General features: G+C 44.1%; 8 protein-coding genes and 1 pseudogene across 11 annotated transcripts; 5 read left to right on the forward strand and 4 right to left on the reverse strand.

Moving 5' to 3' along the window:
- Positions 1–12,755: 12,755 nt before the first annotated feature.
- itga2b (integrin, alpha 2b) lies at positions 12,756–41,821 on the forward strand (the record flags this gene model as incomplete). The annotated part of the gene is made up of 33 exons (XM_084145485.1): positions 12,756–13,265; positions 13,471–13,632; positions 15,746–15,918; positions 21,209–21,339; positions 23,887–23,984; positions 24,400–24,571; positions 24,875–24,924; positions 25,113–25,158; positions 25,598–25,717; positions 26,001–26,045; positions 26,370–26,413; positions 26,497–26,562; positions 26,735–26,787; positions 26,958–27,033; positions 27,192–27,327; positions 27,648–27,833; positions 28,835–28,880; positions 29,077–29,184; positions 35,784–35,839; positions 35,944–36,095; positions 36,451–36,567; positions 36,721–36,788; positions 37,035–37,182; positions 37,467–37,559; positions 38,076–38,155; positions 38,448–38,528; positions 39,095–39,200; positions 39,439–39,591; positions 39,788–39,886; positions 40,169–40,285; positions 40,504–40,605; positions 40,751–40,873; positions 41,466–41,821. The coding sequence occupies 33 exons, from the start codon at positions 12,756–12,758 to the stop codon at positions 41,589–41,591; spliced, it is 3,843 nt and encodes a 1,280-aa protein (XP_084001611.1). The 3' UTR covers positions 41,592–41,821.
- Positions 41,822–42,484: 663 nt separating this feature from the next.
- Positions 42,485–108,283, forward strand: LOC311103566 (protein FAM171A2-like; the record flags this gene model as incomplete). Its single annotated transcript, XM_084145154.1, has 8 exons — positions 42,485–42,650; positions 59,790–60,017; positions 73,264–73,356; positions 92,092–92,250; positions 93,452–93,631; positions 102,546–102,659; positions 106,034–106,160; positions 106,630–108,283. The coding sequence occupies 8 exons, from the start codon at positions 42,485–42,487 to the stop codon at positions 108,281–108,283; spliced, it is 2,721 nt and encodes a 906-aa protein (XP_084001280.1).
- Positions 108,284–112,003: 3,720 nt separating this feature from the next.
- On the forward strand, positions 112,004–129,558 carry LOC311103759 (synaptogyrin-1-like; the record flags this gene model as incomplete). Its single annotated transcript, XM_084145407.1, has 4 exons — positions 112,004–112,386; positions 125,854–126,091; positions 127,140–127,285; positions 129,349–129,558. The coding sequence occupies exons 1-4, from the start codon at positions 112,273–112,275 to the stop codon at positions 129,556–129,558; spliced, it is 708 nt and encodes a 235-aa protein (XP_084001533.1). The 5' UTR covers positions 112,004–112,272.
- A 17,424-nt stretch (positions 129,559–146,982) lies between these two features.
- Positions 146,983–152,487, forward strand: LOC311103848 (synaptogyrin-1-like; annotated as a pseudogene). The gene is made up of 5 exons: positions 146,983–146,997; positions 147,567–147,629; positions 148,766–149,003; positions 150,060–150,205; positions 152,279–152,487. The product of its transcript is annotated as a synaptogyrin-1-like (transcript).
- An 11,756-nt stretch (positions 152,488–164,243) lies between these two features.
- On the forward strand, positions 164,244–169,368 carry LOC311103849 (synaptogyrin-1-like; the record flags this gene model as incomplete). Its single annotated transcript, XM_084145486.1, has 4 exons — positions 164,244–164,330; positions 165,627–165,864; positions 166,948–167,093; positions 169,159–169,368. 4 exons carry the CDS (start codon positions 164,244–164,246, stop codon positions 169,366–169,368), a joined length of 681 nt encoding a protein of 226 aa, XP_084001612.1.
- A 17,747-nt stretch (positions 169,369–187,115) lies between these two features.
- LOC311103710 (interferon a3-like) lies at positions 187,116–192,854 on the reverse strand. Of its 2 annotated transcripts, XM_084145327.1 has the most exons (6): positions 192,533–192,854; positions 192,272–192,359; positions 191,914–191,988; positions 191,634–191,783; positions 187,763–187,840; positions 187,116–187,411 (listed from the first exon to the last, which is right to left on the reverse strand). In XM_084145327.1, exons 1-6 carry the CDS (start codon positions 192,574–192,576, stop codon positions 187,322–187,324), a joined length of 525 nt encoding a protein of 174 aa, XP_084001453.1. In that variant the 5' UTR covers positions 192,577–192,854; the 3' UTR covers positions 187,116–187,321. The 2 variants fall into 2 exon arrangements, with proteins under 2 accessions (XP_084001453.1, XP_084001452.1); XM_084145326.1 differs by lacking the exon at positions 192,533–192,854 and having other exon boundaries at positions 192,272–192,523.
- A 13,315-nt stretch (positions 192,855–206,169) lies between these two features.
- LOC311103850 (interferon a3-like) lies at positions 206,170–207,585 on the reverse strand (the record flags this gene model as incomplete). Its single annotated transcript, XM_084145487.1, has 5 exons — positions 206,170–206,256; positions 206,374–206,472; positions 206,602–206,754; positions 207,206–207,277; positions 207,436–207,585. The coding sequence occupies 5 exons, from the start codon at positions 207,583–207,585 to the stop codon at positions 206,170–206,172; spliced, it is 561 nt and encodes a 186-aa protein (XP_084001613.1).
- Positions 207,586–247,308: 39,723 nt separating this feature from the next.
- Positions 247,309–252,916, reverse strand: LOC311103384 (interferon a3-like). 2 transcript variants are annotated; one of them, XM_084144947.1, is made up of 6 exons: positions 252,542–252,916; positions 252,281–252,368; positions 251,910–251,984; positions 251,630–251,779; positions 247,956–248,033; positions 247,309–247,604 (listed from the first exon to the last, which is right to left on the reverse strand). In XM_084144947.1, exons 1-6 carry the CDS (start codon positions 252,574–252,576, stop codon positions 247,515–247,517), a joined length of 516 nt encoding a protein of 171 aa, XP_084001073.1. In that variant the 5' UTR covers positions 252,577–252,916; the 3' UTR covers positions 247,309–247,514. The 2 variants fall into 2 exon arrangements, with proteins under 2 accessions (XP_084001073.1, XP_084001072.1); XM_084144946.1 differs by lacking the exon at positions 252,542–252,916 and having other exon boundaries at positions 252,281–252,517.
- Positions 252,917–268,129: 15,213 nt separating this feature from the next.
- LOC311103851 (interferon a3-like) lies at positions 268,130–269,545 on the reverse strand (the record flags this gene model as incomplete). Its single annotated transcript, XM_084145488.1, has 5 exons — positions 268,130–268,216; positions 268,334–268,432; positions 268,562–268,714; positions 269,166–269,237; positions 269,396–269,545. The coding sequence occupies 5 exons, from the start codon at positions 269,543–269,545 to the stop codon at positions 268,130–268,132; spliced, it is 561 nt and encodes a 186-aa protein (XP_084001614.1).
- Between the last annotated feature and the right edge of the window lie 18,813 nt (positions 269,546–288,358).

Consider the following 288,358-nt stretch of genomic DNA (forward strand, 5'->3'; position numbering starts at 1 on the left):
AGCTCTGTTTTAAACGAGTGCAGATGTTACCAAGGTGATGTCAATTACGTGCAGAAATACTGTAGGAGAGGGATTTGTTGTCTTTTGGGGATGAAGGGTGGAGGAGCTCTCAAAATCATGTTTTTAGCACAGCTTATTTGCAAAGCAAATCTGGAGCACTACATCAAAGTACGAAACAGATTAATGAACTACATTGTATTTCAGAGGACCTGAGTGGATGATCAGTTCAGTTAAGTGTTATAGTGCTGGGTTGGAGCAACATTCTGCTTACTGTAGGTCTCCAGGACAAGATTTGGTGAATACTACTACAGTATATCTGTGTTGGCCTTTTTCAAAGAAGCAATGTTGCCCTCTAGTGAAAATAGTATTTAAAAACATGCTGTTCACCGTGTCCTTTTAAGCTGGTTTACTGTCTGTCTGAAAGATTTGATGACATTAGAAAACTAAGGGTTAAGAACACATATGCATACATGTACGCACAAGTGAGTGCACACACATACGTTTTAAGCAGTCATCCATCTCCCCACACTATGGTCTTAAACCCTTTTCTCCCTATCCCTCGTTTCCTTATTAATAATATCAAGGGTGTTTGACTGACGCATAGCTAATGATTTCACAAACACAACTTAAAACATAACGCCTCTGAATGATTGTTTAGTGTACCAAACATTGCATGAAAACAAGCTAATGAAACAACATTGACATTTTACCACATTTACGATGGGCTTACTACAGCACACAAGCCTTTCCAAAAAAGCTTTCCAGTCGTGCAATAAGAAAGTGTTTATTATTATTATTATTTTTTTCTTTGGGGGTAGATCAGCTTAATATTGCAGATAGATTGTAACTTTCATCAATGTAATTGTCTGCATCACTTCCAATCCCCCTTGTTTTTTATATACAGTGGGGGAAAAAAGTATTTAGTCAGCCACCATTTGTGCAAGTTCTCCCACTTAAAAAGATGAGCGAGGCCTGTAATTTTCATCATAGGTACACGTCAACAATGACCGACAAAATGAGAAAAAAAATCCAGAAAATCACATTGTAGGATTTTTTATGAATTTATTTCCAAATTATGGTGGAAAATAAGTATTTGGTCAATAACAAACGTTTCTCAATACTTTGTTATGTACCCTTTGTTGGCAATGACACAGGTCAAACGTTTTCTGTAAGTCTTCACAAGGTTTTCACACACTGTTGCTGGTATTTTGGCCCATTCCTCCATGCAGATCTCCTCTAGAGCAGTGATGTTTTGGGGCTGTCGCTGGGCAACACAGATTTTCAACTCCCTCCAAAGATTTTCTATGGGGTTGAGATCTGGAGACTGGCTAGGCCACTCCAGGACCTTGAAATGCTTCTTACGAAACAGTGTGACTGTTTGAGGTTGTGGACAGGTGTCTTTTATACTGATAACAAGTTCAAACAGGTGCCATTAATACAGGTAACGAGTGGAGGACAGAGGAGCCTCTTAAAGAAGAAGTTACAGGTCTGTGAGAGCCAGAAATCTTGCTTGTTTGTAGGTGACCAAATACTTATTTTCCACCATAATTTGCAAATAAATTCATTTAAAATCCTACAATGTGATTTTCTGGAAAGAAAAATCTCAATTTGTCTGTCAAAGTTGACGTGTACCTATGATATAAATTACAGGCTCTCTCATCTTTTTAAGTGGGAGAACTTGCACAATTGGTGGCTGACTAAATACTTTTTTCCCCCACTGTATATACTCCCCTTTATTACTTTTCAACCCCGCCATCCTTTCCCTACTTGGGGTAAATTAGTGAACAACAATGCCCAGGCCTCTACTTCCAGCCTATACTTACCTATACCTATACACCTTATGGACACATTCAATTTTACAATAATTCTATTTTATTAGTTTTTGCTCCTGAACTTCTTTTACTCTCAACCTCTCTGATCATTTTCATGATGTCCATCCGGTTTGCTTCTATATGCCATATCTTTCTAACTGTGCTCTTTCCCAAAAGGTCCCAACATACAACCTATATACTTATTATGGACACAGTATGCTTACATTATTAGTTATCTTGTTATTATTTATTGTTATTTGTTATTAGTCCCATCCTTCAACTCCATTCAATACCTCCCATCTATCTTTTAACACCATCCATATAGGATTTCTATTTGCCATATATATTTCAACCGTACTGTGATGTTTTACAAAAGTTCTGAACCTTTCTATTCTCATTGCTTCTACAGATTGTGAATTAAAAATAAACATTTTTGCTAAAAGTATTATTATATTATTGATCGATTGACTATGACTTTTCAGATCACCCAGTAATGCTATCTGCAAGGTTAGCTCCAGGTAAATATTGCAATCCTTTAGCCATTCCTGGACCTGTGTCCAAAAACAAGCTACAAATGGACAGAACCAAAACAAATGATCTAATGATTCTGTCTCTTCACAGCAAAATCTGCAGAGCTGGGAAGATTGTATCCCCCATATAAATAACATTATATTGTCCTTTGACAGCTCTTTAGTCTGCCTATGGGCAGTAGGAGTGCCCTATGGGCTCTGGTCAAAAGTAGGAGTGCCCTATAGGCTCTGGTCAAAAGGAGTGCACTATATAGTGTGTCATTTGAGACGCAGCCTGTGTTTTTCCAGCCCAGTAGAAAGACGTAATGAGAGACGATCAGACCATAAACAGCACATTGCAACAGGTGTCATTGGGACTGATCACGATTTACAAGCCGTTTGCGTTTGGCGTAACCCAACCCGGGACAGGCCAGGGGCCCCGAAAAGACCTGTATCAACGCCTTATTTCAAAGCTATCCATAAATAACTGTCTTTGTATGCCTATCAATCACAAATGTACATTGTTTGAATCACTCTTTAAAAAGTCTGTCACAAATGACAGCTCCAATAAGCCCCCTATGGTGAACGAGGCTTGTAGAATCATGATTCTGTCAAATTTTTAGTTCGCTGCTAGGGGGTCCTGCATTACTGAATCAAATTATTTATAAGTTATGTCATTTTTTGTTGGGGGATTACAGGTACATTATCCATTTACAGTTTTACGTTTATAAAGCATGTACCCATAGGCTGCCACAAAAGGGGAAAAATTGATAAAACAGTAAGAAATACATAGATGATAGGTAATAATAAATTCAGTATAAACAGGAAAAGTAAACAAAAAATAAGTGGCCCTCCACCCCAACCTCATCCCATTCCTCCAACCCCAACCACCCAACATGTCTCCATCCAACCCCCCGCATTCCCCACTGACGGAAACCATGTCCCCCCCCCCCAGCAACTAGGGTTCCTCCATCGGGGTCTTGAGAGGCAGTAGGGCTCATTTGGTAACTTAAGATGAAGGTGAATTTATATATAATCTTCAATGTGTTTGGGAGCGATTGAGATACATTGTCTATATATAGTAAAACATTGTCTGCGTATAATGAAATGAAGTGATCAGTAGATTTTAGGGGAAATTGTTATTTCCTTTGATTGATGAATTGCCTGGTCCAGGGGTTCCATGAATAGCAAAGACGAAATTGGATCACCTTGTCTGCTGCTTCCAGTGATTCTGAATAGAGCAGAGCAGATACAGTGAGGGAAAAAAGTATTTGATCCCCTACTGATTTTGTACGTTTGCCCACTGACAAAGAAACGATCAGTCTATCATTTTTAATGGTAGGTTTATTTGAACAGTGAGAGACAGAATAACAACAGAAGAATCCAGAAAAACGCATGTCAAAAATGTTATAAATTGATTTGCATTTTAATGAGGGAAATAAGTATTTGACCCCCTCTCAATCAGAAAGATTTCTGGCTCCCAGTGTCACGGTTTCGGCCGAGGCTGCCTCTCTTCCTTGCTCGGGCAGGCTTCGGCGTTCGTCGTCTCCGGAATACTAGCTGCCACCGTTGCATGTTTCTATGTTCGTTTGCTTTTGTCTGTTTGTTGTGACACCTGTTATCGTTTAGTGTAATTAGTGTCCTATAAGTTCTCGTTGTGTTTGTCTAGTGTTGTGTGTGATTGCTTTATTTCTGTTGTGCGTTGCTGGACGTGTATACTATATCGCTCGGTTGAGCTATTCTCCACTGTGTTGGAGCGTTTGACGCACCTGTGTAGTGCGCCCGTTTTGTTTTGTCGCCTACGTGCGGAGTTTCGCCTTCGGGCAAGTTTGTTCATTTTCCCTTGTGGATTTTCACTAAAGTCTTTTGGACTGTACTTCGGTGTCCTGCGCTTGATTCCACCACTACACCCACCTACAGCATCACTGACAAAATCACACACCTTCAAGAATGGAATCAGCAGGAGCCGCAGCAGCACAGGCGACGCTGGAGGACAGGGTCCGCGAACAGAGTGACCAGATCCTGCGGATGGGGTCCGCACTGCAGGAGGTGATCACCACCATCCGAGGCTGGGAGACCCGAGGGACTTCTCCACCGCCATCCTCCCTGCCAGCACCATCGGCAAGTCAGCCCATTCCCGCTCCGGAACCCAGAGGAGTTCGACTCTCGCTCCCGAGGGCCTACGATGGGACCGCGGCCGGGTGTCAGGGATTCCTTCTCCAGGTGGAGCTTTACCTGGCCACCGTGCACCCGGCGCCCTCGGGACACGAGAGCGTGTCCGCCCTGATCTCCTGCCTTTCCGGGAAGGCGTTGGAATGGGCCAACGCAGAGTGGAGGAGAATCGACGCGAACACCATCACCTACGACGAGTTCTCCCGCCGCTTCAGGGCGGTGTTTGACCATCCCCCGGAGGGGAAAGCGGCGGGGGAGCGTCTGGTCTGCCTCCGGCAGGGGAAGAGGAGTGCCCAGGAGTTCGCCTTGGAATTCCGTACTCTAGCGGCGGATGCAGGGTGGAATGAGCGGGCTCTCATCGATCACTACCGATGTAGTCTACGCGAGGACGTCCGTAGGGAGCTGGCCTGTAGGGACACCAGCCTCTCGTTCGACCAGTTGGTCGACATGTCCATCAGGCTGGATAACCTGCTAGCTACCCGCGGACGTCCCGAGGGGGGTCCGTCCATTTCACCCTCCAGCGCCTCCGAGCCGTGCCCCATGGAGCTCGGGGGCGCTGGCGCTAGAGAGAGGAGGGGTCGGCTTACGAGGGGGTCCATCTCCTGCACCAACTGTGGTCGGGGAGGACACACCGCGGCTAGGTGCTGGGGATGGCCTCCTAGGGGAGAGGACGACAAGTCCCGCACTGGGGAGTCCTTCCAGGTGAGTAGGCGCCCCACTCACCCAGAGCTCTCTGTTGCACATTTCTGTATACCTGTGCGTTTTCCACAGGTAGCACCTCATTCCCAGCATAAGGCGCTGGTAGATTCAGGCGCGGCTGGGAATTTTGTTGATAAGAAGTTTTGTTTAGCCTTAGGGATTCCCCTTCTTCCTGTTGACGTCCCCTTCCCCGTTCATGCCCTAGATAGCCGTCCGTTGGGTGCGGGCTTGATCAGGGAGGTCACTGCGCCACTTAGGATGTGTGCGCAGGGGGGTCATCAGGAGATGATCCAGCTATTTCTGATCGACTCGCCTGCGTATCCGGTGGTGCTGGGCATGCCCTGGTTGAGTACCCATAACCCATCTATTTCGTGGCAGGAGAGGGCTCTGATGGAGTGGTCTGCCCAGTGTGTGGGTCGATGTTTAGGCATTTCCGTAGGGGCTACCTCGGTGGAGAGTCCAAACCAGGTGCCCGCATTGCACGTTCCCCCTGAGTATGGGGATTTGGCTATTGTGTTCAGTAAGTCGAGGGCGACGCAGTTGCCTCCCCATAGGCAGGGAGATTGTGCGATAGACCTCCAGGCAGGAGCTGCGCTCCCACGGAGCCATGTGTATCCTCTGTCTCAGGAGGAGAAGAGAGCTATGGAGACGTACATAGACGAATCTCTGAGACAAGGATACATACGGCCCTCCACTTCCCCTGCGTCCTCGAGTTTCTTTTTTGTGAAGAAAAAGGATGGAGGATTACGCCCGTGCATTGATTACCGTGGTCTCAATCAGATCACGGTGAAGTACAGTTATCCACTCCCGCTGATTGCGACCATGACGGAGTCATTGCACGGGGCGCGTTTCTTCACTAAATTAGATCTCAGGAGTGCGTACAACTTGGTGCGCATTATGGAGGGCGATGAATGGAAGACAGCCTTTAGTACCACCTCGGGCCATTACGAGTATCTCGTCATGCCATACGGGTTGATGAACGCTCCTTCAGTTTTCCAATCGTTCGTGGATGAGATCTTCAGGGACATGCAGGGGCAGGGGGTGGTCGTGTACATCGATGACATTCTCGTGTACTCGCCTACCCGAGTCGAGCATGTGGCCCTGGTGCGCCGAGTGTTGCGGAGGCTGTTGGAGCACGACCTGTATGTCAAGGCAGAGAAGTGTCTGTTCTTCCAGGAGTCGGTCTCCTTTTTGGGTTATCAGTTGTCTGCGTCAGGGGTGAAGATGGAGGTAGACCGGGTGTCGGCCGTGCGTAATTGGCAAACGCCAACCACTGTGAAGGAGGTGCAGCAGTTTTTGGGGTTTCCGAATTATTACCGGAGGTTTATCCGGGGTTTTGGACAGGTGGCAGCTCCCATAACGTCTCTTTTGAAGGGGGGTCCGGTGCGTCTGCAGTGGTCAGCCGAGGCGGACAGGGCGTTTGGGAGGCTGAAGGACCTGTTTACCTCGGCTCCGGTGCTGGCGCATCCGGATCCCTCTTTGCCATTTCAGGTAGAGGTGGACGCGTCAGAGGCCGGTATAGGAGCCGTGCTGTCGCAACGGTCCGGCGCGCCACCTAAACTCCGCCCCTGTGCCTTCTATTCCAAGAAGCTCAGTCCGGCGGAGCGAAACTATGACGTGGGGGACAGGGAGCTGTTAGCCGTAGTACAGGCCCTAAAGGTGTGGAGGCACTGGCTTGAGGGGGCTCAACACCCTTTCCACATTTTGACGGACCACCGTAACCTGGAGTACATCCGGGCAGCGAGGAGGCTGAACCCTCGCCAGGCGAGGTGGAATATGTTTTTGACCCGGTTCACATTTAAGATCACGTACATCCCTGGGTCACAGAACGGTAAGGCAGACGCACTGTCTCGGTGGTATGACACGGAGGAGAGGTCCGTGGAGCCCACTCCCATACTGCCGGAGTCGTGTCTGGTGGCACCGGTAGTGTGGGAGGTCGATGCTGAACTCGAGCGGGCGTTACGCACCGACCCTAGTCCACCGCAATGCCCGGAGGGTCGGAAGTACGTTCCGCTCGAGGTTCGGGATCGATTGATCTATTGGGCTCACACGTCACCCTCCTCTGGACACCCTGGTATCGGCCGGACAGTGCACTGTCTTAGTGCCAAGTACTGGTGGCCCACGTTGGCGAGGGATGTGAGGGTTTATGTTTCCTCCTGCTCGGTGTGCGCCCAGTGTAAGGTGCCTAGACATCTGCCTAGGGGTAAGTTACTACCCCTGCCCGTTCCACAACGACCATGGTCTCACCTCTCGGTGGATTTCCTCACTGACCTTCCTCCTTCACAGGGGAATACCACTATACTGGTCGTTGTGGACCGGTTTTCTAAGGCCTGTCGTTTGCTCCCTATGCCGGGCCTTCCTACTGCCCTGCAAACCGCCGAAGCACTATTCACGCATGTGTTCCGGCACTACGGGGTACCCGAGGATATTGTGTCTGATCGAGGTCCCCAATTTACCTCCAGAGTCTGGAGAGCTTTTATGGAGCGGTTGGGGGTCTCGGTGAGCCTCACCTCGGGTTACCACCCGGAGAGTAATGGGCAGGTGGAACGCGTGAACCAGGATGTGGGGAGGTTTCTTAGAACATACTGCCAGGATCGGCCGGAGGAGTGGGCAAGGTACGTTCCCTGGGCCGAAATGGCCCAGAATTCCCTACGCCATTCCTCCACTAACCTAACCCCTTTTCAATGTGTGTTAGGTTACCAGCCGGTTCTGGCACCTTGGCAGCAGAGCCAGATCGAGGCTCCTGCGGTGGATGAGTGGGCGCGGCGCTCGGAGGAGACATGGAACGCTGCACACGTCCACCTGCAGCGGGCCCTCCGTCGTCATAAGGCGAGCGCCGATCTCCACCGCAGTGAGGGACCAGTGTACGCACCTGGTGATCGAGTCTGGCTCTCTACCAGAAACCTGCCCCTCCGCCTGCCCTGTCGGAAACTGGGTCGGAGGTTTGTAGGGCCATTTAAAGTCCTGAGAAGGTTGAACGAGGTGTGTTACAAATTACAACTACCTGTTGAATATAAAAGTATTAACCCCTCGTTCCATGTGTCTCTTCTCAGGCCGGTGGTAGCTGGCCCACTCCAAGAAAGTGAGATCAGGGAGACTCCTCCGCCCCCATTGGACATCGAGGGGGCACCGGCGTACTCCGTGCGGTCCATCTTGGATTCGAGACGTCGGATGGGGGGTCTCCAATATCTAGTGGAGTGGGAGGGGTACGGTCCGGAGGAACGGTGCTGGGTGCCGAGGAGAGACATTTTGGACCCGTCTCTCCTGACGGAATTCCATCGTGGGCACCCGACGCACCCTGCTCCGCGTCCTCCTGGTCGTCCCAGAGGCCGGAGTCGGCGCACGTCTGGAGCCGCGCATCAAGGGGGGGGTACTGTCACGGTTTCGGCCGAGGCTGCCTCTCTTCCTTGCTCGGGCAGGCTTCGGCGTTCGTCGTCTCCGGAATACTAGCTGCCACCGTTGCATGTTTCTATGTTCGTTTGCTTTTGTCTGTTTGTTGTGACACCTGTTATCGTTTAGTGTAATTAGTGTCCTATAAGTTCTCGTTGTGTTTGTCTAGTGTTGTGTGTGATTGCTTTATTTCTGTCGTGCGTTGCTGGACGTGTATACTATATCGCTCGGTTGAGCTATTCTCCACTGTGTTGGAGCGTTTGATGCACCTGTGTAGTGCGCCCGTTTTGTTTTGTCGCCTACGTGCGGAGTTTCGCCTTCGGGCAAGTTTGTTCATTTTCCCTTGTGGATTTTCACTAAAGTCTTTTGGACTGTACTTCGGTGTCCTGCGCTTGATTCCACCACTACACCCACCTACAGCATCACTGACACCCAGGTGTCTTTTATACAGGTAATGAGCTGAGATTAGGAGCACACACTTAAAGGGAGTGCTCCTAATCTCAGTTTGTTACCTGTATAAAAGACACCTGTCCACAGAAGCGATCAATCAATCAGATTCCAAACTCTCCACCATGGCCAAGACCAAAGAGCCCTCCATGGATGTCAGGGACAAGATTGTAGATCTACACAAGGCTGGAATGGGCTACAAGACCATCGCCAAGCAGCTTGGTGAGAAGGTGACAACAGTTGGTGCAATTATTCGCAAATGGAAGAAACACAAAATAACTGTCAATCTCCCTCGGCCTGGGGCTCCATGCAAGATCTCACTTCGTGGAGTTGCAATGATCAAGAGAACGGTGAGGAATCAGCCCAGAACTACACGGGAGGATCTTATCAATGATCTCAAGGCAGCTGGGACCATAGTCACCAAGAAAACAATTGGTAACACACTACGCCATGAAGGACTGAAATCCTGCAGCGCCTGCAAGGTCCCCTGCTCAAGAAAGCACATATACAGGGCCGTCTGAAGTTTGTCAATGAACATCTGAATGATTCAGAGGAGAACTGGGTGAAATTGTTGTGGTCAGATGAGACCAAAATCGAGCTCTTTGGCGTCAACTCAACTCGCCGTGTTTGGAGGAGGAGGAATGCTGCCTATGACCCCAAGAACACCATCCCCGCCGTCAAACATGGAGGTGGAAACATTATGCTTTGGGAGTGTTTTTCTGCTAAGGGGACAGGACAACTTCACCGCATCAAAGGGATGATGGACGGGGCCATGTACCATCAAATCTTGGGTGAGAACCTCCTTCCCTCAGTCAGGGCATTGAAAATGGGTCGTGGATGGGTATTCCAGCATGACAATGACCCAAAACACACAGCCAAGGCAACAAAGGAGTTGCTCAAGAAGAAGCACATTAAGGTCATGGAGTGGCCTAGCCAGTCTCCAGACCTTAATCACATAGAAAATCTGTGGAGGGAGCTGAATGTTCGAGTTGCCAAACGTCAGCCTCGAAACCTTAATGACTTGGAGAAGATCTGCAAAGAGGAGTGGAACAAAATCCCTCCTGAGATGTGTGCAAACCTGGTGGCCAACTACAAGAAACGTCTGACCTCTGTGATTGCCAACAAGGGTTTTGCCACCAAGTACTAAGTCATGTTTTGCAGAGGGGTCAAATACTTATTTCCCTCATTAAAATGCAAATCAATTTATAACATTTTTGACATGCGTTTTTCTGGATTTCTTTTGTCAAATAAACCTACCATAAAAATGATAGACTGATCATGTCTTTGTCAGTGGGCAAACATACAAAATCAGCAGGGGATCAAATACTTTTTTCCCTCACTGTATTGCCTGTTATAAATATGGCTGATTCAGTCTTAGTACTGAATGAGCTGAAAAGACCTGAGTCAGTAAAAAAGAGATGAACTTGGTTGCGGTGCGTGTGCGCGATGACGTCTGGTCGTAGTACATTCTTTATGTGATTTCAATAGCATCGACTGTTCTGAGTTTTTAATAATATGTTTTTATCAATTACATTTAGACTAGTAATGTCCTTTTTTATGACAAGGCCTATTTACAATCTATCTAGCACCCAAACTGTCTTTTGCCCATTTTTGCATTGGTCTCAATCTTATCTAAAAACATGCAGAATTCCTGGGCACTGGCACATTTAATTCCCAGTGTGTCCCATGGCCATGCCAATGTCAAAAGTGAGTCTGGAGTGGAATGTGTTAGTGTGACCACTGCACAGGGAGTATTGGCAGGCCATTGAAAGTTCAGACCCAACCTCATAATTTACTCTCCATTAGCTACAAACTGAGACAGAGTCCTCCTCACGTTTCTGGAGAGTAGAGAGGAGAGGGACTCACAAATAAGTGGGTCATCATCAGATACAAGGGGAACGGGCCCGGCTTGGGAAACAGAATAGGCACATGTAGCCATCTGGGAGAATCGGTCCCATAGAAGAAAAACAAGTTGACCTTTGCAGAAAAGAAAGGGAGGAGGGAAAAGTAAAAGGAACAACACCTTAGATTCTGATTGCCGCCAATTCCCTGTGATGGTGCCATGGCACACGTGACTGTCACAGTCCAAATCCCCTATACCCCTTTATCCATTAGTGGTAAGTACTGAGGGGCACTCAAAGCTGTTTTATTCAGGGTAGGGGCAGGGCATAAAGGAATTCTTTGTCAGGAACTAAGACAGGAATGCAAGAGAATGGGGAGGCAAGGAGACAAGGAGACAAGGAGACAAGGAATCGGTACAGATGATGGAGAGATATGACAATGGAAAGATGATTAACAACTGAAGGACAGCAGATTCTACACTAACTCAATTCATGTATATACTGTATTTCATTGCACAGTATCTGCACGGTAGGGTACAATGAATCCCAGCTAACCATTCTTAACTTTTGTTCTAGACTGTAGGCTACCTTTTAAGATACCCTCCTCATGTTTTTATATGAAGAATATTTCACAAATGCATGCCTCAAGTTTCCCCTTGTTAACACACACACACCCCAATTTATACTTTGTATAGTCTAAAGGGTCATACTGTACTCTCCCCCTTTTCCGTTGTATGTATAATGTCCTACTATGACATTCCCTGTCATCTACATTCATCCCGATCTCCACATGTTGTTGAAACACCATCGCTCATTATCATATTTTACACAGTTGTCTGCTCTGTCCTGACTCAACCAGCCTCAGGTACTGTATCAATTTCCATGACCTTGGTAGGAAGCTATCTCTGCAGGGGAATCTCAGTATAACTGTACTGCCATTGTTCCTAACGGATCTTCACATGCTTTACTGTGGTCGTTTTTAGTTACCCCACCCTCTCTTAGTCAACCTGTTACAGTAAAACTTCCCTGGGCACTCTCTAAGATGAGAGAGCTCCCTTTTGAGGGGATTAAAAATGCCCCTCTTGGCATCCTTTACCTGCTACACTGGCTTCAAATGCTGTATTTGGCTTGTTTTTGGTTGGACAGAATATACAGTATCTTGATCAGTTTATTTAAAATTATATACATTGATCTTAAACTCTGATTGACCCCAGGTCAGGAAAGTACACCTTTTTAGATGAATCCCAGGGCACCACTAATTGCAAATCAGTTAGTTGGCTTTGGCTTGTTCAGCTCAAACCTCAGCCACACTGAAAGATATAAAGCTTCAGGTAACCTTATAATCCTCTGTGGTGAAGCACTTTTCTTTGAGAAACAGAGGCAAGGGTGTGTGTGAGAGAGTTAGAAGAAGGGAAAAGGAAGAGGGGAGACCCCCCCCCCCAGCTGCAAAGAGAGACCAGAAGCTAGCGGCCCCTAGCTAGTGGCCCCTCATTACCTATGGGTAAATCTGTGGCCCCCCGGAAAGAAGACACCACTCGACATTTACCGGCAGCCATCTGAGAGTACAGGAAAGCAGAAAGCCAAAACATGCATTGGCTAAGCTAAGCCTCCCCACCTCCCCTCCACCCTTACCCACCTACAGTACACATCACAATACAAGCAGTATACTGAGGGGGACAGGTAAATATCTCAGCGGGGGGAAACAGAGGCCGCCTTCCTGACATATGCGTCACACAGCGGTATGTGCCCCCTCTATATAGGTTACCATTGCAGTCCCTTGTGGTTGTTTGGTTCTGCTGCTGCTGACTACTGGATGTGTTTCATGGCAGAGCAACAAACAAACAGAGAAACAGGACAACAGAGAGACAGAGATTCATTCCTCCATCATGCAAGTCCTTTCCAGTCTGGCGTTGGTTCTGAAGAACATTTGGACACTCTCCTTCCTCCGGGACCTTCTGTGTGAATTTGTGGGCACTGCCCTCTTCCTCTTCGCCAGTCTGGCCTCGGTGGTGCTACGGCCCCAGCTTCCAGCCTGGGATGGTAGCCTCTCCAGTCCCACCAGTGATCATCATCTCCATGCCTTGTCCTTCGAGTCAGACCCATCCTCTCTCTCGGACACCCAGCCCCTCTCCGAGTGCCACCCTGACCCCCTGCATGTGGCCCTGGCGTTCGGGGCCTCTGTGGCTGTGGTATCTGTGTGCCTGGGTCCTGCTACCTCTGGAGGAGGGGTCCACCTGAACCCGGCTGTGACCCTGGCTCTGGCTGCAGGACTGAGGGTGAGCCCCTGGAGAGCTGTCCTCTACGTGGGGGCACAGCTCCTCGGTGCACTCTGTGCCTGTGCCCTCCTCATGGGAATGGTGCCTGCCCCACTCAGAGGGCATTTGGGGCTCAACGAGGTGAGTCACATCTGATTCATTTTTATTTGATTCTAGGTTGTAGTGAAGTATTGTTTTTCTGTAGTATTATAGCTTCCGAAAATACATTATTAGAAATGTTTTGCCAAAATCTTCTTTGTATTTTTGTATTTTTGCTTAATTGATTATGGGTGTTTATGGGTTATGGGTGTTATAAACATTATCTGTAAAATGTTTCTTTTTCCAGGTAGCCTTGGGTGTCCACCCATGCCAAGCCTTCTCAGTGGAGACAGCCATCACCTTTCAGCTGGTAGTCTGTGTCCTCGCTACGTCACGACCCAAATCAGCCTTCCACCTCCTGGGTCCTGTAGTGGTCGGCTTGTCTGTCACTTTGGGAAATCTAGTAGCGGTAAGGAAGATGACAGATCCTATTTGTGTTAGTTTAAATTCTGTCTGGCCACAATAGAGTTGCTATGGGTAATTTGATGGATTTTGTCAATTAAAACATTTTGTAGATCTTTACATTTGTCTTATCTTTTGATTTCATGCCCCCCCTTCTCTCTTATTCTCCCTCTCTCTCTCTTTACCTTCTTCCTCTGACCAGATTGGGTACACTGGCTGTGGGATGAATCCTGCTAGGTCTTTTGGTCCAGCTGTGGTCACTTTAAAATTTCATAACCATTGGGTGAGTCTGGCCAAGTTGACTATCTCTCATTGTGCTCCATGAAAATTACAAAAGTATATTGACGCTATTTACTAACATCACACCATAGTGCACACATACAAAACTACTTACAAAAAAAGTATCTCTCTCCTCTGCAGGTGTATTGGGTGGGGCCGTGTGTGGGGGCGTTACTTGCTGGCCTACTACATGACCTGGTGCTCCACCCACGATGGGGTTGCCCTGGCGACTGGTTGGCTGAGTTTAAGGAACTGTTTCCCAAGGATCCACTTAAACAGCCCACCACCTTGGAACACACAGTGGAGTAGAGATGGAGGCAGTTCTCTTACCATTCTTCGACCATTGACCAAAGGTGACCACACACCATTCTCTGATATCTGACCACTTGCCACTGGTGTACACAAGTGGCCATGCTAGCTGGGTCCATCGTTGAGTAACACGGAGTGAAGAAACTCAAAATGTGTACACATCTACAGTATTCATGCACATCTACATTGTAGCTATGATAATATACTCTGCTGTATTCTCTGGGAGACTGCGCTCTCTTCTCTTTCCCTGAATGTACTGGCTAGTTTCCTTTCTGGCTAGTTCTGCGATATTTCAGAACTGAACAAAGCACTAATCCACCATCTCAGGTTCTTCACAATCATGTTGTTTGTCAGCTTGACTTCATTTTGTGCATCTTTGTACCTCTCTGAGGTGTCGAACCATCTGTAGATGCAGACAATTTATATTCAGACCAAAGCCTAGATATTTGTATGAGTGTCCAAGGTGATTTCATTCAGGTCAGTTAAAGTACGGGTACAGTTCTTCAACAAGCTGTGTAATCATTCACATTATGGGACAGATCACTATGATATGTGTTTTTATATAACACTATCATGGGGTTTGTCCTGTTATACATATTTCAATGACAGCTGTATGACTCAGTAAAATGTTCTTTATTATAGAATTAATTCTACATTTGTTTTTCACTAAATTGAAACAGAACATTATGTTTTTCATGTCCTCTGTGCAAGAGTTTATTAAAGCTGAAAACACCAAACTTATGAGTCGTCCTACCGTGTGTACAGGGGAGGGGAGTGTAAAGTGAGTGTGAAGCTACAGGAGTCATTTTGTGTCAGGTCCACTTACATTTTCCATCTGTTTCCATGAATTGTCATGCCCTGGGGAGGACTCATCTGGGAAGGAAGGGGTTGGGTGTAATCTCTCAAACCCAGCAACCCCGCCCTGTGTGTGTCTCTGTCTGTCTCTCTCCCTCTCTCTCTCTCTTTCTCTCTCCCAACTGAGAGAAAAAAAATTGAAAAAATAGTATTTGGATTCACATCCCGATAGTGTTATACCTTGGTTATGCACACTCTTGAATACTTAATACAATGTTTTTGTTTTTTTCATTGATGTACTATGACAGACATTGTTGACAAGTTAATATAACACTATAAATATATGTGTGTGAGAGCTGCAGTTCTGTTCTGACAGATTCACATCTCTTCACTTCATTGCACAAAATATTCTCTGCAAAGTCCTATCTGCAGGAAACAGTTAGAGATACCATATTTGGTGGCATACACTCCACTCACCACAATGCTATGAGAGCTGCAAAGAAATTTCGCTTAGCAAGAAAAACATCCTTCAACAACAATGCACTATCGATGACAGCCCTCTCGACGTTACTGTGTAAGTTCCCTGCCTTGCGGAAACAACTGAAGATGATAAGAATTACTCACATCGGAAGAACACATTTGGCAAGAAATTTGGATTACTGTTTCACTTGCAGTGAGGGAGCCTTCCTTTAGGTCAGGGAGTTGACGTAGGGACAAAAGCGGTATAGCTGAAAAAGATGGAGGAACACCGGATTCATATATCAATACAAATGATGGGTCTCATGCTATTTGCTCTCCCACATTACTCTGACACCTTAAATCTAAACCTGGTTAACTTCACGGAGTTCTCTGGCCCTGAGGGAAGCTTCTTTGGCTTCTCTGCAGATTTCTATCAGTTTAGCAACAACACGTGAGTATTGCAATGTACTATTTGGTAAGTTTAGGCTTTTCTTCATTCAGTAGGGTTTGCATAGTTTTTATGGTATCTGTAAAACTACACAAATTAGTGGATTTGGCTATTTCAGCCACACCCGTTGCTGACAGGTGTATAAAATCGAGCACACAGCCTTGCAGTCTCCATAGAGAAACATTGGCAGTAGAATGGCCTAACTGAAAAGCTCAGTGACTTTAAAAGTGGCACTGTCATAGGATGCCACCTATCCAACAAGTCAGTTTTTCAAACTTCTGCCCTGCTAGAGCTGCCCCGGTCAACTGTAAGAACAGTTATTGTGAAGTGGAAACATCTAGGAGCAACAACGTCTCAGCCGCGAAGTGCTAGGTTACACAAGCTCACAGAACGGAACCAGCGCGTAAAAATTGTCTGTCTGCAGTTGCAACACTCACTACCGAGTTCCAAACTGCCTCTAGAAGCAATGTCAGAACAAGAACTGTTCGTCGGGAGCTTCATCAAATGGGTTTCCACGGCCGACCAGCCGCACACAAGCCTAAGATCACAATGAGGAATGCCAAGCATCTGCTGGAGTGGTGTAAAGCTCGCTGCCATTGGACTCTGGAGCAGTGGAAACGCGTTCTCTGGAGTGATGAATCACGCTTCACCATCTGGCAGTCCGACAGACTAATCTGGGTTTGGCGGATGCCAGGAGAATACTACCTGCCCCAATGCATTGTGCCAACTGTAAAGTTTGGTGGATGAGGAATAATGGTCTGGGGCTGTTTTTCATGGTTTGGGTTAGGCCCCTTAGTTCCAGTGAAGGGAAATCTTCATGCTACAGCATACAATGACATTCTAGATGATTCTGTGCTTCCAACTTTGTGGCAACAGTTTGGGGAAGGCCCTTTCCTGTTTCAGCATGACAATGCCCCCCATGCACAAAGCGAAGTCCATACAGAAATGGTTTGTCAAGATCGGTGTTGAAGAACTTGACTGGCCTGCACAAAGACCTGACCTCAATCCCATAGAACACCTTTGGGATGAATTGGAACGCCGACTGCGAGCATGCCTAATCACCCAACAACAGTGCCCAACCTCACTAACGTTCTTGTGGATGAATGGAAGCAAGTCCCCGCAGCAGTGTTCCAACATCTAGTGGAAAGCTTTCCCAGAAGAGTGGAGGCTGTTATAGCAGCAAAGGGGGGACCAACTCCATATTAACCTCTTAAGGATCGGACCCTATACATTACTTTCACTCATCTAGATGGCCGGGCGGGGTGGGTGTGGAGCCAGAGACAGCAGGGGTTCAAAATGTAGAACTCAGTTCCTACATTTGAATATAAAAATTGATTTAATCAAACAAAACTGTGCTACATTTTATCTCTGGGTCCCTTAGGATGACAAATCAGAGCAAGATTACTGAATCTAAGTACATTATTTACCTTCAGAGGTGAATGTATCAAACAGTTGCCATGATACGTTTTTTTGTTGTTGTGCACTCTCCTCAAACAATAGAATGGTATTTTTTCACTATAATAGCTACTGTAAATTGGACAGTGCAGTTATATTAACAATAATTTAAGCATTCTGCCCATATAAGACATGTCTATGTCCTGGAAAGTTTGCTGTTACTTACAACAGTCATGCTAATCACATTAGCGCACGTTAGCTCAACCGTCCTGTATACGGGACACCAATCCCGTAGAGGTTAATGCCCATGATTTTGGAATGAGATTTTGATGAGTAGCTGTCCACATACTTTGGGTCATGTAGTGTATATGCTGGTATTACTCTTATATTAAATTGGGCAAGGTACAGTTGAAGTCGGATGTTTACATACACCTTAGCCAAATACATTTGTGGTCCTCTGTAGCTCAGCTGGTAGAGCACGGCGCTTGTAACGCCAAGGTAGTGGGTTCGATCCCCGGGACCACCCATACACAAAAAAAAAATTTATGCACGCATGACTGTAAGTCGCTTTGGATAAAAGCGTCTGCTAAATGGCATATTATTATTATTATTACATTTAAACTCAGTTTTTCACAATTGCTGACATTTAATCCTAGTAAAAATTCCCTGTCTTAGGTCAGTTAGGATCAATACTTTATTTTACGAATGTGAAATGTCCGAATAATAGTAGAGAGATTTATTTAAGCTTTTATTTCTTTCATCACATTCCCAGTGGGTCAGAAGTTTACATACACTCAATTAGTATTTGGTAGCATTGCCTTTAAATTGTATAACTTGGGTCAAATGTTTCGGGTAGCCTTCCACAAGCTTCCCACAATAAGTTGGGTGAATTCAGGCCCGTTCCTCCTGACAGAGCTGGTGTAACTGAGTCAGGTTTGTAGGCCTCCTTGCTCGCACACGCTTTTTCAGTTCTGCCCACAAATGTTCTATTGGATTGAGGTCAGGGCTTTGTGATGGCCACTCCAATACCTTGACTGTGTTGTCCTTAAGCCATTTTGCCACAACTTTGGAAGTATGCTTGGGGTCATTGTCCATTTGGAAGACCCATTTGCGACCAAGCTTTAACATCCTGACTGATGTCTTGAGATGTTGCTTCAATATATCCACATAATTTTCCTTCCTCATGATGCCATCTATTTTGTGAAGTGCACCAGTCCCTCCTGCAGCAAAGCATCCCCACAGCATGATGCTGCCACCCCGGTGCTTCACGGTTGGGATGGTGTTCTTCGGCTTGCAAGCGACCCCCTTTTTCCTCCAAACATAACGATGGTCATTATGGCCAAACAGTTATATTTTTGTTTCTTCAGACCAGAGGACATTTCTCCCAAAAGTACGGTCTTTGTCCCCATGTGCAGTTGCAAACCGTAGTCTGGCTTTTTTATGGCGGTTTTGGAGCAGTGGCTTCTTCCTTGCTGAGCGGAGTTATCAGGTTATGTTGATACAGGACTCGTTTTACTGTGGATATACAGTGGGGAGAACAAGTATTTGATACACTGCCGATTTTGCAGGGTTTCCTACTTACAAAGCATGTAGAGGTCTGTACTTTTTATCATATGTACACTTCAACTGTGAGAGACGGAATCTAAAAATCCAGAAAATTCCATTGTATGAATTTTAAGTAATTAATTTGCATTTTATTGCATGACATAAGTATTTGATCACCTACCAACCAGTAAGAATTCCGGCTCTCACAGACCTGTTCGTTTTTCTTTAAGAAGCCCTCCTGTTCTCCACTCATTACCTGTATTAACTGCACCTGTTTGAACTCATTACCTGTATAAAAGACACCTGTCCACACACTCAATCAAACAGACTCCAACCTCTCCACAATGGCCAAGACCAGAGAGCTGTGTAAGGACATCAGGGATAAAATTGTAGACCTGCACAAGGCTGGGATGGGCTACAGGACAATAGGCAAGCAGCTTGGTGAGAAGGCAACAACTCTTGGCGCAATTATTAGAAAATGGAAGAAGTTCAAGATGACGGTCAATCACCCTCGGTCTGGGGCTCCATGCAAGATCTCACCTCGTGGGGCATCAATGATCATGAGGAAGGTGAGGGATCAGCCCAGAACTACACGGCAGGACCTGGTCAAAGAGCTGAAGAGAGCTGGGACCACAGTCTCAAAGAAAACCATTAGTAACACACTACGCCGTCATGGATTAAAATCCTGCAGCGCACGCAAGGTCCCCCTGCTCAAGCCAGCGCATGTCCAGGCCCGTCTGAAGTTTGCCAATGACCATCTGGATGATCCAGAGGAGGAATGGGAGAAGGTCATGTGGTCTGATGAGACAAAAATATAGCTTTTTGGTCTAAACTCCACTCGCCGTGTTTGGAGGAAGAAGAAGGATGAGTACAACCCCAAGAACACCATCCCAACCGTGAAGCATGGAGGTGGAAACATCATTCTTTGGGGATGCTTTTCTGCAAAGGGGACAGGACGACTGCACCGTATTGAGGGGAGGATGGATGGGGCCATGTATCGCAAGATCTTGGCCAACAACCTCCTTCCCTCAGTAAGAGCATTGAAGATGGGTCGTGGCTGGGTCTTCCAGCATGACAACGACCCGAAACACACAGCCAGGGCAACTAAGGAGTGGCTCTGTAAGAAGCATCTCAAGGTCCTGGAGTGGCCTAGCCAGTCTCCAGACCTGAACCCAATAGAAAATCTTTGGAGGGAGCTGAAAGTCCGTATTGCCCAGCAACAGCCCCGAAACCTGAAGGATCTGGAGAAGGTCTGTATGGAGGAGTGGGCCAAAATCCCTGCTGCAGTGTGTGCAAACCTGGTCAAGACCTACAGGAAATGTATGATCTCTGTAATTGCAAACAAAGGTTTCTGTACCAAATATTAAGTTCTGCTTTTCTGATGTATCAAATACTTATGTCATGCAATAAAATGCAAATTAATTACTTAAAAATCATACAATGTGATTTTCTGGATTTTTGTTTTAGATTCCGTCTCTCGCAGTTGAAGTGTATCTATGATAAAAAATGACAGACCTCTACATGCTTTGTAAGTAGGAAAACCTGCAAAATCTGCAGTGTATCAAATACTTGTTCTCCACACTGTAGATACTGTTGTGCCTGTTTTCTCCAGCATCTTCACAAGGTCCTTTGCTGTTGTTCTGGGATTGATTTGCACTTTTTGCACAAAAGTATGTTCATCTCTTGGAGACAGAACGCGTCTCCTTCCTAAACGGTATGACGGCTGCGTGGTCCCATGGTGTTTATACTTGCAAACTATTGTTTGTACAGATGAACGTGGTACCTCCAGGCGTTTGCAAATTGCTCCCAAGGATGAACCAGACTTGTGGAATTCTACAATGTTTTTCTGAGGTCTTGGCTGATTTCTTTTGATTTTCCCATGATGTCAAGCAAAGAGGCACTGAGTTTGAAGGTAGGCCTTGAAATACATCCACAGGTACACCTCCAATTGACTCAAATGATGTCAATTAGCCTATCAGAAGCTTCTAAAGCCATGACATCATTTTCTGGAATTTTCCAAACTGTTTAAAGGCACAGTCACCTTATTGTATGTAAACTTCTGACCCACTGGAATTGTGATACAGTGAATTATAAGTGAAATAATCTGTCTGTAAACAATTGTTGGAAAAATTGCTTGTGTCATGCACAAAGTAGATGTCCTAACCGACTTGCCAAAACTATAGTTTGTTAACAAGAAATTTGTGGAGTGGTTGAAAAACAAGTTTTAATGACTCCAACCTAAGTGTATGTAAACTTCCGACTTCAACTGTATGTGGAGTTTGAATGGCTTTTCATCACATGCTTGTCTGAAATCCCAGAGGTTATTTTAACCCTAGTTTTTTCTGTCCCACAGCATCAGTGTTGTGGTTGGGGCCCCCAGAGCCAACACCAGTCAGCCAGGAGTCACTGAGGCGGGGGCTGTGTATCTCTGTCCCTGGGCACAGACAGGAGGGGCCTGTACTACCATGACCTTTGACACAAAAGGTAAACCTTTACGTATCAACAGTCCTATTCATGCATTTCTCTATTTTTTACTGATGCTGTGAACATATTAGCATACTGTAGATTAGTAAGTACAGTACCAGTCAAAAGTTTGGACACACCTACTCATTCAAGGGTTTTTCTTTATTTGTACTATTTTCTACATTGTATAATAATCGTGAAGACATCAAAACTATGAAATAACACATTTGGAATCATGTTGTAACCAAAAAAGTGTTAAACAAATCAAAATATATTTTATATTTGAGATGCTTCAAAGTAGCCACCCTTTGCATTGATGACAGCTTTGCACACTCTTGGCATTCTCTCAACTAGCTTCATGAGATATTCACCTGGAATGCATTTCAATTAACAGGTGTGCCTTGTTAAGTTAATTTGTGGAATTTCTTTCCATCTTAATGCATTTGAGCCAATCAGTTGTGTTGTGACAAGGTAAGGTTGTTATAGAGAAGATATCCCTATTTGGTAAAAGACCAAGTCCATATTATGGCAAGAACAGCTCAAATAAGCAAAGAGAAACGACAGTCCATCATTACTTTAAGACATGAAGGTCAGTCAATACGGAACATTTCAAGAACTTTGAAAGTTTCTTCATGTGCAGTCGCAAAAACCATCAAGCGCTATGATGAAACTGGCTTTCATGAGGACCGCCACAGGAAAGGAAGACCCAGAGTTACCTCTGCTGCAGAGGACAAGTTCATTAGAGTTACCAGCCTCAGAAATTGCAGCCCAAATAAATGCTTCACAGTTAAAATAAAAGACACATCTCAACATCAACTGTTCATAGGAGACTGCGTGAATCAGGCCTTCATGGTCGAATTGCTGCAAAGAAACCACTTCTAAAGGACACCAATAAGAAGAAGAGACTTGCTTGGGCCAAGAAACACGAGCAATGGACAGTAGACCGGTGGAAATCTGTCCTTTGGTCTGATGAGTACAAATTAGAGATTTTTGGTTCCAACCGCCGTGTCTTTGTGAGATGCACATTAGGTGAACAGATGATCTCTGCATGTGTGGATCCCACCGTGAAGCATGGAGGAGGAAGTGTGATGGTGTGGGAGTGCTTTGCTGGTGACAGTCAAACTATGAAATAACACATATGGAATCATGTAGTAACCAAGAAAGTGTTAAACAAATCATAATATATTTCATATTTGAGATTCTTCAAAGTAGCCACCCTTTGCCTTGATGACAGCTTTGTAGACTCTTGGCATTCTCTCAAACAGCTTCACCTGGAATTATTTTCCAACAGTCTTTAAGTTGTTCCCACATATGCTGAGCACTTGTTGGCTGCTTTTCCTTCACGCTGCGGTCCAACTCATCCCAAACCATCTCAATTGGGATGAGGTCGGATGATTGTGGAGGCCAGGTCATCTGATGCAGCACTCCATCACTCTCCTTCTTGGTCAAATAGCCCTTGCACAGCCTGGAGGTGTGATGGGTCATCGTCCTGTTGAAAAACAAATGATAGTCCCACTAAGCGCAAACCAGATGGGATGGCGTATCGCTGCAGGATGCTGTGGTAGCCATGCTGGCTAAGTGTGCGTTGAATTCTAAATAAATCACCAGTGTCACCAGCAAAGCAACCCCACACCATCACACCTCCTCCATGCTTCACGGTGGGAACCACACATGCAGAGATCATCCGTTCACCTACTCTGCATCTCACAAAGACACGGCGGTTGAAACCAAAAATCTCAAATATGGACAAAAGGACAGATTTACACCGGTCTAATCTCCATTGCTCATGTTTCTTGGCCCAAGCAAATCTCTTCTTCTTATTGGTGTCTTTTAGTAGTGTTTTCTTTGCAGCAATTTGACCATGAAGGCCTGATTCACACAGTCTCCTCTGTACAGTTGATGTTGAGATGTGTCTGTTACTTTAACTCTGTGAAGCATTTATTTGGGCTGCAATCTGATGTGCAGTTAACTCTAATTAACTTAATCTCTTCAGCAGAGGTAACTCTGGGTCTTCCTTTCCTGTGGGGGTCCTCATGAGAGCCAGTTTCATCATAGCGCTTGATGGTTTTTGCGACTGCACTTGAAGAAACTTAGAAAGTTCTTGATTTTTTCCAGCTTGACTGACCTTCTTGTCAAAGTAATGCTGGACTGTCATTTCTCTTTGCTTATTTGAGCTGTTCTTGCCATAATATGGACTTGGTCTTTTACCAAATAGGGCTATCTTCTGTATTCCACCCCTACCTAGTCACAACACAAGTGATTGGCTCAAACGCATTAAGAATGAAAGAAATTCCACAGTAACCATGCACACCTGTTAATTGAAATGCATTCCAGGTGACTACCTCATGAAGCTGGTTGAGAGAAAGCCAAGAGTGTGCAAAGCTGTCATCAAGGCAAAGGGTGGCTACTTTGAAAAATCTCAAATATAAAATATATTTTGGTCACTTTTTTGGTTACTACATGATTCCATATGTGTTATTTCATAGTTTTGATGTCTTCACTATTATTCTAAAATGTATAAAATAGTACAAAAAGGTTGACAAACTGAGCTGTCTGATGTAAATACAGGTGATGAGGTTTATCCTCACCAGAACTTAGTGATAAGGTCCTCAAAGTCCCACCAGTGGTTTGGAGCTACTGTGCGATCCTCCGGAAACTACATTGTGGTGAGTTTTTCCAGCCATTGTGGCACAATACTCTTCCCACTCTCTCTGACTCTTTGAAACCAGTCACTCATTGTGCTGTGAGTCTGACGGCCGCTGTATACAGTCACTGTGCAGTATAGAATGCATCAGATATCGATCCTCTAAATCTTTTACACAACCCCTCTCCCTCCCTCGATATATTTTCTTTCCTCTCCCACTGTCATTCTCCCTCTATCATTATGTTTCTCCCAACCACCAACCTACTCCCTCTTTCTACCAATGTTATGTTTGTCTGCCTCTGCTCCTTCTTAATTTACATTCTCCACATCACTTTGTATTACCCTTCTCTTGATCTCTATATCACTTTCCTTCTCCCACTCTTTCTCTTTCTCCCTCTCCTCCCTTCTCTCTCTCTCCCTCCCTCCCCCTGCGCCAGGCCTGTGCCCCCCTGTTCCACTGGAACGTGATAGACGTGGGTGAACGTGACGAGGCCCAGAACACTCCAGTGGGTAACTGCCTAGTGTTGAACACACTGACGGGGAAAACGGTTGACTTCTCCCCCTGCAAAGAAGTCATGACGGAGAAGGTTTACAAAGCCCTGAAGTACAGTAAGAGATATTAGTCATGCCATTAGTACCTGTACAGTACAGTAAGAGGTTCCTCTGTTGTCCACTCAAAACTTAAAGGCTGCATTTATGCATTCAGCCCACTTTTGATCAGAATTAACGCAGCCAAACAAGCATCCAGTCAGAACTGTGGTGGTAATTTAGTATTATTGTCACTGCTATGCCTCAAAACTACTAGGGTATTCCTTCTTAAAATAGCAGTTGACTTCATGTTCACAAGTTTGCCTGCTGGTCTTTCTTTCTACTCTGCGTGTTTTCATCTTTAATCCTAATCTTGATTTTCAGATAATGACAGACGATACTGTGAAGTGGGATTTAGCTCCGACATAACAAAGGTGCCCACACTCCAAACTTTTTCTTTTTGATTCATATAATGTTATACATTGCACAGTAATGTAGCAGAATAGATCAGTAATGGTTAGAGCCACATAGTTTATGATATTGTAAGGTAGTAATTACACCAACAGTGTTATGACACCATCTATAACAATAATTGGATTTGTTTCTTGCTGTACTATTCTAGGATGGAAGGCTCCTTATTGGTGCCCCTGGAGGCTACTACTTTCAAGGTAACATGTGCCCTCTGGTGTTCAGAGTGTGTTAACAAAATTATTAGCCTGGTTAAACCAGATTGAACACTACACTGAGGTAAAACAGTGGTGAGTGTAGCGTTCAGTCTGGTTTAACCAGGCTACAACATGGTGGCTTCCATAATTGCATTCATCAACACTCCTAGGTAGAATGTGTACATTAATAGCCCTGTTGTTAGGATGTCTCCAGGAAGGTAATGGTTGATGATGACTGAGCATGATGAATGATCATATTACTAGTCTCTGGAAAATTCCATACCTAGAGCAACAGCATGTCAGAACATTGTTAATGTGGGAGGCAACCCGTCTGCTTTATTATACTAATATCACTGTGGAATATTATGAAATAAATATGTATAAACATCACTAAAGTGTATTCTCCAAATGCTGGTTGCGGTGCTTAACCTTTCTGTTGCAGGTCAGATCATCAGTGCAGGACTGCTTGACATTGTCAACAGTGCCAAGAGACAGAATGCCAAACCTTATGTGGCAGGACAAACCCATTCCCCTGAGACTGGTGGATACGATCGTTACCATGGTAAGAGGGTTACACTCAAGACTTGTGGTCTAAAGCAATTGTTTTCAAGCCTCTTCTCAGAGACGCCCAGATGTTTCACAATTTTGTTGTAGCCCTGAACTAGCAAACCAAATTCACCTAATCAAGGGCTTGATGATTAGTTGACAAGTTGAATCAGGTGTGCTACCCCGAGAAGATGTTTGAGAACCACTGGCCTAAAATATTCAGTCCAATGATATTCAGAGACAGTCTCATTAGTTCAATAAACCAGAAAGGTTGATGCGTTACACTGGTTCGCCAACAGGGTATTCTGTGGCCACTGGCGAGTTCACTGGAGACTCAATACCAGGTGAGAAAGTTTCTGTCAAAAGGGTCCACACAACCAGATAATTACTAGCCTGGTCCCAGTTTGTACTATCATTCCAACTCATTGTCATGCCAAGCATTTGTTCATGTTTGGCATGACATGGAATGGCAAGGGGTGGAATGTTAGCACATAGGCCCACAGACTGGTGCCCAGGCTAGAGAATAACTTCCTACACTTTATGTGCCTGGTAGTGATAGTGACAGCTGTACAAACCTTCAAACATTTGTCGGTAAGATACAAAAGGTTGAAACATTTCTCAATAATTAATTATTGTGTTTTAAATCCAGTATTTATTTTCTGTTTCAGATTATGTGGCTGGGGTGCCTAATGACCGCAACACAGCAGGAACAGTAAGGGCTCCCGATGGCGTTATGATCATTTACTTTTCATTTATTAGAGAGTGATCTAAGCTAATGTTTTGGTTTTTATCCAGGTCAAAATCTATGATGGAAATTCAATTGACTTTTTGGGAGTGAAACACAGATTCTTAGGCTCTCAGGTGAGACTATGCTTACATAACTTACATCATACTTTATTTTGATTGACTTGTTTACAGGATGAAGAAGTGATCACTATGTGACATCATGTCTATACAGATAGGCCTATGTGTTGATATCTGAGTGATGAGCGATGTAGTCCACTCAAAACCACATGCATCTTTCATCTTGCAGGTGGCCTCTTACTTTGGCCACAGCGTTGCAGTGACTGATATTAACAATGATGGGTAAGTAAGTCAGAACTCTCTTACTTGCTTTTTTTAGTCCTTGATCATTGAAGTATTAAACATGAATTAACCACCTGACAGCATCTAAGCCACTGGTCGCTAGTTTGCTGTCTTGAGGAACCATGAAAAAGAGCTCAAATGTCCAGCCGTTCTTGCTCTGTCTACTACAGACGAGATGACATCCTAATCGGGGCGCCCCTCTTCATGGAGCGTGTGTCAGGCCAGCAGTTACAGGAGGTGGGCCAGGTGAGTGAACACCTGATGAGCCCTGGGTGGTCGAAATGTTATCAAATAAATCTATCACATGGGAGCATAGTGTGCAGTCTCCATTCACCTTTTATTAACCATTTTGTTTATAACCAGCACCTGCTCCGAGACAATGGATGTGTGTAATCCTTTCCCAGGTGAGTGTGTACCTGCAGAGAGAGCGCTCCACCTTCCACTCCAAGCCAGACCAGAAGCTGACAGGTTCCCAGGTGTACGGACGCTTTGGCAGCACCATCGCCCCCCTTGGTGACCTGGACAAGGACGGTTTTAACGGTGAGGCTCTGATATACAGTAATTTGACTTTTAGTACATGTATCTGCCCTTCTACTATAGTAACTGCCTCAGGGGCAGCAGAATCGGAAGTATTTGCTTTTCTGGGTAACTTAACCAAGGAATATTATTAAATATCCTCCACAAAACACTTTAATCTCCTTTCAGAAACAATCTTTGATTTCATGATTCCCTCTTGAAATGCTCAATTTTCTAATGGTGGGGAATGGTTTTGTCATAGCAGTGTTTCGATACACTCTGTCCATGGATTACTCATCACTATAAAGCGTTTCTCTCTCTCTTCCTCTCCCTCTCTCTCTCAGATGTTGCTGTGGGAGCCCCATCCTCAGGCATTGAAGGGAGGGTTTTCATCTACATGGGGACTAGCGATGGACTGTCTCCCCAGTATACCCAAGTCATTGAGAGTCCCTTCCAGTCCCTAGGCTCTCCAGCACAGTTTGGCTTCACCCTGAGAGGGGCCATTGACATTGATTCAAATGGCTACCCAGGTTAGTCTGAAAACTAACTCTTCGGAAACTGTGGGCTTGCTTACCTTGATTTAGAAAAGATGTGTGTTTGATTATATTTGGGTTATACTTGTGTTTAGACTTTAAGCGATTGATTCTAGCCCAAAAACAAGATTTGAGAAGTTATGGAACAACAAACCTTACTCCGCCAACAATTCCCAACAATCTCCTCAACAATGTCCCTACCTCTCTTGTCAAGCCACAGTGACAATCCTGCCAAGACCACTTGGAGATGTCAAACTGTACGATCACTTGGCGGTCACTCTGCTCCATTACGACTCCACTATCAGCCTCTGACGCAGTTCAACGACAGCAGCAGCAAAGATTTCTGTTGTCCTTTTCGTTGTAGCTGACTACTACCCAAGGGCATATTTCCACTGCTTAACAACGTCCCCGTTCCTTTCAGTCCCAGTAAAAACGTCCTCTAATGTTTGTCTCCCGGAGGCGAAGGCAAAGTTTCACGGACAAACAAGAGAGAAACAGAAAGGTCACTCATCCAGTGGAGTGGCTGACATTTGTCCGGGGAGAGCACTAAATGTAAATACATTTGGTGCCGTGGGGTCCCTTGGAGACTAGTGAGCTACTCTCAACACAGCAATGCTTTTTGATGTGCAACACCTCTGGTTTTTTAAGACACTCATGGCACTCTTTGTCTCTTGTCTCCCCAGTGAGGTCGTTACAGTTCAACTATTTGAGACAAACTGGTCACTGTGAAAACGATTTCCTTTTTTTTCAGCTGACCTCTTTCCTTGAAAATACTTTTGTTTCTTAGGAGTCGCCGTGATATGAAAGCAGAGGTCCTGGCTGTTAGCAAAGGGCAATCAATCCCATGCACTATTTTTGTGACCCTTTCATGAGAAAGTGCTATCGATCATGTATATATATATTTTTTAAGCTGTTTCATGACCCTATATTTCTGATGTTTCAAGACTAGAAAAATAACAACTTGCAACTTGTTACTATGAATCTTTGTTGCCTCACAGATCTAATTGTTGGTGCTTGGGGAGTCAATAAGATTGCTGTGTACAGGTACAGTAGTGTGAGATAAACAAACTGTTTATATGTTACTTTAAATTAACTTGAGAAATGTTATCTATTGCAGGATTAACATTTACATTCACAATGTACCTACATCGTCTATTCAGTGGTATGAATGTCTATTATTCTACAAATATTAGTATTCTACAATGTCTATTTTTTCTCTGTTTGTGTGGGTTTGAACCAGGGCTCAAGCCGTGGTGATGGCCAAGACCCAACTCTCCCTCTACCCTGACTTCTTGAACCCAGATGTGAAGGAGTGTGAGCACCCCACCACCAACGAGCCTGTGGCCTGGTAAAGATTATTCTCACACCAGAGTATCATACCACTAGTGTGGGCATGTCACGTTCGTTGAATGACGGGTCAGACCAAGGCGCAGCGTGATATACGTACATGTTTATTAAACCAAATAAACACAACGACAAACAACAAACTAAACGAAACGTGAAGTCCAAGGTAGCACACACAACATACCTTACACGGAACAAGATCCCACAACTAGACAGTGCCAATAGGCTGCCTAAGTATGGTCCCCAATCAGAGACAACGAGCTTCAGCTGCCTCTGATTGGGAACCACATCGGCCAACATAGATCTACACATAATAGACCTACAACATAGAATAAACACCACATAGAATATACACACCCTGACTCAACATATAAGAGTCCCCTTGAGTCAGGGCGTGACAGTACCCCCCCCCCCCCCCCCCCCCCCAAAGGTGCGGACTCCGACCGCGCAACCTTCACTTAACAGGGTAGGGGCCGGGTGGGCATTCCGCCTCAGATGCGGATCCGGCTCCGGGCGTGACGACCTCATACTCAATCAATCAATCAATTTTATTTTACATAGCCCTTCGTACATCAGCTAATATCTCGAAGTGCTGTACAGAAACCCAGCCTAAAACCCCAAACAGCTAGTAATGCAGGTGTAGAAGCACGGTGGCTAGGAAAAACTCCCTAGAAAGGCCAAAACCTAGGAAGAAACCTAGAGAGGAACCAGGCTATGAGGGGTGGCCAGTCCTCTTCTGGCTGTGCCGGGTGGAGATTATAACAGAACCATGCTAAGATGTTCAAAAATGTTCATAAGTGACAAGCATGGTCAAATAATAATCAGGAATAAATCTCAGTTGGCTTTTCATAGCCGATCATTAAGAGTTGAAAACAGCAGGTCTGGGACAGGTAGGGGTTCCATAACCGCAGGCAGAACAGTTGAAACTGGAATAGCAGCAAGGCCAGGCGGACTGGGGACAGCAAGGAGTCACCACGGCCGGTAGTCCCGACGTATGGTCCTAGGGCTCAGGTCTCTCAGTTGGCTTTTCATAGCCGATCATTAAGAGTTGAAAACAGCAGGTCTGGGACAGGTAGGGGTTTCGTAACCGCAGGCAGAACAGTTGAAACTGGAATAGCAGCAAGGCCAGGCGGACTGGGGACAGCAAGGTGTCAGCATGCCCGGTAGTCCTGACGTATGGTCCTAGGGCTCAGGTTCTCAGAGAGAAAGAGAGAACGAGAGAATTAGAGAGAGCATACTTAAATTCACACAGGACACTGGATAAGACAGGAGAAGTACTCCAGGTATAACCAACTAACCCCAGCCCCCCGACACATAAACTACTGCAGCATAAATACTGGAGGCTGAGACAGGAGCGGTCCGGAGACACTGTGGCCCCATCCGAAGAAACCCCCGGACAGGGCCAAACAGGAAGGATATAACCCCACCCACTCTGCCAAAGCACAGCCCCCGCACCACTAGAGGGATATCCTCAACCACCAACTTACAATCCTGAGACAAGGCCGAGTATAGCCCACAGAGGTCTCCACCACAGCACAAACCAAGGGGGGGCGCCAACCCAGACAGGAAGATCACGTCAGTAACTCAACCCACTCAAGTGACGCACCCCTCCTAGGGACGGCATGAAAGAGCACCAGCAAGCCAGTGACTCAGCCCCTGTAACAGGGTTAGAGGCAGAGAACCCCAGTGGAGAGAGGGGAACCGGCCTGGCAGAGACAGCAAGGGCTGTTCGTTGCTCCAGAGCCTTTCCGTTCACCTTCACACTCCTGGGCCAGACTACACTCAATCATAAGACCTACTGAAGAGATAAGTCTTCAGTAAAGACTTAAAGGTTGAGACCGAGTCTGCGTCTCTCACATGGGTAGGCAAACTGTTCCATAAAAATGGAGATCTATAGGAGAAAGCCCTGCCTCCCGCTGTTTGCTTAGAAATTCTAGGGACAATTAGGAGGCCTGCGTCTTGTGACCGTAGCGTACGTATTGGTATGTACGGCAGGACCAACTCGGAAAGATAGGTAGGAGCAAGCCCATGTAACGCTTTATAGGTTAACAGTAAAACCTTGAAATCAGCCCTTGCCTTAACAGGAAGCCAGTGTAGGGAAGCTAGCACTGGAGTAATATGATCAAATTTCTTGGTTCTAGTCAGGATTCTAGCAGCCGTATTTAGCACTAACTGAAGTTTATTTAGTGCTTTATCCGGGTAGCCGGAAAGTAGAGCATTGCAGTAGTCTAACCTAGAAGTAACAAATGCATGGATTAATTTTTCTGCATCATTTTTGGACAGAAAATTTCTGATTTTTGCAATGTTACGTAGATGGAAAAAAGCTGTCCTTGAAACAGTCTTGATATGTTCGTCAAAAGAGAGATCAGGGTCAAGAGTAACGCCGAGGTCCTTCACAGTTTTATTTGAGACGACTTTACAACCATCAAGATGAATTGTCAGATTTAACAGAAGATCTCTTTGTTTCTTGGGACCTAGAACAAGCATCTCTGTTTTGTCCGAGTTTAAAAGTAGAACGTTTTCAGCCATCCACTTCCTTATGTCTGAAACACAGGCTTCTAGCGAGGGCAATTTTGGGGCTTCACCATGTTTCATTGAAATGTACAGCTGTGTGTCATCCGCATAGCAGTGAAAGTTAACATTATGTTTTCGAATAACATCCCCAAGAGGTAAAATATATAGTGAAAACAATAGTGGTCCTAAAACGGAACCTTGAGGAACACCGAAATGTACAGTTGATTTGTCGGAGGACAGACCATTCACAGAGACAAACTGATATCTTTCCGACAGGTAAGATCTAAACCAGGCCAGAACTTGTCCGTGTAGACCAATTTGGGTTTCCAGTCTCTCCAAAAGAATGTGGTGATCGATGGTGTCAAAGGCAGCACTAAGGTCTAGTAGCACGAGGACAGATGCAGAGCCTCGGTCTGACGCCATTAAAAGGTCATTTACCACCTTCACAAGTGCAGTCTCAGTGCTATGATGGGGTCTAAAACCAGACTGAAGCATTTCGTATACATTGTTTGTCTTCAGAAAGGCAGTGAGTTGCTGCGCAACAGCTTTTTCTAAAATTTTTGAGAGGAATGGAAGATTCGATATAGGCCGATAGTTTTTTATATTTTCCGGGTCAAGGTTTGGCTTTTTCAAGAGAGGCTTTATCACTGCCACTTTTAGTGAGTTTGGTACACATCCGGTGGATAGAGAGCTGTTTATTATGTTCAACATAGGAGGGCCAAGCACAGGAAGCAGCTCCTTCAGCAGTTTAGTAGGAATAGGATCCAGTATGCAGCTTGAAGGTTTAGAGGCCATGATTATTTTCATCATTGTGTCAAGAGATATAGTACTAAAACACTTAAGTGTCTCTCCCGATCCCAGGCCCTCGCAGAGCTGTGCAGATCCAGGACAGCTAAGCCCTGGAGGAATACGCAGATTCAAAGAGGAGTCCGTAATTTGCTTTCTAATGGTCATGATCTTTTCCTCAAAGAAGTTCATGAATTTATTACTGCTGAAGTGAAAGCCATCCTCTCTTGGGGAATGCTGCTTTTTAGTTAGCTTTGCAACAGTATCAAAAAGAAATTTTGGATTGTTCTTATTTTCCTCGATTAAGTTGGAAAAGTAGGATGATCGAGCAGCAGTGAGGGCTCTTCGGTACTGCACGGTACTGTCTTTCCAAGCTAGTCGGAAGACTTCCAGTTTGGTGTGGCGCCATTTCCGTTCCAATTTCCTGGAAGCTTGCTTCAAAGCTCGGGTATTTTCTGTATACCAGGGAGCTAGTTTCTTATGACAAATGTTTTTCGTTTTTAGGGGTGCAACTGCATCTAGGGTATTGCGCAAGGTTAAATTGAGTTCCTCAGTTAAGTGGTTAACTGATTTTTGTCCTCTGACGTCCTTGGGTAGGCAGAAGGAGTCTGGAAGGGCATCAAGGAATTTTTGTGTTGTCTGAGAATTTATAGCACGACTTTTGATGCTCCTTGGTTGGGGTCTGAGCAGATTATTTGTTGCGATTGCAAACGTAATAAAATGGTGGTCCGATAGTCCAGGATTTTGTGGAAAAACATTAAGATCTACAACATTTATTCCATGGGACAAAACTAGGTCCAGAGTATGACTGTGGCAGTGAGTAGGTCCAGAGACATGTTGGACAAAACCCACTGAGTCGATGATGGCTCCGAAATACTTTTGGAGTGGGTCTGTGGACTTCTCCATGTGAATATTAAAATCACCAAAAATTAGAATATGATCTGCTATGACTACAAGGTCTGATAGGAATTCAGGAAACTCAGAGAGGAATGCTGTATATGGCCCAGGAGGCCTGTAAACAGTAGCTATAAAAAGTGATTGAGTAGGCTGCATAGATTTCATGACTAGAAGCTCAAAAGACGAAAACGCCATTTTTTTTTTTGTAAATTGAAATTTGCTATCGTAAATGTTAGCAACACCTCCGCCTTTGCGGGATGCACGGGGGTCTGGTCTGGACCACGGTGCGCTGCTTCCCCTCTCCTTCCTCCAACGATACGCCAGGCCCTGTCTGGACCCTGGTGTGGGAGACCCCGAACCTGGAGAGGGGCTGACGTCATGGTCTGGACTGGAGCCGCTGACCGGAGCTGGACTGGGCACCGGTGGAGCGGACTGCTCTGGCTCCGGAGTGGAGCCGCTGACCGGAGCTGGATCAGGCACCGGTGGAGCGGACTGCTCTGGCTCCGGAGTGGAGCCGCTGACCGGAGCAGGATCAGGCACCGGTGGAGCGGACTTCTCTGGTTCCGGAGTGGAACAGCTGACCGGAACTGGATCAGGCACCGGTGGAACGGGCACGGGCCGTGCCGGACTGGACAAACGCACAACTGGTCTGGTGCGAGGGGCAGGAATGGGCCGGACTGGCGACGTGCACCACTGGCTTGGTGCGAGGAGCAGGAACAGGCCGGGCCGGACTGGCGACGCGCACCACTGACTTGGTGCGAGGAGCAGGAACAGGCCGGGCCGGACTGGCGACGCGCACCACTGGCTTGGTGCGAGGAGCAGGAACTGGCCGGGCCAGACTGGCGACGCGCACCACTGGCTTGGTGCGAGGAGCAGGAACGGGCCGGGCCGGACTGGCGACGCGCACCACTGGCTTGGTGCGAGGAGCAGGAACGGGCCGGACTGGCGACGCGCACCACTGGCTTGGTGCGAGGAGCAGGAACAGGCCGGGCCGGGCTGGCGAAGCGCACCACTGGCTTGGTGCGAGGAGCAGGAACGGGCTGGACCGAACTGTGAAGGCGGTCTGGAGGTCTGGAGCGGAGAGCTGGCACAACCCGTCCTGGCTGGCTGCCCACTTTCGCACGGCACGTGCGTGGTGCAAGCACAGGATGTACAGGACTGTGCCGGCGCACTGGCGACACAGTACGTAGCTCCGCATAACACGGAGCTTGCCCAGTCATACGCTTCCTCGCGTGAGTACGGGGAGTTGGCTCTGCTCTGACACTAGGCTCCGCCAACCACCCTGTGTGCCCCCCAAAATGGTTTTATTGGAGCTGCTTCTCGGGCTTCCTCCTTGACCGGCCTCCTCCGTGTTGCCGTTGCTCCTCTCCTTCCTGGGCATCTACCTAAGCCCATGGTCCTTTCCCCGCAAATATCTCCTCCCATGACCACAAATTGGCCACCTGTGACATGGCCATCCGCTCCGCCTGGGCACGCTGCTTGGTCCTCGTTTGGTGGGATCTTCTGTCACGTTCGTTGAATAACGGGTCAGACCAAGGCGCAGCGTGATATACGTACACGTTTATTAAACCAAATAAACACAACGATAAAACAACAAACTAAATGAAACGTGAAGTCCAAGGTAGCTCACACAACATACCTTACACGGAACAAGATCCCACAACTAGACAGTGCCAATAGGCTGCCTAAGTATGGTCCCCAATCAGAGACAACGAGCGACAGCTGCCTCTGATTGGGAACCACACCGGCCAACATAGATCCACACATACTAGATCGACAACATAGAATACACAACAAAGAATATACACACCCTGACTCAACATATACGAGTCCCCTGAGTCAGGGCGTGACAGGGCATTAACCATAGCTGCGGGAAGTAGTTTGGGAGTGGGGGTGTTGCGTTGATTCTTATTATTTTATTATTGTATTTTTTTAGGGGTGGGGGGTGCTGAAAAAATATTTGTGCCTGCACTACATACTCTATATTGGTCCGCTAATACAACACTATTAAAGGTCCAGTTTCTATACTTTTGTGAACAAATATTTAAATGTTGTATTAATATTCTTTTTGATTCCGATTTTTTAGGGGGTGCTGCAGCACCCTCAGCACCCCTACTTCCCGTGGCTATGGCATTAACCCAACTCACCTCTGCTGCAGGAATGTTTGTGTATTTTTGGCCAACTGAGAAGAACATTTCTGATGGACAAATGTTCGTGGGCACAGCAAGCATGCACATGTTGGCACTATGTAGAATTCCTGTAGTATCCTAAGTGCCGAACACATTATTGAGATGTGTGACATGCCTGGACAGTTCCTGGTTGTGTTAGACTGATCTTTCCCATGATGGTGTGTGAATTTGTTATTGTAAATTCAGAATGACATTATGACTGTCTCTATCCTTACAGCTTCACAGTCATGATGTGCATTAGTGTGTCTGGCCACAGCATTCCAGAGGAGATAGGTAGGAGACGCATACTGAAGTCATTGATTCCTGTGGAAACATACATATTCTCTTTGAGTTTGAGTTTTCTGTTTGTTCAAGATACTGTAAATCCACCCTTGTAGTTCTAGATGCAGAGCTTCAACTGGACAAGATGAAACAGCCAATGGCCAGGAGGACCCTGTTGCTGCAGACCAATCTGCCCCAAGAGTATTTCCAGCTAAACATTCAGAGAGATGTGGGAGTGGTCTGCAGGAACCAAACTGCTTACCTAAGGGTGGGTTGCTTTTGCCAATTTAGCCAATTTATAGGCCTGTATTTTGTATATAGAGTATTACAATGGTCAGTGCTCAAAACCTGAATGTTGCAGCAGTGTTCTTACCAGTCTGATGCCTCCAAGTGGCCATTCACTGAAGTGACACTACAACAGGCTCCAATACAATTAGTAACCTCACAAAAATTGTGTGAACACTGCCATTGTCAGTGGCAACAGACAAACCTGAAAGGGGAGTATATTGATATTGTCTTAACACAACATGATCCACTAAACTGCAGTAGATATTTACTGAATTTAAATTTAATTGAGGGTAAATTGCATCAATGTCAGTACTGCATCCTGTCTCTCTTTCCAGCATGAGTCAGAGTTCAAGGACAAGCTGAGCCCCATCTTCATCTCCCTGAACTACAGCCTGTCCAACTCCATCTCCCAGGAGGCCATGCTGCATGGCCAGAGAGCTGTGGTCACACAGGTGACATCACACATTATATTCTAAATGTATAAATACATTTTAGTTTGCAAAGGAATAACATTGTATAAGTGGTGATTACACAGTTGTAACCTATGAATTAGCCTACGTGTTTGTTTCTTTGGGTGTAAAAATGTGTCTCTGTGTGTTGTGCAGACCAGGATCATTCTGGACTGCGGAGAGGACAACATCTGTGTCCCTGACCTGAGGCTGACTGCTGAAGCGTGAGTGTCAAACTCCCCTGAGGTCCACATCACTCAGTAGTATAATCTGTTTTCTTAGTCATTCTACATTTTCAAGACTTTAACCAAGTGAGATCTCATGGGATCAGTGTGCGGGAAAATAGGGTTACGTTATTTGTACTACGAACCATGCAGGTAACGGAATATCAGGGAAATGATTGTCTAGTTAGTGTTTTATTCCTGTCTACTATACAACCCTTTACACCTCTGCCTTTGACCCATCCTCAGAGGTACCGACCGTCTTCTGATAGGGGATGACCACCCTGCCCTGTTGGTCATCACAGCGGAGAACAGAGGAGAGGGGGCCTACGAGACCGAGCTGGAGATACGTCCACCAACCAACACACACTACCAGAGTATGGTGACTGACAGAGAGGTGACTGTCATTCTCCTGTTCATAATAAAAGGGAATTGTTAACAGAGTGATATCAACTGTCCCACGCACGTGACCTGCAGGAAAAACTCTGAGCCCAGAGTTTTGCTGGTCAGGTTACGTGGTCAGCATAACCTACTGGCTCTACGTAAAACACACTGTCTGCATCTGAAATGGCACCCTATTCCCTATATAGTGCACTACTTTTGACAAGAGCCTCATGGACCCTGGTCAAAAATAGTGCACTAAATAGTGAATAGGCTGTCTGAGTTTGCCATCTCTCCCAGGGCTTCAGCAGGTTGATCTGTGCTCAGAAGAAGGAGAACCAGACAGTGGTAGTGGTCTGTGAGCTGGGGAACCCTATGAAGCAGGGCCAGAAGGTAACCACCATGTAATTATAGTAAAAGTAAATACCCTTGAACGTGCCTTGCATCTCCTGTTTCTGTAGCATGAGGCAGCTTGATGGACAGGACACTAATCTTAACCCCAATCTCCTTAATGCTGTCTGAGTGCCAAGCAGAGACTCATCGGGTCCCATTTTTACAGTCTGTAGTATAACTTGGCCGGGGATCGAACTCCCAACCTTCCAAACTCTGGCCGGACACACTGAGTTTGCATAGAATTACATCTAAAATAGTAGTAATTCAATAGGATTTCTATGGTAACCACTAACCATAGCTAGTGCTAAGAGAGAGGTGTGAATGTTTTACCGAGACATGTCACTGTGTGCTCTGGTTTTCTGTGAATGTGTGAAAGCATCAAGGAGGTTTCTGGTCGTTCTGGGTCTTCGCTATCAACGGACGTGGATGACATGTGACTGTGTGTTTGCAATAGCTCTGTTGTCCTGTCAGTCTGAATGATACAGTACAGTATGTTCTTCCCTCTGTCTGTCGTAGCTCCAGGCCGGTCTGTTCTTCAGCGTGGGGAACCTGGAGGAGGTGGAGAGCCAAGTGTCATTCACATTACAGATCAAAAGGCTAGAACAACACTTTCGTCCCGTCTTGTGATTTTAATGCCATCGATGCCCCCAAGCCATTGTTTTTAATGGGAGAATTCAAGATCACTAAAGCTAATATTTAGTGTAGAGTGATCAACACAATGTAAGGCATATTTAGAGTCTCTGAGATACACATGGTTTACAAGCTGGTTAATCCAGTCGTCTGTATTTTAGACATTCAAGGTGTCAGCTGAAGGTTCATGGCTTTTCTAATGAGACAAGGGAAATGTTCAACACTCATTCAGCTTCTCCCTTCCTTTAATATATCTAGCAAGAACAGCCAGAACCCGGACAGTAACGTGGCCCATCTGAGGATTGATGTCAGCGCTGTGGCAGCTCTGGAGATGCGGGGGTGGGTGGGCCTTCCTTCATTCTCCTCTAATTCTCCTCCAATTATCATCAGAGCCATAAACTGTGCTGTTTTGTGCTACCATGGAAACGAGCACTCCTCCTGTGACCTTAGACACACTTTCTGTGTGACAATTCAGAGCTGCCTTGGCAGACTAGTAGCAGACTGAATATCTAGTATCCAAAAGGGATTAGTGATGTTTGCCATTGGAAGATGTTGTCCTAATGCGAGCGTATTACAGTGCAGTAACAGCATGGTTTCCTCTTGTCCTTGTAGTTGTTGGTTTTCCCAGGACACGTAGTTACTAATTATCACCAGGGCTATTTAACTATAAGACCAAGAGGTGCAAATTAAGCATCCTGTAGCAGTCTGATCCCTATATCCCACTGAGATCAGTTAGAAAGTAGGCAATACATTGGATCCCGGATCGGCTGTCTGTGCTGCCATGCATGACAACAACCATATAAGCATTGGCAAGACAGCAAAAACGGATCTGGGACCAGGCTAGTGTTATCAGTGTTGTCCTCAGTGTTTGGTTCACCCTTGTAGCCTGTTGTTTTTTTGGACAGGGGCTCCTCTCCACCTGAGTGTGTCCTGCCCATTGCCAAGTGGGAAGAGAAGGAGCAGCCTGCTGACCTGGAGGAGGTTGGCCCACTAGTGGAACACGTCTATGAGGTAACCTTATTATGGTTCACTCAGTGATTCACTCAGAAAAGAAACAAAGCATTTAAGACATTTGTCTCTCTGAGGTTGGTGCAGTTTTAGGCCAAAATGCGTAACATCTATTTGAAGAGTCCATAAGGCCCTTATAGAGTATGTTTTGTATACGTTATGTCATATTTATACAAAGACAATGAGATCCAACTTAGTGAGTGAAATCTGAAAGCATGTGTTTTTGTGTTGAAACTATCAGTTGAGGAACCTGGGTCCGAGCACGGTCAACGCCAGGGTGGAGGTAGAGTTCCCCACCCGTCACCATGGAGACTTCCTGCTCTATGTGTTCGCCAACGCCTCTGAGGATTTCCTCACCTGCCACACTGACTCCCCTGACATCGACCCATACCAGGTGAGAGAGGTAGCCATGTTGTGGCCCTGCAGTGTGCCAAACAGCAAATATTTCTATAGCGGGAAAAATATGTTTTTATTAAATCACTATTTTATTTTATATTTGCCTTAAATAGAAGCAAAACCATATGTTCTATTCATTCTTTTGATGATGTTTTGGTCATATGAAATTGGAGTACACTCTTCTGTTTTCGCAGTTGGTGAAGACCGGGAATGCTACTGTTGGTACAGTGTACAAGGTCAAACAGAATGAGGTGGCACGGCCGGAGACTCAGCGCAAAGAGACCGTTCACGTGGTAAACAAGTGTTGCCTCATGTGATTAACATAATGACATGCATCAGTGTACTTATGACAGCAATACAATCAAACTGTCTTGTCTTTACTTGATGCTGTACAGTAGGCTAGTACCACTTTGCTGCAATTTCAGAGACAACTTCCAATATTCTGTATATGCCACAAGAGGGGGATGTACAACAAAATATTGCATCTCTCAGGTGGATGGGGACATTCCATTGATGTGTCATGGGGGAAACAAGTTGACTCAGTTTGGTGTGGTCCTCTCTCGATTTCTCCACAGAACTGCACCAGTGGAGATACCTGTCTGAGGTTTGTGTGTGAGGCCACAGGTCTGGAGAGAGGCTGGAGCGCTGTGGTGAAGGTGATGTCCCGACTCTGGGTACAGACTTTCCTGGAGGTGAGAGGGAGGGAGGGAGGGACTAACTAACTCAGGGGCCTATAGCATATCACAGTGACATTGTTTCCACACAATTTTTCACTATAGCTACATTCATAGGTGCAAAGTAAAAGCTCTCCAAGACAGCTCTGCATCAAATTGAGATAGCATTTTGTATGATCTTACTTCTTTGACATCATTCCGTAATGATTATGAAACCCTCATTCTGTTTCCCCTAGAGGCCCTATGAGAATTATGTTCTCCACTCTACAGCACGCTATGAGGTTATAGATATGCCCTCTAAGATCCAGCCGAAAGAACTGCCAAGTGGACAGGCTGAGGTACAAAACTTTTATTGGTGTGTAGACAACATTTATTTACTAAGTAAGTAAATTACTTACTTGAGGCATATACACAACCATTTCTTCAGTACTCATTGGAAAAATGAAATTGGAGCCAGTTGACCATCTGTGTATGTGTGTGTAGACCCAGACCAGTGTGGTGTGGAGAGCTCCTGATGGAGAGAAGGAGGTGCCGGTGTGGTGGATCATTGTGGCCGTGGTCTCTGGCCTCTTCCTCCTCGCTCTGCTAGCTCTGATCTTCTGGAAGGTAATGTACTGAAATAGTTTAAACAGCAGGTGGCGCAGGATTGGGCCCCAAAACTGGGAAGCGTTTCAAAGGTGCTTTCATTTTACATTTTAGTCATTTAGCAGACACTCTTATCCATAGCAACTTACAGTTAGTGAGTGCATACATTTTTCATACTGGCCCCCCTGGCCCCCCGTGGGAATCGATCCCACAACCCTGGCGTTGCAAGCGCCATGCTCTACCAACTGAGCTACAGGAGGCCTTCTCAGCTATCATCTAAGTATTGATCAGTCAGTCTTTTTAAATTATATGTTTTTCTCAAACCTGTAACTATTGTTTTAAATGGAGAAAATGTAGAGGGGGCATAAAGGAGAATGTCCTTAATGACATAGAAATGAAACCGGAATCAGGAAACAATATGCAGGGATGTAGCTCAGTTGATAGAGCATGGCGTTTGCAACGCCAGGGTTGTGGGTTCGATTCCCACGGGGGGCCAGTATAAAAAAAAAAAATGTATTCACTAACTGTAAGTCGCTCTGGATAAGAGCGTCAGCTAAATGACGTAAATGTAAATGTAATGTGGAAATGTAAATGTTTCGTGTCTATGCTTCAGGTGGGGTTCTTTAATCGCAACCGTCCCCCGTGTGATGAGGATGATGACAATGCAGAACAGCTAGCTGGGGCTGGACAGTCTGAATACGCTGAGATGTCCCCAAACACAGAGGACAAGCAAGCATAAACAACTATCACCCTGGAAACCCTGGTGTTTTATGTATTTATTTGGTTTGACACAGACGCCCACACTTTTTCTGAGTGTTAAACTGTTTCACATGGTTTGTAAATGTTGCTATGGGCTTCTTGTTTTACTCCCTATAACTGCACATTTTCTAAAGATGCACCCTAAATATGTTTTTTAAAGGGTATCTTTTAGCTATTGCATTTTGTATTAAAATAATCATATAATCTTGATTTAACACTTTGTGTCCTTTTGAAGCCAAACTGGCATTCCAATGTTCACAGAGGGGATATCCTTGTTAGTGTGATGGCATCGGCCTGCTCTCTAAGTAACCATTGTGTTGGGGAGACCATCACGACTCACTGAAGGCTGAGCCAGCTTCCTGTTATTGTAAAGGAGAGAGGGTAGAGGGGAGACCCTAGAGTGACAATAACGCTCAGACCAGGCAATCCTGTGTTTATGCAGCCCATGTAAAAAGAATAAGAAATAAATACCCTGATATGGCAAGAAGGGTACAGTACTTATACCTATTTGTGTGTTTTTGTTACACTGACATTTTACATGCATTTCAAAACAAATGCAAATAAATAGTGGCTATTGTGAATGCAATCAGATAGGTAGCCTTCTTTTAAGTGAATTGGAACACTGTGTACTTACATTGTAATTACACTGTCCTCCTAATGGGGTTTGAGATGGACTTATCAGGGCCCGTAGATCTTCATAGAGGCCCATCTGTGAACACACTCTACTTTGGTACCGTTAGGGGGCGATCACGACCACCCACTATGCAGAGCAAGCGTCCCCTCCCACGTAGGACAATGGAATTGTGAAGCCACTCTGGAGCGCGAGCAGAGCAAGGAGTGGGCATCCGAGGCAGCGCGGAAAGGGAGCAGTCAATGCCAACCTCAAAAGCAATATGGATGAATGGCCACCTAAGTGGAATTGGTGATGTCGCAGTAAGAATGCCACCGCCGCATATATCTCGTCTTCTTTTTCTCATAATTTTTCTCGGCAATCTTTGGGAAGGATTTGCTAAATCCATTCCGAACCAGGGAGCACTTGGTGAGTTATTCGTAGAGATTCGAGTTTTGAGGGGAAAATCTATGGTGGGGAATAGGATATGCTGCTACAGCTAACGTATTGGCTGTTGTTATTATTTGTGCCCCTTGTCAGTGATGAGGACGAGTTATTATGTAACCGTTCATTTATTCCGCTATAACAGGCTACGCACGAATGGATACAATGTAGTCACAGCATGCTCTAGTCTTGTGGCTACTTCATTGCATTCGAGAATGGAATAGTGCTTCAGTTTTTAAACAAAGGATCCTGAACTGCAGCCCCCTCCCCTGATGGGCCATCTGTAGGTTAAATATGTAGGTCAATCTAACTTAAAGGTAGGCTATATAGACTATCAATAGCAGTTGCATTATTCCGTTACGATGTGCGATCTGAGTTGTGTGATAGAAATTCGGCTACGATGAGGCGTCAGCTTAGTTCAAACTTCTATCTCTACCCAGTCCGTTAACTTTATGTAACTCTGGAAGATCCCAACCTGATCTTTTCAATTAGCAAACGGTCAATTGTCAGACACCAACGGTTAGTATAACTATTTGTTATCAAAGTCAACTTATTGAGAAAAGCATTCCATGCAAGGAAAATAGGCCTATAAGAGCTTCAAGTCTTATAACCGGTATAGCACGAGCTCATGTGCATTTGTGAATGCGAGATGGTCGACAAGCTTGTTTTGGCTACTGTCATCTGCACGCACCCGTTGTTGTTGTTGTTGTTGTTGTTGTTATGTCCCACGAGGCCTCATGAATGGCCAAAGGACATTATAATGTCAACAATGTTTGTTTGGGGTTTGCAGGACTTTTGACACATTTCAGTTATCCTATTTCAATTCAGTTTCTCTGCAGGAATCATTGCACCATTTTATAACCATATACAATGTACATTTTTATCATTGATTGTTTATTATTATTATTATTATTATTATTATTATTATTATTATTAAATATACTATGGTTTGCAATGAAACAGACTGATATAGCACTACTGTCTTTCTGCTGTCATAGTAACTGAATGATAGAAGAGGGGACTTCCAAGGTGCTTGAAGTGGATGCTAATGTCAATGCTTGGTAGTGCTTTAGCTAGTGTCAATGCCATGGTCATTTGTCCATTGGGAATCCTGCCCCATCCCCTCGTAGTGACCTCTGTGCTGTCTCCTACATTCAACTGGTCCAAGCACGGTTTAGTGCAGATGCATTCCATATGTTGCAATTCCTTGTAGATGCCTCTTTTTAGAGCTAAGCAGGCTTTTAAGAAGTCGTGTCCATCATCTATATTTCATTAGCTAAGCTGTTTCCCAACAAAGAAGCCTATTTCTGGAAGATGTGCTTATTACTTAGTGCTTTGGACAAGTTTGTCAAGATGGGTAGAGCTTCTTAACCGGACATGTCTCTAATATTATCTATGAATAATCATAGATTATCCATGTGAATACCACTAGTTACACTGACTGAGCAAGCTGGTTGTGGTTGGTCTAATAGTTTGTCCTTACAGTATAGCTATATAGTTTCTTGAAACACTTTCAAATGGGAAATCACATCAAAGTCAATCATATTTCTACTGGAGAGACAGGAAATGTTGATTCATGTTGATTAATTCATTTGAAGGTGCTGTCGTCAACCCCGACCCCACCTTCACCCCATATTGATTTGTCAGACTGTGTTCTTTCATGACTTTATCATAGAGCTCATGACCTCAATCTCTCCTCAGAAGTAAAGGCCCCTTTGAAGCAGTCAGAGAGCTTGGATGGGAAACTAAGTCGAGTCGCTGAAATAATTTGGCGCTTGTGGATTGAGCTGAGGCCGGGAAGCTTGGGCTGACTGTTAAAAAGCTTGAGTGTCGCTCTTTTTTATCACAGTAGAAATTCCTTTCTTTTAACAGCACAGTGACTTGCAATGTTCTTTCGGCTCAGTAGCTCAGCAAGAATGAGATGAATCACCAGAGCCTATCAAAAAGGGCTACTATAACCAATTAAATGCTTGGTCTAGGAAGAAAAAGGAAATTATTTCAGAGATCAGTGGAGGGTGAGGCTGTGGACATAATCAACGCATGCCAGACTGTCTTCTTGTGTCAGCTCAGCTCCTCCTGAAGATGCATATTTAGTTACGGGTAGATGTTGGGGACGTCCCAAATGGCACCCTATTTCCGATATGCCCTGGTTAAAATTAGTGCGCTTCATGGGGAATAGGGTGCCATTTGGGATGTAGAGTTTTGGTACACACTCTCTGCAGCATCCGTTATCAAGGCATACATATTAATGAAATACTGTTGAAATTAATTAAGAAGGGATTGAACGCAGCCATGGGGATGTTATTTATTCAGTGAATAACATTATCATTTAGTCTAATAGCCAATATTCAATGTAAGCCTGACGTCCCCAGAGAGAAGGTTTGTATGGTAGAGGAGTTAAGGGTACTTTGAAATACTATGTATGGAAATGGGTCAACATGTCTTATTTTTACAAACAAATTTGACCTTTCACTGACATCAGAAATCATCATATCTGAATTATTGTCCTGAAAAGGAAATTTTGATACAAGGTCATCTTCAGTTTGATGTAAACCGTACTCTTGGTTTATCTTAACATTATTTCACGCTGAATTCTGCTGATCAGAGTGACTGAGTGGAATGTGTCCTCACTCTGTCACGTGATGTTGTTGCCATGGTAATCTGTTCATGTTGAGTCCTGCCCCTTCCCCTCTCAGTGACCTCTGGGTTGTCTCCTACCCAGTTGAGGCGGTTTGTCACATGTTCATTTGTGGCTTTCTTTTGAAGTTCATGTTTATCTTTCTTACAAGAGCAAGGTGCTGTCTGTCATTCAAGGCTGAAAGAAACCCTAATAATGATATGCGCCATCATAACTGAGATAATCATACGATCGGTGATCCTTCTATGGTACGTCTCCTTGAATTTTCAAACGTCTATGGTGTACTGCTAGCTACTTAGCGTCTGAGGTTGATTAAAAAACTATTTTGTGAGGATGGAGGCAGTGTTGCTGTTGTTGAGATCAGGGGTTTATGTAAAAGGATCAGCTGTGTATACTTGCAGACTGACTGTGCCCAGTGCCCAGAGCAACAACCAAACCATGAAAAATGTATGTTATTCTTGGGCTGTTTCTGCATGACCAACACCTGACTGTCCTAATCGGTCTGACAGCCTGTGCAGCCTGCCCCGGTGTGTCGACAATAGCCGGCTGAGGCCTGGCCAGGCAGGGGTCTAATGTGAGCTGTCTGCCATGGCTTTGTGTTGTCTGTTCTGTACCCCCAATCTTTCTCTCCACTGCCGCTGGGCAGGTGAACCATACAGGCTCACATTCATAATTGTTCAGATTCGTAATTGTTTGGCAGTTCAGTCCCTTCTGTAGGGACTAGGTTTTATTGAGATCTAGGTTTTATTGTGTTTTTCAGAGAGCAAAATGATACATTTTCTTGTTTGTTTTCTATCGACGTCATGGGGTAGTTCAGTCACAGGGTGGTTGTTCTGTATAGCTACACTTCAAGGGTAGTCTGTCCATATCTATACACTGCTGCACTTTGAGCCTCTATCGCAGGGGTCGGCAACAGGCGGCCAGTGGGCCAAAACCTTTCTTTTAGTTTTTGGTCCAGAAAAACTGTACAATCACCAGGAACTCAGCAAAAATGTGTTTAATTAGGAAAACTATTCCCACGAATAAAACCCCCCACACGTGATCATGTCTCAATGTAATCAAGGTATGATTTTTGGCCATAGTTGTGGTCAATTTGCAGTGTACAAATTATTATAATTATGTTTCCGGCCCCTGAACCATCCGCTCCGACAAAAATCATCCTTCAGCTGAATCTAGTTGCCTACCCCTGCTCTATCGGTTGTTTTTAAAATATTTTTATGCCTCCAGCATCCACATACAGTTATTCTTGAGTTTCTCCTTCATTGTGGTCATTGGGGACCACTTTTTCTGATGGATTAGGCCTACAATCTCTCCAGGTCATATTATTTGATATTTGATAAATGCTGATCTGGATTGTGGATCTTGTGAGAATCAAAAAAATGGATGGCTATATTGTGATGTGAAAATGTTGTCTCACTAAACCGTCCAGAGGAAATAGTAGGCAGTGTAGAGTAGACATGAGCTTATGTTAAATATGGAAGCAATGTCAAGGAGAGGTCAGTTCTAATTAGCAATTCAATCATTTCTTTTTAATTATACATTCGACTGCTGGGAGTGGAGCTGAGGCATGTGCAAATGAGTTGGTTTCTACTGAAAAGTGGTAGCCTGGTCCCAGATCTGTTTGTGTTGTCTTACCAAATCATATAGTCACAATGACCGTAGGAGTTGGCAAGACAGCACAAACAGATCTAGGACCAGGCTAGAAAGAGTGGGTCTGTCTGACTCATAAGATCTTGCTTTGACTGACATCCCTGTATTAGAACTCAGAGCACCGTGGACCAGGACCAGCCAGTCTGTTTTGCTGCAGCAGTAGCCTATGAAGGGGGGCTGGCTGTATGCCGAGGAATTTTTGCCCAGGCAGCTGTACAGCGGGAGGAATCCGACTATTGACACCTAACACCCTCTCTCCTCTCAGAGGAGACTAGTAGAGCTGTCTGGACATAGCATAGTAGCACAGCATAGCACCCCTTTGGAAATATAGAGAGCCTAACACACCTGGCGCAGTCCTGCTATAACAGGGACCAGCCCTACTCATTGAGTACTCAGTCTTTTCTTTTATTCTATAGAAGGTCTTTATTGGTTGTTCTTAAGCACAACAAAAGTCAGGTCCATGCATGGATTTTCACAGCAAAAGTTTTCCGTGGCTTTTGTGTGCAGGACACAGGTTAATGTAATGGTGGTCCTTATTTTTTTGACCATACAGTATATATAGGTGGACTGTCATTCAAGTTATATACACATATTCTTCCTAGGCTGATGATAGCATATTTTAACAAATATCATTCGTACTGGACATTTTGTTGACACTGGTCGCATTTCTTTTTTTGAAATATTTTTAGACCAACAACTGTTTCTTGTTTCCGCACAATGGGTGGATCCCTGAACCGTGGCTCTTTCCTCAAATTCTTGCCTTGTGACTTTCTTTTCCTCCTAATAAAAGTTATTCTGGAATGAGATTAATTTACAGCAAAAGTGAGCCTGATAAAATCTCAACAACCTGCCTTGTCTCTAAACAAGGACTGCCAGCAAGCAATACCTAAAGATATCGTTTGACTTGCTATATATACACTGCTCAAAAAAATAAAGGGAACACTTAAACAACACAATGTCACTCCAAGTCAATCACACTTCTGTGAAATCAAACTGTCCACTTAGGAAGCAACACTGATTGACAATAAATTTCACATGCTGTTGTGCAAATGGAATAGACAACAGGTGGAAATTATAGGCAATTAGCAAGACACCCCCAATAAAGGACTGGTTTTGCAGGTGGTGACCACAGACCACTTCTCAGTTCCTATGCTTCCTGGCTGATGTTTTGGTCACTTTTGAATGCTGGCGGTGCTTTCACTCTAGTGGTAGCATGAGACGGAGTCTACAACCCACACAAGTGGCTCAGGTAGTGCAGCTCATCCAGGATGGCACATCAATGCGAGCTATGGCAAGAAGGTTTGCTGTGTCTGTCAGCGTAGTGTCCAGAGCATGGAGGCGCTACCAGGAGACAGGCCAGTACATCAGGAGACGTGGAGGAGGCCGTAGGAGGGCAACAACCCAGCAGCAGGACTGCTACCTCCGCCTTTGTGCAAGGAGGAGCAGGAGGAGCACTGCCAGAGCCCTGCAAAATGACCTCCAGCAGGCCACAAATGTGCATGTGTCTGCTCAAACGGTCAGAAACAGACTCCATGAGGGTGGTATGAGGGCCCAACGTCCACAGGTGGGGGTTGTGCTTACAGCCCAACACCGTGCAGGACGTTTGGCATTTCCCAGAGAACACCAAGATTGGCAAATTTGCCACTGGCGCCCTGTGCTCTTCACAGATGAAAGCAGGTTCACACTGAGCACAGAGTCTGGAGACGCCGTGGAGAACGTTCTGCTGCCTGCAACATCCTCCAGCATGACCGGTTTGGCGGTGGGTCAGTCATGGTGTGGGGTGGCATTTCTTTGTGGGGCCGCACAGCCCTCCATGTGCTCGCCAGAGGTAGCCTGACTGCCATTAGGTACCGAGATGAGATCCTCAGACCCCTTGTGAGACCATATGCTGGTGCGGTTGGCCCTGGGTTCCTCCTAATGCAAGACAATGCTAGACCTCATGTGGCTGGAGTGTGTCAGCAGTTCCTGCAAGAGGAAGGCATTGATGCTATGGACTGGCCCGCCCATTCCCCAGACCTGAATCCAATTGAGCACATCTGGGACATCATGTCTCGCTCCATCTATCAACGCCACGTTGCACCACAGACTGTCCAGGAGTTGGCGGATGCTTTAGTCCAGGTCTGGGAGGAGATCCCTCAGGAGACCATCCGCCACCTCATCAGGAGCATGCCCAGGCGTTGTAGGGAGGTCATACAGGCACGTGGAGGCCAAATACACTACTGAGCCTCGTTTTGACTTGTTTTAAGGACATTACATCAAAGTTGGATCAGCCTGTAGTGTGGTTTTCCACTTTAATTTTGAGGGTGACTCCAAATCCATTGATAATTTTTGTGTGATTTTGTTGTCAGCACATTCAACTATGTAAAGAAAAAGTATTTAATAAGATTATTTCATTCATTCAGATCTAGGATGTGTTATTTTAGTGTTCCCTTTATTTTTTTGAGCAGTGTAGTATTCAGTTCGGCTAGGATACTCACAGTTCATATCCAACTTTCCTGCCCTTTGTAATGGACGAAAATCTTCTCCTTGGAAAATGGGATATTTTGAAAGGCTTTCAGTAAGAAACCATATCAAATCCTCTGTCGATTAGCATTTAAAACTAAGTCCCCTCATTATTTTCTGCTTGTACTGTATTATCTCAAATGTGTTAAGTGGGCTTCCACATTTTAATCTGGATTATGTTTGAGAACTGTTGACTAATTTGGCATGTAAGCCTATTTGCCACACATACCCATTTTAGAAAATGTCCAAAGATAATTTTCTCCCATATTCCCAAAATACAGTTGGAGCACAACATATATTGTAAAGAAAGAATGTCACAAAAACACTGGTGAGAAAATACTGGAGCCAAATAGTTAAGTAAAATAACACATTTTAGTCAACGCTCTTATCCAGAGTGACTTACAGGAGCAATGACGGTTAAGTGCCTTGCTCAAGGGCACATCGAAAGGTTTTTCTCCTAGTCGGCTCAGGGATTCGAACCAGCGAGCTTTCGGTTACTGGCCCAACACTCATACCTGCCGCCTTATGACATTGCAAAGAAAATGCAAAACAGTTGCAGGAAATGATGGACACAATAATGTTGTCAGTTTCTCAACTACCCTTTCTCTGTGTGAGGATGAGTGTGCTACATCGTCATGATATCTTTCCTTGATTTATGATGTTATGTTAACGCATGATCAGCCATAATTAAATCAAGAGATACTGACACTCTACAAGGTTGTTGTATGTATGTCAGTGCCAGATACTGTATGGAGATACTGTATGAAAGGCTCTGTGTATGTAATTCACCTCCACATGCTAGTTTCTCTAGCTACTCCTCTTAATCCTCTCACTGACCACATGCAGTACAAGCCAATGTGATGTCCCAGGCCAGCTTTAAACATCTGGGCTAGGCTGCAGAGATCCAAAACATCTGGACTGATGACCAAGTTGTATTACTGCATCCCAGCAAGCTGCCGTGGCCTCACTCTGACCACAGATTATTCCAAGTGTAACCAGATTGTGCGTGTGTATTTGTGTTTTTTCCCTTCCAGCAGCTGTTTGATTCAGATACCATTCTTTTGCTCAGAGTGCTATGAGTGCCTGAACATCACATAGATTCAACAATCTTCTGTGACTAATGTATGACTATGTAACACAAAAGCTTTTGATACCATTAATATGTACTAGCCGGTGTTTTGTGTGGGCGCTGTTGAGCATTTTCATCGATGATTGCCATGGTAACATATTGCCGCATTCGGCCTGTTGGTTTGACATCAGGTTCTGTGGAATCGTGACTGTAACCGATGGAAGTATCGGTAATTTACACGCCTCTTATAGTCATGTGGGGAAATCTTGTGATTTGATTGGATTATTCACCACTTCCTTCTTGTGCAAGTGAGCAGAAACAATTACTATTACCCAGCAATGAAAAGTAATGACCCCTTAATGATATGAATCACTGTTCATAATTACAGATCAGAAATTACTATTGGTTTCATATGGAGAAGGATATACAGGGAATATATATATATTTTTTAAAGGATATGTATGTGTATGTATGTATGTATATATGTATGTGTGTATGTGTGTGTGTGTATGTGTGTGTGTATATGTGTATATGTGTGTATATATATATATATATATATATATAAAAACATGGGGGATTGGAAGTGATGCAGACAATTACATTGATAGAAGTTACAATCTATCTGCAATATTAAGCTGATCTACCCCCCAAAAAAGAAGAAAAAAAACAGGGAAGTTTCTTTAACTCTGAGTTGATTGTAACGGTTATGTTTATACTTTGTCAGTCAGAAATTGTGCCATCTGTTTGATTGGTGTGTCTTATCCTGTTTTCTCTTATCAAGTGTATGTAGTGTCCTCTCCTTTCTCCTCTGGGATAATCAAGGGGACTGGCCTCTTGTCCACTGGGATCCTGGCTCTCAAGGAGATCACAGTAGGGGGAACTGTTTGTGGACTTTGGCTTGGAACTCGGAACTGTGTTTTCCTGTTCTAGAACAGCCTTGATGTGTCCTGTGAGGCTGTGATTCCACATGGAACAATGCCCTGCATGAGTGCCAACACGGTCTGACCTGTGGATGGGTTTCCTCTCTGGGGACACTCAGCAGTAGTTTATGACACTTGGAAATCACCCATATCAACATATCAACCTGTGTGTACTGTACTGTTAACATGCTGCTGAGGAACCTTAAATCTTTTTCATTTCATCAAAACCTTTACTTGTGTAACAACAAGCTAAGTAACAACAAGCTAAGCTATCATCACTTGCAGAGTTAGTCAGAAACCTCCACGCATGTTACGACAAAAGCACCAAATCATTCACTTTCTAAGCTCATCTCATGCTGGCTATTAGTGGAGAGTGGAGCTGTAGTTATTCTGAAATGTCTTGGTAAAGATCTCAAAGTTACTTTTAGGGCCCTTCTTGTGTGTAACCAAAGGTAGCTTTTTTAGCCTCGTAGGTGGTAGGGTTCAAGCTGAAAGTCTCATCCAAAGCTGTAACCCAACATTAAAGACCCCTACAAACCTTCACACACCATATAACTCTCCCCCTGGGCCCTGGTAGACAACAGTGCTGAGGCCTGAGAGAGACCCTCTCCACTGATGTGCTCCAGCTGTGGACCTAACCCTGGACACCCCCCCCCCCCCCCCCCCCCCCCCCCCAGTCTCTCTTTCTCTCTCTCTTTCCCTCTCTGCTCTCTCTCTCTCTCCTCTCCCCTCTATGTGCAGCCTGGGGAAGTCCCGCATGATGACTTCCAGCTGGTCTATGTGAGTAGGGAGGAGGTGGAGGTGATTTGGTTTGATTTATCTCCTCTTAACTCTCTCCTCACCCTTGGTTCCTCTACCTCAAACCCTTTGTGTTTCATTTGGGGTAAGAGTGAGTCTCCTTAGATCAAAAAGTTTCCAAGGAGGTTTGACCTTGCTCACAGGAGAAGGACAGCCTTCCATCCTATCTGCCCTCTCAGGAAACTCCCCCAAACAGTTTTACAAGGCTGTCCAGATTGAGGAAGCCCTTATGGAAAAACCACATGATTTCACATGTGGAAAATCACCTGATTTCACATGTGAAATGTCCACGTTTTGCACATGCAACATTATTTCATAATGTTGGTATTATTATAAATAATGTAAAACCATGTGGTTTTGGAAAACTTCACGTGATGCTATTTCACATGAAGTTTCACGTGATCACACATTTTGGATTCATGGATAAAAATGTTAACATGATTCCCTACAAACAAAAATGTTGTTAGGAAGTCTCAGGGAACGTCATAAAATAGCTGCAATGTTTCCCTCTTACATACTTGACACACTTTGACATTGTGTATGTTTATTTATACAGTAATTATTATTCAACATGTCCTCACCTGGGATTTGAACTCACAACCTCCTGGTTCACGGTATTCCAATCTTCCTGCTATGCCACCATGTGTTCCTACACTTTGGACTTCAAAGTAAATCTCAGCTTTGTATAATACACTCAAGAATAGTATTATATTTATCATAGTGATTCAGGAGTAACATTAAAACAGAATAATATGCCCCACCAACATTAGACAACTATACTATTTTAGTTATCAGTTAATCTGACTATTCTCTCATCATTTATTTTATTTACTTATCCGAGGTAAGTACATTTTGCTGAGATAAGTACATTTGATCAATGATGAGAGAATAGTCTGATTAACAGATAACTAAAATAGCAGTGCTAAGTGCAAAGATATACTGTATTATAGTTAATGAATGTGTAGGGACTTATGAGAATTCTACAGAAAGATCAGCATAACCCAAATCCGGAGGTTTGCGACTTCAAATCCAAGGTGGGGTCATATTGAAAAGTCAGTTTTAAGTGATCATGTCAAATGCAATTATATTGTCATTGGTTAAAGATTTTAAAACTTTTTTTATTACATAATTTAGCTCAACAGCGTACCATTTAGCTTAAAGCTAGAATCCTTAATTGAAACAATACGAAAGCTGTCACTCTGCCTGTGTTTTGGTGAAAAGCTGAGGGATGGACCTGGCGAAATGTAACCACTCTCAAATTCATAGACAGAGCCAAATTAAATGTTTTACCATGTTTTGAGGCTATAGTGTTTATTTACATTTATGTTGTTTACAAACATTGTAGTAAAACAAGCTTGTATTTTGGGTTGAACTAATAAGCTCATGAGGCATTTATAAGTTATATTCTTCAAGAATCAATGGATATATATCATTAATTGATAAGTCCAAAAATGAATATAGCAATTAAGGATTCCCTACTCTCTCTCGCGCTCTCTCTCCCTGAACAAACAAGACAGCTATCTCTCTTTCGCTCTCCCTGTGGCCCGTGGAGCCCTCTGTCACTGCATTGCATTCTGGAACAATTACTGCTTGCACTGAGACCACCTAATAGTGAGTGTGTAATTGATGGCACATTTTAACAAGAAGAGACAGCAGCAGTGTTTATGTAGGCATTGGGACAGAGGAGCTAAAGACACATAATGAAGATGATCTCCGTTTTACATCCTCGTTCAGTGGAGGCTCCTAAGAGGAGGAAGGGGAGGACCATCCTCCTCAGTGAATTTCATAAAAATAAAAATAGTGAAACATTAAAAAAGTTATCCTTTTTAGATTGAACTATACTGAATATATTCACGTCACCAAATAATTGATTAAAACACACTGTTTTGCAATTAAGGTCTGCAGTAGCCGCAACGGCACTCTGTAGGGTAGCACCATGGTGTAGCAGGAGGACAGCTAGTTTCCTTCCTCCTGACTTCAAAACAAAACCTAGGAGGCTCATGATTCTCATCCCCTTCCATAGACTTGCACAGTAATTATGACAACTTCTGGAGGACATCCTCCAAACTATCAGAGATCTTGCAGCATGAACTGACATGTTGTCCACCCAATCAAAGGATCAGAAAATTAATCTAGGACTGAAAGCATAAACTGCAGCTAGACAGCACAGCAGTGCATACAATGAAGGAGCAAGAGAGAGAGAGAGAGCTAGCTATATTCCATTGTCTTTTTCCCCCAACTTTCACTTAGCTAGCGAATGCAGCTAGGTAGTTTAGCCTACTCAAACACCCGGCTCAAACAGCGAGGGATGCTATGTTAGCTAGCTGGTTATGGCTATTCAATGCTGGAACTCTTCCAAGTCAAGGTAAGCTTTTGGTTTTATTAATTTATTGCCACCGGGGCCCGCCGGTGTAACTGCTAAACTGCTAGCTGACTGTACACTGTACTGCATGATTCTAGCGGGTTTACTAACGCGTTAGTTCTAGTAGTTATGTTGACTTTAGCTAATATGGTGACAACGATGTAGGCTGTGTGTAGCAGTTATGATATGAAGGTTTGGCTTGGAACGTTTTTTTCGCCTGATCTGAGACAGTTTATGTTTTGTGCACTGAAGTCCACAAGCAAAGGGAAAAGGTGAGAGGAGGAGAGTGCGTAGATGCGAGAAGGAGTTATACAACGATCAAAAATGTGCATGCTGTTTGTATGTGGCTGCTATGAAAGTGAACTGTGTTTGCGTGTGATCAAGTGTGTATTCATTCTGCCGATTCTGTTGAAAAACGTTTCTTAAATGGAAGCAAACGGAACGAAACTGGGATATACATACTGGAATTTGTCCAATAGAAACTCTCGTTTGCAACTGTTGGACTAATGATTACATCCTAGATCAGCTAGATGCAGGCAAGAGTGTGCAAGGCGGTATTGAATGTGTCACTGTCTGTCACCTTGATTTCTCAAATTAATAATCTCGACCTGTGTACTTATGTTTTAAACGTTCATTCATAGGCTAAGTTAGGTTGTAGCAACCTCATGATGGGTATAGAGAAAATGTGAGTATCATGTAGTAGCCTAAACCTATTGATGTTACATTGAACTGGGTGAATGGAATATGAATGACAGTCATATTCTGTATAGAAATAAGGCCATGATCCTTAAAAAAAAAAAAAGTGTCCTCCCTCATCTTAAACGTCACCGACCGCCACTGTCCTCATTCACCCCCTAAACCTCATCATTAGTAACCCACAAGTATGCTTAAATAGGTTTGTGCATCATGTCTGGGGAGGCTAAAGAAAGAAAGTGTGTGAACATTGAATACAGCTGATTTCTATTCAAATAGCCTACAGTACCTCAATCAGCAAAATCACCCATTTATATTGAGCTGCGTAGTGTGAGCAAGGTGTGAAGTGACTAGATGAGCTTTGGCCCGTACCCATAATGAGATGGCTCAGATCAGATCGTGGTGGGTAATGTCTGTGTTAAACAATAGAATGTAAATGAGCCTACTGCACATACAGGAAGAGCTGGCTGTGAGCAAACATGGAAATGGGACGTTGTTGGAATGCCAACGCCACCCTGCTGCTCAGCTTCCCTCAGCATTTCCTGAATACCCATCTGCAGAGGGAGGAAGGGAAGGAGGGAGGTGGGAAAAATAGAGAGAGGTACCAGGGAGGGGGAGAGAAAGCCTATTCTCATTGACGAAAGTTGAAGAGGCACCGCAACGAGATTTTAATTGACATAATATGTACATAAACTTTTCAATTTACATCACATCTTTGTCGTTGTGGCTGGCAACGTGACATTCTTGCTCTGCATCTCCAATTTACGGTAAACATCACAGTAGCCACTAGGCAGTAAACAAGTGTTACGGAGTTAAGAATGTGCGGTAAACTCACTCCAGCGCTAGCTTGAAATATTGCGGATGGAGCCATCCAATCAGTACCTTTTAGGTGTCTCAAACTGTTGGTACGTTGTCGAAGGCGATCACTGGTTCGAGCCCAGTATGGGGCAATCGGACAGTGGAGGAAGTTAAGCACATTGACCCGCGCTACACATGCAAACCTTTCATCTAAAACATAACACTATTACACTCTTGAATAATGGAACCAAACCATAATACACTCTTGAATAATGCAACAATTCACAACCATGTGCAAACAATTAAAGGGTTTATTTCTTGTTTGTACATGCATTAAATTAGCTTGCACAGCTGGCTCCTAGCTAGTAACGTTTGCATATCAAACATGAATATTGACCCCTCTCATACGAATATAAAGGTACTGTAACTATCATACAGTGTCGTTCATAGTATAATAGCTACAGAGCTTGCTATGTAGCAAACTAAACTAAATTATTTCTGCATTCTCCTTAGCTACATCATAATAGCTGCGTTAGGTAGTTAGCGGAATGCTGACGTTAGCCATAGCTCTTAGGCCTACATTACAATTTAAGTGTATTACATGAAAGGTTCACCCATTTTGAATGTTATATTGTTTTTGTGCATCTCTGAGTGATGTTCTATTGATTCCCTTGGCAATTTCGTGTTTTCATGTGTATCTGAGTTATTGGCGTTCAAGCAGGCAGAAATCAGGCCGGGATGACCTAGCACTGAGATAAAGTCGCTGTCACTACACTGGAAGTTAATAGGAATACGACTTTCAGATTGCGAAAACGTCTATCATACATGTCAGATTTCAATACTGGCCGATGTCATAACTCGGGAGGATGTCTTCTCTCCAATGAGCCATTGATCATATTTTTTGCGATATTTGTACCTCGAGAAATGTGTAATTTAATGGAGGGTCTAGCACATTTTTCCTATTTGTCTGCCTCTTTAATCCAGGTGCTTTGCATTGTGCCGTTGCCAGAGATATTACAGAAAGGAGATAAGAATCCAATGAATGAAGGTAGGTATAACGCCCGACCTGTCGACTATCGACCAATCACGTTCATGCTGCGTCACGCGGTTGTTAAACTAATCTCGAAAGTACGTAATTTAATGATTCCAAAACTATACGATATTACAGATAGCAAATTCATTATCTCACATCTCAGAAAAGATTTTGACTAAATTCATGCTAATGTTGGGTTTTTGAGCTAGCGCCCAATCGTCCAGAATGCAACGCTCGGCCCATGGCGTAGCATGGCGAATGTTAGACTCCACTCTGTGAGGCACATCGATCTGCAGGTTGAACATGGTGAGATTGTAGACTCCTAATTTGATAGTGCAGTTTGTTTAGGCGATTTTACAGCTAACTACCTACTTTATATGCTGATATTGTCTTTGATATTGTGTGTAGCTACATTTGCTAGCTAGCTAGCCAACCTTATTATAAAACATTAGTGTTATTTAATACTGTAAATTAAAGGCATGAGTGGTTTTGGGTGGATTTTTCCTTTAAGTTACCTTACAAACCAGGCTTCATTATATAAATATCATGGAAGTCATTATATGAGGTAAAAAACATATTGCGACTGAAAACGTTGATAATTCCCTGGGGACTTGATGAACTTCATAATTGCATAGCTAGCTAGATCTTATATTGCCTGGGTGGTGGCTCAGTGCAGCACATTTAGATTCTTATACAGCGACAATTTCAGAATGTAACAGGCAGTTACTGCAATTTCGGGTGAATACTCAATAAAACAAGTCTTAAATATAATGAACACGTCTATACATTTCAGTTGTTTAAAAAACATTACTGTGCTATTGCTATTTTTACTGTAGTAGTGTTGGGCTCAACGAGACAATTATGTTTACACTGCCCTACTTGGAGGGGGGCAAGTGTCGTGCACAACCTCAGGAGGTAGAGGTCGAGACATGGTAAGTTTACATTGCAGTAATAAGTCCATTCACAGGATTTAGTTTGATACCTCTCAAGAATCTCCTTCAACTTTCATCAATGAAAAAGGACCAAAGAGATAGGTACAAGAGAGGGTGCTGGGAAAGATAGAGAGAGGGGCATACTCTAAGCCAGTTCAGTGTCAGGTTTAATATGAAAATATTTAATTTGCATCTCAATGTATTTCCTTCCATGATTTCAGCCTTTCAGCTCTTGGCTCTGTATCCTCAAATATTCAGGAAGCACTCTCATCAACCTCAGCTTGCTGCATTGGCACAATAAACAATATTCTGCCTAGCATTATATGGTGGACCACCAACAACCTACTGAAGTCGCAGAGAAAACGTTTTTGTAATGTGGGCACATAGAGGATTTCAGTACCTCTATTGAGTACCAGTTCATGCAATGTGATTTCCCTCATAGCCTCATGTGGGTTGTTGTGTTTGTTGATTCATGTTGTATGTTGATTATGGAGATGAGATGATATCATCTTCTCGGTATGCCACCATGGCACCAAGGAATCACTGGGCCTTGTCCTCCATGCTAGATGGAGCTGCCAAGCAACCCATTTTCCCAACATTATTTTCTGGGGACACCTCAGAGTATCCATAGCAACATGCATCAATTGAGCCATTGACCCATTTAGAATCAAAATAGTTTTCTGAAGGACTCTCTGGAGCATGTGAAAATGTGAACTGGGTTTTCTGAAGGACTCTGGAGCATATAAAAATGTGAACTGGGCCAATCAATGGTCCTGTGAATGGGCTAGCCGTACACGCACACACGTGATTCTGCGAAGCACATAGTGTTACAGTGGTACCCCCTACAGAGTCTGTATCACGGTCTGTTGAGAAAGAGTATCACAGCCAATAAAAGCAGCTGTTAATTGCAAAAATGTCTGTCAATAGACCTTGGACTGTGTGTGTGTGTGATCTCATGATCATGAGAGAGGATGTTTTCCATGGAATATATTATTGAACTGAATAACTAGAATTGTTCTGAACAGCTTATGAGGAGTATGCCTGTATGATCCAGGTCATCACCATGGGTACCAGAAAGCACATGGTCATAGCAGTGGAATCAGCCAGCCGTTCTGCCCCTCCAGACAGTTTGGCTGGGGTTTGGAGGATCAATCGAATCTGATGGCAGAAGTCCCAGCATGTCCTAATATGGTCGGGTACTAGACCGCTAAACTCCATTAAATGCTTTTTGATCTCATGGTAAACAACGATGAGTCATCATGCCTTGTCAGCTGAGAACTAGAACACTTGAACAGAGACAAGCTTGCTCTGTCATTTACTTTATTTAGGGCAAGATGACACTTGAATGTGTTATATGAGAGCAACACATTTCCTATTGTTAGCTACAAGGGAACATAGAAACGACAACATTTAAAAAAACATTTTAGTATCCAAAGCGACTTTCATACTTTTGTCATACTGATCCCCCATGGGAATCGAACCCACAACCTTGGCGTTGCAAGTGCCATGCTCTAACAACTGAGCTACACAGGACCAACTATATGTGAAAAAGCGTTGCTCTCCGATTGCAATAAGAGTTAATTGTAGAACTTGTACGGTGGTCCACAAGTTTAGCCTCCAACTTTTAATCAAAACCAAACAATACTTTTGTGCATTCACTGCAAATTCTCCAGTAGATTTCTGATTTAGTTTGAATAATTTAATCATTCTATTTCCTATCTCTCCACAGAGGTGCTCATCAGAGTCCAGGTGTTTGACAACAGTGACCTTTCACCTCTGGCAGAGGCTGCAGTGGAGGTTTATGGGAACCAGTCTACCTTGGCATCCAGCAAGGCGGGCAAAGATGGCGTCGTCATGGTCACCTTCCTGTACCACCCTGGCACCTGGGTCATTGTCACGGCAACCAAACAGGGCTTTGTCACTAACTCTGCCCCCTGGCATGCCAGCCGCATCCCCTGTGAGTATAGTGTTTCATCCCTAACATGTCACTCTTTCACCTCAGGAATGAAAATAATGTTGTGTTGTTGTGGTTTACCACCATTCCATCAGTCTTATTCATACTACTTTGTGTGATCACTTTATGAGAACTTAATCCTCACAAAGCTATATTTTGAATACTGATGGCTAAACTATGCAAGTAATGGAAGAATTACAAGAATAATTACCAGAATCCTTTGGGACATTTGATGGAATCAGAGGCCATGATGCCATCATAAAGGAATGTCCAACAAGCCGTCTCTGCCGATCTATCCTCTGTGGGGTGTGGACAGTCCTACCCAGTTGTTGTTTAACCACACATCCCCCACCATATTTCACCTTCTTTGCCTCCTCCTCTCTGGGTCCACTGCCAGGGTGTTACCCCTGCGTCGGCACACCCCAGATGACTCCCACCATCTGCAGCATCTCTGTCTCCACCCGCCCACCCCATCTCACCCAGTTGTTGCTGTAGTGATATCCCACCCTCGGAGCTGCAAATTCAGCCGTAAGGGAAAGAGCTGTCCTGTCGGCACTAGCAGCTGGAAGCCACTTAGCTGTTAGTGCTGGTCTACTTTTAGCATCAGGGCCAAAAAGTGACAGGAGCCTGGGCCTGTATGAACTGTATGTTGTCCTCCACTATCCACCCTTAAGAGTTAACCAACCCCATGGCTGCATCATGGGCCCTGGTCAAAAGTAGTGTACTACATAGGGAATAGGGTGCCATTTGGGAGGCTGACCATGGCTGTGGTGTTTTTTATAGCATCTCTTCTCTGACCTGGCATTGGTCCTTGAGGGTGAAATTGCATGGATGCCAATGCCATCATGCAATGGATAGGGTTGTGACAATTTTTTAATAACCGTGCAATCGACGATTATGGATGAAGTCCGTCATGAAAATAAAATAACCGTCATAACTGTTTTAATGTTAAAAAAAATATATATTGGCTGCTAGATGTAAACCAGGATTACTTTTACTTTGCTGCTTTTGGGTAAAGTTTGTCGACTTTAAATACATTTTATATTCAAGTCGACAAACTTTACCCAAAAGCAGCAAAGTAAAAGTAATCCTGGTTTACATCTAGCAGCTAATATAAGGACAAAGGAGAGGAAGAAAAACTAGCTAGTTTTAGAATTTTGTGTTGTGGAACAAACAGCTAACTGAAGACGGGACGGCCAGGCAATGAAAAAGATGACACGTGCGGTAGGGTTGGGGGTATCCAGATTTTCATACATCATACGTTTCTGTACCTTATCGGGGTGTACGTCCTCTGCCTCCGATGTAAACAAACAACAAAGGGCACTCCGTTTTTGAACATACCCGAACCAAGGTGCATTTGGTGGCAGCAAGCATTGTAGACTAAGTTAAAGAGGGTACCCAGGTTATAGTTAACACTCAAAATCAGAAAAAATAATAGACACTACAGCCAGAGTCTTCCGAACAGCCTTACAAGGAGTCTAAACGTCGTGGCTTTGAGCAAGAAATTGACTGTCGGGAGTTAAATGGACTTGACATGGGGAGAGTCATTGTGGGAGATTTTGAAAGCTAAGGTAGGAACATATTTTTCCTTTACAAACTTGTTCTGTACTGTGAACTTAATCTGAGTATGTGCTTCATATTATCACATAGGCAGGAGGCCTACGTATTCTCAAATGTGTGTTCTGCTGTAGCCTACATTGATTTATTTTATTTTAAGTCATATTCCAATATTGTGATATTTGTTCTACCGCTACATTGATGTCTTGAAAATTAGGCTATAAGAAATTTGGACTTGTGTAAGCCCCACAGCTATACTCGAGTATGTGGGGTGTTCTGCAGTGACGTCTAAAATGCTTTGAATTAATCAGCACCTTGGAGAGCGCTGTCCATTTCTCCACAATAGATAGTAGGCTACTTGGCTGTTTAGTCTGCCTGCTGCCCTGCTACGTTGTGTTTGTCACTTCTTTTCTCTTACGGTACCTCAGAGCCCCCCGGATAACGCCCCCTCTCGCGCTCACTATGTGTTCCGGGACCTCCCGATTTACAAATTAAGCAGTGTGCATTGTAAGGGCACCCCAACCTCTGATCCCAGGGTTGGGGTCAATTACATTATGAATTCAGTTAATTCAGGAAGTAAAGTTTCATTCCATTTCAGTTAGTATTGGAATAGAAAGTTGGCATTGGAATGTAAGTTTCCTTACTGAATTGAAACAGAATAGTCCCTAACCGTGTTTGATCCCTTCACTGATCTGGCTCCATGCCTTAGACTGTGGTGGGAATATTTCCTGTGGTTTCCATCGTCGTAATTCATCCCTCATACCGTTTGAGTTGATAATGTTCTGAAAGCATCTGTTGTCACTCGAACAGCCAGGTGGATTGATCCAGCACACATTCCTTGTTGATAGTCTCACTGAGGCCTCCAAGCTTTTAAAAGGCCAATAAGCTTTTAACTGCCATTCATTTGCGGGCAGAGAGCTGCTTCAGAAGTGATGGAACATTACTGTAGCTCTTTCCTCCATTATTCCAACCGCAGCACCTTTTTGATCCAATGCTTTTTTACCTGCACTCTCTGATACTGTAGCCTACATTCAATGACATACAGTACCAGTCAAAAGTTTGGACACACCTACTAATTCAAGGGTTTTAATTTTTTAAAACTATTTTCTACATTGTAGAATAATAATGAAGACATCATAACTATGAAATAACACATATGGAATCATGTAGTAACCAAAAAAGTGTTAAACAAATCAAAATATATTTTAGATTTTTAGATTCTTCAAAGTAGCCACCCTTTGCCTTGATGACTGCTTTGCACACTCTTGGCATTCTCTCAACCAGCTTCATGTGGTAGTCACATGGAATGCTTTTCCAACAGTCTTGAAGGAGTTTCCACATATGCTGAGCACTTTTTGGCTGCTTTTCCTTCACTCTGCAGTCCAACTCATCCCAAACCATCTCAATTGGGTTGAGGTCAGGTGATTGTGGAGGCCAGGTCATCTGATGCAGCACTCCATCACTCTCCTTCTTGGTCAAATAGCCCTTACACAGCCTGGAGGTGTTTTGGGTCATTGTCCTGTTGGAAAAACAAATGAAAGTCCCACTAAGCACAAACCAGGTGAGATGGCGTATCGCTGCAGAATGCTGTGGTAGCCATGCTGGTTAAGTGTGCCTTGAATTCTAAACAAATCACTGACTGTCACCAGCAAAGCACTCCCACACCATCACACTTCCTCCTCCATGCTTCACGGTGGGATCCACACATGCAGAGATCATCTGTTCACCTAATGTGCATCTCACAAAGACACGGCGGTTGGAACCAAAAATCTCTCATTTGTACTCATCAGACCAAAGGACAGATTTCCACCGGTCTACTGTCCATTGCTCGTGTTTCTTGGCCCAAGCAAGTCTCTTCTTCTTATTGGTCTCCTTTAGAAGTGGTTTCTTTGCAGCAATTCGACCATGAAGGCCTGATTCACGCAGTCTCCTCTGAACAGTTGATGTTGAGATGTGTCTTTTATTTTAACTGTGAAGCATTTATTTGGGCTGCAATTTCTGAGGCTGGTAACTCTAATGAACTTGTCCTCTGCAGCAGAGGTAACTCTGGGTCTTCCTTTCCTGTGGCGGTCCTCATGAAAGCCAGTTTCATCATAGCGCTTGATGGTTTTTGCGACTGCACATGAAGAAACTTTCAAAGTTCTTGAAATGTTCCGTATTGACTGACCTTCATGTCTTAAAGTAATGATGGACTGTCGTTTCTCTTTGCTTATTTGAGCTGTTCTTGCCATAATATGGACTTGGTCTTTTACCAAATAGGGATATCTTCTCTATAACAACCTTACCTTGTCACAACACAACTGATTGGCTCAAATGCATTAAGATGGAAAGAAATTCCACAAATTAACTTAACAAGGCACACCTGTTAATTGAAATGCATTCCAGGGAATATCTCATGAAGCTAGTTGAGAGAATGCCAAGAGTGTGCAAAGCTATCATCAATGCAAAGGGTGGCTACTTTGAAGCATCTCAAATATAAAATATATTTTGATTTGTTTAACACTTTTTTTGGTTACAACATGATTCCAAATGTGTTATTTCATAGTTTTGATGTCTTCACTATTATTCTACAATGTAGAAAATAGTCAAAATAAAGAAAAACCTTGAATGAGTAGGTGTGTCCAAACCTTTGACTGGCACTGTTTGTTCATAATGATTGAATGAGGAACAATGTTCATCCAAGTGGTAAACCTCTTTCTTGTCTTTTTTGTTTTCTTTTTGTGTTTCTCATTTTCACAAACCCTTTTAATTGCTCTTCCATTTCATATCTGCATTTGTTCCCCAGCCATTGTTGTCTCTGTCAACAAGTTCTCTCCACAGAGCACACACACTGTCAGCAGACTTAGCATTGTAAGTATGGGTATACAGAAATAGACAAACTCCAATGTCCCCAAGTTATCCCCCTGGGCCCTGCCTATTACCCCAATTAAGTTTCCATGGATTCTGGAATCACTGAAGTCATTCTTAAGTGAACTGGATTGGTTAAATGAACTTCATTTGGAATATATTTCATAAGATATTTATTCTCTATAGGTCTATACTATAATCCTATTTAATTTAATTACAGTATATCCATATATATTCCTGAGCCATTTTAATAAGGCACTGTATGGAAATTGGAGAGGGCTGCAGAGTTCTGACAGCAGAACAGAATCATGTCTTTGATGATTGTGATAATGAGAATCCACTCGGTCTGTTTGCATTTCACAAACTTTATAGACACTTAAACCATTATGACATTGCAGAAATCTGAAGAGCAATGCTAGCCTGGTCTCAGTTCTGTTTATATAGTCAACTCATATGGTCGTTATCATAGGGTAGGATTTGGCAAGACTGCACAAACAGATCTGGGACCAGGCTAGGAGATATACAGCTTTGTTGTCCCTATCACAATAACTACCATATGTGTATGAACATAAGTTAATCAATAACTATGTGTAAACTGTTAACGTACTATAACCATGACTCAACAATCTGAGAGAGGATGTGGGTCAGCCCTGCATCCTTTGTCCCATATGCTTTCAAACCCCAAAACGCCTTCCCCCTTAGAGAGATGTCTCTTCAACAGTCTCTGTCAGTAGTGTTCTGTTCATCGCTGACTATGTTTGCCCCTCTATTCTACTCTCGTATTTTATTATCGTCGGTCTAAGAGACACAAATGTCTATTTTGAAAGCCGCAGTGTCCTACAGCCCGGCTAGGCCGTCCCCTCCAGCCCTTCTATAATCTGTGGTTGTCATGCAAGTCCCAGGGATGGATGACTCATCGCCATCGCTGATATGTTTCATTGTGCAGCGAGACTGGGTGCTGCTTCGCTCACAGCTCTGATTGACTCAGCTGAAGTCAGGGGGCAGAACCTGAACTGATCACAACCTGGAAGGGTGGATGATTAAACAGGTGTCTAGGAGGCATTTTCGCATTGCTTTCTTATGTTGACTCTCTTTCTCCTAATGTGGATTCTCTCTCTCTCTCTCTCTCTCTCTCTCTCTCTCGCTCTCTCTTTCCATCTGTCTTTCCTCCCCATCCCCTTTACCTTCTCCCCTTCCCAAATTCACCGTATCTTTCTCCCTCTGTCACAGTCTTTTCTGGCTCTAGCTCTGGCTCTCTCTCCCCCCATCTGTGCCTCAGGCCTAATGCTGTATATGATCTGCTCTGACAAGCAGTCACCTTCCCCTTTCTCTGCTTCCCATGGTGGAGAATATTAAACACTGTGGGATCTGCCTGTGTGTGTGTGTGCGTGTGCGATCTGTGTGTGTGTGTGTGTCTGTGTGTGCATGAGCGAAAGGGGCGAATATCCCAGTACCATCTATGAACCTGGGGTGGCGTAACCTGCCAGTCTCACTCTAACTGTAGTTCTTAGCTCTTGGAAAGCGTCCACCCCCACACAGAGCATACTTATACAGCCTAAGAATTCAAGCTGCAGGGAACGGTGTAAACACTGCATGCTGCATCGACTCTCCTTCTAAACCACAGTGACTTCAAATCAAATCACATTTGATTGGCCACATGCACCGAATACAACAGGTGCAGACATTACAGTGAAATGCTTACTTACAGCCCTTAACCAACAGTGAATTTATTTTTAATAAAAAAGTAAAATAAAACAACAACAAAAAAGTGTTGAGAAAAGTGCAAATAGTCCGGGTAGCCATGATTAGCTGTTCATGAGTCTTATGGCTTGGGGGTAGAAGCTGTTGAGAAGTCTTTTGGACCTAGACTTGGCACTCTGGTACCGCTTGCCGTGCGGTAGCAGAGAGAACAGTCAATGACTAGGGTGGCTGGAGTCTTTGACAATTTTGAGGGCCTTCCTCTGACACCGCCTGGTATAGAGGTCCTGGATGGCAGGAAGCTTGGCCCCAGTGATGTACTGGGCCGTACGCACTACCCTCTGTAGTGCCTTGCGGTCGGAGGCCAAGCAGTTGCCATACCAGGCGGTGATGCAACCAGTCAGGATGCTCTCGATGGTGCAGCTGTATAATTGTTTGAGGATCTGAGGACCCATGCCAAATCTTTTCAGTCTCCTGAGGGGGAATAGGCTTTGTCGTGCCCTCTTCACGACTGTCTGGGTGTGTTTGGACCATGATAGTCCGTTGGTGATGTGGACACCAAGGAACTTGAAGCTCTCAACCTGTTCCACTACAGCCCCGTCGATGAGAATGGGGGCGTGCTCAGTCCTCTTTTTTTCCCCTGTAGTCCACAATCATCTCCTTTGTCTTGGTCACATTGCGGGAGAGGTTGTTATCCTGGCACCACACGGCCAGGTCTCTGACCTCCTCCCTATAGGCTGTCTCATCGTTGTCAGTGATCAGGCCTACCACTGTTGTGTCGTCGGCAAACTTAATGATAGTGTTGGAGTCGTGCCTGGCCATGCAGTCATGGGTGAACAGGGAATACAGGAGGGGACTGAGCACGCACCCCTGAGGGGCCCCCATGTTGAGGATCAGTGTGGCAGATGTGTTGTTACCTACCCTTACCACCTGGGGGCGGCCCGTCAGGAAGTCCAGGATCCAGTTGCAGAGGGAGGTGTTTAGTCCCAGGATCCTTGGCTTAGTGATGAGCTTTGAGGGCACTATGGTGTTGAATGCTGAGCTGTAGTCAATGAATAGCATTCTCATGTAGGTGTTCCTCTTGTCCAGGTGGGAAAGGGCAGTGTGGAGTGCAATAGAGAGTGCATCATCTGTGGATCTGTTGGGGCGGTATGCAAATTGGGGTGGGTCTAGGGTTTCTGGGATAATGGTGTTGATGTGAGCCATGACCAGCCTTTCAAAGCACTTTATGGCTACAGACATCAGTGCTACGGGTCGGTAGTCATTTAGGCAGGTTATCTTAGTGTCCTTGGGCACGGAGACTATGGTGGTCTGCTTGAAACATGTTGGTATTACAGACTCAGTCAGGGACATGTTGAAAATGTCAGTGAAGACACTTGCCAGTTGGTCAGCACATGCTTGGAGTAAATGTCCTGGTAATCCGTCTGGCCCTGCGGCCTTGTGAATGTTGACCTGCTTAAAAGTCTTACTCACATCGGCTACAGAGAGCGTGATCACATAGTCATCCGGAACAGCTGGTGCTCTCATGCATGCTTCAGTGTTGCTTGCCTCGAAGCAAGCATAGAAGTGGTTTAGCTCGTCTGGAAGTCTTGTGTCACTGGGCAGCTCGCGGCTGTGCTTCCCTTTGTAGTCTGTAATAGTTTTCAAGCCCTGCCACATCCGACGAGCGTCAGAGCCGGTGTAGTACGATTCAATCTTAGTCCTGTATTGACTCTTTGCCTGTTTGATGGTTCGTCGGAGGGCATAGTGGGATTTCTTATAAGCGTCCGGATTAGAGTCCCGCTCTTTGAACGCGGCATCTCTAACCTTTAGCTCAGTACGGATGTTTCCTGTAATCCATGGCTTCTGGTTGGGGTATGTACGTACGGTCACTGTGGGGACGACGTCTTCGATGCACTTATTGATGAAGCCAGTGACTGATGTGGTGTACTCCTCTTTTTATGCGTCTCTGTGTGTGGAGTAAAGTAGGTAGAACGGATTTAAGTTTCCCTGCATTAAAGTCCCCGGCCACTAGGAGCGCTGCCTCTGGATGAGCGTTTTCCTATTTACTTATGGCCTTATACAGCTCATTGAGTGCAATCTTAATGCCAGCATTGGTTTGTGGTGGTAAATAGACAGCTATGAAAAATATAGATGAAAACTCTCTTGGTAAATAGTGTGGTCTACAGCTTATCATAAGATACTCTACCTCAGGCGAGCAAAACCTAGAGACTTCCTTAGTATTTGATTTTGTGCACCAGCTGTTGTTTACAAATATACACAGACCGCCACCCCTTGTCTTACCGGAGTCAGCCGTTCTATCCTGCCGATGCAGCGTATAGCCCGCTTAGCTGTATGTTGTCCATGTCGTCATTCAGCCACGACTCGGTGAAACATAAGATATTACAGTTTTTAATGTCCCGTTGGTAGGATAACCGTAATCTTAGGTCATCCAATTTATTCTCAAATGATTGAAGATTGGCTAATAGGATTGATGGGAGAGGCAGTTTACTCGCTCGCCGTCGGATCCTTTCAAGGCACCCCGACCTACGTCCACGATATCTCCGTCTCTTTCTCATGCGAATTACAGGGATTTGGGCCTTATCGGGTGTCTGTAGGATATCCTTCACGGCCGCCTCGTTGAAGAAAAAATCTTCGTCCGATACGAGGTGAGTAATCGCTGTCCTGATATCCAGAAGCTCTTTTTGGTTATAAGAGACGATGGCAGAAACATTATGTACAAAATAAATTACCAATAACGCAGAAAAACACACATAATAGTACAATTTGTTAGAGGGCTGTAAAACGTCAGCCGTCTTCTCCGGCACCATTTAGTTTCTTCACATACAGACATCTGCACACAAAGCTTTCCCTTTATGGAATGATCAGCATTTAACATACAATACACAGTATATGTCTTACCAAGCTGTAGATATATTGTGCATCCAATAAAATAAAATAAATACTTTTTCTTTTAATTATTGTATTTTAAGCTCTTGCAGAATGTATCAAGCAAATGACAACTGTATACCAATTGACTGATTGAGATGAGTGTGCACTTGGTTTTACTGTGAGGATCTGTGCAATGAAAAAATTCACAAAAACCTTAATAAATGTTATGTTTTGAGTCCTTGAGTACATGATGTCTCTGCTGAATTATGCACACAGGCTTATACCTCAGGGGGTACATCAGTAGCAGCAGCACCCTGATTCTTCTCAATAACATTAGCGTGCTTAACCCAGACTGAACACTGTACTCAATGATGCGTTCTGGGATCAGTCTGGTTAAAGCCACCATGCTAATGTGTCCTGGAGAGTAGCCAGCACTTTCTACAGCTTCAGATGGTCCAGATAGCCCTAGGCTATACTGGTCAGTGGGTATAGTCAGATTCCTAGAGACAGATGGGGGAAAAAAACATTCTGGAGTTGAGCCAAGTAATGAATGCCATTCAATAACCTTACTCTACTTCAGTGGTTCCCAAACTGTGGGGCGCGAGGGCCCCCCAAAACTCGGTCCGGGTTTCAACTTACTCCTGAATGTTGTGATAGTAAACTCAGCAAAAAAAATTGTAAAAATCAAAATAACTTCACAGATCTTCATTGTAAAAGGTTTAAACACTGTTTCCCATGCTTGTTCAATGAACCATAAACAATTAATGAACATGCACCTGTGGAACGGTCGTTAAGACACAAATACCTTACAGACGGTAGGCAATTAAGGTCACAGTTATGAAAACTTAGGACACTAACGAGGCCTTTCTACTGACTCTGAAAAACACCAAAAGAAAGATGCCCAGGGTCCCTGCTCATCTGCGTGAACGTGCCTTAGGCATGCTGCTGTACTTAATGAGGAGGAGATGCACTGCTGTACTTAATGCAGCTGGTGGCCACACCAGATACTGACTGTTGCTTTTGATTTTGACTCCCCCTTTGTTCAGGGACATATTATTCAATTTCTGCTAGTCACATGTCTGTGGAACTTGTTCAGTTTATGTCTCAGTTGTTGAATCTTGTTATGTTCATACAAATATTTACACATGTTAAGTATGCTGAAAATAAACGCAGTTGACAGTGAGAGGACGTTTCTTTTTTTGCTGAGTTTAGAATGCACAAGGTGCAATTTTGAAATTGGGTAGTGCATCAGCAGTTTTCCTCACGTCATGTCAGTCATTGCAGAGAGCTATTTGTAACTCAGAAATGTCCAGATCAGCTAACCTTTTTTAACAAGGTTTTTTTAGCCCATTGATTTTGTTGTAATGTTTGAGTCACTCAAATATCACATGAACACACATAAGACATGGCAAAATGGGTAGAATTGTAGGAAATGAGCTATAAAACTGAAAACTGTTCTCTGCACCGCATGACAAAATGTATAGAATTGCAGGAAATTAGCTTTAAAACTAGAACCGCTTGAATGTTGGTGTTTTTAGTTGTTAAACTAATGAAAATCTTTTTTTTATTTTTATAAAAAAATATTTTCATAAGTTTCACAACTAAAAACGCCAACATTCAAGTGTTCAATCAGTTTTTGTTCGTGGAGTGCCTTTGTTGCAAATATAAAAGAGAAAGCGTATGTGTTGGAACACGGTAACCGCTTCTTTTTATAACAACAAAATAAAAAAAATACCCCAACCACAAAGACGCATGGTCAGCAAGACACACAGTCAAATTATGAAAACATAAGTATCCTAAACATCATTATAGTGTGCTTTTATCAAGTTCATCAAGTGTGCTTGGTAAATAGTGAAGATCTGAACAAAAGCAAAAATGGCATTATAATGAATAGAAGTATCTATAAGACAGCAGTAAAAAAGTAGTCAATTATTGTCAGTGCTTGCTGTTCCTTACAAACTTGTTCCAAATGTCGGATACCATGGCGAATTTGTCTGTTTTCCAGGCGTCACGTTCTAGTTTCTTTGTCATCAAAATGGAGGTAACGCATGATCTCTCTGAAGCGATCCCGTGACATGCTTTCTCCAAAGAAAGGTATCCCATACATTTTGTGTGATAATCGGCCCGTAGCATTGGGTCCCATGTTTCATACGCACAAAAAGCTTATTTCTCTCCAATTTTGTGCACACATTTGTTTACATCCCTGTTAGTGAGCATTTATCCTTTGCCAAGATAATCCATCCACCTGACGGGTGTGGCATATTAAGAAGCTGATTAAACAGCATGATCATTACACAGGTGCACCTTGTGCTGGGGACAATAAAAGGCCACTGTAAAATGTGCAGTTTTGTCATACAACACAATGTCTCAAGTTTTGAGGGAGCAATTGGCATGCTGACTGCAGGAATGTCCGCCAGAGCTGTTGCCAGAGAATTGAATGTTCATTTCTCTACCATAAGCCGCCTCCAACGTCGTTTTAGAGAATTTGGCAGTACGTCCAACTGGCCTCACAACTGCAGATCACGTGTAACCACGCCAGCCCAGGACCTCCAAATCCAGCTTCTTCACCTGCGAATCGTCTGAGACCAGCCGCCCGGACAGCTGATGAAACTGAGTAGTATATTTTTTTGTAATAAAGCTCTTTTGTTGGGAAAAACTCATTCTGATTCGCAGGGCCTGGCTCCCCAATGGGTGGGTCTGGCTCCCAAGTGGGTGGGTCTATGTCCTCCCAGGCCTACCCATGGCTGCGACCCTGCTCAGTCATGGGAAATCCATAGATAGGGCCTAATGAATTTATTTCAATTGACTGATTTCCTTATATGACCTGTAATTCAGTAAAATCGTTGAAGTTGTTGCGTTTATATTTTTCTTCAATATAGTTTAGGTTCAGTTTCGAGGCAATTATCGGGGTGATTATCAACTGGGCACGGCACTTTCAAATGTCGGGAGAAGGAGCTGAGCAAGACCTACCTTCTGGAGAAGGAGGGGCAATAGGGGAAAACCATTTTAAAAAATGACATGCCCTCTTAAAACTGATTATAACTTCAGTTCTGTTTGTGATATTAAGATTCTAACAACAACAGTCTGTTATGACTTAACAAATGGCAGAGTAATATTTTTTTTTAAATTCATGACCAGTCCAAATTACTGCTTTAGTGGTTCTAGTGTTAAAATGGCAAAAAAAAGCCTCCATCCCATGGCACATTTTATAGAATGGCAGGAAATAAGCTTTAAACCTGCAAAATGTTTTCTCCGCCAACAAGATGGGTTTGAATAGTGCTTGTACCCATAGAAATATATACATGGTGCGGGATGTTCCCCAATGCTGGAAGTAGGGCCTGAGTGAAAACGTTTGGGAACCCATGCTATACTTAATACCTCGCTTATACCTAATGCTAATACCTGACAAGCAGAGACATGTCCTAGGTTTCACAGAATAGTGCTGTTTGTTTAGTCTACACCCTCTCGAGATATAATCTAATACATGTAACTCTCCTGATCAGGCAAAGCATACACCTGTCAGGAGTGTAAAGACAGCACACATCCTTCCACGCCCCCTGAACACAAAGGCGAAAGGACAGAGAGGCTTGTCAATGTCAAGAGTGTTTTGAATCTATCCTGATCGCTTTCGCTCTGGGTGGATTTCAATGCCTCGTCACAATCCCTCTTTCAAAATGAAGCTCAGATGTCAACGAACAGAGACTGTTATTGCTTTTTACCTGTCTACTCACCTAGTGGACTCGGGTTGCAGACACACACACACTCCTTTCAGTCTGCCTGTCAGGGAGGGAACTCTTAGGTGGGATGCACTAGGATTTCCTCACCACACGTATATAGTATACTCTGTGGACCGCTGAGGAATGAGGTGGCCTGGTTTCTTTATATAACCCCACGCTGGCCGTATTGTTTGTCTTGCTGCACAGCTGGAAACACTTTGTGAAGGGAGCAATCTAGGTCATGACTGTCTCTTCGTGTTTGATAAACGTTGTGTTGTTATGACTTGGGGGCGGGGGGGAGGACAATACAGCAGTCAACAGAGACAGGTGTCTGTCTGATTGATGATTGATCTGTCATAACTAACTCTGCTTGTTTTGTTTCTCTCTCTCTCTCCCTTTTTTTTCTCTCTCTCTCTCTCTCTCTCTCTCTCTCTCTCTCTCTCTCTCTCTCTCTCTCTGTCTCTCTCTCTCTGTCTCTCTCTCTCTCTCTCTCTCTGTCTCTCTCTCTCTGTCTCTCTCTCTGTCTCTCTCTCTCTCTCTCTCTTCTCTCTCTCTCTCAGTGTATGCGTCAGTCAGCCTCTACCTGCTCCCCCAGCGGCCTGCCACCCTGATCCTGTATGATGACGTAGTCCAGGTTCTGCTGGGATCCCCAGGTGAGTGTCTACATACATACCTACCTGTACCTGCCTGGTCCTGGATGGCTCAGTTGGTAGAGCATGGCTCTTGCAGCACCGGGATTGTGGGTTTGTTTCCCGGCCCCCCCATACGTGAAATGGATTTATGCATGCATGTCTGTAAGTCACTTTGAATAAAAGCGTCTTCTAAATGGCATATATAAAATATATACCTATACCTTCTCCAAACTATACTTACCGTCCTCTTTTACACATCTCTCCTCTTCCTCCAAACACAAATCTCCATGACAAAATGTCTGGCTTGTGGCTTTTCAACCCTTCTCCACGTGACCTTAGATGGACAAAATCAACATGCGTGCGATGGCGCACGCAGACGCACGCGCGTGCCCGGTCTAGTCAGCATGTAAGTGGCAGAACAAATGGAGCGTGCTGTCCTCTGCAATGCAAGCCTGTCTGTATTCAAAGCCAATGACATCACTAATACATCACCTGGCCGCCACACTACAGCAAAAGAGAAACAGGCTTTTATTGCCAAATCAGCTAATCACATGTCTTAGTAGTGTGCGTGTGCGTGTTCGTGTGCGCGTGCGAGCGGATGGTGTGTGGGTGCGTGGGTTCATGCTTTTGTGTGTGTGTGTTTATTGCCCGAGCGATAATCGAACAGATCAGATAAAATACACTCGTAACTTTCCACATTGTTGATAGTGCCAATAAACCAGCAGCACAGAAGATATAGCATCCAAATTAAATTGACCTAGATACAGCACTCTATCTGCCTCAAGGCATTTCTAGGCAAACCAAACAGGCTATAAATGTCTTCCTGAATTTACGCCTGTTTAGGAATGGGCTGGGTGCATGCTTTGTTAATCTCTAAGAAATAAATTAAAGAAAGACTTATATATTCACCAGTAGTTGTTCCATATGATTTTAATAATTGCTTTCACAGCAGCAGGAGCAGTGCATATTATTGTTGTGTTGTTATAGCCCACATTATGGGACGTGATAAATTGTGATAAACGTGATAGATAAGTTCCTGTTTAATGATACCCTCTGAGTGTGAAAATCTAATTCAAGCATATTTATTTTATAAACCCGTTTTTACATCAGCAGTTGTCACAAAGTGCTTTACGGATACCTAGCCTAAAAAGAGCAAGCAATGCAGAGCCAGATGCACAGTGGCTAGGAAAACAATCATAACCTGCAGTTGGGGGTTTGGGGTGTGTGTTTCGGGGAATGCTGGGTAAGAAAATTATGTTCTATCTTTTAACTCTCTATTCCTCTTAAATATACAGTATGAGGTGTTAGCAATAGGCACAGTGTACACCTCCCTGTCTTCTCACCCTCCTTCTTCCTCACTATATCATTCCCTTCGTCTCTGTCAGTTTCTCTGCTTACGCTGCCAGTACAGTGCTGTACGTGGTGCCACAGCCAAGTGAATTAAATATATAATCATGGCGTCATCCCTCAACGTCCCATCACCTGTCCAGTCCAATGAGTGAGCCAGAATGATGTAATCCACTCCAACCAAGGCCCCTTAGGAAATCTGTACATGTGACATGCTCACACTTTCTCTGTAGCTCTTGCTCTCTCAATTTCTCTCTCTTCCTTTCTCTCTCGCTCTCTCTCTCTGACACACACATCACACATTCTCTTTACCAGTGGTGGGAAAAGTACCCAATTGTCGTACTTGAGTAAAAGTAAAGATACCTTAATAGAAAATGACTCAAGTAAAAGTGAAAGTCACCCAGTAAAGTACTACTTGAGTAAGTATTTGGTTTTAAATATACTTAACTATCAAAAGTAAATGTAATTGCAAAAATGTACTTAAGTATCAAAAGTTAAAGTACAAGTATAAATCATTTCAAATTGCTTATATTAAGCAAACCAGATGGCAAAATTGTCTTGTTTTTATAATTTACGGATAGCCAGGGGCACACTACAACATGCAGACATCATTTACAAACAAAGCATTTGTGTTTAGTGAGTCCTCCAGATCAGAGGCAGTAGGATGACCAGGGATGTTCTCTTGATAAGTGCGTGAATTGGACCATTTTCCTATCCTGCTAAGCATTCAAAAAGTTAAAAGTACATTATTTTCTTTAGGAATGTAGTGGAGTAAAAGTAAAAGTTGTCAAAAATATAAATAGTAAGTACAGATACCCCCAAAAATACACCACTGCTCTTTTCTGTCTATCAACTGAATCTCCATACCTCCTCCCTCTCTCTCTCTCTCGCTCTCTCTCTCTCTCTCTCTCTCTCTCTCTCTCTCTCTCTCTCTCTCTCTCTCTATCTCTCTCTCTCTCTCTCTCTCTCTCTCTCTGTCTCTCTCTCTCTCTCTCTCTCTCTCTCTCTCTCTCTCTCTCTCTCTCTTCTCTCCCCCCCCCCCCTCTCTGAACTGTCAAGCCCAGGGCCCCAGATGCAGCGGTTTTCCCATATCTCCTTAACGATCCCAGAATCTGGGACTGATGTGACTGTATGTGTGCGTGACAGGATGAGAGGCATTTATAATTATGCGCCGCAGACAGGTTTGCTCTCTTCCTCTGCTCTTCCCTCTGTCAAGAGGGCCTTTCATGCTGTAATTGCTTACATATTACTCCACCCCCATGTAGTGTTTTAGTGTTGCCGATTTATATGGCAAGGAGATGCTTCCTTTACTTGTTCAATTGATTTGGGTCTACCTTAGGTAGTTGTATGTACAACTGTTGTACAAACTTACCCCACCAGACATGCCACCAGAGGTCTTTTCACAGTCCCCAAATTCAGAACAAATTCAAGAAAGCGTACAGTATTATATAGAGACATTATTGCATGGAACTCCCTGCTATCTCATATTGCTCAAATGAACAACAAACCTGGTAAAAAACAACAACTGATAAAGCAACACCTCATGGCACAACGCCTAAAAAAAGTGTTGAGAAAAACAACAAAAAAAGTGTTGAGAAAAAAAGAGCAGAAGTAAAATAAATTAACAGTAGGGAGGCTATATACACGGGGGTACCGGTGCTTAGTCAATGTGCGGGGGCACCGGCTAGTTGAGGTAATATGTGGGTAGAGTTAAAGTGACTATGCATAAATAATAAACAGAGTAGCAGCAGCGTAAAAAGATGGGGGGGGGGGGGGGGGGGGGGGGGGGGGGGGGGGGGGGGGGCAGTGCAAATAGTCCGGGTAGCCATGATTAGCTGTTCAGGAGTCTTATGGCTTGGGGGTAGAAGCTGTTGAGAAGCCTTTTGGACCTAGACTTGGCGCTCCGGTACCGCTTGCCGTGCGGTAGCGGAGAGAACAGTCTATGACTAGGGTGGCTGGAGTCTTTTACAATTTTGAGGGCCTTCCTCTGACACCGCCTGGTATAGAGGTCCTGGATGGCAGGAAGCTTGTCCCCAGTGATGTACTGGGCCGTACGCACTACCCTCTGTAGTGCCTTGTGGTTGGAGGCCGAGCAGTTGCCATACCAGGCGGTGATGCACCCAGTCAGGATGCTCTTGATGGTGCAGCTGTATAACTTTTTGAGGATCTGAGGACCCATGCAAAATCTTTTCAGTCTCCTGAGGGTGAATAGGCTTTGTCGTGCCCTCTTCACGACTGTCTTGGTGTGTTTGGACCATGATAGTTTGTTGGTGATGTGGACACCAAGGAACTTGAAGCTCTCAACCTGTTCCACTACAGCCCCGTCGATGAGAATGGGGGCGTGCTCAGTCCTCTTTTTTTTCCTGTAGTCCACAATCATCTCCTTTTGTCTTGGTCACGTTGAGGGAGAGGTTGTTATCCTGGCACCACACGGCCAGGTCTCTGACCTCCTCCCTATAGGCTGTCTCATCGTTGTCAGTGATCAGGCCTACCACTGTTGTGTTGTCGGCAAACTTAATGATGGTGTTGGAGTCGTGCCTGGCCATGCAGTCATGGGTGAACAGGGAATACAGGAGGGGACTGAGCACGCACCCCTGAGGGGCCCCCGTGTTGAGGATCAGTGTGGCAGATGTGTTGTTACCTACCCTTACCACCTGGGGGCGGCCCGTCAGGAAGTCCAGGATCCATTTGCAGAGGGAGGTGTTTAGTCCCAGGATCCTTGGTTTAGTGATGAGCTTTGAGGGCACTATGGTGTTGAATGCTGAGCTGTAGTCAATGAATAGCATTCTCATGTAGGTGTTCCTCTTGTCCAGGTGGGAAAGGGCAGTGTGGAGTGCAATAGAGAGTGCATCATCTGTGGATCTGTTGGGGCGGTATGCAAATTGGGGTGGGTCTAGGGTTTCTGGGATAATGGTGTTGATGTGAGCCATGACCAGCCTTTCAAAGCACTTTATGGCTACAGACATCAGTGCTACGGGTCGGTAGTCATTTAGGCAGGTTATCTTAGTGTCCTTGGGCACGGAAACTATGGTGGTCTGCTTGAAACATGTTGGTATTACAGACTCAGTCAGGGACATGTTGAAAATGTCAGTGAAGACACTTGCCAGTTGGTCAGCACATGCTCGGAGTACACGTCCTGGTAATCCGTCTTACTCATATCGGCTATGGAGAGCGTGATCACATAGTCATCCGGGACAGCTGGTGCTCTCATGCATGCTTCAGTGTTGCTTGCCTCGAAGCGAGCATAGAAGTGGTTTAGCTCGTCTGGTAGGCTTGTGTCACTGGGCAGCTCGCGGCTGTGCTTCCCTTTGTAGTCTGTAATCGTTTTCAAGCCCTGCCACATCTGACGAGCGTCAGAGCCGGTGTAGTACGATTCAGTCTTAGTCCTGTATTGACTCTTTGCCTGTTTGATGGATCGTCGGAGGGCATAGCGGGATTTCTTATAAGCGTCCGGGTTAGAGTCCCGCTCCTTGAAAGTGGCATCTCTACCCTTTAGCTCAGTGCGGATGTTTCCTGTAATCCATGGCTTCTGGTTGGGGTATGTACGTACAGTCACTGTGGGGACGACGTCATCGATGCACTTATTGATGAAGCCAGTGACTGATGTGGTGTACTCCTCAATGCTATCTGAAGAATCCCAGAACATGTTCCAGTCTGTGCTAGCAAAACAGTCCTGTAGCTTAGCATCTGTGTCATCTGACCACCTTTTTATTAACCGAGTCACTGGTGCTTCCTGCTTTAGTTTTTGCTTATAAGCAGGAATCAGGAGGATAGAGTTATGGTCAGATTTGCCAAATGGAGGGCAAGGGAGAGCTTTGTATGCATCTCTGTGTGTGGAGTAAAGGTGGTCTAGAGTTTTTTTTCCTCTGGTTGTACATTTAACATGCTGGTAGAAATTAGGTAGAACTGATTTAAGTTTCCCTGCATTAAAGTCCCCGGCCACTAGGAGCGCTGCCTCTGGATGAGCGTTTTCCTATTTACTTATGGCCTTATACAGCTCATTGAGTGCAATCTTAATGCCATCATTGGTTTGTGGTGGTAAATAGACAGCTATGAAAAATATAGATGAAAACTCTCTTGGTAAATAGTGTGGTCTACAGCTTATCATAAGATACTCTACCTCAGGCGAGCAAAACCTCAAGACTTCCTTAGTATATGTCTCGTTGGTAGGATAACCATAATCTTAGGTCAGCTAATTTATTTTCAAATGATTGAACATTAGCTAATAGGATTGATGGGAGAGGCAGTTTACTCGCTCTTTTTCCTTACAAGGCACCCTGACCTACGTATGTATTGATATGTAGGCTATGTCTGCCATTTTTACATGTATGTAGTTCTGTCCTTGAGCTGTTCTTGTCTATTAATGTTCTGTATTATGTCATGTTTCATGTCTTGTGTGGACCCCAGGAAGAGTAGCTGATGCTTTCGCAAAAGCTAATGTGGATCCTAATAAAATATCACAAATACTTAACCAGCTCCAATGACTAGCTACCCCTGTGTTCTTAGTTAGTTAGTCAGGTTTGAATAGTACTTAATTGAGTCAGGATGAGATACAGTTATACAACTCTTTTAACATCTAGAGCATCTGGCAACTTTTATAGAGGATGTGGTCATTTTGCTGACACACACTCTCTCTCACACACACTCTCACACACACACGCACACTCTCTCTCTCACACACACTCTCTCTCTCACACACACACACACACACTCTCTCTCACACACACACACTCTCTCGCACACACTCTCTCTCTCACACACACTCTCCCACTCTCTCTCAATGCCTCCAGGGTATTCTCGCTCAGTCGGTTAAGACACACACACGTACTCACACACACTCCCTCTCTCACACACACTCTCTCTCTCACACACACACACTATCCCACTCTCTCGCGCTCTCTCTCAATGCCTCCAGGGTATTCTCGCTCAGTCGGTTAAGCGAGGAGCAGTTTAGCACGTTTTCTCTGCTGTATCTCTAAGCGGTAGAGACGAGTCTCTCAGGAGGACTAAGCACGGTAGTGTATCACGACGAGGGCCTTAGTAACAGGGAGAAGAAAGACAGTAGATCCTTGTGCTGATGGATAGGAACTGATGAGAGGCCATCTGAAAGTGCAGCGCTCAGTGCTGAGGCTGGTCACCGTGGAGACAACCGGTGGCAGGAAACTAAAGTGTTTTGGAGAGATGGAGGAGTACCAATGAAGGGGGAGAGGAGAGGAGGGTGCTTTTCAAGCTGTGTTTGACAAAACCCAAAATGCTGTGTTTGGTAGAGTGGGACTGTCAGTGTGGCTGTGTACTTGAAAGCATGCAGCACATGATTGGTGTAATTAAGCTGTGTAATCACAAGGTATGTTAGCTATTTAGTCAACATTGTAGCCTATTTGAGTGTTAGTCCAGTCTGTGTTATTGTCATTATGGTTGAACTAAAACTGAAACATCATTGCACAAGTAGTAGCAGCTACTGTATATCATTCAAGGACAGCCTGCAATGAAGGCATCATTGTACAACCTTGATCTTTTTATCTCTTTCGTTACATTGTTTTAAAGATGATTCAATATACTTAACACTCCTTCTATCTTTGCCCATAAAGCCTACATTTCTCTTCCTAGCAGAATCACCCCATTGTGATGTGAGTTCAGAACAGCGCTACTGAAATAGGCCAAGGTTGAATTGACTCCCCTATATGTTGTGTTGCATAGAGTGTGTTAAGTCTCTTGGCTCAGACATCATAATAATGCATTACTGGGGATGAAGCAGTGTTGCTGTGAATGACTGGGTAGACCGCTGTAGCTTTACACACAGTTCACTTTTGGAGGCCAGTTTCAATAACTTTTGCCAAATGGATTGAAGCCATTCACACAATTAATTTGAGCAGCACGGGATGCTAAGTTATCCCCTCGACAGTCCTTTGGTGGAGGCATATTCAGGCTCTGAAGGTACTGTGCTATGAGGGGTTGTTAGCCAGTCAAAGGCCCTAGAAGTATGTCTCAACCTTTACTCATCTGGTTGTGTGTCTTATCTGTGTGCTTCATGATAGAGACCATAGCAGGGATATCGATACGGCTATTTCTCAGCTATGGCATTGAGCCTGATTTGTCCACATCTACAGAAAAACCTCTAGGGAAGTCAATTGGTTGTCTCAGAAAATGGGTAAACACATAGTGTCAGCAGTAAGTGGCTGTAACCTAGCTAGCACAAATCATGCTGTGATTCAATCAATCACTGCTCCCCAGCTGCACTTCTAACTCAAATGTCAAGCCTTTACGACACACACACATAACATTATGTAAATGTCAACAGCCTCCGCGTCTGGCATATGCTGCTCTGCAGTGGCTACGCTCGGTCGTCACGCTTTCCCATCATGCCTCTCTCCATATGCTCTGCCCCCTCCATTGTTTCTGTCCTTGCTCTGTGATGTTGTACTGAACACCTGGGCCTTGTCCGTTGGTATGGAAATGAGGGAACAAAGGGTACAGAGCGTTCTCAGAAATCCCACTTGTCCTATCTCATCCTGCTGTCTCGACGCCAAGCCATGTCGCAGCATCAAGCCTTTTTATATGTTGATTAGTGCTGTGGCGTATAGCACAATTATTCAGCAGCACCCATTTAGTATGAAGCCCTATCTTTTGAGTCTGGATGAGGTAGGGGCATACATTTTAGTGTGCATGGAACATTTCTGGGATCTTTTATTTCAGCTCATGAAACATGGGACCAACACTTTACATGTTGCGTTTATATGTTTGTTCAGTATATATATATATACTTTTTTTTTAAGGGGGGGGGGTCAATTTAAACCAACCCACCCTAATAGAAGATGGTCCGGCCCTTCTGGTATTTGTCAGAACTGCCAGACCGCCATTCCGCCCATGCCATAGGAGCTTGGACACAGTGTGTCCAGCATGATCAAATACCTAGAGAGAGTGCCTCCAGACAGACACTGGAAAGCTGCCAAACCATCCCAGACCACAGGCACCTCTGCCTCCTCAGCCAGCCACCAAACTCTAAACTCAATGGGGTTAGCGTTAGCATGGGCTTTACAGCGCAACACACAAAGAGGCACTCCCCAGTCCTCACTCCTGTGTGTTTTCCAGTCTAGTTGACAGATGGCATGCTTCGGCTGAACTTTCACCCCCAGCCAACCCCTGGCTCTGGGCGGCATCAATAAGACGACGTCACATAATGCAGGGCACCGCCATTCATTTGTCACCTCTGATGGCGGTACCCCCTCAACGTCAAAAGCACTTATCCATCTAGAAAAGGTTCAGTTGTATGCCTGCGTCTTCTGTCTTCTATGCATGACCTTACTTTTGGTGAATGAATGAGTAGGGCTGTGGCAGTCACAAAATTTCGCCAGCCGGTGATTGTCAAGCAAATGCCTGTCGGTCTCACGGTAATTGACCGTTAATTAACATAAACACATTTAGCATCTCCTGGCTTCCACACATAGCCTACAAGGCACTTATGCAGACCTTTGGAACATCTACATTTAAAAAAGTCTAATAAATCCATTATTTATTTTAAACAGGTCTAAAGAAGCATGATATGAAGAAAATGTAGTCTATTTCAGAAGAACAGAATAGCATACTCTGAGTTGTCCCTATGTTAGGTTCTGATCTGGCTGTTGCCAAATGGCTGTGGCCTACACTAGTTCATTTAACAGACAAGATTTGCTTAGAATTCCGTGGCATTATTTATAATATTTTATAGTATGAAGAATACAATTGAACAAAGCTGAATAAAATAGAAAGGATATTTTCTCCAAACAATTTGAGGGAGTGTGCACATGTGGCTATTCTGTGTTGAGCGGTTAACAAAGAAATAGGTACTCCTATATGCTTAATTTAGAGTTATTAATGTAACTTTAGTTGTTCTACAAACGTTGGGCTATATGTTTTGATTTTTAATACATTGTAAGGCTGCATGATGTGACTCTAATGATGATTTGAAAAAAGTCGCTTGAAAGACATGAGCTCTGCTTTGTTTTTTTGCGCAGGCTGTACACAATTCACCAGTCTCTCGTTCACAATTTGACAAGCATTTCACGGTGGCATCCCCTTTGTGTGGCCATAATGCTCCCTAAAAAAATCCATGACATTTGCGGCCAAAGGCCGTTGTGCCCTTGGCCCGGAGTGCTGCGTGCTCCGAAGCACCTCTCACTCACATGGCTCTCCATCAGGTGATCGGGTCTTTCTCACAGGCTACAAGTGAAGACCGACACATCGGGGACGCAACTGCTCACGTCCTTATCCAATTCCGAGGTGCATATTGAAGATATTGGAAGAACTGTCCACACTTACTTTTCATCAGCCAACAAAATGAGTAGGCCTAACGAACAGCAAAATCACTAGCCTATGTCAATCTACTATCCCCATAGTACAAAAGTTGACATATTCTGTGTGAGAAATAAATATTCCAAACAGTCTTTTTTACGCAATGTGGCTGAAGCAACAGATCAGAGCGTTTAGCTTAAAATGTTGATAAACTATTAGGCTATTTCTTCACATTATAAGCGCAACAATGCGCACACGGCAGCAGTCTATAAGCACGGATGTTCCATTAGCGGGAAAACACCATTATCAAAATGTGATTATTCATGTAATGCTTTTGTTATAAAGGTGCATTTTTATGGTGAAAATGATCTTCACCAAACTTGAAACACACGCGCTGCTTATGTATGCCAGTTAGACTCTACACCCCATGTAAAGCGGATTAATGTGCTTCATTTTAAGAAGTTATTTGGCCACTTTTGTTGTGATACAAACCCTATCAAAACATATAGGCCTATGGGCTAGGCTACATGAGGTATGCGACTATGATTAGAAAAAGCCGCAAATAAAAAGGTATTGTCTCTTGCCTTATGCTGGGCATCATTCACAAGTGATAATATATAAATCACAAGTGATAGGCTAATATTGTCACCCATCAGACTATTCTTGATTTAATCTTGTCTTTACATATACTAAATAATATATGTGTGAAATTTGTTTTGATTTAGAATGGACCATTATCATGCACCTATCTCGAAACAGGAGCAGGGGAAATAACACATGTCATCTATGCACTTAAATAGCAAATGGAGGAACGCTTTTCCCTTGGTTCATTTTCATGCCATCCAGGTAGGCTATACTCCTGTTGTAAAGATAATAAATGTGCTTAATATTTGGAAAGTTGAGAAATAAATATAGTAGGCCTAGCCTATAGAAAGCTGATGGGTTCCTCCTCTTTTTAATAGAGGCCATCACTCTTTGACTGCTTTCATGACTTGTGACAGCCGGTGTGGCTGTAATACGGTCACCGCAACAGCTCTATGAATGAGTAATTACATTATATGGCCCAATGAAACTCCAACACGCTTTGTGAAATGGAGTGCAGTGCTTTAACTGATGAATGGCTGGGTGGAATGAATCAGTGTCCTATTTCCTCTGGGGGTCTCTTCTTAATCTCAACCAGGCTTTCAGTGGGGGGACATTTAGGTGATGGATGACCCATGTTCTCTCTTGGGACCCCCACTGCCACTCTCCCCCTGTGGACCCTGGCACCCCCCTTCCCCTCCTCTCAGAGCAGAACCCAAGGAGTGACCCAGTCTGCCTGCCTCTCAGGGCCATTGCAGAGTCCTTTTGAGGTTTGTTTGTGTGAGTCTTCATACTCCCTTCTCCTCAGTCCTCTTCTCTCTCTATCTTTCCTTTGTGCTAGAACTTCCTCCTCAGTCTGGCTGGGATCCTGCTCTGCTTAACAGACGGGCACTGTTCAGGGCTCCTTATGGGAAGATGACCCAGAGAGGACCCCCTGTACCAGCCAGTCAGCTCTGTGTTTTCTATAGCCATGTCCCTGTCCTGGGCTGCTGGCTTCAGTGAAGGAAGGGCAGCGGCTTGGCCCCTCAGATGGAGGGGGGGCTACGGAAAGGAGGGAGCAGAGAGGCAGGAAAGGAATGGTGGAGAATAAAAAGTTAAAGCACAGCTCTGAGGGGACATAGTCTGATAAGGAGTGGTCTGGCTTCTGTGAGGAATTCCACTCTTCACAGGACCATATAATTATACTGAACAAAAATATAAACACACCTGATAGGTGTGACATATCAAGAAACTGATTTAAACAGCATGATCATTACACAGGTGCACCTTGTGCTGGGGACAATAAAAGGCCACAGTTCCTGCATCGTCCAGTAATATCGCTGGTTTGTTTGTCTGTTCTTCACTTGAGCTGAGCTGAGTGACAGTTTGTTTGGGTGGTTAGGGGTATCTATTTAGGTTACTTATTTTATTGGCATTCACACTGATACTATATAGAGTGAAAATGATTATGCTTGGTTGAACATTTTGAACAGCATATTGCAAACATGATGAGTATTGCTATGTAATGTAAAGAATGGCTGCATAGAGGAAATTAAATAATAATAATAATAATAATAATAATATGCCATTTAGCAGACGCTTTTATCCAAAGCGACTTACAGTCGTGCGTGCATACATTTTTGTGTATGGGTGGTCCCGGGGATCGAACCCACTACCTTGGCGTTACAAGCGCTGTGCTCTACCAGCTGAGCTACAGAGGACCAAAGACATTACGATTAAACATTAGCCCTTGGCGGCTGCTCTTTTTGAGGTGGTTTCACATTCAAGCATGGGTTGTATCATGAGTATATTGTATATGGGTGAAAACAGTCATACATGCACAACTTAACCTAATTATTATGAAACATGCTGTTTCCAATCAGCTAATAAACTCTCCAGCATGTGACTGTCATCCCACCATGCGGTTCTGTGACCCTCTGTCAAAGTTCAATGCCTAGTGTTGGTGGAGAAGTAAATACAAAATATAGCTACGAGCAGCAATGAACGGGGTTCACAGGATGACAGAAAGGACACAAAAACATGTATGATAACAAAGCAAGCACTCTATCATGTAGGAACTATCTTCCTTTATGTACAATCAGTGAAATCAAAATGATGACGCAAGTGAAGTTTAGTCTAGTGCTGTAGGTCTGAATGCAGCAGGTAATCATTCTTAGTCATTACTTAATGTATTGAGTTTATATACTGATTCTGGGGTCAATTTGCCTAATGGGTGATGTTACATTTTGGCAATGAGGCCCTTTATCTACTTCCACAGAGTCAGATGAACTCGTAGATACCATTTTAATGTTTTTAAGTTAGAGGTAGTTGCGCTAACGGCTGGAAGTCTATGGGTATCTGCTAGCATATACCCATAGACTTCGGGTATCTTGTAGCATAGGTAGGAATCTATGGTATCTTGTAGTGAAGGTAAGAAACAACATCTCCACTTCGCTGATCCTCAACACTGGGGCCCCACAAGGGTGCGTGCTCAGCCCCCTCCTGTACTCCCTGTTCACCCATGACTGCGTGGCCAAGCACGCCTCCAACTCAATCATCAAGTTTTCAGACGACACAACAGTAGTAGGCTTGATTACCAACAATGACGAGACCGCCTACAGGGAGGAGGTGAGGGCTCTGGGAGTGTGGTGCCAGGAAAATAACCTCTCACTCAACGTCAAAAAAACAAAGGAGATGATTGTGGACTTCAGGAAACACCCCCCTATCCACATCGATGGGACAGCAGTGGAGAAGGTGAAAGCTTCAAGTTCCTTGGTGTACACATCACCGACAAACTGAAATGGTCCACCCACGCAGACAGTGTGGTGAAGAAGGCGCAACAGAGCCTCTTCAACCTCAGGAGGCTGAAGAAATTTGGCTTGGCACCTAAAACCCTCACAAACTTGTACAGATGCACAATTGAGAGTATCCTGTCGGGCTGTATCACCACCTGGTACGGCAACTGCACCGCCCGCAACCGCAGGGCTCTCCAGAGGGTGGAGCGGTCTGCCGAACGCATTATCGGGGGCAAACTACACGCCCTCCAAGACACCTACAGCACCCGATGTCACAGGAAGGCCAAAAAGATCATCAAGGACATCAACCACCCAAGCCACTGCCTGTTCACCCCGCTATCATCCAGAAGGCGAGGTCAGTACAGGTGCATCAAAGCTGGGACAGAGAGAATGAAAAACAGCTTCTATCTCAAGGCCATCAGACTGTTAAATAGCCATCACTAGCACATTAGAGGCTGCTGCTGCCTATTGAAATCACTGGCCACTTTAAGAAATGGAACACTAGTCACTTTAATCATGTTTACAGTCACTTTAATAATGTTTACATATCTTGCACTACTCATCTCATAGGTATATACTGCATTCTATTCCATAATATTCTACTGTATCTTAGTCCATGCCGCTCTGTCATTGCTTGTCCATATATGTATATGTTCTTAAATTCCATTCCTTACTAGTTTTGTGTGTATTAGGTATGTTGTGAAATTGTTAGATATTACTGCACTGTCGGAGCTAGAAGCACAAGCATTTCACTACACCCGCTATAACATCTGCTAAACACGTGTATGTAACAAATAAAATGTGATTTGATTTGATTTTGTTTTCCCTCGTTAGCATTTAGCTAACCGCGTCTATGTGTTTTCACTATTAGTCTGTGCTAATTTTGTTAGCATTCTGATAATAGAGGCCCAATGGGCTTTTCTTAAGTTTTTAGTGCCCTCTTGTATGCAATGCCGGTAATACTGTAAATCCCGGGATGAGAGAAGGCCTGCTCCACTCATGTCAAACATGTAGGCTTATTAGCCCACTAAGCAACACAGTGCTGGGTGCGGCCCAGTGAGTGGTGTTTTCCACCCATGGTGGTGGATCGAGGTGAGCGCTTTTCTCCACGATAGATCGCATAGCTGTCCATGGTCCTGACACCATTTATTTTTGTGCTCAGTTTAATTATCCACAATGTTGTGTTCAATGATTTAGTTACAACACCCCTCTCATTTTCTCTCTCTCTCTCACACAAACCCTTTGTAATTATGCAGTAGCCTACAAAGCAATGTGCGCGCTGTTCACAGCAGGCTTTTTTGCAGGCTTTTTTGCAAACACCCATGAGTTAAATTAACTTCGGCTGCAGTGATACTGTTACCGAATCTTGTCCTATGCTTAGGCTACTCTTCAAATTAGGAATGAGATTTTGTTAGTCTGCATAGATGCATGCAATGCTTTATTATAACTGATTTTTTTTTTCTTCCCACCCAATGTATTTTTTCAGTCGGCACCCCCTACAAAAACCAACTTCCCACGGCTATGTATTGCAGTATCTTTGAATTCTGGGACTTTGTTTTGTTCTGGGACTTCCGTTTTCTAATTTTCCAGAATAAAATATCCACTTTTTACTATGATCAGACCACATAATAGGGTAACAATATTTATACAGATTATACAGATATACTAATCACAATATGTCACATTGTTCAGCTGCGTAATTTAAATCTAACATTCATTTGAATGAGACAAAGTTCACTTGATCAATAGTTATTGCTCTTGTATCCTGTGGTGCCAGTGGTGCCAATGACATCTATAGTGCCACCAACTGGTCTGGTGCAGCCATCTAAGGTTGCAGTGACTTTATATTCACACAGCTTCTAAGGACATATACATAAGGTTTACATACCTAATTACATGGCCCCATGTCCATTGGTTCAGTTCTTATAGCCCTGGTGTGATATGGTGCCATCTAGTGGTGTAGTGTGGCCGACTTTGAATGCAACAACTACATTTACATTTACATTTTAGTCATTTAGCAGACGCTCTTATCCAGAGCGACTTACAGTTAGTGAATACATTTTATTAATTTTTTTATACTGGCCTCCCGTGGGAAACGAACCCACAACCCTGGCGTTGCAAACGCCATGCTCTACCAACTGAGCTACATCCCTGCCGGCCATTCCCTCCCCTACCCTGGATGACGCTGGGCCAATTGTGCGCCGCCCAACTAATCATTCTCAAATTCATTAGAGGCTAATTCATTGAGGCTATATACCAAATCTGGAGTCAATCTGACCTTTGGTTCATGAGAATAAGGTACAGTGCGGCTATATTTGAATGCAGCAACAATTCTTTCTCAAAAACAAAAACTGATGTAATGAGTTTAAATACAAAATCTGGAGTGAATCTAACATATGGTTAATGAGAAGATGATTGCAGATGATTTTGAGCATTAGCATTACACATGCAAAGAAAGAGTTGTTAATAGTTTCCTTGTATTTGGCAATATCAATAACAAATTCGGTGTGGTTCATTTTAGGGATGTCCATGATAGTGATGACAAGTTTCAAGTTCATAGACCACTGTGGAGTGAATTTACAGCGGTTTAAATGGACACGTAATATCTGATTTCTGATTTTTCAATAACTCAGCCATCTTTTGGCCAATCCCATGTACCCTGGGTCTACATTCCATTTGGTGTAATTTGGTCATATGGGTCATGCAAAGAAGATTTGTAAAGTATTTCTATCATATTTTTGCATATTAGCGGATGTGCTAATATGTATCTGCTGGTATAGTGTGGCCATCTTCGAATGCATCAACGTTATTTTCTCAATCTCTTTAGGGACTATTGTGATGAGTCCAAATATCACATTTGGAGTGAATCTGCCTTTTAGTCCACGAGAAGAAAATGTTTTTTTTAAAGATATCAATTCCAAACTTAATTCTACATCATGGTAATGTCTTTGATCACCTAAAAAGTTTCAGGTTTATAGCCCATTCTGAAGTGGATTTACGAAGGATTTATACCGAACAAAAATATAAATGCAATGTGCAATAATTTCTAAGATTTTACTGAGTTACAGTTCATATAAGGAAATCAGTCAATTGAAATAAATTCATTATGCCCTAATCTATGGATTTCACATGACTTGGAATACAGATATGCATCTGTTGGTCACAGATACCTTTACATAAAAAGGTGGGGGCGTGGATGAGAAAACCAGTCAGTATCTGGTGTGACCACCATTTGCTTCATGCAGCGCAACACATCTACTTCCCATAGAGTTGATCAGGCTGTTGATTGTGTCCAGGGTACTGTTGTCCCACTCCTCTTCAATGGCTGTGCGAAGTTGCTGGATATTGGCGGGAACTGGAACACGCTGTCATACACGTCGATCCAGAGCATCCCAAACATGCTCAATGGGTGACATACTCTGGTGAGTATGCAGGTCATGGAAGAACTGGGACATTTTCAGTTTCCAGGAATTGTGTACAGATCCTTGCGACATGTGGGCGTGCGTTATCATGCTGAAACATGAGGCGATGGCGGCGGCTGAATGGCACGACAGTACGCCTCAGGATCTCGTCACGGTATCGCTGCATTCAAATTGCCATAGATAAAATGCAATTGCGTTTGTTGTCCGTAGCTTATGCGTGCCACCGCCACCATGGGGTAGTCTGTTCACAACGTTGACAGCAGCAAACCGCTCACCCACACGACGCCATACACACTGTCTGCCATCTGCCCGGTACAGTTGATTCATCCGTGAAGAGCACACTTCTCCAGCGTGCCAGTGGCCATCAAAGTCGGTTATGACGCCGAACTGCAGTCAGGTCAAGACCCTGGTGAGGAAGACGAGCACGCAGATGAGCTTCCCTGAGACGGTTTCTGACAGTTTGTGTAGAAATGATTTGGTTGTTCAAACCCACAGCTGTCCGGGTGGCTGGTCTCAGACGATTCCGCAGGTGAAGAAGCCGGATGTGGCGGTCCAGGGCTGGCATAGTTACACGTAGTCTGCGGTTGTGAGGCCAGTTAGACGTACTGCCAAATTCTGTAAAACGACGTTGGAGGCGGCTTATGGTAGAGAAATTAACATTAGATTCTCTGGCAACAGCTCTGGTGGACATTCCTGCAGTCAGCATGCCAATTGCACGCACCCTCAAAACTTGAGACATCTGTGGCATTGTGTTGTGACAAAACTGCACATTTTAGAGTGGCCTTTTTTTGTCCCAGCACAAGGTGCACCTGTGTAATAATCATGCTGTTTAATTAACTTCTTGATATGGCACACCTGTCAGGTGGATGGATTATCTTGGCAAAGGTGAAATGCTCACCAACAGGGATGTAAAAACTTTAGAGAAATATGCTTTTTGTGCGCATAGAACATTTCTGGGATCTTTTATTTCAGCTCATAAAACATGGGACCAACACTTTACATGTTGCGTTTATATTTTTGTTCAGTATAAATAGACACGTAAAATCAGATTTCCTGTTTATCAATAACTCAGCCATCTCTTAACCAAGCTTTTCTCAAATTAAGATATGTACCATGGGCCTACATTCCGAATGTTGTGTTATTTGGACTTATGGTTCATGAGAAGAAGTTCCAAGATGGAGGAAAATCGATCCTGACAGACCTAATGGGTCCTTGAGGCAAATTTGTTCAGCATGAGGAAAGACGCCTACATGCAAAGTTTCAAGTCTTTAGATCAAACAGGGAGACAGATGTGAGGGTTTAAGTGAGACCGCTTATAACAATCGGTGGCATTCTTTTTGACCATGGCATCTAGTTTCTGTGTGCCAAATTGGAAAAGATTGTTACCAATGAGTTATTTGACAATGTCAACAAAAAAAAAAGAATTCCGAGAATAGCAATAGGTTTCAGTTTTGCTGTGAACCCGTAATGAGAGTAGAGAAAAGATGAGAGCGATGTAATGTTCAAGGGGAAATTGAGGGAGACGGAAAGTGTCAAATAGGGATATGTGAGTGAAAAGACAGAAACTGAACACGTTTCACAGAGATTGACGAAGAGAACCTGAGAAAAGAAGTGGCAACAAACTACTCTAGAGATGAGGTGGAATGGAACGATGAGGACAGTTCAGTAGTCAGAGAAAGAGAGATAAGATAGAGATGGATGCTACAACACAGCAGGCCTGGGGTGTTCAGTAAAGTCTAGACCATCTGCATGGACACGCTTGCCTGGCTGTCTGCACAGATCAGGCCCCATGCTCACCAAACACTAATCATATCAGACGAGTGGCACCGTTACGAGGGGCCAGTGTATTTTTAGGCCCCTTTTTTCCCTTGTGGCAAGCCAAATCAAACAGGGAGAATGGGATTATAGTATGACAGCAGGGAGACTAGGGGACTGTTGTCCAACCTGCAGGGTTAGTCTCTATTGTCTTACTATAGACCAGCAGATCCTTCTAACTGCCACTATCCCTGGATGCTCCTACTGTATGTGTGCTGGTTGTCATTTCAATTTGAGGGTTGGGTTGATCCCGTGGTTAGGTTCTGTATAATCGGAATAAATTATAGATAGATTATTCAGTGTCTCTCTAAAACTGTTTTGTGGGGAGGAAATATTGATATTCTATTGTTACTAGTATTATAAACAGTACTATGTATATCTAATGAAAACTGTCTTAAACTTTTTGGATTATCAACTTTCATATGGCATATGGTTGCCACGCCGATGCCGTAACCTTGATGCCTCTTGTTCAGTTGCACCCACAATCTCACTCTCTCTCTCCTCTCCTTCCCCCACTTCCTCCCCTCTCTCACCCCTTCCCCCTCCAGGAGTCAAAAACCAGCCATGGATACAGCTCCAGAGGAAAGCAGTGACTCTGGCCCTCAACTCTACCAACCCAGAGCTTTCTGCTGTGCTGACGTCCGCACAGAGTCAGTATGAGATAGGAGGTTTCCCCTACCCACTGGGCCTGGAGAGCAATGACACAGGTGAGAGGGAGGGGATGGAAGGTGGGAGGGACGGAGGGAGGGAGAGGAAGAAGAGAGGGCAGAGAGAGGGAGGGCGGGAGGGAGAAGGAGGGAGGAGAACAGGGAGGGTTGAAAATGAGAGGGAAGGAGGGACACAGGAGATGAGATAGGAAGAGAGAGAAGGAAGGATGGAGGGAAAATACATGGGTAAAAGACAGGCTGAAAAGGTAGAATTGCTCTAGTGGAAAATCGAGAGATTTTGACCGAAAGAGATTTCTGTCAAAAACTCCCAAACAATGAGAAATAATGGCAGGAAACCAGGGGTTAAGTATGATTACATATTATTGTGTCTGAGTGTCATGAATGATGAGAAGCCAATGGATAGTGTCTCTGCAACCCAACACTAAGATGAGTGCGTAATAAAGACACCATATTGATTTATATTCAGTCCAAACCACCACAGGACTGCTCTCTCCAGAACATCACACTCTTCTTCACACATCTCCCCCTCTCCGTGTCAAAATCTGTCCATCCATGCTACGGTAGTAGTGTGAAGTGACTGGCGGTCTGCCCCAGTTTATTTCAATCTGTGATGTGATAATTGTCTTTGCTTCCCTGAAGTCCACGAAAAGATTAGATTAAGGTTACTAGGTTTAGTGATTACGGTGACTTCATTGTCATTGTAGGATGAAATATGCTGTTGAAAGGAATAGTTTGCTACACAAACAAGGAGAAGCCTGTGGTGTTGTTGATGGATGATTTGGTATTTTTGAGCCGACCCGACCATAATGACCACGTCTTCCTAGCAAACATGAAACTGCACCAAGTGTGTCACTGTGTCTTCTTTAAAAGATACATTTTGTTGAAGTGTGTTGAAGGCATTGACAGTGACAACAAATAACTATTGCATTGATGAGGACTTGAAAAAGGTTGAACGGTCGTAATGATTATGATGAAGTAGAGGAAGGTTGACATGTTGGGAAGACTCTTCTGACAAGTGGAAACCAGGTCAACCATGATGAGGATGATGATGATGCCTTAGAATGCTGAACAAACAGTAAAATGCTGAGGGTGAATATTGTGATAATTGTATGGTGATGGTAGCATTAGCATTATCTGTGTTGAGAGGCTTGGTAGCAAGACTTGTTTGGGAATTGTCCACTGTTGGGTTCTACACCACACTGGTGTTTGGTCTAAAGACCTTTGTGTCGTCTCTCTCCAGGGGCTAATAATAGCTGGGTGGAGCTGACGGCGGTGGCAGCGGTCAATGCCCAGCTCTTCAGTCGTAACGGGACCAGTGTTCAGGTGTGGGACCCTGTCCATATCTGCATCCCCCTGCCCTTAGACACACCCCTGCAGACAGCCACCAGTGTCCCCGTGTGGAGGTTCGAGGACAAGACAGGTAAGGGGAACCACCCACCACCATAGCTAACCAATACTGAGCGCCCTCCATGTACAAGTGTCATCCATTTGTTTGAACCAACATGAATGGTTACTTTAGTTACTTTACTTCAGATAGAGTGCTGACTCTGAGTGCTGTCAGTTGAAAATGGTTTCACTAAAAAAGAAATCCTTGTACACAGACACATACAGAAACATCCTTGTACATACTTTGCCATTTGTATTTGTTCATCAATAGTGGGCTTTCTGCCTAACTCAAATACATACATACAAATGCCTGTCAATAAAAAAACTGCCATTGATAGTAAGCCACCGCCCGTCGGACCACAAATCGTTTATCCCAGCTAAATCCCCTCTAAGGCATATTGATGGCAGTGGTCTGAGCTGGGAAGGGGCGAAGAAGAGGAACCACCAGTCCATTTGCTCTAATTATGGCTGCCTGCTGGTCACAGCTAGCCTGGTTCAACCAGACTGAACGCTGTGCTCAGCAGTGGTTTACCCAGGCTAGCTGATCCGGTCTCACATGGGGTTAATCCTCCTCCTCGCTGCTCCTCAGTGTCTGGAATATCGCAGTTCACTTGGCTGACCGAACTGTTATACAACTGCTGTGCATGCTTTCATAGGGAGGGAGCCACACAACTCTCTCTCTCTCTCTCTCTTTCTCTCACACATTTCTTTCTTTCTGTCTCTCACACACACACACACACACACACACACACACACACACACACACACACACACACACACACACACACACACACACACACACACACACTTTCTCTCCCTCTCTCTCTCTCTCTTGTTCTCTCTCTTTCTCTCACACACACACTCTCTGCCTCTCTCTCTCCTTCTTGCTCTCTCTCTCTCTCTCTCTACCTCCCTGTCTCGCCCTCTTGCTCTGCCTCTGCATCCCTCTCTCTCCCTCTTGCTCTCTCTTTCTTTCTCTCTCTCTCATACACTCACTTTCCCCCCTTGCTTTATGGAACCGATGCCTGAAAACACCAGGTCAGGGTTGTTTCTTGTCTTGACAACCGGTCCGGACACCCCATAGCAGCCATTGTTCCAGTGTGTCTGAACCGGGACATGCAGATCTCATTGACATGCTTGGTATTTCCCTACCGAGATTTACATTACCATGACTATGCTGAAGAAGCCTTGGTAAACACTTCCTATGAATGCCCTCTTCATAACGCATTATGAATGTAGTCATAGATGTTTATGAGCAGTTATTAGTGCCTATGTTGTGCATTATTATGCGTGATTCATAGCTCAGGCATTCTAAATGTGCTTATAATGCATTATGAAGAGAGTATTTATAGGAAGTGTTACAGAAGCCTACAGATCTCCACGATAACCTCAACTTCTTGAAGTGGGATTTCAAGGATGGGTACAGTACACAATGGACTGAGAAGAGCAAACCTAATGAATAAAAAGTAATAACCAACCAGACATATGGATATGTCTTCCCAAGGGTAGATAATGAAGCACCTATCTGGCAGGCTCCATTTGGATTCCCAGGATCCTTCTGTGATGGTATCTTAAATACAGAGAGCAATATACTTGTGCAAACCGAACTATCGCATTTAGAAATCATGGACATGCATTGATGTCAATGGGAGATTTGTGCAAAAAAAAATTGGTGGATCCCAATGCACAAAAGATGATTGTGTCATTCTAAAACCGTAGTTGTGGATTCAATGTGCAGAAAACATGAAAACAGATATTTTAACACCCTGTGGGAAAGTGCAGCTGAAGAGTGTTGTTGTCCCGAAGCCTGATTATGTGATTAGGCCTGTTATGGAGCTCTAGGAACCCTGGGACAGAGGAAGCAATGTTCCCCACCTCTCTGGGCCTATGTTGCCACGGTAACATGTTATGAGATGCAAACAGAGACACAGATGGATGGATGGGAGGAGGGAGGGAGGGAGGAGAGGGTTTGGAGGGTTTTTGAGGAGAGGAGAAAGGGGACAACAAAGCTGTCGTGGAGGGAGAGATTTTGAATAGTGTGATGAGCTTGTCTGTTGGAGCTAGCTGTAGGTTATTGCTCACATCCTATCCTGTTAAGATGAGTGAAGATTAATGGTTGTGACTTGTGCTGAGTGCTGACCCTAACATTCAGTATTGGGACAAAACAAGTTACTGAGCTTGGGACAAAACAGGTTACTGCCAATTGACTAGGCACCCACCACTAACAACCATTTCTCACTCTCTCGCTCCACTACATGGCTTATATTGTGGGTGTTGAATTTAGTCATTTGCTAAAATTCGATGTATGAAAATGTTTTACTCTGTACAGTAGCTGAGAGTAAATGGAAATCAAAATCTTTCCAGTAAAACCCAAAGAACAGTACAGCACAGGATTTAAGCGAACTGATTAGTCAAACAGAGCGTTGCAGCGTTAGGTTCATGCATTATTTAACTGTATGGGTTTTTATTAAACCGTCCACTGAGCGGCTCAGCCAGCCCAGAGCTCATATCTCATTATCTGCAGTGACGACTTAACAGTTAGCTAGGTAGTGAGAGGCTTACTGATTATAATGTGGACACCAGGGTGGATGTGTTGTTAACTGTGTCATCTCTAAAGGGGTCACCTCTAATCCCACCATACACACACACTCACACACACAAACATATGCACACACACCAGTGGAGGCTGGTGGGAGGAGCTATAGGAGGACGGGCTCATTGTAATGGCTGGAATGGAATAAATGGAACGATATCTAACACATGTTTGACTCCGTTCCACTAATTCCATTCCAGCGATTACAATGAGCCCGTCCTCCTATTGCTCCTCCCGCCAGCCTCCACTGACACACACACGCCTCTGGGCGTGTGGGGTTTTATTTGCTTAAGAGGGAAAGGTGCCCCCCACTGACCCTCATGTAGTACCGCAGCAAGTGGTGTCCTATGTCTCAAGTACTCTATACAGTATTTCAGTATATATTGTATACATAAAAGCTGGTTAACTTCTGGATGACAGGACAAGGAATTATTTGTTTCCATCATGGTTTAGCTTACATCCAACAAAGTAACCTTCTTTCCCTGAGTTTTCCCTGACCTATGCAGAAGCTGTAAACCTGAACGTTTCTACTCAAAACAAATCAAGTAACATCGCAGGTTCACCCAATGTCATCAAGTACAAGATGGAAGGAATCCCACACAGAGCAATAAAATTAACTCCTGTGGAGCTTTAGATCAGCGTTGAGTAGAGAAATGGGCCTCTATTCTAGTATGCCTAGGGGGTCCTCTAGATTTATGAGTTACTGTAAGTCTGGATGACTGGGCCTCTCTTCCAGAGTCAGGTTTTACACCAGATTTCACACAAACACACACACACACACACACACACACACACACACACACACACACACACACACACACACACACACACACACACACACACTCCACTCCTCCAGTGTGCCAGGTTACACTTGCAAGACTTTGTGCTAAGGCTTTAAATCCACCATGGGTTTTGTAGATGTTTGGGGCAGAAGGGGAGGTTGGGGACACCTGCCAGGAGCACTCTGAACACTCTAGCAAATAGAATCAGGTGCTGCAGCGGAAGCCTTTAATTGGTGGGTACTGTAGCGTACTGTGGAACACTGTGGCACTGTGACAGGTCTATCAAGGGAGAGCTAAGTGGGCTGTAATACCAGGCTGCTGACTGTCAGTCAGGATTGAGACTGAGAGGAAATTAGATGTTAGAGGGAAACATGGAGAAGATGAATATTCATTGGGCGTGGGTGGATGGCAAGAGTGAGCTGCTGCTGAAGAGAGAAATTGCTTTGTTTTGCACTGAATCACAAGTTTGTGCATATGTGGGTGTGCGTACGGTCTGTGCATTAACCTTTGCATATTTGCATGACAAATGAGTACAAGAGAAAATACAGTGTGATGATGAGTCCAAAAAGTTGAATCGAAGTTGAACATGAACCCTTCGTCAGACAGGAGGAAAACTCTCTCTTGCTCTCTCTCTGTCCTTGATGACCCCTCCCATGTGATCTCCTCCCATCCTCCTCCTTCAAGGCGTCTTTAAAAGAGGAGGAGAAAGAAGGACAGCACAGTGTTTCTTGTTCCGTATAGCCCAGGAGACTGAATAAGAGGCTCCATTATCTCTCCAGACTCAGCTGTGACAGAGGAAGGGCTGTGAGTCTGTTTGTTTTGGAGACAGATCACACACACACACACACACACACACACACACACACACACACACACACACACACACACACACACACACACACACACACACACACACACACACACACACACGGCTCAGCAGAAAGAGGAGCATAAGCTGCATAATGCACATGCTCTGTCAGGTGGCAGGGTAGTGGGGGGTGGCTTGGAAATCCCCCTGCTTTATACTGAGGAGATAAACCAAAACCCCTACTACTCTTCCTCTGTGTGCATGACGACCCCTAGTGGTCGACATCCAACATTACAACCCTGGTCGAGCACTTCCTAGATAAGGCATGACACACATTCACACTTCAATTCACTCTCACCTCCCTTTTACCCCTAGTTTAGAGGATTTTTGAAGATACCATTTTAGCCAAGTGTGTTGCTATTCACACCACTTAGGGTGTGTTAATTAGAGCTTATCTCAAAGTGTAGCCTAATGAATAAGATAACCTGATCCTAGATCAGCACTTTTAATGAATACAGGCCCTGGTTGTATTGCTCCTATGATGACAAAGGCAGTATATTCACAGACTTCCCTTGCCTGGGGTATTAGCACTAAAAGAGGAGTCCAACACATTTTTGAAGTCTAAGGGAAACATATGATATTGAACTAATAGTTATTTCAACTAATAGTTGTATTGCTTATTTGATTTGAAAGGCAATGTTATGTTTATTTTTTCAAATATGTTATTAATCATAAGCTATATCTTATAATAAGCTTGACATTTTTTATTTTAGGCCACTGTTTGCATTAGTTAGGTGAAGATTCTCCCCTACAATGTGTTCAAATCTTTCAGGACACTTGCATAAGTAACATGTAGGCCTAATCATAACCTGCCTCTGTATTTATGTTTTCTGCAAAGTGAAAATACTAACGAGAATGACAGAAATTAAAAACTATTTTAGGAGATGATGTAGAAAGGGACCTTGGGTGTACTGTGGGCCGAGGTCACCCTTTCAAGACGCATTAAGCTACCGAATCCTGACCCTCTCCTCAGGGCGCTTGGCATCATGGGAAATGGCTCTTCTCTTCTTTTTCCTTCTTTTTTTATCGCTCCTCTTTCGTTATTGTGGTTCTGGTCTGCCTGGACTCAAAGCTGTCTTCCTTCTCTGAATCACGTTATTCGCTCATCATTTGTGTGTGTTCTATCCCGACAAGCTACGCATCACTGAATATGAATGCATAACACCGCTGGCCTTTTAATGTAGAGTAATAGATTCACAGCACACGTTCAGTACAGTAACTATGGAGCTGTTCCATCTGCTCACTCCAGGATTGAATAGAATATATATATTTTATTATCCTTGAAATGATTGTGTACAGGGATTATGAGCAAGCATTGGCAAAAATGACAAAAATTGGTTTGAAATCAGTATTGTTAGTGCAGAGCAGGGATTCTCGCAACAAATACAGTTGAAGTCAGAAGTTTACATACACTTAGGTTGGAGTCATTAAAACTTGTTTTTCAACCACTCCACACATTTATTGTTAACAAACAATAGTTTTGGCAAGTCGGTTAGGACATCTACTTTGCATGACACAAGTAATTTTCCAACAATTGTTTACAGACAGATTATTTCACTTATAATTCACTGTATCACAATTCCAGTGGGTCAGAAGTGTACATACACTAAATTGACTGTGCCTTTAAATAGCTTGGAAAATTCCAGAAAATGAAGTCATGGCTTTAGAAGCTTCTAATAGGCTAATTGACATCATTTGAGTCAATTGGAGGTGTACCTGTGGATGTATTTCAAGACCTACCTTCAAACTCAGTGCATCTTTGCTTGACATCATGGGAAAATCAAAATAAATCAGCCAAGACCTCAGAAAAAAAAATGGTAGACCTCAACGAGTCTGGTTCATCCTTGGGAGCAATTTCCAAACGCCTGAAGGTACCACTTTCATCTGTACAAACAATAGTATGCAAGTATAAACACCATGGGACTACGCAGCCGTCATACCGCTCAGGAAGGAGACTCGTTCTGTCTCCTAGAGATTAACGTACTTTGGTTAGAAAAGTGCAAATCAATCCCAGAACAACAGCAAAAGTACAGTGGGGAAAAAAAGAATTTAGTCAGCCACCAATTGTGCAAGTTCTCCCACTTAAAAAGATGAGAGAGGCCTGTAATTTTCATCATAGGTACACGTCAACTATGACAGACAAATTGAGGAAAAAAAATCCAGAAAATCACGTTGTAGGATTTGTAATGAATTTATTTGCAAATTATGGTGGAAAATAAGTATTTGGTCACCTACAAACAAGCAGGATTTCTGGCTCTCACAGACCTGTAACTTCTTCTTTAAGAGGCTCCTCTGTCCTCCACTCGTTACCTGTATTAATGGCACCTGTTTGAACTTGTTATCAGTATAAAAGACACCTGTCCACAACCTCAAACAGTCACACTCCAAACTCCACTATGGCCAAGACCAAAGAGCTGTCAAAGGACACCAGAAACAAAATTGTAGACCTGCACCAAGCAGCTTGGTTTGAAGAAATCAACTGTGGGAGCAATTATTAGGAAATGGTAGACATACAAGACTACTGATAATCTCCCTCGATCTGGGGCTCCACGCAAGATCTCACCCCGTGGGGTCAAAATGATCACAAGAACGGTGAGCAAAAATCCCAGAACCACACGGGGGGACCTAGTGAATGACCTGCAGAGAGCTGGGACCAAAGTAACAAAGCCTACCATCAGTAACACACTACGCCGCCAGGGACTCAAATCCTGCAGTGCCAGACGTGTCCCCCTGCTTAAGCCAGTACATGTCCAGGCCCGTCTGAAGTTTGCTAGAGTGCATTTGGATGATCCAGAAGAGGATTGGGAGAATGTCATATGGTCAGATGAAACCAAAATAGAACTTTTTGGTAAAAACTCAACTCGTCGTGTTTGGAGGACAAAGAATGCTGAGTTGCATCCAAAGAACACCATACCTACTGTGAAGCATGGGGGTGGAAACATCATGCTTTGGGGCTGTTTTTCTGCAAAGGGACCAGGACGACTGATCCGTGTAAAGGAAAGAATGAATGGGGCCATGTATCGTGAGATTCTGAGTGAAAACCTCCTTCCATCAGCAAGGGCATTGAAGATGAAACGTGGCTGGGTCTTTCAGCATGACAATGATCCCAAACACACCGCCCGGGCAACGAAGGAGTGGCTTCGTAAGAAGCATTTCAAGGTCCTGGAGTGGCCTAGCCAGTCTCCAGATCTCAACCCCATAGAACATCTTTGGAGGGAGTTGAAAGTCCGTGTTGCCCAGCGACAGCCCCAAAACATCACTGCTCTAGAGGAGATCTGCATGGAGGAATGGGCCAAAATACCAGCAACAGTGTGTGAAAACCTTGTGAAGACTTACAGAAAACATTTGACCTGTGTCATTGCCAACAAATTGCCAACAAAACTTTTGTTATTGACCAAATACTTATTTTCCACCATAATTTTCAAATAAATTCATTAAAAATCCTACAATGTGATTTTCTGGATTTTTTTTTCCTCATTTTGTCTGTCATAGTTGACGTGTACCTATTATGAAAATTACAGGCCTCTCTCATCTTTTTAAGTGGGAGAACTTGCACAATTGGTGGCTGACTAAATACTTTTTCCCCCCACTGTACATATATACACATATACATATATATATATATATATATATCCACAGTAAAACGAGTCCTATATCGACATAACCTGAAAGGTCGCTCAGCAAGGAAGAAGCCACTGCTCCAAAACCGCCATAAAAAAGCCAGACTATGGTATGCAACTGCACATGGGGACAAAGATCGTACTTTTTGGAGAAATGTCCTCTGGTCTGATGAAACAAAAATAGGCCATAATGACCATCGTTATGTTTGGAGGAAAAAGGGGGTTGCTTGCAAGCCGAAGAACACCATCCCAACCGTGAAGCACGGGGGCGGCAGCATCATGCTGTGGGGGTGCTTTGCTGCAGGAGGGACTGGTGCACTTCACAAAATAGATGGCATCATGAGGAACGACAATTATGTGGATATATTAAAGCAACATCTCAAGACATCAGTCAGGAAGTTAAAGCTTGGTCGCAAATGGGTCTTCCAAATGGACAATGACCCCAAGCATACTTCCAAAGTTGTGGCAAAATGGCTTAAGGACAACAAAGTCAAGGTATTGGAGTGGCCATCACAAAGCCCTGACCTCAATCCTATAGAAAATGTGTTGGCAGAACTGAAAAAGTGTGTACAAAGCTGACTTAGTTACACCAGCTCTGTCAGGAGGAATGGGCCAAAATTCACCCAACTTATTGTGGGAAGCTTGTGGAAGGCAACCCGAAAAGTTTGACCCAAGTTAAACAATTTAAAGGCAATGCTACCAAATACTAATTGAGTGTATGTAAACTTCTGACGCACTGGGAACGTGATGAAAGAAATAAAAGCTGAAATAAATCATTCTCTCCACTATTATTCTGACATTTCACATTCTTAAAATAAAGTGGTGATCCTAACCGACCTAAAACAGGGAATTTGTACTAGGATTAAATGTCAGGAATTGTGAAAAACTGAGTTTAAATGTATTTGGCTAAGGTATGTAAACTGTATATTTTCTGTTTTAGAAAGATATTTTTGATTGATAAGGATCTTCATGTAAATCTACACCCACATCTGTGAAATTGTTAAGGAAGTTGACATACAATGTTTAATGTAATTCCTACTCTACTCTAACTAATTCTGTCCTCATGTTCACTTGTACTTCAACAGGACTCTGGGTCAGGAAAGGAACCGGATACATCAAGAAAGACGGAGCACAGCTGACATGGAGTTTTGTGGCCAACCAGCTAGGATACTGGCTAGCTGCCTTTCCCTCAACCACAGGTACAGTAACTATGTCCAGAGATGGGCAGTATTTCTGTTACATGTATTTTAAATATGTATTTTAATTACTTCTCAGTATTTTGACATTTGTATTACACAGGGCTGAATTACACTCCAATGTATTTTGTAACAAGATACTTTCGAGAGCTGCAATTTGTATTTTCAAAATACAAAATACTTTTCTATACAATTTTTTTATAGCTGTTCACAATATTGTGGCCCCCTTTCACCCTACATTGGTATCAGAAGTCTGATGGCACTATGGTGTGAAAAGAGCGTCTGCTAAATGAACTAAATGTATATGTAAAAATGAACAATTGCAAAGCATGCTGAGTGTTATTCTAATGAGCTCCGTCCCGAAACAAGGCCAATAATAATACCCAGTGTGCTTTGCAGTTAATTTTGCTATGTTAATTTTCACATATACTGTACATTTTGGTCATTTAGCAGACACTCTTATCCAGAGTGACTTACAGTCAGTGCATTCAACTAAGGTAATTAAACAACATATCACAGTCATAGCAAGTCATATTTTTTGGTAACCATTACTGAGAATGTTGTTGCTGTTCGGGCCAGCAACTTGCAAATGTATTTTCTTATTTTAAAATACACAATACATGTATTTTGTAATGTATTTAATTAAAATACAAGTATTTCGTAATTTATTTTGATACATTGATCTTTATGGTATTTTGTAATTGTATTTTGTACTTTTTGCTCATTCCTGACTATGTCAACAATGTTGACATAGCTGGGGACTGCATCAGTCTGACATTTTTTCTACAGCCCATCTTGGTTCTCTTAAGACAGGGTGTCCCTACTGGTGGCCCGCGGGACGAATTTTTCCAACGGTTGATTTTATTTGGCCCCCCAAGTTTTTCATCTTGGAAATCTGTTCGAAAGTATTCCCACACAATAGAGAGAGTTATGTGATCGTATACAAATGTAAGCAATGTTTGGGCTTCTTGAGGTCAATTTGCAGTCTACTGATTATTTGTAATTATGTTACTGCCCCCTGACCATCCGCTAAATAAAAAAAACTGCCCGCGGCTGAATCTAGTTGATGATCCCTGTCTTAAGACCATGTCAATATGAGATAGAAATTGAATAATGAACACTTGTTTGTGCACTTTTGCGATGAAACTGTATAGCTAGGGATTCTGGTCGGTCAATCTTACAAAGCTTTTTGTAGGGAGTCCTGTTGCAGACTTGGCCCTTCCTAGTATCTTATTTATCACTGTAACAAATTGCTGTAAATTTACTGCAAAAAAATGTGTTAGCTACTGTAATTCTATATTACAGTACAGTACTCTAAAGAGGAATGCATTATGGGGGCTCAATGGCATTACACGATACTGCTGTAAAATTACAGTAATTGCTGTATATTTACAGCAGCATACTGTGAATTATGGTATATTGTAGGAAAATGTTGTAGGCGGGGAAAGAATCTCTGGCTCATTAACCTATTTTGAGGTAAGCCTTGTAAGACGCTATATTTGTTGCAGCCGTTAGTGAGATTGCTGTACCCCACAGAATACAGTACCATACCGTATTTTGGAATCTAAAAACCTGTTCCTGTAATCTACAGTAATTTACTGGCTACTATGCTGCTACATATGTATTTTTGGAGCCCCAAACAACTTTAGAACACTATTGTTATTGTTGTTTCTGGGTCATTAACATATTTTGAGGCATGTAGGGGACAAATCAAAGTGGCAGCAAGTCTCAAACCTTTAATGGTTGAGTGTTTAGTTATGTCCTTTTGATCGGTTTTGCCCTGTAGCCACGGCCAGTTTAGAAGCCTTTGTTAAGGCCTCTACAAGTGCAAGTGATATAAAACACCAAATATTCATTGGTATGCTGTAATTATTAATTACATATTCACTGTTAACAATTGCTGTAACTTTATTACAATACATTTTAACAAAGTACTGTATTGCTGTTTTGCTGTATATTTACTGCAGCATTTTATAAATGATGGTGCTTGTGGAAAAATGTGTGCCGATGCCTGTTTCACTTTATCAGAAGCACGAGATCAATGGTGTCCGAAGCTTCAGTTTGTCGAACAACCACCTGATTGGTTTCGGTAGAAGACGTCATCTATATAATTTGGCTGTTCTAAATTATTTTGACCAGCAGGTGCCACTAGTGTACACTGTGTTGATCAAAGCCTTGGGTAATGAACCTGCTTTTGACACCAATTGGCTGGAAAGCCTCAATGCGTCAGGAAGCTTCGTTTGGAAGCTTTTGTTTAGGCCTCTAGAAGTGGAAGTGATATAAAACACCAAATATTCATACAATTGCTGTAATATACAAATACCTAGCAGCCAACCTGCTTGCACCAATCCCATGTAATTACAGTAAAATACCAATATTACTGTTACAGTAGCATTTACTCTTACAATATTGTACTGTATCGTTGCTCTGATATTACAGTAACTTACTGGAAGCTGATGGCAAGTTACTGTGAATATTACAGTAACATACTTGGCACTAGCCAGAGATGGGCAAAGATACATCAAAAGGTATCTTGTTGAATATACAAAATACCTTGAAGACCAATGTATCCTTAACTACAACAACATTCTCAGTAACGGTTACAGAAACGTTTTACTTTGTATGACTGTGATATGTGGTTTTCTTTTTATGCACTGACTGTAAGTCACTCTTGACAAGAGCATCTGCTAAATGACCAAAATGTAAATGTAAAAATAAACACTTGCAAAGCACACTGCTGGGTATTATTCTAGTGTGCTCCGCCCCAAAAACGGTTTGTATTTTTATTAAATGTATCCTTGTTTGGGGGCGGAGCTCATTAGAATAATACCAGTAGTTTTCATTTTAAGTGTTCATTTTTACATTTACATTTAGGTAATTTAGCAGAGGCTCTTATCCAGAGTGACTTACAGTGAGTGCATTAAACAAGAATGTTTTTGTAGTTAAGCGGGCTACTTGCAAGTTTATTGTTGTATTAGAAAATACAAAATACATGTATTATAATTAAACTGTTACAAAATACATTAATTGTACTTCAGGCCAGTGAAATACAAATTACAAAATAGGTATTGAAACTATTGAAATTCCTAACAGAAATACTGCCCATCGTTGGCACTAGCTGCCTGCAACAGTTTACTAACCACTGTGCTTCCAGTAATGCACTGCAAAGTCAAGGAATACAGCATATAGCTGTAGTCAGCTATTACAGTAATATGCTGTAAATTTGTATTTCAGTAAAGGTCCTGTAAATCTACAGTAATTTACTGGCTTCTGTGCTGCCAGTATTTACTGTACATTTACAGTAACCTACAGGCTACTGTGCGGCCAGTAGTTTACTACAACAATTACAGGATTTACATTGTACCCCTATGTTGCAGGCTCAGCTTTGAACCCCACAGGCCTGCGAGACATCACCACCTACCACACCATCTTCCTCCTGACCATCCTGGGTTCCATGGCTCTGCTGGTGCTGGTGCTGCTCTGTCTGCTGCTCTACTACTGCAGGTTGGTATCAGGCCCAGCGTGTCTCAACTCAGGTCCTGGAGTAGTCCCAGTGTGGCACATTTTTGTTCCACCCCAGCACTAGTTTTGAACTAGCTACTCAGTGAGTCATCAAGCACCAGGATTAGGGTCAATTTCATTTAAATTCCAGTCAATTCAGGAAGTACACATAAATTCCAATGCCAATTCTCTTCCATTCTTTTCAACAAGGAAAATGTGGAACTACTTTCTGAATTGACTGGAATTTAAACGGAATTAACCCCAACCCTGTCAAGCACTTGCAGAGTTGAATCAGGGGTGTTATTACTGGGCTGGGTCAAAGATGTAAAATAAAAATATAACCAATCCGGGATATTCCAGGACTGTATTTGTTGTTTCATTTCCTGTGTACAGGGTGTTAGAATGTGATACATGGATTTGTGTGTTTGGTTGCATTCTCCTTTTAACCCTTCTCTCTTATGTTTTATTTTAGGCGGAGATGTCTGAAACCGCGGCAGCAGCACCGTCACAGCAAGATGCATGTCTCCTCCGGCCTGGACGGCTCCAAGAGAGATCAATGCACCTCCATGTCCCACCTCAACCTCATCAGCTCAGGCCACATCCACATCGACACAGCTTCCTCCACCAGGGGGGACCCAGACGCTCTCAAATCAGACCTGTCCTCCACCCGGGACCTCCACAGCTCCAGGGAGGATTTCTTCCGGCACACGCCCCCAGGGAAGGCCCAGCGCCACCCCAAGGTGAACACGGACAATATCACCAGGCGTGGCGGTGGGGAGAGTTTTCCCATGAAGGTGACAACACGCTCTACTAACACTAACAACTTGGATCCTCAGCTGCTGGTCCGCAATGACACCCGCAGCTTCAGCTCAGCGGAGGATAATACCCACGATCCTCGACGTCGCCACAACCACCACAATCACAACGCCAATGACAACCAGGGCTACTCCTCAGATCAACCATCTCCACCACCTTTACTGCCTCCCTTCGCCGGGCACTACCAGGAGTACTCTGGCCTGCCGCCGGAGTACTCAGCGTCCCAGACCGGGGACCTCCTAGCCAGGCCCAACTCTCTAAACACCCAGCCCGGCCAGCTCATCTTCTGCCACTCCATGGACCAGATGAAGGAGAGCATGTACCGGAGCGTGGTGCCCACGCTGGTAATCCCGGCCCACTACATGCGCCTGTCATCGGACCTGTCAGCTGTGGAGCAGGCCCTGGAGAGGCAGCAACAGATGCAGCACGACATGGAGGGAATCCAGGTTAGCATGACCCTGCCCAGGCAGCAGGGACAGGTACACCAGAACCAGCAGCAGAAACAACAGAACCAGCAACAACAGAATCATCAACAGGAGGATGAGGAAGGGGAAGAACCAGGCCAGCAGAGGGAGAACTCGGAGGGACACTCCAACTGGGCCTCGGATCCTAACGCGGCTCCAGTCCGCATCCCGGTCCTGTTCAACGACAACACCATATCTCAGATGAACGGAGAGCTGCAGTCGCTGACGGAGAAGAAGCTTCTGGAGCTGGGGGTGAAGCCGCACCCCCGGGCCTGGTTCGTCTCACTGGACGGTCGGTCCAACTCCCTGGTTCGACACTCCTACATCGAGCTGGGGGGAGACTCTCTCAGCATCCCTGGAGGAGGGGGAGGTGGAGGAGCCACGGGGAGTCGTCATGACAACAGAGTAGACGTCGCTCGCGAAGCCAACATAAAACAGCGGAAGGGAAAGGAGGAGAGGAAGACAAAGGAGGCTGCAGCGACGGCTGAGAGGAAGGGTCACGCAGAGAAGACCTATACTAAACTCCCCTGCATCGACCCCACAGTCCCCCCCAGCAGCAGCAGCGAGAGCCACGCCGCCATGTACTCTCCAGAGGACAATTCTCTGGTACCACGGCTGGACGAGGCCCCAGAGACGACCCCCCGTGGGGGCACGTTCCCCCGGAAGGGCCGCAGCCGGGATAACAGCGCCCGGAGCAGTACCACCACTACCACCAGCGAGGTGACACGCAGGGACTCAGCCACCAGCCCCGAGGATGGGGAGGATGCCGATGATAAAGACGAGGAGGGGAACAAGAAGAGTCCCTGGCAGAAGCGCGAGGAGAGACCCCTAATGGTGTGGAAGTAAGGTAGACCTAGGGCTCTCAGGGAACATTGAGCTACAAGAGAACAGGGGGAGAAGAACCACTGTGTCAACGAACACCTAGTTTCTGACTGTGTCCCTCGTAGATTCTCTACAGGAAGAAGAGCAGAGAATGTGAGAGGTCTGTCTTGGAGAACAAAGAGGAAGACGTGTGTGAAAGAGATTATGAAGTGAGAAAGGAAATCAAACAAACAAGCACAATTGTCACATGAACTGTGAAAGGAACCAGGTGTTGTAGTCCCACTTTTGCTTGTAGTAATCACTGAGATCAGTAGCTATATCTGCATCTATAAAAACGTCACTGAGATCGGTAGCTATATCCGTATCTCTAGAAGTTTCACATGGCTGTGGATTTATTTATTTCCAAAATCATGATCCCTAAGCATGTGGATGGTGTTTGTTTGCCCACAGGAACAAATGGGAGAGTTCCTCTGACTGGTTGGTATTCTGAGATTTTTGAGAAATGCTCAACAATGTTTTTCTCCACTGTGCTGTTAGTAGAATTCCTTGGAAACGTTACCGATCAGATGTTCCTGTTACCTTAGCATTAACCTCAAGTAATTTTTACAGACCTTTTGGGAGACGTCAGCTGGCCAAACAGAAACATTTGATTCCTATGGAAAACCAAGACTGTCTGGCCAGAACTGATGGACATAGTGGAATGAATTAGTGTTTTTGTTTCACTCTTTACTCTTGTTTTTTTAACAGATCAGATGGCCTTCTTTTTATGACTGAGTGGTACGTAATGTCATTGAGGAGACAGATCAATGTATTAAACATTGGAGAAATGGTTGCGGTTGTGTTTGTGAAATCCTAATAAGTAAGTCCTAAAACCCAGGGTTTACAATGATGTTGTTGTTTCATTTTGTACTCTAAAATGTTCCTTGGAGATAATGGCAGAAAACCACCTCCACGTTACTATCACTGAAGCCTGGAGAATAATGCAAACCGTTTTGGTTGTCATTTTCCTTGCTGACAGAATATGTTAGTCATATTTTTTTCCTTGCTTTACTAACCTGCTGACCTGCTGACTTGTAACATTAACATCTATGGAAGCATGTACCTGACAAAATTATTTGAAATGTTCATTAAGCATTTGCTAGAACATTTTTGTTAACTTAGCATTACAAGTCTGTACCTTTTTGTTGCAATATCAATTTATAGTCAGACATGGATTGGATGATACAGACATGTAAAACATTAGCTTAAAAAACAGAATAATTGGCTATTATTGCAAACTTGAAGGATGTAGTGAAAGGAAAAGACACTGAGTTGAATGAGAGGAAATCACAATGACCTAATGTTCCCATGAACTGTGCCATATTAGATTGTCAATTATGCGGCATCTCCACTGGCTCGTCTTCTCAAAACATCTCATTATTAGCCTTCAGATAAATAAGACAGGAATCCATCCAGCGTTTCTCAGACCTAAAACGTTTTCATGTCCAACAAATCACACCAAACAATTAGTCTCTAAGTGCCTTCTTTTAGCATAAAAAAAATATTGGCTTGGATTCAAGGCCTCAGTATGTAAACCCAGTAGTTACAACCATTCAGAAAGCTACTGGCTAAACCAGGGGTTTAACGCATGCTCTGTAACATGTTTGCTCATTATTTTCAGGTTACGATATTGAGTCCTACACAACGTCAAGCTATTGTTAGCTAATCGACTTTGATTTAAACAAACAGCACTCATCCTTGATGATCTGGGGTCATTTGAAGGCAATCAAGCCATACACTCGCTATCAGGTTTATAAAGTCCAGTTGAAGTTCTATCACGTTGCCTTGTGGACTAATATACATAAAGCAAATCAGGTGTAGGACCTTGCCTAAGATGCACAGCAATGGTCCTCTTGATTTCAAACCTGCATTGTCACGATCTCTGTTTTCAACCCACTATTTTTTTGGGATAACTATCACTGCGCTCTCTCTTCCTTTTCTCCATTCAAAAGTATGTGAATGACCCTGGAAAGTCTATTTTTAAGGCATGAGACTTTCCATGTTTTGAGTTACTGAGTTGATACTAGTATGTGAAGTGGTTTCCCTGTGGTTTGAGACTAAGGATCACAACGAACGTGCATGTTCCTCCTCTCATAAGCATTTGTGCTGTTGTGGTCTGTTTAGTTTCATTCATCATAGAATCAGCTTCTCTCACCTTCAAAATGGTTTGATGCTTAAGCTTGCATAATTGAGCCACCTGTCTCTGTGAATAAACCAGCTCAGCTCTGATATGGAATCTCCTTAGACTATTTCAGAGATGTTATGTTTGTTTCTTTTTTGGGGGGGGCCAGGGAACACATAGCCTAAGGGTATGTTTTTGGGATTAAGTTAATGTCCTATGTCAGTTAAGGGATGAGGTTGGCACAAGAACGCTAATAGTTCTATTGGCACCACGAGGCACTACTGAATTGTGTGTTCTATTCAATTAGCATTTTCTTTATTCGTCATCAGAAATTGTTGTGAGGTCAAGGATAATACTGGTGTTTGACGTCTTTAAACAAGACAGTCAGAGCTTTGAAAGTGTGTAAAGTCTCTCCATCTCTGTCAGTGCAGGGCAAGCCACTGATGAAACTCCCCATATTAGCAAGTGCAGCATCTGTGAATTCTGACAAATCACAGCCTACCACACGATGGTGTCAGTGCTGGAAACAGAGGTCAATGGAAGTTAAACGGTGTAAATTATGATCAAATATGACTTGAGCAAGGTTTTTTTGTTTACTTGTTTACACAGTGGTTTTTATATACCTGAATGGCTGGCTAATCTTACTTCCTATAGGCCTACTGTTTGAGTGCTTATACAATGTCTGTTGTTGTCTCCTAGGCAACAGACAGAGGGATGATGTGCTGTTATGGTAAACTGGTGCCACCTCCTTTCCCTCTCAGATCTATATTTCTGAGGCAAATCTTTGCTAACTTTTATTGCTTGTTATTAATAATGTTAATATACAATCCAATGATTAAAGCATTTAACAAGTAATCTGTGTGCTTGGAATTTGTGCTGTGTGCTTGGCATCAGCAGCTCACTTACAATTGTTTTTCTATTTATGTATTGTCCTACTGTCATTGTTGGCTCTGAAGAAGAAAAAGCAATAGGCTTATAAGGCTATCTTTTGGTGGTAATGTCACAATTTCTCATGAAATATAATTTTACCTCGGGATTTGTAGGCTTGACTCATTTTCATTGGATATGGCTCTGGGTGGCTCTTTAGGCCCTGGACTAAAAAACACTAGTCTGTAAACTACTGGAATGATACATTCTAGATTTAAACACAACGCAATGCATAGTCATTAATAATTGTTGCCTAGTGCGAGCCACTGCCAATAGTTATCCGCCAGGTGGCATAGACCTCTCCTGCACGGTAGACTGGGGAGACGAACAGATTGAGCAAAGCAGTTGATCCAATTTGTAAATCAGGAAGAGATCGCTGATTATCCATGCATATAATGAAAGATGTGGGCTTGTGTTTCTCCCCACTTCAAGTCCTAGCGTGTACGCTTCTTTTTAAATAGTGATAGGTTTCTTTTTCCCTTTATTGAACGAGATAATGTTTTCTGTCAGGAGCGCGCCTCAGTAAAAAATGGCAAGGAGCTTGCTGTGATTGTCGAGAGTGAGTGCGCGTCAAAGCTTGACTGCGCCGTATGCGCGCGCTCGCTGCTCAAAATAATGCGTGTCTTGCTCGGTTGCTTTCTCTCCACGCTTTAGATGAGAAAGGGGTAGGGAGAATGGGAAGAGGCTGTTGAGGGAAATAGATTAGCTTCAAAACCACAGAAAGCACCCACTGGCGGAAGGTTTTGGATTGGCAAAGGGGCAGAGCAGAGACTACAATAAATTCAACCCGAGTCAGTCACGTTCCAACTGGCAGCGTTATAATAATACCAAGGTCAATATACCGAACGAGCGTACAAACCCACGTCATTTAACGTCTTCGGCTGGGTACTGAATTCGGAGACGGTGAAATCACCACCAGCTGAAGATGGAGGGGGTGATGCAGGGGATGCAAGCATACGGAGCGGGGAAGGCTGGAGGAGCCTTCGACCCTTTGACGTTCTTTCAACAGCCTCAAACTATCCTTCGGCTTGTTTGCTGGGTGAGTGAGTGGTCATGTTTTGTGTTGTTTATTTGAGCATGTCGTTGTTTTAATAATTAAAGAGTGGGGGACACGGGCGGTCTGTGTATGTACAGCAAAATATCTACAAACAGTCGAGAAAATAGTAGGATTTAAAAGCAAACCGATCGATTCCTAGGCAATCTGTTAACCCCATAGGCTAGGCTATATACCCTGCTTACGCACAAATTTGAGTAGAAGGACGTTAATGCGACGCACACAATACATATTGTTTTCAGACTATCATAATATTTGACTACTGACTATCGCTACCTTGTCTTGAAAGCCATTTGTGTTCAATTAAAATGTTATGGCTACCACTGAATTAAAGACCGCTGTTTTATAGACTACTAACTCTCAGTTAAAGTGGCAATCAGTAGTTGAAACAATAAAAGGAACCCCAGCCACTGTTTCGCTACAAAGCTAAGGAATGGGGCTGGAGTAATGTAACCACTCAAATTCATAGACAGAGCTATGGATGCAAGGACTGACCATCCGTGATATCAGAATTATAGTTTTAACAATTTTGAGGCTGTATAGTGTTTACATTGATTTTGTTTACAAACATTGGAGTAAGAAAAACTTATATTTTGGGTTCTGATGGGGTAAGACAGTGGAACTAAGCTCATGAGGCATTTATAACATATTCTTCTTATCCAGAGCGACTTACAGTTAGTGCATACATTATTTTATTTTTTAATACCCCCTGTGGGAAACGAACCCACAACCCTGGCGTTGCAAAAGCCATGCTCTATCAACTGAGCTACATCCCTGCCGGCCATTCCCTCCCCTACCCTGGACGACGCTGGGCCAATTGTGCGCCGCCCCATGGGCATATTCATAATTTGTTTGTCCAAACATGGATGTAGCAACTGCAGATTGCCTCTTTAACATAGGCTGCGTTTACACAGGCCAACCTGGAATCAGGTAGACGTAACATAGTAAACTAAAATCCGTGACACTGAATTTAGTGTTTTATGTTACATTACGTTTGGTATGGTATGTATTAATTTGTGGATGTCCATCTATTTTGTATGATATGTTACAAATTACAATTTGTATGATATGTTACGAATTACAATTTGTATGATTTGTTACGAATTACAATTTGTTGTGGCTAACATTAGCTAGATAGATAGGTGGCTAACGTTAAGATTAGGGTTAAGATTAGGAGTTAGGTTAGGGGAAGGGTTAGCTAACATGCTAAGTAGTAGGTAAAACAAATGTAAAATATAATGTAGGTCGGATAATTTATATTAACGTCTAAAGGCTTGATTCTTTCATACTATAGGCACTGTTAGTTCAGATAGAAGAGAAAGCCAAAATACCATTACTTAGGCAAAATATTAGAATTGGTCTGTCTGTGGAAATGCAGACAGGCTATTTTTGGAACCATCTCAGAACTCAATAGTCAAGCATGGAAGGATTTTCAGTCCACCACAAATCAATGTGATAACCAGAGCTTAAAGGGATATTTCGGGATTTTGGCAATGAGCATGCTAGTAGATACCCATAGACTTCCAGTCATTGCGCTAACGCTAGTTAGCATTGGCTCGCAAAACTACCTCTAACTTCCTTCATACTGGACACCGAGACATAAAAATGGTATACACAAGTTCATCTGACCAGATAAAGGGCCTCATTGCCAAAATCCCGAAGTATCCCTTTAACGCTATTGTTGTTATGGAACTCTTTGTGCACAATTAGTGACAAGGCCTTTGTAGGCTAGTATTTACACAGACAATGATCAGCAAGCTTAGGATTTAAAGAGTTAGGAAGGACAAGGCTTTGTAGGCCGTGATTACAACCTCAGATACAGTGGTGGCACGTGCGAGGCGCCTCGTCAGTGCCTGTGGACTATAAGGTTCAATAACTGGAGCCAAAGATTCCTGTCTGCTGTAGGATACGCATGCACTGGTTTTCAGGCCCTTATTGTTGCAAACAGATGTAATTGGACATGAAGGCTATTATTTTGTATCTGAAATAACCAGAGCGACAAAAACAATTAATTTTCTCTTGTTCTGGTGTGTCATTTAGATCTGAGAAATGACCTGCATTATGCATAATGAATGATGTTCCCAAATAGGCCTAATCAATACCTTAATAATCAATAGCCAAGCCTAAGACACAGCATCTCTCGAGTGTATGTATCTGTGAGAAAATACCATAAAGATCAATGTATCAAAATAAATGCTTGTAGTTAAAATGTATTTAATTAAAATACATGTATTTGGTATTTTTAAATACAGAAATACATTTGCAAGTAGCCGGCCTGAAAAGCAACAACTTTCTCAGTAATGGTTACAGAAACATTTTACTTGCTAAGACTGTGATATGTTGTTGTTTATCTAGATTAGTTGAATGCACTGACTGTAAGTCACTCTGGATAAGTGTCTGCTAAATGACCAAAATGGATTTGTGAAAATACAGCTGCCTTGAGATCATTGACAAGATCCTCCCGTGTAGTTCTGGGCTGAACTCCTGCTCCCTCTTCTCTATCAGCCCCCGTAAGGTGGTGGTCTCCTCTCTCAGAGTGCTAGCTGCAGGTCTTTCAGGGCCTCCTGCTGCGTTGCCCACCACCCCGTGTGCCCCCCAAAAATGTATTCTTGGGGCTGCCTCTCGGGCTTCCTTAGCGGTCGGCACCGTCGGCGTCGCCGTTAATCCTCTCCTGCCTGGGCTTCTTCCTTCGCCCAGGGTCCTTTACCGGCTAATATCTCCTCCCATGTCCAAAATGTATTCCCCACCTGTGTCCAGGGTGTCTGCTCCTCCTGGCCACGCTGCTTGGTCCGTTGGTGGTGGGATCTTCTGTCACGTTCGTTGTATGAAGGATCGGACCAAGGTGCAGCGTGGTATACGTACATAGTCGTTTATTCTAATACACACCGACAAAATAACAAAATCCAACAGAATGTGAAGTTCAAGAGGCTACACATACAACAAGCCCAACAGTAATAGAAACAAGATCCCACAACATAGGTAGGTAAAATGGCTGCCTAAGTATGATCCCCAATCAGAGACAACGATCGACAGCTGCCTCTGATTAGGAACCACACCCGGCCAACATAGATATACACATTCTAGATATACACATAGATATTCACACCCTGACCAAACCAACTAGAGATCTCTATGTCAGGGCGTGACAGTCCTTCACGGCGTAGTGTGTTACCAATTGTTTTCTTGGTGACTATGGTCCCAGCTGCCTTGAGATCATTGACAAGATCCTCCCGTGTAGTTCTGGGCTGATTCCTCACCGTTCTCATGATCATTGCAACTCCACGAGGTGAGATCTTGCATGGAGCCCCAGGCCGAGGGAGATTTACAGTTATTTTGTGTTTCTTCCATTTGCGAATAATCGCACCAACTGTTGTCACCTTCTCACCAAGCTGCTTGGCGATGGTCTTGTAGCCCATTCCAGCCTTGTGTATGTCTACAATCTTGTCCCTGACATCCTTGGAGAGCTCTTTGGTCTTGGCCATGGTGGAGAGTTTGGAATCTGATTGATTGATTGATTGCTTCTGTGGACAGGTGTCTTTTATACAGGTAACAAGCTGAGATTAGGAGTCCTCCCTTTAAGAGTGTGCTCCTAATCTCAGCTCGTTACCTGTATAAAAGTCACCTGGGAGCCAGAAATCTTTCTGATTGAGAGGGGGTCAAATACTTATTTCTCTCATTAAAATGCAAATCAATTTATAACATTTTTTACATGCGTTTTTCTGGATCTTTTGTTGTTGTTATTCTGTCTCTCATTGTTCAAATAAACCTACCATTAAAATTATAGACTGATCATTTCTTTGTCAGTGGGCAAACGTACAAAATCAGCAGGGGATCAAATACTTTTTTCCCTCACTGTAGTTAATTTATCAGACGCTTTTATCACACCATAGTGCCATCATACTTCTCATACCAATGCAGGGTGAAAGGGGGCCACAAAATGGTGAACCGCTATAAAAAAATGGTATAAAAAAGTATTTTGTATTTTGAAAATACAAATTACAACTCTCGAAAGTATCTTGTTACAAAATACATTGGAGTGTATTGTACCCAGTATAATACAAATTACTAAATACTCAGAAGTAATTGAAATACAATACTGCCCATCTCTGTGTGTGAGTGTGTGTCTATCTGTCTGTCAAGCATAGTGATTAGAGAAAAGGTTTACAACACTATATAGGACTGCAACATATTTGATGTTCAGCAGATTGGGGAGGGAACTCCAATGATCATGGTGAGGTTTTATTCCTCATTCAGCTAAGATCCAGAAATGTGTGATCAGACAACCTGCTTTCATGAATACTAAAGCTAAACAAAACAAAGATGGACACCAACACATTTGTCTTGGTGGAGAGAAATCTGCCATTGTGTATCGAGAAAGGGAACGTAACCTCAGCCTTTCTCTCAATATTTTTGCCCAGCTCCATATTATTTTGTATGTGCGTAAAGTCCCCTCCCATTTTTTAAGTCTGCCATTGTTGCTGTGGTGGTGGTGGTGATGAGAGAGCTCAGTATTAACCTGCTGGACCACAGCTCTCTCTCCAGGATGAGAGGGAGGCAGACCCCCCCCCCCCCCCCCCCAACCGAGATCCTGATTGGCTGATTGAGGTCTGCTGAGCCCACTCATGAGGGAGGGAGGTATGGGGACAAATGAGAGGAGGCTTGCTCACAACACAAGTATGTTATTCACCAGAGGAAGTTTATAGGGACAGTCTTCAAAATGGCTGGGTCTTTGTATCATGGAAACCTTGTAACTAGGGGTGTTATAGGATGTACTAAACTGTCACGTCACATGACCTATCATCCCCCTTTTAGTTCAGCTTTCTTTTCCTTGTCCGATCATCTGCTGCCTTTTCAGTGTGAAGCCTTTGTCTGAGCAAATAGAATAGTCATGTGCTTGCGAGTCATGAGGGAATGAGTTGTCTGTTTTTTCTTCATTCTCTGAATAACATGGTTATATTTCTCTAATACTCCTGTTAATGATGCCACTGGGATCTGTCAAGTGATATTGGGTGATGATACATGATGGTGTCCCATTGGGAAACGCCTCAGTCACCAGATCAATACAAGCTTTATTGAGCTAATACAGTAGATGAAGGAGACTTGGAAATAGATAAGTATTTTCTTTCTGAGGCTCTCCGGTCCTGGAAGGCTACATTGTCTGCTACTTTGTCAATGGTGTTACCTTGTAATTAACAACTGATTTTAGGTTTGGTAACTCAAGGGAGTGTAGTCTCTATTTAGTCAATGTGTTTAATTTACCAATTAGGCACAGAGGCAAAATAAAAACAAAATGGACACTTATACCGTATTCACACTACTGAGCAGAGCCGAGCCAAACTCTACTGCACTGGCCTGATGACGCATCCACCATAGTTGCTGGAACTGAATTAGACAAGACTGTGTGTGTGGCATGTTCATTCAGATGTCTGAGTCACTATAACCTGAGTACTATTAGTGCATTTCCACGGTCAGGCTTTGCACCCGTGTTTGGCAGTAATGCTGGGGCATTGGGACAGATTTGAAATGTTCTCCATCTGAAGAGGAATGTTTGTTTTAGTATGTAAGATTAAAAGGTGACAGGGTTTGGATGTTGAGCTTTTTGACCTCCTCTGCAGAATGTTGCTAGTCCTGGTCCTTTGACAATGTTCAGTAGGGAGAACATCTTTTGAAATGTGGAGTTACCACCTGGAACTTGTTCTGTTTTTTGTTGCAAAACGTTTTGCTATGGTGTGTCCTGCTGAAAGACGCAGACTGTTATCTCTTATGCCGCACAGCAAGTGGTACCAGAGCTAATCAAATGGCTACCCGGACTACGGCATTGACCCTTATTTTATTTTTTCTTCTGCACTAACTCTCTTACACTATACACACACAACACAGGCACACATGAATAATGACGCCACACACACACTTTCACACTCATCACATACGCTGCTGCTACTGTCTATTTTCCATCCTGTTGCCTAGTCACTTTAGCCCTACCTATATGTACAGTACATAGCTACCGCAATTACCTCGTACCCCTGCACATCGACTCGGTACTGGTACTCCTATATACAGCTGTGGAAAAAATTAAGAGACCACTGCAATTTTTTCTTAAATCAGCATCTCTACATTTATGACAGCCATTCCAATCCAGTGTCTGTTGGATTCCAACAGAAGCACACCTCATTCTACTGAATTAGGTACTTATTAGGTGATCACCTGAACCAAATCTTATTTAACGAGGAAAAGTATAAAAACCACTGCTGTGGTCATCACTATCCTCTTGCAATAGGACCAGCTGGATGGCAAAAACAGTGCTAATAGTACCTCAAAAGTAATATGAATCAAAAAATAACTATTGACCATGCCAAAAGAGTTGAAAAGGAAAGTTTTGAGTGAGGAAAAGAAGGGTTCAATTCTGGCTTTACTGGCAGAGGGATACTGTGAGCGTCAGGTTGCTTCCATCCTTCAAACTTCAAAGACGTCGGTTCATAAGAACAAGGTCAAACGGCAGACATTGGGGACAACAAAGCTACAGACCGGCAGAGGGCGAAAACGACTCTACTGACCGGGATGACCGCCAACTCATTCGAACGTAGGATGACATCAAGTGACCTACAAAAAGAATGGCAAACGGCAGCTGGGGTGAAGTGCACGGCGAGGACGGTTCGAAACAGGCTCCTAGGGGCAGAGCTGAAGTCGTGCAAAGCTAGAAAATATTGTCTAATGGTTAGATGGAGACCTGGAGAGGCCTACAAGCCACAGTGTCTCGTACCCACTGTGAAATTTGGTGGAGGATCGGTGATGATCCGGGGGTGCTTCAGCAAGGCTGGAAAATGCGCCATGACACACAGCCAGGTCAATCAAGGTGTGGATGGAGGACTACCAGATCAAGACCCTGTCATGGCCAGCCCAATCTCCAGACCTGAACCCCATTGAAAACTTCTGGAATGTGATCAAGAGGAAGATGGATGGTCACAAGCCATCAAACAAAGCCGAGCTGCTTGAATTCTTGTGCCAGGAGTGGCATAAAGTCACCCAACATCAATGTGAAAGACTGGTGGAGAGCATGCCAAGACGCATGAAAGCTGTTATTGAAAATCAGGGTTATTCCACCAAATATTGATTTCTGAACTCTTCCTTAGTTAAAACATTAGTATTGTGTTGTTTAAAAATGAACATTAACTTATTTTCTTTGCATTATTCAAGGTCTGACAACACTGCATCTTTTTTGTTATTCACTCCTTGGTAAAATAGCCTTTACATTTTACATTTTTAGTCATTTAGCAGACGCTCTTATCCAGAGAGAATTACAGTTAGAGTGCATACATTATAATTTTTCATACCCCCCGTGGGAATCGAACCCACAACCCTGGCGTTGCAAACGCCATGCTCTACCAACTGAGCTACATCCCTGCCGGCCATTCCCTCTCCTACCCTGGACAACGCTGGGCCAATTGTGCGCCGCCCCATGGGTCTCCCGGTCGCGGCCGGCTACAACAGAGCCTGGATTCGAACCAGGATCTCTAGTGGCACAGCTAGCACTGCGATGCAGTGCCTTAGACCACTGCGCCACTCGGGAGGCCAACCAGGGTGGGCCAGCTTCAGCACAGCTAATGATGGTTAAATGGGAAAGATGCACATTGAAAGAAGGCTAAAGGCCATTACACTAGCTTTCTTCCTCTTCCTCTCTCTCTCTCTGCTCTCTCTCTCTACTCTCTTACATATCGTGTTTTTATCTACTAATATGATATGCTTGCCAGCCACTATCCATCAGATTCCCACGCTTCACTTGACAGATGGGCATGTGTAACCATCACACACACTCACACTGTATAGGGCATTGATTCACAGCAAATGGAAAAACTCTGCAGATTTGCAGTCTATTCCTGGAGGTGTGTTGGGTCATTGTCCTGTTGAAAAACAAATGATAGTCCCTCTAAGCCCAAACCAGATGGGATGGTGTATCGCTGTAGAATGTTGTGGTAGCCATGCTGGTTAAGTGTGCCTTGAATTCTAAATAAATCACTGACAGTGTCACCAGCAAAGCATCCCACACCATCACACATCCTCCTCCATGCTTCAAGGTGGGAACCACACATGCGGAGATCATCCGTTCATCTACTCTGCGTCTCACAAAGACACGGCGGTTGGAACCAAAAATCTCAAATTTAGACTTATCAGACCCAAGGACATTTCCACAGGTCTAATGTCCATTGCTCATGTTTCTTGGCCCAAGCAAGTCTCTTCTTATTGGTGTCATTTAATAGTGGTTTCTTTGCAGCAATTCGACCATGAAGGCCTGATTCACGCAGTCTCCTCTGAACAGTTGATGTTGAGATGTGTCTTACTTGATTTGGGCAGCAATCTGAGGGGCAGTTAACTCTAATGTACTTATCCTCTGCAGCAGAGGTATCTCTGGGACTTCCTTTCCTGTGGCGGTCCTCATGAGAGCCAGTTTCATCATAGCGCTTGATGGTTTTTGCAACTGCACTTGAAGAAACTTTCAAAGTTCTTGAAATCTTCCGTACACACACACAGGTCTGAATGTCGGAGGAAACACAGCAATTAATGTATTCTTTCTTCTCACCGCGGTTATCCAATTGAAGTTCTTGAAATTTTCCGGATTGACTGACCTTCATGTCTTAAAGTAATGATGGACTGTTGTTTCTCTTTGCTTATTTGAGCTGTTCTTGCCATAATATGGACTTGGTCTTTAACCAAATAGGTCTATCTTCTGTATACCACCCCTACCTTGTCACAACACAACTGATTGGCTCAAACGCATTAAGAAGGAAATAAATTCCACAAATTAACTTTTAACAAGGCACACCTGTTAATTGAAATGCATTCTAGGTGACTACCTCATGAAGCTGGTTGATAAAATGCCAAGAGTGTGCAAAGCTGTCATCAAGGCAAAGGGTGGCTACTTTGAAGAATCTCAAATATAACATCTATTTTTATTTGTTTATCACCTATTTGGTTACTACATGATTCCATATGTGTTTTTTCATAGTTTTGATGTCTTCACTATTATTCTACAATGTAGAAAATAGTACAAATAAAGAAAAACCCTTGAATGAGTAGGTGTGTCCAAACCTTTGACTGGTACTGTATGTGAGCAGTAGGATGGATAAAGACATCCAGCCTTGTGACTCAAAGAATCTCAGTCTTTCTCTCCCTCCCTCTCTTTCTTTCTCCCTCTCTCCCTCCCTCTCTTTCTTTCTCCCTCTCTCTCTCCCCGCTTTCTCTCTCTCTGAACACAAGGTCACAGAGATTAAAATTGAATGATTGTGGGGGAAAGGAGAAATGTGTCGCTCGGCCAGCAAGCAGTCTGTGTGTGTGTGTCCGCATTTGTTTGTCAAGGACTCCTTTGTGTACATCTCAATCAACATCTGTATCAGTGGTACTCCATCATGGAGGAGAATACTCAGACTGAGGGAGACTAGCACAAGCAGATTCATTGAGAGGAGAGCGAGAGAGGGCATCCAGTGCAGTCTGCTTATGGTATTGCTATGACAGCAAGAGCAAATGGCCTCTGTAGGCCTCTGTTGTCACTTGCAGCAAAGCCAAGGGTCTCTAGCTGTAATGGTGTGCATAGTCTGATTGATTTATTGACTGGTAGGCCTGCCTGAAAGACATCCTGCACACTAATAGGCACACACTGGGACTTAGACAGTAATCCAACATTATGTATGGGATGTATTGAATTGTTAGGTTGTGGTAGTGGTGCAGCAGTGAAACTGTGCCAGACAGCCAGTGATGCTCATCTTGAGAAAGTCATGCGTAAGCAAACTTTTTTTTTTTTTTTTTAATCACATGATGCACACACACACACACACACACACATAACCACTAAATACCATCAGGCTTAATATGGAGCATGAAAGGCCTACTGCTTATGATTAAAAGATCAGGACACACGTGGTGCCAGCCACAATGCCTGCTTTCATATGTCTATGAGCTGCTGGGGCCTTGTGATCCAGAGAGCTGTGCTGCTAGCCTGGTAGATCTGAGTAGGTGAATGGACCAGGAGGGAGACCACACCAGCAGACAAAACTAGAGAGTAGGGAATTCACAGATTTACAACCAGATCCTGACCAAAGATAATGTCCACAAACAAAACTGCTATCCGTTTTGCATTATCAAATCAAAGTTTCTCATATGCACAGAATACAGTGTAAATGGTGCAATGAAATGCTTAAATTATGAACTATAAAGCATGGTTAAGAGGAGTTTGGGATGAAAAATGAGGGCAAGGGAAGACGATCACTATTGGGATCAAATAATGGGGTGGCAACAAGCAGGAAATTATGGAGCTGATAGCAGCTAAGGGGCAGTAATCTCAAGGGGCAGTACTCTATTTTTATTTCAGAACATGGAAGAAAGGATGCAAGGATGCAATCTTCATATAAATACTGGACGGTTGAAACTAGACATTGTGAAGAGATGTTAGCATGTGTGCAGTTAAAGCAAAATACCTTCGACACATTGTGTATATAGATTGTTCGTTTATACAATATAAATTGTGTGTGTGTGTGTCGAAGGTAGCATATTCACATTGAATGTGAATATTAGTTTAGTCAAAGAGCAGTGAGCGTACAGCACTCAGTAGGTTATGAGCGTGAGGTGTTGGGGGAGTTCCTGCCAACCAGGGTGGGCCAGCTTCAGCACAGCTAATGATGGTTAAATGGGAAAGATGCACATTGAAAGAAGGCTAAAGGCCATTACACTCTAGCTTTCTTCTTCTTCCTCTCTCTCTCTCTGCTCTCTCTCTCTACTCTCTTACATATCGTGTTTTTATCTACTAATCTGATATGCTTGCCAGCCACTATCCATCAGATTCCCACGCTTCACTTGACAGATGGGCATGTGTAACCATCACACACACTCACACTGTATAGGGCATTGATTCACAGCAAGTGGAAAAACTCTGCAGATTTGCAGTCTATTCTGTAAAGGCACTACAGTATGCATTTTCTTCTCAAACAAACGCACTTACATACTCACTCGCGTCTCACCAACACATACAGTATTACATCAGAGGTGCTCTGTCATACCACCACCCCACCCCACTCCTTTGTGAATGCGCTCTCTCTCTTTCTCTCACATACACACACACACACATGCGCACACACAGTGCTGTCAGATGAAGAGGCCAGCTGTTAAAACCGCAGGGCTTTGCCAGGACGGCCCCAGGCCTAGTGCTGGATGAGGTTGCCTGTGGTAGGTAACACAATACACACACACACACCACAAGTGGAGGCAGGGCCGTGCACAGATCTTTCAGGGGGAAGGTGCTCAAACTGACATTGGGAAAAGAGGGAGGGCTATCAGCAGATCATTGATGTTGATGATTGATATAAATCTGCTAGTTAGCTAGCTGGATTTTTTTTTTTTTACTGATTGTGATTTGTATATCTTAAATGCTCTTAAAGATAAGTTCATAATATAATATTCACAATCTTCTAACTCAAGATATATGGCTGGCTGGCTAGTGGTTTGTGTGGATATATTAATATATGGTGGTTAGCTAGACTAGACTGTGGTCCTCTGTAGCTCAGCTGGTAGAGCACGGCGCTTGTAACGCCAAGGTAGTGGGTTCGATCCCCGGGACCACCCATACACAAAAAAAATGTATGCACGCATGACTGTAAGTCGCTTTGGATAAAAGCGTCTGCTAAATGGCATATTATTATTATTATTATTATAGACTACCTGTGTTGCTGCTGCCAACTGAAGAAGGGATGGAGTTGGGTCGGACCGAGGGTCGTTGATGCAGCTGCTACTCTCTGCCTTTCTCTGCTGCGTGTATCAGTCAACCAGACCCAATATTAATAATGATGTAAATCAAGCGTTATCAAATGTGAATCAAATGTTATGCTGCTGAGGCAGCACTGTTGATATTTAAACTAGTTGGCTTGCTACATACACTCGACCGGTGACCTCATCTCAAGCCATGCATATTTGGATACTGGGCATGTGCAGACCAACAGGCATAATCAACGGACGCGGTGGGAGGTGGCGAACTTGACGACGTCACAACAACTTGCGGGCAAAGGATTCAGAACAACAACTACAGTGGGAGGTCAAAGGGGCAGGTGCTGGGCACAGGTTGACTCCTATTTGTGCACATGCCTGAGCTCAATAGATGCAATAGTATACAGAAGCCCCCTAATATCATCCCATCTCGTCATCAACAAAACAAACATCAACCCTGGCCTGAATGTTGTTTCTAATGTATGTGAATTAAATGAGTAGAAGTTTTTAATGCTGCTATAATTCCTGGTGGTTTTATGATGTAGTTACTGGCATTGGGCAAGAGGTCAACAAGGGGCCAGTTTTTACTTCGCTTACTGTTTCACATGATCTGTCATTAGGATGTTGCATCATCTACACTCATGTCAAATCAGGTCCTGTCACACAAATATCTGATTGTAGACAACAGGGTAAAAATGTAACTGGTTCTGGATTCACCTTACCACAAACCGTCACTTAGCGTCATTGAGGAGAGGGGTGCGACCTCAATGATCATGTTGTCTCTTCTCTGTATGACGCCAGACATTACTATGACAGATCTACATAGGATGCAAAAAATGATCAGCTTGTGCTACTGATGTACCATCCACTTTGATTTTACTCCTGTATGCTCTAGATCAGCGGTTCCCAACCAGAGGTACTAGGACCCCTGGGGGTACATGGCCTATCCACAGGGGGTACTAGGACCCCTGGGGGCACATGGCCTATCCACAGGGGGTACTAGGACCCCTGGGGGTACATGGCCTATCCACAGGGGGTACTAGGACCCCTGGGGGCACATGGCCTATCCACAGGGGGTACTAGGACCCCTGGGGGCACATGGCCTATCCACAGGGGGTACTAGGACCCCTGGGGGCACATGGCCTATCCACAGGGGGTACTAGGTCCCCTGGGGGCACATGGCCTATCCACAGGGGGTACTAGGACCCCTGGGGGTACATGGCCTATCCACAGGGGGTACTAGGACCCCTGGGGGTACATGGCCTATCCACAGGGGGTACTAGGACCCCTGGGGGCACATGGCCTATCCACAGGGGGTACTAGGACCCCTGGGGGTACATGGCCTATCCACAGGGGGTACTAGGACCCCTGGGGGTACATGGCCTATCCACAGGGGGTACTAGGACCCCTGGGGGTACATGGCCTATCCACAGGGGGTACTAGGACCCCTGGGGGTACATGGCCTATCCACAGGGGGTACTTGAAAAGACTCATGAGTCCATAGGGTTACATGAGGGGGTACCTCAGGTGGTGGTACGGTATCTAAAAAATACCTAGATCAGGGGGTTGCCAACTCTCCTGCTGGAGCTAATGGTTTTGCAGGCTTTTGCTCCTTTGCATTTCTCATTTTCTCCCCACTCTACTCTCTCCTCAATCCACCTCTTTCTCACATCCTTTCGATCTCCCCTTCCTCTCTTCTTCCCCCAGCTCTTCTCCATCGTGATCTTTGGCTGTATCGCCAACGAGGGCTACGTGAACCGGCCTGATGAGATTGAGGAGTTCTGCATCTTCAACAGGAACCAGAATGCCTGTAACTATGCAGTGGGGATGGGCACCCTGGCTTTCCTCAGCTGTGCTGCCTTCCTGGCCCTGGATGTCTACTTCCCCCAGATCAGCAGCGTCAAGGACCGCAAGAAGGCTGTGCTTGCTGACATCGGAGTGTCTGGTAAGCTCTGGGTTGTACTTTCCACTAGGCACCGATCTAGGAACAGCTTCTCCTCCCCAATCCTAACCTTAACCATTACTGGGGGAAATGCAAAACTGACCACAGATCAACTTCACCCCACACAGGAAGGATGTTGTTTTGGATTGTTTGCGCTATCTTTGACTGGGGGATGGGGGAGGTGATTGTGTGTTCGTTACCAGCAAAGACAGGGGTTGTTTTAGTTGAAGTTGGTCATGATAAGAGTTTGGAGTGTGTTTAGAGGCACACGGTTTATCTGGGTGGGTGTGGCCTTTGTCTTGAGCCTTTCTAAACTCTTAGGAAATACTGATCAATACATGGATATTGATAAAGGTCTTGTTTCCTCAATAGCCATTAGGCGTGCTTGGCCCTGTCTGTATACTAATGTGGAATGCCTCCTTCCCTTGATGTAATCACTCTGACATGACTGGATTGGCGTGGAAGCAAGCTCTTCACTGCATTGCTCTCACCAATTATATTATATCAGATTGGTGATTACTTCAAGGAAAGGATTAAAGAAGGATGCATATAAATAGTATTGGAACAGAGCCCTGGATTTTTAATCACAGCTCTAGGACATTGGCAGACTTGAGTACTGTAGGAGCCATTTTGTATGTGCACAGGTGCCCCCCTCTGGTTAGCTGTGGTGTGGCCGATAAACCCTAACATACATTTACATCATTTAGCAGACGCTCTTATCCACAGCGACATACTCATTATGACCTTTGAGGCTCGGCTTTGATTACTGTGAGGCTATTGAGGCTTGTAAAAATGGTTGCAAAATATGTTGTGTATCAGTAGTTGATATGTTTTTTTATATTGTTGCATGACCTTTGTGGTGTTGCTCATAATGCACAAACATACTCATGTCAGCGGCTTGTTTCAGTCTGTTATTGGCATGACATTTGCAATGTGGTATTACTGAGTATGATATTACATTTCAAGAGCAGATGTTTTTCTTTAGTTTTACCACCCCATAGTATTAATGGTTTGCATTTGTAATTCTCTCTCTCTCTCCCCCCCCCTGTAGCATTCTGGTCATTTGTCTGGTTTGTGGGGTTCTGTTTCCTGGCCAACCAGTGGCAGGTTGCCAAGGAGGAGGACAACCCTCTAAGGGAGGGCGCGGACGCAGCCCGAGCCGCCATTACCTTCGCCTTCTTCTCCATCTTCACCTGGGTACGTACAGTACAACAGCCCTCCATTTCATTAACCTTCCTGTCTGGAGTAATGGCCATTTGTACGTCTACAATATAGAAAATATTATTTATATTACGCACATTTTTCCATCGGTGCCCCTTCAATTAAATTGGTTACATAACAACTCTGCCTTCTTCATGAGGCTCTAATTCTGCTCCATCTGAAGCTGGGTCCTAACATTCTACTCCTCTTAACCTACCTCTGTTTAACACACTGCTTTTTCTTCATCTGTAGAAGTGGATGTGCTTGCTGGAGTCTGTTTTTCTGCAAATGTGTAACCTGGATCTAAACTTTCTCTCCTTATTTTATATTCTCTGGGTCTGTTTAGATTCCTATTTTTTCTCTATTTTAATCTTAGTCGATGCTGTGTTTTTGTCTATACAATAATGCCTAATCTCTGTTTTAGCTGGATCTGAACTAAGTTTCTCCCAATTCGCTAATTTCATCTTTGCTTCTGTCTCTGTCTAGAAAAAGCTTAAAAAGTTGTGTTTTGATACATAACTTTATGGAAGGATTGTATCTGGTGAATATTGGGGTCATTCTCACCACCCTTTCTATCCCATAACTGTCCACTGACCCAGTCCCTGACCTGTCTGTCTCTATCTAGGGTGCTCTGACACTGCTGTCCCTGGAGAGGATAAAGAGAGTGTCGTTCGAAGAAGAGTACAACAAACTGTTCATTCCACAGCCCACACCACCACTAGCCTAATGATAGATATCTCCTGACCCTTATACTTAACATTATTTCCCTCACACCAACTTCCCATCCAGGCTGTCTGAATGATGTCCTCCTTAGATGGCCAAACACAGTGAAGGAGAACCTTGTATTTGTTTACTATAATTGCCTAGTGTTTACAGCTAGGATGTGCTTGCTGGAGTCAGATTGCCCTTCCAAAGTGCCTTGACATCAAACCATTGCCAAAAATGAGTGTCTTTGTGGGGTTAAAACAGTGGTACTGTTGACATATCAGGTTCTCATTGCCTGGCATAGTAATCCACCATTTTAGCTATGTTTACCTTTGTTGGTTGTCTCAATTCATTTTTATGTAAAGTATTATTTTGTTTAGAACTTTTTATAAAAATCATTTGATTTCATGGTACCATTCAAATTAGATTGTACATTTTCTGTAGAGCCACTTTGCATGGTTGGGGTCAATTCAGGAAATTATTAGAAAGTGATAAAAATGTACAGAGTTCATATCAATTTGAACCCAAACGTTGTTAGATTGTATCCTAGATATGTAGTAATTGTTAATTGTTCACATTGTATTTCAATGCCAAAACTGCAAATCTGTGAAGGAAAAGCTCCTCTCCCTAATCTAGCCTTATGCTCCTCCATTCACACACACGCCACAGCTTTAGCTAACTACTACAGCTTAATGACATGCATTTAGTGTTACCAGGTCCAGCTGGCTGCAACCACTGTGAATCTATGTCTGTTATTTGTATTATGAGTTAGGATTAAAATAAGATTTGTTGATTATGTTTGGGTATTTCTGCATTGTATATGACACTGGGATGATTTGTGAATGTTTATTATTTATGATACATCGTTATTGTTGTATTAAAAAGAAAAAACAAAGACAGTGCCTGATCAGGTGAAAGGTTACTCACTTCACTCCAAGACCACTGACTGTAATCTTTTTTGACACTCCCCACTTAAAGCCCACTAACGGACTTAATTATCCCGCTCTAATCAAACACATTTTCTCTCTTCCTTCTTCCTCCCTCTCTTTTTCTCTCGATATCCCACCCTTCTACTCATCTAACTACCATTTGTCCTCCTAACCTTACTTCATACCTTTTTAATCAATGGCATGCTCCCTGATATACCCCTTTCCCCCGCTATCATTGGTTGCGTCTCGTGTCATCTCATTCTGCCCATCTGTCATATTCAAATTCCACCCACACAACCCCATGTTTCCACCTTTCCTGTTTATCCCCCCCACCCACATACATATTGTTTTGCTATTGCTCTCATATTGTTGCCCCTCCCCTTTCCAATTGCCTGCCCGCCCCGTGACACCCTCTCTGCTCTGAAGGCGGTGCAGGCCTTCCTGGGCTTTCAGAAGTACAAGCTGGGAGCTGACTCGGCCCTCTTCTCCCAGGAGTATGTTGACCCCACCGCTGACCCCAACACTGTGGCCCCCATGGGCACTGACTACACGGGCTACACTGCCGACATTGACCCCGTGGCCAGCACGGAGCCAGCCTTTGACGGCTCCGCTGGCTACCAGGGCCAGGAGTACTGAGCCAGAGGGCCAAGGGAGGAGGAGAAGGCTCAGGGAGGGGCTTACTCAGCATCAGGGGTGGTGTAAGGGGGCATTTTTGTGGTTTATGGGGACATGGGGTGGCTTAAAGGTAGCTAAGTCCCAGATCTGTTTGTGTTAGGTGTGATAATGAAATACACTGCCTTCAGAAAGTATTCAAACCCTTTGACTTTTTCCACATTTTGTTGTGTTACAGCCTGAATTTCAAATTGATTAAATTTAGATTTTGTGTCGCTGGCCTACACACAATAGCCGATAATGTCAAAGTGGAATTATGTTTTTAGAAATGTTTACATACTTATTAAAAATTAAAAGCTGAAATCTCTTGAGTCAATAAGTATTCAACCCTTTTTTTATGGCAAGCCTAAATAAGTTCAGGACAAAACATTTGCTTAATTTGAGCATGGTGAAGTAATTCATTAGACTTTGGATGTTGTATCAATACACCCAGTCACTACAAAGATACAGGCGTCCTTCCTAACTCAAGGAAACCGCTCAGGGATTTCACCACGAGGCCAATGGTGACTTTAAAACAGTTAGAGTTTAATGGCTGTGATAGGGGAAAACTGAGAATGGATCAACAACATTGTAGTTACTCCACAATACTAACCTAAATGACAGATTGAAAAGAAGGAGGCCTGTACAGAATACAAATATTCCTGTTTGCAATAAGCAAAGAAATGAACTTTATGTCCTGAATACAAAGCGTAATGTTTGGGGCAAATCCAACACAAATCATCACTGACCACCACTCTTCATATTTTCAGGCATGGTGGTGGCTGCATCATCGACTAAATCATGTTATGGGTATGCTTGTCATCGGCAAGGACTAGGGAGTTTTTTAGGATAAAAAGAGATGGAATAGAGCTAAGCACAGGCAAAATATTAGAGGAAAGCTCAGTCTGCTTTCCAACAGACACTGGGAGACAAATTCACCTTTTCAGCAGGACAATAACCTAAAACACAAGGGCAAATATACACTGGAGTTGCTTACCAAGACGGCATTGAATGTTCCTGAATGGCCTAGTTACAATTTTGACTTAAATCAACTTGAAAATATATGGCAAGACTTGAAAAGGCTCTCTAGCAATGATCAACAACCAACTGGACAGAGGTTGAATATTTTTTTAAAATAATAGTGTGCAAATATTGTACAATCCAGGTGTGCAACGCTCTTAGAGACTTACCCAGAAAGACTTATAGATTTAATCGCTGCCAAAGGAGATTCTAACATGTATTGACTCAGGGGTGTTAATACTTATGTAAATTAGATATTTCTGTATTTCATTTTCAATAACTTTGCTAAACCTTTTAAAAACATGCTTTCACTTTATCATTATGAGGTATTGTGTGTAGATTGGTGACAGAAAAAATCTATGTAATCCATTTTGAATTCAGGCTGTAACAACAACATGTGGAATAAATCGAGGGATATGAATACTTTCTGAAGGGACTGTAGGAGTTGGCAAGATGGCACTAACAGATCTGAGACTTGAATAGCTGACAGGGACTTTGGGTGGCTAACGGGGTGGGACAGGACCAAGGGTTGGTCAATCACTGTGTGTGTGAGTGTGAGAGTGCTACAACATGCCGGGGACGCAGGATATGGGGGAGAGCGAGGGGCTTCTCAGAGACCATGGTCGGTGTGTGTGTCGGTGTCCGGAACCAGTTTGCCTTCAGGGGGGGGGGGGTGCAGTGTTGGTTGGCCACCTCCACGGGATCAGACAGAGTTCTAACCAGAAGAGGGGTTATTTTCTGCAGCCTTAATTGACATGTGTGTGTCCCAATTGTCCACCCTTCTCCCAAAGTGTGCACTTGCATACTCCCCATCATGGATACAATGGATTGGTGTAAGCATTGGCTGGAAGGAGTTTCCACCAACCGTTGTTGGGGAGTGTGCAAGTGCACACTTTGGGAGAAAGGTGGAGGATCGGGATGCAGTCTTGGAACTCATACACACCTATACTCCCACATATATCAACACATATTAAAGAAGGAACCTTAGGAAGGCCATTGGTGTGCAAAGCTACCTTCTGGCCAACATAAAGGGAAGGCGATGATACCTGAACAACACAAGTCCTACGGAAGACCACTGTAGCCCGGTCATTGCGCAATGACCTAGGACCTGCTTGCCATTCCTTTTCTGCCAGTTTAGCTTTCTTTGTTTGGCAAAGGTAAAATGGCATCTACTCTTGGTCATGGAGGACTGCATTGTTTAATGTTTTCTGCCATATCTATGCCAAATTAACACCCTCGCCAAATCCACTGTTAACGGTGCTAAATCTGAAATGTTATCCCATCATACAGGACAAAGGACAGGGTATGACATACAGGAACTGAACAACTAACAGTAAAGCACAACTATAGACAAGCCACAATAACACCAATTGAGCTGTTACAGATGTACTGCATCATCACTCAGATATTGTCCTCAACTGTTCACAGCGGAACATTCTCAAACTAGATAAATCAGTAAACCTTTAATCAAATTCTTAAGCATTCCATCAGCAGGCACCAAATTCAATAATGATGATGTGTAAGCACGAATAAAGAAGACCGATGTACGTAACCAACTTAAAAGCCAAGTCCTTTTCCGCCAATCACCAACACCCATGCACCAACGTTGACTGCCAACCAAAATGTGACCAACACTGGCTTGACACTAGTAACTGACATAGTGTATGTCCTTAAAATCAGAGTGTCAATTGCATACTCCTGTCCGCTCTCCTCACTTCCTCAAAACCTATTGGAGGAGAAGGTCAAAAGGGAGGGATCTCTGGCTTTCTCATCCAATGGGTTAAAGAGAAGGAGGTGAGGAGAGAGGACGCGAGGAGTATGCCATTGAGATTCTCCCAAAGTGGCCTCGGAAGCCTCTCATTTGACTTAGCACTAGAATACCAGCAGTCGATTTCAGACTGACCAGTGCTATTTATCTCTTCTTTCATCCCAACAGCTGATGTGATTTCTGTTTCCAAATGTTCGTAATGATCCATGCGTGTGTGACTGAGTGTTTTTTTTCAAGGCAAAACGTGCTCAAGAATTGTATATTTATTCAATTATTTTTTGTTGGAGATTTTTAAGTATATATCTATACTACAGATATTATAAAAAAAACAGGACATTTTTATTTTGTGGCATACATAACAAATGTGTAATTATGCACAACACGTAATTATATATGTATGAATTAACATTTTTAATACATTGTTATTAACCAGATATTACTATGTTATAAACGAGGATAATATATTGTACCTATTATTAAAATAGCATATGTCTATATGTATTAATGCATTTAAAGTGTGTGTGTTTCAAAATAACTGACATCTTCGGCTTTCATTATGTGAGGTGCGGCATTGTTTTCTGAATCAGGAAACATTTTCTTTGTCATGTTTTACTGTTGCAAACCTTTCTGGGGCGAAACATTTAGGTAACACTTTATTTGGATAGTCCCAAGTAGATGGGTTGTAGATGTTCAGTAGATGTTCAATCACTGTCAACAACATTTCAACTAACTATCCACTAACCCTAGCACTAACCCTAACCTTACCCTTATCCTAACCCTAAACTTAACCCTTAACCTAGGCCTAACCTTAACCGTTACCCTAACCCTTATTCTAAACCTACCCCTAAACGTAACCTTAGCAAACATTTGCTTATCAACAGCTACTTAGTTGATACTATGACCATCTATATTGGATTATCTAAATAAAGTGTGACCAACAACTATGAAGAAAAAAGTGGGATAACGTGACAAATATACCAATTATATAGACATTGTGTAAGAATTATGTGGTCTTTGTGTGCTACTACGGAGTTGGGAAAAAAATAGTCGTAATGCTTTTGATGTGATGATTTTTGATTAAATTAATCAGTTAATTAAGGATAAATGTACGTAATAATTTCCTGTTTGTTGCTTGTTTGTGAAAGATCTGATGTAGATGTGGTGGACTTTGTCGGGAGAAGATCAATAAAGGAAAAACTGTGGTATGGTTGAACTTGAGTGCAATTATGTTTATTTATTTATTCATGTGGGTTTTACTATTCAAACCCAGCGTTGAAATATGTCTGGTGTTAACCTTTGTGGCTGATATGATTCTCTACAGTCTGATCTTCTTCTTGCTACCACAGCATCCAAAAAAGAACCTGGAGAAGGCAGCAGACAAGCGGGAGCCAAAGGAGGGCTTCTTGTGTTTCTCTGCAGCAGCTGAAACTACAGATCAACAAGAGATCAGTACTCTGACAGGCCTGTAATAGCTGTCATCTGTATTTAAATGGTACACAGCTTTACACAATTCCCCACAACGGATTTAACTGATTTCCACACAAAATTAAAAGGTAACCTGTAACCTGAGCATTTGTTATTTTAGGAAAACTTACCAGGCAGGGGTGCCACTGAATTGTTGAATTTATTTCCTTTACGAGGCTTGGAAGATTTCTTCTGGCTTTTGTTCTGAAACTTCGCTGTCTTTGATAGAGTTTTAGGCACCTGTTAACCGCAGAGGCACAACATGACATTGACTTGACATGAATGTTTTGCTATAATGTATTTCTCTAATCAACTCATTGAAATGAAGATACTTAATTTCAATGTATTTTCATGTGTAATAGTCTGTGAGATAAAGTGATAATAGTGTTGCTACCTCAATGGGTGTCCCCTCAGCAGTCTGGCAGCAAGGGATGCAGCGCCACCCTTTGTGACCTGCTGCCCCTGTGCTGCTCTGAGTCACAGCCATGTTCTGACGGTCAGCTGTTAATGCAGCATTGTTAGAAGAGCTGAGGTTTACCATCGTCTCCAGTGAGGCCAGTGAGGAGGAACCTGATGAGGCTTCTGCCTTGAAGGAAGCCTGGCTGGGATTGGACTGCCGGAAGGATGAGGTTCTGTGCTCTGTCTTGGCTGAGTCCACTGATTCAGCTCTGCACTCGTCCAGTTCCCCTGTCATCCAAGGGGAGTAGGGTTTCTTCTCACAGCCAGTGACATCAGATTCAAGAGAATACTTATACGAAGTCTCTGACATCATGTCCGGCATCATGCAATCTGGAGATGCACAACAGTTAAATCACAAAGAAAATTGGGTCTTTATGTCATGTTGATACCATCAATGATCTATTAATTCACTTATCTTAAAGAAATGTGACAGCGCTATGGTTGTGCACCATATAAATACCATGTTGTAAATGTCTGATTTTTTTTCCAATACAGCAAATCTGACTTACTAATCATCTTAGCTTTGTATGGACACTTTATGGACAGACCTATGTTGATTAAACCAAATATGCTTGTACAGATATCTTACCGTTGTTTGAAATACGTTCAACCTCATCATCATCCCAAGCCTCTTGGAGACGTTCTTCAACTCTGGCAGCAGTCTGTTCAACCTCATCATCATCACAACCCTCTTGGAGAAGTTCTCCAACTCTGAAAATGAACATGTCAGATAGAAGACCATTGATGGTTTTTCTAGAGCTGGGCTTGACCACGCCCACTTCACCTGACTCTTGTGTGATTGTGGAGTCATCATCACTCTCCAGGCGTGCACTCCTGGCACGAGAGAGGGTGGGAGAGGCCACCCAGTTCCTCTCTTCCATGCAGCTGTAATCCTCCATGAAGGATTCCACAGGAGGGCTGTGTGGAACACTCAGGAAAGTCTCCAGAAGGTTCTTGACCGCCCCCTCCACAAAGCTGTAGAGGAGCTCAGTACAGAACTTTGTGAACAGGTCAAAGCCTCCACTCAGGTTGGTGACTGTCATGTCTGAGAAACACTTTCTTACTGACATCGTCTTCGCCATTTTGGACTCCAGGATCAGTCGCACCACGTGCAAGATCAGTTGCTCAGAGAAGCGGCGGAGGTTAGGGCTGCGAAGGAACCCTGCTAGGTCCTTGGAGTCCAGGAAGGCACGCATGGGGCACTGATACTGAGAGCCTCCCCTGGATGAGGTGGACCTTCTGTCCTTCATGGGATTCACCAGATCCACGATGGAGGAGAAGATAGAGGTGGCGGTTATGCTGGCCTCATAAGCGATGTCCTCATCACCTTGGAGGGAGATGTGGTTCTTATCCACAGCTATGTCTGAGGAACATCCTGGAGGCTCCATGGTTCTGTCTGGGATCAGCTCTGAGGTCTCCATGGTTACAGCTGGGATCAGCTCTGGGGTCTCCATGGTTCCATTTGGGATCTGCTCTGAGGTCTTCAGGGTGGAGTTGTCTCCCTGCACCACAGAAACCTGAGCATCCAGCATCAGCAGACTCTTCAGGGTCACCTTCACAGAGTTGACCAGGCTTTGGCTGATAGTCTTTTCCAACTCTGACCTGGCGACCTCTTTGGACTGAACAGCACCGATGGTGTCCTTTAGGCCGTGCAGAACAACAGACAAAATGTTGCTGGCTTCCAGGCTGGTAGTGGAAGTGAAGCGGCGAGAGCCTGGTGACACAGCTTCACACAGCTCTGTGGATCCAGAGGCTAAGTCCTCACCGCCCTCTGTGATGATCTCCTCCACAGCCATGATAATCCTCTGCTTCACCTCAGGAGTGAGGAGCTCGTCTGGACTCTGACTACCAGAGAGGGAGGCAGCACTCTGCCCTGAAGTCTGTCTGCAGTGTGAGGAACATGACTGTCTTCCCTGGAGGGAGGTGATGCTGTGCTGCTCAGAGAGAGAGGGAGACCTGCCTGTCTCTTCCCCAGTGGTCAGGCAGCACTGGGACTTCTGACACAGCGGTGATGGAGGAGACAGTGTTCTGTCATCAGTGAAGCCTAGAGACTTGTCCTCCAATACAGAGAACCTGGTGTTGCTGTACGCGCTGGTCACCGTGTCTGAGCAAATACGGCTGATGTGCTCGTCTGAGAGGAAAAACCCTGGGTTGATTCTCTGCCCAATGTCAACTATCTCCAAGGGACTCTGACTGTCAGAGCTTTCTCTATCTGCAGCTACAGCAGGATTCAACACCATGGGGATGTTCTTGAGAATGCCTGAGAGAAGAGCCCTCATCTCAGGGTCGCTAGTGTCTACTGATGTCATAGTCCAGACCCCTTGTAGAACCACAGCCACCACCCTGCTGGCCATGTGTTCTAACTCAGCATCCGTCCTCACCTCTCCACCTAACAGGGATCCAAGGGGCCGCCCCTCCAGAAGGCGATCAGTAGCATCACCCTGGCCTGTGAGGAAGCTGGACATTTTGGGGATGATTTTCAGTCTCATTGGGGAGGCACCAGAGTGTGGAGGTGTTGATGTTGATATTGATGGGGCCTGTAGCAGCGAGCCCTCTGATGGGGACCTTCTCTGTGGATCCTGCTTAGTGCTAGAGGAGGATCTGCTTCTCAGAGCTTTGCACAGGGAGATGGCAGGGAGGAGAACTTCAGTGGTGACAGTCAACACCCAGTCGATGATGCCATCTGAGGTGTGACTCAGGTCCTCCAAACTAATCTGAATTTTGAAGAAAGGAGAAAATCAAAACATTTCAGTAGAGGTTCCTTTTTAACAAATGTATTGTTGAATCAATTCATAATTTGACAACGCTTTAGTCGGCAATGAGACACAGGGTAACCATTTTCAATGTGACTGAAAGGATAGTTACAGAAATCTCTGATCTTATACTAATACCTAATCCCTTAAAGGGGCAATCAGCAGTAGAAACTATAACAAAACGGAATGCCCCTGTTTCAGTAAAAAGCTGAGGGATGGGTTTGGAGAAATGTAACCACTCTCAAATTCATAAATAGAGGATGCCAAGGACTGACCATCCATGATATCAAGACTATAGTTTTAACCATGTTTTGAGGCTGTTTGTTTACATTTACTTTGTTTACAAACATTAGAGTAAAACAAGTTTATATCTTGGGTTCTGATGGGGTACGACAGTCGAAATAAGCTCATGAGGCATTTATAACTTATCTTCTTCAAGATCAATGGGTACATATCATTAATTTATACATCCACAAATAGATGTAGCACCAGCTGATTGCCTCTATAAACTCTACATAATGGTTAGACTCACCACACCATGTAGACATTCATTCACGATCCTCCGTTCTCTAAGATTGTCAACAGGGAAATTATGTAGTTATAACATACAGTAGGGTGACATGATTTCCTGTACTTTGTTCATTTGTAACACATTTCACATTAGGCTTCTTATTGTATTAAATTGAATTAAAATACTATTTTTTTAATCAGGGGACTTCTTTTGTGGAGTGGTTATATACAAGAGAAAACGACACATAAAAATCAACAACTGTTAAGACATACAGTACCAGTCAAAAGTTTGGACACATGTACTCATTCAAGGGTTATTCTTTATTATTACTATTTTCTACATTGTAGAATAATAGTGAAGACATCAAAACTATGGAATAACACATATGGAATCATGTAGTAACCAAAAGTGTTAAACAAATCAAAATATGTTTGAGATTTGAGATTCTTCATAGTAGCCACCCATTGCTTTGATGACAGCTTTGCACACTTGGCATTCTCTCAACCAGCTTCATGAGGTAGTCACCTGGAATTTATTTCAATTAACAGGTGTGCCTTGTTAAAAGTTAATTAATACGTTTGAGCCAATCAGTTGTGTTGTGACAAGGTAGCCACCCTTTGCCTTGATGACAACTTTGCACACTCTTGGCATTCTCTCAACCAGCTTCACCTGGAATGCTTTTCCAACAGTCTTGAAGGAGTTCCCACATATGCGTAGCATATGACAGTGTCACAAGCAAAGCACCCTCACACCATAACACCTCCTCCTCCATACTTTACGGTGGGAACTACACATGCGGAGATCATCCGTTCACCCACACGCGTCTCACAAAGACACGGCGGTTGGAACCAAATATCTCAAATTTTGACTCCAGACCAAAGGACAAATTTCCACCGGTATAATGTCCATTGCTCGTGTTTCTTGGTCCAAGCAGATCTCTTTTTCTTATTGGTGTCCTTTAGTAGTGGTTTCTTTGCAGCAATTCGACCGTGAAGGCCTGATTCACACAGTCCCTTCTGAACAGTTGATGTTGAGATCTGTGTCTGTGACTTGAACTCTGTGAAGCATTTATTTGAGCTGCAATTTCTGAGGCTAGTAACTCTAATGAACTTATCCTCTGCACCTCTGGGTCTTCCACATTTTGATTTGTTTAACACTTTTTGGGTTACTACATGATTCCAAATGTGTTATTTCATAGTTTTGATGTCTTCACTATTATTCTACAATGTAAAAAATAGTAAAAATACAGAACAACCCTTGAATGAGTTGGTGTGTCCATACTTTTGACTGGTAGTGGACATACACTGTATCTGAACTTACTCAGCAGACAGTTTCTGTAGTGCACTGAAGCCCTGTTGGGAGCGCTGTTTGCTGGGTTTCTGAGGACGCTGCTCTCCACTGACTCTGGATCCTGAGGTCACTGCAGCCTGACTTGTCTCCCTACAGCCAGAGGAACAGGAGGAAGCCTGGAGATGGACAGTATCATCACTCACATTGCATCCCAAATGGCACCCTATTCACTGCTTTTGTCCAGGCAAGGGTTCAAAAGTAGTCAGGCCCTAGTCAAAAGCAGTGCTCTATATAGTGAATAGGGTGCCATTTTAGAAAACAAATCGTGATTTATGAAAAAACTATTTGCAGGGTATATAAGTTACATTTCTCAGTCCAGTCAAGTAACCCAACACTTACTTTAATGGGCAAAGGGTCAGAAAAACTGCCAGTTGTATTTGAGTAAAGTGATGAGAGAGATCATGTGCTGTCAATTACCTGATAAATAGCCAGATTACAAAAGCATACATCTGCTGTTACAACAATCAAACATTGTGGGCTACTTACAGTTCTATTCTGGTCCTCCAGCCCTAACACGTTAGGGTTTGAATCCATCATACACGCACCTGGAAGCTAAAAACATCATCAACGTCATTCATCATAATCTCATAATTCATAATTATTATTACTCATGAGTTCTCTTGAATTTCTTACTTCAGTTGTTGATCCAAGCACTTAAAAATATACTTAAAATATACGAATCCACAACAACCTACAGATCTGCCGATGTGAGTAAAGTGATTGATAAACCTATTTTAGAATACAGTTCATGTCACTAGAACTATAATTATATTTCTATGGCAATTGCCTTTGTGACGTCACTGTTTAAAACCCAAGTGTTGGTCCCGTGCGTTCGCATTGATGTTGTGAGTAGCTTGCTGTCCATAACACGGACAATGAAATTGTGCCAGTGTGAACCCATTATGGAAATCATTCACCTACCTTCAAGTCACAAAATGTTCAGTTTCTCAGTTTAGTTTCTCATGATTCACTACTCAAATATTCCCTTATCTCCACTAAATGGAGGCAAAGCTTTGAAGTAAATTTGCCTGTGGCGCGCAGACTAGATTTATATCACATGTTCTGTCTGATATCTGAATAATTACACACGTCCGCGTACAAAAACAACAACTGAAAACCTATACGGTAACACTTCCTTTTAAGGGGTCCTTGTTGCAGTGTAATTACATTTGTAACTACACTGTAACAAGTATTGTGGTTAACTGTATCAACTCATAGTTGCAGTGTAATAACAACATGTAGCTGGTAGTAATTACGGTCTGTAATGACAGAAGTGTAACAACGAATGCTTGATACCATGCTTGTTACAAATGGGCAGGTTTCCACTAAATTCACCAATTTATTGTTTTGTTTCTTCTCAGCTGCATCAGACTCATTAACAAAGGTTGGGATCCCTTGTGGATACACTGGGTGTCTGAGAGATTATAGCCTACACTCTAAAACTTAGGGGTTCAACAAGGGTTCTTCTAAGATCTTCAAAGTTCTTTGAAGAACCTTAGGGTTCTTGGCACTGAAAATTGCACCCAAAAGGTTCTTCCAAGAACTCCATAGGAGGTGGGGTTCATCGAGGAACCTCTTTAGTTGGTGAGGGTTCTTGCAGGAACCTCTGCCCAACTGAAAAATTTGGATTTGAATTTGAAAGGACAGCAGGTGCAGGCACTTAACTGAAAAATGTAAAGATCTCCTCAATTTAAGGTAAGGTTTATCTAAATTGATATTGTTTTCTGATGACACTATCAATTTTTTCATATTTGTGCAAATCTTTCTTAAACAGAAAATGGGCAGAATTCAATGGATATCAATCAACAAAGAGGTAAGAATATGTACTGTAGGCTATAAGAATATGTTGAAGGCTAGGTGTATTGGGTGCAGAAGACTGAACTGCTCACTTTTGTGTCTGCAGGTATACAGACGAGGAGGCATACAAAGGTATGTCAATTGGTATTAGTATGTTATGCAGATCACATATACCATCCACCTCCCTTACCTCTTCAATGAATATCCCATAGGCCTCTACATTATGGACAAGGTATGTGTATGAAAAACATTATTAAAACAGATTTTTTTCCATTCACATTTACCACAAAAACCAAGGTATGAATAATGTTGTGTGCATTTTTTGTTAATCATTTGTATAACTACTCTTTTTAGGATTCACAGACTTCACCATCCTTACACCTCTGATGAATATAACAGGAAACCTGTTCGATCACCATGCACTGCAAAATCATTCTGGCTATGGATATGGAGAACATCAACACTAACATCAACACGCCAGAGGATATACCTATTGGACTTGGGGCTCTGCTGGGAGTTTACCTCATATTTTTTTATTCTGCTTTGCCACTAAAATCATAATAAACACTGACAACTAAAATATTGTGCTATTGTTGTTATTGTTAAGCGTATTATTAATAATAATATTAATAGGGGAGGGGGGGCGTAGTTCAAAAATTAACCCCAAAAGGTTCTTCAAAAGGTTCTTTGAGGATCCATTAAAAGGGGTTCTTTAAAGAACACTTTTAAAGAGTTATTTGAAGAACTTATAGGGCTCCCCCACAGTTTCAATTTGAAGAATCCCTAAAGGATCCTCCAGGAACCTTTACTTTTTAGAGTGTATGTTTAATAACAGTGTGTTATATGTGAAAATGTGATCGTATTTTAATGTTTAAGGACTCTTGGAAGATTGGCCCAAATGAGGACTAAAAGAGATCCTAATAAAATAAAATAAAATAAATCCCCAGATTGCTCAGCTTGGGCGGGCAGCCAGCTCTAGGAAGAGTCTTGGTGGTTCCAAACTTCTTCCATTTAAGAATTATGGAGGCCACTGTGTTCTTGGGGACCTTCAATGCTGCAGAAATGTTTTGGTACCCTTCCCCAGATCTGTGCCTCGACACAATCCTGTTTCGGAGCTCTACGGACAATTCCTTCGACCTCATGGCTTGGTGTTTGCTCTGACATGCACTGTCAACTGTGATACCTTATATAGACAGGTGTGTGTCTTTCCAAATCATGTCCAATCAATAGAATTTACCACAGGAGGACTCCAATCAAGTTGTAGAAACATCTCAAGGATGATCAATGGAAACAGGATGCACCTGAGCTCAATTTCGAGTCTCATAGCAAACCGTCTGAATACTTTTTTTCGCTTTCTCATTATGGGGTATTGCGTGTAGATTGCTGAGGATTTGTATTCATTTAATCCATTTTAGAATAAGGCTGTGGAAAAAGTTAAGTGGTCTGAATACTTTCCGAAGGCACTGTATTTACCATTTTCCGTATAATAAATATTTATCGGAGAATACACACCAATACAGCACTATGTATACAATCAGAGGGTAGCTGGTTTCTGTATTACAGTCCTACCACGTATTCATATCACTGACAGACTTTTATGAGCTGTTTTGACGGTAACACCAATTGGTGTTTTTAAATCATTGATGAAGGATTTTGAGGCTGATTCCTTAACCTGTCAATGTTTCTAAATTGCTATTTTATGATTTTGTTAAACTCCTGTGATTTCTATGGATGTTTACTATATTACTTGCAGTTTTTCATGTTGTCTGTCTGTACTGTGGCTTGCGAAAGTATTCACCCCCCTTGGCATTTTTCCTATTTTGTTGCCTTACAACCTGGAATTAAAATGGGTTTTGGGGGGGTTTCTATCATTTGATTTACACAAAATGCCTACCACTTTGAAGATGCCAAATATTTTTTTATGTGAAACAAACAAGAAATAAGACAAAAAAACATACAACTTGAGCGTGCATAACTATTCACCCCCCCCAAGTCAATACTTTGTAGAGCCACCTTTTGCAGCAATTTTCAGCTGCAAGTCTCTTGGGGTATGCCTCTATAAACTTGGCATATCTAGCCACTGGGATTTTTGCCCATTCTTCAAGGCAAAACTGCCCCAGCTCCTTCAGGTTGAATGGGTTCCGCTGGTGTACAGCAATCTTTAAGTCATGCCCCAGATTCTCAATTGGATTGAGGTCTGGGCTTTGACTAGGCCATTCCAAGACATTTAAATGTTTCCCCGTAAACCACTCAAGTGTTGCTTTAGCAGTATGCTTAGGGTCATTGTCCTGCTGGAAGGTGAACCTCCGTCCCAGTCTCAAATCTCTGGAAGACTGAAACAGGTTTCCCTCAAGAATTTCCCTGTATTTAGCGCCATCCATCATTCCTTCAATTCTGACCAGTTTCCCAGTCCCTGCCGATGAAAAACATCCCCACAGCATGATGCTGCCACCACCATGCTTCACTGTGGGGATGGTGTTCTCGGGGTGATGAGAAGTGTTGGGTTTGCGCCAGATATAGCGTTTTCCTTGATGGCCAAAAAGCTCAATTTTAGTCTAATCTGACCAGAGTACCTTCTTCCATATGTTTGGGGAGCCTCCCACATGCCTTTTGGTGAATGCCAAATGTGTTTGCTTATTATTTTCTTTAAGCAATGGCTTTTTTCTGGCCACTCTTCCATAAAGCCCAGCTCTGTGGAGTGTACGGCTTAAAGTAGTCCTATGGACAGATACTCCAATCTCCACTGTGGAGCTTTGCAGCTCCTTCAGGGTTATCTTTGGTCTCTTTGTTGCCTCTTGGATTTATGCCCTCCTTGCCTGGTCCATGAGCTTTGGTGGGCGGCCATCTCTTGGCAGGTTTGTTGTGGTGCCATATTCTTTCCATTTGTGAATAATGGATTTAATGGTACTCAGTGGGATGTTCAAAGTTTCGGATATTTTTTTATAACCCAACCCTGATCTGTACTTCTCCACAACTTTGTCCCTGACCTGTTTGGAGAGCTCCTTGTTCTTCATGGTGCCGCTTGCTTGGTGGTGCCCCTTGCTAAGTGGTGTTGCAGACTCTGGGGCCTTTCAGAACAGATGTATATATACTGAAATCATGTGACAGATCATTTGACACTTAGATTGCACACAGGTGGACTTTATTTAACTAATTATGTGACTTCTGAAGGTAATTGGTTGCACCAGATCTTATTTAGGGGCTTCATAGCAAAGGGGGTGAATACATATGCACGCACCACTTTTCCGTTAGTTATGTTTTAGAATTTTTTGAAAAAAGTTATTTTTTTCATTTCACTTCACCAATTTGGACTATTTTGTGTATGTCCATTACATGAAATCCAAATAAAAATCCATTTAAATTACAGGTTGTAATGCAACAAAATAGGAAAAACGCCAAGGGGGATGAATAATTTTGCAAGGCACTGTAATTAATTGATACTGCCTATCTTGTAAAAGAGATTTCAAATCTCAATGAGTCCTTCCTGGTTAAATAAAGGTTAAATTAAATTAAAATATATCTAAGGTAACTTTGATTTTGTACACGGTCATACTTAGTTATAACCAGTTATAACCATTGGCACGTACATAAGGTGCTGTATCTCTGTAGGTGATCTGTCTATCTCGTTGTCACGGTTTCGGCCGAGGCTGCTCCTCCTCCTTGCTCGGGCAGGCTTCGGCGGTCGTCGTCTCCGGAGTACTAGCTGCCACCGTTGGATGTGTTCGATGTTCGTTTGGTTTTGTCTAGTTGTTGTGCACCTGTTCCCTGTTAGTGTGATTATGTACCCTATATATTGTTCCATTTGTTTGTCAAGTGTTGTGTGTAAGTGTTTTCCTGTCGTTTGGTGCAGTGCTGTTTGCTAGACTCTCTTTGTTTTACCGTCGCACTATTGTTCGTGCGCAGTTCGGTTTGGGAGTATTTTACGCACTGTGGCGTATGTTTCGCCTCCGGCTGGTTTGACCCGTGTTATGAATTTTGGATTTTCTAGTAAAGTCTGGATTAACTGAGCTCCTGTGTCCTGCTATTGATTCGCACCACATCCGTATCAGAGTTCGTGACAGAATTACACACCTTACATATGGAATCAGCAGGAGCAGCAGCACCTGGGTCGCTTGAGGAGCATGTCCGCGGCCAGGATGACCAGATCCGACAATTGGGGACTGCTCTGCAGGACGTCATCAACACCCTGCACCGTTTGGAGTCCAGAGGGGTACCCACACCTCCACCTACCTTACCACCACCATCGGTCGGTCCGCCCGTCCCAGGCCCGGAACCCAGTGGGATTCGGCTCTCACTCCCGAGGGCGTACGACGGTACAGCTGCCGGGTGTCAGGGGTTCCTCCTGCAGGTGGAGCTCTACCTAGCCACTGTACACCCGGTGCCCTCGGGACACGAGAGCGTTTCCGCCCTCATCTCCTGTCTCACGGGCAAGGCTTTGGAATGGGCCAATGCCGAGTGGAGGAGGATAGACGCCACCACCATCTCCTACGCGGAGTTCTCCCGTCGCTTCAAAGCCGTGTTCGACCATCCACCAGAGGGCAAAGCGGCGGGGGAGCGTCTGTTCTACCTCCGACAGGGGAAGAGGAGCGCACAGGCGTTCGCACTGGAGTTCCGGACTCTAGCGGCAGATGCAGGGTGGAATGAACGGGCCCTCATCGATCATTTTCGATGTAGCCTACGGGACGACGTTCAACGTGAGTTGGCCTGCAGGGACACCAATTTCACCTTCGACCAGTTGGTCGACATGACCATCCATCTGGACACCCTGCTGGCCACCCGTGGACGGTCCGAGTGGGGGCCGCCCATTCCATCCTCCAGCACCTTCGAGCCGAGTCCCATGGAGCTCGGGGGTGCTGGCGCTAGAGAAAGGAGGAGAAGGAGCCCGAGGGGGGCTGTCCCCTGCACCAACTGCGGCCGTAGAGGGCACACTGCGGCCAGGTGCTGGGGAGGGTCTCCAGGAGGAGGGGACGACAGGCCACGCACTGGGGAGACCTCCCAGGTGAGTAGACGCCCCACTTACCCAGAGCTCTCTGTTGGGCACTTTTGTATACCTGTTAGTTTCCCACAGGTTGCACCTCATTCCCAGCATAAGGCGCTAGTAGATTCAGGCGCAGCTGGGAATTTTGTTGACCGGAAGTTTTGTTTAGAGTAAGGGATTCCCCTCCTGCCTGTCGACGATCCTTTTCCCGTTCATGCGTTAGATAGCCGCCCGTTGGGGTCGGGGTTGATTAGGGAAGTCACAGCGCCACTTAGGATGTGTGCGCAGGGGGGTCATGAGGAGACTATTCAGCTATATCTGATCGACTCCCCTGCGTACCCAGTGGTGCTGGGAATTCCCTGGTTAAGTACCCATAACCCTGCCATTTCGTGGCAACAGAGAGCTCTTAAGGAGTGGTCTGCTCAGTGTGAGGGGCGATGTCTGGGTGTTTCCGTGGGGGCGACCTCGGTGGAAAGTCCAAACCAAGTGCCCGCATTGCACATTCCACCTGAATATGGGGATTTGGCACTGGTGTTCAGTAAGGCGAGGGCGACGCGGTTGCCTCCTCATAGACAGGGGGATTTGTGCGATAGACCTCCAGGCAGGAGCAGCGCTCCTACGGAGCCACGTGTATCCTTTGTCTCAAGAGGAGAGAAAGGCTATGGAGACTTACATAGCCGAATCTTTGAGACAGGGATACATACGGCCCTCCACTTCCCCTGCGTCCTCAAGCTTCTTTTTTGTGATGGAGGGTTGCGCCCGTGCATTGATTACCGTGGTATCAATCAGATTACTGTGAAATACAGTTATCCACTCCCTCTGATTGCGACCATGACGGAGTCATTGCACGGAGCGCGGTTTTTCACAAAACTGGATCTCAGGAGCGCGTATAATTTGGTGCGCATTAGGGAGGGCGACGAATGGAAAACAGCATTTAGTACCACTTCGGGTCATTACGAATATCTCGTCATGCCATACGGGTTGATGAATGCTCCTTCAGTCTTCCAATCCTTCGTGGATGAGATCTTCCGAGATATGCAGGGGCAAGGGGTGGTCGTGTACATTGATGACATTCTAGTGTACTCATCTACCCGAGCCGAGCATGTAGCCCTGGTGCGTCGTGTATTGAGGAGGCTGTTGGAGCACGACCTGTCATACCACCACCCCACCCCACTCCTTCGTGAATGCGCTCTCTCTCTTTCTCTCACATACACACACACACACATGCGCACACACAGTGCTGTCAGATGAAGAGGCCAGCTGTTAAAACCGCAGGGCTTTGCCAGGACGGCCCCAGGCCTAGTGCTGGATGAGGTTGCCTGTGGTAGGTAACACAATACACACACACACACCACAAGTGGAGGCAGGGCCGTGCACAGATCTTTCAGGGGGAAGGTGCTCAAACTGACATTGGGAAAAGAGGGAGGGCTATCAGCAGATCATTGATGTTGATGATTGATATAAATCTGCTAGTTAGCTAGCTGGATTTTTTTTTTTTACTGATTGTGATTTGTATATCTTAAATGCTCTTAAAGATAAGTTCATAATATAATATTCACAATCTTCTAACTCAAGATATATGGCTGGCTGGCTAGTGGTTTGTGTGGATATATTAATATATGGTGGTTAGCTAGACTACATGTGTTGCTGCTGCCAACTGAAGAAGGGATGGGGTCGGACCGAGGGTCGTTGATGCAGCTGCTACTCTCTGCCTTTCTCTGCTGCGTGTATCAGTCAACCAGACCCAATATTAATAATGATGTAAATCAAGTGTTATCAAATGTTATGCTGCTGAGGCAGCACTGTTGATATTTAAACTAGTTGGCTTGCTACATACACTCGACCGGTGACCTCATCTCAAGCCATGCATATTTGGATACTGGGCATGTGCAGACCAACAGGCATAATCAACGGACGCGGTGGGAGGTGGCGAACTTGACGACGTCACAACAACTTGCGGGCAAAGGATTCAGAACAACAACTACAGTGGGAGGTCAAAGGGGCAGGTGCTGGGCACAGGTTGACTCCTATTTGTGCACATGCCTGAGCTCAATAGATGCAATAGTATACACAAGCCCCCTAATATCATCCCATCTCGTCATCAACAAAACAAACATCAACCCTGGCCTGAATGTTGTTTCTAATGTATGTGAATTAAATGAGTAGAAGTTTTTAATGCTGCTATAATTCCTGGTGGTTTTATGATGTAGTTACTGGCATTGGGCAAGAGGTCAACAAGGGGCCAGTTTTTACTTCGCTTACTGTTTCACATGATCTGTCATTAGGATGTTGCATCATCTACACTCATGTCAAATCAGGTCCTGTCACACAAATATCTGATTGTAGACAACAGGGTAAAAATGTAACTGGTTCTGGATTCACCTTACCACAAACCGTCACTTAGCGTCATTGAGGAGAGGGGTGCGACCTCAATGATCATGTTGTCTCTTCTCTGTATGACGCCAGACATTACTATGACAGATCTACATAGGATGCAAAAAATGATCAGCTTGTGCTACTGATGTACCATCCACTTTGATTTTACTCCTGTATGCTCTAGATCAGCAGTTCCCAACCAGAGGTACTAGGACCCCTGGGGGTACATGGCCTATCCACAGGGGGTACTAGGACCCCTGGGGGCACATGGCCTATCCACAGGGGGTACTAGGACCCCTGGGGGCACATGGCCTATCCACAGGGGGTACTAGGACCCCTGGGGGTACATGGCCTATCCACAGGGGGTACTAGGACCCCTGGGGGTACATGGCCTATCCACAGGGGGTACTAGGACCCCTGGGGGTACATGGCCTATCCACAGGGGGTACTAGGACCCCTGGGGGTACATGGCCTATCCACAGGGGGTACTTGAAAAGACTCATGAGTCCATAACGTTACATGAGGGGGTACCTCAGGTGGTGGTACGGTATCTAAAAAATACCTAGATCAGGGGGTTGCCAACTCTCCTGCTGGAGCTAATGGTTTTGCAGGCTTTTGCTCCTTTGCATTTCTCATTTTCTCCCCACTCTACTCTCTCCTCAATCCACCTCTTTCTCACATCCTTTCGATCTCCCCTTCCTCTCTTCTTCCCCCAGCTCTTCTCCATCGTGATCTTTGGCTGTATCGCCAACGAGGGCTACGTGAACCGGCCTGATGAGATTGAGGAGTTCTGCATCTTCAACAGGAACCAGAATGCCTGTAACTATGCAGTGGGGATGGGCACCCTGGCTTTCCTCAGCTGTGCTGCCTTCCTGGCCCTGGATGTCTACTTCCCCCAGATCAGCAGCGTCAAGGACCGCAAGAAGGCTGTGCTTGCTGACATCGGAGTGTCTGGTAAGCTCTGGGTTGTACTTTCCACTAGGCACCGATCTAGGAACAGCTTCTCCTCCCCAATCCTAACCTTAACCATTACTGGGGGAAATGCAAAACTGACCACAGATCAACTTCACCCCACACAGGAAGGATGTTGTTTTGGATTGTTTGCGCTATCTTTGACTGGGGGATGGGGGAGGTGATTGTGTGTTCGTTACCAGCAAAGACAGGGATTGTTTTAGTTGAAGTTGGTCATGATAAGAGTTTGGAGTGTGTTTAGAGGCACACGGTTTATCTGGGTGGGTGTGGCCTTTGTCTTGAGCCTTTCTAAACTCTTAGGAAATACTGATCAATACATGGATATTGATAAAGGTCTTGTTTCCTCAATAGCCATTAGGCGTGCTTGGCCCTGTCTGTATACTAATGTAGAATGCCTCCTTCCCTTGATGTAATCACTCCGACATGACTGGATTGGCGTGGAAGCAAGCTCTTCACTGCATTGCTCTCACCAATTATATTATATCAGATTGGTGATTACTTCAAGGAAAGGATTAAAGAAGGATGCATATAAATAGTATTGGAACAGAGCCCTGGATTTTTAATCACAGCTCTAGGACATTGGCAGACTTGAGTACTGTAGGAGCCATTTTGTATGTGCACAGGTGCCCCCAACCCTGGTTAGCTGTGGTGTGGCCGATAAACCCTAACATACATTTACATTTACATCATTTAGCAGACGCTCTTATCCAGAGCGACATACTCATTATGACCTTTGAGGCTCGGCTTTGATTACTGTGAGGCTATTGAGGCTTGTAAAAATGGTTGCAAAATATGTTGTGTATCAGTAGTTGATATGTTTTTTTATATTGTTGCATGACCTTTGTGGTGTTGCTCATAATGCACAAACATACTCATGTCAGCGGCTTGTTTCAGTCTGTTATTGGCATGACATTTGCAATGTGGTATTACTGAGTATGATATTACATTTCAAGAGCAGATGTTTTTCTTTAGTTTTACCACCCCATAGTATTAATGGTTTGCATTTGTAATTCTCTCTCTCTCTCCCCCCCCCTGTAGCATTCTGGTCATTTGTCTGGTTTGTGGGGTTCTGTTTCCTGGCCAACCAGTGGCAGGTTGCCAAGGAGGAGGACAACCCTCTAAGGGAGGGTGCGGACGCAGCCCGAGCCGCCATTACCTTCGCCTTCTTCTCCATCTTCACCTGGGTACGTACAGTACAACAGCCCTCCATTTCATTAACCTTCCTGTCTGGCGTAATGGCCATTTGTACGTCTACAATATAGAAAATATTATTTATATTACGCACATTTTTCCATCGGTGCCCCTTCAATTAAATTGGTTACATAACAACTCTGCCTTCTTCATGAGGCTCTAATTCTGCTCCGTCTGAAGCTGGGTCCTAACATTCTACTCCTCTTAACCTACCTCTGTTTAACACACTGCTTTTTCTTCATCTGTAGAAGTGGATGTGCTTGCTGGAGTCTGTTTTTCTGCAAATGTGTAACCTGGATCTAAACTTTCTCTCCTTATTTTATCTTCTCTGGGTCTGTTTAGATTCCTATTTTTTCTCTATTTTAATCTTAGTCGATGCTGTGTTTTTGTCTATACAATGATGCCTAATCTCTGTTTTAGCTGGATCTGAACTAAGTTTCTCCCAATTCGCTAATTTCATCTTTGCTTCTGTCTCAGTCTAGAAAAAGCTTAAAAAGTTGTGTTATGATACATAACTTTGTGGAAGGATTGTATCTGGTGAATATTGGGGTCATTCTCACCACCCTTTCTATCCCATAACTGTCCACTGACCCAGTCCCTGACCTGTCTGTCTCTCTCTAGGGTGCTCTGACACTGCTGTCCCTGGAGAGGATAAAGAGAGTGTCGTTCGAAGAAGAGTACAACAAACTGTTCATTCCACAGCCCACACCACCACTAGCCTAATGATAGATATCTCCTGACCCTTATACTTAACATTATTTCCCTCACACCAACTTCCCATCCAGGCTGTCTGAATGATGTCCTCCTTAGATGGCCAAACACAGTGAAGGAGAACCTTGTATTTGTTTACGATAATTGCCTAGTGTTTACAGCTAGGATGTGCTTGCTGGAGTCAGATTGCCCTTCCAAAGTGCCTTGACATCAAACCATTGCCAAAAATGAGTGTCTTTGTGGGGTTAAAACAGTGGTACTGTTGACATATCAGGTTCTCATTGCCTGGCATAGTAATCCACCATTTTAGCTATGTTTACCTTTGTTGGTTGTCTCAATTCATTTTTATGTAAAGTATTATTTTGTTTAGAACTTTTTATAAAAAATCATTTGATTTCATGGTACCATTCAAATTAGATTGTACATTTTCTGTAGAGCCACTTTGCATGGTTGGGGTCAACTCTGTCAATTCAGGAAATTATTAGAAAGTGATTAAAATGTACAGAGTTCATATCAATTTGAACCCAAACGTTGTTAGATTGTATCCTAGATATGTAGTAATTGTTAATTGTTCACATTGTATTTCAATGCCAAAACTGCAAATCTGTGAAGGAAAAGCTCCTCTCCCTAATCTAGCCTTATGCTCCTCCATTCACACACACGCCACAGCTTTAGCTAACTACTACAGCTTAATGACATGCATTTAGTGTTACCAGGTCCAGCTGGCTGCAACCACTGTGAATCTATGTCTGTTATTTGTATTATGAGTTAGGATTAAAATAAGATTTGTTGATTATGTTTGGGTATTTCTGCATTGTATATGACACTGGGATGATTTGTAAATGTTTATTATTTATGATACATCGTTATTGTTGTATTAAAAAGAAAAAACAAAGACAGTGCCTGATCAGGTGAAAGGTTACTCACTTCACTCCAAGACCACTGACTGTAATCTTTTTTGACACTCCCCACTTAAAGCCCACTAACGGACTTAATTATCCCGCTCTAATCAAACACATTTTCTCTCTTCCTTCTTCCTCCCTCTCTTTTTCTCTCGTTATCCCACCATTCTAATCATCTAACTACCATTTGTCCTCCTAACCTTACTTCATACCTTTTTAATCAATGGCATGCTCCCTGATATACCCCTTTCCCCCGCTATCATTGGTTGCGTCTCGTGTCATCTCATTCTGCCCATCTGTCATATTCAAATTCCACCCACACAACCCCATGTCTCCACCTTTCCTGTTTATCCCCCCCACCCACATACATATTGTTTTGCTATTGCTCTCATATTGTTGCCCCTCCCCTTTCCAATTGCCTGCCCGCCCCGTGACACCCTCTTTGCTCTGAAGGCGGTGCAGGCCTTCCTGGGCTTTCAGAAGTACAAGCTGGGAGCTGACTCGGCCCTCTTCTCCCAGGAGTATGTTGACCCCACCGCTGACCCCAACACTGTGGCCCCCATGGGCACTGACTACACGGCTACACCACCGACACTGACCCCGTGGCCAGCACGGAGCCAGCCTTTGACGGCTCCGCTGGCTACCAGGGCCAGGAGTACTGAGCCAGAGGGCCAAGGAAGGAGGAGAAGGCTCAGGGAGGGGCTTACTCAGCATCAGGGGTGGTTTAAGGGGGCATTTTTGTGGTTTATGGGGACATGGGATGGCTTAAAGGTAGCTAAGTCCCAGATCTGTTTGTGTTAGGTGTGATAATGAAATACACTGACTTCAGAAAGTATTCAAACCCTTTGACTTTTTCCACATTTTGTTGTGTTACAGCCTGAATTTCAAATTGATTAAATTTAGATTTTGTGTCGCTGGCCTACACACAATAGCCCATAATGTCAAAGTGGAATTATGTTTTTAGAAATGTTTACATACTTATTAAAAATGAAAAGCTGAAATCTCTTGAGTCAATAAGTATTCAACCCTTTTTTTATGGCAAGCCTAAATAAGTTCAGGACAAAACATTTGCTTAATTTGAGCATGGTGAAGTAATTAATTAGACTTTGGATGTTGTATCAATACACCCAGTCACTACAAAGATACAGGCGTCCTTCCTAACTCAAGGAAACCGCTCAGGGATTTCACCACGAGGCCAATGGTGACTTTAAAACAGTTAGAGTTTAATGGCTGATAGGAGAAAACTGAGAATGGATCAACAACATTGTAGTTACTCCACAATACTAACCTAAATGACAGATTGGAAAGAAGGAGGCCTGTACAGAATACAAATATTCCTGTTTGCAATAAGGCACTAAAATAAAACAGCAAAGAAATGAACTTTATCTCCTGAATACAAAGTGTTATGTTTGGGGCAAATCCAACACAAATCATCACTGACCACCACTCTTCATATTTTCAGGCATGGTGGTGGCTGCATCATCGACTAAATCATGTTATGGGTATGCTTGTCATCGGCAAGGACTAGGGAGTTTTTTAGGATAAAAAGAGATGGAATAGAGCTAAGCACAGTCAAAATATTAGAGGAAAACTCAGTCTGCTTTCCAACAGACACTGGGAGACAAATTCACCTTTCAGCAGGAGTTGCAACTGGAGTTGCTTACCAAGACGGCATTGAATGTTCCTGAATGGCCTAGTTACAATTTTGACTTAAATCGACTTGAAAATATATGGCAAGACTTGAAAAGGCTCTCTAGCAATGATCAACAACCAACTAGACAGAGCTTGAATATTTGTTTTAAATAATAGTGTGCAAATATTGTACAATCCAGGTGTGCAACGCTCTTAGAGACTTACCCAGAAAGACTTATAGATGTAATTGCTGCCAAAGGAGATTCTAACATGTATTGACTCAGGGGTGTTAATACTTATGTAAATTAGATATTTCTGTATTTCATTTTCAATAAATGTGCTAAACCTTTTAAAAACATGCTTTCACTTTATCATTATGAGGTATTGTGTGTAGATGGGTGACAGAAAAAATCTATGTAATCCATTTTGAATTCAGGCTGTAACAACAAAATGTGGAATAAATCGAGGGGTATGAATACTTTCTGAAGGGACTGTAGGAGTTGGCAAGATGGCACTAACAGATCTGAGACTTGAATAGCTGACAGGGACTTTGAGTGGCTAACGGGGTGGGACAGGACCAAGGGTTGGTCAATCACTGTGTGTGTGAGTGTGAGAGTGCTACAACATGCCGGGGACGCAGGATATGGGGGAGAGCGAGGGGCTTCTCAGAGACCATGGTCGGTGTGTGTGTCGGTGTCCGGAACCAGTTTGCCTTCAGTGTGTGTGTGTGTGTGTGTGGTGGGGGGGGGGGGGGGGGTGCAGTGCAGTGTTGGTTGGCCACCTCCACGGGATCAGACAGAGTTCTAACCAGAAGAGGGGTTATTTTCTGCAGCCTTAATTGACATGCGTGTGTCCCAATTGTCCACCCTTCTCCCAAAGTGTGCACTTGCATACTCCCCTTCATGGATACAATGGATTGGTGTAAGCATTGGCTGGAAGGAGTTTCCACCAACCGTTGTTGGGGAGTGTGCAAGTGCACACTTTGGGAGAAAGGTGGAGGATCGGGATGCAGTCTTGGAACTCATACACACCTATACTCCCACATATATCAACACATATTAAAGAAGGAACCTTAGGAAGGCCATTGGTGTGCAAAGCTACCTTTTGGCCAACATAAAGGGAAGGCGATGATACCTGAACAACACAAGTCCTTCGGAAGACCACTGTAGCCCGGTCATTGCGCAATGACCTAGGACCTGCTTGCCATTCCTTTTCTGCCAGTTTAGCTTTCTTTGTTTGGCAAAGGTAAAATGGCATCTACTCTTGGTCATGGAGGACTGCATTGTTTAATGTTTTCTGCCATATCTATGCCAAATTAACACCCTCGCCAAATCCACTTTTAACGGTGCTAAATCGGAAATGTTATCCCATCATACAGGACAAAGGACAGGGTATGACATACAGGAACTGAACAACTAACAGTAAAGCACAACTATAGACAAGCCACAATAACACCAATTGAGCTGTTACAGATGTGCTGCATCATCACTCAGATATTGCCCTCAACTGTTCACAGCGGAACATTCTCAAACTAGATAAATCAGTAAACCTTTAATCAAATTCTTAAGCATTCCATCAGCAGGCACCAAATTCAATAATGATGATGTGTAAGCACGAATAAAGAAGACTGATGTACGTAACCAACTTAAAAGCCAAGTCCTTTTCCGCCAATCACCAACACCCATGCACCAACGTTGACTGCCAACCAAAATGTGACCAACACTGGCTTGACACTAGTAACTGACATAGTGTATGTCCTTAAAATCAGAGTGTCAATTGCATACTCCTGTCCGCTCTCCTCACTTCCTCAAAACCTATTGGAGGAGAAGGTCAAAAGGGAGGGATCTCTGGCTTTCTCATCCAATGGGTTAAAGAGAAGGAGGTGAGGAGAGAGGACGCGAGGAGTATGCCATTGAGATTCTCCCAAAGTGGCCTCGGAAGCCTCTCATTTGACTTAGCACTAGAATACCAGCAGTCGATTTCAGACTGACCAGTGCTATTTATCTCTTCTTTCATCCCAACAGCTGATGTGATTTCTGTTTCCAAATGTTCGTAATGATCCATGCGTGTGTGACTGAGTGTTTTTTTCAAGGCAAAACGTGCTCAAGAATTGTATATTTATTCAATTATTTTTTGTTGGAGATTTTTAAGTATATATCTATACTACAGATATTATAAAAAAAACAGGACATTTTTATTTTGTGGCATACATAACAAATGTGTAATTATGCACAACACGTAATTATATATGTATGAAATAAAAATTTTAATACATTGTTATTAACCAGATATTACTATGTTATAAACGAAGATAATATATTGTACCTATTATTAAAATAGCATATGTCTATATGTATTAATGCATTTAAAGTGTGTGTGTTTCAAAATAACTGACATCTTCGGCTTTCATTATGTGAGGTGCGGCATTGTTTTCTGAATCAGGAAACATTTTCTTTGTCATGTTTTACTGTTGAAAACCTTTCTGGGGCGAAACATTTAGGTAACACTTTATTTGGATAGTCCCAAGTAGATGGGTTGTAGATGTTCAGTAGATGTTCAATCACTGTCAACAACATTTCAACTAACTATCCACTAACCCTAGCACTAACCCTAACCTTACCCTTATCCTAACCCTAAACTTAACCCTTAACCTAGGCCTAACCTTAACCGTTACCCTAACCCTTATTCTAAACCTACCCCTAAACGTAACCTTAGCAAACATTTGCTTATCAACAGCTACTTAGTTGATACTATGACCATCTATATTGGATTATCTAAATAAAGTGTGACCAACAACTATGAAGAAAAAAGTGGGATAACGTGACAAATATACCAATTATATAGACATTGTGTAAGAATTATGTGGTCTTTGTGTGCTACTACGGAGTTGGGGAAAAAAATAGTCGTAATGCTTTTGATGTGATGATTTTTGATTAAATTAATCAGTTAATTAAGGATAAATGTACGTAATAATTTCCTGTTTGTTGCTTGTTTGTGAAATATCTGATGTAGATGTGGTAGACTTTGTCGGGAGAAGATCAATAAAGGAAAAACTGTGGTATGGTTGAACTTGAGTGCAATTATGTTTATTTATTTATTCATGTGGGTTTTACTATTCAAACCCAGCGTTGAAATATGTCTGGTGTTAACCTTTGTGGCTGATATGATTCTCTACTGTCTGATCTTCTTCTTGCTACCACAGCATCCACAAAAAAACCTGGCGAAGGCAGCGGACAAGCGGGAGCCAAAGGAGGGCTTCTTGTGTTTCTCTGCAGCAGCTGAAACTACAGATCAACAAGAGATCAGTACTCTGAAAGGCCTGTAATAGCTGTCATCTGTATTTAAATGGTACACAGCTTTACACAATTCCCCACAACAGATTTAACTGATTTCCACAAAAAATTAAAAGGTAACCTGTAACATGAGCATTTGTTATTTTAGGAAAACTTACCAGACAGGGGTGCCACTGAATTGTTGAATTTATTTCCTTTACGAGGCTTGGAAGATTTCTTCTGGCTTTTGTTCTGAAACTTCGCTGTCTTTGATAGAGTTTTAGGCACCTGTTAACCGCAGAGGCACAACATGACATTGACTTGACATGAATGTTTTGCTATAATGTATTTCTCTAATCAACTCATTGAAATGAAGATACGTCATTTCAATGTATTTTCATGTGTAATAGTCTGTGAGATAAAGTGATAATAGTGTTGCTACCTCAATGGGTGTCCCCTCAGCAGTCTGGCAGCAAGGGATGCAGCGCCACCCTTTGTGACCTGCTGCCCCTGTGCTGCTCTGAGTCACAGCCATGTTCTGACGGTCAGCTGTTAATGCAGCATTGTTAGAAGAGCTGAGGTTTACCATCGTCTCCAGTGAGGCCAGTGAGGAGGCACCTGATGAGGCTTCTGCCTTGAAGGAAGCCTGGCTGGGATTGGACTGCCGGAAGGATGAGGTTCTGTGCTCTGTCTTGGCTGAGTCCACTGATTCAGCTCTGCACTCGTCCAGTTCCCCTGTCATCCAAGGGGAGTAGGGTTTCTTCTCACAGCCAGTGACATCAGATTCAAGAGAATACTTATACGAAGTCTCTGACATCATGTCCGGCATCATGCAATCTGGAGATGCACAACAGTTAAATCACAAAGAAAATTGGGTCTTTATGTCATGTTGATACCATCAATGATCTATTAATTCACTTATCTTAAAGAAATGTGACAGCGCTATGGTTGTGCACCATATAAATACCATGTTGTAAATGTCTGATTTTTTTTCCAATACAGCAAATCTGACTTACTAATCATCTTAGCTTTGTATGGACACTTTATGGACAGACCTATGTTGATTAAACCAAATATGCTTGTACAGATATCTTACCGTTGTTTGAAATACGTTCAACCTCATCATCATCCCAAGCCTCTTGGAGACGTTCTTCAACTCTGGCAGCAGTCTGTTCAACCTCATCATCATCACAACCCTCTTGGAGAAGTTCTCCAACTCTGAAAATGAACATGTCAGATAGAAGACCATTGATGGTTTTTCTAGAGCTGGGCTTGACCACGCCCACTTCACCTGACTCTTGTGTGATTGTGGAGTCATCATCACTCTCCAGGCGTGCACTCCTGGCACGAGAGAGGGTGGGAGAGGCCACCCAGTTCCTCTCTTCCATGCAGCTGTAATCCTCCATGAAGGATTCCACAGGAGGGCTGTGTGGAACACTCAGGAAAGTCTCCAGAAGGTTCTTGACCGCCCCCTCCACAAAGCTGTAGAGGAGCTCAGTACAGAACTCTGTGAACAGGTCAAAGCCTCCACTCAGGTTGGTGACTGTCATGTCTGAGAAACACTTTCTTACTGACATCGTCTTCGCCATTTTGGACTCCAGGATCAGTCGCACCACGTGCAAGATCAGTTGCTCAGAGAAGCGGCGGAGGTTAGGGCTGCGAAGGAACCCTGCTAGGTCCTTGGAGTCCAGGAAGGCACGCATGGGGCACTGATACTGAGAGCCTCCCCTGGATGAGGTGGACCTTCTGTCCTTCATGGGATTCACCAGATCCACGATGGAGGAGAAGATAGAGGTGGCGGTTATGCTGGCCTCATAAGCGATGTCCTCATCACCTTGGAGGGAGATGTGGTTCTTATCCACAGCTATGTCTGAGGAACATCCTGGAGGGTCCATGGTTCTGTCTGGGATCAGCTCTGAGGTCTCCATGGTTACAGCTGGGATCAGCTCTGGGGTCTCCATGGTTCCATGTGGGATCTGCTCTGAGGTCTTCAGGGTGGAGTTGTCTCCCTGCACCACAGAAACCTGAGCATCCAGCATCAGCAGACTCTTCAGGGTCACCTTCACAGAGTTGACCAGGCTTTGGCTGATAGTCTTTTCCAACTCTGACCTGGCGACCTCTTTGGACTGAACAGCACCGATGGTGTCCTTTAGGCCGTGCAGAACAACAGAAAAAATGTTGCTGGCTGCCAGGCTGGTAGTGGAAGTGAAGCGGCGAGAGCCTGGTGACACAGCTTCACACAGCTCTGTGGATCCAGAGGCTAAGTCCTCACCACCCTCTGTGATGATCTCCTCCACAGCCATGATAATCCTCTGCTTCACCTCAGGAGTGAGGAGCTCGTCTGGACTCTGACTACCAGAGAGGGAGGCAGCACTCTGCCCTGAAGTCTGTCTGCAGTGTGAGGAACATGACTGTCTTCCCTGGAGGGAGGTGATGCTGTGCTGCTCAGAGAGAGAGGGAGACCTGCCTGTCTCTTCCCCAGCGGTCAGGCAGCACTGGGACTTCTGACACAGCGTTGATGGAGGAGACAGTGTTCTGTCATCAGTGAAGCCTAGAGACTTGTCCTCCAATACAGAGAACCTGGTGTTGCTGTACGTGCTGGTCACCGTGTCTGAGCAAATACGGCTGATGTGCTTGTCTGAGAGGAAAACCCCTGGGTTGATTCTCTGCCCAATGTCAACTGTCTCCAAGGGACTCTGACTGTCAGAGCTTTCTCTATCTGCAGCTACAGCAGGATTCAACACCATGGGGATGTTCTTGAGAATGCCTGAGAGAAGAGCCCCCATCTCAGGGTCGCTAGTGTCTACTGATGTCATAGTCCAGACCCCTTGTAGAACCACAGCCACCACCCTGCTGGCCATGTGTTCTAACTCAGCATCCGTCCTCACCTCTCCACCTAACAGGGATCCAAGGGGCCGCCCCCCCAGAAGGCGACCAGTAGCATCACCCTGGCCTGTGAGGAAGCTGGACATTTTGGGGATGATTCTCAGTCTCATTGGGGAGGCACCAGAGTGTGGAGGTGTTGATGTTGATATTGATGGGGCCTGTAGCAGCGAGCCCTCTGATGGGGACCTTCTCTGTGGATCCTGCTTAGTGCTAGAGGAGGATCTGCTTCTCAGAGCTTTGCACAGGGAGATGGCAGGGAGGAGAACTTCAGTGGTGACAGTCAACACCCAGTCGATGATGCCATCTGAGGCGTGACTCAGGTCCTCCAAACTAATCTGAATTTTGAAGAAAGGAGAAAATCAAAACATTTCAGTAGAGGTTCCTTTTTAACAAATGTATTGTTGAATCAATTCATAATTTGACAACGCTTTAGTCGGCAATGAGACACAGGGTAACCATTTTCAATGTGACTGAAAGGAGAGTTACTGAAACCTCTGATCTTATACTAATAACTAATCCCTTAAAGGGTCAATCAGCCGTAGAAACTATAACAAAACGGAATGCCCCTGTTTCAGTAAAAAGCTGAGGGATGGGTTTGGAGAAATGTAACCACTCTCAAATTCATAAATAGAGGATGCCAAGGACTGACCATCCATGATATCAAGACTATAGTTTTAACCATGTTTTGAGGCTGTTTGTTTACATTTACTTTGTTTACAAACATTAGAGTAAAACAAGTTTATATCTTGGGTTCTGATGGGGTACGACAGTCGAAATAAGCTCATGAGGCATTTATAACTTATCTTCTTCAAGATCAATGGGTACATATCATTAATTTATACGTCCACAAATAGATGTAGCACCAGCTGATTGCCTCTATAAACTCTACATAATGGTTAGACTCACCACACCATGTAGACATTCATTCACGATCCTCCGTTCTCTAAGATTGTCAACAGGGAAATTATGTAGTTATAACATACAGTAGGGTGACATGATTTCCTGTACTTTGTTCATTTGTAACACATTTCACATTAGGCTTCTTATTGTATTAAATTGAATTAAAATACTATTTTTTTAATCAGGGGACTTCTTTTGTGGAGTGGTTATATACAAGAGAAAACGACACATAAAAATCAACAACTGTTAAGACATACAGTACCAGTCAAAAGTTTGGACACATGTACTCATTCAAGGGTTTTTCTTTATTATTACTATTTTCTACATTGTAGAATAATAGTGAAGACATCAAAACTATGGAATAACACATATGGAATCATGTAGTAACCAAAAGTGTTAAACAAATCAAAATATGTTTGAGATTTGAGATTCTTCATAGTAGCCACCCATTGCTTTGATGACAGCTTTGCACACTTGGCATTCTCTCAACCAGCTTCATGAGGTAGTCACCTGGAATGTATTTCAATTAACAGGTGTGCCTTGTTAAAAGTTAATTAATACGTTTGAGCCAATCAGTTGTGTTGTGACAAGGTAGCCACCCTTTGCCTTGATGACAACTTTGCACACTCTTGGCATTCTCTCAACCAGCTTCACCTGGATTGCTTTTCCAACAGTCTTGAAGGAGTTCCCACATATGCGTAGCATATGACAGTGTCACAAGCAAAGCACCCTCACACCATAACACCTCCTCCTCCATACTTTACGGTGGGAACTACACATGCGGAGATCATCAGTTCACCCACACGCGTCTCACAAAGACACGGCGGTTAGAACCAAATATCTCAAATTTTGACTCCAGACCAAAGGACAAATTTCCACCGGTATAATGTCCATTGCTCGTGTTTCTTGGTCCAAGCAGATCTCTTTTTCTAATTGGTGTCCTTTAGTAGTGGTTTCTTTGCAGCAATTCGACCGTGAAGGCCTGATTCACACAGTCCCTTCTGAACAGTTGATGTTGAGATCTGTGTCTGTGACTTGAACTCTGTGAAGCATTTATTTGAGCTGCAATTTCTGAGGCTAGTAACTCTAATGAACTTATCCTCTGCACCAGAGGTAACTCTGGGTCTTCCACATTTTGATTTGTTTAACACTTTTTGGGTTACTAGATGATTCCAAATGTGTTATTTCATAGTTTTGATGTCTTCACTATTATTCTACAATGTAAAAAATAGTAAAAATAATAACAACCCTTGAATGAGTAGGTGTGTCCATACTTTTGACTGGTAGTGGACATACACTGTAACTGAACTTACTCAGCAGACAGTTTCTGTAGTGCACTGAAGCCCTGTTGGGAGCGCTGTTTGCTGGGTTTCTGAGGACGCTGCTCTCCACTGACTCTGGATCCTGAGGTCACTGCAGCCTGACTTGTCTCCCTACAGCCAGAGGAACTGGAGGAAGCCTGGAGATGGACAGTATCATCACTCACATTGCATCCCAAATGGCACCCTATTCACTGCTTTTGTCCAGGCAAGGGTTCAAAAGTAGTCAGGCCCTAGTCAAAAGCAGTGCTCTATAAATTGAATAGGATGCCATTTTAGAAAACAAATCGTGATTTATGAAAAAACTATTTGCAGGGTATATAAGTTACATTTCTCAGTCCAGTCAAGTAACCCAACACTTACTTTAATGGGCAAAGGGTCAGAAAAACTGCCAGTTGTATTTGAGTAAAGTGATGAGAGAGATCATGTGCTGTCAATTACCTGATAAATAGCCAGATTACAAAAGCATACATCTGCTGTTACAACAATCAAACATTGTGGGCTACTTACAGTTCTATTCTGGTCCTCCAGCCCTAACACGTTAGGGTTTGAATCCATCATACACGCACCTGGAAGCTAAAAACATCATCAACGTCATTCATCATAATCTCATAATTCATACTTATTATTACTCATGAGTTCTCTTGAATTTCTTACTTCAGTTGTTGATCCAAGCACTTAAAAATATACTTAAAATATACGAATCCACAACAACCTACAGATCTGCCGATGTGAGTAAAGTGATTGATAAACCTATTTTAGAATACAGTTCATGTCACTAGAACTATAATTATATTTCTATGGCAATTGCCTTTGTGACGTCACTGTTTAAAACCCAAGTGTTGGTCCCGTGCGTTCGCATTGATGTTGTGAGTAGCTTGCTGTCCATAACACGGACAATGAAATTGTGCCAGTGTGAACCCATTAGGGAAATCATTCACCTACCTTCAAGTCACAAAATGTTCCGTTTCTCAGTTTAGTTTCTCATGATTCACTACTCAAATATTCCCTTATCTCCACTAGATGGAGGCAAAGCTTTGAAGTAAATTTGCCTGTGGCGCGCAGACTAGATTTATATCACATGTTCTGTCTGATATCTGAATAATTACACACGTCCGCGTACAAAAACAACAACTGAAAACCTATACGGTAACACTTCCTTTTAAGGGGTCCTTGTTGCAGTGTAATTACATTTGTAACTACACTGTAACAAGTATTGTGGTTAACTGTATCAACTCATAGTTGCAGTGTAATAACAACATGTAGCTGGTAGTAATTACGGTCTGTAATGACAGAAGTGTAACAACGAATGCTTGATACCATGCTTGTTACAAATGGGCAGGTTTCCACTAAATTCACCAATTTATTGTTTTGTTTCTTCTCAGCTGCATCAGACTCATTAACAAAGGTTGGGATCCCTTGTGGATACACTGGGTGTCTGAGAGATTATAGCCTACACTCTAAAACTTAGGGGTTCAACAAGGGTTCTTCTAAGATCTTCAAAGTTCTTTGAAGAACCTTAGGGTTCTTGGCACTGAAAATTGCACCCAAAAGGTTCTTCCAAGAACTCCATAGGAGGTGGGGTTCATCGAGGAACCTCCTTAGTTGGTGAGGGTTCTTGCAGGAACCTCTGCCCAACTGAAAAATGTGGATTTGAATTTGAAAGGACAGCAGGTGCAGGCAATTAACTGAAAAATGTAACGATCTCCTCAATTTAAGGTAAGGTTTATCTAAATTGATATTGTTTTCTGATGACACTATCAATTTTTTCATATTTGTGCAAATCTTTCTTAAACAGAAAATGGGCAGAATTCAATGGATATCAATCAACAAAGAGGTAAGAATATGTACTGTAGGCTAAAAGAATATGTTGAAGGCTAGGTGTATTGGGTGCAGAAGACTTTCAGGGGGAAGGTGCTCAAACTGACATTGGGAAAAGAGGGAGGGCTATCAGCAGATCATTGATGTTGATGATTGATATAAATCTGCTAGTTAGCTAGCTGGATTTTTTCTTTTTACTGATTGTGATTTGTATATCTTAAATGCTCTTAAAGATAAGTTCATAATATAATATTCACAATCTTCTAACTCAAGATATATGGCTGGCTGGCTAGTGGTTTGTGTGAATATATTAATATATGGTGGTTAGCTAGACTACCTGTGTTGCTGCTGCCAACTGAAGAAGGGATGGAGTTGGGTCGGACCGAGGGTCGTTGATGCAGCTGCTACTCTCTGCCTTTCTCTGCTGCGTGTATCAGCCAACCAGACCCAATATTAATAATGATGTAAATCAAGTGTTATCAAATGTTATGCTGCTGAGGCAGCACTGTTGATATTTAAACTAGTTGGCTTGCTACATACACTCGACCGGTGACCTCATCTCAAGCCATGCATATTTGGATACTGGGCATGTGCAATCTCAGTACAGGGCAGACCAACAGGCATAATCAACGGACGCGGTGGGAGGTGGCGAACTTGACGACGTCACAACAACTTGCGGGCAAAGGATTCAGAACAACAACTACAGTGGGAGGTCAAAGGGGCAGGTGCTGGGCACAGGTTGACTCCTATTTGTGCACATGCCTGAGCTCAATAGATGCAATAGTATACACAAGCCCCCTAATATCATCCCATCTCGTCATCAACAAAACAAACATCAACCCTGGCCTGAATGTTGTTTCTAATGTATGTGAATTAAATGAGTAGAAGTTTTTAATGCTGCTATAATTCCTGGTGGTTTTATGATGTAGTTACTGGCATTGGGCAAGAGGTCAACAAGGGGCCAGTTTTTACTTCGCTTACTGTTTCACATGATCTGTCATTAGGATGTTGCATCATCTACACTCATGTCAAATCAGGTCCTGTCACACAAATATCTGATTGTAGACAACAGGGTAAAAATGTAACTGGTTCTGGATTCACCTTACCACAAACCGTCACTTAGCGTCATTGAGGAGAGGGGTGCGACCTCAATGATCATGTTGTCTCTTCTCTGTATGACGGCAGACATTACTATGACAGATCTACATAGGATGCAAAAAATGATCAGCTTGTGCTACTGATGTACCATCCACTTTGATTTTACTCCTGTATGCTCTAGATCAGCGGTTCCCAACCAGAGGTACTAGGACCCCTGGGGGCACATGGCCTATCCACAGGGGGTACTAGGACCCCTGGGGGCACATGGCCTATCCACAGGGGGTACTAGGACCCCTGGGGGCACATGGCCTATCCACAGGGGGTACTAGGACCCCTGGGGGTACATGGCCTATCCACAGGGGGTACTAGGACCCCTGGGGGCACATGGCCTATCCACAGGGGGTACTAGGACCCCTGGGGGTACATGGCCTATCCACAGGGGGTACTAGGACCCCTGGGGGTACATGGCCTATCCACAGGGGGTACTAGGACCCCTGGGGGCACATGGCCTATCCACAGGGGGTACTAGGACCCCTGGGGGTACATGGCCTATCCACAGGGGGTACTAGGACCCCTGGGGGTACATGGCCTATCCACAGGGGGTACTAGGACCCCTGGGGGTACATGGCCTATCCACAGGGGGTACTTGAAAAGACTCATGAGTCCATAGGGTTACATGAGGGGGTACCTCAGGTGGTGGTACGGTATCTAAAAAATACCTAGATCAGGGGGTTGCCAACTCTCCTGCTGGAGCTAATGGTTTTGCAGGCTTTTGCTCCTTTGCATTTCTCATTTTCTCCCCACTCTACTCTCTCCTCAATCCACCTCTTTCTCACATCCTTTCGATCTCCCCTCCCTCTCTTCTTCCCCCAGCTCTTCTCCATCGTGATCTTTGGCTGTATCGCCAACGAGGGCTACGTGAACCGGCCTGATGAGATTGAGGAGTTCTGCATCTTCAACAGGAACCAGAATGCCTGTAACTATGCAGTGGGGATGGGCACCCTGGCTTTCCTCAGCTGTGCTGCCTTCCTGGCCCTGGATGTCTACTTCCCCCAGATCAGCAGCGTCAAGGACCGCAAGAAGGCTGTGCTTGCTGACATCGGAGTGTCTGGTAAGCTCTGGGTTGTACTTTCCACTAGGCACCGATCTAGGAACAGCTTCTCCTCCCCAATCCTAACCTTAACCATTACTGGGGGAAATGCAAAACTGACCACAGATCAACTTCACCCCACACAGGAAGGATGTTGTTTTGGATTGTTTGCGCTATCTTTGACTGGGGGATGGGGGAGGTGATTGTGTGTTCGTTACCAGCAAAGACAGTGGTTGTTTTAGTTGAAGTTGGTCATGATAAGAGTTTGGAGTGTGTTTAGAGGCACACGGTTTATCTGGGTGGGTGTGGCCTTTGTCTTGAGCCTTTCTAAACTCTTAGGAAATACTGATCAATACATGGATATTGATAAAGGTCTTGTTTCCTCAATAGCCATTAGGCGTGCTTGGCCCTGTCTGTATACTAATGTGGAATGCCTCCTTCCCTTGATGTAATCACTCCGACATGACTGGATTGGCGTGGAAGCAAGCTCTTCACTGCATTGCTCTCACCAATTATATTATATCAGATTGGTGATTACTTCAAGGAAAGGATTAAAGAAGGATGCATATAAATAGTATTGGAACAGAGCCCTGGATTTTTAATCACAGCTCTAGGACATTGGCAGACTTGAGTACTGTAGGAGCCATTTTGTATGTGCACAGGTGCCCCCCTCTGGTTAGCTGTGGTGTGGCCGATAAACCCTAACATACATTTACATTTACATTTACATCATTTAGCAGACGCTCTTATCCAGAGCGACATACTCATTATGACCTTTGAGGCTCGGCTTTGATTACTGTGAGGCTATTGAGGTTTGTAAAAATGGTTGCAAAATATGTTGTGTATCAGTAGTTGATATGTTTTTTTATATTGTTGCATGACCTTTGTGGTGTTGCTCATAATGCACAAACATACTCATGTCAGCGGCTTGTTTCAGTCTGTTATTGGCATGACATTTGCAATGTGGTATTACTGAGTATGATATTACATTTCAAGAGCAGATGTTTTTCTTTAGTTTTACCACCCCATAGTATTAATGGTTTGCATTTGTAATTATCTCCCTCTCTCTCCCTCTCTCCCTCTCCCTCTCCCTCTCTCCTGTAGCATTCTGGTCATTTGTCTGGTTTGTGGGGTTCTGTTTCCTGGCCAACCAGTGGCAGGTTGCCAAGGAGGAGGACAACCCTCTAAGGGAGGGCGCGGACGCAGCCCGAGCCGCCATTACCTTCGCCTTCTTCTCCATCTTCACCTGGGTACGTACAGTACAACAGCACTCCATGTCATTAACCTTCCTGTCTGGCGTAATGGCCATTTGTACATCTACAATATAGAAAATATTATTTATGTTACGCACATTTTTCCATCGGTGCCCCTTCAATTAAATTGGTTACATAACAACTCTGCCTTCTTCATCAGGCTCTAATTCTGCTCCGTCTGAAGCTGGGTCCTAACATTCTACTCCTCTTAACCTACCTCTGTTTAACACACTGCTTTTTCTTCATCTGTAGAAGTGGATGTGCTTGCTGGAGTCTGTTTTTCTGCAAATGTGTAACCTGGATCTAAACTTTCTCTCCTTATTTTATCTTCTCTGGGTCTGTTTAGATTCCTATTTTTTCTCTATTTTAATCTTAGTCGATGCTGTGTTTTTGTCTATACAATGATGCCTAATCTCTGTTTTAGCTGGATCTGAACTAAGTTTCTCCCAATTCGCTAATTTCATCTTTGCTTCTCTCAGTCTAGAAAAAGCTTAAAAAGTTGTGTTATGATACATAACTTTGTGGAAGGATTGTATCTGGTGAATATTGGGGTCATTCTCACCACCCTTTCTATCCCATAACTGTCCACTGACCCAGTCCCTGACCTGTCTGTCTCTCTCTAGGGTGCTCTGACACTGCTGTCCCTGGAGAGGATAAAGAGAGTGTCGTTCGAAGAAGAGTACAACAAACTGTTCATTCCACAGCCCACACCACCACTAGCCTAATGATAGATATCTCCTGACCCTTATACTTAACATTATTTCCCTCACACCAACTTCCCATCCAGGCTGTCTGAATGATGTCCTCCTTAGATGGCCAAACACAGTGAAGGAGAACCTTGTATTTGTTTACGATAATTGCCTAGTGTTTACAGCTAGGATGTGCTTGCTGGAGTCAGATTGCCCTTCCAAAGTGCCTTGACATCAAACCATTGCCAAAAATGAGTGTCTTTGTGGGGTTAAAACAGTGGTACTGTTGACATATCAGGTTCTCATTGCCTGGCATAGTAATCCACCATTTTAGCTATGTTTACCTTTGTTGGTTGTCTCAATTCATTTTTATGTAAAGTATTATTTTGTTTAGAACTTTTTATAAAAATCATTTGATTTCATGGTACCATTCAAATTAGATTGTACATTTTCTGTAGAGCCACTTTGCATGGTTGGGGTCAACTCTGTCAATTCAGGAAATTATTAGAAAGTGATTAAAATGTACAGAGTTCATATCAATTTGAACCCAAACCTTGTTAGATTGTATACTAGATATGTAGTAATTGTTAATTGTTCACAATGTATTTCAATGCCAAAACTGCAAATCTGTGAAGGAAAAGCTCCTCTCCCTAATCTAGCCTTATGCTCCTCCATTCACACACACGCCACAGCTTTAGCTAACTACTACAGCTTAATGACATGCATTTAGTGTTACCAGGTCCAGCTGGCTGCAACCACTGTGAATCTATGTCTGTTATTTGTATTATGAGTTAGGATTAAAATAAGATTTGTTGATTATGTTTGGGTATTTCTGCATTGTATATGACACTGGGATGATTTGTGAATGTTTATTATTTATGATACATCGTTATTGTTGTATTAAAAAGAAAAAACAAAGACAGTGCCTGATCAGGTGAAAGGTAACTCACTTCACTCCAAGACTGTAATATTTTTTGACACTCCCCACTTAAAGCCCACTAAAGGACTTAATTATTCCGCTCTAATCAAACACATTTTCTCTCTTCCTTCTTCCTCCCTCTCTCTTTCTCTCTCGTTACCCCGGCCTTCTTATCATCTAACTACCATTTGTCCTCCTAACCTTACTTCATACCTTTTTAATCAATGGCATGCTCCCTGATATACCCCCCTCCCCCGCTATCATTGGTTGCGTCTCGTGTCATCTCATTCTGCCCATCTGTCATATTCAAATTCCACCCACACAACCCCATGTCTCCGCCTTTCCTGTTTATCCCCCCCACCCACATACATATTGTTTTGCTATTGCTCTCATATTGTTGCCCCTCCCCTTTCCAATTGCCTGCCCGCCCCGTGACACCCTCTCTGCTCTGAAGGCGGTGCAGGCCTTCCTGGGCTTTCAGAAGTACAAGCTGGGAGCTGACTCGGCCCTCTTCTCCCAGGACTATGTTGACCCCACCGCTGACCCCAACACTGTGGCCCCCATGGGCACTGACTACACGGGCTACACTGCCGACATTGACCCCGTGGCCAGCACGGAGCCAGCCTTTGACGGCTCCGCTGGCTACCAGGGCCAGGAGTACTGAGCCAGAGGGCCAAGGGAGGAGGAGAAGGCTCAGGGAGGGGCTTACTCAGCATCAGGGGTGGTTTAAGGGGGCATTTTAGTGGTTTATGGGGACATGGGGTGGCTTAAAGGTAGCTAAGTCCCAGATCTGTTTGTGTTAGGTGTGATAATGAAATACACTGCCTTCAGAAAGTATTCAAACCCTTTGACTTTTTCCACATTTTGTTGTTACAGCCTGAATTTCAAATTGATTACATTTAGATTTTGTGTCGCTGGCCTTAATTTGAGCATGGTGAAGTTATTAATTAGACTTTGGATGTTGTATCAATACACCCAGTCACTACAAAGATACAGGCGTCCTTCATAACTCAAGGAAACCGCTCAGGGATTTCACCACGAGGCCAATGGTGACTTTAAAACAGTTAGAGTTTAATGGCTGATAGGAGAAAACTGAGAATGGATCAACAACATTGTAGTTACTCCACAATACTAACCTAAATGACAGATTGGAAAGAAGGAGGCCTGTACAGAATACAAATATTCCTGTTTGCAATAAGGCACTAAAATAAAACAGCAAAGAAATGAACTTTATCTCCTGAATACAAAGTGTTATGTTTGGGGCAAATCCAACACAAATCATCACTGACCACCACTCTTCATATTTTCAGGCATGGTGGTGGCTGCATCATCGACTAAATCATGTTATGGGTATGCTTGTCATCGGCAAGGACTAGGGAGTTTTTTAGGATAAAAAGAGATGGAATAGAGCTAAGCACAGGCAAAATATTAGAGGAAAACTCAGTCTGCTTTCCAACAGACACTGGGAGACAAATTCACCTTTTCAGCAGGACAATAACCTAAAACACAAGGGCAAATATACACTGGAGTTGCTTACCAAGACGGCATTGAATGTTCCTGAATGGCCTAGTTACAATTTTGACTTAAATCGACTTGAAAATATATGGCAAGACTTGAAAAGGCTCTCTAGCAATGATCAACAACCAACTAGACAGAGCTTGAATATTTGTTTTAAATAATAGTGTGCAAATATTGTACAATCCAGGTGTGCAATGCTCTTAGAGACTTACCCAGAAAGACTTATAGATGTAATTGCTGCCAAAGGAGATTCTAACATGTATTGACTCAGGGGTGTTAATACTTATGTAAATTAGATATTTCTGTATTTCATTTTCAATAAATGTGCTAAACCTTTTAAAAACATGCTTTCACTTTATCATTATGAGGTATTGTGTGTAGATGGGTGACAGAAAAAATCTATGTAATCCATTTTGAATTCAGGCTGTAACAACAAAATGTGGAATAAATCGAGGGGTATGAATACTTTCTGAAGGGACTGTAGGAGTTGGCAAGATGGCACTAACAGATCTGAGACTTGAATAGCTGACAGGGACTTTGGGTGGCTAACGGGGTGGGACAGGACCAAGGGTTGGTCAATCACTGTGTGTGTGAGTGTGAGAGTGCTACAACATGCCGGGGACGCAGGATATGGGAGAGAGCGAGGGGCTTCTCAGAGACCATGGTCGGTGTGTGTGTCGGTGTCCGGAACCAGTTTGCCTTCAGTGTGGGGGGGTGGGTGCAGTGTTGGTTGGCCACCTCCACGGGATCAGACAGAGTTCTAACCAGAAGAGGGGTTATTTTCTGCAGCCTTAATTGACATGTGTGTGTCCCAATTGTCCACCCTTCGCCCAAAGTGTGCACTTGCATACTCCCCTTCATGGATACAATGGATTGGTGTAAGCATTGGCTGGAAGGAGTTTCCACCAACCGTTGTTGGGGAGTGTGCAAGTGCACACTTTGGGAGAAAGGTGGAGGATTGGGATGCAGTCTTGGAACTCATACACACCTATACTCCCACATATATCAACACATATTAAAGAAGGAACCTTAGGAAGGCCATTGGTGTGCAAAGCTACCTTCTGGCCAACATAAAGGGAAGGCGATGATACCTGAACAACACAAGTCCTACGGAAGACCACTGTAGCCCGGTCATTGCGCAATGACCTAGGACCTGCTTGCCATTCCTTTTCTGCCAGTTTAGCTTTCTTTGTTTGGCAAAGGTAAAATGGCATCTACTCTTGGTCATGGAGGACTGCATTGTTTAATGTTTTCTGCCATATCTATGCCAAATTAACACCCTCGCCAAATCCACTGTTAACGGTGCTAAATCTGAAATGTTATCCCATCATACAGGACAAAGGACAGGGTATGACATACAGGAACTGAACAACTAACAGTAAAGCACAACTATAGACAAGCCACAATAACACCAATTGAGCTGTTACAGATGTGCTGCATCATCACTCAGATATTGTCCTCAACTGTTCACAGCGGAACATTCTCAAACTAGATAAATCAGTAAACCTTTAATCAAATTCTTAAGCATTCCATCAGCAGGCACCAAATTCAATAATGATGATGTGTAAGCACGAATAAAGAAGACCGATGTACGTAACCAACTTAAAAGCCAAGTCCTTTTCCGCCAATCACCAACACCCATGCACCAACGTTGACTGCCAACCAAAATGTGACCAACACTGGCTTGACACTAGTAACTGACATAGTGTATGTCCTTAAAATCAGAGTGTCAATTTCATACTCCTGTCCGCTCTCCTCACTTCCTCAAAACCTATTGGAGGAGAAGGTCAAAAGGGAGGGATCTCTGGCTTTCTCATCCAATGGGTTAAAGAGAAGGAGGTGAGGAGAGAGGACGCGAGGAGTATGCCATTGAGATTCTCCCAAAGTGGCCTCGGAAGCCTCTCATTTGACTTAGCACTAGAATACCAGCAGTCGATTTCAGACTGACCAGTGCTATTTATCTCTTCTTTCATCCCAACAGCTGATGTGATTTCTGTTTCCAAATGTTCGTAATGATCCATGCGTGTGTGACTGAGTGTTTTTTTCAAGGCAAAACGTGCTCAAGAATTGTATATTTATTCAATGATTTTTTGTTGGAGATTTTTAAGTATATATCTATACTACAGATATTATAAAAAAAACAGGACATTTTTATTTTGTGGCATACATAACAAATGTGTAATTATGCACAACACGTAATTATATATGTATGAAATAACATTTTTAATACATTGTTATTAACCAGATATTACTATGTTATAAACGAAGATAATATATTGTACCTATTATTAAAATAGCATATGTCTATATGTATTAATGCATTTAAAGTGTGTGTGTTTCAAAATAACTGACATCTTCGGCTTTCATTATGTGAGGTGCGGCATTGTTTTCTGAATCAGGAAACATTTTCTTTGTCATGTTTTACTGTTGAAAACCTTTCTGGGGCGAAACATTTAGGTAACACTTTATTTGGATAGTCCCAAGTAGATGGGTTGTAGATGTTCAGTAGATGTTCAATCACTGTCAACAACATTTCAACTAACTATCCACTAACCCTAGCACTAACCCTAACCTTACCCTTATCCTAACCCTAAACTTAACCCTTAACCTAGGCCTAACCTTAACCGTTACCCTAACCCTTATTCTAAACCTACCCCTAAACGTAACCTTAGCAAACATTTGCTTATCAACAGCTACGTAGTTGATACTATGACCATCTATATTGGATTATCTAAATAAAGTGTGACCAACAACTATGAAGAAAAAAGTGGGATAACGTGACAAATATACCAATTATATAGACATTGTGTAAGAATTATGTGGTCTTTGTGTGCTACTACGGAGTTGGGAAAAAAATAGTCGTAATGCTTTTGATGTGATGATTTTTGATTAAATTAATCAGTTAATTAAAGATAAATGTACGTAATAATTTCCTGTTTGTTGCTTGTTTGTGAAAGATCTGATGTAGATCAGTAAAGGAAAAACTGTGGTATGGTTGAACTTGAGTGCAATTATGTTTATTTATTTATTCATGTGGGTTTTACTATTCAAACCCAGCGTTGAAATATGTCTGGTGTTAACCTTTGTGGCTGATATGATTCTCTACTGTCTGATCTTCTTCTTGCTACCACAGCATCCACAAAAGAACCTGGCGAAGGCAGCAGACAAGCGGGAGCCAAAGGAGGGCTTCTTGTGTTTCTCTGCAGCAGCTGAAACTACAGATCAACAAGAGATCAGTACTCTGACAGGCCTGTAATAGCTGTCATCTGTATTTAAATGGTACACAGCTTTACACAATTCCCCACAACGGATTTAACTGATTTCCACACAAAACTAAAAGGTAACCTGTAACATGAGCATTTGTTATTTTAGGAAAACTTACCAGGCAGGGGTGCCACTGAATTGTTGAATTTATTTCCTTTACGAGGCTTGGAAGATTTCTTCTGGCTTTTGTTCTGAAACTTCGCTGTCTTTGATAGAGTTTTAGGCACCTGTTAACCGCAGAGGCACAACATGACATTGACTTGACATGAATGTTTTGCTATAATGTATTTCTCTAATCAACTCATTGAAATGAAGATACGTCATTTCAATGTATTTTCATGTGTAATAGTCTGTGAGATAAAGTGATAATAGTGTTGCTACCTCAATGGGTGTCCCCTCAGCAGTCTGGCAGCAAGGGATGCAGCGCCACCCTTTGTGACCTGCTGCCCCTGTGCTGCTCTGAGTCACAGCCATGTTCTGACGGTCAGCTGTTAATGCAGCATTGTTAGAAGAGCTGAGGTTTACCATCGTCTCCAGTGAGGCCAGTGAGGAGGCACCTGATGAGGCTTCTGCCTTGAAGGAAGCCTGGCTGGGATTGGACTGCCGGAAGGATGAGGTTCTGTGCTCTGTCTTGGCTGAGTCCACTGATTCAGCTCTGCACTCGTCCAGTTCCCCTGTCATCCAAGGGGAGTAGGGTTTCTTCTCACAGCCAGTGACATCAGATTCAAGAGAATACTTATACGAAGTCTCTGACATCATGTCCGGCGTCATGCAATCTGGAGATGCACAACAGTTAAATCACAAAGAAAATTGGGTCTTTATGTCATGTTGATACCATCAATGATCTATTAATTCACTTATCTTAAAGAAATGTGACAGCGCTATGGTTGTGCACCATATAAATACCATGTTGTAAATGTCTGATTTTTTTTCCAATACAGCAAATCTGACTTACTAATCATCTTAGCTTTGTATGGACACTTTATGGACAGACCTATGTTGATTAAACCAAATATGCTTGTACAGATATCTTACCGTTGTTTGAAATACGTTCAACCTCATCATCATCCCAAGCCTCTTGGAGACGTTCTTCAACTCTGGCAGCAGTCTGTTCAACCTCATCATCATCACAACCCTCTTGGAGAAGTTCTCCAACTCTGAAAATGAACATGTCAGATAGAAGACCATTGATGGTTTTTCTAGAGCTGGGCTTGACCACGCCCACTTCACCTGACTCTTGTGTGATTGTGGAGTCATCATCACTCTCCAGGCGTGCACTCCTGGCACGAGAGAGGGTGGGAGAGGCCACCCAGTTCCTCTCTTCCATGCAGCTGTAATCCTCCATGAAGGATTCCACAGGAGGGCTGTGTGGAACACTCAGGAAAGTCTCCAGAAGGTTCTTGACCGCCCCCTCCACAAAGCTGTAGAGGAGCTCAGTACAGAACTTTGTGAACAGGTCAAAGCCTCCACTCAGGTTGGTGACTGTCATGTCTGAGAAACACTTTCTTACTGACATCGTCTTCGCCATTTTGGACTCCAGGATCAGTCGCACCACGTGCAAGATCAGTTGCTCAGAGAAGCGGCGGAGGTTAGGGCTGCGAAGGAACCCTGCTAGGTCCTTGGAGTCCAGGAAGGCATGCATGGGGCACTGATACTGAGAGCCTCCCCTGGATGAGGTGGACCTTCTGTCCTTCATGGGATTCACCAGATCCACGATGGAGGAGAAGATAGAGGTGGCGGTTATGCTGGCCTCATAAGCGATGTCCTCATCACCTTGGAGGGAGATGTGGTTCTTATCCACAGCTATGTCTGAGGAACATCCTGGAGGCTCCATGGTTCTGTCTGGGATCAGCTCTGAGGTCTCCATGGTTACAGCTGGGATCAGCTCTGGGGTCTCCATGGTTCCATGTGGGATCTGCTCTGAGGTCTTCAGGGTGGAGTTGTCTCCCTGCACCACAGAAACCTGAGCATCCAGCATCAGCAGACTCTTCAGGGTCACCTTCACAGAGTTGACCAGGCTTTGGCTGATAGTCTTTTCCAACTCTGACCTGGCGACCTCTTTGGACTGAACAGCACCGATGGTGTCCTTTAGGCCGTGCAGAACAACAGACAAAATGTTGCTGGCTGCCAGGCTGGTAGTGGAAGTGAAGCGGCGAGAGCCTGGTGACACAGCTTCACACAGCTCTGTGGATCCAGAGGCTAAGTCCTCACCGCCCTCTGTGATGATCTCCTCCACAGCCATGATAATCCTCTGCTTCACCTCAGGAGTGAGGAGCTCGTCTGGACTCTGACTACCAGAGAGGGAGGCAGCACTCTGCCCTGAAGTCTGTCTGCAGTGTGAGGAACATGACTGTCTTCCCTGGAGGGAGGTGATGCTGTGCTGCTCAGAGAGAGAGGGAGACCTGCCTGTCTCTTCCCCAGCGGTCAGGCAGCACTGGGACTTCTGACACAGCGGTGATGGAGGAGACAGTGTTCTGTCATCAGTGAAGCCTAGAGACTTGTCCTCCAATACAGAGAACCTGGTGTTGCTGTACGCGCTGGTCACCGTGTCTGAGCAAATACGGCTGATGTGCTCGTCTGAGAGGAAAAACCCTGGGTTGATTCTCTGCCCAATGTCAACTGTCTCCAAGGGACTCTGACTGTCAGAGCTTTCTCTATCTGCAGCTACAGCAGGATTCAACACCATGGGGATGTTCTTGAGAATGCCTGAGAGAAGAGCCCCCATCTCAGGGTCGCTAGTGTCTACTGATGTCATAGTCCAGACCCCTTGTAGAACCACAGCCACCACCCTGCTGGCCATGTGTTCTAACTCAGCATCCGTCCTCACCTCTCCACCTAACAGGGATCCAAGGGGCCGCCCCCCCAGAAGGCGACCAGTAGCATCACCCTGGCCTGTGAGGAAGCTGGACATTTTGGCGATGATTCTCGGTCTCATTGGGGAGGCACCAGAGTGTGGAGGTGTTGATGTTGATATTGATGGGGCCTGTAGCAGCGAGCCCTCTGATGGGGACCTTCTCTGTGGATCCTGCTTAGTGCTAGAGGAGGATCTGCTTCTCAGAGCTTTGCACAGGGAGATGGCAGGGAGGAGAACTTCAGTGGTGACAGTCAACACCCAGTCGATGATGCCATCTGAGACGTGACTCAGGTCCTCCAAACTAATCTGAATTTTGAAGAAAGGAGAAAATCAAAACATTTCAGTAGAGGTTCCTTTTTAACAAATGTATTGTTGAATCAATTCATAATTTGACAACGCTTTAGTCGGCAATGAGACACAGGGTAACCATTTTCAATGTGACTGAAAGGAGAGTTACTGAAACCTCTGATCTTATACTAATAACTAATCCCTTAAAGGGTCAATCAGCCGTAGAAACTATAACAAAACGGAATGCCCCTGTTTCAGTAAAAAGCTGAGGGATGGGTTTGGAGAAATGTAACCACTCTCAAATTCATATATAGAGGATGCCAAGGACTGACCATCCATGATATCAAGACTATAGTTTTAACCATGTTTTGAGGCTGTTTGTTTACATTTACTTTGTTTACAAACATTAGAGTAAAACAAGTTTATATCTTGGGTTCTGATGTGGTACGACAGTCGAAATAAGCTCATGAGGCATTTATAACTTATCTTCTTCAAGATCAATGGGTACATATCATTAATTTATACGTCCACAAATAGATGTAGCACCAGCTGATTGCCTCTATAAACTCTACATAATGGTTAGACTCACCACACCATGTAGACATTCATTCACGATCCTCCGTTCTCTAAGATTGTCAACAGGGAAATGATGTAGTTATAACATACAGTAGGGTGACATGATTTCCTGTACTTTGTTCATTTGTAACACATTTCACATTAGGCTTCTTATTGTATTAAATTGAATTAAAATACTATTTTTTTAATCAGGGGACTTCTTTTGTGGAGTGGTTATATACAAGAGAAAACGACACATAAAAATCAACAACTGTTAAGACATACAGTACATTGTAGAATAATAGTGAAGACATCAAAACTATGGAATAACACATATGGAATCATGTAGTAACCAAAAGTGTTAAACAAATCAAAATATGTTTGAGATTTGAGATTCTTCATAGTAGCCACCCATTGCTTTGATGACAGCTTTGCACACTTGGCATTCTCTCAACCAGCTTCATGAGGTAGTCACCTGGAATTTATTTCAATTAACAGCTGTGCCTTGTTAAAAGTTAATTAATACGTTTGAGCCAATCAGTTGTGTTGTGACAAGGTAGCCACCCTTTGCCTTGATGACAACTTTGCAAACTCTTGGCATTCTCTCAACCAGCTTCACCTGGAATGCTTTTCCAACAGTCTTGAAGGAGTTCCCACATATGCGTAGCATATGACAGTGTCACAAGCAAAGCACCCTCACACCATAACACCTCCTCCTCCATACTTTACGGTGGGAACTACACATGCGGAGATCATCAGTTCACCCACACGCGTCTCACAAAGACACGGCGGTTGGAACCAAATATCTCACATTTTGACTCCAGACCAAAGGACAAATTTCCACCGGTATAATGTCCATTGCTCGTGTTTCTTGGTCCAAGCAGATCTCTTTTTCTTATTGGTGTCCTTTAGTAGTGGTTTCTTTGCAGCAATTCGACCGTGAAGGCCTGATTCACACAGTCCCTTCTGAACAGTTGATGTTGAGATCTGTGTCTGTGACTTGAAATCTGTGAAGCATTTATTTGAGCTGCAATTTCTGAGGCTAGTAACTCAAATGAACTTATCCTCTGCACCAGAGGTAACTCTGGGTCTTCCACATTTTGATTTGTTTAACACTTTTTGGGTTACTACATGATTCCAAATGTGTTATTTCATAGTTTTGATGTCTTCACTATTATTCTACAATGTAAAAAATAGTAAAAATAAAGAACAACCCTTGAATGAGTAGGTGTGTCCATACTTTTGACTGGTAGTGGACATACACTGTAACTGAACTTACTCAGCAGACAGTTTCTGTAGTGCACTGAAGCCCTGTTGGGAGCGCTGTTTGCTGGGTTTCTGAGGACGCTGCTCTCCACTGACTCTGGATCCTGAGGTCACTGCAGCCTGACTTGTCTCCCTACAGCCAGAGGAACAGGAGGAAGCCTGGAGATGGACAGTATCATCACTCACATTGCATCCCAAATGGCACCCTATTCACTGCTTTTGTCCAGGCAAGGGTTCAAAAGTAGTCAGGCCCTAGTCAAAAGCAGTGCTCTATATAGTGAATAGGGTGCCATTTTAGAAAACAAATCGTGATTTATGAAAAAACTATTTGCAGGGTATATAAGTTACATTTCTCAGTCCAGTCAAGTAACCCAACACTTACTTTAATGGGCAAAGGGTCAGAAAAACTGCCAGTTGTATTTGAGTAAAGTGATGAGAGAGATCATGTGCTGTCAATTACCTGATAAATAGCCAGATTACAAAAGCATACATCTGCTGTTACAACAATCAAACATTGTGGGCTACTTACAGTTCTATTCTGGTCCTCCAGCCCTAACACGTTAGGGTTTGAATCCATCATACACGCACCTGGAAGCTAAAAACATCATCAACGTCATTCATCATAATCTCATAATTCATTATTATTATTACTCATGAGTTCTCTTGAATTTCTTACTTCAGTTGTTGATCCAAGCACTTAAAAATATACTTAAAATATACGAATCCACAACAACCTACAGATCTGCCGATGTGAGTAAAGTGATTGATAAACCTATTTTAGAATACAGTTCATGTCACTAGAACTATAATTATATTTCTATGGCAATTGCCTTTGTGACGTCCCTGTTTAAAACCCAAGTGTTGGTCCCGTGCGTTCGCATTGATGTTGTGAGTAGCTTGCTGTCCATAACACGGACAAGGAAATTGTGCCAGTGTGAACCCATTAGGGAAATCATTCACCTACCTTCAAGTCACAAAATGTTCCGTTTCTCAGTTTAGTTTCTCATGATTCACTTCTCAAATATTCCCTTATCTCCACTAGATGGAGGCAAAGCTTTGAAGTAAATTTGCCTGTGGCGCGCAGACTAGATTTATTTCACATGTTCTGTCTGATATCTGAATAATTACACACGTCCGCGTACAAAAACAACAACTGAAAACCTATACGGTAACACTTCCTTTTAAGGGGTCCTTGTTGCAGTGTAATTACATTTGTAACTACACTGTAACAAGTATTGTGGTTAACTGTATCAACTCATAGTTGCAGTGTAATAACAACATGTAGCTGGTAGTAATTACGGTCTGTAATGACAGAAGTGTAACAACGAATGCTTGATACCATGCTTGTTACAAATGGGCAGGTTTCCACTAAATTCACCAATTTATTGTTTTGTTTCTTCTCAGCTGCATCAGACTCATTAACAAAGGTTGGGATCCCTTGTGGATACACTGGGTGTCTGAGAGATTATAGCCTACACTCAAAAAATTAGGGGTTCAACAAGGGTTCTTCTAAGATCTTCAAAGTTCTTTGAAGAACCTTAGGGTTCTTGGCACTGAAAATTGCACCCAAAAGGTTCTTCCAAGAACTCCATAGGAGGTGGGGTTCATCGAGGAACCTCCTTAGTTGGTGAGGGTTCTTGCAGGAACCTCTGCCCAACTGAAAAATGTGGATTTGAATTTGAAAGGACAGCAGGTGCAGGCACTTAACTGAAAAATTTAAAGATCTCCTCAATTTAAGGTAAGGTTTATCTAAATTGATATTGTTTTCTGATGACACTATCAATTTTTTCATATTTGTGCAAATCTTTCTTAAACAGAAAATGGGCAGAATTCAATGGATATCAATCAACAAAGAGGTAAGAATATGTACTGTAGGCTATAAGAATATGTTGAAGGCTAGGTGTATTGGGTGCAGAAGACTGAACTACTCACTTTTGTGTCTGCAGGTATACAGACGAGGAGGCATACAAAGGTATGTCAATTGGTATTAGTATGTTATGCAGATCACATATACCATCCTCCTCCCTTACCTCTACAATGAATATCCCATAGGCCTCTACATTATGGACAAGGTATGTGTATGAAAAACATTATTAAAACAGATTTTTTTCCATTCACATTTACCACAAAAACCAAGGTATGAATAATGTTGTGTGCATGTTTTGTTAATCATTTGTATAACTACTCTTTTTAGGATTCACAGACTTCACCCTCCCTACACCTCTAATGAATATAACAGGAAACCTGTTCGATCACCATGCACTGCAAAATCATTCTGGCTATGGATATGGAGAACATCAACACTAACATCAACACGCCAGAGGATATACGTATTGGACTTGGGGCTCTGCTGGGAGTTTACCTCATATTTTTTTATTCTGCTTTGCCACTAAAATCATAATAAACACTGACAACTAAAATATTGTGCTATTGTTGTTATTGTTAAGCGTATTATTAATAATAATATTAATAGGGGAGGGGGGGCGTAGTTCAAAAATTAACCCCAAAAGGTTCTTCAAAAGGTTCTTTGAGGATCCATTAAAAGGGGTTCTTTAAAGAACACTTTTAAAGAGTTATTTGAAGAACTTATAGGGCTCCCCCACAGTTTCAATTTGAAGAACCCCTAAAGGATCCTCCAGGAACCTTTACCTTTTAGAGTGTATGTTTAATAACAGTGTGTTATATGTGAAAATGTGATCGTATTTTAATGTTTAAGGACTCTTGGAAGATTGGCCCAAATGAGGACTAAAAGAGATCCTAATAAAATAAAATAAAATCAATCCCCAGATTGCTCAGCTTGGGCGGGCAGCCAGCTCTAGGAAGAGTCTTGGTGGTTCCAAACTTCTTCCATTTAAGAATGATGGAGGCCACTGTGTTCTTGGGGACCTTCAATGCTGCAGAAATGTTTTGGTACCCTTCCCCAGATCTGTGCCTCGACACAATCCTGTTTCGGAGCTCTACGGACAATTCCTTCGACCTCATGGCTTGGTGTTTGCTCTGACATGCACTGTCAACTGTGATACCTTATATAGACAGGTGTGTGTCTTTCCAAATCATGTCCAATCAATAGAATTTACCACAAGAGGACTCCAATCAAGTTGTAGAAACATCTCAAGGATGATCAATGGAAACAGGATGCACCTGAGCTCAATTTCGAGTCTCATAGCAAACCGTCTGAATACTTTTTTCGCTTTCTCATTATGGGGTATTGCATGTAGATTGCTGAGGATTTGTATTCATTTCATCCATTTTAGAATAAGGCTGTGGAAAAAGTTAAGTGGTCTGAATACTTTCCGAAGGCACTGTATTTACCATTTTCCGTATAATAAATATTTATCGGAGAATAAAAAAAAAAATACACACCAATACAGCACTATGTATACAATCAGAGGGTAGCTGGTTTCTGTATTACAGTCCTACCAAGTATTCATATGACTGACATACTTTTATGAGCTGTTTTGACTGTAACACCAATTGGTGTTTTTAAATCATTGATGAAGGATTTTGAGGCTGATTCCTTAACCTGTCAATGTTTCTAAATTGCTATTTTATGATTTTGTTAAACTCCTGTGATTTCTATGGATGTTTACTATATTACTTGCAGTTTTTCATGTTGTCTGTCTGTACTGTGGCTTGCGAAAGTATTCTCCCCCCTTGGCATTTTTCCTATTTTGTTGCCTTACAACCTGGAATTAAAATGGGTTTTGGGGGGGGTTCTATCATTTGATTTACACAACATGCCTACCACTTTGAAGATGCCAAATATTTTTTTATGTGAAACAAACAAGAAATAAGACAAAAAAACATACAACTTGAGCGTGCATAACTATTCACCCCCCCCCCCCCCCCCCCCCCAAGTCAATACTTTGTAGAGCCACCTTTTGCAGCAATTTTCAGCTGCAAGTCTCTTGGGGTATGTCTCTATAAACTTGGCATATCTAGCCACTGGGATTTTTGCCCATTCTTCAAGGCAAAACTGCCCCAGCTCCTTCAAGTTGAATGGGTTCCGCTGGTGTACAGCAATCTTTAAGTCATGCCCCAGATTCTCAATTGGATTGAGGTCTGGGCTTTGACTAGGTCATTCCAAGACATTTAAATGTTTCCCCGTAAACCACTCAAGTGTTGCTTTAGCAGTATGCTTAGGGTCATTGTCCTGCTGGAAGGTGAACCTCCATCCCAGTCTCAAATCTCTGGAAGACTGAAACAGGTTTCCCTCAAGAATTTCCCTGTATTTAGCGCCATCCATCATTCCTTCAAATATGACCAGTTTCCCAGTCCCTGCCGATGAAAAACATCCCCACAGCATGATGCTGCCACCACCATGCTTCACTGTGGGGATGGTGTTCTCGGGGTGATGAGAGGTGTTGGGTTTGCGCCAGATATAGCGTTTTCCTTGATGGCCAAAAAGCTCAATTTTAGTCTCATCTGACCAGAGTACCTTCTTCCATATGTTTGGGGAGCCTCCCACATGCCTTTTGGTGAACGCCAAATGTGTTTGCTTATTATTTTCTTTAAGCAATGGCTTTTTTCTGGCCACTCTTCCATAAAGCCCAGCTCTGTGGAGTGTACGGCTTAAAGTAGTCCTATGGACAGATACTCCAATCTCCACTGTGGAGCTTTGCAGCTCCTTCAGGGTTATCTTTGGTCTCTTTGTTGCCTCTTGGATTAATGCCCTCCTTGCCTGGTCCATGAGTTTTGGTGGGCGGACATCTCTTGGCAGGTTTGTTGTGGTGCCATATTCTTTCCATTTGTGAACAATGGATTTAATGGTACTCAGTTGGATGTTCAAAGTTTCGGATATTTTTTTATAACCCAACCCTGATCTGTACTTCTCCACAACTTTGTCCCTGACCTGTTTGGAGAGCTCCTTGTTCTTAATGGTGCCGCTTGCTTGGTGGTGCCCCTTGCTTAGTGGTGTTGCAGACTCTGGGGCCTTTCAGAACAGATGTAATTATACTGAGATCATGTGACAGATCATTTGACACTTAGATTGCACACAGGTGGACTTTATTTAACTAATTATGTGACTTCTGAAGGTAATTGGTTGCACCAGATCTTATTTAGGGGCTTCATAGCAAAGGGGGTGAATACATATGCACGCACCACTTTTCCGTTAGTTATGTTTTAGAATTTTTTGAAACAAGTTATTTTTTTCATTTCACTTCACCAATTTTGACTATTTTGTGTATGTCCATTACATGAAATCCAAATAAAAATCCATTTAAATTACAGGTTGTAATGCAACAAAATAGGAAAAACCCCAAGGGGGATGAATAATTTTGCAAGGCACTGTAATGAATTGGTACTGCCTATCTTGTAAAAGAGATTTCAAATCTCAATGAGCCATTCCTGGTTAAATAAAGGTTAAATTAAATTAAAATATATCTAAGGTAACTTTGATTTTGTACACGGTCATACTTAGTTATAACCAGTTATAACCATTGGCACGTACATAAGGTGCTGTATCTCTGTAGGTGATCTGTCTATCTCGTCAAAATCACTCCAATAGGTCCACCTCCACCCTCTAAGGATATTTATAACTTAACATTATGTCTTCAGAGAAACATGGATTCAAATAAATACTTTTTTAGATTTGTCTTAGAATAACTACTTTTTGAAGACTATAATACACAACACTCAATCAAATCAAATTGTATTTGTCACATGCGCCGAATACAACAGGTGTTACCGTGAAATGCTTACTTACAAGCCCTTAACCAACAATGTAGTTCAAGAAATAGAGTTAAGAAAATATTTACTAACTAACTAAAGTAAAAAATACAATAAAAAGTAACACAATACAATAACAATAACAAGGTTATATACAGGGGGTAGCGGTACCGAGTCAATGTGTGGGGGTACAGGTTAGTCTAGGTAATTTGTACATGTAGGTAGGGGTAAAGTGACTATGCATAGATAATAAACCACGAGTAGCAGCAGTGTCAAAACAAATGGTGGGTGGGTGGGGGGTGTGTCAATGTAAATAGTCTGGGTGGCCATTCGATTAACTGTTCAGCAGACTTATGGCTTGGGGGTAGAAGCTGTTAAGGAGCCTTTTTGGTAGCAGAGAGAACAGTCTATGACTTGGGTGACTGGAGTCTTTGACAATCTTTGTGGCCTTCCTGTAGATTCAGAGTCTACCTGAGTTCTGTATTGCATTTCTATCAAGTATTTATACCATTGGCAGATGTTGTATACCATTGATAGATTTTAGATGCACAAAAAATAAGGTGATTTTGGTTTTGGTACACAGTCATTGTCACGCCCTGGCTCTGGGGACTCTGTTATGTTGAGCCAGGGTGTGTAGAGTCTATGTTTTGTGTTTCTATGTTCAAGATCTAGTTCATTGTGTTTCTATGTTGGCCGGGGTGGTTCTCAATCAGAGGCAACGAGAATCAGCTGTTGTTTGTTGTCTCTGATTGAGAACCATACTTAGGCAGCCGTTTGGGCATTTGTGTTTGTGGGATTTTGTTCCGTGTATGGTTTGTGTATGTACCCAAGGACTTCACGTATCGTTTTGTTGTTTTTGTTCGTGTGGTGAATATTTAATAAAAGTATGTTCGCATTCCACGCTGCGCATTGGTCCACTTCCTCCAACGTTCATGACAGAAGATCGAGAGACTGAAAAACAGCTTCTATCTCAAGGCCATCAGACTGTTAAACAGCCATCACTAGCACAGAGAGGCTGCTGCCTACATACAGTCTTGAAAATCACTGGCCACTTTAATAAATAGAACACTAGGGACTTTAATAATGACACTTTAATGTTTACATATCTTGCATTACCGATCTCATATGTATATACTGTATTCTATACTATCTATTGCATCTTAACCTATGCCACTCTAATAATGATAATGACGTTGCTCATCCATATATTTATATATTGTTATTCCATTCCTTTACTTAGATTGTGTGTATTAGGTTTTTGTTGTAGAACTGTTAGATGTTACTTGCTAGATATTGCTGCACTGTCGGAACTAGAAGCACAAGCATTTCGCTACACTCGCAATAACATCTGCTAACCATGTGTATGTGACAAATACATTTGATTTGATTTGACATTTGAACCCCTAAACTCTGTATTTTCCACTGGCTGCCCCACCACCACAGAAAGCACTGAGCTAGGCTGAAACACCTGCAGTTTGGAGCTGCCTTACTCAAGAAAGCAAAAAAGAGACCATGTTTGCATGCGGCTTTGTTAACTCAATGATTTTTTGTAAACTTTTTTGCAAACTGATGTGTGACACATATTAATGACAAAATAACATGCGAAACAGGAAACAACAACAAAAACATAATAAAATAAAATGTCTAAACAGGTGGGGCTCTGAGTATTTTTGTAATACACCAAACATACTGCAAACCATTCAGAAACAGCACATATGAGTACTATACCATTCAATGTAAACATGCATACACACCATTCTAGATGTTATCCCAAATAACCTCATACCATTATACAAATGGATATACAGTATATCTACAATAACTCTATTCTATCCAGGAATTCCAAGTCTTATGAAAGGACTGTGTGCTGCCACATTGGCCTATATAATACACACCTTTGTCTAATGTCATACAGGAATTGTCCTCATTTATCCATTGAGACCTATTAGGAGGATCCCCATGATGCCACTTAAAAAGTTCTATATATATGACTAAGCTAAATCAAAGATGTATTGTTATTTTTTGCCCACCACCACCCTTCCTCAATCAGGGGACTAAACTGATATCTATTAAAAGTATTGTTTAATTTGTATCTCTTTTTCAATATTGTCTTTCCATGTCTTTTTTCTTATTTCTCCTCCAATCATAGTAAGACATACAGGTGTTTAATACATTGGACAGACTTTATAAATAAACATCCCACAATTGCAAGTGGGAGCTAAAAGTTCCTGGTCCCCCAGATTATCGTCTACTCCTCACCCAGATCTCCCCACCCCCTTCAGCCCACTGCCCCAGTGTGATTGACACACAAAAACAAACAAGAAACATTAAAGAACAGTAACCCTCACAAAGTACAAAAACATATTGTTATAATGCGTTTCTTTGTATTCAAGGAATTCTGGATGCACGAAGGTAATGAACACTTAGATGGAGAGTTGATACAATATATTTAATATACGGTACCGGATTCAGCATAGCAATCTGCACGTGGATTGCATCTTACTATCATAACTACTAGACAAAGGAAATCTCTTAGTTTATATAGCCCTTTACACATTTCTTCAACAACTTCTGGTAACCGTCAGTTGGCACTCCCCACCCTGATGTTATCCCCTTGTGCCCCAGGCAGGATATTCCATCTATCAATCATTCTAAGATAAACACCAGTGAGCTCCCTAGACATCCTGGTATCCTTGGCATTCAGACTTTGTGACACCAAGAGTGACCTATCTACTGGATTTAACCTCGTCCCTAAAACCATGTGAAAACACGTCATATCACACATAAAAATATATATTACACAAAGAAACAATACTACAAGAATACATAAACTCAAAGTAAAAATTATCATGTGACTCATCAGCAACAAGATGAATGTGCATCCCCTCTGATGGTTAGATAAGACTGCTCAATATTATAAATCCACTCTCATTGGTTTTAGACAAGAAGGAAATTTGGACAATTTATACAAAATACGTTTTTATTCACAATTTCAATATTATTTTTTTCAAGTAGACAGGCAATACAGTTCAGTTCAACACAGGTACAAAAGGGAAATACAAAATATAAATAATAATTTATACAAATAAAAAACAATAATTTATGGATTTAAATATAATAAATAGACTAACAGGGTCCCACATGATTGTATTCATGCTTTATAAACTGGTAAGGGCGTAGCTTCTGAGATGAGTCTGGATGATCAGTACATCTGTGCTGCAAGGATATCCAATCTTTGCAGATGACGTTTCGTCTCTTTCCTGATGAGCTCCCACGCCTGTGCACTGTAGTTCTGAAAAACACAGAAAAATGTAAATATTAGTGGGGTGAACTTTCTTGGCAATTTAATGACCATTTTGTCTTGAACAACAAAGAAAGGATTGGTGTCGTATGTATTAAGCTTCTCAGAGTAGGAGTGCTGATTTAGGATCAGTTTTGCCTTTTAGATTTTTATAAATAGGAGGACAGAGGAGACCTGAGAGAAGACCTGATACTAGATCAGCACTTCTTCTCTGAGACTCTTGATACATATGGCCCCAGAACCTCATTTTTTTTAAGGAACCCTGCTCCTGTTTAGCCTAGCCTAGTTTATACTAATTTGATTACAGGTATCAAACACGTTTCCATACGAAACCAAACTCACCATTTTTCTCAGAACCTTCCTATTCAACTTCTTGAAGTACCGTTTCAGTCTCCTCTCAGGTTTCATGGCAGGTGATACCTGTTGGACAAAATTAAACAAAACATTAGCGTCATACAGATGTAGGATCTTAATTCGACCTCTTTTTAAAATGAGAATTTTCCTGCACGGCAGGAAATGGAAACTTACAGCGTATTCAAGGTTTAAAAAGGATTCTAAAGTTTGTAATTTCCACTTTAAGATATCAAACTTGAATGTCCATTAATTATAATCTGCAATAATCTACATTTCTCATTGCTGCAGTATTATTTTTGTGATGTTGCAAACTGGCTCAAAATCTATAATAACCCATATACAGTACATTCGAAAATATTCAGACCCCTTTTTCTAATAATAATAATAATAATATGCCATTTAGCAGACGCTTTTATCCAAAGCGACTTACAGTCATGCGTGCATACATTTTTGTGTATGGGTGGTCCCGGGGATCGAACCCACTACCTTGGCGTTACAAGCGCCGTGCTCTACCAGCTGAGCTACAGAGGACTACATTTTGTTACGTTACAGCCTTATTCTAAAATGTATCAAAGAAAACAAATTCCTCATCGATCTACAGAAAATAACCCATAATGACAATGCAAAAACAGAAATACCTTATTTACATAAGTATTCAGACCCTTTGCTATGAGACTCATAATTGAGCTGAGGTGAATCCTGTTTCCATTGATCATCGTTGAGATGTTTCTACAGGTGAAGTCCACCTGAGGTAAAATCAATTGATTGGGCATGATTTTGAAAGGCACACACCTGTCTATATAAGGTACCACAGTTGACAGTGCATGTCAGAGCAAAAACCAAGCCCTGAGGTCAAAGGAATTGTCCGTAGAGCTCTGAGACAAGATTGTGTCGAGGCACAGATCTGGGTAAGGGTACCAAAAAATGTCTGCAGCATTGAAGGTCCCCAAGAAAAAAATGGCCTCCATCATTATTAAATGGAAGAACTTTGGAACCACCAGGACTCTCCTAGAGCTGGCCACCCTGCCAAACTGAGCAACCAGGGGAGAAGGGCCTTGGGCAAGGAGGTGGCCAAGAACCCGATGGTCACTCTGATAGAGCTCCAGATTTCCTCTGTGGAGATGGGAGAATCTTCCAGAAGGACAACCATCTCTGCAGTACTCCACCAATCAGGCCTTTATGGTAGTGGCCAGACGGAAGCCATTACTCAGTAAAAGGCACATGACAGCCCGCTTGGAGTTTGCCAAAAGGCACCTAAAGGACTCTCAGACCATGAGAAACTAGATTCTCTGGTCTGATGAAACCAATATTTAACTCTTTGGCCTGAATGCCAAGGGTCACATCTGGAGGAAACCTGGCACCATCCCTATGGTGAAGTATGGTGGTGGAAGCATCATGCTGTGGGGATGTTTTTCAGCGGCAGAGCGATCCTTGATTAAAACCTGCTCCAGAGCTCTCAGGACCTCAGACTGGGGCGAAGGTTCACCTTCCAACAGGACAACGACCCTAAACACACAGCCAAGACAATGCAGGAGTGGCTTCGGGAAAAGTCTCTGAATGTTCTTGATTGGCCCAGCCAGAGCCCAGACTTGAGCGAGACCCGATCGAACATCTCTGGAGAGACCTGAAAATAGTCCCCCTTGGCGTTTTTCCTATTTTGTTGCATTACAACCTGTAATTTAAATTGATTTTTATTTGGATTTCATGTAATGGACATACACAAAATAGTCTAAATTGGTGAAGTGAAATGAAAAAAAATTACTTGTTTCAAAAGAATTCTACAAAATAAATCACAGAAAAGTGGTGCATGCATATGTATTCACCCCTTTTGCTATGAAGCCCCTAAATAAGATATTGTACAACCAATTACCTTCAGAAGTCACACAACTAGTTAAATAAAGTCCACATGTAGGCAATCTAAGTGTCACATGATCTCAGTATATATACACCTGTTCTGAAAGGCCCCAGAGTCTGAAACACCACTAAGCAAGGGGCACCACCAAGCAAGCGGCACCATGAAGACCAAGGAGCTCTCCAAACAGGTCAGGGACAAAGTTGTGGAGAAGTACAGATCAGGGTTGGTTATAAAAAAAATATTAGAAACGTTGAACATCCCACGGAGCACCATAAAATCCATTGTTAAAAAAATGGAAAGAATGTGGCACCACAACAAACCTGCCAAGAGAGGGCCGCCCACCAAAACTCATGGACCAGGCAAGGAGGGCATTAATCAGAGAGGCAACAAAGAGACCAAAGATAACCCTGAAGGAGCTGCAAAGCTCCACAGCGGAGATTTGAGTATCTGTCCATAGGACCACTTTAAGCCGTATACTCCATAGAGCCGGGCTTTACGGAAGAGTGGCCAGAAAAAAGCCATTGCTTAAAGAAAAAAATAAGCAAACACGTTTGGTGTTCGCCAAAAGGCATGTGGCAGACTCCCTAAACATATGGAAGAAGGTACTCTGGTCAGATGTGACTAAAATTGAGCTTTTTGGCTATCAAGGAAAACGCTATGTCTGGCGCAAACCCAACACCTCTCATCACCCCGAGAACACCATCCCCACAGTGAAGCATGGTGGTGGCAGCATCATGCTGCGGGGATGTTTTTCATCGGCAGGGACTGGGAAACTGATCAGAATTGAAGGAATGATGGATGGCGCTAAATACAGGGAAAGTCTTGAGGGAAACCTGTTTCAGTCTTCCATAGATTTGAGACTGGAACGGAGGTTCACCTTCCAGCAGGACAATGACCCTAAGCATACTGCTAAAGCAACACTCGAGTGGTTTAAGGGGAAACATTTAAATGTCTTGGAATGGCCTAGTCAAAGCCCAGACCTCAATCCAATTGAGAATCTGGGGCATGACTTAAAGATTGCTGTACACCAGCGGAACCCATCCAACTTGAAGGAGCTGGAGCAGTTTTGCCTTGAAGAATGGGCAAAATCACAATGGCTAGATGTGCCAAGCTTATAGAGACATACCCCAAGAGACTTGCAGCTGTAATTGCTGTAAAAGGTGGCTCTACAAAGTATTGACTTTGGGGGGTTGAATAGATAGGCACGCTCAAGTTTTCTATTTTTATGTCTTATTTCTTGTTTGTTTCACAATAAAACATATTTTGCATCTTCAAAGTGGTAGGCATGTTGTGTAAATCAAATGATACAACCCACCCCCAAAATCCATTTTAATTCCAGGTTGTAAGGCAACAAAATAGGAAAAATGCCAAGGAGGGTGAAAACTTTCGCAAGCCACTATAGTTGTGCAGCAATGCTCCCTATCCAACCTGACAGAGCTTGAGAGGATCTGCAGATACAGGTGTGCCAAGCTTGTAGCATCATACCCAAGAAGACTCAAGGCTGTAATCGCTGTCAAAGGTGCTTCAACAAAGTACTGAGTAAAGGGTCTGAATACTTATGTAAATGTGATATTTCCATTTTTTACTGTTAAGACATTTGCAAACATTTCTAAAACACGGTTTTTCCTTTGTCATTATGGGGTATTGTGTGTAGATTGATGAGGGGAAAAAACAATTTAATCCATTTTAGAATAAGGCTGTAACGTAACATGTGGAAGAAGTCAAGGGGTTGCACTTCATACGTAGATTTGTTCACTTCTAGAGTTAGTAGGCTACACCTAAAACAGGGCCCTCCAACCCTGTTCCTGGAGAGATACCGTCCTTTAGGTTTTCACTCCAGTCCTAATCTAGCACACCTGATTAATTAGCTGCTTGATAAACTGAATCAGGTTAGTTACAACTGGGGTTGGAGCGAAAACCTACAGGAGGGTAGCTCTCCATGAACAGGGTTGGAGAGCCCTGACCTCAACAGTGATTATACTTTAAAATAGACTCGTTACTTACACAGGAATTAAGGTTCTCAAATTGGCGTTCAAGAATGTTGAGGAAATCATCCAGGTTTTTCTTGTCCCAGGTGACAGCATTCATATTCCCATCAAACAGTTTTGTGATTTCATAGATGGTCTCGTTCAGGAACCTGACTTTGTCCTCAAACTACACAGGATGATATAAAACAAATATTAGAAACAGTATAGGCTTCCGTTATGGCATCAATATAACATTGGGTCAAGACTGCTATACCAAAGCATATCAGAACATGATGAGTCAAAATGCAAGTCTTTACCTCAGCATCATCTATGTGTCTGTAAAGTGATGTTGGGAAAAAGACAGGGGCATTCTGCTTTGTGATATCTCCTCCCTGGAAAACAATCAATATAGTATGTTAAGTCACGTGTCAAATACTTCAAGAACAATCAAGACTGACATAAAGTATAGCTTATACTGCAAGTACAGTATAGCCTCTCTTGATATCTCTGTCACTATAGCCTTAGCGCCCTTTTACTATGGCTATTCAAATATAGGCTAACAGTTTTCTGACAAAGAGGCTAAACATGAAACGTATTACTATTTTACTTGGTTGGTTGTTTTGCTGTCCTTAATACATGCATTCAGTCTGCTCTTACAGCGTGCTGATAACTCACCATCTGGTCCAGCAGGGAAAGGTATTCTGCGCTCAAGTGTCCGTAGTGGTGTCGGATCCAGTCACAGCAATGACACACGCTCTGCATACTGCAAATAATAAGAAAAATACACGTCCAACTCTGCATTGTATACATTGTAAATAGCAGTTTGTTTCGCTCTTAGTTTTCCACATGAGTTTGAACATCTTGCCTGTGTTAAGTAGTTTTATGTGGAGTTGGGAAAGGGAAAACTGTATGGAGAATTTCCCCCGATCAACCTACCGGAGGCGAAAACTTTCACTTTCCAGACTAGCACATGCAGCCATAGGAATTCCATGCCTGCTCCGTCTTCTGGACGACCAAATCCCAATAAATCTATACACATTCTCCTTGAAATCAGCGTTGAATGATAGTTGAACAACACGATAACATTATTAAATGTAGATATCGGCTAGGCTATTAGCGAGAATAGGCTATTCACGAGCTATGCTTTCAACTGCTAATAACTTCGCGTGAACAGATTTAAAAAAGTCTGATAACAAATTCGTCGAAGTCGAAATAAAACCCACACTTCTTAAGAAATGTAGCCATATAAGGTATTAATTTAGTTGGTTTCGTTCAAAGTTAGTCCGAAATATTGTTCCACAGCTCCGGCAAGTCCTCTGCTGTTGCGCTACAAATGAAAAGTGAATGGGAGACGTCAGCTTCACTACCCCAATCTCTCAACTATCATTTTCACAATGACGTACCCAACTTTCACCCTACTGTTGTCTGCTGGTGATGCAATGTTGACAAGCAACGACCACCTGATTTGTTGGAACTTTCTATTTGTCGTTTTCTTTAAAAGGGGAAAATGAAAAATAATACGTGACTATAGTTCCTTGGTATAGGCTACGATATCAGGGATATTTTCCCTATAATGAATAGTTTTGACAGGGCTATAACCTACTGTTGTGTGTGTGTGTGTGTGAATGTGTGTGTGTGTGTGTCATAGTGTGGTGACCGTTTTTGAATGACTATGCAAGGTCAAATCTTGGCATTGATCTATTTCCCCCCTTTTCTATATAATATTGAGATTAATTTAGAATGTACAAAGCCTATGAAACTGTAAAGATCATATACTGTAGGGAAGTGGTCACCAAAACTGTCTGCACGTTCCTGGAGACCAGCAGGAGGAGGTAAAGGATTTTGTTCCAACCCAGCACAAACACACCTGTTTCACCAGGGTCTTGATAAGATGTCATAGGTGGTTTCATCTTGAAATGTCATGTTATAGGCTAAAATATGAGATGTAGCCTAATTATTCTGCTGGGCGTCTCAGAGTGGGAGTGCTGATCTAGGATCAGGACCACCTCTGTCCATTCATTATAATCTAAAAGGCTAAACTGATCCTGGATCAGCACTCATACTCTCTGAGACGCTTTATGAATACGGGCCTTGGTGTTATTAGATATAGCCTTAATAGGCCTTATGTATAAAATAAATGTAATCTATTGGGGACCAGCCATGAGGATGAATCAGAAGGATGAGGATGAATCGTGAGAGAGCTACGGCTTTCAAGGAGAGGGACACTAATCCGGACGCTTATAAGAAATCCCGCTATGCCCTCAAGCGAACCATCAAACAGGCAAAGCGTCAATACAGGACTAAGATTGAATCCTACTACACCGGCTCTGATGCTCGTTTGATTTGGCAGGGCTTGCAAACTATTACGGACTACAAAGGGTAACCCAACTCCGAGTTGCCCAGTGACGCAAGCCTACCATTCGGACTACCTAGGGGCTAAATGCCTTTTATGCTCACTTCAAGGCAAGCAACCAGTTGTTCCGGACGACTGTGTGATCACGCTCTCCGTAGCCGATGTGAGCAAGACCGTTAAACAGGTCAACATCCACAAGGCCCGTGGGGCCAGACGGATTACCAGGACGTGTACTCAGAGCATGCGCGGACCAACTGGCAAGTGTCTTTACTGACCAACATCCCGGAAACCCTAGACCCACTCCAATTCGCATACCGCCCCAACAGATCCACAGATGACGCAATCGCAATCGCACTCCACACAGCCCTTTCCCACCTGGACAAAATAACACCTATATGAGAATGCTGTTCATTGACTACAGCTCAGCATTCAACACCATAGTGCCCACAAAGCTCATCACAAAGCTAAGGACCCTGGGACTAAACACCTCCCTCTGCAACTGGATCATGGACTTCCTGACGGGCCGCCACAAGGTGGTAAGGGTAGGCAACAACACATCTGCCACTCTGATCCTCAACACAGGGGCCCCTCAGGGGTGCATGCTTAGTCTCCTCCTGTACTCCCTGTTCACCCACGACTCCGTGGCCAAGCACGACTCCAACACCATCATTAAGTTTGCTGACGACACAACAGTGGTAGGCCTGATCACTGACAACGATGAGACAGCCTATAGGGAGGAGGTCAGAGACCTGGCTGTGTGGTGCCAGGCCAACAACCTCTCCCTCAATGTGAGCAAGACAAAGGAGCTGATCGTGGACTACAGGAAAAGGAGGGCCGAAAACGCCCCCATTAACATCAACGGGGCCGTAGGTGAGCGGGTCGAGAGTTTAAAGTTCCTTGGTGTCCACATCACCAACAAACTATCATGGTCCAAACACATCAAGACAGTCGTGAAGAGTGCATGACAACACCTTTTCCCCCACAGGAGACTGAAAATATTTGTCATGTGTCCCCAGATCCTCAAAAAGTTCTACAGCTGCACCATCGAGAGCATCCTAACCGGTTGCATCACCGCCTAGTATGGCAACTGCTCGGCATCCGACCATAAGGTGCTACAGAGAGTACAGCGTACGTCCCAGTACATCACTGGGGCTAAGCTTCCTCCCATCCAGGACCTATATACTTGGCGGTGTCAGAGGAAGGCCCCAAAAATTGTCACCCAAGTCATTGACTGTTCTCTCTGCTATCGCACAGCAAGCAGTACCGGAGTGCCAAGTCTAGGTCCAAAACGCTCCTTAACAGCTTCTACCCCCAAGCCATAAGACTGCTGAACAGTTAATCAAATGGCCACCCGGCTGCTACTCGCTGTTTATTATCTATGCATAGTCACTTTACCCCTACCTACATGTACAAATTACCTCGACTAACCTGTACCCCCGCACATTGACTCGGTACCGGTACCACATGTATATAGCCTCGTTATTGTTATTTTATTGTGTAACTTTTCATTGTATTTTTTACTCTAGTTTATTTTATAAATATTTCTTAACTCTATTTCTTGAACTGCATTGTTGGTTAAGGGCTTGTAAGTAAGTATTTCACTGTAATGTCTACACCTGTTGTATTCGGCGCATGTGACAAAGACAATTTGATTTGATTTGAAACGTGATACCAAAGAGTCAGAGAGCAATATTTCCCATCACATACATCATCAATGTATTGCCTATAGTTTTACAATTCTAGGTTTAGGGGTGTGGGTAATTGGAACAGTAGTTAACATGGCAATAACAGTAGCAACAGGCCTGCAGCCACAAAAAAGGAGCACTGATCAAATTGTTGCTGTGTGGTGATGTTCAAAGCGCTGAAGTGGCTGACGTCTTCATGAGTTTTAGCGCTAGCTGTGATACCTGTCCATGGTGCTGAATTGTCTTCTTATGTCGCATGACAGCTGTTTTACAAAAGTTGTGTGATGTCATCAGTTTCACCTGAGTCTTCTCCCAAGTAATCATGCACACCTTTGGCCGACGTATCGAATTGGGTAGGGGATATGTAGTTTAGAGAGCGTTTGCACATTGGGAAGACGTCGCAGAGACATCATAATAGAATGTTGGTATCTGGCCGACGTATAAACTATGTACAGTGGGGAAAACAAGTATTTGATCCACTGCCGATTTTTGCAGGTTTTCCTACTTACAAAGCATGTAGAGGTCTGTCATTTTTTATCATAGGTACACTTCAACTGTGAGAGACGGAATCTAAAACAAAAATCCAGAAAATCACATTGTCTGATTTTTAAGTAATTAATTAGCATTTTATTGCATGACATAAGTATTTGATACATCAGAAAAGCAGAACTTAATATTTGGTACAGAAACCTTTGTTTGCAATTACAGAGATCATACGTTTCCTGTAGGTGTTGACCAGGTTTGCACACACTGCAGCAGGGATTTTGGCCCACTCCTCCATACAGACCTTCTCCAGATCCTTCAGGTTTCGGGGCTGTCGCTGGGCAATACGGACTTTCATCTCCCTCCAAAGATTTTCTATTGGGTTCAGGTCTGGAGACTGGCTAGGCCACTCCAGGACCTTGAGATGCTTCTTACGGAGCCACTCCTTAGTTGCCCTGGCTGTGTGTTTCGGGTCGTTGTCATGCTGGAAGACCCAGCCACGACCCATCTTCAATGCTCTTACTGAGGGAAGGAGGTTGTTGGCCAAGATCTCGCGATACATGGCCCCATCCATCCTCCCCTCAATACGGTGCAGTCGTCCTGTCCCCTTTGCAGAAAAGCATCCCCAAAGAATGATGTTTCCACCTCCATGCATCACGGTTGGGATGGTGTTCTTGGGGTTGTACTCATCCTTCTTCTTCCTCCAAACACGGCGAGTGGAGTTTAGACCAAAAAGCTCTATTTTTGGTCTAATGACCTTCTCCCATTCCTCCTCTGGATCATCCAGATGGTCATTGGCAAACTTCAGACGGGCCTGGACATGCGCTGGCTTGAGCAGGGGGACCTTGCGTGCGCTGCAGGATTTTAATCCATGACGGCGTAGTGTGTTACTAATGGTTTTCTTTGAGACTGTGGTCCCAGCTCTCTTCAGGTCATTGACCAGGTCCTGCCGTGTAGTTCTGGGCTGATCCCTCACCTTCCTCATGATCATTGATGCCCCACGAGGTGAGATCTTGCATGGAGCCCCAGACCGAGGGTGATTGACCGTCATCTTGAACTTCTTCCATTTTCTAATAATTGCGCCAACAGTTGTTGCCTTCTCACCAAGCTGCTTGCCTATTGTCCTGTAGCCCATCCCAGCCTTGTGCATCTCTACAATTTTATCCCTGATGTCCTTACACAGCTCTCTGGTCTTGGCCATTGAGGAGAGGTTGGAGTCTGTTTGATTGAGTGTGTTGACAGGTGTCTTTTATACAGGTAACGAGTTCCAACAGGTGCAGTTAATACAGGTAATGAGTGGAGAACAGGAGGGCTTCTTAAAGAAAAACTAACAGGTCTGTGAGAGCCGAAATTCTTACTGGTTGGTAGGTGATCAAATACTTATGTCATGCAATAAAATGCAAATGAATTATTTAAAAATCATACAATGTGATTTTCTGGATTTTTGTTTTAGATTCCGTCTCTCACAGTTGAAGTGTACCTATGATAAAAACTACAGACCTCTACATGCTTTGTAAGTAGGAAAACCTGCAAAATCGGCAGCGTATCAAATACTTGTTCTCCCCACTGTAGAACTGTAGAATTTAGAATGTGCAAGACGTCAATGAGCAAACAATGTCTAAACTGCATCATCTCAATGTATACAGGATACATCATGCCTACCCACTAAGCACAGTGCTGTCTGGATTGGCCGTCTTTATTTGGTCTGATTTTTGTGAAGTCCGGACTTAATTTCAACGTCCACGGACAAGTTTGGATAGCACAGTACAGTAGAGACCAGCAGAGTACAGTTCATTACAGTAGAGTGTACAGTACAGTACCGTACAATACAGTAGAGCACAGTAGAGTACAGTTCATTACAGTAGAGTGTACAGTACAGTACCGTACAATACAGTAGAGCACAGTAGAGTACAGTTCATTACAGTAGAGTGTACAGTACAGTACCGTACAATACAGTAGAGCACAGTAGAGTACAGTTCATTACAGTAGAGTGTACAGTACAGTACCGTACAATACAGTAGAGCACAGTAGAGTACAGTTCATTACAGTACAGCATACAGTGCAGTAAAGTAAAGAAAAGTAAAGTAGTATTCAGTGCAGTAGAGTACAGCACAGTATAGTGTAGCCTACTTTACTCTAATGTACTAAACTGTACTGAATTAAACTCTACTGTAATCTACTGAATTAATATCTACTGTACTATACTGAATAAAACTCTACTGTCCTCTACACTACCGTTGTGACGAGTACTGAGGATACGAAGAGGCAGGACGCAGACGCAGGAATCAACAATGTAAAGTATTACTAAACACTGAGCAATACAACAAAGAGCGAGAACACAACAAGACACTAACAATCACACACACACACAACACAACACTGAACAGTCCAGGGCTATATAGGGGTGGTGATGAGATGATGAGGTGCAGGTACGCTGGAGGTTATTAGGGTGCATTGGGTTTCCATTCTGGTGTTGCCGAGGTGGTGCGCTCAGACCAGTGGCTCAGTAGACCGGCGAATCAGAGCGCCGGAGGGGAGCAACGGGAGGAGACGTGACAGAATCCCCCCCACCTCCCCCCGGTTGCGCGGCTCCCTCCGCAGGACGTCGCCAGCCAGGAGGACGACCCCGAGGATGAGGAGAGTCCAGCAGGTCCCTCACCGCATACGCCAGACTCCCGTCAATGTCCAGGGGCGGAGGGGGCGTACCCCGGGGGGCGGCGTCCGCCAGAGGACCAGGAACCACCGGCCTGAGGAGAGACACATGAAAAGTGGTTGAGACACGGTAGTGAGGGGGAAGGAGCAGCCGGTACGATACCTCATTTATCCACTAAGGACCTTAAACGGCCCCACAAACCGGGGGCTCAGTTTCTTGCAGGGCAGGAAGAGAGGGAGGTTTTTAGTGGACAGCGAGACACGATCACCAGGCTGGAATACGGGGGCCTCACTGCGGTGGCGGTCGGCTTGGTCCTTCTGCCGACGAAAGGCCCTCTGGAGATGGACATGGGCAGCGTCACAGACCTGTCCGGCCTTGCGGAGCCACTCGTCAACAGCGGGCGCATCGGTCTGGCTGGGTGTCCAAGGGGCCAGGGCCGGCTGGTACCCCAGGACGCAGTGGAAGGGAGTGAGCCCCATGGAGGAGTGAACGAGGGAGTTGTGGGCATATTCTGCCCAGGGAAGAAACCTCGCCCACTCACCCTGCCGGTCCTGACAGTGGCAACGAAGAAACATCCCCAGCTCCTGGTTCATGCGCTCCACCTGCCCATTCGACTGAGGCCTATACCCGGAATTGAGGCTGGCCATGGCTCCGATCTTCTCCAGGAAAGCCTTCCACACTCGTGAGGTGAATTGGGGGCCACGGTCCGATGTCCTCCGGAAGTCCATAATGCCGGAAGACCTGTTGGAACAGGACCTCAGAGACAGTTGGCAGGCGCAGTTGGAGACGGAGGCAGGATAGGACCCTCCAGATCCTTCCTTTCTTCTGTATGGTGCATCCTGGAGAGTGCGTCGGCTTTCACATTCTGGGATCCTGGGTGGTAGGACAGAATAAACTGAAAGCGAGTAAGAATTTGGGTCCACCAGTCTTGACGAGAGTTCATCGGTTTCGCTGCCCATATGTGCTCCAAATTCCGGTGGTCAGTGAGAATCCGGAATGGATGGACTGCATCCTCCAGCCAGTGTCTCCATTCCTCCAGAGCGAGGACCACCGCCAAAAGCTCCCTGTCTCCAACTCCATAGTTCCTCTCTGCGGGGGTAGGCTTTTTCGAGAAAAAGGCACAGGGATACATTTTCTCTGGCTTACCTTGCCGCTGGGAGAGGATCCCACCCACGCCCTCCTCAGATGCGACCACCTCCAGGATGAAAGGACGAGCTGGATCTGGGTGTTTTTGGAGGAGCGCTGAGATTAACCTCTCATTCAGCCTCTTGAAGGCAGCGTCAGCCTCAGGGTTCCAGGCCAGCTTCTGAGGACCACCCTTAAGGAGAGAGGTGAGCGGGGCGGCTATGGAGCTGAAGGACCTGATGAAACGCCGGTGGAAATTTGCGAAGCCCAGAAAGCTCTGCAGGCCCTTGATGGTGGTGGGGACTGGCCATGACCTGACAGTGTCTGTCTTCGCTCTTTCCATGAACACCCCCTGAGGACTGATCCTGTATCCCAGGAAGGAGATGGCCTGTTGGTGGAATTCTCGGAACACGTCATTGACGAAGGACTGGAACACGGAAGGTGCGTTGGCGAGGCCGTAGGGCATGACGCTGTATTCATAGTGGCCTGAGGTAGTGCTGAATGCCGTCTTCCACTCGTCTCCTTCCCGGATTCGGATCAGATTGTAGGCACTCCTCAGGTCCAACTTGGTAAAGTACCTGGCCCCTCGCAGCTGCTCGATGGCCGATGGAACCAGAGGGAGGTGGTACCGGTACTTGGTGGTGACTGCGTTCAACCCCAAGTAGTCAATGCACGGCCTCAGTCCTCCGTCTTTTTTGACCACGAAGAAGCTGGCGGAGGCAGGTGAGGTAGAGCGTCTGATGAACCTGTTTCAGGGTCTCCGCCACATACTTCTCCATGGCCTCAGTCTCCACTATGGAGAGGGAGTAAATGCGACTCTTCGGGGGGTGTTGTCCCTCCAGCAGGTCAATGGCGCAGTCCCAGGGCCTGTGAGGAGGGAGACACTTAGCCTTGGAGGCAGAGAAGACGTCGGAGAGATCTGCGTACTCATGTGGAATGATGGGCTGGAGGGCGGACTCCGGACTCGTGGAATACCACCGGCAGGCAGGTCCTCCGGCATGAGGGGGACCAGGCTGTGATCCTCTTGGTGATCCTATTGATGGTAGGGTTGTGTAGTCTGAGCCAGGGCAATCCCAAGACAATCCGGTGAAGGGGTGACGTGACGATGTGGAAGGACAGCTCCTCGTAGTGCTCCGGTAGTGTGGGAATGGTGATGGTGATGGGGAGAGTGACGTGCGTAATGGTGCCTGATTCAAGTGGTTTATTGTCCAGCGAGGTGACGTGTAGCGGAGAAGGCAGTGGCACGGTGGGCAACCCCCATTCAGAGACCAGCTCCCTATCTATAAGGTTCCCCGCTCATCCAGAATATATCATTGCTGTGGAAGGCAAAGAGAAGGAAGAACCATTCACCGTTAGGGGAACTAAAAACAATGGTTTGGTGACAGAACATTCACGGAGCGGCGACGGGAGTCATACCACCTAGATAGGGAGCCGCCAGGAGATCTGTGGTCCGTGGTGGTGTTGGTGTGCTTCCCACCACCATGGGTGAGGACTCAGAGGCAAGGCGGCTTCCATAGCTCAGATGGGGTGAGCGTCGAGGCTCCGGGAGGTGTTGTAAACTCTGTCGGTCTCTCAACATGTCGTCAAGACGAATGGACGTGGCGATGAGGGTATCAAGGTCCATCTCGTCGTCCCGACATGCAAGTTCCGTCGTGATGTCCTCCCGTAAGCCTCTCCTGAAGGCTGTGCGCAGAGCATTCTCATTCAGGCCGGAAGACGCCACCACTGTGCGAAAGCTCAGGGCTTACTCGAATGCGGCCCCCTCTCCCTGTTGTAGCCGGAGGAGACGCTCACCCCCGTCCTTTCCCTCCGTGGGATGATCGAACACCACCCTGAATCGAGCGAGGAAGGTGGAGTAGGGAAGCGCCGCGGCCTCACCTCCTTCCCAGACTGCTGTGGCCCAATCCAGCGCCTTTCCCTTCAGTTGCGAAATCACCAGCGCTATCCTGGCTTGGTCCGATGGAGATGCCCCACGCTGACGCGCCAGATACAGTGAAACCTGTAGCGGGAAGCCTCTACATTTTGTCGTTTTCCCGTCATAGCGCTCCGGCAGGGCGAGGGGTCCCTCAGACATTGATGATAGCACGGGAGGAGGTGGACTGGGTGCACTTGCCGCTCCCTGAGGTGGAACCGGAGTGATGGTCAGTTTATGAAGCATTTGAAGCACTTCCTGCATGGTGGCGTTGAGCTGGGCAATCTGCTGCTGGTGCTGGTCGAGGCGCTGGGAAACTCCAGGATGATTACCTGCTGCATCCATTTTCGTGATTGGTGTGTGATTCTGTGACGAGTACTGAGGATACGAAGAGGCAGGACCCAGACGCAGGAATCAACAATGTAAAGGTTTACTAAACAAGAGTACAACAAAGAGCGCGTACACAACAAGACACTAACAATCACACACAACACAACACTGAACAGTCCAGGGCTGTATAGGGGTGGTGATGAGATGATGAGATGCAGGTGCGCTGGAGATGATTAGGGTGCGTTGGGTTTCCATTCCGGTGTTGCCGATGTGGTGCGCTCAGACCGGTGGCTCAGTAGACCGGCGAATCAGAGCACCGGAGGGAAGCAACGGTCCGGACCAGCCAAATGTGTACTTTTTGGGGGGCACAGCTCATTACGTTTTGGTCATTCAGCAGACGCTTTTATCTACAGCGACTTACAGTGCATTCAACTGGAGAGACCTGAAAATAGCTGTGCAACGACCCTCCCCATCCTACCTGACAGAGCTTGAGAAGATCTGCAGAGAAGAATGGGAGAAACTCCCCAAATACAGGTGTGCCAAGCTTATAGCGTCATACCCAAAAAGACTTGAGTCTGTAATTGTTGCCAAAGGTGCTTCAACCAAGTACTGAGTAAAGGGTCTGAATACTTAGCTAACATAAGTGCATGTGACAGATGGGAGCAATAATGAATATTCTATGTTGCAATCTTCAGTTGGCTCTTCTTTCCTATATTAAATGGATTCAAAATGTATTATAGTGAGATAATGCTTACTTAATTGAGAATGTATGTGCAGTTGAAATTTGGCCATTGATTCAATGACCAAAAAAATACATATTTTCAACATCTGTAAATGACATATTTTCAACGTTCATTCAGAACCGAAAATGAACCAGATTTCAATGTCCAGAAAATACGTATTTTCAACATCCAGAAAATATGTACTTTAAATGTCCAGAAAATATGTATTTTCAACTTTCATTCAGAACCAAAAATTTAACTAATTTCTACTTCCGGAAAATACTTATTTTCAACGTCCAGAAAATATGTATTTTCTATTCCAGAAAATATATATTTTCTACTTTCAACATCTGGAAAATATATTTTTTAAACGACCGGAAAATAGGTATTTTCAACTTTCATTCAGAACCTAGAATGAACCTAACTTATTTCGGACGTCTTTTCAAAGTCATTTTGCTTACTGGGCAGACTTGTGCTACCAAGTTAAGTCACAAAAACCCTGTCTACCACATGTGACATCATCAGTCCTAACCAATGCCATTTTTATTAGGCCTACATGTAAATATGTTAGATTAAGGTCATCAGACTGTTAAATAGCCATCACTAGCCGGCCTCCACCCAGCAACCTGCCCTGAGCTTAGTCACTGTCACTAGCCGGCTACATCCCGATTACTCATCCCTGCACCTTAGAGGCTGCTACCCTATGTACAGTACATACAGTGGGAAAAAAAAGTATTTAGTCAGCCACCAATTGTGCAAGTTCTCCCACTTAAAAAGATGAGAGAGGCCTGTGATTTTCATCATAGGTACACGTCAACTATGACAGACAAAATGAGGGGGAAAAAATCCTCATAAGTATTTGGTCAATAACAAAAGTTTCTCAATACTTTGTTATATATCCTTTGTTGGCAATGACACAGGTCAAACGTTTTCTGTAAGTCTTCACAAGGTTTTCACACACTGTTGCTGGTATTTTGGCCCATTCCTCCATGCAGATCTCCTCTAGAGCAGTGATGTTTTGGGGCTGTCGCTGGGCAACACGGACTTTCAACTCCCTCCAAAGATTTTCTACGGGGTTGAGATCTGGAGACTGGCTAGGCCACTCCAGGACCTTGAAATGCTTCTTACGAAGCCACTCCTTCGTTGCCCGGGCGGTGTGTTTGGGATCATTGTCATGCTGAAAGACCCAGCCACGTTTCATCTTCAATGCCCTTGCTGATGGAAGGAGGTTTTCACTCAAAATCTCACGATACATGGCCCATTCATTCTTTCCTTTACACGGATCAGTCGTCCTGGTCCCTTTGCAGAAAAACAGCTCCAAAGCATGATGTTTCCACCCCCATGCTTCACAGTAGGTATGGTGTTCTTTGGATGCAACTCAGCATTCTTTGTCCTCCAAACACGACGAGTTGAGTTTTTACCAAAAAGTTATATTTTGGTTTCATCTGACCATATGACATTCTCCCAATCCTCTTCTGGATCATCCAAATGCACTCTAGCAAACTTCAGACGGGCCTGGACATGTACTGGCTTAAGCAGGGGGACACGTCTGGCACTGCAGGATTTGAGTCCCTGGCGGCGTAGTGTGTTACTGATGGTAGGCTTTGTTACTTTGGTCCCAGCTCTCTGCAGGTCATTCACTAGGTCCCCCCGTGTGGTTCTGGGATTTTTGCTCACCGTTCTTGTGATCATTTTGACCCCACGGGGTGAGATCTTGCGTGGAGCCCCAGATCGAGCGAGATTATCAGTGGTCTTGTATGTCTTCCATTTCCTAATAATTGCTCCCACAGTTGATTTCTTCAAACCAAGCTGCTTACCTTTTGCAGATTCAGTCTTTCCAGCCTGGTGCAGGTCTACAATTTTGTTTCTGGTGTCCTTTGACAGCTCTTTGGTCTTGGCCATATTGGAGTTTGGAGTGTGACTGTTTGAGGTTGTGGACAGGTGTCTTTTATACTGATAACAAGTTCAAACAGGTGCCATTAATAGAGGTAACGAGTGGAGGACAGAGGAGCCTCTTAAAGAAGAAGTTACAGGTCTGTGAGAGCCAGAAATCTTGCTTGTTTGTAGGTGACCAAATACTTATTTTCCACCAATATTTGCAAATAAATTCATTAAAAATCCTACAATGTGATTATCTGGAAAAAATAGTTGACGTGTACCTATGATGAAAATTACAGGCCTCTCTCATCTTTTTAAGTGGGAGAACTTGCACAATTGTTGGCTGACTAAATACTTTTTCCCCCCACTGTAGATATGGAACACTGGTCACCTTAATAACGTTCACATACTGTTTTACCCATTTCATGTGTATGTACTATATTCTAGTTAAGGCCATCCTATTCAACTATTGCTGTACCTATACTATTCCATCCACATATTCTTCACATACACTACCGGTCAAAAGTTTTAGAACACCTACTCATTCAAAGGTTTTTCTTTATTTTTACTATTTTCTACATTGTAGAATAACACATATGGAATAATGTGCTCAGCACATGTGGGAACTCCTTCAAGACTGTTGGAAAAACATTCCAGGTGAAGCTGGTTGAGAGAATGCCAAGCGTGTGCAAAGCTGTCATCAAGGCAAAGGGTGGCTATTTGAAGAATCTCAAATATAAAATATATTTTGATTTGTTTAACAAATTTTTGGTTACTACATGATTCCATATGTGTTGTTTCATAGTTTTGATGTCTTCACTATTATTCTACAATGTAGAAAATAGTAAAAATAAAGAAAAACGCTTGAATGAGTAGGTGTTCTAAAACTTTTCACCGGTAGTGTACATATATACACTCCGGACTCCGACACTCCGACATTGCTCATCCTAATATTTATATATTTCTTATATCATTTTACATTTACATTTAATGTCCATTCTTTTACTTTTAGATTTGTGTGTATTGTTGTGTATTGTTCGATATTACTGCACTGGTAGAGCTAGGAACACAAGCATTTCGCGACACCGCTATAATATCTGCTAAATATGTGAATGCAACAAATTACATTAGATTTTATTAAAATAGATTTCAGATGTAGAGGCCACATTTATTTAATTATAATATATTTCATCATTACAATAACACACATTTCGTATCAGGTTGCAATAATAAATACAGTATGCAATGGCCTTCATAAGTACAACAATAAATGCACTAAAACATTGTTACGTTGTGTATAGCCTAAATCAATCACATAATTATTCAGTATAAAAAATGTTTTACTCCACAGAGTTGTGAATACATTACAACACAATAAATGAATACGTTCAAAAACAAATAAATTAACATGTAAATAAATAATACATAATGCTCATTGGCTACTTAATGTTGTGTCTAGTCTTCGTAGGTGTGCCAGCACAACTGTCCTTACGTCTTCCCAGCCGCTTGCGCTGTGTTTCTGCATGAATTAAATACAATTATTAAGATTTTAGAATAGACACACGTTTTATCATCACATACATACATCCAGATTTGGTGAATGTACTCTCTTTGTAAGACAAATGGATCAACCTACCTCGCGTTTCAAGTAATTGTTAAGGAACTTGAAGTGAAGGCTCATCTTTTTGTTCACTCTTTTGACATATTTTGATAGTCTAGTTTTCATAGCCTTTACCTGTTGGAACAAAATACAAATATTTTAATATTGTGATGTATTTAACATGTAACCACCTTATTTTATAATCGAATAGGATAGGATAATGTTTTCCTTTTTGCATTAATGTTAAGAGGAGAAATTACATACGCATTGGTCTAGCTCCGAGGTCTGGCGATGCAGGTCATTCATAAACCTGTCAACTCCTTTCTGGTCCCAGGCGGTGGACTCATATTTGCCACTGCTGTACAATTTCTTTATAGCTTTCAGAGTTTGCGAAATGAAGACAATCTGTTCGTCAGCCTAGAAGAAGAGGGCTTTGTATTAGTACATGCCTTATGAATTGAGGGCAAATCTAAGCAAATTGCATATTCATTATAACCTAACTATATTCAGACCCCATCACTATTTGCACATTTTGTTACGTTACAGCCTTATTCTAAAATTGATTCAATATCTATTCGTTTCATCACAATAACCCATAATGCCAAAGCCAAAACATGTTTTCAGACATTTTTGCAAATTTATTAAAAATAAAAAACAGTTTTTGCTTAATCTTTATGGGGTATTGTGTGCAGATTGATGTGGGGGAAAAACAATGTAATACATTTTAGAATAAGGCTGTAACGTAACAAAATGTGGAAAAAGTTAAGGGGTCTGAATACTTTCCGAATTCACTGTAAACTCTTAGAATAAAAGGTTATGGATAGAACAAAACCTTTTTTTAAGAGTGTAGGCTATGCATATTTCTTACCTTGAAATTATCGACTTGTCTGTATTGCTTGTCAGGGAAAGTGATCTGAGTTTCTCGAGAGACTTCATGACCCTGAGATGCCAAAATTTTTAAACAAAATATGGCATTATTATTACTGTACATAAATGAGTCAGGGAAATATATGAAACATAGCAGCACGTGAAATGTTGAAAAGATGACAACAGCCCAATGAGCAGGAACAAGTGAATAAACATTACCGCATAGCCTACCATTTTCTGAAGCATCGTTATGGTGTTTTTGCTGAACACTTGGAACATGCTCGGAGACCGAGGCAGTGTCCTCATCCAAGTGCATCCGATGGTTTTATTCCAGGTGCAAATCGTCAGGACCAAGAACATCCAAAGGTTGATTGAACCCATTTTAGCGAAGGTCTACTGTAGTTCTCGGTCTGTCCCAATCAACCGTGGTGCACTTCCGAAAGATAGCCTACTTTGTATAATTCCGACAAAAAAAAAAATATTTTCCCCAAAGGATAAAGAGATAAAGGTCTTCCTAATCGAACAATTTCTCCAATTCCCGAGTTCTGCCATGCTCCAACCTGTGTCGATCATTTATACAAAGATTCTGCACGGTGTTCCAAAAGTGAAAGGTGGAAGTCCCCATACACTTTCATACCTGAGAATATTGTTTTCCGTCTGGAAAAAATGCACCGAAAGGACAGGTGCATCTCTCAGATAATTGTTACATTCTTGATTTATTTGCTATTTTTTCATGAAATATTGGCCTATCAACCAGGAAAAAAAATATTAATAAAAAAAATGGAAATGTGAATCCATTTTATTCAGACTACGGCCTACATAAATATCACCATATAGAACAAAACTGAGTTTGGCCTTTGACTTCGAAAACAATAGCATTTTATATTGTCTTTGCAAACGCAACACCTTTTCATTTGCACACAGAAACTATGGTTTCCAACTACGTTGTAACCAATTGCTTAAAGGGAAATTGTGGTTTGTGGACCACAACTGCCTATTTAAAGACACAGATCAACCTTGGATGGGTTCTATCAATTACACACTCAACATGACTTTATTTCGTTTTAGAAACGGGTTTGGATTGTCTGAAATACTTTTGTAGAGCCCATCCTATATGCTCCCGCTTTTCAGAATAAGACACTGGTAGCATATACAGTGCACAGCCAGTATAGACCTTGGGAATACTGTTTAAATTGGAGCCTATATTGCAGGGGCTTTTGAATTTGGGCCTATAGCCACGTGTGCGTACAATATAGGCCTGTCAGGTAGATCATCCGTCAAAGTATTCCATATTCGTGTGTTTTTATTGGGCTTATAAATTAATATTGTATATATTTATTTATCCAGATATGTGAGTTGATGGGACCTCTGCATGTATTATCTTTCCACTATAGAGAATGAAGAGTAACAGCATGGTTAGCGATTGCAACGCTCCATTGAACTAACATTCAGAATTTGTTGCATGATATCCAATATATGTGTACTTGATATAATTAATAACTATACGAATCAACAATGTTTTACAGTGATATGATGATGGCTGGAATTCAGGAATTCAGAGTTTTGTAAAGGATTTTATTGTTTTTCATTGAAGATGATGTTGATATGCAATTGTCAGGAGGAATAACATCACATTTAGGATAACATGCCAAGGAAAAAGTCGTTTCATTTCAAGGTTGCATCACACCACAGAATTTTACAAAATTGCTAGCACAATTTCAACCAATATAAGGCATGTTTGTCTCTTTATTTATATATTATAGCCTACATGGCAATTATTTGCAACAAATAAGATATAAAGCTTACAGTGGCATAATTCATATATTCAAAAAAATTACATTTTCATGCAGAAATTAACTAAAAGTAATGCTACTCTCACACGTGTTTTCTTGGCATTTTTTATTTCTTGTAAATATCCCTCAGGATGCTCCCCATTTCAGCTCTAACGACCTCCCATGAGCACAAGCTGAAACGCTGAAAGAAAATAAGTGAAACAAATATGTTTTAGGTTAAAATAATATATAATACACCATAAGTATTAGGCCTACTCCACCCCTCTCAATAGTTTAGTTTTGAAACACAATTGACAAAAAAATACAATATAATATGCCATTTAGCAGACGCTTTTATCCAACGCGACTTACAGTCGTGCGTGCATACATTTTTGTGTATGGGTGGTCCCGGGGATCGAACCCACTACCTTGGCGTTACAAGCGCCGTGCCCTACCAGCTGAGCTACAGAGGACCAAGCTGCTTACCTATTGCAGATTCAGTCTTCCCAGCCTGGTGCAGGTCTACAATTTTGTTTCTGGTGTCCTTTGACAGCTCTTTGGTCTTGGCCATAGTGGAGGTTGGAGTGTGACTGTTTGAGGTTGTGGACAGGTGTATTTTATACTGATAACAAGTTCAAACAGGTGCCATTGATACATGTAACGAGTGGAGGACAGAGGAACCTCTCAAAGAAGAAGTTACAGGTCTGTGAGAGCCAGAAATCTTGCTTGTTTGTAGGTGACCAAATACTTATTTTCCACCATCATTTGCTAATAAATGAATAAAAAATCCTACAATGTGATTTTCTGGATTTTTTTCTTCTCAATTTTTCTGTCATAGTTGACGTGTACCTATGATGAAAATTACAGGCCTCTCTCATCTTTTTAAGTGGGAGAACTTGCACAATTGGTGGCTGACTAAATACTTTTTTTCCCCACTGTATGCTGGCTGAGACAGAGGTTGGCTATTGTCCCGCTCTTCCCTCATAGGCAATATTGGCCATGAGAACTCTCTCCTTCACGTTTCCTTTGTCCTCTCTCTCCGATCTTAACAGGTTGTAGGATTTCACATTTAGTTTATAACTGCCTTGTTACTGATTTAATTCATTTGAAATGTTAATCAATACACATTTGACTTACCATCACTTGACCAATAATAGTAATGATTGATAGTAATGAGAAATATTTTTTGTAGTGTATCATGGGCTGATCATTTCTTCTGAAGATAAGTTAAATGGTAATTGGGAAATCAATCCAAACACTAAATAGGCATATGGCATATATGACATCTGCATTTCATTGACATTAAGATATTTGGATTCAGTAATATTGCAGGTTGCAGTCTTCTCTCAAATCTGGTCCTCTTGATAAACAGCTAACTTCTTTTTGTCAATTGCTGTTCAAATACGTGATGCAGATTAAAAAAACGTTAAAAACAGATACATTTTAAATGGCCATCCCAACCATTTTCTTTCGATAGTGGGAGTCTTTAAGTGTTTCACAGATATCCTTCAGTTCCTCATTTGTTTCTGCAGGGTTTTGCAGCATTTCAAGTTGCCCCAGGGACTGACTCCTTTGGCTGCCGGGCCTCTATAACTTGGGTCAGAGCAGTCCTGAACTCTGTACGGATCATCTCCAGTTTCACCATTATCCTCATCTCCACTGCTTGAAGATCTGCAAAATAATAAAGACTCCACAGTCGTGTGGAGAGGCAGAACATTGTTGGCGGAGGTACATCCCTATTTCTTGGTTCAGACGTTGGTCTGGGGATGGTACCCGGAGGAGAGGCTGAGGGCGACCCCCAGTCGGTCACAGAAGGCTCGCCACACCCGGGAGACAAACTGGGGCCCGCGGTCAGAGACGATGTCCTCCGTAATCCCATACAGACGGAACACCTGTTGGAACATACACTCAGCCAATTCCATGGCGTAAGGTAAATGAGGAAGAGGAACCAGACCACACATTTTGAAAAACGGTCTACTATGACAAGGATGGTGGTGTTACCAGAGGATTCAGGAAGGTCTGTGATGAAGTCAACCGCTATGTGGGATCAGGGTCTGTGAGGGATTGGCAAAGGTTGAAGCTTACCGGAAGGGAGATGACGAGGGCTTTTGGTTTGGGCGCAGACTGGACAGAAGAGTACGTAATCCCTGACATCGGATGCCAGTGAGGACCTCCAGAATTTGCGGGCTAGATGTTCGGTGGTTTGTGTAATGCCCGGATGTCCTGACCCCAAGGACGTGGGACACCACAGCTTCAGTTGGGGTCTGACAGCTGCTGGTACGTAACTCTTCCCTGCTGATGTCTCAGGAGGAGCCGGGTCTGAGGTTAGGGCTTCTTGCATGGCATAGTGAACCTCCCATTGTACCAGTCCCATAATGCAAGAGGAAGGAAGAATGGGTGTAGGGTCTGAGTTAGTGGTCGGAAGGTCAAACTGGCGGGAGAGAGCATCAGCTTTTACGTTTTTCTTTACAGGGATGTAAGTAACATGAAAATGGAAGCGTGTGAAGAAGAGAGCCCAGCGGGCTTGTCTGGAGTTTAACCTCTTGGCTCCTCTGATATACAGTGAGAGAAAAAAATTTTGATCCCCTGCTGATTTTGTAAGTTTGCCCACTGACAAAGACATGATCAGTCTATAATTTGAATGGTAGGTTTATTTTAACAGTGAGGGACAGAATAACAACAAAAAAATCCAGAAAAATGCATGTCAAAAATGTTATAAATTGATTTGCATTTTAATGAGGGAAATAAGTATTTGACCCCTCTGCAAAACATGACTTAGTACTTGGTGGCAAAACCCTTGTTGGCAATCACAGAGGTCAGACGTTTCTTGTAGTTGGCCACCAGGTTTGCACACATCTCAGGAGGGATTTTGTTCCACTCCTCTTTGCAGATCTTCTCCAAGTCATTAAGGTTTCGAGGCTGACGTTTGGCAACTCGAACCTTCAGCTCCCTCCACAGATTTTCTATGGGATTAAGGTCTGGAGACTGGCTAGGCCACTCCAGGACCTTAATGTGCTTCTTCTTGAGCCACTCCTTTGTTGCCTTGGCCGTGTGTTTTGGGTCATTGTCATGCTGGAATACTCATCCACGACCCATTTTCAATGCCCTGGCTGAGGGAAGGAGGTTCTCACCCAAGATATGACGGTACATGGCCCCGTCCATCGTCCCTTTGATGTGGTGAAGTTGTCCTGTCCCCTTAGCAGAAAAACACCCCCAAAGCATAATGTTTCCACCTTCCATTTGCGAATAATCGCACCAAATGTTGTCACCTTCTCACCAAGCTGTTTGGCGATGGTCTTGTAGCCCATTCCAGCCTTGTGTAGGTCTACAATCTTGTCCCTGACATCCTTGGAGAGCTCTTTGGTCTTGGCCATGGTGGAGAGTTTGGAATCTGATTGAATGATTGCTTCTGTGGACAGGTGTCTTTTATACAGGTAACAAGCTGATATTAGGAGCACTCCCTTTAAGAGTGTGCTCCTAATCTCAGCACGTTACCTGTATAAAAGACACCTGGGAGCAAGAAATATTTTTAATTGAGAGGGAGTCAAATACTTATTTCCCTCATTAAAATGCAAATCAATTTATAGCATTTTTCACATGCGTTTTTCTGGATTCTTTTGTTGTTATTCTGTCTCTCACTGTTCAAATTAACCTACCTTTAAAATTATAGACTGATCATTTCTTTGTCAATGGGCAAACATACAAAATCAGCAGGGGATCAAATACTTTTTTCCCTCACTGTATTCCAGATTACGATGATCTGTTAGGACAAGAAAGGGATGTTGTGCGCCCTCCAACCAGTGGCGCCACTCCTCGAGGGCCAGCTTGATGGCGAGGAGTTCTTTGTTCCCCATATCGTATTTCCGCTCAGCAGGGGATAACTTCCTGGAAAAGAAGGCACATGGATGTGATTTTGTTTGTGTTCCCACCCGCTGAGAGAGTATGGCTCCTACTCCTACTTCGGAGGCATCCACCTCCAGGGTAAAAGGAAGGGTCGGATCAGGTTGGTGAAGGACAGGAGCTGAGGTGAAGAGGCGTTTCAAGGTGTTGAAAGTAGTCAGTGCGGTATCAGTCCATTGAAGGGTCCGGGTCTTTTGGCTGGTAAGGGCAGTGAGGGGAGCGGCAGTAGAACTGAAGTTCCAAATGAACCGTCGACAGAAGTTGGATAACCCAATGAAACGTTGGAGTTCCTTAATGGTGGTGGGTTTGGGCCAGTTACTGACGGCGGTGACTTTGTTCTCAGCCATGCTGACCCCTCCAGGTGTCAGTACGAAACTGAGAAACTTTACTGAGGTTACATGGAAGGTGCTCTTTTCTGTCTTCACATAAAGGTTATGGTCAAGGAGCCATTGAATAACCTTTTGTACATGCTGTATGTGTCCCTTCAGGGAGTGGGAGTAAATCAGGATGTCATCAATGTAGACGATGAGAAAGCGGTTGATCATATCCTGGGAAACCTTGTTCATAATGGATTGGAAGACGGCGGGGGCGTTAGTAAGGCCATAGGGCATGACCAGGTATTCGTAGTGCCCTCGTGCGGTGATAAAGACCGTCTTCCATTCGTCGCCTTCACGTATACGGACAAGAATATAAGCACTCCGCTGGTCGAGTTTTGTATAGATGTTGGCGTGATTCAGGGAACGGTAATCAATACATGGACGAAGACCACCGTCCTTTTTTCCAACGAAGAAGAAGCTGGACGCAGCCGGGGAAGAAGAAGGACGAATGAAACTGTTTGAGTGCTTCATCAATGTAGTTCTCCATTGCCTCATTTTCCGGGATAGATAGGGGGTAAACACGGCCCTTTGGTGGGGATACTCCAGGGAGTAAGTCAATAGCACAGTCCCCTGGGTGATGTGGTGGCAGAGTGGAGGCCTTGATTTTGCTGAAGACATTGCTGTACTGGGCGTATTCAGATGGTATGGTGGGTGGCACTGCAGAGGCAGAGTCCTCAATGGTGGTGGCTCTGCAGGGTAGGCTGAGACAACTGGTGAAGCAGGTAGAAGACCAGGACAGTAGTTCACCTTGTCGCCACGAGATGGCAGGGTCGTGACGACAAAGCCAGGGGTGTCCAAGGATGAGTGGCTGTTTGGGGGATGAGAGTTCCATGAGTTGAATGGTTTCGGTGTGGAAGACTCCAATCTGGAGGGTAACGCTCTGTGTCAGGTGCGTAATGAAGCCCGTGCCCAATGGCTGTCCGTCCAGGGTGTTAATCCTTGAGGGGTGACAGGTGTAAGATCAATGTGAAGCTCTTGTACTAGCTGGTGATCGATAAAACTACCTGCTGCTCCCGGATCTATCAAGCCCTTCGTAACCCCCTTCACGGTTATCAGTACTGGGATGGAGAATTGCTTCTGGGAGATATTTAGAAATATGGACCCGCCTATCTGCATGGCAGAGGAGGGACCCTTCTCATCTCTCCGTGGGGGGTGAACAGGGCAATGGCTGAGTAGATTATCTTTCCCTCCACAGTATAGGCAGAGCCCTTCTTGGATCCACCTTTGACGTTCGATACATGGGAGAGGAGCATGACCCAACTGCACGGGCTCTGGAAGACTCAGACGGGATGACGGAATCATGGAAAGAGAAGGTTTTGGGTTCCTGGGTGGCAGAGTTCTTCGGCGGTCGGCGATGAGGTGGTCGATGGAGATGGACATACGAAGGTATTGATTTAAATCCTGAAGGTCACCTCTACAGGCCAGCTCCACCTGAAGTTCCCTGTTGAGCCCTCTTCGGTAGACGGTAAGTAAAGCAGCCTCACTCCATCAACTCCCTGCAGCCATGGTGTGGAACTCGAGGGCATACTCGGCAGCTGAATTGCGTCCTTGTTGAAGGTCTATGAGGAGGTCCCATATAGGACGACCGGAAGGAGAGTGATGGAATACCTCTTTGAAGAGCATGTGGAAATGGGTCTTGGATCTTAGTTCTGTGCTGTTGGCAGTCCATATGGCGGTGGCCTAATCCAGGGCTTTGCCTGTGAGTAGAGACACAGCAAAATCCACCCTGCTCTTGTCGCTGGTGAAGTTAGTGGGTTGTGCTCAATGTATTTGCTGCATTGCATCAGAAATCCCTGACATTTCCCAGGTGAACCGTCATATTTTCCAGGCATGGATATGAATGAAGGAGGGCTATTGGTTACGATACCTGGCATTGGAGGAGTAGGGATAGGCTGGTGGAGAAGATGGCCGATTACCTCCATACGCTCCTCTTGCCGGGTTAGGCGCCACTGTAGTTCCGCTGAATCCATTCCGTTTTAGGTGAGGGATTCTGGAATGAATACTCAGGGAGAAAAAGGTGTAGATTCACGCGCAGAGTGTGGCAGGTGTTTATTACGCCTTCGCAGAAGGTAGGAATCGTGGTCACAGGCAGGCAATGGTCATACACAGGTAGGCAAACAGGCAGGTGAAACAAAACTAGGACTGAAGGCTAAAACTGCTTCTCACAAACGAGCTAGGAAAAGGCTTAGTCGAGTCAAAATGAACAATACCTCACAAGGCACAAACAGAAAGAACTGCACTAAATAAGGAGCTGATGAGACCAGGGGAGTAACTAACACAGGTGAAATCAATTAACAAAAATGAAAGACAGGGCTACGTTCAAGAACACAAAGAAACAGGGCTACGTACAAGAACACAAGGTGAACTAAGAAAACAAATACAGAACCTTACACCATGGAAGCGCGCACACCGTTTTCTTGACGTTGTCAGCCAACCCATCTATGTAGCTACTGTTAGATGCTAAATAATTATATTGTAAACACACACACACAAACACACAATCTATTCACTTACTCCTGCAAATACAACAACCGTCTCTGTGTTTGCTGAGCTGCGTCTTCAATTCTATCTTCTATAAATTGGAAAAAAATGTAACAGCTACTATCCAGCTTTGTTTTCTCAACAGATAACGTAACGTTAGCTAGCGAATTGAGCTGATGTTACCAAAACACTAACGTCATGTTTGCCATGTTAGCCTTAAATTAGCTAGCTATCTTTATTAGTATATATTTTTTGCATATTTGGACAGTACTTGATTAGACAGTAATTGGTTAGCTAGTGATACTTTGTTGTGTGGTGAACAGAGCTCCAGCAGTTGGATTCAGTGTCCAGATAGCTAATCAATAACTGTACTGTCAAAACCCTGCTCATGAAATTTGCTAGGTTGCTAATGAAGCTGCACTTCTAGCTAGACTGGGTAGTCCTCATGTTAGTTAGCTTAACATTTTCTGTCAGTGCAGCTTTTGAGTCAACATGTTGAAATGTAAATTACTTAAATCTGGCTTACTGTGAGGTCAATAACTCTGAATAACATCATCATGGGCTAACAAAATGTGCTATGGTAATAGCAAGCTAACAAAGTTTACCTCCGGTTCTACTTCTCATCTTTGCGCTCTCTTCCTTTAGAGAATGAACAGTCGCCCGCGCAAATCAAAAATGACTTTGGAAAACCACTTTGACTCCGCCTCCTAAAGTGCCACCGTACACAGAAATGCTGGTTTTAGGCAGCACTAAAAAGGCAGGGCAGGCCAGGGCTCATGATTGGTGTAATCATTGCAGTGTGTAATGCAGTGTAGCCTAGCTCCTTTTACACCATCCCAGCCGGGCAAAAGACTCGAAGCTGAGACAAAATCATTAGAAAGACAGGGTCTGATGACGTCAATGGACAGAAACATATTAGACATATGGGCTGAATATACAGTACCAGTCAAACGTTTTAGAACACCTGTCACGCCCTGGCTCTGGGGACTCTTATATGTTGAGCCAGGGTGTTAGTTTCTATGTTTAGTGTTCTATGTTCATGTTCTAGTTCATGTGTTTCTATGTTGGCCGGGGTGGTTCCCAATCAGAGGCAGCTGTGGCTTGTTGTCTCTGATTGGGAACCATACTTAGGCAGCCTGTTTTGCACTTGTCATTTGTGTGATCTTGTTCCATGTAGGTTTGTGTGTTTATGACCGAGGACTTCACGTTTCGTTTTGTTGTTTTTGTTGTTTGTATCGTGTTGCTGAGTACACATTAAAAAGATGTACGCATATCACGCTGCGCCTTGGTCCGTTGCTTACGACGATCGTGACAGAAGATCCCACCAAAACAGGACCAAGCATCGTGTTTCGGAGCAAACGCCGGGTAAGGAGCTGGAGAAGTTGGCGATGGCCCAGGTGGGCCAATGGTGGTCCTGGGAGGACATGTTCACGGGCAAAGGGCCATGGGCAAAGGTTAAAGCCCTGGCGAGAGAGGAGGTACGGCGCCAACAGTGTCGTCGTCGGACAGGCGAGAGGCACCCTCAATAAACAATTTTGGGGGGGCACACGGCATGGACGACGGGGCTGCTGGAGGCAGCTACAGGACGTATCGGTAGAATAGGAGAGGAGGCCACCAGGTTACGGGGCTATTGTTCATGAGGTAGCAGGAGTTAGTTGGTCAGAGGGAGGAGCTACTGGAGGCGATAAGGGAGAAGGAGAGTGTAGAGGCACGGCGAGAGGAACTGGTTAGGCAGCAGAGGGAGCGGAGGTTTATGAGGAAACCCAGTCCCGCTCCTCGCACTAAGCAAGTGGTGTGTGTCACCAGTCCGGTCCGGCCCGTTCCTGATCCCTGGACTAAGTTAGTGGTGCGTGTTCCCAGTACGGCCCAACCCGTTCCTGCTCCCTGCACTAAATTAGTGGTGCGTGTTCCCAGTACGGCCCAACCCGTTCCTGCTGCCCGCACTAAGTTAGTGGTGCGTGTTCCCAGTCTGGCCCGACCCGTTCCTACTCCCCGCACTAAGTTAGTGGTGCGTGTTCCCAGTACGGCCCAACCCGTTCCTTCTCCCCGCACTAAGTTAGTGGTACGTGTTCCCAGTACGGCCCAACCCATTCCTGCTCCCCGCACTAAGTTAGTGGTGCGTGTTCCCAGTACGGCCCAACCCGTTCCTGCTCCCCGCACTAAGTTAGTGGAGCGTGTTCCCAGTCCGGCCCGACCCGTTCCTGCTCCCCGCACTAAGTTAGTGGTGCGTGTTCCCAGTACGGCCCAACCCATTCCTGCTCCCCACACTAAGTTAGTGGTGCGTGTTCCCAGTACGGCCCAACCCGTTCCTGCTCCCCGCACTAAGTTAGTGGTGCATGTTCCCAGTCTGGCCCGACCCGTTCCTGCCCCTCGCACCAAGCCAGTGGTGCGCGTCACCAGCCCGGCCCGGCCTGTTCCTGCCCCTCGCACCAAACCAGTGGTGCGCGTCGCCAGCCCGGCCCTGCCTGTTCCTGCCCCTCGCACCAAGCCTGTGGTGCGCGTCGCCAGCCCGGTCCGGCCTGTTCCTGTTCCCCGCTCCAAGCCAGTGGTGCGCTTCGCCAGCCCGGTCCGGCCTGTTCCTGCTCCCCGCAACAAGCCAGTGGTGCGCGTCGCCAGCCCGGTCCGGCCTGTTCCTGCCCCCCGCACCAAGCCAGTGGTGCGCGTCGTCAGTCCGGCACAGCCCGTGCCTGTTCCACTGGTGCCTGGTCAGGTACCAGTCAGCTGCTCCACACCGGAGCCTAAGCAATCCGCTCCACCGATGTCCAGTCCAGCTCCAGCCAGCGGGAGGCGGAATGCCCACCCGGCCCCTCCCCTGTTGGGTTTAGTTGGTGCGGTCACAGTCCGCGCCTTTGGGGGGGGGGGGGGGGTAATGTCACGCCCTGGCTCTGGGGACTCTTATATGTTGAGCCAGGGTGTTAGTTTCTATGTTTAGTGTTCTATGTTCATGTTCTAGTGTGTTTCTATGTTGGCCGGGGTGGTTCCCAATCAGAGGCAGCTGTGGCTAGTTGTCTCTGATTGGGAACCATACTTAGGCAGCCTGTTTTGCACTTGTCATTTGTGGGATCTTGTTCCGTGTAGGTTTGTGTGTTTATGACCGAGGACTTCACGTTTCGTTTTGTTGTTTTTGTTGTTTGTATCGTGTTGCTAAGTACACATTAAAAAGATGTACGCATATCACGCTGCGCCTTGGTCCGTTGTTTACGATGATCGTGACAACACCTACTCATTCAAGGGTTTTTCTTTATTTTTACTATTTTTTTACATTGTAGAATAATAGTGAAGACATCAAAACTATGAAATAACACATATGGAATCATATAGTAACCAAAGAAGTGTTAAACAAATCAAAATATATTTTAGATTTGAGATTCTTCAACTAGCCACCCTTTGCCTTGATGACTCTTGGCATTCTCTCAACCAACTTCACCTGGAATGCTTTTCCAACAGTCTTGAAGGAGTTCCCGCATATGCTGAGCACTTGTTGGCTGCTTTTCCTTCACTCTGCCGTCCGACTCATCCCAAACCATCTCAATTGGGTTAAGGTCGGGTGATTGTGGAAGCCAGGTCAGCTGATGCAGCACTCCATCACTCTCCTTGGTAAATAGCCCTTACACAGCCTGGAGGTGTGTTGGGTACATATGTGTTATTTCATAGTTTTGATGTCTTCACTATTATTTTACAATGTAAAAAATAGTGAAAATAAAGAAAAACCCTTGAATGAGTAGGTGTTCTAAAACGTTTGACTGGTACTGTATATTCAGCCCGTATTTCTAATATGTTTCTGTCCATTGACGTCACCAGACCCTGGCTTTCTAATGATTTTGTCTCAGCCTCAAGTCTTTTGCCCTGTGTAAAACGAGCTAGGCTACACTGCATTACACACTGCAATGATTATACCAATCATGAGCCCAAACTTTTGACTGGTAGCGTGGGCTGTAGCATATGAGATCACACGTTATGTATTCTAGCTGCAAAATAGATGATTGGAGATTGATTCATTCATTTATTCAGTTATTTTATTGAGATATGGCATCTTTTGTGTGTGGTATAGGAGAGGAGACCAAGAGGCTGTATCCAAGAGGCGGAAATTATAATGGTCCAACGTCCAAGGCTTTCATTAGAGGTGATGCTCAAGAGATCATGAGAGGCTACAATTTTACTTCCCAAAAAAAACGGACTGTTGTGAAATTGTCACGAGAATTTCTATCTCTAATTAATCAAACTTAATGCTCTGAATAATTCCCAGAGGGTGTAAGACTCTGGTTTAATCATGAATTAAACAAAGGTCCACAACCAGCAAGAATGATCTGTATGTTTAATCATGGAGAGCTCTGCCGCCAAAAAACACATATACAGCTTTTATACCACTTCACACAAAGGCACTTTGCTCCGCCCACCTTTAGGAGGCCTTTAACCAGTTTCTCAGTCACCTTCATCCTGGAATGTTTGTCTCAGCAGTTTCTAACTCACCCCCTCTGTTAGTGGGTTTATAATGAAAACCCTAACACAGTTCACACAGTCATCATCAGTATTGGGGTTAACAATTTTAGTCATAATCATAATTCCTCTATCAGAAATGGAATACCATCAAACCCAGGGAGCTCCAAGACCTTCTTGTCGACAAAATAGGACCTCTTCAGAATGTGTACGTTCTTGGTGATGTTACATTTTTTACCTGTAGCTTATTATACAATTATTATTATTATTTCTCATGTAATCACATGGATAGTTATATTAATGTTGTTATTTGTTTACTATTTAAGGTCAGAAACATGCGTCTGCGTCAAAACCTTCCAATTGGAGATATGGTTAAGAACTACTTCAAACAGCTGGACAACTTTCTTTCACATGAGGTAAAACATCTCATACGTTGCATTTGTTTGTCAACTGTGTTTCAAATCTAAACTATTGAGAGGGGTGGAGTAGGCCTAATACCTATAGTGTATTATGTATTATTTTAACCTAAAACAAATTTGTTTCACATTTTTTCTTTCAGCGTTTCAGCTTGTGCTCATGGGAGGTCGTGAAAGCTGAAATGGGGAGCATCCTGAGGGATTTTTTACAAGAAATCAAAAATTCCAAGAATAGCAATCACTCTTAAAACCATGCTGTTACTCTAGTTGCTTTAATGGAAAGATAATACACTGTGTGCACAATTATTAGGCAAGTTGTATGTTTGAGGATTCATTTTATTATTGAACAACTACAGTGCTCTCGGTCAATCCAAAATCCAAAAACTCAAACCTGAATATTAAAGAAAGTAAAAGTGAGGTTTTGGCTTTCTTTGGAGAATATCTATGTGTGCACAATTATTGGGCAACTATTAGTGTGCAGAATTATTATGCAACTAAATGAAAAATGAAAAGTTCCCCCTCTCACTTTTCATCTGTTATAGTGAGAATAATAAACAAACAACTCAAAATTTACAAATAAACATTTCTGACATATCCCAAAAAAATTATGTGACCAATATAGCCACCCTTCTTTCGATAACAGTCATAAGCCTTCCATCCATGGAGTCTGTCAGTTTCTGGATCTGTAGACAATCAACTTTTTGTGCAGCAGCAACCACAGCCTCCCAGACACAGGTCAGAGAGGTGTACTGTTTTCCATTACCGTAAATCGACCGTTTAAGAAGGGACCACAAGTTCTCAATAGGGTTTAGGTCAGGTGAGGAAGGGGGCCATTTCATTATTCTTTCATCTTTAAGGCCTTTACTGGCTAGCCACGCAATGGAGTACTTCGATGCATTACCTTGGCCATGTATCTGAGCACTGAACACCTTGTACTTCTGGCCACTCCAGGTAGGTTGCAGTTCTGGAATATGAGAGCACTGGAGGATAATGGGTTCCTGGTAGCTTCACGTTTGATTCTTCTCAAATCTTTGGCAGTTAATTTGCGTCTTTTTTTCTCAACACGGTTCTTGCGACCCTGTTGACTATTTGCAACAAAACGTTTGATTGTTCTGTGATCACGCCCCAATATCTTAGCAATTTCAAGAGTGCTGGATCCCTCTGAAATACTTTTTACAATTTTGGACTTTTCAGAGTCAGTTAAATCTATTATTTGGCTAATTTTGCCTTAGGAAAAGAAGCTGCCTAATAATTATGCACACCTTGATATAGGGTGTTGATCTCCTTAGGCCACACCATCCCTCCTTACACAAATACACATCTCCTGATATGTTTAAATCCAATAAGCATTCCAGTTTATACAGCTTGGAGTTGGGAAATATGAATAATAATGATGATATGGTCAAAATACTGACTTGCCTAATAATTGTACACACAGTGTAGATGCAGAGGTCCCATAAACTCACATATCTCCAATAAGTCCAATGAAAACACAGGAATATTGAATACTTTGACAGATGATCTACGTGATAGACCTATATTTTACGCACACATGCCTATAGGCCCAGATTCAAAAGCACCCGCAATATAGGCTCCAAACAGTATTCCCAAGGTCTATACTGCCTGTGCACTGTATATGCTACCAGTGTCTTATTCTGAAAAGCGGGAGCATATAGGAGGGGCTCTACCAAAATATTTCAGACCACCCAAACACGTTTCTAAAACAAAATAAAGTAATGTTAAGTGTGTAATATATTTTAGAACCCACACAAGGTTGATCTTTATCTTTAAATAGGCAGTTGTGGTCCACAAACCACAATTACCCTTTAAGCAAGTGTTACCAACGTAGTTGCAGACAATAGTTTCTGTGTGCAAATAAAAAGGTGTTGCTTTTGCAAAGACAAGATAAAAAGCTATTGTTTTCGAAGTGAAAGGCTAAACTGAAACAGTTTTGTTCTACACTCTAAAAAGTAAAGGTTCCTGGAGGATCCTTTGGGGGTTCTTCAAATTGAAACTGTGGGGGAACCCCTATAAGTTTTTTGAAGAACTCTTTAAAAGGGTTATTCAAAGAACCCCTTTTAATGGATCCTCAAATAACCTTTTGAAGAACCTTTTGGGCCCCCTCCCCTATTATTATTATTAGTAGTAGTAATACGCTTAACAATAACAACAATAACACTATATTTTAGTTGTCAGTGTTTATTATGATTTTAGTGGCAAAGCAGAATAAAAAAAAAAAAAAAAAAAGGTCAACTCCCAGCAGAGCCCAAGTCCAATGGGAATATCCTCTGGCCTGTTGATGTTAATGTGTTGATGTTCTCCGTATCCATAGCCAGAATGATTTTGCATAATCAGACACAAACGGACACAGGTGCAACAGACAGACCAAACCAATCAAACATCGAAATATCTAACGGTGGTAGCTAGTACTCCGGGGACGACGAACACCGAAGCCTGCCCGAGCAAGGAGGAGGAGCAGCCTCGGCAGAATCCGTGACAGTACCCACCCCCTTGACGCGCGGCTCCAGCCGTGCGCCGACCCCGGCCTCGGGGACGACCAGGAGGACGCGGAGCCGGACACGTGGGATGACCACGGTGGAACTCAGTCAGGAGGGATGGAGGGATATCCCTCCTAGGCACCCAGCACCGTTCCTCCGGGCCGTACCCCTCCCACTCCACGAGATACTGGAGACCCCCCATCCGACGTCTCGAGTCCAAGATGGTCCTGACCGTGTACGCCGGAGCTCCCTCGATGTCCAGTGGGGGCGGAGGAGTCTCCCGTATCTCACCTTCCTGGAGTGGACCAGCTACCACCGGCCTGAGAAGAGACACATGGAACGAGGGGTTAATATTCTTATAATCAATAGGCAGTTGTAACCTGTAACACACCTCGTTCAATCTCCTCAGGACTTTAAAAGGCCCCACAAACCGCCGACCCAGCTTCCGGCAGGGCAAGCGGAGGGGCAGGTTTCGAGTCGAGAGCCAGACTCGATCTCCCGGTGCGTACACCGGTCCCTCACTGCGGTGGCGATCGGCGCTCGCCTTCTGTCGACGGATGGCCAGCTGCAGATGGACATGTGCAGCGTCCCACGTCTCCTCCGAGCGCCGATTCTACTCATCCACCGCAGGAGCCTCGATCTGGCTCTGGTGCCATGGTGCCAGAACCGGCTGATACCCTAACACACACTGGAAAGGGGTTAGATTGGTGGAGGAGTGGCGGAGAGAGTTCTGTGCCATCTCTGCCCAGGGGATATACCTTGACCACTCCTGCGGCCGGCCCTGGCAGTAGGACCTCAGAAACCTACCCACATCCTGGTTGACTCGTTCTACCTGCCCATTGCTCTCTGGGTGGTAACCCGAGGTAAGGCTCACCGAGACCCCCAAGCGTTCCATGAAAGCCCCTCAGACTCTGGAGGTGAACTGGGGACCTCGGTCAGACACTATATCCTCGGGAACCCCATAGTGCCGGAAAACGTGGGTAAATAGGGCCTCAGCGGTCTGTAGGGCAGTAGGGAGATCCGGCATTGGGAGGAGACGACAGGCCTTGGAAAACCGATCCACAACGACCAAAATGGTGGTATTCCCCTGGGAGGGGGGAAGGTCGGTCACAAAATCCACCGAGAGGTGGGACCATGGTCGTTGTGGAACGGGCAGGGGATGTAACTTTCCCCTGGGCAGGTGTCTAGGCGCCTTACACTGGGCGCACACCGAGCAGGAGGAGACATAAACCCTCACATCCCTAGCTAACGTTGGCCACCAGTATTTCACGCTAAGGCAGTGCACTGTCCGGCCAATACCTGGATGTCCAGAGGAGGGTGATGTATGAGCCCAATAAATAAGGCGATCACGAACCTCGAGCGGAACGTACGTCCGCCCCACAGGACACTCTGGGGGAGTAGGGTCGGTACGTAACGCCCGCTCGATCTCCGCATCGACCTCCCACACCACCGGAGCCACCAGACAAGACTCCGGCAGTATGGGAGTAGGCTCAATGGACCTCTCCTCTGTGTCATACCGCCGGGACAGGGCGTCTGCCTTACCATTCTGTGACCCTGGGATGTACGTGATCTTAAAAACAAACCGGGTCAGGAACATGTTCCACCTAGCCTGACGAGGGTTTAATCTCCTAGCTGCCCGGATGTACTCCAGGTTACGGTGGTCAGTCAGAATGAGGAAAGGGTGTTGAGCCCCCTCAAGCCAATGCCTCCACACCTTTAGGGCCTGAACCACGGCTAACAGCTCCCTGTCCCCTACGTCATAATTACGCTCCGGCGGGCTGAGCTTCTTAGAATAGAACGCACAGGGGCGGAGTTTAGGTGGCGTGCCGGACCGTTGCGACAGAACTGCCCCAATACCGGCCTCTGACGCGTCTACCTCAACTTGGAATGGTAAAGCGGGGTCCGGATGCGCCAGCACCGGGGCCGAAGTGAACAGGTTCTTCAGTTTAACAAATGCCCTGTCCGCTTCAGCTGACCACTGCAAACGCACCGGGCCCCCCTTCAGCAGGGACGTAATGGGAGCTGCCACCTGTCCAAAGCCCCGGATAAACCTCTGGTAGTAATTAACAAAACCCCAAGCAGACACACGGTCAACCTCTATCTTCACACCAGACGCGGACAATCGCTAACCCAAAAAGGAGATGGACTCCTGGAAAAACAAGCATTTCTCTGCCTTGACATACAGGTCATGCTCCAACAGCCTCCTCAACACTCGGCGCACCAGGGCTACATGCTCGGCTCATGTAGAAGAGTACACTAGGATGTCGTCGATGTACACTACCACACCCTGCCCATGCATGTCCCTGAAAATCTCGTTCAGAAAGGATTGGAAGACTGAAGGAGCATTCATTAACCCGTATGGCATGACGAGATACTCGTAATGACCCGAGGTGGTGCTAAATGCTGTTTTCCATTCATCCCCCTCCCTAATGCGCACCAGATTGTACGCGCTCCTGAGATCCAACTTTGTGAAGAACCGCGCTCCGCGTAACGATTCAGTCATAGTCGCAATCAGAGGAAGAGGATAACTGTACTTAACCGTGATCTGATTGAGACTACGGTAATCAATACACGGGCGCAAACCCCCGTCCTTCTTCTTCACAAAGAAGAAACTCGAGGAAACCGGGGAAGTGGAGGACTGTATGTATCCCTGTTCCAAGACTTGGCTATGTAAGTCTCCATAGCCGCTGTCTCCTCTTGAGACAGGGGATACACATGGCTTCGCGGAAGTGCCGCTCCTGTTTGGAGATCTATCGCACAATCCCCCTGTCTATGAGGTGGCAACCGTGTTGCCCTAGTCTTGCTGAACACAAGTGCTAAATCCTCATATTCAGGGGGAATGCGCATTGCGGGCACTTGGTTCAGACTCTCCACCAAGGTCGCCCCTAAGGAAACACCTAGACATCTCCCTACACACTGGGCAGACCACTCCATAAGAGCCCTCTGTTGCCACGCAATGGTAGGATCATGGGCGCTTAACCAGGGAAGCCCCAGCACCACGGGATACGCAGGAGAGTCGATCAGATAAAACTGAATGATCTCCTCATGACCCCCCTGCATCGTCATCTTAAGTGGTGCTGTGACTTCTCTAATCAACCCCGACCCCAGCGGCCGGCTGTCTAGGGCATGGACAGGGAAGGGGGCTTCCACCGGCCGAAGGGGAATTCCTAACCTAGAACAAAACTCACGATCAACAAAATTCCCAGCTGCGCCTGATTCGACTAGCGCCTTATGCTGGGAATGATGTGCCACCTGTGGAAATCTCACAGGTATACACAGGTGACCAACAGAGAGCTCTGGGTAAGTGGGGCGCCTACTCACCTGAAATGACTCCCCAGTGCGTGACCTGTTGTCCCCTCTCCCAGGAGACCCTCCCCAGCACCTAGCCGCAGTGTGCCCTCCACGGCCACAGTTGGTGCAGGGGACGGCCCCCCTCGGGTTCTCTCTCCTCCTCTCCCTAGTGCCAGCACCTCCGAGCTCCATGGGAATCGGCTCGGGGGTGCTGGAGGGTGGAATGGACGACCCCCATTCGGGACGTCCGCGGGTAGCCAGCAGGGTGTCGAGACGGATGGAAATGTCCACCAACTGGTCGAAGGATAGGTTGGTGTCACTGCAGGCCAGCTCACGACGAACGTCCTCTCGTAGGCTGTACCGATAGTGGTCGATGAGGGCCCTCTCATTCCACCCCGCATCCGCTGCTAGAGTCCGGAACTCCAGGGCGAACTCCTGTGCACTCCTCTTCCCCTGTCGGAGGTGGAACAGACGCTCCCCCGCCGCCTTCCCCTCAGGTGGATGATCGAACACTGTCCTGAAGCGGCGGGAGAACTCTGCGTAGGTGATGGTGGCGGCGTCTATTCCCCTCCATTCGGCATTGGCCCACTCCAACGCCTTGCCGGAGAGACAGGAGATGAGGGCGGCGACGCTCTCGTATCCCGAGGGCGCCGGGTGTATGGTGGCCAGGTAGAGTTCCACCTGCAGGAGGAACCCCTGGCTGCGGAACCATCATATGCCCTCGGGAGCGAGAGCCGAATGCCACTGGGTTCCGGTGCTGGGAGAGGAGGACTGGCCGATGGTGATGGTAAGGTGTGCGAAGGTGTGGGCACCTCTCCGGTGACCAAACGGCGCAGAGTGTTGGACACCTCGTTCATGGCGACCCCAAGTTGCCGGATCATGGTGTCTTGATCGCTGATCCGTTCCTCCAGCGACTTGGGTGCCGCCGCTGCTCCTGCTGACTCCATAAGGTGTGTTATTCTGTCAGTGTTGATGTGGATGTGGTTGAGGAGTCAGACGCAGGACGCATGGGCTCAGTCAAACAAGACTTTACTGAACTGTATAAACAAAACAAAATAAAGGACCTCAAACAAGGAGGCGAGCGACAACGCAAACACAGTGCGTCACAATAAACAAAGTCCAGAGTATTGCACGGGTGACACCAACGGACAGGCGGAAAATAACACACAAACTCACAAACACAAAGCCGGAAACTTATAGGACACATAATCAGACACAAACGGACACAGGTGCAACAGACAGACAAAACCAATCAAACACCGAAATATCTAACGGTGGTAGCTAGTACTCTGGGGACGACGAACGCCGAAGCCTGCCCGAGCAAGGAGGAGGAGCAGCCTCGGCAGAATCCGTGACACAGGCAAAATATTAGAGGAAAACTCAGTCTGCTTTCCAACAGACACTGGGAGACAAATTCACCTTTTCAGCAGGACAATAACCTAAAACACAAGGGCAAATATACACTGGAGTTGCTTACCAAGACGGCATTGAATGTTCCTGAATGGCCTAGTTACAATTTTGACTTAAATCAACTTGAAAATATATGGCAAGACTTGAAAAGGCTCTCTAGCAATGATCAACAACCAACTGGACAGAGCTTGAATATTTTTTTTAAATAATAGTGTGCAAATATTGTACAATCCAGGTGTGCAACGCTCTTAGAGACTTACCCAGAAAGACTTATAGATGTAATTGCTGCCAAAGGAGATTCTAACATGTATTGACTCAGGGGTGTTAATACTTTTGTAAATTAGATATTTCTGTATTTCATTTTCAATAAATTTGCTGAACCTTTTAAAAACATGCTTTCACTTTATCATTATGAGGTATTGTGTGTAGATGGGTGACAGAAAAAATCTATGTAATCCATTTTGAATTCAGGCTGTAACAACAAAATGTGGAATAAATCGAGGGGTATGAATACTTTCTGAAGGGACTGTAGGAGTTGGCAAGATGGCACTAACAGATCTGAGACTTGAATAGCTGACAGGGACTTTGGGTGGCTAACGGGGTGGGACAGGACCAAGGGTTGGTCAATCACTGTGTGTGTGAGTGTGAGAGTGCTACAACATGCCGGGGACGCAGGATATGGGGGAGAGCGAGGGGCTTCTCAGAGACCATGGTCGGTGTGTGTGTCGGTGTCCGGAACCAGTTTGCCTTCAGTGTGTGTGTGTGTGTGTGTGTGTGGGGGGGTGGGGGGGGGGGGGTGCAGTGTTGGTTGGCCATCTCCACGGGATCAGACAGAGTTCTAACCAGAAGAGGGGTTATTTTCTGCAGCCTTAATTGACATGTGTGTGTCCCAATTGTCCACCCTTCTCCCAAAGTGTGCACTTGCATACTCCCCTTCATGGATACAATGGATTGGTGTAAGCATTGGCTGGAAGGAGTTTCCACCAACCGTTGTTGGGGAGTGTGCAAGTGCACACTTTGGGAGAAAGGTGGAGGATTGGGATGCAGTATTGGAACTCATACACACCTATACTCCCACATATATCAACACATATTAAAGAAGGAACCTTAGGAAGGCCATTGGTGTGCAAAGCTACCTTCTGGCCAACATAAAGGGAAGGCGATGATACCTGAACAACACAAGTCCTACGGAAGACCACTGTAGCCCGGTCATTGCGCAATGACCTAGGACCTGCTTGCCATTCCTTTTCTGCCAGTTTAGCTTTCTTTGTTTGGCAAAGGTAAAATGGCATCTACTCTTGGTCATGGAGGACTGCATTGTTTAATGTTTTCTGCCATATCTATGCCAAATTAACACCCTCGCCAAATCCACTGTTAACGGTGCTAAATCTGAAATGTTATCCCATCATACAGGACAAAGGACAGGGTATGACATACAGGAACTGAACAACTAACAGTAAAGCACAACTATAGACAAGCCACAATAACACCAATTGAGCTGTTACAGATGTGCTGTATCATCACTCAGATATTGTCCTCAACTGTTCACAGCGGAACATTCTCAAACTAGATAAATCAGTAAACCTTTAATCAAATTCTTAAGCATTCCATCAGCAGGCACCAAATTCAATAATGATGATGTGTAAGCACGAATAAAGAAGACCGATGTACGTAACCAACTTAAAAGCCAAGTCCTTTTCCGCCAATCACCAACACCCATGCACCAACGTTGACTGCCAACCAAAATGTGACCAACACTGGCTTGACACTAGTAACTGACATAGTGTATGTCCTTAAAATCAGAGTGTCAATTGCATACTCCTGTCCGCTCTCCTCACTTCCTCAAAACCTATTGGAGGAGAAGGTCAAAAGGGAGGGATCTCTGGCTTTCTCATCCAATGGGTTAAAGAGAAGGAGGTGAGGAGAGAGGACGCGAGGAGTATGCCATTGAGATTCTCCCAAAGTGGCCTCGGAAGCCTCTCATTTGACTTAGCACTAGAATACCAGCAGTCGATTTCAGACTGACCAGTGCTATTTATCTCTTCTTTCATCCCAACAGCTGATGTGATTTCTGTTTCCAAATGTTCGTAATGATCCATGCGTGTGTGACTGAGTGTTTTTTTCAAGGCAAAACGTGCTCAAGAATTGTATATTTATTCAATTATTTTTTGTTGGAGATTTTAAAGTATATATCTATACTACAGATATTATAAAAAAAAACAGGACATTTTTATTTTGTGGCATACATAACAAATGTGTAATTATGCACAACACGTAATTATATATGTATGAAATAACATTTTTAATACATTGTTATTAACCAGATATTACTATGTTATAAACGAAGATAATATATTGTACCTATTATTAAAATAGCATATGTCTATATGTATTAATGCATTTAAAGTGTGTGTGTTTCAAAATAACTGACATCTTCGGCTTTCATTATGTGAGGTGCGGCATTGTTTTCTGAATCAGGAAACATTTTCTTTGTCATGTTTTACTGTTGCAAACCTTTCTGGGGCGAAACATTTAGGTAACACTTTATTTGGATAGTCCCAAGTAGATGGGTTGTAGATGTTCAGTAGATGTTCAATCACTGTCAACAACATTTCAACTAACTATCCACTAACCCTAGCACTAACCCTAACCTTACCCTTATCCTAACCCTAAACTTAACCCTTAACCTAGGCCTAACCTTAACCGTTACCCTAACCCTTATTCTAAACCTACCCCTAAACGTAACCTTAGCAAACATTTGCTTATCAACAGCTACGTAGTTGATACTATAACCATCTATATTGGATTATCTAAATAAAGTGTGACCAACAACTATGAAGAAAAAAGTGGGATAACGTGACAAATATACCAATTATATAGACATTGTGTAAGAATTATGTGGTCTTTGTGTGCTACTACGGAGTTGGGAAAAAAATCGTCGTAATGCTTTTGATGTGATGATTTTTGATTAAATTAATCAGTTAATTAAGGATAAATGTACGTAATAATTTCCTGTTTGTTGCTTGTTTGTGAAAGATCTGATGTAGATGTGGTAGACTTTGTCGGGAGAAGATCAATAAAGGAAAAACTGTGGTATGGTTGAACTTGAGTGCAATTATGTTTATTTATTTATTCATGTGGGTTTTACTATTCAAACCCAGCGTTGAAATATGTCTGGTGTTAACCTTTGTGGCTGATATGATTCTCTACTGTCTGATCTTCTTCTTGCTACCACAGCATCCACAAAAGACCCTGGCGAAGGCAGCAGACAAGCGGGAGCCAAAGGAGGGCTTCTTGTGTTTCTCTGCAGCAGCTGAAACTACAGATCAACAAGAGATCAGTACTCTGACAGGCCTGTAATAGCTGTCATCTGTATTTAAATGGTACACAGCTTTACACAATTCCCCACAACGGATTTAACTGATTTCCACACAAAATTAAAAGGTAACCTGTAACATGAGCATTTGTTATTTTAGGAAAACTTACCAGACAGGGGTGCCACTGAATTGTTGAATTTATTTCCTTTACGAGGCTTGGAAGATTTCTTCTGGCTTTTGTTCTGAAACTTCGCTGTCTTTGATAGAGTTTTAGGCACCTGTTAACCGCAGAGGCACAACATGACATTGACTTGACATGAATGTTTTGCTATAATGTATTTCTCTAATCAACTCATTGAAATGAAGATACGTCATTTCAATGTATTTTCATGTGTAATAGTCTGTGAGATAAAGTGATAATAGTGTTGCTACCTCAATGGGTGTCCCCTCAGCAGTCTGGCAGCAAGGGATGCAGCGCCACCCTTTGTGACCTGCTGGCCCTGTGCTGCTCTGAGTCACAGCCATGTTCTGACGGTCAGCTGTTAATGCAGCATTGTTAGAAGAGCTGAGGTTTACCATCGTCTCCAGTGAGGCCAGTGAGGAGGCACCTGATGAGGCTTCTGCCTTGAAGGAAGCCTGGCTGGGATTGGACTGCCGGAAGGATGAGGTTCTGTGCTCTGTCTTGGCTGAGTCCACTGATTCAGCTCTGCACTCGTCCAGTTCCCCTGTCATCCAAGGGGAGTAGGGTTTCTTCTCACAGCCAGTGACATCAGATTCAAGAGAATAATTATACGAAGTCTCTGACATCATGTCCGACATCATGCAATCTGGAGATGCACAACAGTTAAATCACAAAGAAAAATGGGTCTTTATGTCATGTTGATACCATCAATGATCTATTAATTCACTTATCTTAAAGAAATGTGACAGCGCTATGGTTGTGCACCATATAAATACCATGTTGTAAATGTCTGATTTTTTTTCCAATACAGCAAATCTGACTTACTAATCATCTTAGCTTTGTATGGACACTTTATGGACAGACCTATGTTGATTAAACCAAATATGCTTGTACAGATATCTTACCGTTGTTTGAAATACGTTCAACCTCATCATCATCCCAAGCCTCTTGGAGACGTTCTTCAACTCTGGCAGCAGTCTGTTCAACCTCATCATCATCACAACCCTCTTGGAGAAGTTCTCCAACTCTGAAAATGAACATGTCAGATAGAAGACCATTGATGGTTTTTCTAGAGCTGGGCTTGACCACGCCCACTTCACCTGACTCTTGTGTGATTGTGGAGTCATCATCACTCTCCAGGCGTGCACTCCTGGCACGAGAGAGGGTGGGAGAGGCCACCCAGTTCCTCTCTTCCATGCAGCTGTAATCCTCCATGAAGGATTCCACAGGAGGGCTGTGTGGAACACTCAGGAAAGTCTCCAGAAGGTTCTTGACCGCCCCCTCCACAAAGCTGTAGAGGAGCTCAGTACAGAACTTTGTGAACAGGTCAAAGCCTCCACTCAGGTTGGTGACTGTCATGTCTGAGAAACACTTTCTTACTGACATCGTCATCGCCATTTTGGACTCCAGGATCAGTCGCACCACGTGCAAGATCAGTTGCTCAGAGAAGCGGCGGAGGTTAGGGCTGCGAAGGAACCCTGCTAGGTCCTTGGAGTCCAGGAAGGCACGCATGGGGCACTGATACTGAGAGCCTCCCCTGGATGAGGTGGACCTTCTGTCCTTCATGGGATTCACCAGATCCACGATGGAGGAGAAGATAGAGGTGGCGGTTATGCTGGCCTCATAAGCGATGTCCTCATCACCTTGGAGGGAGATGTGGTTCTTATCCACAGCTATGTCTGAGGAACATCCTGGAGGCTCCATGGTTCTGTCTGGGATCAGCTCTGAGGTCTCCATGGTTACAGCTGGGATCAGCTCTGGGGTCTCCATGGTTCCATGTGGGATCTGCTCTGAGGTCTTCAGGGTGGAGTTGTCTCCCTGCACCACAGAAACCTGAGCATCCAGCATCAGCAGACTCTTCAGGGTCACCTTCACAGAGTTGACCAGGCTTTGGCTGATAGTCTTTTCCAACTCTGACCTGGCGACCTCTTTGGACTGAACAGCACCGATGGTGTCCTTTAGGCCGTGCAGAACAACAGACAAAATGTTGCTGGCTGCCAGGCTGGTAGTGGAAGTGAAGCGGCGAGAGCCTGGTGACACAGCTTCACACAGCTCTGTGGATCCAAAGGCTAAGTCCTCACCGCCCTCTGTGATGATCTCCTCCACAGCCATGATAATCCTCTGCTTCACCTCAGGAGTGAGGAGCTCGTCTGGACTCTGACTACCAGAGAGGGAGGCAGCACTCTGCCCTGAAGTCTGTCTGCAGTGTGAGGAACATGACTGTCTTCCCTGGAGGGAGGTGATGCTGTGCTGCTCAGAGAGAGAGGGAGACCTGCCTGTCTCTTCCCCAGCGGTCAGGCAGCACTGGGACTTCTGACACAGCGGTGATGGAGGAGACAGTGTTCTGTCATCAGTGAAGCCTAGAGACTTGTCCTCCAATACAGAGAACCTGGTGTTGCTGTACGCGCTGGTCACCGTGTCTGAGCAAATACGGCTGATGTGCTCGTCTGAGAGGAAAAAGCCTGGGTTGATTCTCTGCCCAATGTCAACTATCTCCAAGGGACTCTGACTGTCAGAGCTTTCTCTATCTGCAGCTACAGCAGGATTCAACACCATGGGGATGTTCTTGAGAATGCCTGAGAGAAGAGCCCCCATCTCAGGGTCGCTAGTGTCTACTGATGTCATAGTCCAGACCCCTTGTAGAACCACAGCCACCACCCTGCTGGCCATGTGTTCTAACTCAGCATCCGTCCTCAACTCTCCACCTAACAGGGATCCAAGGGGCCGCCCCCCCAGAAGGCGACCAGTAGCATCACCCTGGCCTGTGAGGAAGCTGGACATTTTGGGGATGATTCTCAGTCTCATTGGGGAGGCACCAGAGTGTGGAGGTGTTGATGTTGATATTGATGGGGCCTGTAGCAGCGAGCCCTCTGATGGGGACCTTCTCTGTGGATCCTGCTTAGTGCTAGAGGAGGATCTGCTTCTCAGAGCTTTGCACAGGGAGATGGCAGGGAGGAGAACTTCAGTGGTGACAGTCAACACCCAGTCGATGATGCCATCTGAGGCGTGACTCAGGTCCTCCAAACTAATCTGAATTTTGAAGAAAGGAGAAAATCAAAACATTTCAGTAGAGGTTCCTTTTTAACAAATGTATTGTTGAATCAATTCATAATTTGACAACGCTTTAGTCGGCAATGAGACACAGGGTAACCATTTTCAATGTGACTGAAAGGAGAGTTACTGAAATCTCTGATCTTATACTAATAACTAATCCCTTAAAGGGTCAATCAGCTGTAGAAACTATAACAAAACGGAATGCCCCTGTTTCAGTAAAAAGCTGAGGAATGGGTTTGGAGAAATGTAACCACTCTCAAATTCATAAATAGAGGATGCCAAGGACTGACCATCCATGATATCAAGACTATAGTTTTAACCATGTTTTGAGGCTGTTTGTTTACATTTACTTTGTTTACAAACATTAGAGTAAAACAAGTTTATATCTTGGGTTCTGATGGGGTACGACAGTCGAAATAAGCTCATGAGGCATTTATAACTTATCTTCTTCAAGATCAATGGGTACATATCATTAATTTATACGTCCACAAATAGATGTAGCACCAGCTGATTGCCTCTATAAACTCTACATAATGGTTAGACTCACCACACCATGTAGACATTCATTCACGATCCTCCGTTCTCTAAGATTGTCAACAGGGAAATGATGTAGTTATAACATACAGTAGGGTGACATGATTTCCTGTACTTTGTTCATTTGTAACACATTTCACATTAGGCTTCTTATTGTATTAAATTGAATTAAAATACTATTTTTTTAATCAGGGGACTTCTTTTGTGGAGTGGTTATATACAAGAGAAAACGACACATAAAAATCAACAACTGTTAAGACATACAGTACCAGTCAAAAGTTTGGACACATGAACTCATTCAAGGGTTTTTCTTTATTATTACTATTTTCTACATTGTAGAATAATAGTGAAGACATCAAAACTATGGAATAACACATATGGAATCATGTAGTAACCAAAAGTGTTAAACAAATCAAAATATGTTTGAGATTTGAGATTCTTCATAGTAGCCACCCATTGCTTTGATGACAGCTTTGCACACTTGGCATTCTCTCAACCAGCTTCATGAGGTAGTCACCTGGAATTTATTTCAATTAACAGGTGTGCCTTGTTAAAAGTTAATTAATACGTTTGAGCCAATCAGTTGTGTTGTGACAAGGTAGCCACCCTTTGCCTTGATGACAACTTTGCACACTCTTGGCATTCTCTCAACCAGCTTCACCTGGAATGCTTTTCCAACAGTCTTGAAGGAGTTCCCACATATGCGTAGCATATGACAGTGTCACAAGCAAAGCACCCTCACACCATAACACCTCCTCCTCCATACTTTACGGTGGGAACTACACATGCGGAGATCATCAGTTCACCCACACGCGTCTCACAAAGACACGGCGGTTAGAACCAAATATCTCAAATTTTGACTCCAGACCAAAGGACAAATTTCCACCGGTATAATGTCCATTGCTCGTGTTTCTTGGTCCAAGCAGATCTCTTTTTCTTATTGGTGTCCTTTAGTAGTGGTTTTTTTGCAGCAATTCGACCGTGAAGGCCTGATTCACACAGTCCCTTCTGAACAGTTGATGTTGAGATCTGTGTCTGTGACTTGAACTCTGTGAAGCATTTATTTGAGCTGCAATTTCTGAGGCTAGTAACTCTAATGAACTTATCCTCTGCACCAGAGGTAACTCTGGGTCTTCCACATTTTGATTTGTTTAACACTTTTTGGGTTACTAGATGATTCCAAATGTGTTATTTCATAGTTTTGATGTCTTCACTATTATTCTACAATGTAAAAAATAGTAAAAATACAGAACAACCCTTGAATGAGTAGGTGTGTCCATACTTTTGACTGGTAGTGGACATACACTGTAACTGAACTTACTCAGCAGACAGTTTCTGTAGTGCACTGAAGCCCTGTTGGGAGCGCTGTTTGCTGGGTTTCTGAGGACGCTGCTCTCCACTGACTCTGGATCCTGAGGTCACTGCAGCCTGACTTGTCTCCCTACAGCCAGAGGAACAGGAGGAAGCCTGGAGATGGACAGTATCATAACTCACATTGCATCCCAAATGGCACCCTATTCACTGCTTTTGTCCAGGCAAGGGTTCAAAAGTAGTCAGGCCCTAGTCAAAAGCAGTGCTCTATATAGTGAATAGGGTGCCATTTTAGAAAACAAATCGTGATTTATGAAAAAACTATTTGCAGGGTATATAAGTTACATTTCTCAGTCCAGTCAAGTAACCCAACACTTACTTTAATGGGCAAAGGGTCAGAAAAACTGCCAGTTGTATTTGAGTAAAGTGATGAGAGAGATCATGTGCTGTCAATTACCTGATAAATAGCCAGATTACAAAAGCATACATCTGCTGTTACAACAATCAAACATTGTGGGCTACTTACAGTTCTATTCTGGTCCTCCAGCCCTAACACGTTAGGGTTTGAATCCATCATACACGCACCTGGAAGCTAAAAACATCATCAACGTCATTCATCATAATCTCATAATTCATAATTATTATTACTCATGAGTTCTCTTGAATTTCTTACTTCAGTTGTTGATCCAAGCACTTAAAAATATACTTAAAATATACGAATCCACAACAACCTACAGATCTGCCGATGTGAGTAAAGTGATTGATAAACCTATTTTAGAATACAGTTCATGTCACTAGAACTATAATTATATTTCTATGGCAATTGCCTTTGTGACGTCACTGTTTAAAACCCAAGTGTTGGTCCCGTGCGTTCGCATTGATGTTGTGAGTAGCTTGCTGTCCATAACACGGACAATGAAATTGTGCCAGTGTGAACCCATTAGGGAAATCATTCACCTACCTTCAAGTCACAAAATGTTCCGTTTCTCAGTTTAGTTTCTCATGATTCACTACTCAAATATTCCCTTATTTCCACTAGATGGAGGCAAAGCTTTGAAGTAAATTTGCCTGTGGCGCAGACTAGATTTATATCACATGTTCTGTCTGATGTCTGAATAATTACACACGTCCGCGTACAAAAACAACAACTGAAAACCTATACGGTAACACTTCCTTTTAAGGGGTCCTTGTTGCAGTGTAATTACATTTGTAACTACACTGTAACAAGTATTGTGGTTAACTGTATCAACTCATAGTTGCAGTGTAAAAACAACATGTAGCTGGTAGTAATTACGGTCTGTAATGACAGAAGTGTAACAACGAATGCTTGATACCATGCTTGTTACAAATGGGCAGGTTTCCACTAAATTCACCAATTTATTGTTTTGTTTCTTCTCAGCTGCATCAGACTCATTAACAAAGGTTGGGATCCCTTGTGGATACACTGGGTGTCTGAGAGATTATAGCCTACACTCTAAAACTTAGGGGTTCAACAAGGGTTCTTCTAAGATCTTCAAAGTCCTTTGAAGAACCTTAGGGTTCTTGCCACTGAAAATTGCACCCAAAATGTTCTTCCAAGAACTCCATAGGAGGTGGGGTTCATCGAGGAACCTCCTTAGTTGGTGAGGGTTCTTGCAGGAACCTCTGCCCAACTGAAAAATGTGGATTTGAATTTGAAAGGACAGCAGGTGCAGGCACTTAACTGAAAAATGTAAAGATCTCCTCAATTTAAGGTAAGGTTTATCTAAATTGATATTGTTTTCTGATGACACAATCAATTTTTTCATATTTGTGCAAATCTTTCTTAAACAGAAAATGGGCAGAATTCAATGGATATCAATCAACAAAGAGGTAAGAATATGTACTGTAGGCTATAAGAATATGTTGAAGGCTAGGTGCATTGGGTGCAGAAGACTGAACTGCTCACTTTTGTGTATGCAGGTATACAGACGAGGAGGCATACAAAGGTATGTCAATTGGTATTAGTATGTTATGCAGATCACATATACCATCCTCCTCCCTAACCTCTACAATGAATATCCCATAGGCCTCTACATTATGGACAAGGTATGTGTATGAAAAACATTATTAAAACAGATTTTTTTCCATTCACATTTACCACAAAAACCAAGGTATGAATAATGTTGTGTGCATGTTTTGTTAATCATTTGTATAACTACTCTTTTTAGGATTCACAGACTTCACCCTCCCTACACCTCTGATGAATATAACAGGAAACCTGTTCGATCACCATGCACTGCAAAATCATTCTGGCTATGGATATGCAGAACATCAACACTAACATCAACACGCCAGAGGATATACCTATTGGACTTGGGGCTCTGCTGGGAGTTTACCTCATATTTTTTTATTCTGCTTTGCCACTAAAATCATAATAAACACTGACAACTAAAATATTGTGCTATTGTTGTTATTGTTAAGCGTATTATTAATAATAATATTAATAGGGGAGGGGGGGCGTAGTTCAAAAATTAACCCCAAAAGGTTCTTCAAAAGGTTCTTTGAGGATCCATTAAAAGGGGTTCTTTAAAGAACAATTTGAAGAACTTATAGGGCTCCCCCACAGTTTCAATTTGAAGAACCCCTAAAGGATCCTCCAGGAACCTTTACTTTTTAGAGTGTATGTTTAATAACAGTGTGTTATATGTGAAAATGTGATCGTATTTTAATGTTTAAGGACTCTTGGAAGATTGGCCCAAATGAGGACTAAAAGAGATCCTAATAAAATAAAATAAAATCAATCCCCAGATTGCTCAGCTTGGGCGGGCAGCCAGCTCTAGGAAGAGTCTTGGTGGTTCCAAACTTCTTCCATTTAAGAATGATGGAGGCCACTGTGTTCTTGGGGACCTTCAATGCTGCAGAAATGTTTTGGTACCCTTCCCCAGATCTGTGCCTCGACACAATCCTGTTTCGGAGCTCTACGGACAATTGCTTCGACCTCATGGCTTGGTGTTTGCTCTGACATGCACTGTCAACTGTGATACCTTATATAGACAGGTGTGTGTCTTTCCAAATAATGTCCAATCAATAGAATTTACCACAGGAGGACTCCAATCAATTTGTAGAAACATCTCAAGGATGATCAATGGAAACAGGATGCACCTGAGCTCAATTTCGAGTCTCATAGCAAACCGTCTGAATACTTTTTTCGCTTTCTCATTATGGGGTATTGCGTGTAGATTGCTGAGGATTTGTATTCATTTAATCCATTTTAGAATAAGGCTGTGGAAAAAGTTAAGTGGTCTGAATACTTTCCGAAGGCACTGTATTTACCATTTTCCGTATAATAAATATTTATCGGAGAAAAAAAAAAAAAATACACACCAATACAGCACTATGTATACAATCAGAGGGTAGCTGGTTTCTGTATTACAGTCCTACCAAGTATTCATATGACTGACAGACTTTTATGAGCTGTTTTGACTGTAACACCAATTGGTGTTTTTAAATCATTGATGAAGGATTTTGAGGCTGATTCCTTAACCTGTCAATGTTTCTAAATTGCTATTTTATGATTTTGTTAAACTCCTGTGATTTCTATGGATGTTTACTATATTACTTGCAGTTTTTCATGTTGTCTGTCTGTACTGTGGCTTGCGAAAGTATTCTCCCCCCTTGGCATTTTTCCTATTTTGTTGCCTTACAACCTGGAATTAAAATGGGTTTTGGGGGGGGTTCTATCATTTGATTTACACAACATGCCTACCACTTTGAAGATGCCAAATATTTTTTTATGTGAAACAAACAAGAAATAAGACAAAAAAACATACAACTTGAGCGTGCATAACTATTCATCCCAGTCTCAAATCTCTGGAAGACTGAAACAGGTTTCCCTCAAGAATTTCCCTGTATTTAGCGCCATCCATCATTCCTTCAAATCTGACCAGTTTCCCAGTCCCTGCCGATGAAAAACATCCCCACAGCATGATGCTGCCACCACCATGCTTCACTGTGGGGATGGTGTTCTCGGGGTGATGAGAGGTGTTGGGTTTGCGCCAGATATAGCGTTTTCCTTGATGGCCAAAAAGCTCAATTTTAGTCTCATCTGACCAGAGTACCTTCTTCCATATGTTTGGGGAGCCTCCAACATGCCTTTTGGTGAACGCCAAATGTGTTTGCTTATTATTTTCTTTAAGCAATGGCTTTTTTCTGGCCACTCTTCCATAAAGCCCAGCTCTGTGGAGTGTACGGCTTAAGGTAGTCCTATGGACAGATACTCCAATCTCCACTGTGGAGCTTTGCAGCTCCTTCAGGGTTATCTTTGGTCTCTTTGTTGCCTCTTGGATTAATGCCCTCCTTGCCTGGTCCATGAGTTTTGGTGGGCGGACATCTCTTGGCAGGTTTGTTGTGGTGCCATATTCTTTCCATTTGTGAACAATGGATTTAATGGTACTCAGTGGGATGTTCAAAGTTTCGGATATTTTTTTATAACCCAACCCTGATCTGTACTTCTCCACAACTTTGTCCCTGACCTGTTTGGAGAGCTCCTTGTTCTTAATGGTGCCGCTTGCTTGGTGGTGCCCCTTGCTTAGTGGTGTTGCAGACTCTGGGGCCTTTCAGAACAGATGTAATTATACTGAGATCATGTGACAGATCATTTGACACTTAGATTGCACACAGGTGGACTTTATTTAACTAATTATGTGACTTCTGAAGGTAATTGGTTGCACCAGATCCAGTGGCGGCTCCTGAAAAAATTCTCAGGGGGGGCAATTTTTCTGATGATTTAGGTGACCTACACACATTTTTTAAAAGATATGTCCAGCAACAACATGAAGACAGGGGCAGCATATAAGTCAATACCAGAAGCATTTATTGACTGATCTCAAAAGTGTTGGCTTACAAAATCAAAATAAGTTATCACAGTAAAAATAATCAAGGGTGTTCTTTCACATTCCTCAACACTGCATAAACAATATGCATTTCCATAAACAAATGAAATATCAGCTGAAAATACAGCATCTTGGTATTTGTTCAGATTGCAGGATCAACAAGAGCTTTTACCACATTTTTTGCCTCATGGTTGAATTGGAAATATGTGCACCTGAGCATAATTCACAACAAGCAAGCAGGAGCTTTTGATAGAGGCTACTGAAAACATTGATGCAAGTTATTGGTAATAAGACATTTTTATAGACTTCCATATTCTGCCCTCTTGTATAGATTTGTGAAAATGAACAGTGATAGACATTTTGCCTGAAAACAGAATTTGAAAGTAATTTCTAGAAAAGGTAAACACAGCTATCTGTATGGCTTTGTAAAAATGAACAACCATATTCTGGCCAATTGTATAGATTTGTAAATATGAACAACCATATTCTGGCCAATTGTATAGATTTGTAAAAATGAACATGAACAGATTATTTTTTTAAAAACTTTTTTTAAAATGAAAAATAACTATTTTAAACAACATCAACTGTGAACTGATTTGGGCGTGTGTGTGTTAAAGAGACAGACAGGGAGGGACAAAGAGAGAGAGAGGCTACATTACTTGTACTGAAACTGTTCTCTTCTCTGTTTCAATACAGCAAAGCGTTCAATGACTTTCTCATTGAAATTAGGCATGCTGAGGACTAGTTCCCTCTCCATGGAAAGCATGGCCAGTGCATTCAGACGTTCCTGGCCCATTGAATTTCGCAGGAATGTCTTAACTCGTGTCAAAGTTGAGAAACATCTCTCAGCTTCAGCTGTTGTCATGGGAGTAGTTATGAGGATGTTCAACAGAGTCACAGTCTCAGAGAACGTCTCCTGGAGGTTGTAGCTCATGAGAACCTGGTACAGTGCCAGTGCACCACAGCATCCCTTGAATTCAGGATTCTCATAGATCAGAGATAGTTCTGTCTTGAGCTTTGCCTTGCTCAGCATGGGGTATGCATTCACAGTGGCATTCAGAGCCTCATCAGGAAATGAATGGCAGTACCTTTCAAACATGTCTGCTTGCAGTAAGGTAGCACTCACAAGGTGGCCAGAGAAAGAGAACCTTTCTTTGGTGTGATCCAGGATGGTGTTGCAGACCTCTTCAGACAGCCTCTGCTTCTCCTCTTCTCTCAAAGCTGTTCTGGGTCTTTTGGCTCCTGTTGCTTCTTGCAGCTGCTGTTGAGAGGAGTCCCTGAAGGCAAACAGACCAATGTGTTTGTTGGCTTTGTACAGTACTGTTGTCTATGTGATGCACAGGTATATGCAATGTATCCATGTATAGTACAAATACTTCAGTTCCACTTAAAATGGGCAGGGATGCATAAAGTCTTTAGTGTTTAAGTTAGCCTTTGTGTCTCACATAGCCTGGATGTTCAGCACAGTATACAGTGGTGCTCATAAGCTTATGATCCCATGCTAAAGTTGACTAAAAAGAGGAATAAAAAAGAAAAGAAAATTGGTGTCCTTAAAGGTTGGATTTTCCAACTTTTTTAATTAAGTCATTAAGATCAATTTCCAAAAGATGATTTTTTTTATTTTTGTATTCCTCTTTTTAGTCAACTTTAGAATGTGTTCATACACTTATGAGCACCACTGTACAGTACACATAGTATATAAAATAAGCTAGATTACACCACTGGCCATATATAATGAGAATAATGTAATTTCAAACACAAATGCAGTCTCCTTTCATGCATACATTTTCAAATAAAGCTCTGCTTTGAGAAAGATCGAATGATATTGTTTAATCTTACCTTATGGCCTGCACACTGCTTGTGAAGCTGTCGAGGGCACGTTTGATAAAGACAGCATCGATGTCCTTCTTCTGTAGCTTCTGGTACAGAATGTCGACGTGGGCATGATTTTGTGAAAAAGCCGCAGGAAAAAAATAAAATCTTCATCATGTAGCATCCTCACGTAGCCAGATGCCTCTCTCACGGTGGGCTGGTCAAATGAACCCAATGAACCCGTCCGAATGGCTTCAAAACATTCTATGAGGTCGTCTCGATTCTCGAAGACAGTGTTCACGACTCTGCTTAGTAGAAACCTGTTGAATTATTAAATTTGGTCTGGGAGGTCCTAATTGTTTCGTTGCCAATTTATCTTGATTTGTTCGCCGACAAAAAGGAACTTCTTTCAAAGAGACAATCGAGTTGCACTGAAGGCTAGCCATTTTGACAGTAGTAGTGAATTGATTGATGAGGCTACCCGCTCTTTTCTTAGTTACGTTCATGGTTATGTTACGTATGACGAAAGCGCGTAAGTGCAAGCCCTCAGAAACCCATAGAGATTGTATTGAAAGCTCTGATATTTGAAAAAAATTGATTTTACATTAGAGGCTATGAGAGACTTCTGGGCGATTTTCAACCTGACTGAAATCGCCCCAAAACGGGCGGGGACATTTGAAGCACGACTTTAGCCTGATTGGACATTTAGTGGCAGATCAGACGTCTAGATTAGAACACTGATAACTACTGTTGCCGTGATATAATTGATTAGAAAAAAAAACCTTCCTTTTCCCGTTTGGCAGTGCGTCGCCCATATCGCCCTAATGAACACACCGCCCCTGACCAGATCTTATTTAGGGGCTTCATAGCAAAGGGGGTGAATACATATGCACGCACCACTTTTCCGTTAGTTATGTTTTAGAATTTTTTGAAACAAGTTATTTTTTTCATTTCACTTCACCAATTTTGACTATTTTGTGTATGTCCATTACATGAAATCCAAATAAAAATCCATTTAAATTACAGGTTGTAATGCAACAAAATAGGAAAAACGCCAAGGGAGATGAATAATTTTGCAAGGCACTGTAATGAATTGGTACTGCCTATCTTGTAAAAGAGATTTCAAATCTCAATGAGCCCTTCCTGGTTAAATAAAGGTTAAATTAAATTAAAATATATCTAAGGTAACTTTGATTTTGTACACGGTCATACTTAGTTATAACCAGTTATAACCATTGGCACGTACATAAGGTGCTGTATCTCTGTAGGTGATCTGTCTATCTCGTCAAAATCACTCCAATAGGTCCACCTCCACCCTCTAAGGATATTTATAACTTAACATTATGTCTTCAGAGAAACATGGATTCAAATAAATACTTTTTTAGATTTGTCTTAGAATAACTACTTTTTGAAGACTATAATATACAACACTCAATCAAATCAAATTGTATTTGTCACATGCGCCGAATACAACAGGTGTTACCGTGAAATGCTTACTTACAAGCCCTTAACCAACAATGTAGTTCAAGAAATAGAGTTAAGAAAATATTTACTAACTAACTAAAGTAAAAAATACAATAAAAAGTAACACAATACAATAACAATAACAAGGTTATATACAGGGGGTAGCGGTACCGAGTCAATGTGTGGGGGTACAGGTTAGTCTAGGTAATTTGTACATGTAGGTAGGGGTAAAGTGACTATGCATAGATAATAAACCACGAGTAGCAGCAGTGTCAAAACAAATGGTGGGTGGGTGGGGGGTGTGTCAATGTAAATAGTCTGGGTGGCCATTCGATTAACTGTTCAGCAGACTTATGGCTTGGGGGTAGAAGCTGTTAAGGAGCCTTTTTGGTAGCAGAGAGAACAGTCTATGACTTGGGTGACTGGAGTCTTTGACAATCTTTGTGGCCTTCCTGTAGATTCAGAGTCTACCTGAGTTCTGTATTGCATTTCTATCAAGTATTTATACCATTGGCAGATGTTGTATACCATTGATAGATTTTAGATGCACAAAAAATAAGGTGATTTTGGTTTTGGTACACAGTCATTGTCACGTCCTGGCTCTGGGGACTCTGTTATGTTGAGCCAGGGTGTGTAGAGTCTATGTTTTGTGTTTCTATGTTCAAGATCTAGTTCATTGTGTTTCTATGTTGGCCGGGGTGGTTCTCAATCAGAGGCAACGAGAATCAGCTGTTGTTTGTTGTCTCTGATTGAGAACCATACTTAGGCAGCCGTTTGGGCATTTGTGTTTGTGGGATCTTGTTCCGTGTATGGTTTGTGTATGTACCCAAGGACTTCACGTATCGTTTTGTTGTTTTTGTTCGTGTGGTGAATATTTAATAAAAGTATGTTCGCATTCCACGCTGCGCATTGGTCCACTTCCTCCAACGTTCATGACAGAAGATCGAGAGACTGAAAAACAGCTTCTATCTCAAGGCCATCAGACTGTTAAACAGCCATCACTAGCACAGAGAGGCTGCTGCCTACATACAGTCTTGAAAACCACTGGCCACTTTAATAAATAGAACACTAGGGACTTTAATAATGACACTTTAATGTTTACATATCTTGCATTACCGATCTCATATGTATATACTGTATTCTATACTATCTATTGCATCTTAACCTATGCCACTCTAATAATGATAATGACGTTGCTCATCCATATATTTATATATTCTTATTCCATTCCTTTACTTAGATTTGTGTGTATTAGGTTTTTGTTGTAGAACTGTTAGATGTTACTTGGTAGATATTGGTGCACTGTCGGAACTAGAAGCACAAGCATTTCGCTACACTCGCAATAACATCTGCTAACCATGTGTATGTGACAAATACATTTGATTTGATTTGACATTTGAACCCCTAAACTCTCTATTTTCCACTGGCTGCCCCACCACCACAGAAAGCACTGAGCTAGGCTGAAACACCTGCATTTTGGAGCTGCCTTACTCAAGAAAGCAAAAAAGAGACCATGTTTGCATGCGGCTTTGTTAACTCAATGATTTTTGTAAACTTTTTTGCAAACTGATGTGTGACACATATTAATGACAAAATAACATGCGAAACAGGAAACAACAACAAAAACATAATAAAATAAAATGTCTAAACAGGTGGGGCTCTGAGTATTTTTGTAATACACCAAACATACTGCAAACCATTCAGAAACAGCACATATGAGTACTATACGATTCAATGTAAACATGCATACACACCATTCTAGATGTTATCCCAAATAACCTCATACCATTATACAAATGGATATACAGTATATCTACAATAACTCTATTCTATCCAGGAATTCCAAGTCTTATGAAAGGACTGTGTGCTGCCACATTGGCCTATATAATACACACCTTTGTCTAATGTCATACAGGAATTGTCCTCATTTATCCATTGAGACCTATTAGGAGGATCCCCATGATGCCACTTAAAAAGTTATATATAAATGACTAAGCTAAATCAAAGATTTATTGTCATTTTTTGCCCACCACCACCCTTCCTCAATCAGGGGACTAAACTGATATCTATTAAAAGTATTGTTTAATTTGTATCTCTTTTTCAATATTGTCTTTCCATGTCTTTTTTCTTATTTCTCCTCCAATCATAGTAAGACATACAGGTGTTTAATACATTGGACAGACTTTATAAATAAACATCCCACAATTGCAAGTGGGAGCTAAAAGTTCCTGGTCCCCCAGATTATCGTCTACTCCTCACCCAGATCTCCCCACCCCCTTCAGCCCACTGCCCCAGTGTGATTGACACACAAAAACAAACAAGAAACATTAAAGAACAGTAACCCTCACAAAGTACAAAAACATATTGTTATAATGCGTTTCTTTGTATTCAAGGAATTCTGGATGCACGAAGGTAATGAACACTTAGATGGAGAGTTGATACAATGTATTTAATATACGGTACCGGATTCAGCATAGCAATCTGCACGTGGATTGCATCTTACTATCATAACTACTAGACAAAGGAAATCTCTTAGTTTATATAGCCCTTTACACATTTCTTCAACAACTTCTGGTAACCGTCAGTTGGCACTCCCCACCCTGATGTTATCTCCTTGTACCCCAGGCAGGATATTCCATCTATCAGTCATTCTAAGATAAACACCAGTGAGCTCCCTAGACATCCTGGTATCCTTGGCATTCAGACTTTGTGACACCAAGAGTGACCTATCTACTGGATTTAACCTCGTCCCTAAAACCATGTGAAAACACGTCATATCACACATAAAAAAATATATTACACAAAGAAACAATACTACAAGAATACATAAACTCAAAGTAAAAATTATCATGTGACTCATCAGCAACAAGTTGAATGTGCATCCCCTCTGATGGTTAGATAAGACTGCTCAATATTATAAATCCACTCTCATTGGTTTTAGACAAGAAGGAAATTTGGACAATTTATACAAAATACGTTTTTATTCACAATTTCAATATTATTTTTTTCAAGTAGACAGGCAATACAGTTCAGTTCAACACAGGTACAAAAGGGAAATACAAAATATAAATAATAATTTATACAAATAAAAAACAATAATTTATGGATTTAAATATAATAAATAGACTAACAGGGTCCCACATGATTGTATTCATGCTTTATAAACTGGTAAGGGCGTAGCTTCTGAGATGAGTCTGGATGATCAGTACATCTGTGCTGCAAGGATATCCAATCTTTGCAGATGACGTTTCGTCTCTTTCCTGATGAGCTCCCACGCCTGTGCACTGTAGTTCTGAAAAACACAGAACATTTTAAATATTAGTGGGGTGAACTTTCTTGGCAATTTAATGACCATTTTGTCTTGAACAACAAAGAAAGGATTGGTGTCGTATGTATTAAGCTTCTCAGAGTAGGAGTGCTGATTTAGGATCAGTTTTGCCTTTTAGATTTTTATAAATAGGAGGACAGAGGAGACCTGAGAGAAGACCTGATACTAGATCAGCACTTCTTCTCTGAGACTCTTGATACATATGGCCCCAGAACCTAATTTTTTTTAAGGAACCCTGCTCCTGTTTAGCCTAGCCTAGTTTATACTAATTTGATTACAGGTATCAAACACGTTTCCATACGAAACCAAACTCACCATTTTTCTCAGAACCTTCCTATTCAACTTCTTGAAGTACCGTTTCAGTCTCCTCTCAGGTTTCATGGCAGGTGATACCTGTTGGACAAAATTAAACAAAACATTAGCGTCATCTTAATTCGACCTCTTTTTTAAATGAGAATTTTCCTGCACGGCAGGAAATGGAAACTTACAGCGTATTCAAGGTTTAAAAAGGATTCTAAAGTTTGTAATTTCCACTTTAAGATATCAAACTTGAATGTCCATTAATTATAATCTGCAATAATCTACATTTCTCATTGCTGCAGTATTATTTTTGTGATGTTGCAAACTGGCTCAAAATCTATAATAACCCATATACAGTACATTCGAAAATATTCAGACCCCTTTCCTTTTTCTACATTTTGTTACGTTACAGCCTTATTCTAAAATGTATCAAAGAAAACAAATTCCTCATCGATCTACAGAAAATAACCCATAATGACAATGCAAAAACAGAAATACCTTATTTACATAAGTATTCAGACCCTTTGCTATGAGACTCATAATTGAGCTGAGGTGAATCCTGTTTCCATTGATCATCGTTGAGATGTTTCTACAGGTGAAGTCCACCTGAGGTAAAATCAATTGATTGGGCATGATTTTGAAAGGCACACACCTGTCTATATAAGGTACCACAGTTGACAGTGCATGTCAGAGCAAAAACCAAGCCCTGAGGTCAAAGGAATTGTCCGTAGAGCTCTGAGACAAGATTGTGTCGAGGCACAGATCTGGGTAAGGGTACCAAAAAATGTCTGCAGCATTGAAGGTCCCCAAGAAAACAATGGCCTCCATCATTATTAAATGGAAGAACTTTGGAACCACCAGGACTCTCCTAGAGCTGGCCACCCTGCCAAACTGAGCAACCAGGGGAGAAGGGCCTTGGGCAAGGAGGTGGCCAAGAACCCGATGGTCACTCTGATAGAGCTCCAGATTTCCTCTGTGGAGATGGGAGAATCTTCCAGAAGGACAACCATCTCTGCAGTACTCCACCAATCAGGCCTTTATGGTAGAGTGGCCAGACGGAAGCCATTACTCAGTAAAAGGCACATGACAGCCCGCTTGGAGTTTGCCAAAAGGCACCTAAAGGACTCTCAGACCATGAGAAACTAGATTCTCTGGTCTGATGAAACCAATATTTAACTCTTTGGCCTGAATGCCAAGGGTCACATCTGGAGGAAACCTGGCACCATCCCTATGGTGAAGTATGGTGGTGGAAGCATCATGCTGTGGGGATGTTTTTCAGCGGCAGAGCGATCCTTGATTAAAACCTGCTCCAGAGCTCTCAGGACCTCAGACTGGGGCGAAGGTTCACCTTCCAACAGGACAACGACCCTAAACACACAGCCAAGACAATGCAGGAGTGGCTTCGGGAAAGGTCTCTGAATGTTCTTGATTGGCCCAGCCAGAGCCCAGACTTGAGCGAGACCCGATCGAACATCTCTGGAGAGACCTGAAAATAGTCCCCCTTGGCGTTTTTTCCTATTTTGTTGGATTACAACCTGTAATTTAAATTGATTTTTATTTGGATTTCATGTAATGGACATACACAAAATAGTCTAAATTGGTGAAGTGAAATGAAAAAAAATTACTTGTTTCAAAAGAATTCTACAAAATAAATCACAGAAAAGTGGTGCATGCATATGTATTCACCCCTTTTGCTATGAAGCCCCTAAATAAGATATTGTGCAACCAATTACCTTCAGAAGTCACACAACTAGTTAAATAAAGTCCACATGTAGGCAATCTAAGTGTCACATGATCTCAGTATATATACACCTGTTCTGAAAGGCCCCAGAGTCTGAAACACCACTAATCAAGGGGCACCACCAAGCAAGCGGCACCATGAAGACCAAGGAGCTCTCCAAACAGGTCAGGGACAAAGTTGTGGAGAAGTACAGATCAGGGTTGGTTATAAAAAAAATATTAGAAACGTTGAACATCCCACGGAGCACCATAAAATCCATTGTAAAAAAAATGGAAAGAATGTGGCACCACAACAAACCTGCCAAGAGAGGGCCGCCCACCAAAACTAATGGACCAGGCAAGGAGGGCATTAATCAGAGAGGCAACAAAGAGACCAAAGATAACCCTGAAGGAGCTGCAAAGCTCCACAGCGGAGATTTGAGCATCTGTCCATAGGACCACTTTAAGCCGTACACTCCATAGAGCCGGGCTTTACGGAAGAGTGGCCAGAAAAAAGCCATTGCTTAAAGAAAAAAATAAGCAAACACGTTTGGTGTTCGCCAAAAGGCATGTGGCAGACTCCCTAAACATATGGAAGAAGGTACTCTGGTCAGATGTGACTAAAATTGAGCTTTTTGGCTATCAAGGAAAACGCTATGTCTGGCGCAAACCCAACACCTCTCATCACCCCGAGAACACCATGCTGTGGGGATGTTTTTCATCGGCAGGGACTGGGAAACTGATCAGAATTGATGGAATGATGGATGGCGCTAAATACAGGGAAAGTCTTGAGGGAAACCTGTTTCAGTCTTCCATAGATTTGAGACTGGAACGGAGGTTCACCTTCCAGCAGGACAATGACCCTAAGCATACTGCTAAAGCAACACTCGAGTGGTTTAAGGGGAAACATTTAAATGTCTTGGAATGGCCTAGTCAAAGCCCAGACCTCAATCCAATTGAGAATCTGGGGCATGACTTAAAGATTGCTGTACACCAGCGGAACCCATCCAACTTGAAGGAGCTGGAGCAGTTTTGCCTTGAAGAATGGGCAAAATCACAATGGCTAGATGTGCCAAGCTTATAGAGACATACCCCAAGAGACTTGCAGCTGTAATTGCTGTAAAAGGTGGCTCTACAAAGTATTGACTTTGGGGGGTTGAATAGATAGGCACGCTCAAGTTTTCTATTTTTATGTCTTATTTCTTGTTTGTTTCACAATAAAACATATTTTGCATCTTCAAAGTGGTAGGCATGTTGTGTAAATCAAATGATACAACCCACCCCCAAAATCCATTTTAATTCCAGGTTGTAAGGCAACAAAATAGGAAAAATGCCAAGGAGGGTGAAAACTTTCGCAAGCCACTATAGTTGTGCAGCAATGCTCCCTATCCAACCTGACAGAGCTTGAGAGGATCTGCAGATACAGGTGTGCCAAGCTTGTAGCATCATACCCAAGAAGACTCAAGGCTGTAATCGCTGTCAAAGGTGCTTCAACAAAGTACTGAGTAAAGGGTCTGAATACTTATGTAAATGTGATATTTCCATTTCTTACTGTTAAGACATTTGCAAACATTTCTAAAACACGGTTTTTCCTTTGTCATTATGGGGTATTGTGTGTAGATTGATGAGGGGAAAAAACAATTTAATCCATTTTAGAATAAGGCTGTAACGTAACATGTGGAAGAAGTCAAGGGGTTGCACTTCATACGTAGATTTGTTCACTTCTAGAGTTAGTAGGCTACACCTAAAACAGGGCCCTCCAACCCTGTTCCTGGAGAGATACCGTCCTTTAGGTTTTCACTCCAGTCCTAATCTAGCACACCTGATTAATTAGCTGCTTGATAAACTGAATCAGGTTAGTTACAACTGGGGTTGGAGCGAAAACCTACAGGAGGGTAGCTCTCCATGAACAGGGTTGGAGAGCCCTGACCTCAACAGTGATTATACTTTAAAATAGACTCGTTACTTACACAGGAATTAAGGTTCTCAAATTGGCGTTCAAGAATGTTGAGGAAATCATCCAGGTTTTTCTTGTCCCAGGTGACAGCATTCATATTCCCATCAAACAGTTTTGTGATTTCATAGATGGTCTCGTTCAGGAACCTGACTTTGTCCTCAAACTCCACAGGATGATATAAAACAAATATTAGAAACAGTATAGGCTTCCGTTATGGCATCAATATAACATTGGGTCAAGACTGCTATACCAAAGCATATCAGAACATGATGAGTCAAAATTCAAGTCTTTACCTCAGCATCATCTATGTGTCTGTAAAGTGATGTTGGGAAAAAGACAGGGGCATTCTGCTTTGTGATATCTCCTCCCTGGAAAACAATCAATATAGTATGTTAAGTCACGTGTCAAATACTTCAAGAACAATCAAGACTGACATAAAGTATAGCTTATACTGCAAGTACAGTAGGCCTAATGTAGATAGCCTCTCTTGATATCTCTGTCACTATAGCCTTAGCGCCCTTTTACTATGGCTATTCAAATATAGGCTAACAGTTTTCTGACAAAGAGGCTAAACATGAAACGTATTACTATTTTACTTGGTTGGTTGTTTTGCTGTCCTTAATACATGCATTCAGTCTGCTCTTACAGCGTGCTGATAACTCACCATCTGGTCCAGCAGGGAAAGGTATTCTGCGCTCAAGTGTCCGTAGTGGTGTCGGATCCAGTCACAGCAATGACACACGCTCTGCATACTGCAAATAATAAGAAAAATACACGTCCAACTCTGCATTGTATACATTGTAAATAGCAGTTTGTTTCGCTCTTAGTTTTCCACATGAGTTTGAACATCTTGCCTGTGTTAAGTAGTTTTATGTGGAGTTGGGAAAGGGAAAACTGTATGGAGAATTTCCCCCGATCAACCTACCGGAGAAGGGGACTTTCACTTTCCAGACTACACATGCAGCCATAGGAATTCCATGCCTGCTCCGTCTTCTGGACGACCAAATCCCAATAAATCTATACACATTCTCCTTGAAATCAGCGTTGAATGATAGTTGAACAACACGATAACATTATTAAATGTAGATATCGGCTAGGCTATTAGCGAGAATAGGCTATTCACGAGCTATGCTTTCAACTGCTAATAATTTCGCGTGAACAGATTTAAAAAAGTCTGATAACAAATTCGTCGAAGTCGAAATAAAACCCACACTTCTTAACAAATGTAGCCATATAAGACATTAATTTAGTTGGTTTCGTTCAAAGTTAGTCCGAAATATTGTTCCACAGCTCCGGCAAGTCCTCTGCTGTTGCGCTACAAATGAAAAGTGAATGGGAGACGTCAGCTTCACTACCTCAATCTCTCAACTATCATTTTCACAATGACGTAACCAACTTTCACCCTACTGTTGTCTGCTGGTGATGCAATGTTGACAAGCAACGACTACCTGATTTGTTGGAACTTTCTATTTGTCGTTTTCTTTAAAAGGGGAAAATGAAAAATAATAGGTGACTATAGTTCCTTGGTATAGGCTACGATATCAGGGATATTTTCCCTATAATGAATAGTTTTGACAGAGCTATAACCTACTGTTGTGTGTGTGTGTGTGTGAATGTGTGTGTGTGTGTGTCATAGTGTGGTGACCGTTTTTGAATGACTATGCAAGGTCAAATCTTGGCATTGATTTATTTCCTATCATATGTTTCCTGTAGGTGTTGACCAGGTTTGCACACACTGCAGCAGGGATTTTGGCCCACTCCTCCATACAGACCTTCTCCAGAGCCTTCAGGTTTCGGGGCTGTCGCTGGGCAATACGGACTTTCAGCTCCCTCCAAAGATTTTCTATTGGGTTCAGGTCTGGAGACTGGCTAGGCCACTCCAGGACCTTGAGATGCTTCTTACGGAGCCACTCCTTAGTTGCCCTGGCTGTGTGTTTCGGGTCATTGTCATGCTGGAAGACCCAGCCACGACCCATCTTCAATGCTCTTACTGAGGGAAGGAGGTTGTTGGCCAAGATCTCGCGATACATGGCCCCATCCATCCTCCCCTCAATACGGTGCAGTCGTCCTGTCCCCTTTGCAGAAAAGCATCCCCAAAGAATGATGTTTCCACCTCCATGCATCACGGTTGGGATGGTGTTCTTGGGGTTGTACTCATCCTTCTTCTTCCTCCAAACACGGCGAGTGGAGTTTAGACCAAAAAGCTCTATTTTTGTCTCATCAGACCACATGACCTTCTCCCATTCCTCCTCTGGATCATCCAGATGGTCATTGGCAAACTTCAGACGGGCCTGGACATGCGCTGGCTTGAGCAGGGGGACCTTGCGTGCGCTGCAGGATTTTAATCCATGACGGCGTAGTGTGTTACTAATGGTTTTCTTTGAGACTGTGGTCCCAGCTCTCTTCAGGTCATTGACCAGGTCCTGCCGTGTAGTTCTGGGCTGATCCCTCACCTTCCTCATGATCATTGATGCCCCACGAGGTGAGATCTTGCATGGAGCCCCAGACCGAGGGTGATTGACCGTCATCTTGAACTTCTTCCATTTTCTAATAATTGCGCCAACAGTTGTTGCCTTCTCACCAAGCTGCTTGCCTATTGTCCTGTAGCCCATCCCAGCCTTGTGCATCTCTACAATTTTATCCCTGATGTCCTTACACAGCTCTCTGGTCTTGGCCATTGAGGAGAGGTTGGAGTCTGTTTGATTGAGTGTGTTGACAGGTGTCTTTTATACAGGTAACGAGTTCCAACAGGTGCAGTTAATACAGGTAATGAGTGTAGAACAGGAGGGCTTCTTAAAGATAACTAACAGGTCTGTGAGAGCCGAAATTCTTACTGGTTGGTAGGTGATCAAATACTTATGTCATGCAATAAAATGCAAATGAATTATTTAAAAATCATACAATGTGATTTTCTGGATTTTTGTTTTAGATTCCGTCTCTCACAGTTGAAGTGTACCTATGATAAAAACTACAGATGTCAGAGTGGTGTGTAAGATGCGTGGAAGGAATCAAGCGCAGGAACAGGATGACTTCAACCGTCTTTAGTAATGTTCAAAAACACGTGAACAATGAGTCGCCAACCCAACCGGGTGGCGCAAACAATTACGCACAAAAACACAGTGCGTCTAAACAAGAAAAGCGCACGCAGTGCGAGCTCTCGGGTAACAACAACGAGAGATACAATAAACTTCTCAGAGGCAGGCTGACAATAAACAATCACGCATAACACCTGACCCAAACACACGAAACTAAATAGGGAAACAATTAAGACACAAATAAGGGACAGGTGTTATGAACAGACAAAACCAAATGAACATGAAACATAGAACGGTGGCAGCTAGTACTCCGGAGACGACGACCGCCGAAGCCTGCCCGAACAAGGAAGAGGAGCAGCCTCGGCCGAAACCGTGACAGTACCCCCCCCTTGACGCGCGGCTCCAGCCGTGCGCCGACCCGGAGCTCGGGGACGACCCGGACGACGCGGAGCAGGTCGCGCAGGATGACCCCGATGGAAATCGTTCAGTAGGGACTGGTCTAATACGTCCCTCCTTGGCACCCAGCACCGCTCCTCCGGACCGTACCCCTCCCACTCCACGAGATATTGAAGACCCCCCATCCGGCGTCTAGAATCCAGGATGGACCTCACGGTGTACGCCGGAGCCCCCTCGATGTCCAACGGGGGCGGAGGAGTCTCCTCAATCTCAAAGTCCTGGAGTGGACCAGCTACCACCGGCCTGAGGAGAGACACATGGAACGAGGGGTTAATATTTTTGTAATCAACAGGTAGTTCTAACCTATAACTCACCTCGTTCAATCTCCTCAGGACTTTAAATGGCCCCACAAACCGCCGACCCAGCTTCCGGCAGGGCAGGCGGAGGGGCAGGTTTCTGGTTGAGAGCCAGACTCGATCTCCAGGTGCGTACACTGGCCCCTCACTGCGGTGTAGGTCGGCGCTCGTCTTCTGTCGACGTATGGCACGCTGCAGATGGACGTGTGCAGCGTCCCACGTCTCCTCCGAGCGCCGCACCCACTCATCCACAGCGGGGGCCTCGATCTGGCTCTCATGCCATGGTGCCAGAACCGGCTGGTACCCTAATACACACTGAAAAGGGGTTAGTTGGGTGGAGGAGTGGCGAAGAGAGTTCTGTGCCATCTCGGCCCAGGGCACATATCTCGCCCACTCCTCCGGCCGGCCCTGACAGTATGACCTCAGAAACCTACCCACGTCCTGGTTGACACGTTCAACCTGCCCATTACTCTCCGGGTGGTAACCCGAGGTAAGGCTTACCGAAACCCCCAACCGTTCCATAAATGCTCTCCACACTCTAGAGGTGAACTGGGGGCCTCGGTCAGACACTATATCCTCGGGTACCCCGTAGTGCCGGAAGACATGGGTGAACAGAGCCTCTGCGGTCTGTAGGGCAGTGGGTAGACCCGGCATGGGAAGGAGACGACAGGCCTTAGAGAACCGATCCACAACGACCAGGATGGTAGTATTCCCCTGTGAGGGGGGAAGGTCGGTAACAAAATCCACCGAGAGGTGGGACCAGGGTCGTTGTGGAATAGGCAGGGGTTGTAACTTACCCCTGGGCAAATGTCTGGGCGCCTTACACTGGGCACACACCGAACAGGAGGAGACATAAATCCTCACATCCCTAGCTAACGTTGGCCACCAGTACTTCGTGCTAAGGCAGTGCACTGTCCGGCCGATACCCGGATGGCCAGAGGAGGGGGACGTATGAGCCCAACAAATGAGGCGATCGCGTACCTCGAGCGGAACGTACGTCCGACCCACAGGACACTGTGGAGGACTCGGGTCGGTGCGTAACGCCCGCTCGATCTCACCATCAACCTCCCACACCACCGGAGCAACCAGACAGGACTCCGGTAGTATGGGCGTGGACTCAACTGACCTCTCCTCTGCGTCATACCGCCGAGACAGAGCATCTGCCTTCCCGTTCTGGGACCCAGGGATGTATGTGATTTTAAACACAAACCGGGCTAGGAACATAGTCCAGCGAGCCTGGCGAGGATTCAGTCTCCTAGCTGCCCGGATGTACTCCAGGTTACGATGGTCAGTTAGAATGAGGAAAGGGTGTTGAGCCCCCTCGAGCCAATGCCGCCACACCTTTAGGGCCTGTACCACGGCTAACAGCTCCCTGTCTCCTACGTCATAATTCCGCTCCGCCGGACTGAGCTTCTTACTGTAAAACGCACAGGGACGGAGTTTAGGTGGAGTGCCAGAACGCTGGGAAAGAACGGCCCCTATCCCGGCCTCTGACGCGTCCACCTCTACTTGGAACGGTAAAGAGGGATCCGGATGCGCCAACACCGGCGCCGAGGTAAACAGGTCCTTCAGTCTCCCAAATGCCCTGTCCACCTCAGCTGACCACCGCAAGCGCACCGGACCCCCCTTTAACAGAGACGTTATGGGAGCTGCCACCTGTCCAAAACCCCGGATAAACCTCCGGTAATAATTCGCAAAACCCAAGAACCGTTGCACCTCCTTCACAGTGGTTGAGGTCTGCCAATTACGCACAGCTGACACCCGGTCTACCTCCATCTTCACCCCTGACGCAGATAACTGGTAACCCAGAAAGGAGACCGACTTCTGGAAAAACAGACATTTCTCTGCCTTGACATATAGGTCATGCTCCAACAGCCTCCTCAATACTCGGCGCACCAGGGCTACATGCTCAGCACGGGTAGGGCTATACACCAGAATGTCGTCGATGTACACAACTACTCCCTGTCCCTGCATGTCCCGGAAAATCTCATCGACGAAGGATTGGAAGACTGAGGGAGCATTCATCAACCCATATGGCATGACTAGATACTCGTAGTGTCCGGAAGTCGTGCTAAACGCTGTCTTCCATTCATCGCCCTCTCGAATGCGCACCAAGTTATATGCGCTCCTAAGATCCAATTTTGTAAAGAACTGCGCACCGTGCAGTGACTCCGTCATAGTCGCAATCAGAGGAAGTGGATAGCTGTACTTCACTGTGATCTGATTGAGACCGCGGTAATCAATACACGGGCGCAGACCTCCATCCTTTTTCTTCACAAAAAAGAAACTTGAGGAAGCGGGTGAAACGGAGGTCCGTATGTATCCCTGTCTAAGAGACTCAGAGATGTACGTCTCCATAGCCTTTCTCTCCTCTTGAGACAAGGGATACACATGGCTCCGCGGGAGAGCTGCTCCTGACTGGAGATCTATCGCACAATCCCCCCGTCTATGAGGCGGCAGCTGCGCCGCCCTAGTCTTACTGAACGCCAGTGCCAAATCCTCATACTCGGGGGGAATCTGCAGTGCTGGCATTAGATTCGGACTCTCCACCGAGGTCGCCCCTATGGAAACACCCAGACACCGCCCCTCACATTGAGCAGACCACCCTTTAAGAGCTTTCTCTCGCCACCTAATAATAGGGTCATGAGTCATCAACCAGGGAAGACCCAGCACTACCGGATACGCAGGAGAGTCAATCAGATAGAGCTGAATTATCTCCTCATGACCCTCCTGCGCCATCATCTGAAGGGGTGCTGTGACTTCCCTAATCAACCCAGACCCTAACGGACGGCTATCTAGGGCATGGACGGGGAAAGGCTTATCCACTGGAAGGAGAGGGATCCCTAACTCTAAACAAAACTGGCGATCTACAAAATTCCCAGCTGCGCCTGAATCTACCAGCGCCTTATGCTGGGAACGAGGTGCAACCTGTGGGAAACAAACAGGCAAGGTTAGGTGCACGACAGAAAGCTCTGGGTAAGCAGGGCGCCTACTCACCTGGGTGGACCCCCCAATGCGTGACCTGCCTTCTCCCTCACTGGAGAACCCGCCCCAACACCTAGCCGCGGTGTGCCCTCCACGACCACAGTTGGTGCAAGGGCCGGGTCCCCTCGGGCTCCTCCTCCTCCGTTCCCTAGCGCCAGCACCTCCGAGCTCCATAGGGCTCGGCTCGGAGGTGCTGGAGAGTGGAATGGGCGAACCCCCCCTCCCGGGACGCCCACGGGTGGCGAGCAGGGTATCCAGCCGGATGGCCATGTCGACAAGCTGGTCGAAAGTCAACGAAGTGTCCCTGCACGCCAACTCTCGCTGGACGTCCTCCCGGAGGCTGCAGCGGAAATGGTCGATATGGGCCCGCTCATTCCACCCTGCATCAGCCGCTAGGGTCCGAAACTCCAAGGCAAAGTCCTGGGCGCTCCTCATCCCCTGTCGGAGGTAGAATAGCCGCTCCCCCGCCGCCTTCCCCTCTGGTGGATGGTCGAACACAGCACGGAAGCGGCGGGAGAACTCCGCATAGTTCGTGGTAGCGGCGTCCATTCTCCTCCACTCGGCGTTGGCCCACTCCAACGCCTTGCCGGTGAGACAGGAGATGAGGGCTGAGACGCTCTCGTGTCCCGAGGGCGCCGGGTGTACGGTGGCGAGGTAGAGCTCCACCTGCAGCAGGAACCCTTGACACCCGGCAGTGGAGCCGTCGTACGCCCTCGGGAGCGAGAGCCGAATCCCACTTGGTTCCGGAGATGAGACAGGAGGGCTGACCGATGGAGCTGGGTCGGTTCGTGGAGGTGTGGGAACCCCGCTGGTCTCCCATCGGTGCAGGGTATTCATCACCCCCTCCAGGGCGTGACAGACCTGATTGATGCGGTCCTCCTGACCACGAAGACGTTCAGCCATCTCGGCTGTCGGCGTGGTCTCTCCTGCTGATTCCATGATGATGCGTGATTCTGTCAGAGTGGTGTGTAAGATGCGTGGAAGGAATCAAGCGCAGGAACAGGATGACTTCAACCGTCTTTAGTAATGTTCAAAAACACGTGAACAATGAGTCGCCAACCCAACCGGGTGGCGCAAACAATTACGCACAAAAACACAGTGCGTCTAAACAAGAAAAGCGCACGCAGTGCGAGCTCTCGGGTAACAACAACGAGAGATACAATAAACTTCTCAGAGGCAGGCTGACAATAAACAATCACGCATAACACCTGACCCAAACACACGAAACTAAATAGGGAAACAATTAAGACACAAATAAGGGACAGGTGTTATGAACAGACAAAACCAAATGAACATGAAACATAGAACGGTGGCAGCTAGTACTCCGGAGACGACGACCGCCGAAGCCTGCCCGAACAAGGAAGAGGAGCAGCCTCGGCCGAAACCGTGACAACAGACCTCTACATGCTTTGTAAGTAGGAAAACCTGCAAAATCGGCAGCGTATCAAATACTTGTTCTCCCCACTGTAGAACTGTAGAATTTAGAATGTGCAAGACGTCAATGAGCAAACAATGTCTAAACTGCATCATCTCAATGTATACAGGATACATCATGCCTACCCACTAAGCACGGTGCTGTCTGGATCGGCCGTCTTTATTTGGTCTGATTTTTGTGAAGTCCGGACTTAATTTCAACGTCCACGGACAAGTTTGGATAGCACAGTACAGTAGAGACCAGTAGAGTACAGTTCATTACAGTAGAGTGTACAGTACAGTACCGTACAATACAGTAGAGCACAGTAGAGTACAGTTCATTACAGTACAGCATACAGTGCAGTAAAGTAAAGAAAAGTAAAGTATAATTCAGTGCAGTAGAGTACAGCACAGTATAGTGTAGCCTACTTTACTCTAATGTACTAAACTGTACTGAATTAAACTCTACTGTAATCTACTGAATTAATATCTACTGTACTATACTGAATAAAACTCTACTGTCCTCTACACTACCGTTGTGACGAGTACTGAGGATACGAAGAGGCAGGACGCAGACGCAGGAATCAACAATGTAAAGGATTACTAAACACTGAGCAATACAACAAAGAGCGAGAACACAACAAGACACTAACAATCACACACAACACAACACTGAACAGTCCAGGGCTATATAGGGGTGGTGATGAGATGATGAGGTGCAGGTACGCTGGAGGTTATTAGGGTGCATTGGGTTTCCATTCTGGTGTTGCCGAGGTGGTGCGCTCAGACCAGTGGCTCAGTAGACTGGCGAATCAGAGCGCCGGAGGGGAGCAACGGGAGGAGACGTGACAGAATCCCCCCCCCTCCCCCCGGTTGCGCGGCTCCCTCCGCAGGACGTCGCCAGCCAGGAGGACGACCCCGAGGACGAGGAGAGTCCAGCAGGTCCCTCACCGCATACGCCAGACTCCCGTCAATGTCCAGGGGCGGAGGGGGCGTACCCCGGGGGGCGGCGTCCGCCAGAGGACCAGGAACCACCGGCCTGAGGAGAGACACATGAAAAGTGGTTGAGACACGGTAGTGAGGGGGAAGGAGCAGCCGGTACGATACCTCATTTATCCACTGGAGGACCTTAAACGGCCCCACAAACCGGGGGCTCAGTTTCTTGCAGGGCAGGAAGAGAGGGAGGTTTTTAGTGGACAGCGAGACACGATCACCAGGCTGGAATACGGGGGCCTCACTGCGGTGGCGGTCGGCTTGGTCCTTCTGCCGACGAAAGGCCCTCTGGAGATGGACATGGGCAGCGTCACAGACCTGTCCGGCCTTGCGGAGCCACTCGTCAACAGCGGGCGCATCGGTCTGGCTGGGTGTCCAAGGGGCCAGGGCCGGCTGGTACCCCAGGACGCAGTGGAAGGGAGTGAGCCCCATGGAGGAGTGAACGAGGGAGTTGTGGGCATATTCTGCCCAGGGAAGAAACCTCGCCCACTCACCCTGCCGGTCCTGACAGTGGCAACGAAGAAACATCCCCAGCTCCTGGTTCATGCGCTCCACCTGCCCATTCGACTGAGGCCTATACCCGGAATTGAGGCTGGCCATGGCTCCGATCTTCTCCAGGAAAGCCTTCCACACTCGTGAGGTGAATTGGGGGCCACGGTCCGATGTCCTCCGGAAGTCCATAATGCCGGAAGACCTGTTGGAACAGGACCTCAGAGACAGTTGGCAGGCGCAGTTGGAGACGGAGGCAGGATAGGACCCTCCAGATCCTTCCTTTCTTCTGTATGGTGCATCCTGGAGAGTGCGTCGGCTTTCACATTCTGGGATCCTGGGTGGTAGGACAGAATAAACTGAAAGCGAGTAAGAATTTGGGTCCACCAGTCTTGACGAGAGTTCATCGGTTTCGCTGCCCATATGTGCTCCAAATTCCGGTGGTCAGTGAGAATCCGGAATGGATGGACTGCATCCTCCAGCCAGTGTCTCCATTCCTTCAGAGCGAGGACCACCGCCAAAAGCTCCCTGTCTCCAACTCCATAGTTCCTCTCTGCGGGGGTAGGCTTTTTCGAGAAAAAGGCACAGGGATACATTTTCTCTGGCTTACCTTGCCGCTGGGAGAGGATCCCACCCACGCCCTCCTCAGATGCGACCACCTCCAGGATGAAAGGACGAGCTGGATCTGGGTGTTTTTGGAGGAGCGCTGAGATTAACCTCTCATTCAGCCTCTTGAAGGCAGCGTCAGCCTCAGGGTTCCAGGCCAGCTTCTGAGGACCACCCTTAAGGAGAGAGGTGAGCGGGGCGGCTATGGAGCTGAAGGACCTGATGAAACGCCGGTGGAAATTTGCGAAGCCCAGAAAGCTCTGCAGGCCCTTGATGGTGGTGGGGACTGGCCATGACCTGACAGTGTCTGTCTTCGCTCTTTCCATGAACACCCCCTGAGGACTGATCCTGTATCCCAGGAAGGAGATGGCCTGTTGGTGGAATTCTCGGAACACGTCATTGACGAAGGACTGGAACACGGAAGGTGCGTTGGCGAGGCCGTAGGGCATGACGCTGTATTCATAGTGGCCTGAGGTAGTGCTGAATGCCGTCTTCCACTCGTCTCCTTCCCGGATTCGGATCAGATTGTAGGCACTCCTCAGGTCCAACTTGGTAAAGTACCTGGCCCCTCGCAGCTGCTCGATGGCCGATGGAACCAGAGGGAGGTGGTACCGGTACTTGGTGGTGACTGCGTTCAACCCCAAGTAGTCAATGCACGGCCTCAGTCCTCCGTCTTTTTTGACCACGAAGAAGCTGGCGGAGGCAGGTGAGGTAGAGCGTCTGATGAACCTGTTTCAGGGTCTCCGCCACATACTTCTCCATGGCCTCAGTCTCCACTATGGAGAGGGAGTAAATGCGACTCTTCGGGGGGTGTTGTCCCTCCAGCAGGTCAATGGCGCAGTCCCAGGGCCTGTGAGGAGGGAGACACTTAGCCTTGGAGGCAGAGAAGACGTCGGAGAGATCTGCATACTCATGTGGAATGATGGGCTGGAGGGCGGACTCCGGACTCGTGGAATACCACCGGCAGGCAGGTCCTCCGGCATGAGGGGGACCAGGCTGTGATCCTCTTGGTGATCCTATTGATGGTAGGGTTGTGTAGTCTGAGCCAGGGCAATCCCAAGACGATCCGGTGAAGGGGTGACGTGACGATGTGGAAGGACAGCTCCTCGTAGTGCTCCGGTAGTGTGGGAATGGTGATGGTGATGGGGAGAGTGACGTGCGTAATGGTGCCTGATTCAAGTGGTTTATTGTCCAGCGAGGTGACGTGTAGCGGAGAAGGCAGTGGCACGGTGGGCAACCCCCATTCAGAGACCAGCTCCCTATCTATAAGGTTCCCCGCTCATCCAGAATATATCATTGCTGTGGAAGGCAAAGAGAAGGAAGAACCATTCACCGTTAGGGGAACTAAAAACAATGGTTTGGTGACAGAACATTCACGGAGCGGCGACGGGAGTCATACCACCTAGATAGGGAGCCGCCAGGAGATCTGTGGACCGTGGTGGTGTTGGTGTGCTTCCCACCACCATGGGTGAGGACTCAGAGGCAAGGCGGCTTCCATAGCTCAGATGGGGTGAGCGTCGAGGCTCCGGGAGGTGTTGTAAACTCTGTCGGTCTCTCAACATGTCGTCAAGACGAATGGACGTGGCGATGAGGGTATCAAGGTCCATCTCGTCGTCCCGACATGCAAGTTCCGTCGTGATGTCCTCCCGTAAGCCTCTCCTGAAGGCTGTGCGCAGAGCATTCTCATTCCAGCCGGAAGACGCCACCACTGTGCGAAAGCTCAGGGCTTACTCGAATGCGGCCCCCTCTCCCTGTTGTAGCCGGAGGAGACGCTCACCCCCGTCCTTTCCCTCCGTGGGATGATCGAACACCACCCTGAATCGAGCGAGGAAGGTGGAGTAGGGAAGCGCCGCGGCCTCGCCTCCTTCCCAGACTGCTGTGGCCCAATCCAGCGCCTTTCCCTTCAGTTGCGAAATCACCAGCGCTATCCTGGCTTGGTCCGATGGAGATGCCCCACGCTGACGCGCCAGATACAGTGAAACCTGTAGCGGGAAGCCTCTAAATTTTGTCGTTTTCCCGTCATAGCGCTCCGGCAGGGCAAGGGGTCCCTCAGACATTGATGATAGCACGGGAGGAGGTGGACTGGGTGCACTTGCCGCTCCCTGAGGTGGAACCGGAGTGATGGTCAGTTTATGAAGCATTTGAAGCACTTCCTGCATGGTGGCGTTGAGCTGGGCAATCTGCTGCTGGTGCTGGTCGAGGCGCTGGGAAACTCCAGGATGATTACCTGCTGCATCCATTTTCGTGATTGGTGTGTGATTCTGTGACGAGTACTGAGGATACGAAGAGGCAGGACCCAGACGCAGGAATCAACAATGTAAAGGTTTACTAAACAAGAGTACAACAAAGAGCGCGTACACAACAAGACACTAACAATCACACACAACACAACACTGAACAGTCCAGGGCTGTATAGGGGTGGTGATGAGATGATGAGATGATGCAGGTGCGCTGGAGATGATTAGGGTGCGTTGGGTTTCCATTCCGGTGTTGCCGATGTGGTGCGCTCAGACCGGTGGCTCAGTAGACCGGCGAATCAGAGCACCGGAGGGAAGCAACGGTCCGGACCAGCCAAATGTGTACTTTTTGGGGGGCACAGCTCATTACGTTTTGGTCATTCAGCAGACGCTTTTATCTACAGCGACTTACAGTGCATTCAACTGGAGAGACCTGAAAATAGCTGTGCAACGACCCTCCCCATCCTACCTGACAGAGCTTGAGAAGATCTGCAGAGAAGAATGGGAGAAACTCCCCAAATACAGGTGTGCCAAGCTTATAGCGTCATACCCAAAAATACTTGAGTCTGTAATTGTTGCCAAAGGTGCTTCAACCAAGTACTGAGTAAAGGGTCTGAATACTTAGCTAACATAAGTGCATGTGACAGATGGGAGCAATAATGAATATTCTATGTTGCAATCTTCAGTTGGCTCTTCTTTCCTATATTAAATGGATTCAAAATGTATTATAGTGAGATAATGCTTACTTAATTGAGAATGTATGTGCAGTTGAAATTTGGCCATTGATTCAATGACCAAAAAAATACATATTTTCAACATCTGTAAATGACATATTTTCAACGTTCATTCAGAACCGAAAATGAACCAGATTTCAATGTCCAGAAAATACGTATTTTCAACATCCAGAAAATATGTATTTTAAATGTCCAGAAAATATGTATTTTCAACTTTCATTCAGAACCAAAAATTTAACTAATTTCTACTTCCGGAAAATACTTATTTTCAACGTCCAGAAAATATGTATTTTCTATTCCAGAAAATATATATTTTCTACTTTCAACATCTGGAAAATATATTTTTTAAACGACCGGAAAATAGGTATTTTCAACTTTCATTCAGAACCTAGAATGAACCTAACTTATTTTGGACGTCTTTTCAAAGTCATTTTGCTTACTGGGCAGACTTGTGCTACCAAGTTAAGTCACAAAAACCCTGTCTACCACATGTGACATCATCAGTCCTAACCAATGCCATTTTTATTAGGCCTACATGTAAATATGTTAGATTAAGGTCATCAGACTGTTAAATAGCCATCACTAGCCGGCCTCCACCCAGCAACCTGCCCTGAGCTTAGTCACTGTCACTAGCCGGCTACATCCCGATTACTCATCCCTGCACCTTAGAGGCTGCTACCCTATGTACAGTACATACAGTGGGAAAAAAAAGTATTTAGTCAGCCACCAATTGTGCAAGTTCTCCCACTTAAAAAGATGAGAGAGGCCTGTGATTTTCATCATAGGTACACGTCAACTATGACAGACAAAATGAGGGGGAAAAAATCCTCATAAGTATTTGGTCAATAACAAAAGTTTCTCAATACTTTGTTATATATCCTTTGTTGGCAATGACACAGGTCAAACGTTTTCTGTAAGTCTTCACAAGGTTTTCACACACTGTTGCTGGTATTTTGGCCCATTCCTCCATGCAGATCTCCTCTAGAGCAGTGATGTTTTGGGGCTGTCGCTGGGCAACACGGACTTTCAACTCCCTCCAAAGATTTTCTACGGGGTTGAGATCTGGAGACTGGCTAGGCCACTCCAGGACCTTGAAATGCTTCTTACGAAGCCACTCCTTCGTTGCCCGGGCGGTGTGTTTGGGATCATTGTCATGCTGAAAGACCCAGCCACGTTTCATCTTCAATGCCCTTGCTGATGGAAGGAGGTTTTCACTCAAAATCTCACGATACATGGCCCATTCATTCTTTCCTTTACACGGATCAGTCGTCCTGGTCCCTTTGCAGAAAAACAGCTCCAAAGCATGATGTTTCCACCCCCATGCTTCACAGTAGGTATGGTGTTCTTTGGATGCAACTCAGCATTCTTTGTCCTCCAAACACGACGAGTTGAGTTTTTACCAAAAAGTTCTATTTTGGTTTCATCTGACCATATGACATTCTCCCAATCCTCTTCTGGATCATCCAAATGCACTCTAGCAAACTTCAGGCTTAAGCAGGGGGACACGTCTGGCACTGCAGGATTTGAGTCCCTGGCGGCGTAGTGTGTTACTGATGGTAGGCTTTGTTACTTTGGTCCCAGCTCTCTGCAGGTCATTCACTAGGTCCCCCCGTGTGGTTCTGGGATTTTTGCTCACCGTTCTTGTGATCATTTTGACCCCACGGGGTGAGATCTTGCGTGGAGCCCCAGATCGAGCGAGATTATCAGTGGTCTTGTATGTCTTCCATTTCCTAATAATTGCTCCCACAGTTGATTTCTTCAAACCAAGCTGCTTACCTTTTGCAGATTCAGTCTTTCCAGCCTGGTGCAGGTCTACAATTTTGTTTCTGGTGTCCTTTGACAGCTCTTTGGTCTTGGCCATATTGGAGTTTGGAGTGTGACTGTTTGAGGTTGTGGACAGGTGTCTTTTATACTGATAACAAGTTCAAACAGGTGCCATTAATAGAGGTAACGAGTGGAGGCCAGAGGAGCCTCTTAAAGAAGAAGTTACAGGTCTGTGAGAGCCAGAAATCTTGCTTGTTTGTAGGTGACCAAATACTTATTTTCCACCAATATTTGCAAATAAATTCATTAAAAATCCTACAATGTGATTATCTGGAAAAAATTGTTGACGTGTACCTATGATGAAAATTACAGGCCTCTCTCATCTTTTTAAGTGGGAGAACTTGCACAATTGTTGGCTGACTAAATACTTTTTCCCCCCACTGTAGATATGGAACACTGGTCACCTTAATAACGTTCACATACTGTTTTACCCATTTCATGTGTATGTACTATATTCTAGTTAAGGCCATCCTATTCAACTATTGCTGTACCTATACTATTCCATCCAAATATTCTTCACATACACTACCGGTCAAAAGTTTTAGAACACCTACTCATTCAAGGGTTTTTCTTTATTTTTACTATTTTCTACATTGTAGAATAACACATATGGAATAATGTGCTCAGCACATGTGGGAACTCCTTCAAGACTGTTGGAAAAACATTCCAGGTGAAGCTGGTTGAGAGAATGCCAAGCGTGTGCAAAGCTGTCATCAAGGCAAAGGGTGGCTATTTGAAGAATCTCAAATATAAAATATATTTTGATTTGTTTAACAATTTTTTGGTTACTACATGATTCCATATGTGTTGTTTCATAGTTTTGATGTCTTCACTATTATTCTACAATGTAGAAAATAGTAAAAATAAAGAAAAACGCTTGAATGAGTAGGTGTTCTAAAACTTTTGACCGGTAGTGTACATATATACACTCCGGACTCCGACACTCCGACATTGCTCATCCTAATATTTATATATTTCTTATGTCATTTTACATTTACATTTAATGTCCATTCTTTTACTTTTAGATTTGTGTGTATTGTTGTGTATTGTTCGATATTACTGCACTGGTAGAGCTAGGAACACAAGCATTTCGCGACACCGCTATAATATCTGCTAAATATGTGTATGCAACAAATTACATTAGATTTTATTAAAATAGATTTCAGATGTAGAGGCCACATTTATTTAATTATAATATATTTCATCATTACAATAACACACATTTCGTATCAGGTTGCAATAATAAATACAGTATGCAATGGCCTTCATAAGTACAACAATAAATGCACTAAAACATTGTTACGTTGTGTATAGCCTAAATCAATCACATAATTATTCAGTATAAAAAATGTTTTACTCCACAGAGTTGTGAATACATTACAACACAATAAATGAATACGTTCAAAAACAAATAAATTAACATGTAAATAAATAATACATAATGCTCATTGGCTACTTAATGTTGTGTCTAGTCTTCGTAGGTGTGCCAGCACAACTGTCCTTACGTCTTCCCAGCCGCTTGCGCTGTGTTTCTGCATGAATTAAATACAATTATTAAGATTTTAGAATAGACACACGTTTTATCATCACATACATACATCCAGATTTGGTGAATGTACTCTCTTTGTAAGACAAATGGATCAACCTACCTCGCGTTTCAAGTAATTGTTAAGGAACTTGAAGTGAAGGCTCATCTTTTTGTTCACTCTTTTGACATATTTTGATAGTCTAGTTTTCATAGCCTTTACCTGTTGGAACAAAATACAAATATTTTAATATTGTGATGTATTTAACATGTAGCCACCTTATTTTATAATCGAATAGGATAGGATAATGTTTTCCTTTTTGCATTAATGTTAAGAGGAGAAATTACATACGCATTGGTCTAGCTCCGAGGTCTGGCGATGCAGGTCATTCATAAACCTGTCAACTCCTTTCTGGTCCCAGGCGGTGGACTCATATTTGCCACTGCTGTACAATTTCTTTATAGCTTTCAGAGTTTGCGAAATGAAGACAATCTGTTCGTCAGCCTAGAAGAAGAGGGCTTTGTATTAGTACATGCCTTATGAATTGAAGGCAAATCTAAGCAAATTGCATATTCATTATAACCTAATTATATTCAGACCCCATCACTATTTGCACATTTTGTTACGTTACAGCCTTATTCTAAAATTGATTCAATATCTATTTGTTTCATCACAATAACCCATAATGCCAAAGCCAAAACATGTTTTCAGACATTTTTGCAAATTTATTAAAAATAAAAAACAGTTTTTGCTTAATCTTTATGGGGTATTGTGTGCAGATTGATGTGGGGAAAAAACAATGTAATACATTTTAGAATAAGGCTGTAACGTAACAAAATGTGGAAAAAGTTAAGGGGTCTGAATACTTTCCGAATTCACTGTAAACTCTTAGAAAAAAAGGTTATGGATAGAACAAAACCTTTTTTTAAGAGTGTAGGCTATGCATATTTCTTACCTTGAAATTATCTACTTGTCTGTATTGCTTGTCAGGGAAAGTGATCTGAGTTTCTCGAGAGACTTCATGACCCTGAGATGCCAAAAAATTTAAACAAAATATGGCATTATTATTACTGTACATAAAGGAGTCAGGGAAATAAATGAAACATAGCAGCACGTGAAATGTTGAAAAGATGACAACAGCCCAATGACCAGGAACAAGTGAATAAACATTACCGCATAGCCTACCATTTTCTGAAGCATCGTTATGGTGTTTTTGCTGAACACTTGGAACATGCTCGGAGACCGAGGCAGTGTCCTCATCCAAGTGCATCCGATGGTTTTATTCCAGGTGCAAATCGTCAGGACCAAGAACATCCAAAGGTTGATTGAACCCATTTTAGCGAAGGTCTACTGTAGTTCTCGGTCTGTCCCAATCAACCGTGGTGCACTTCCGAAAGATAGCCTACTTTGTATAATTCCGACAAAAAAAAAAATATTTTCCCCAAAGGATAAAGAGATAAAGGTCTTCCTAATCGAACAATTTCTCCAATTCCCGAGTTCTGCCATGCTCCAACCTGTGTCGATCATTTATACAAAGATTCTGCACGGTGTTCCAAAAGTGAAAGGTGGAAGTCCCCATACACTTTCATACCTGAGAATATTGTTTTCCGTCTGGAAAAAATGCACCGAAAGGACAGGTGCATCTCTCAGATAATTGTTACATTCTTGATTTATTTGCTATTTTTTCATGAAATATTGGCCTATCAACCAGGAAAAAAAATATTAATAAAAAAAATGGAAATGTGAATCCATTTTATTCAGACTACGGCCTACATAAATATCACCATATAGAACAAAACTGAGTTTGGCCTTTGACTTCGAAAACAATAGCATTTTATATTGTCTTTGCAAACGCAACACCTTTTCATTTGCACACAGAAACTATGGTTTCCAACTACGTTGTAACCAATTGCTTAAAGGGAAATTGTGGTTTGTGGACCACAACTGCCTATTTAAAGACACAGATCAACCTTGGATGGGTTCTATCAATTACACACTCAACATGACTTTATTTCGTTTTAGAAACGGGTTTGGATTGTCTGAAATACTTTTGTAGAGCCCATCCTATATGCTCCCGCTTTTCAGAATAAGACACTGGTAGCATATACAGTGCACAGCCAGTATAGACCTTGGGAATACTGTTTAAATTGGAGCCTATATTGCAGGGGCTTTTGAATTTGGGCCTATAGCCACGTGTGCGTACAATATAGGCCTGTCAGGTAGATCATCCGTCAAAGTATTCCATATTCGTGTGTTTTTATTGGGCTTATAAATTAATATTGTATATATTTATTTATCCAGATATGTGAGTTGATGGGACCTCTGCATGTATTATCTTTCCACTATAGAGAATGAAGAGTAACAGCATGGTTAGCGATTGCAACGCTCCATTGAACTAACATTCAGAATTTGTTGCATGATATCCAATATATGTGTACTTGATATAATTAATAACTATACGAATCAACAATGTTTTACAGTGATATGATGATGGCTGGAATTCAGGAATTCAGAGTTTTGTAAAGGATTTTATTGTTTTTCATTGAAGATGATGTTGATATGCAATTGTCAGGAGGAATAACATCACATTTAGGATAACATGCCAAGGAAAAAGTCGTTTCATTTCAAGGTTGCATCACACCACAGAATTTTACAAAATTGCTAGCACAATTTCAACCAATATAAGGCATGTTTGTCTCTTTATTTATATATTATAGCCTACATGGCAATTATTTGCAACAAATAAGATATAAAGCTTACAGTGGCATAATTCATATATTCAAAAAAATTACATTTTCATGCAGAAATTAACTAAAAGTAATGCTACTCTCACACGTGTTTTCTTGGCATTTTTTATTTCTTGTAAATATCCCTCAGGATGCTCCCCATTTCAGCTCTAACGACCTCCCATGAGCACAAGCTGAAACGCTGAAAGAAAATAAGTGAAACAAATATGTTTTAGGTTAAAATAATATATAATACACCATAAGTATTAGGCCTACTCCACCCCTCTCAATAGTTTAGTTTTGAAACACAATTGACAAAAAAATACAATATAATATGCCATTTAGCAGACGCTTTTATCCAACGCGACTTACAGTCGTGCGTGCATACATTTTTGTGTATGGGTGGTCCCGGGGATCGAACCCACTACCTTGGCGTTACAAGCGCCGTGCCCTACCAGCTGAGCTACAGAGGACCAAGCTGCTTACCTATTGCAGATTCAGTCTTCCCAGCCTGGTGCAGGTCTACAATTTTGTTTCTGGTGTCCTTTGACAGCTCTTTGGTCTTGGCCATAGTGGAGGTTGGAGTGTGACTGTTTGAGGTTGTGGACAGGTGTATTTTATACTGATAACAAGTTCAAACAGGTGCCATTGATACATGTAACGAGTGGAGGACAGAGGAACCTCTCAAAGAAGAAGTTACAGGTCTGTGAGAGCCAGAAATCTTGCTTGTTTGTAGGTGACCAAATACTTATTTTCCACCATCATTTGCTAATAAATGAATAAAAAATCCTACAATGTGATTTTCTGGATTTTTTTCTTCTCAATTTTTCTGTCATAGTTGACGTGTACCTATGATGAAAATTACAGGCCTCTCTCATCTTTTTAAGTGGGAGAACTTGCACAATTGGTGGCTGACTAAATACTTTTTTTCCCCACTGTATGCTGGCTGAGACAGAGGTTGGCTATTGTCCCGCTCTTCCCTCATAGGCAATATTGGCCATGAGAACTCTCTCCTTCACGTTTCCTTTGTCCTCTCTCTCCGATCTTAACAGGTTGTAGGATTTCACATTTAGTTTATAACTGCCTTGTTACTGATTTAATTCATTTGAAATGTTAATCAATACACATTTGACTTACCATCACTTGACCAATAATAGTAATGATTGATAGTAATGAGAAATATTTTTTGTAGTGTATCATGGGCTGATCATTTCTTCTGAAGATAAGTTAAATGGTAATTGGGAAATCAATCCAAACACTAAATAGGCATATGGCATATATGACATCTGCATTTCATTGACATTAAGATATTTGGATTCAGTAATATTGCAGGTTGCAGTCTTCTCTCAAATCTGGTCCTCTTGATAAACAGCTAACTTCTTTTTGTCAATTGCTGTTCAAATACGTGATGCAGATTAAAAAAACGTTAAAAACAGATACATTTTAAATGGCCATCCCTACCATTTTCTTTCGATAGTGGGAGTCTTTAAGTGTTTCACAGATATCCTTCAGTTCCTCATTTGTTTCTGCAGGGTTTTGCAGCATTTCAAGTTGCCCCAGGGACTGACTCCTTTGGCTGCCGGGCCTCTATAACTTGGGTCAGAGCAGTCCTGAACTCTGTACGAATCATCTCCAGTTTCACCATTATCCTCATCTCCACTGCTTGAAGATCTGCAAAATAATAAAGACTCCACAGTCGTGTGGAGAGGCAGAACATTGTTGGCGGAGGTACATCCCTATTTCTTGGTTCAGACGTTGGTCTGGGGATGGTACCCGGAGGAGAGGCTGAGGGCGACCCCCAGTCGGTCACAGAAGGCTCGCCACACCCGGGAGACAAACTGGGGCCCGCGGTCAGAGACGATGTCCTCCGTAATCCCATACAGACGGAACACCTGTTGGAACATACACTCAGCCAATTCCATGGCGTAAGGTAAATGAGGAAGAGGAACCAGACCACACATTTTGAAAAACGGTCTACTATGACAAGGATGGTGGTGTTACCAGAGGATTCAGGAAGGTCTGTGATGAAGTCAACCGCTATGTGGGATCAGGGTCTGTGAGGGATTGGCAAAGGTTGAAGCTTACCGGAAGGGAGATGACGAGGGCTTTTGGTTTGGGCGCAGACTGGACAGAAGAGTACGTAATCCCTGACATCGGATGCCAGTGAGGACCTCCAGAATTTGCGGGCTAGATGTTCGGTGGTTTGTGTAATGCCCGGATGTCCTGACCCCAAGGACGTGGGACACCACAGCTTCAGTTGGGGTCTGACAGCTGCTGGTACGTAACTCTTCCCTGCTGATGTCTCAGGAGGAGCCGGGTCTGAGGTTAGGGCTTCTTGTATGGCATAGTGAACCTCCCATTGTACCAGTCCCATAATGCAAGAGGAAGGAAGAATGGGTGTAGGGTCTGAGTTAGTGGTCGGAAGGTCAAACTGGCGGGAGAGAGCATCAGCTTTTACGTTTTTCTTTACAGGGATGTAAGTAACATGAAAATGGAAGCGTGTGAAGAAGAGAGCCCAGCGGGCTTGTCTGGAGTTTAACCTCTTGGCTCCTCTGATATACAGTGAGAGAAAACATGTTTTGATCCCCTGCTGATTTTGTAAGTTTGCCCACTGACAAAGACATGATCAGTCTATAATTTGAATGGTAGGTTTATTTTAACAGTGAGGGACAGAATAACAACAAAAAAATCCAGAAAAATGCATGTCAAAAATGTTATAAATTGATTTGCATTTTAATGAGGGAAATAAGTATTTGACCCCTCTGCAAAACATGACTTAGTACTTGGTGGCAAAACCCTTGTTGGCAATCACAGAGGTCAGACGTTTCTTGTAGTTGGCCACCAGGTTTGCACACATCTCAGGAGGGATTTTGTTCCACTCCTCTTTGCAGATCTTCTCCAAGTCATTAAGGTTTCGAGGCTGACGTTTGGCAACTCGAACCTTCAGCTCCCTCCACAGATTTTCTATGGGATTAAGGTCTGGAGACTGGCTAGGCCACTCCAGGACCTTAATGTGCTTCTTCTTGAGCCACTCCTTTGTTGCCTTGGCCGTGTGTTTTGGGTCATTGTCATGCTGGAATACTCATCCACGACCCATTTTCAATGCCCTGGCTGAGGGAAGGAGGTTCTCACCCAAGATATGACGGTACATGGCCCCGTCCATCGTCCCTTTGATGTGGTGAAGTTGTCCTGTCCCCTTAGCAGAAAAACACCCCCAAAGCATAATGTTTCCACCTTCCATTTGCGAATAATCGCACCAAATGTTGTCACCTTCTCACCAAGCTGTTTGGCGATGGTCTTGTAGCCCATTCCAGCCTTGTGTAGGTCTACAATCTTGTCCCTGACATCCTTGGAGAGCTCTTTGGTCTTGGCCATGGTGGAGAGTTTGGAATCTGATTGAATGATTGCTTCTGTGGACAGGTGTCTTTTATACAGGTAACAAGCTGATATTAGGAGCACTCCCTTTAAGAGTGTGCTCCTAATCTCAGCACGTTACCTGTATAAAAGACACCTGGGAGCAAGAAATATTTTTAATTGAGAGGGAGTCAAATACTTATTTCCCTCATTAAAATGCAAATCAATTTATAGCATTTTTCACATGCGTTTTTCTGGATTCTTTTGTTGTTATTCTGTCTCTCACTGTTCAAATTAACCTACCTTTAAAATTATAGACTGATCATTTCTTTGTCAATGGGCAAACATACAAAATCAGCAGGGGATCAAATACTTTTTTCCCTCACTGTATTCCAGATTACGATGATCTGTTAGGACAAGAAAGGGATGTTGTGCGCCCTCCAACCAGTGGCGCCACTCCTCGAGGGCCAGCTTGATGGCGAGGAGTTCTTTGTTCCCCATATCGTATTTCCGCTCAGCAGGGGATAACTTCCTGGAAAAGAAGGCACATGGATGTGATTTTGTTTGTGTTCCCACCCGCTGAGAGAGTATGGCTCCTACTCCTACTTCGGAGGCATCCACCTCCAGGGTAAAAGGAAGGGTCGGATCAGGTTGGTGAAGGACAGGAGCTGAGGTGAAGAGGCGTTTCAAGGTGTTGAAAGTAGTCAGTGCGGTATCAGTCCATTGAAGGGTCCGGGTCTTTTGGCTGGTAAGGGCAGTGAGGGGAGCGGCAGTAGAACTGAAGTTCCAAATGAACCGTCGACAGAAGTTGGATAACCCAATGAAACGTTGGAGTTCCTTAATGGTGGTGGGTTTGGGCCAGTTACTGACGGCGGTGACTTTGTTCTCAGCCATGCTGACCCCTCCAGGTGTCAGTACGAAACTGAGAAACTTTACTGAGGTTACATGGAAGGTGCTCTTTTCTGTCTTCACATAAAGGTTATGGTCAAGGAGCCATTGAATAACCTTTTGTACATGCTGTATGTGTCCCTTCAGGGAGTGGGAGTAAATCAGGATGTCATCAATGTAGACGATGAGAAAGCGGTTGATCATATCCTGGGAAACCTTGTTCATAATGGATTGGAAGACGGCGGGGGCGTTAGTAAGGCCATAGGGCATGACCAGGTATTCGTAGTGCCCTCGTGCGGTGATAAAGACCGTCTTCCATTCGTCGCCTTCACGTATACGGACAAGAATATAAGCACTCCGCTGGTCGAGTTTTGTATAGATGTTGGCGTGATTCAGGGAACGGTAATCAATACATGGACGAAGACCACCGTCCTTTTTTCCAACGAAGAAGAAGCTGGACGCAGCCGGGGAAGAAGAAGGACGAATGAAACTGTTTGAGTGCTTCATCAATGTAGTTCTCCATTGCCTCATTTTCCGGGATAGATAGGGGGTAAACACGGCCCTTTGGTGGGGATACTCCAGGGAGTAAGTCAATAGCACAGTCCCCTGGGTGATGTGGTGGCAGAGTGGAGGCCTTGATTTTGCTGAAGACATTGCTGTACTGGGCGTATTCAGATGGTATGGTGGGTGGCACTGCAGAGGCAGAGTCCTCAATGGTGGTGGCTCTGCAGGGTAGGCTGAGACAACTGGTGAAGCAGGTAGAAGACCAGGACAGTAGTTCACCTTGTCGCCACGAGATGGCAGGGTCGTGACGACAAAGCCAGGGGTGTCCAAGGATGAGTGGCTGTTTGGGGGATGAGAGTTCCATGAGTTGAATGGTTTCGGTGTGGAAGACTCCAATCTGGAGGGTAACGCTCTGTGTCAGGTGCGTAATGAAGCCCGTGCCCAATGGCTGTCCGTCCAGGGTGTTAATCCTTGAGGGGTGACAGGTGTAAGATCAATGTGAAGCTCTTGTACTAGCTGGTGATCGATAAAACTACCTGCTGCTCCCGGATCTATCAAGCCCTTCGTAACCCCCTTCACGGTTATCAGTACTGGGATGGAGAATTGCTTCTGGGAGATATTTAGAAATATGGACCCGCCTATCTGCATGGCAGAGGAGGGACCCTTCTCATCTCTCCGTGGGGGGTGAACAGGGCAATGGCTGAGTAGATTATCTTTCCCTCCACAGTATAGGCAGAGCCCTTCTTGGATCCACCTTTGACGTTCGATACATGGGAGAGGAGCATGACCCAACTGCACGGGCTCTGGAAGACTCAGACGGGATGACGGAATCATGGAAAGAGAAGGTTTTGGGTTCCTGGGTGGCAGAGTTCTTCGGCGGTCGGCGATGAGGTGGTCGATGGAGATGGACATACGAAGGTATTGATTTAAATCCTGAAGGTCACCTCTACAGGCCAGCTCCACCTGAAGTTCCCTGTTGAGCCCTCTTCGGTAGACGGTAAGTAAAGCAGCCTCACTCCATCAACTCCCTGCAGCCATGGTGTGGAACTCGAGGGCATACTCGGCAGCTGAATTGCGTCCTTGTTGAAGGTCTATGAGGAGGTCCCATATAGGACGACCGGAAGGAGAGTGATGGAATACCTCTTTGAAGAGCATGTGGAAATGGGTCTTGGATCTTAGTTCTGTGCTGTTGGCAGTCCATATGGCGGTGGCCTAATCCAGGGCTTTGCCTGTGAGTAGAGACACAGCAAAATCCACCCTGCTCTTGTCGCTGGTGAAGTTAGTGGGTTGTGCTCAATGTATTTGCTGCATTGCATCAGAAATCCCTGACATTTCCCAGGTGAACCGTCATATTTTCCAGGCATGGATATGAATGAAGGAGGGCTATTGGTTACGATACCTGGCATTGGAGGAGTAGGGATAGGCTGGTGGAGAAGATGGCCGATTACCTCCATACGCTCCTCTTGCCGGGTTAGGCGCCACTGTAGTTCCGCTGAATCCATTCCGTTTTAGGTGAGGGATTCTGGAATGAATACTCAGGGAGAAAAAGGTGTAGATTCACGCGCAGAGTGTGGCAGGTGTTTATTACGCCTTCGCAGAAGGTAGGAATCGTGGTCACAGGCAGGCAATGGTCATACACAGGTAGGCAAACAGGCAGGTGAAACAAAACTAGGACTGAAGGCTAAAACTGCTTCTCACAAACGAGCTAGGAAAAGGCTTAGTCGAGTCAAAATGAACAATACCTCACAAGGCACAAACAGAAAGAACTGCACTAAATAAGGAGCTGATGAGACCAGGGGAGTAACTAACACAGGTGAAATCAATTAACAAAAATGAAAGACAGGGCTACGTTCAAGAACACAAAGAAACAGGGCTACGTACAAGAACACAAGGTGAACTAAGAAAACAAATACAGAACCTTACACCATGGAAGCGCGCACACCGTTTTCTTGACGTTGTCAGCCAACCCATCTATGTAGCTACTGTTAGATGCTAAATAATTATATTGTAAACACACACACACAAACACACAATCTATTCACTTACTCCTGCAAATACAACAACCGTCTCTGTGTTTGCTGAGCTGCGTCTTCAATTCTATCTTCTATAAATTGGAAAAAAATGTAACAGCTACTATCCAGCTTTGTTTTCTCAACAGATAACATAACGTTAGCTAGCGAATTGAGCTGATGTTACCAAAACACTAACGTCATGTTTGCCATGTTAGCCTTAAATTAGCTAGCTATCTTTATTAGTATATATTTTTTGCATATTTGGACAGTACTTGATTAGACAGTAATTGGTTAGCTAGTGATACTTTGTTGTGTGGTGAACAGAGCTCCAGCAGTTGGATTCAGTGTCCAGATAGCTAATCAATAACTGTACTGTCAAAACCCTGCTCATGAAATTTGCTAGGTTGCTAATGAAGCTGCACTTCTAGCTAGACTGGGTAGTCCTCATGTTAGTTAGCTTAACATTTTCTGTCAGTGCAGCTTTTGAGTCAACATGTTGAAATGTAAATTACTTAAATCTGGCTTACTGTGAGGTCAATAACTCTGAATAACATCATCATGGGCTAACAAAATGTGCTATGGTAATAGCAAGCTAACAAAGTTTACCTCCGGTTCTACTTCTCATCTTTGCGCTCTCTTCCTTTAGAGAATGAACAGTCGCCCGCGCAAATCAAAAATGACTTTGGAAAACCACTTTGACTCCGCCTCCTAAAGTGCCACCGTACACAGAAATGCTGGTTTTAGGCAGCACTAAAAAGGCAGGGCAGGCCAGGGCTCATGATTGGTGTAATCATTGCAGTGTGTAATGCAGTGTAGCCTAGCTCCTTTTACACCATCCCAGCCGGGCAAAAGACTCGAAGCTGAGACAAAATCATTAGAAAGACAGGGTCTGATGACGTCAATGGACAGAAACATATTAGACATATGGGCTGAATATACAGTACCAGTCAAACGTTTTAGAACACCTGTCACGCCCTGGCTCTGGGGACTCTTATATGTTGAGCCAGGGTGTTAGTTTCTATGTTTAGTGTTCTATGTTCATGTTCTAGTTCATGTGTTTCTATGTTGGCCGGGGTGGTTCCCAATCAGAGGCAGCTGTGGCTTGTTGTCTCTGATTGGGAACCATACTTAGGCAGCCTGTTTTGCACTTGTCATTTGTGTGATCTTGTTCCATGTAGGTTTGTGTGTTTATGACCGAGGACTTCACGTTTCGTTTTGTTGTTTTTGTTGTTTGTATCGTGTTGCTGAGTACACATTAAAAAGATGTACGCATATCACGCTGCGCCTTGGTCCGTTGCTTACGACGATCGTGACAGAAGATCCCACCAAAACAGGACCAAGCATCGTGTTTCGGAGCAAACGCCGGGTAAGGAGCTGGAGAAGTTGGCGATGGCCCAGGTGGGCCAATGGTGGTCCTGGGAGGACATGTTCGCGGGCAAAGGGCCATGGGCAAAGGTTAAAGCCCTGGCGAGAGAGGAGGTACGGCGCCAACAGTGTCGTCGTCGGACAGGCGAGAGGCACCCTCAATAAAAAATTTTGGGGGGGCACACGGCATGGACGACGGGGCTGCTGGAGGCAGCTACAGGACGTATCGGTAGAATAGGAGAGGAGGCCACCAGGTTACGGGGCTATTGTTCATGAGGTAGCAGGAGTTAGTTGGTCAGAGGGAGGAGCTACTGGAGGCGATAAGGGAGAAGGAGAGTGTAGAGGCACGGCGAGAGGAACTGGTTAGGCAGCAGAGGGAGCGGAGGTTTATGAGGAAACCCAGTCCCGCTCCTCGCACTAAGCAAGTGGTGTGTGTCACCAGTCCGGTCCGGCCCGTTCCTGATCCCTGGACTAAGTTAGTGGTGCATGTTCCCAGTACGGCCCAACCCGTTGCTGCTCCCCGCACTAAGTTAGTGGTGCGTGTTCCCAGTACGGCCCAACCCGTTCCTGCTCCCTGCACTAAATTAGTGGTGCGTGTTCCCAGTACGGCCCAACCCGTTCCTGCTGCCCGCACTAAGTTAGTGGTGCGTGTTCCCAGTCTGGCCCGACCCGTTCCTACTCCCCGCACTAAGTTAGTGGTGCGTGTTCCCAGTACGGCCCAACCCGTTCCTTCTCCCCGCACTAAGTTAGTGGTATGTGTTCCCAGTACGGCCCAACCCATTCCTGCTCCCCGCACTAAGTTAGTGGTGCGTGTTCCCAGTACGGCCCAACCCGTTCCTGCTCCCCGCACTAAGTTAGTGGAGCGTGTTCCCAGTCCGGCCCGACCCGTTCCTGCTCCCCGCACTAAGTTAGTGGTGCGTGTTCCCAGTACGGCCCAACCCATTCCTGCTCCCCACACTAAGTTAGTGGTGCGTGTTCCCAGTACGGCCCAACCCGTTCCTGCTCCCCGCACTAAGTTAGTGGTGCATGTTCCCAGTCTGGCCCGACCCGTTCCTGCCCCTCGCACCAAGCCAGTGGTGCGCGTCACCAGCCCGGCCCGGCCTGTTCCTGCCCCTCGCACCAAACCAGTGGTGCGCGTCGCCAGCCCGGCCCTGCCTGTTCCTGCCCCTCGCACCAAGCCTGTGGTGCGCGTCGCCAGCCCGGTCCGGCCTGTTCCTGTTCCCCGCTCCAAGCCAGTGGTGCGCTTCGCCAGCCCGGTCCGGCCTGTTCCTGCTCCCCGCAACAAGCCAGTGGTGCGCGTCGCCAGCCCGGTCCGGCCTGTTCCTGCCCCCCGCACCAAGCCAGTGGTGCGCGTCGTCAGTCCGGCACAGCCCGTGCCTGTTCCACTGGTGCCTGGTCAGGTACCAGTCAGCTGCTCCACACCGGAGCCTAAGCAATCCGCTCCACCGATGTCCAGTCCAGCTCCAGCCAGCGGGAGGCGGAATGCCCACCCGGCCCCTCCCCTGTTGGGTTTAGTTGGTGCGGTCACAGTCCGCGCCTTTGGGGGGGGGGGGGGGTAATGTCACGCCCTGGCTCTGGGGACTCTTATATGTTGAGCCAGGGTGTTAGTTTCTATGTTTAGTGTTCTATGTTCATGTTCTAGTGTGTTTCTATGTTGGCCGGGGTGGTTCCCAATCAGAGGCAGCTGTGGCTAGTTGTCTCTGATTGGGAACCATACTTAGGCAGCCTGTTTTGCACTTGTCATTTGTGGGATCTTGTTCCGTGTAGGTTTGTGTGTTTATGACCGAGGACTTCACGTTTCGTTTTGTTGTTTTTGTTGTTTGTATCGTGTTGCTAAGTACACATTAAAAAGATGTACGCATATCACGCTGCGCCTTGGTCCGTTGTTTACGATGATCGTGACAACACCTACTCATTCAAGGGTTTTTCTTTATTTTTACTATTTTTTTACATTGTAGAATAATAGTGAAGACATCAAAACTATGAAATAACACATATGGAATCATATAGTAACCAAAGAAGTGTTAAACAAATCAAAATATATTTTAGATTTGAGATTCTTCAACTAGCCACCCTTTGCCTTGATGACTCTTGGCATTCTCTCAACCAACTTCACCTGGAATGCTTTTCCAACAGTCTTGAAGGAGTTCCCGCATATGCTGAGCACTTGTTGGCTGCTTTTCCTTCACTCTGCCGTCCGACTCATCCCAAACCATCTCAATTGGGTTAAGGTCGGGTGATTGTGGAAGCCAGGTCAGCTGATGCAGCACTCCATCACTCTCCTTGGTAAATAGCCCTTACACAGCCTGGAGGTGTGTTGGGTACATATGTGTTATTTCATAGTTTTGATGTCTTCACTATTATTTTACAATGTAAAAAATAGTGAAAATAAAGAAAAACCCTTGAATGAGTAGGTGTTCTAAAACGTTTGACTGGTACTGTATATTCAGCCCGTATTTCTAATATGTTTCTGTCCATTGACGTCACCAGACCCTGGCTTTCTAATGATTTTGTCTCAGCCTCAAGTCTTTTGCCCTGTGTAAAACGAGCTAGGCTACACTGCATTACACACTGCAATGATTACACCAATCATGAGCCCAAACTTTTGACTGGTAGCGTGGGCTGTAGCATATGAGATCACACGTTATGTATTCTAGCTGCAAAATAGATGATTGGAGATTGATTCATTCATTTATTCAGTTATTTTATTGAGATATGGCATCTTTTGTGTGTGGTATAGGAGAGGAGACCAAGAGGCTGTATCCAAGAGGCGGAAATTATAATGGTCCAACGTCCAAGGCTTTCATTAGAGGTGATGCTCAAGAGATCATGAGAGGCTACAATTTTACTTCCCAAAAAAAACGGACTGTTGTGAAATTGTCACGAGAATTTCTATCTCTAATTAATCAAACTTAATGCTCTGAATAATTCCCAGAGGGTGTAAGACTCTGGTTTAATCATGAATTAAACAAAGGTCCACAACCAGCAAGAATGATCTGTATGTTTAATCATGGAGAGCTCTGCCGCCAAAAAACACATATACAGCTTTTATACCACTTCACACAAAGGCACTTTGCTCCGCCCACCTTTAGGAGGCCTTTAACCAGTTTCTCAGTCACCTTCATCCTGGAATGTTTGTCTCAGCAGTTTCTAACTCACCCCCTCTGTTAGTGGGTTTATAATGAAAACCCTAACACAGTTCACACAGTCATCATCAGTATTGGGGTTAACAATTTTAGTCATAATCATAATTCCTCTATCAGAAATGGAATACCATCAAACCCAGGGAGCTCCAAGACCTTCTTGTCGACAAAATAGGACCTCTTCAGAATGTGTACGTTCTTGGTGATGTTACATTTTTTACCTGTAGCTTATTATACAATTATTATTATTATTTCTCATGTAATCACATGGATAGTTATATTAATGTTGTTATTTGTTTACTATTTAAGGTCAGAAACATGCGTCTGCGTCAAAACCTTCCAATTGGAGATATGGTTAAGAACTACTTCAAACAGCTGGACAACTTTCTTTCACATGAGGTAAAACATCTCATACGTTGCATTTGTTTGTCAACTGTGTTTCAAATCTAAACTATTGAGAGGGGTGGAGTAGGCCTAATACCTATAGTGTATTATGTATTATTTTAACCTAAAACAAATTTGTTTCACATTTTTTCTTTCAGCGTTTCAGCTTGTGCTCATGGGAGGTCGTGAAAGCTGAAATGGGGAGCATCCTGAGGGATTTTTTACAAGAAATCAAAAATTCCAAGAATAGCAATCACTCTTAAAACCATGCTGTTACTCTAGTTGCTTTAATGGAAAGATAATACACTGTGTGCACAATTATTAGGCAAGTTGTATGTTTGAGGATTCATTTTATTATTGAACAACTACAGTGCTCTCGGTCAATCCAAAATCCAAAAACTCAAACCTGAATATTAAAGAAAGTAAAAGTGAGGTTTTGGCTTTCTTTGGAGAATATCTATGTGTGCACAATTATTGGGCAACTATTAGTGTGCAGAATTATTATGCAACTAAATGAAAAATGAAAAGTTCCCCCTCTCACTTTTCATCTGTTATAGTGAGAATAATAAACAAACAACTCAAAATTTACAAATAAACATTTCTGACATATCCCAAAAAAATTATGTGACCAATATAGCCACCATTCTTTCGATAACAGTCATAAGCCTTCCATCCATGGAGTCTGTCAGTTTCTGGATCTGTAGACAATCAACTTTTTGTGCAGCAGCAACCACAGCCTCCCAGACACAGGTCAGAGAGGTGTACTGTTTTCCATTACCGTAAATCGACCGTTTAAGAAGGGACCACAAGTTCTCAATAGGGTTTAGGTCAGGTGAGGAAGGGGGCCATTTCATTATTCTTTCATCTTTAAGGCCTTTACTGGCTAGCCACGCAATGGAGTACTTCGATGCATTACCTTGGCCATGTATCTGAGCACTGAACACCTTGTACTTCTGGCCACTCCAGGTAGGTTGCAGTTCTGGAATATGAGAGCACTGGAGGATAATGGGTTCCTGGTAGCTTCACGTTTGATTCTTCTCAAATCTTTGGCAGTTAATTTGCGTCTTTTTTTCTCAACACGGTTCTTGCGACCCTGTTGACTATTTGCAACAAAACGTTTGATTGTTCTGTGATCACGCCCCAATATCTTAGCAATTTCAAGAGTGCTGGATCCCTCTGAAATACTTTTTACAATTTTGGACTTTTCAGAGTCAGTTAAATCTATTATTTGGCTAATTTTGCCTTAGGAAAAGAAGCTGCCTAATAATTATGCACACCTTGATATAGGGTGTTGATCTCCTTAGGCCACACCATCCCTCCTTACACAAATACACATCTCCTGATATGTTTAAATCCAATAAGCATTCCAGTTTATACAGCTTGGAGTTGGAAAATATGAATAATAATGATGATATGGTCAAAATACTGACTTGCCTAATAATTGTACACACAGTGTAGATGCAGAGGTCCCATAAACTCACATATCTCCAATAAGTCCAATGAAAACACAGGAATATTGAATACTTTGACAGATGATCTACGTGATAGACCTATATTTTACGCACACATGCCTATAGGCCCAGATTCAAAAGCACCCGCAATATAGGCTCCAAACAGTATTCCCAAGGTCTATACTGCCTGTGCACTGTATATGCTACCAGTGTCTTATTCTGAAAAGCGGGAGCATATAGGAGGGGCTCTACCAAAATATTTCAGACCACCCAAACACGTTTCTAAAACAAAATAAAGTAATGTTAAGTGTGTAATATATTTTAGAACCCACACAAGGTTGATCTTTATCTTTAAATAGGCAGTTGTGGTCCACAAACCACAATTACCCTTTAAGCAAGTGTTACCAACGTAGTTGCAGACAATAGTTTCTGTGTGCAAATAAAAAGGTGTTGCTTTTGCAAAGACAAGATAAAAAGCTATTGTTTTCGAAGTGAAAGGCTAAACTGAAACAGTTTTGTTCTACACTCTAAAAAGTAAAGGTTCCTGGAGGATCCTTTGGGGGTTCTTCAAATTGAAACTGTGGGGGAACCCCTATAAGTTTTTTGAAGAACTCTTTAAAAGGGTTATTCAAAGAACCCCTTTTAATGGATCCTCAAATAACCTTTTGAAGAACCTTTTGGGCCCCCTCCCCTATTATTATTATTAGTAGTAGTAATACGCTTAACAATAACAACAATAACACTATATTTTAGTTGTCAGTGTTTATTATGATTTTAGTGGCAAAGCAGAATAAAAAAAAAAAAAAAAAAAGGTCAACTCCCAGCAGAGCCCAAGTCCAATGGGAATATCCTCTGGCCTGTTGATGTTAATGTGTTGATGTTCTCCGTATCCATAGCCAGAATGATTTTGCATAATCAGACACAAACGGACACAGGTGCAACAGACAGACCAAACCAATCAAACATCGAAATATCTAACGGTGGTAGCTAGTACTCCGGGGACGACGAACACCGAAGCCTGCCCGAGCAAGGAGGAGGAGCAGCCTCGGCAGAATCCGTGACAGTACCCACCCCCTTGACGCGCGGCTCCAGCCGTGCGCCGACCCCGGCCTCGGGGACGACCAGGAGGACGCGGAGCCGGACACGTGGGATGACCACGGTGGAACTCAGTCAGGAGGGATGGAGGGATATCCCTCCTAGGCACCCAGCACCGTTCCTCCGGGCCGTACCCCTCCCACGCCACGAGATACTGGAGACCCCCCATCCGACGTCTCGAGTCCATGATGGTCCTGACCGTGTACGCCGGAGCTCCCTCGATGTCCAGTGGGGGCGGAGGAGTCTCCCGTATCTCACCTTCCTGGAGTGGACCAGCTACCACCGGCCTGAGAAGAGACACATGGAACGAGGGGTTAATATTCTTATAATCAATAGGCAGTTGTAACATGTAACACACCTCGTTCAATCTCCTCAGGACTTTAAAAGGCCCCACAAACCGCCGACCCAGCTTCCGGCAGGGCAAGCGGAGGGGCAGGTTTCGAGTCGAGAGCCAGACTCGATCTCCCGGTGCGTACACCGGTCCCTCACTGCGGTGGCGATCGGCGCTCGCCTTCTGTCGACGGATGGCCAGCTGCAGATGGACATGTGCAGCGTCCCACGTCTCCTCCGAGCGCCGATTCTACTCATCCACCGCAGGAGCCTCGATCTGGCTCTGGTGCCATGGTGCCAGAACCGGCTGATACCCTAACACACACTGGAAAGGGGTTAGATTGGTGGAGGAGTGGCGGAGAGAGTTCTGTGCCATCTCTGCCCAGGGGATATACCTTGACCACTCCTGCGGCCGGCCCTGGCAGTAGGACCTCAGAAACCTACCCACATCCTGGTTGACTCGTTCTACCTGCCCATTGCTCTCTGGGTGGTAACCCGAGGTAAGGCTCACCGAGACCCCCAAGCGTTCCATGAAAGCCCCTCAGACTCTGGAGGTGAACTGGGGACCTCGGTCAGACACTATATCCTCGGGAACCCCATAGTGCCGGAAAACGTGGGTAAATAGGGCCTCAGCGGTCTGTAGGGCAGTAGGGAGATCCGGCATTGGGAGGAGACGACAGGCCTTGGAAAACCGATCCACAACGACCAAAATGGTGGTATTCCCCTGGGAGGGGGGAAGGTCGGTCACAAAATCCACCGAGAGGTGGGACCATGGTCGTTGTGGAACGGGCAGGGGATGTAACTTTCCCCTGGGCAGGTGTCTAGGCGCCTTACACTGGGCGCACACCGAGCAGGAGGAGACATAAACCCTCACATCCCTAGCTAACGTTGGCCACCAGTATTTCACGCTAAGGCAGTGCACTGTCCGGCCAATACCTGGATGTCCAGAGGAGGGTGATGTATGAGCCCAATAAATAAGGCGATCACGAACCTCGAGCGGAACGTACGTCCGCCCCACAGGACACTCTGGGGGAGTAGGGTCGGTACGTAACGCCCGCTCGATCTCCGCATCGACCTCCCACACCACCGGAGCCACCAGACAAGACTCCGGCAGTATGGGAGTAGGCTCAATGGACCTCTCCTCTGTGTCATACCGCCGGGACAGGGCGTCTGCCTTACCGATCTGTGACCCTGGGATGTACGTGATCTTAAAAACAAACCGGGTCAGGAACATGTTCCACCTAGCCTGACGAGGGTTTAATCTCCTAGCTGCCCGGATGTACTCCAGGTTACGGTGGTCAGTCAGAATGAGGAAAGGGTGTTGAGCCCCCTCAAGCCAATGCCTCCACACCTTTAGGGCCTGAACCACGGCTAACAGCTCCCTGTCCCCTACGTCATAATTACGCTCCGGCGGGCTGAGCTTCTTAGAATAGAACGCACAGGGGCGGAGTTTAGGTGGCGTGCCGGACCGTTGCGACAGAACTGCCCCAATACCGGCCTCTGACGCGTCTACCTCAACTTGGAATGGTAAAGCGGGGTCCGGATGCGCCAGCACCGGGGCCGAAGTGAACAGGTTCTTCAGTTTAACAAATGCCCTGTCCGCTTCAGCTGACCACTGCAAACGCACCGGGCCCCCCTTCAGCAGGGACGTAATGGGAGCTGCCACCTGTCCAAAGCCCCGGATAAACCTCTGGTAGTAATTAACAAAACCCCAAGCAGACACACGGTCAACCTCTATCTTCACACCAGACGCGGACAATCGCTAACCCAAAAAGGAGATGGACTCCTGGAAAAACAAGCATTTCTCTGCCTTGACATACAGGTCATGCTCCAACAGCCTCCTCAACACTCGGCGCACCAGGGCTACATGCTCGGCTCATGTAGAAGAGTACACTAGGATGTCGTCGATGTACACTACCACACCCTGCCCATGCATGTCCCTGAAAATCTCGTTCAGAAAGGATTGGAAGACTGAAGGAGCATTCATTAACCCGTATGGCATGACGAGATACTCGTAATGACCCGAGGTGGTGCTAAATGCTGTTTTCCATTCATCCCCCTCCCTAATGCGCACCAGATTGTACGCGCTCCTGAGATCCAACTTTGTGAAGAACCGCGCTCTGCGTAACGATTCAGTCATAGTCGCAATCAGAGGAAGAGGATAACTGTACTTAACCGTGATCTGATTGAGACTACGGTAATCAATACACGGGCGCAAACCCCCGTCCTTCTTCTTCACAAAGAAGAAACTCGAGGAAACCGGGGAAGTGGAGGACTGTATGTATCCCTGTTCCAAGACTTGGCTATGTAAGTCTCCATAGCCGCTGTCTCCTCTTGAGACAGGGGATACACATGGCTTCGCGGAAGTGCCGCTCCTGTTTGGAGATCTATCGCACAATCCCCCTGTCTATGAGGTGGCAACCGTGTTGCCCTAGTCTTGCTGAACACAAGTGCTAAATCCTCATATTCAGGGGGAATGCGCATTGCGGGCACTTGGTTCAGACTCTCCACCGAGGTCGCCCCTAAGGAAACACCTAGACATCTCCCTACACACTGGGCAGACCACTCCATAAGAGCCCTCTGTTGCCACGCAATGGTAGGATCATGGGCGCTTAACCAGGGAAGCCCCAGCACCACGGGATACGCAGGAGAGTCGATCAGATAAAACTGAATGATCTCCTCATGACCCCCCTGCATCGTCATCTTAAGTGGTGCTGTGACTTCTCTAATCAACCCCGACCCCAGCGGCCGGCTGTCTAGGGCATGGACAGGGAAGGGGGCTTCCACCGGCCGAAGGGGAATTCCTAACCTAGAACAAAACTCACGATCAACAAAATTCCCAGCTGCGCCTGATTCGACTAGCGCCTTATGCTGGGAATGAGGTGCCACCTGTGGA

This window comes from Coregonus lavaretus (assembly GCF_964263955.1).
Source record: "Coregonus lavaretus genome assembly, chromosome: 28".
NCBI lineage: Eukaryota > Metazoa > Chordata > Actinopteri > Salmoniformes > Salmonidae > Coregonus > Coregonus lavaretus.

What these genes read in the sequence shown, in the direction of transcription:
- LOC311103710 (XM_084145326.1), bottom strand. Translation starts at nt 192,406, where the DNA reads ATGTATACAATGCAGAGTTGGACGTGTATTTTTCTTATTATTTGCAGT. An exon ending in TTTCCCTGCTGGACCAGATG is followed by an intron (nt 191,989 to 192,271) that starts GTGAGTTATCAG and finishes ATTGTTTTCCAG; the next exon opens with GGAGGAGATATCACAAAGCA. An exon ending in GGAAGGTTCTGAGAAAAATG is followed by an intron (nt 187,412 to 187,762) that starts GTGAGTTTGGTT and finishes TGTGTTTTTCAG; the next exon opens with AACTACAGTGCACAGGCGTG.
- LOC311103384 (XM_084144946.1), bottom strand. Translation starts at nt 252,415, where the DNA reads ATGTATACAATGCAGAGTTGGACGTGTATTTTTCTTATTATTTGCAGT. An exon ending in TTTCCCTGCTGGACCAGATG is followed by an intron (nt 251,985 to 252,280) that starts GTGAGTTATCAG and finishes ATTGTTTTCCAG; the next exon opens with GGAGGAGATATCACAAAGCA. An exon ending in GGAAGGTTCTGAGAAAAATG is followed by an intron (nt 247,605 to 247,955) that starts GTGAGTTTGGTT and finishes TGTGTTTTTCAG; the next exon opens with AACTACAGTGCACAGGCGTG.